The sequence below is a fragment of the Lampetra fluviatilis genome, chromosome 26 (genome assembly GCF_964198595.1).
Source record: "Lampetra fluviatilis chromosome 26, kcLamFluv1.1, whole genome shotgun sequence".
NCBI lineage: Eukaryota > Metazoa > Chordata > Hyperoartia > Petromyzontiformes > Petromyzontidae > Lampetra > Lampetra fluviatilis.
Genome location: NC_136300.1, coordinates 2,962,829 through 3,245,977, shown reverse-complemented (window position 1 = coordinate 3,245,977; position 283,149 = coordinate 2,962,829). Strand labels below are relative to the sequence as shown.

The following is a 283,149-nucleotide window of genomic DNA, read 5'->3' as shown; positions in this document are numbered from 1 at the left end:
AGTAAAATAATATAAAAACGTACCGTTCACACACGCGCGCGCGTGCGTACACGCGCAAAACGCTTTTTTTTTGTTTCGATAAGTAATTACTTTTGAGGATTTTGCTCTGAAATTCTCTGCCGGCACGACGATGCGGTTTGGGGGTTGGGTGTCTTATCTGATTGATGAGAAGCTGTCAGTCCACTTCGGACACCCGTGTCACGCGCATCCCGTCTCATTCAGCTTCACCCGACACCCCGCCATCCATCCCCTCTGCGGGGATGTGGAGGGTTGAAGAGGGGCGGGGGTGGGGTGGAGGGATGTCCTCAATCCACCCCCCCTCCCCTTCCAAATCCTCGCCATCACCTCCGCCTCTCCTTCCGCACCGGCGAAGAGAACTCAGTGGCATGCCTGTGAGGCTTTCCTGTTTGAAAAGAATCCCCCAGCGTTTCAAGAAGAAACAAACAAGGAATGCATAAAGCAGCAGGCGCTATCTGTGGGGTTGTGACCAAGGCGTTAAGAATTCCAATGGGGGATTTGCCACCGGTAAATCAAGACGTCGTGCAACATTCAAAACGACGTGAAATCTGCATGAGCCGGCTCAAAGGCGGCATATTCTGCGTCTGATTTATGCGGTGACCGTGAAAGTATTTAACTCGGTGGCAGTTTGTGAACATTCGCATTCGTGCAAAAATAGAGAAACGGAAGATTGTTGTTCGGCAAGTGGGGGGGGGGGGGTGAATCAGCTGATGTGTTGACAAAATCCTGAAGCTGCCAGCCTCTCATCGCATCGTTTCTCAGCCGTCACGATCGCAAACACACGCACACACACACACAAACCCCCACACACGTAATGATACTTAGCCCTAGTTGTTTGGCCCATCATCATCATCATCGCAAATCCCACGGTGATTTATACGGCCAGGCTCCGAGATCCGCAGTTAAATTCGCTGAGGTCGCCTCGCTCCACCGACAGCCGTCCCAGCGACGGCCGCCACCGCCAAACAACGACCTTCAAGGTCTCGCCTCCTCCATGACAGAGGCACGGAACCACGCCGTGTGCCGTGTGCACGGTGGATGTCGGCTTGCCACCGCTGGGATTCAACGCCGAGAGATAAACGCCCCCCCCCCCCGCTCTCTCTGCCTTCGTACCGACTTCCCGCCTCTCTCTCTTTCTCTCTTGTACTTCTCTCGTAACCTCTCTCCTCTCCCTGTTTGTCAACCGCGTACTCTCTGTTCAGTTGTCCGTGGTTCCATGCAGTTTTTTTTTTTGGTCTCACCATCGAACAACAAAGACGGCGGTCACCGCATCGCGCGCTTTCAGATGCGCTTATGCGGCCGTCTGGAACGCTCTTCCTTCCGATATTGGGAAGCCATTACATCTATGCACTTTTAAATCACCTAGGTTGAAAACTAATTTCTTTGCAATTGCTTTTTGTGTTCAGTGTGTTGTCCTTGCGCCGCACCTCCGACTAGCGCGGTTGGCGACTTGTGATGCGAAAGAAGTTCAACATACATACACGTACGTTGTCCCTGTCACGCGAGAAAACCTCACCGAGTCGCAGGTATCTTGTGTTGGGAAAGATCCCTGCTCGAGACGGTAACAATTACAATTTTGGAGTTCGTTGTGGTAGCATCTGTACGGAACTGCGTTGCAAAGAAACTCAGTGGCTTGGATATTTTTCAGCACAGTCAGTTTGCATGTGAGATAGAATAAAAAGGCATGGATGTAACCGATGCATATGTAGGCAATATCCATATAAATAGATCGATAAGTCGGCTGCTTACTGCCTTCTCTACTGCTACCCACATGCCCTGCTCCACAATCTTTTTAATTATTAATAATAATAATAAAATACTGCCACCCCGATTCCCTGCGACACAAAATCACGTTCGTGCAGTCCACAAAACCCAGATTCGCAGCAGTGAGGCAGTAGATTGCCTGCTGGCACTCCCAGGAACAGAGAGTGCCAGTCACTGAGGCCAGGGCTAAGACAAATCCGAGCATCACGTCCCCCCACCCCCTCAGAAAGCTGCACTGAGAAGCATGATGAATGTTGAACACGTGTGAGGCTTTCGCGACCAATATTATGAATAATCAACGTTTTTGGGTTTAGATCGCGTTATTTATAAATGTGTCGTAACCCTCCACCACCCGACACGGCCAATCAGTAAAAAAGTGTCACATTGACAAAAGACAAATAGTTCACTGCTTTAGCCCACCGGTGTGTTGAAGCGTGAAACCACAACATTTAAAATTTGTGTACGAAGTTTCGCTGGTAATTGCATCCAGCATCATCGGGCAATTCGCCAGAAGTATGGAGATTTAAAAAAACCGTGACTGACATCGCATGTGGCAGGGCCTTCATCTAGCAGTGGATTGACGAAGGGCTCAAATTGTGTGACGCGAGTTTAACTATATTATTATGCGGTTCGATTTAAAAGACAACCTTTGCAAGATAAAAAAAAATGCTAAAAAAATATCCCACCCCACTTTTTTTGATGTTCAAAGGAGGTACCGGGTAAATTTGAAATGGAAAACACTGTGTGGGTAGACAACGTTCAGCTCCACGGGCTCTCTGCTGAAGCCTGCGCGTAGCTTTCAAACCTCAACACTGGCATTTTGCTCCTGAATTGATTGCCATATGCGCAAGAATAGAACAGTTCAATTACCACGACTTTTAGGGGCGTAACGGAGAGATCGACACTCGTCATTCATGGCCACGATCCCGATTGCTGAATTAAATTTTTAAACGTGGTTAATAGATGCGAGGTAAGATTAACCGTGCACATTAGGCAGCTGCCGTAATGATGTGGCAATAAGCACCACATCTCAAGGTAAAACAAAGGTAAAGGTGCAGCCCTGCAATTGCTAACCCACGCCACTGTGACAGGAAAAGCCTCCACTGGAGTGAACTCTAAGAGGCTGCTTCATGCCCTCGTGCAAATTAACCCCTCTTTTTTTTTGGGGGGGGGGGGGGTAAGAGGGGGACACCCACACTTTACCCCGCCACACGCAACCCGCCGACCAACTAACTTCGGAGCACCAATCGACGTTGATGGGTGGACAGAGGCCGCCGGCTGTAATGTCAGAAACCTGCTCGGAATTGAATGGCGACCCGCTTTGATTCAAGGTTCGGTGCGCTAACCGTCGCACCACGACTCCTCGCCCGGCGTTGGCAATGAGGTGGCGGTGAGCGGCAAGGGCTGCAGGTTTGCTGGGCTCGCCGCGGCCGCAATCTCTCCCTTTCTCTCTCTCTCTCCTACGGCCGAGCCACCAACCACAACATGTGCACCCTCCTCCGCCCGCCCATCCCCTGCCCCGCCACAGACTGCATACACATCACGGCCGGACTGCCCATCCATTACCTCGCTCCATCCAATTTAACGGAGAGCCCGGGTAGCGGGGCAAATTACTGCCGGAGAAGCGCAGCCATCCTGGGAGCAATAGAGTTATTCTGGCCCCATGCTAATGTGATTAAGGCTGTGCTTCAAATCCTAATGAAACCTAAACCGATTGGATCTGGGAGGAGATGAACGGCTTTGTTTAACATGCTAATGACTTGGGCTCAGGGCAAATGGCAGGGTTTATTTCATTTTATTTATTGTTATTATTTATTTCATTTTTCTCAACATTATTACGGAGGGTTTTATTGTTTTATTTGACAACTATGGATGGGTCCGCTGAGCCAGCGGTGGTGGTGGTGGGGGGGGGCGCAAACTAGCAGATCCGCTAACTGGCAGCGCTGAGTGGCTTGGCCATGCGGCGCCTTGGAACTGAGCAACGACACGAAGCGATTTGGACAATTTCACTCCTGCGAGGCATCGAATGATCTCGGAGATTAGTGGAAGAGTGAAGTCATCCAGGCCGCGGACATTAAGCTGTCAGTATTAACCGGTTCACACTCCTTCCCAGTAGATCGTAGGCTGATTAAAAGCTGACAAATATACTCGGCAGTGCAACCCATCCGATGTAGGTTCAGCGCTATCAATCCACGAGTCTTTTATCCTTCCTTGCGTTAAACTATATCTACCACCCAGTGTTTTACATTTCAAATTAAAGCGGTGGCTCTTTTTAACATCAGGCAAAGTGGGAATATTATTACACTCCTTTTGATTCCATTAAGGTCATATTTTAAATTGTACGATGGTAAGGTGAATGTGGATGGGCTTTTTTTGGCACACAAAAAACCTGACAGTTCTATGAAAGCATACAGCAAATGCATTTTTTTGTCGCTAAAAAAAACCTCTGCAGTGTTCCGAGGATGAATCGCGTGGATCAACCACGATCGAACATTTACGACGTAGTGGCACCTTCCAAACGCATCGAACACGTGGCAGCAGTTAGCTGTTGGTATTTAAAATCAGGCTTTAGACCCTCCGCGCTCAATTAATCTGGATATCCCACGCAGATCACTGCCGCTTGTCAACGATTTGACCAAGCGTCAGCATCTTGTCTTTTTGTATCAGACTACAGTGCCCCTGGGTTTGCTGCTGTCGTGATGCAACGGTCGGCGAGCTTGACTTGCAATACAGAGGTCACCGGTTCAATCTCCAAGGCGTGGCAGTTGAAACAATGGTGCAAGTATATATTCTTGGTTCTTTCGGTAAAGTCACGTAAAAGGGAAATAATAAAGTAAAAAAAAGTAAACGTAATAAAATGAAAAAAAAATGGTGCCAGTTTCTTAAATCCCCCTCCCGCCTTTGTCGACCGAGCAGTATAAAATAAGTCGATCGGCAGGTAACGTATATTATGGGGCGCCGCGGTGGTGAGATGTTAACTATCTTGCATGTTTTCCCCATAGTCCTGTGGATTTTTATCCGAGTCCTCGGGGTTTCCCCCCCACCCCACACATTTACAAACGTGCATTCAGATTATTTGGCTGAGCTCTCGTATGTGGCCAAATCGTTTCTGAAAGAGAGCTATCTAGCTTTACCTGGTAAAAAAAATGTAAAAAATTATAATAAATAAGAGTTTTAGTTTAAAGAAGAGTTTTAGTTTAAAGTCTGGGTACTGTCAGCTCTTTTGAGACATGTAGCCTTGAGTGGAAGGGTAGGTTGGCTGACGGACGAGCTTACGAGTGTGCGGAAAAGGTGCGCGGTGCGGTGGGGCCGTGCCAGTGGGTCAATGGTTCATGGTTTTAAGGAAAGGCTGATTTTGTAAGAGTATCAGTTCGCTGTGCACGGCCGTGAAACCTCACAACCATGGGCCAAGTGTCCCGCTTGCACGCGGACGATTCGTTGTGTCCAAGTGCGCACGCACCACTGTAACAACAACAACAACAAAATAATAATAATACAACAGAGGATTTTTTTATAATTGACTTTTAACATTTTAATAATTGTTTTTTTTAAGATCTGAATATATCGAGCCCTTGCTTGTGTGTGATTGTCCTATTTTGTTTTCAAACCTGCCTGCTGTGTGAAGAAGGGCCCTTCCCCAAAACGTTGTCTGTTGTATATATTTATCTCCTTCCAGTGCAGTATTGTTGACAAAAGTGTTAACTCTTTGTTATCTGTAATTGTGTACCACCGCACCTGCAGTTCCGCAGAAAAAAAGTCTAATATTTTGTTGAAGTAGCTGCTGTCCTGGGAAATATGTAAATCTTTCCGGGACGTTAAAGGTACATTTTTTGTGTCAGTTTCTTAATAACACACCACTCAAGACAATTCATTTGCTTGTGGTTCTCCCCCCCTTCCGCTACCGTGAGAGATATCCTTCTTCCTGTGATACGTCTCAGGATTTATTTTTTAGCTTAGCGGGGGGGGGGGGTCACGCATAACCTCAGCGGTGGCAAGCCTAACCCTTGCCAAGATGCTGGTCTGCGAAAGTGATGCATCACCGCTGAGCCCTGAGAGTTGCCACTGCGCTTTGCGGGAACACTTAGGAGCTCTTCCCATGCGACGGTACAGTTTGCCGCTAATGACAATTGATCCCTGCGGGCCTGCCCATTGAGGGCCATTTGTGTGGGTGGTTTTGTTTTTGTGTGCAAACGGGTTCATTCGGCAGGTGCCACGGCCCCGTTGTGCCTTGGGCTGGCCGTGGTAGAAGCAGCACTGCTAACCAGGACAGTTGTAACATTCACACTTGTCATCTGGCGAAGTCAATTCCCCCCCCCCTGCCATAGGAAGGTGGAATTTCCAGCAGTGGCTCAGGGGTCTGTGAGATAAGAACCACCTGAATGCAAATTTGAGCAAGGAAATCACTTCGATGATATAACGATTGCCTCGTCCCTGCTTTGAAAACTCGTTGGGCTAAAAATATCACGTAACGGCTTTAATGTGTATATATACATGTTCAATAAAGGCCAGCTGGCCAGGTGGCTGGATGGCTGAGTGACTCGGAGATCAGAGCACTGAGCTTGGTATTGCTGAGATCCTGGGATTTAAAAATGTATTTTAGCCACTCATTAAACCGGGTTCTCAAGTGTAGTGCATTGACAATCACATCTCGGTAACCAATGAATAGCTCCCCCAAAAATACATGAAATTAGGTTTTTCTACTAATTTTGATTTATTCCATATTCAGAATGTATTATGTCAGCAATGAACATTGGTCTTTAGAGGGCGTATAAAAGGGTGTGTGGCCCGACTGTCGATACAGATGACATTTAAAATTACTTCAGATTGTGGCTCTGTGTCTCCATCTTCCAGAAAACGTTCTCAGACACAGGGTGATGCAATGTGAGCTGCGAAAAGCTCTGAACGGAAATTGCTTCATCTCGTGGCATGAAAGCAAATCTTGTCATGAGTATATAATCGTGAAAAAAACATCCACCATTGTTTAAAGAACTGATAATATAGAGACTTGTAATATAATTAATATTTTTTTCAGATTGAAGGTACTATTTCCTGACAAAAATAAATCTTTTTTTCTGCACCTACACATAGCACCCCCAAGAGGGAAAGACATTATTTTTTCGAATTATCCACGGAGGAGAAATTTTGCCTGGCCAGATATTTTATTGAACTGTGGTGGAATTTTAACTGGGCCACATGGGTCAACGCATTGGATCTTTATCAAAAGACTGCTGTGGGATCTTTAATGTCCGAAAAGCAGACAGGGCCACTTTAACACGTATTTTATTTTTGCCAGAGAGAGGGCCTCCTCACAGGGAAACTAAACATCACACCACCACAAGCTATTGCTGATCATGAGTGGAATTCTTGCCTCACTGCCAAACCAACATCACTACTTGAACAAATTTGACTCTTGTCTTTCTTTTACAGCCAAAGAAGAATTTGGATCAAAACAAGTTTAACTTATATAACTTTGATCTCCACCGTGGATAAAAAATAAACTATGGACAACCAACTGTGAGAAGTTATAAAATTTTCGAATACACTTTGCGTTATTGCCCTCGTAGATCAGGTTTCGTGTGACGCGCGCTTGCCCTGAGAGTGATGAAATGTCCAGCAGAGCAAGTTCCTCGGCTCAACAGTGCACTCACCTTTGACATGCCGAGCGTGATGCACAATACTCAGTCCACACAGACAACCCTACGTCTTGCAAAAGCGTGCCGCATTTACCAATTAACACGGTTGGCTGAATACGGTGCGAAAGGAAGTTCAACAAACAAAACAAACAACACACGTACAAAAAGACCGCCATGACACGTACGAGATGAAAACTTAAAATTCGCCTCCACCTGATTATGTTGAACATCACCGGCAAGTTGCTGATATCATCATTTTAGACATGTGAATCAAATAAATAAAAATTGATTGAACTCATACAAGAAGAATGTTCGTAAAATCAATGTAAGACACTTTTTGACCCTTCTCTGCGCTTTTCAGGAAATCATCAAGGTAAGGCTTTCCACCTGTTCAGAGAAATGTGGTACATCCTTCGGAGTCGGTGCAAATGACTAAGGCTCTCATAGGGCCAACTAATTAATAATACTTATGAAAAAACACTCAAGCAACCGATAGACAATTAATAATAAATATGTCACGTTTGAATAATATGCTCTATGAAAAAATGTGCGTCGCTATTGCACCCGCACAATTACGGTTCCAATGTAAATTACACCCAAGGTTATGAAAACGGACTCGGTGATATTGGGGATTAAACGAAAATCCTCCGGACAATAATGGCAGTATCTGCTCAGCATAATCTGAGATCAAATGCAATTTGAGTGCAAGCTTGTTTGACACGAATTGCACGCCACTCTTCCTTCTCTTTTTAGCTACTCTGTGATTGTGTGCGAAATGAAAAAACGCGTCAAGGAAATGAAAAAATCGTGAGCACGTGTGCATGGACGCCACAGCCACTCTCCAATCATCATTATCATCTCCGTTATGCGCGAGCGCTCGCACACGAGTGCAGTGTTCTTCGTGTGTAATGTCCCTTAGTTAAACATGACTGTGGATATCAAACGCCGAGTCAGGCGAGAGAACACGTTCAGAGACGATAGCAGCATCTCACACGTCGGAGATAATTTTCACTTTTACACGTCAGGCAGGCTCCTTCCGCGAGATGTTTGTGGCTGAAATTCACTCTTTTTTTTTGTATGTCAATAGAATCTCAATAAGTTCGACCTTCAAAGATAAAATATAAAATAGGTGATGCATCGGGCAATGTCCCCTTCTTTGCAGCAAATAACTCGTTTTATTGTGATGTGCCGTTTTTGATGCTGTATAAATGTATTTGGAATTGTATGAAAGATGCTTCATGTATTGTTTCAAATAATATAACGCACCTGCAGTTATCATGATTGTCTACGTACGCCGAGTAAGAAGTTCACAATACATACATGCCGATGTACTGGAAATGTTGTCGATTGTTTAATGTTTGTACGTGTGTCTTAACGTGTCTGACGTGTGTATCGCTTGACACCCAAGACAACCCTTTGGTGGACATGATACGCTACCAACTCAAGGAACTATCCAAATCAAATATTTTAATAGATTCATGATTTATAAAAAGGTAAATTGGGAATTAGTAACTCCATTCTCACAGCTGCTTCGTGCATAACTGCCTTTCGCTGACCCCAGGACAGAGGCCCTGTGGGTTTCAATAAAAGTTAGTTTCAGACACGTTTATTTAGTCCATTACAGCGCTTGAACATGTGTTTTTAAATTAACGTAATGTGTTCAAATGTTGGTAGAATGAGATCAACCAAAAACGACAGAGGTTACCAAAATGGTACCAAAAAGCAACCAACGAAATTACCCTGTATGCCCAAGAGTGCAATTTAGCTACTCTGGTTTCTCATTGCTACCCTATATGTTATGCAGACATTTAAATTGCATAATTAGCTGTAGATAGACATGTATGAAGGCTCTCCAGTCTATTATCCCATCTTACTAAATCAACAGAAATATCAATCCGAGAGAAGCAAAAAGTACAACCGAAGGACCTTCTGAAGTTTTCACAAAGTCATTAATCTCGCTGCGAAGGATGAGATATCTTCAGGCTGTTTTCTTTCTGCATTGAAGGGCTCCTCGTGAAGATGGTACAGGATGTGTTCACCACAATCGTCTCTTAACAAGTGGCCTCACGATTGATACAACCAGAACCGTCGCAACACTTCGATCATTATTATTCAAGTTATTATGATTTAATGGGGTGAAATGTTGCTGTTATTCAGCTGCGTACGCTCCGTTTGGGTGCAGACACGGCGTGTGCAATTTCTTTGACTTTGAGCTATCCTGTCTCACTCGCCTTATGCCGCGACCAAATCGGCCCTAAATGCCCCCCCCCCCCCCCACGTCGTGATCTCATTGTTTGGAAGCTAAGCGGGTTGCAGCCTGGTCAGTAGTCAGATGAGAGACTGCCTAGAAATAGCAGTCGTGTGTTAGGCATGTTAACAATGCATCAATTTTAAATGACGTGTCTATTCAAAATAGATTGCTGTGTACATGATAGGTACATTGAATCACCCGTGAAATACATTAATATCGTTTTATTTGTTTAAGTCATTTGTGATTGGTTCACATAATCCCTGCAGGCGTTGGATGACCCGCATTCACCGCGGTGGGAAATTAAAGGCGCCATCGTAAAATCAAATTTGCAAAACACAAGCTCAAACGACATTTATCAAATCACGAGCAGAGGAAAATCACCACACGCCCACCAAGTGCTGTTCACATGAGGCTGCAGGGTGCCCAGGACATGATGGTACTGCAGTAGGTCCTTAAATCTCATTGTGCAGAACTTTGACCGTTCTTGTCCCCGAATATTTGTGGGTTTTCTCCTGGCACTACGGTTTCCCTCCCGCTTGATAAAAAAAAAACATGAAAATGGAATTGTCCAATATATCCCAATTCAGAACTCTCTTGAAAGAGTCCTGAGACTGAGGATTTCTGGGTAATATAAAGGGCATTATATTCTTATATTATTTTATTATTTCCCTTCTACGTGACTTTACCGAAAGAACCAAGAATATGAATCCATGCAGTCACGAAAGCTTTAAATCAAAATAAAGGGCATTGTTATGATATTCATGGATTTTCCCTTTAACATTTTCGCTTGTACTCTCTGCTCCCCACTCCACCACACGACTCCCAATTGGCGAACATCTGCAGCCTACGAGACACAGATGTGTATGTTGCTGCACGTGTCTGTAAACTCTTCCCCGAAATTGGCAATAGAAGGCCCGCGAGCGTGATATTGATTGAGAAAATGGCAGGGATTTTGGCAGAATGAAAACCAAATGGTGGAATTACATCCTCGGCTGATCAAAAATAACCACTGCGAATAGAGAAACCAACCACCGAGAGGTTGTTTAAGTGGAAAGCCACGTGCTGGAAACATTTCCTCGATCCATATGTTATGCATTGTACCAGTTTGTGGCACGAGGCATCTCCACGCAGGCTTTGTAATTCCAGAGCACCGCGGTTCGTCTTCACATGCAATTCAATGCTACAGCAAGACTGATGTGTGTTTTCTCATCAATTGTCTCCACATTGATTTCTTTGCAATTTCCTGCAGCAAGTGCACAACAATGCAGAGGCCTGTCAATGGCACGTACATATATATTTATAAAAGCATAAAGAGGCAGGCCAGGTTTTACTGGACACATACATACAGACATAAACAAGCAATCGTAGTTCTGCCGATGAGACACTGTTGAAACCTGTCTAGAGTTTGCTTGCATTAAACCAATTTTGATGTAAGTATGTACTCACAGAAGGTCCTGTGGCTGATAGAAAGTATAAATATTACTTATTACGTGGATAAACAGGGATAGGATGGAGGCATATTGTCTGCTTATATATGTTGTTGCTTCTGTTCTCCAAAATTATGTTCATTATTTCGTGTTATATTCACATAAATAAAAAATTTTTACGATGGGAGTTTTAAATATGTTGGGGGTTGAGATATAACGTATTTCAAATTAGTGTGCCCGGCTGCCATCAATACACTTACGTAATTATTCAAGTAATACGTGAATATGGAAGCGCTGGAGTCATGGAGTTATTTGGCCACCTTTTGGTGGAATGATGGTGGCTGGTCTTGAGGAAAATTCCACATTTTGCAATTCAGGGGCAGCCAATTCCATACAAAAATGAACGCATCCTTCCACGACTCGTGCCGCAACTAGGGAATGGCCTAAGTGCACAGGGTTACGGTGAGGGAAGCGTGGAGCCAACGATGGTGAAAGGTTTCCACAAATGTTCATACCATTTCAAGGGTTCGGCTGAATTGGGCTCTCAAGGGCGTGGACTTGTGCAGGTAGCTGAGAGGGCGTGGTGGCCCATTCTGGCCAAAGTAATTGGCACGTTTGATACCTCTCCCTCCAGTCACATTTTCTTCTGTATTTCAACGAAAAATTAAGAGTAACTTTTTTGCTCCTCCAAACTTTGCAGTAAGCGGTGGAATGGAGGCACGCATGCACATGACGATGATGACAGTGATGATGAAGACAAAGAGGAAGATGATAACGTTGATGACGTTGCTGTTACCATTGCAGCTGCTGCTGATGACGAAGTTAAAGATGATTTTGAAAAAAATCAAGCGAGTATTACGACTCATTTTCAAGAGCGTTTGACATCTGGGGGGGGGGATAACAACACTCAAAAATCCACACACGTAGAACCCACTTGCTGTGCTGCCTGCTGTACATATTCCATCTCAATGGGTTCAGAAATCAGGCGATCCCACAAAAGGCACACAGTGTTTGCCCCACGGCCATGGCTTATAAATGCTAACCAACGATGCACAGCGAGCGGTGCGAACGTGTGCAGCGCTGCTCACTACTTCGGTTAGGCCAAAGACCGCAGCCACAGGTGAGGTCACCGAGGTTAATGGGATCACAGCGCTGCTCTCACCTGGCAGTGGTGAGACAACATTTCCAATCTGGTGCAGGCTCAAGCTGAGTAGCCACAGGCAAGCCGCATGCTGCCATTCTGTCCCCCTCCTTTAACATTTTGCTGAGCCGCCAAAACTGGACATCTGTGGAAAAAAAAATAGAGCGTCATAGCTCATCGGATTCCTCCAGTCTAAATAAAGATTCTGATTCTGAACATGTAGCTCAGATCACACCTTTACATGGGGTCATCAGGATATGTATTTTCCCAGGTAGGGTGGGGTGATTGCACAGTGGTGCGCTGGTCAGTTTGTTCGCTCTCACGCTGGGTAGATGAGTTTCACACCTGGACATGGCTGGCGGCAGTGGCGAGTGATATCCAATTTTGGTCCTGGGCCAATCGTCACCAATATGCTCTGACCAGCGTTGGGAAAGTGCGGTTGAGTTTGGTGAAAAAACGCCCTTAATTGGCAAGGCACTGCGAGACCTTAGGCAGTGGATTAAGAGAAGGGGCTGGTTTCCTCTCACGTGTACAACGCTCAGATTAACACCGAGGCTTTGCGCGACCAATATCATCCATTAGAGGTTTTTTTTGGGTTAGATCGCGTAAATATATAACTGTGTCGTTAAAACCCGCCACCACCCGACAAGCCAACTAGTAAGGGGTTGTCACGTTAACAGAACGTGGCCAATTCGTCACTAGTACAGCACACCGGTGTGTTGGAGAGCCAAGCCACAACATTTACAAACTGAGTACGACGTTTGGCCAGTAATCACAACTAGCTTCCTCAGGCGACAGCCAGATTTGCGGAGAAGTACACAAATCTGGCGACGCTCCTTAAAAATGTAAGCCATCGCCCATCCCAATGCATGCCCCTCTTGAACAAGAGTACTGAGACTCGGTCAGGCTTGCCTGGATAAATAAGTGACACGTGATGCACGACACCACTTTCCTCGGAGGAGAACCGTAAACAGGTCTTGAACATCATTTGTAGAGATTGCTTTCTGCTGAGTGGCTTACGGGTTGCCAATATAAATGTATCTCAGAAGGGAAGCCCACGTGACAATTTAGTGTATTGCCCAATGTGAGCATTTTCTAAAAGGTGGCGGCTGGGTGGTTCAGAGGTCACGGTGCTGAGCCAGCAAAATTGAGGACCTGGGTTTGAATCCAAGCCTGTGTAAAGAAACAAGGTTTCTCAGTTGACCGTGGATGTGTGGTCTCAGCCACAGCCACAAAATGACTGCATGCAAAAATGATGACGTTACATTTGTTGCAACGATTAATATGGGAGAATTTTAAAATATCAGTTTCCCTGCCATGCAATAAACATCTCTCCACAGCAGGGCGTGTGAAAAAGTGCAGAGCCCCTATGGGGCATATCACCTGAAGCAATCTCAGAATCAGTTCTGTGATATCTACTTATCTCCTTCTGAAGGCCTTTATTTAACACGGGGCGGTGCCCTGATTTGCGAGAGGTTTCATTATGCCATGTGGTGAAACGAAAGCGCGTTTGTAAAATAAAAAAATGTTGAACAAGAAATAAGAAACTTACTTTATGGAAACATATATGGCGATGATGAAATTACTCTTTCAAAAAGATGACGGTGATCGACAATTCATGTTACGAATTGTCTCAGAATCGTTTATGTGTTATGGAAAACTGTATCATGTGCCATATGTTGGACGTCTCAGTCTGGATTTCCAAATGAAAATATCGAATTATTTATGTTCAGCAGCAACTCCTGGCACACAATTAAACATTGCATAGGACAGATGTCCACATTTGTTCAACTAAAGAGCCATCCTCTTGACTCAAGATTTCCCAATTAAGTCTGCTATGAACGAAAACCACAACTTGTGAAGCAGCAAAATCACGCGCGGCAATCGTCATCATCACAACACCAAGCACTTTGTTAATTGTTTCAGAATCTAAGCTAAACTAAAATTTTAATTTTCACCAGGTAAGGTCTACAGAGCTTTCTGTGGAGAGCGACCTGGCTAAACAATGATAGCTCAACAAAGTGGCTAACCACGTCGAAATCTACAGCAGCCAGATACTCTAAATGCGTGTTTCTAAACGTGGAGGGGTAAACCGGACGGCCCAGGAGAAAAAGCCACGCGACCACGGGGAGAGAGACACGCAAACTCCAAATATACAACAGGCGTCAGAGTCGGGATCGAACCCACGACCTCCTGCATACAAGACGAGGGAGTTAACACCTTTCCACTTTGGCGTCCATGACAGGCACTTTGTAAGTTGATCATGAAACCCGACATGCCCTCTATGTGCATGCGACATACAAGTGGGTTTAGGGGCAGGCTCCATTTCGAGTGCGTAAATCTCCCTTACCGTGGGCCACAGAGTACAAAGTTTGGCTCTCCGCTATTCTCACCAATCGGCTCGGAACACAATTACACCACACTGTAAGGTCATTCGCTTCGTCTTTGTCTCCGTGACGTGTTAATATCAACTTGCCTAGAGGAGCAACGTACGTGACTTGTAGCACACGCAGTGTCTATTTATCTTACTAGCCGAGTGCAAAATTAGATAATGTGCCCAGCCAGCATGATCTGCTGATTTGGTAGACGTGATATGTTTCACTTGGGAGGAGCTGGAGAGAGCACTGTAATGGGCCCTTGGGAAAGAGCTTTCTTAATTCATTCACTTATATCAATTCCTGACACCAACCTGAGACATTTAAAAAGAGACAACATGGCTTTTAAAAGACAAATTGCTCGTTTCTCTCCTTGAACTACAGCGTTGTTAATTACTCCGTATTATTAGTACGCGTTTGATGAATTACAAAATAATTTACAAAGCAAGGAAACAAATGCCACAAACAAAAACCACGAAGAAGATTTCTGGAGCTATACCAACGCTTTCTCGTGAGACTGCTGCATCGCGTGCGAGCTCGCGAGCGTTTACGCGAACGCGCATTTACGAGTGCACGCTCGCCGACACTGCGCGTGTGTGTGTGTGCACGGAGGGGGCCATCAGTTTCCCTTCTCCCCAACTATCGACACTTGAACACTCCATCAGCGCGGGTCGATGTCGCAGCATGCTTGTATCAGCTGTTCCTCCGCAGTGCAATGGTGATGTTGGCTCACGTGGGGTAGGGTGGTTGCCGATTGTCTGGGCTGCCCGCGTTCGGGATGCTCGGTTTTCTTTTTGGTTTGGGTGGGTGGATGATCTCACACGGGTGTGGTTGTGGGGGTTCGTTTCGTCAGGAGGGTTTTTGGTGGCGCTTGTGATTGGTGGGGGTGGAGGATGCAAATTTGGATTTCCAGGGCACATAGGCTCAAGGTATGGACCGGCTGAGGCTATGGATGAACCAATCGACGTGCTGGTGAAATGGGCACACAAACTGTGGCTGTGAACCTGTTAAAAGGTAGCACGAAACAGCAGGGCATGCTCAGTCCGAACGCTATGTTTTAAAGATTGATCACAGTACATTGCACGAACATTTATTTATTAACACTACTGCAAACACGTGTGAACTTTCTGTCATTGCCTATACTTCCTTGAGGTTGTCCAGGTAACAAAGGACAATTGAAATGACCGGATTGTATGAATTGCATTTGGATGGAAGACTCCGTGGGAATACAATGTGTCGTATTCTTGCGCTGTGGAGGTAGCCAGGTAATTGCACGACGTTACTAGATTCTTGAATCTATCTGTGGTGGAACTTTGCATGTCATTCCCCCGTGCACGTGTCAACACGGACATAAATAAAACTGGCCAAACATCCCAACGCAAGACCCTCCCGTGACACAAAAAAAAATCCTGAGACTCATTGAGGCTAACAAATTACATAATTACACAAATTACATAATTAAACAATGTCATTTGGATGAAAAAAATTACATCATTACCATCGTTCCAGTGCAGTGCCCGGTGGAAACATACTCCTGAGACTGAAATGAGGCTTTCGTGGATTAAGGACGTTATCTAATGGTGTGCTCTCATTCCGTACATACTTTGGATAGTTATATTCGCGTGTAAAACTAAGGAATGTATTTTCGCCTGTGAATTTGGTGAGTCTTGAGAATAGAATAGTCAATGCTTTTCCACCCCCAATAATTCACCCTTGCCCCGATCCCTGCATCTCAAACAAGAACAATGCCAGGCGTTACTGAAACAGAAACTTGAAGCTACGTGAAGCTTTCCACGATAAATAAAAAACATTTTCTTTAAAATTTCAGCTCTTTGCCAATCCTCTGCTGGATGAAATCCTCTCCAAGCCACGCGAGTGTTGTGTGTTGTGTGACCACACTTCGCCATGCTGATCAGTGTGGGTTGGTGAAGGCGAGGGGGTTGCCTCGGACTGGCTCAGGTCATCATCTTCATCATCACTGGCGATCACTCGGGGTCGAGTTTGATTGTCCTCCTGGTAGGTCCTGTTTTTGCATTTTCAAATGGCTGAAGAGGCCGATCTGAGAGCCGCAGATTCTGTTGCATTGTGGGCAAGGGTCACGTGATGGTGGTGAATGATGGCTGGGCCTTCTTGGTGGTAAGCCTCACCTTGCGTTGTTGGCGCTTTTCCTCTACGGTACGGTGAAGATTTTTTTCCAGAGAGTGCGACCCCCCTCACGCAATGGGAACCTTGGCCAGGACTCTAACTCAGGTGAGTGGGTTCATAGCTCACCGCACGAACGCCTGCGTCACCTTTTCCATCATAAATAAAGGGTGGCTTTATGAGATGCTGCCGTAGTGCGATGGCCAGCACAGTGGACTTGCAATCAAGAAGTCGCCCGTTTCGATTTCCCAGCATGGCAGTTGAATCAATGGGCAAGTTCCTCCAATGCCCTCGTCTCTGTGCGCCCAGACGTCTGAATGGGCGCACCAGAGTAAGTCAGTATATTGTCTGTGATGGGGTAAAAGTGTGAGGACTCCCACCTCTCTCAAGGGGTCCGGCCAGCATGGAAGAGAAGGCCAAAATTCACTCTGTACGAGCTTTATAGACATGCCTCTTATTGAGGCCATTCCACCAGCCATGGCATGATAAATCAATTTCAGTGCTGTACCTTTATCCTTCGTATTATTCAAGCATCTTTCTTATTAGCCGGCCTGCTCTGTATGTGGATAAAGAGTGTTTACAGATATTTTCAGAGTAACCTTGATGCACCAACATCTGAATCGATGAATTAAATGAGCAAAAACCTTCACACGAAACAGAAGCATGAACTCAATGTTGAATGAAATGTAAATGCAGGATCTTGAAATTTCCAGGGTCAAGGGGCCCTTTTTGTCCAATAAATGAACATGCATTCTGCCAATAATGCATTGACTCCAATCTTAGCAGTCACCGTTATTGCTAACGAGTGGGAAATGCAGCAGCTCCATTTGCACACAACTACAGCACGGCGAACACAATGTACATTTCTGAAGTTGCACAATTATCTTAGAATGGTGCATAATCTAGGTTTATATCACGAATTACCTCGCATTGTATCTATGATCTTACAAGTAAGATTGGCTGTACGTGAGTGGGTGGGCATTTATGTATTTAATATACACAGACACGTAATTGTGTTAACACGAGTAACACTAAGTGTTTTTTTTATATATGTTTTTATTCACGCTGTTTGAACCGCTGAGTTATTGAAAATGTGATGTCACATTTAGATTCAGCACCCTTGAAAACCTTCAGGTGCAGAGTAGGCCTGGGTTTAATTCGTGAAAAACAAACTTTACAAGTCGAAATTTTGGTTCATAACATTTTTCTAACCTTGGAGGGGAGGGGTGGTCGATGGGCTGAGTCAACCACCAATCAGGACTCAAACTCGCAACCTTCCAAATTGCGAGCCACTCTCTCACTCACGGAGCCACGAGGCTGGATTTTGATGTCAGAATCAAAATAATTGCCCTGAATTCATAATTCAGTTTGCTAATAACTCTGCAATTGCTTCCTCGATACACATATGTAATAGACATGCAAAGGCAACGACAAAGATCCCCCGTGTAGCCTCAACAGACTCTTGGGGCAAATGCTTTTAGCGAGCACGTATGAAGGCAGACACGGTACACGAGGGAGTGGGTGACCAGCATCACACCCGAAAGCCTTTATCTATATAGTGGCGATGTTTACAGACCGCACCAGCTACTCGTTTGAGGCTAAGTCGCCCTTGGGAAGGCCCAAGACCAGTTAAAATGTTCAGCACTGTTATTGGTCGTGAGCGGGGATCGAACTCAGATCGCGTAGTATGCTAATGGCCGCGCCACCGCTCCCCACATACGTAAACACATAAACACGCACATACAGATTCATGAGTTGTATCTCATAAACCAACTCAACGAAAGCAGTTTTTTCTGTATGTCAATGGTACGAAAAATAATTAATGAAATCTACCTGCCAAACTATTGATTATACATTCAATTATTTTGACACACTCGGCCTTTTGTCTGAGCCAGACATACTTTTTGAACCCCTGGATAATATATAACATGGATACGCTGATTTATTGTGAACATACACATGAACACATCTAAGATATATATAGAGAGATGATCACGACTCAGGGAGCAAGTAATGTACCTTCTAAAGATGTTCTAGATGGGCTAGAACGCTGACGTTTGGCACGTATATTTTGTACTCGGGTGTCAATATATGGTGGATTTGTATTCGGGTCCTCCGCTGTTGGCCTCCACATATAGAATTTACATCATGTGTTTAGAGTATTTGGCTCGTATCAATGTCCACATGATAAGCCACTTCGTTGAGCTGTCATTTGCGGCCAGGGCGCTTCTGAAAAAGAGCTACATAGCTCAGTGGGCCTCACCTGGTAAAATTCAAAAAGGTTAGTTTAGTTATAGCCAGAGGTGGACATGTGAATGTAGAAGCTCCTGTATTAAATCGATTTGTCCTGCAGCCCATGTTCACTGCTGTATCCCCTCTGCAAAAACCGCACACAGTACGAATAGGGAACCGTTTTGAATAGTTGCGGTACACATATTGGGAGTTCTGAGAAGTACCGTTGTAGCATAGAGTTGGAAATCGGAGCACTTTGTCCATCGTTCACAGCTCGAAACAAAGAACAATGCTGAATGTGTTCCTTCCATAAAGACAGGGTTAGCGTAACATTCTAAATTCGTTCAAATCTCAACATAAACACCTTTCAATGCAGGTTACTCAACAATACCAATATTTGATTTGTGAAAAGATTATGATTGGAATGTTAATTCAATTAACGATTGTCATTTGTGAAGGCGAGGATTTGAGTCAGAGAGTTGTTTGAAAGCTTCACGGTGGATTGTTCTGGGGAAATCAAAGTGGGACAAAAATACCCCCCCCCCCAACCATCAACGTCACCATCAACATCGTCCTCATCTTCATATTATTTGGGTCTTTCGGTAAAGTCACGTAGATAGGTTCAAAGAAAAGAACAAAATATAACAAAAAACTACGACGTTTCGATCGCAACACAAACGTTTGTTTCTCCGTCCTCTTCTTTTTTCTTCCTGATGACGAACGCTTGTGTTGCGATCGAAACGTCGTAGTTTTTTCATATATTTTTGTCATTTTCTTTGAACCTATCTACGTGACTTTACCGAAAGACCCGAAGAATGTGAACTCCTGCGGTCAGGAAAGCTTTAATTCAAGATCGTCGTCGTCATCATCTCCGTGACGCCCGTTGAAGTAGCTGGCACTGCGATGACTCTGGCTCAGGTCGCTCTACTTTGTCATCTCACAGAGGCTGTTGACTATGCTCACCTAATGGTTGCCGTGTTGGCAGTTGTTACACAAGCACAAATTACCAGAACTCAACACATTTGTCAATATCACCGCCTTAAAAAGGAAAAAACAATGGCAGGTGATGCTTGGGGCCATGGCCTGTTGTTTCATATCTCTGCTATAAAGGAGCACTATTTCTCGGCACGTCAAAAACAAAGAAATTGGGTTGTAAAAATATATATGAAAGCCGACGTTTCAAGCAATGGCCCTTCTTTAGGGTAGAGAGATTATGGGCCACTGCTCGACATGTCGCCCGTTATATATAGATATATATTTTGACACGTGTCTACACGTGTGCGCGTATCCCTATTTCCCTCTTCGGGCATTATTATTATCGATGAATGTGTTTGTCTCAATCAAAAATGAATTGGCCACAAGATCATTTTTACGGGCTTGATGTTGAGATGGAGAGAGAGTGTTGCTGCTGCTGCTGTTGGCTCGGCGTGCGACGCACTGGGGGGGGAGGGGGCGGGGCGGGTGACAACTGGATTCCAAACGAAGCTCGGAGCAAGGTTTCGCATTGTCTCCATTAGCGGTCTGGAACGCGCGAATACGCACGGAAGGTCACATGAGCGACGCCAGTCAATGTAGGCAAGCCAAGATGAGGTGAGAAGTGGAGGGGTTATGATTTTGTGTAGGTTGTTGTTGTTGTTAAGGGATGGACACGACCTATTTCTAATCGCCCATATAATTGCGAGCATTGCCTCGGGCCCAAGTGCCATGTATGTTGTCGGGGCCTCTTGCGGATAACATGCGTCACGTGAAGGGGGTCGCTTTCTGAAAATCAATGTTAATAAATAAAGGCGCGGAAACAAACCAAACAGGAAAATCCTGCAACAGACGTATGATAAATCAATAAGGTGGAAGGGACTTTCCAAAAAGTAAAGGGAAATGATGGAAGACGATAAATATACTGAGAACACAGCAAACATGGTAGAATAACAACAAGGCATATGCAAACACGGATGTGATTTAGTATGCGCGCATCTTAATAACCAAAACGCCAACATGTACACACAGAGTTCACGTGTACACACGTGAGGTCCATTTATTGACAATAGAAGATGGAACAAAAATTGTATAAGTGCACAAAGGGTGCACGGAAAGGCGAAGGGCATGAAGAGACATTCATCAAACAGTGGATAGATTGTGGCTGATGCTGTTGATGATGATGAGATAAAACACACACGCATGTATGTGTTGACAAGTTGCCCTATTTTAACCAAAATATATTTATTTTGGACCGGCATCACCTTGTCGGGCTCATCAGCAGAATCAAGCAAACTCAACAAACACCGTTACTTCACCAAAGCTTGGACCTAAACGGTGGCAGGGAGCCGGCAGCATAAGTGGCTGGCAAAATGTTCGCCACGGTGGCGAGATGTCAACTCCCTCGCCTAGTGTACATGAGGCCGTGGGTCCGATCCCGACCCTGATGCCAAATATATGGAGTTTGCATGGCTGTGTCGGGTCGAGAAGGGTTAACGACACGCCTTTTTTAAATCCTTTATATTAAGTTCGCTTGCTTGCTTGCTTGCGTGCTTGCTTGCTTGCGTGCTTGCTTGCTTGCTTGCGTGCTTGCTTGCTTGCGTGCTTGCTTGCTTGCGTGCTTGCTTGCTTGCTTACGACCGTGCAAATCTTTCAGTCGTTTTTAACCCACTTCCCGTGATCCAATCGAGCTGACATTTTCCACACAGACTCGTTGTGCGAGACAATTAATGTTCGTTAAAAAAAATTCCCAAAATTTTACACTTTTTAGGCAAAACAAATTTATTTTACATATATTCAAATATAACTCATTCATGGCTTTAGCTGAACGTCACAGTGTAAGAACCCAGAGCGTAACCCCTCCACAGGCCATGGCGGAGTAGCGCAGTTGGTAGCGCCCTCGCTTCCCATGCCAAAGGTCGCGGGATCGATCCCCGCGTCCTCCACAGGCGAATATATTTTTAAATCCTTTATATTAAGTTCGCTGCCACGCATATAAAGGATTTATAGTGAAAAACTTTGTTTTTACGGGTTATACTTATTTACATTACCTAACCCAAAATTAAAAAAATATGAATCACGCATTATTAATAAATAATGAAAATAATACTAGCTCAGTATTTCGGCCAGTCATCGCATCTTCATACTTGCGTTCGTGGAAAATGTCAACTGTCGTCAGAAAGATTTCATTCTGCACCAGAAATTCCAAACGGCAAAGTGCCCTTTCAAAAGCCAGGGCCATAATTACTGCACGTTAGCACGGTTGGCAAAGTGCTTTTCATGCCTGTGTGCCCTTGCATACTGGTCTCCGTGAATGTCACCTGCATGGTCGTGTGAGCCGTGGGGCTTTACGGGCAAGGGCAGCTCACCCCAGCTGGACATGCACAGGGGCGCAGCCACTATGCATGTTGTCGGACATCTACGAAAAAATGTACCCGTAAAAACAAAGTTTTTCACGATAAATCCTTTATATGCGTGGCATCGGTTTAATTTTATTATTCATTTCTGTTTTTCTTGAGTAAGAGTTTCATTTTTATCACATTGGTATTTTAAATTAAATATGACATTTTTTTTTTCCTAAAAAGTGGAAAATTTTGGAAAAACATTTTTCACGAAAATAAATTGTCACGCACAACGAGTCTGTTTGCAAAATGTCAGCTCGATTGGATCACGGGAAGTGGGTTAAAAAACGACCGAAAGATTTGCACGGTCGTAAGCAACAAGCAAGCAAGCAAGCGCGCAAGTGAACTTAATATAAAGGATTTAAAAAGAGATTTATAGCTCGTCAGATTCCACCACGAAGAATGAATAAATATTTCCGATTTCTGATTCTTTTTGGCGTTCTCTGGTCTAAACACTTTGACACGAGGTTATCAAGAAAGCTCTCTCCGGTGTGGACCAATCAGTTGAAAAGACAATGCCATACATTATCAGAGCATGTTTTTGTTTGCATGTTCACCACAAGTACTGTGTTGTGAATAATGCAGAGAAGATTCCTTGCAAAAAGGTTTCTGTTTGGTGTTTTAAAATCTGAACACCTGTTTCATTGCCAGAAAGGGTAAAACCTATTCTTTTATGGTTCTGAAAGGTTTGTATATGCAGTGCTCCTCAGAGACACCCACAACATTTTGGATGTGTTCCACAAGGTGATATAAAATTCTGTTTAAACTGACAAGAGAACCTTTATACACACATCAGCGTAACAAACATTAGTCTCCGCACTCGGCACCCAGTAGCTCTGCGGATTTTACATAACTATGCCAGAGTTGGAACACTTCTTATCCTTGCAAAGTGGAGGGGAGAATTTCACGGATTCGTTTGTGATGTAGAACAATGAAATGACCCCAGGAATCGTTCACGAGTGGGACAACGCCAACTCCTATTAAGGTGTGACGGATGTGACGTTGTCGAGAGACGTGTAAGCTAAATGGACCTCTCATCACTGTCATAGACATCTGCTAGAATTAACACATAGTGGGCCGCTGTGTGTCTCTATTTGAAGTATGTATTTAGCTGCTATAAATGTCCACGTGATTCACCACTTCGTTGAGCTATCATTTATGGCCAGGTCTCTTCTGAAAGAGATCTATAAAGATCTGTGGGCCTTACCTGGTAAAATATAAATAGTTGTTTACAAAAAGTGTCGTTTTAGTTTTTTTTGTAAACAACTATTTATATTTTACCAGGTAAGGCCCACTGAGCTATACAGCTTTTTTTTTAATTATAACTCAACGAAGTGGCTTATCACGTGGAAATGTATAGCAGCCAAATGCTCTAAACGCATGTTGATTCTAAATGTGGAGGGCAAAACCGGAGAGAGGCATACAGACTCCAAATAAACAGGCATTAGGGTTGGGGTCGAATCCAGGCGAGGTATCTCACATCCTGCCACTGTGGTGGCCTATAAAAAATAGTTGAACAGTTTTAGTATTCGAGGCAGTAAGCCCGGTAGCCTTATGTGTGTAGGGTACATTCTGACTTCCACAGTGTGCCTATGCTTCTGTACCCGAGCATGGGACACAAAGCAGCAGAAAGCATCATCGTGGTTTTAGGGCATCTGTCTAACGTTCGTTTGGCGACGGCTTAAGGGATGTCCTGGTGATGATTCACACATTCGTGGAGCGGGGAAACTGGCCGGGAATGTTATTGAGTGTCAAGCGAGCGGCAGAGCAGATGTGTGACTCGACTGTTCGACTCGTCACGTTGCGCGTCTTAAATCTCGATTATTAGTGGACGCCATTTAAGTAACAGGAGGTAGACAAAGCCTCCTCTCTTTTTGTGATTTCATAATTTTTGTTATATTAAAATCAAAAGCCTAAGGCTTCATTTTAAAATTAAAGTACTCCAACAAGAGATAATGATGCGCCTTTGGTCATGCAATAACGCCTGGCTGTTGTTTCACTGATTTATTAGCCGATCATAAAGATTGCTGAGATGTTGTCTGTTTTATGTTCTTTTGAATATACACTTCTGAGTCACTCTCGAGTCATTTCTCGGCTATTTCAATATCCAAAACTTTCAACTTTGTTTTCTTGCCACGCTCCCACATTCAATGAAATGTGAGCGAGCCCAGATTGTGAACTGGGCACGTGAGCTCAGCCGGTATTCCCACGGCAGCCTGATGTGCGCCGTACGTAACCAACCGTGATCATTGGATGTGCGGGGGAAGGACAAGACACGGAACACAAAAAGCAGTTCTAAGGAAATGAGTTTTCAATCTAGATTTAAAAGTCCATAGCTCGCAGTAGCTTTCTAATATCGCAAGGAAGAGTCTCACAGGCCAAGGCTGCACCAAGCGGGGCGTGTAACCTGCTTTTAGTGATCCACGTAGCTCACTATACTACGGGAGATGCACCCTTGTATCCCCAGACACACTTGGGATAAAGTCGTGACCTCACAAGAGTCAACGCGTAACAAAAGACACACGGCCAATAGTGCTTGTGTTTATTTTGCCCTTTTTTTTAAAGACACGGCGAGAAAATGTACAGACTATATTTTAGTTTGGAGTAGCATAACCTAAACCCATGCGTGCATTAAACCTTGTTCGAACGGAGATCATGATTACTTCCCTCCTGCCGCTGATGGGCGAGGGAGTGAAGGGGAGGGGGCTCTACTCATTCGACCACACGGCTCTTGAAGTAACGGGGCAGCCAATGAGCCATGCAGGGAATTGTTTTTGAATTGTCATCGCACGGATCGGGTCCAATTTCTAATTGTTGTGCAAATGTAGCATTTGATGACCAATGAACCCTCACCAAAGACACTCGGCTCAACTGTTGAAAACCTCAAAGCCACTAATTTCTCAAGACCAATGCATGCATTTAAGGTCTAAGTGATGGAATGGCATTCAAATGTCTGAGTGATAGAACATTCTATTTTTGAAATGTATTGAAGGAAAATTCGAAGTAATTTCTGGTCAAAAGAAGTGTGCAGCGATCACATTAAGATACACGCGAATGCAAGGTAGATTATACAAGCACAGGATATTTCGATTTAAAGCTTTCGTGACTGCAGGGATTCATCTTCTTGGTTCTTTCGGTAAAGTCACGTAGAAGGGAAATAATACAATAATACAAATAAAACAATAAAATGCTCACGAAGTTTCGATTGCAACACAAGCAATCATCATCCGACGGACCTGTTCTTCACCTGAGGACGGCTGCTTGCGTTGTGACCGAAATGTCGTGAGAATTATTTTACTATGTTTATTCTTTATTGTTTTATTATTTCCTTTCTACGTGACTTTACCGAAAGAACCAAGAAAAAAAAAAACACAGGATCGTTTGCATTGTCATGTTTATCCAGAAGAGGACAGAAAATGACTGAGAGTAATTGATAATGCTCACGTATATCAGCATCAAGGATGGCCTCAAAAAAGTTCGTGAGCCCATTTCCTGAAATTTGTGTGGTTATTTTTTTCCCAATGCTTTTTAATGCCCACGGTGATTGAGCAAAAGTTGTTTTTAAAGTGATTCCAGTGCGGAGGCACATAACGATGTGCAATGAGCACTGCCCAATTCCCATCAGCCCTGAAAGACATTGGGACACCCGATAAAAAGTATACTAAGTAGGAAAGAATAGCGTCATCGTTGAGGGAACCATTTCCCGCGCGGTGTTCACGAAATCGCGCAAGGCATCCACGGTACGCCAAACGGGAGAGTGTTTAGGGGCAGCTGGAGCTGGGGAAATCATTATTGCAGAAATAGCCTATTACAGCATTGGCATATAACACTGGTCAACAAAAAAAATTCTGGCCTGAACTTTTGCAGCTGTTTTAGACTAATTTCAGGGTGCTGATTCCAAATCTGCTCTCAGATTTGCTCTATCACATCTCATTTTTATGCTATCGGCATACCCCATTTTCATTGATTTTATTCGAAATTAACTCTGTCACTTATGATGGCAAGTTGTTGCGAGTCAGTGACTGCTTTAGTGTTAAAATATGGTGCTGTATTTTTAGGATAGTGTGTTTATAATATCATTTTATGTAGATATCCACATTTATTTAATATTTTTCTTCTGCAGTTTTTATTTAAAATGCAATATTTGACGTCTCAAAAACCTGATGTGGTGGACAAAAACTGACGCCAGATTCGGAATCAGCACCCCGAAATAACCTTAAAAACGTTGGAATACCTTATGCCAGAAAAAGTGTGTTGACCTGTGTAATCTGAGCTCTGAGGGCCACGCAGTTCTGCACCCTCCTGAACTGCGGCCTAAGCGTGATGGGTGGTGATGCGCCACCGTGCCCCTAACGGCATTCCCCCACCGTCTTGGACAATGCAATGAAAAGTAAATGTCAAAAAAAAAATCGTAACTAGTTGACTCCTTTCCCGCGTAGGTTTTCGCAGTTGTTGCTTCAACGGCTCTCGGACGGCGTCTGGAGTTGGTGCCACGTGTTGTGCGCCTCGTCGTGCCTTTGAAAACTAATTTCTTGATAATTGCTTTTTTGTGTTTAGTTTTGTTGTCTCCTGCGCCACGCGCCTCCGATTAGCACGGTTGGCTACGTGGGTCTCGAAATAAGCTCTACATGGACACATTCATACTGCCTGCTAGGGACACCTTTCAGCAACTGCATTGAACTGAGCCGAATTGAACCGATTTCCTCAATTAGGTTCGTGAAGAAGCTCCCGGGGCGTGAAGCGAAACGTCACACTGGCGGGGCCAGTGTGACGTTTCGATCGGATCATTTGGGGTTTATTAGTAATAAATCGGCATTTTGCGACCCCCATTGCCACTGTGTAGCAAATTATTATGTGCCAGAGACTCTATGAGACGATAGGGCAATAGTCTGAGTCCATAATTGGCAATAAGTAACGGCAAAGCGGTTATAAGTTACTCACAGAATTGTGCGCAGTTGCGTATACAGTGCACGACTTCCCTGACGGCATTCACCTTCAGCGAGCGCGATGCCGATCACACACACGGTTCGAATTCGACCCTCGATCGATGGCTGCGCCATTGCCGCACACGCGTCGAATAAAAAGCAAGGGACAAGTCTTTACTCACTAACAACTCCTCTATCATTGTTCATTGCTGGAGGGGTAGCCCCCCATACCTGAAAATCCTGTCTGTTCATGATCTATGTCTGTGTGTGCGTCTTTATTAACACTTGTACAAAGATCAGGCATCGTCAGTGTAATGTTTAAAGTGTAGTGTTTTGGAACATCCATATACTCACATATGTTTAATTAGTACTAGTATCTTAAATCACGTCCACCAAGGAGATGGAGCAATGAAATCGGTTCATACGCAGGCGCTAGATGGAAATTTCTCATCGCAAGACCATGAGAGACAGCGGAGGGCTTGGGGAGGCCTTCATCTAGCAGTAGATTGATCATGGCTGATGATGAATTGATGTTGACGACATTTACAACTGTACCTACACAAGCATGTCCTTCATTAGAATTGGTAATTTCATTAATTACACACTTGTGTGGACTCCTGGTGGCAAAGAGAGGGCATTGCAGTGATGGGTTCTTGCATCTATCAGTGTGGAACCTTGAGAGTGATATCCGTCATGTGCGGGAGGGTGTGTCCAGGACATTTTTATTGCCCAGACATCAAACATTCCTTAATAGAATTCGCCCAACATCCCAATGCAGGAGCTCTCGGGAGAAAAATAATATTGAGACTCGTCAAGCCTTTATCTGGACACGTCAAATTACATCATTATCATCCCAATTGTGGGGCCCTCCTGAAAAAGACTTCTGAGACTCAGTGAGGGGTACATGGATGAAGGGCCTCACCTCATGTTGTACTTTCAAGCAGTGTGTACTATATATATGTGTGTGAATTCATTTACATATTGAATTGGTCAAAGAGACTCAGAATAAAATATTCAATGCTCTCCCACCTTCAATAATTCACCCTTGTGGTCTCACTATTCATCTGTACCCTCCCATCCGCCCACGAGTCTCCCAAACTCCCTCACCCATCCAATTAAATTTAAATGACAACATCATTCACGCGCACTCGGGACCAGTAAAGGTAAACCCTGCGCGGACGTATTTTTCCTCCGCGCGTTTGCGGAGGCTCGCCACGAACTCTTGAAACTTGCGGATTCTCGCGCCGCGTTGACCGGGCCGCACGAATTTGCAGCAGCGGCTTGAACATGGCAGCGGCCTTCGAATTCGCACCGAAATCCCAACGTGCCACATTTTATTCCGGCACAATGGAAAAGATGAACCACGAGGCGTCGTCCGCTGGGAGAGCGTGTACAAATTAGGTTTACGGTTTTTTTTATAGAAATATATTCGCATTATTCTGTCTGCACCTATGTTTACGACGGACTCACAGGCCTCTTGCGGGGAGGCGTGAAGGCGTACGCGCCGGGGGAGGCTGCGACGTCCACCAGGGGGGTCCGTGCGAATCGCGCGAAATTAAAAAACGTGCGCCCAAATCCTAGAAGGCTTTCCAGAGTGAAATCGTTCATGAATAGTAAAAAGCTATCTCAAAATGTTATTATATTTCCCATTAGCAATTAGCGGGTTTTTTATATATAGATTAACATTTTCATTATTTTATATATATTTTTTTATACGTGTGTGTGTGTATTTTGTTTATAATGTTAGGGCTGTGAAGGCATAGTTCTTGAGGGTGCCATGGCGGCGAGATGTTAACTCTCTCTCTCCTGGTATGAAGGAGGTTCATGGGTTCGATCCTAGGCTTGAGGCCTGTATATTTGGATTTTGCATGTTCTGACCGTGCTCACAGATTTTTTTCTCCGGATCCTCTGTATTTTCCCTCCACATTTAGATTTAACGTAACATTTTAAAGTATTTGGCTGCTATAAATGTCCACGTGACAAGCCACTTCGTTGATCTATCATTTGTCGCGAGGTCGCTTTTGAAAAAGAGCTACGTAGTAGCTAAGTTGGCCTTACCTGGTAAAAATTGAAAGTAGTTTTAGTTTCGCAGTATTCCTCTCCCAATACGGTGTGTGCGCAGTCACACGATTCGCCAACGAGCCGAGCCAAAGTGCGTCCCATGAGCCTGGTGGCCTGAGTTCGATTCCCGGCAACCCGCATTTTGACCAACCCGTCCTGGAAAGGTCCTCATCCAGCGATGAATTGACAAGAGCTCTACATTATTATATACAGCATAATACCTGACCAATGTGCCTCAGATTCTTTTTATAAACCGCTCAATATTTGTTTGGCCAATTGCATTAATATTGCGCTTTTTGGATCATGTAGTGAGACAAATTATTTTATATTCAGGACTGCTAACGATGGACGACCCACCCCGTGTTCGAGTCTAGCATTGGAAGATGATGTCTCAGAACTGCTTCTTAATTAACTACAAGTAGCCTCGTTGGCCATTATAGCAGCACTCCTTTCAATGCCCCACAGAGAGTGTCAATTGTGAATCAAACCGAAAACATTTACATTCTGAAGCTGGAATTGTTTGCCAAATTAAGTGAAAACACGTTTCACATCGATGTTGCATGTGCGTTGCAGGCATTGTTGACCAGGCTGAGACCATCAAATCGCTATATTTGGGAAGCCCGTTTCATCAAGAGCGTCTGCTCAGATGTGGGCCAAGGATCTCAGCAGTGCCGATTCAGTGTCTCTGCCTGCTGAGCCACCCAGCCACACGACTCGCTGACCCAATTATTTAAATGCATAGTGTGTATACCCACAAAACTAAGTACGACACTTCTCTTTAGGAATGAATTCCTGGCATCAGAATCAGAATTGCTATACACGAAACTCCACTTAGATCAGGGCCATATAACTGTCACTTGTACTATCAATCAATTCGCAGCATTCGATCTATACAGAATTTTAAGGGACACTTCAAGTCCCCATCACCTCCCTCGCCTGACTTTGCAACACTGAGCCTGGCTCTGTGCCGTAGAGTCACGGTTATATCTGTCCGTGAGATATTGTACGCGTCACAAATAGCATTTTTTTGCTATTCCTCCTAGATATTGAAATCAGGAGTTTGGATATTCAGTGTAATAAAATGTTGATTAATCGCCTGTAACAATGGACCACTTATTCGGTGTGCTTCTTAAAATGCAATTGTACGTCACGAAATCAATCACTACACTTCTCCAATGTGAAGTCTCTTGGAATATGATTCTGTTTCACCAATAATTGGAGGCTTGCAGTTCCCTTTCGAATGTGTTTAATGTGTGTGCGTACAAATAAGATGTGGCTCTCACGTATTCCCAACGTGGTCGAGGTTTGGTATTTTCTTTGCGGCCACAATCACAAACGATTGCTGCAATCAATGAGCATTCCCAGTCAGAGCGCACTTTATCGACAGAATGAAACATCTCTTTTTTTCGGATTCGTCCAAATAACCCGCTCATAGGTCTAGAGTCCAGGTGCAGCGTAGCCACTAATTACAACATACAGCTGGGAAGCGATACTGGTTTAAGGTGGGGAGGGCAATACAGGAAAAATCATGTGTTCAGTGTTGTGTTTTTTAAAGATTCCCTCTTTGCCAAAAATCTGCTGAAGTCCTGTCCTTATTCATAAATCATTATACAGTTTCTGACAGGCTACAGAAACTAGATGTTAAAAAAAACCTTGTCCAAAGCACGCGCCAAGTTTAATGGATACATTTGCATACAAACTCGAGTCATACATCAAATACGCATCCTCCCTGCAACAAACCCCTCTGTCCTTCGGAGGGGAGGGATAAAAATGGATTTAATTAACCTTCTTCTATTGACAGCATTCCCAGTGGCAAGCGAAGTTAATTAACAGGGTTCCTTGTTGCTATCAAGAGTGTGTTTGCGTGCGCGCGCGCGTGTGTGTGTACGCACACGCGCGCACGCGGATTTATTCCTTCTCTGGGAGGTGACGCGGCATTCCATGGCGAGCGAGAACTGTCCATTCAAATGAAAGAAAAGAAAAACACAAGCAAGCAAATGCCGCTGTGGATAAGTTAAGAGAATTGTCTGGTTTGCTCCAGGAAGAAGAAGCAAGCCTCTGCTCTCCACGACCCACGTGATTAATGTGCTTACGAGAGGCTGCAAAGAAGCACAGCGCGATAGACGAAACAAGATTTCCACCCCTTCCCGATCTTGAGAGAGTAGGCCATTGTACGCGCGACTCCCGTAGAGAGATGTCTGCTGTTATTGCAATTTTCCGTTGAACACTCCAATGCGCGAAGTGGCTGGGGGTGATTCACTCGGGGGGGGATAGGGGGCGGGGAGCCGAAGCACTGAACCCAGTACTCTTGAAATTCCAAGTTCATATCAGGTAGCCACTTGAGATAAAACCTGGTCTTCACGTGCAGCGAGTTAATGGTCTCAGCTCGGTCGCATTAAAAGCCCAGGTTTTTTTTTCTTATTCGAGAAATGTGGAGGGGAGGGGGAGGTTTGCACATTTGGCCTAGCTTGGCTTTGAAGGCTAAATTTGTACGGTATTTGATATGTAGCAGATACAGTGTATGCACAGAGACCACCAGTCACTTGGCTATACGGCTGTTGAGCACGGTATTGTGCCCATAGAGTAGGCGTCTAACTATTCGTCAGACCATTAACTAACATCAAATTGTAAGGCAATTATGACACGCTTTTGAATTGCATGTGCATGCGACCATTTTTTTTTCTGTATGCTGATGCTATGCGAACGAATGGCCGTTGTTCCATTTTGGCTTAGAGGAGGGAAATAATTTGAGGTCATTCTTATTTTTTTTTAGAACAGCGAAAGAAAATAAATCGAATTCTTTTTTTATTTAGTCTCACAAGTTTGGCACCTACCGTGGTCATAGATTTATTTTGCGAAAGAAAAACTGTGCACGTCGAAACAGAGAACAAAAAACAATACAAGTGAGACGAGTGTAAATGAGACAAATCATTCTGCAATGCACTGTTGAATTTAGCCATGGCCATGAAATTGCGACAGTCAACTGGCTAAAACCGTAGCGTTAGATATCTGGCAAAGATATTTGCTTTCATATCAGGTAATGCTTCTACATCAATTCTGGGTCCTGTGCTCCTCAGCGAGACACAACAGCGGTTTTACCGTCATGACGAATTACATCGTGAAAATAAAACCATCCCTCTCATCGCTTTCAACGGCACAATTATGACATACTCTAATTGGCAAGTGGCAGTTCTGGAGCGAAGGCAGTGAATGCACTTAAGAGCAACCATAAATCAGACGTTGAATGATGACACTTGTTGTGTGGCTAAAGGACGCAGCACTATGGGATCTGTTCACACGTTTTTGATCTGCGACAATTTTGCCCCTTCCACCCAGCGTGATCTCTGCTTGACTGGCGGAAGCTCCAGTAAACAAAGGATCCTTGACTTGGTCTCAGCAGGGTCCTCTCTCTGCCCATCGAAAGGAGAGAGAAAAAAGAGATCAAGAAAGGCTTAGCTTTCTCAGCCATGCACAGACATCCCTCACAGACATTCCACACCCATACATCCTTGGCGGGCATAACTTATTGAAAGCCCAATTCATTACTGCAGATGGAAGTCCTCAAAAAAGCTTTTCATAAGTTCAATTTATTACTCGGGGGAAGCCGATTACAAAAAGAGCTCCCATGGTTGAATAAAAGTATTGTTTAAAAAGGAAAAAAAAGATCAAACAAAAATAAGGAGGAAAGAGAATATATGTGCATAGTTTAATATATATACATTCTCACGGTTAAATTTGACTCCACACTGACCTATTTTGCATCGTAGGACCGCGAGAAACAGCGATGGTTTTGTGAGGTCTTCGTCCAGTATTGCATCGATCATGGTTGATAAAAATTCTGACATTTTAAATAATCTTCTGTACTGATAAATACATTAACAATAAAATACAATGTGTATAACGTGCCATAGTCAGCATAAAGCTGATACGGAAGCACAATGAAATTCAACTCAACAGAACCAAACGGACCACCTATGACAATGATCAGAATTATGTTTTCTTTAAAATAATGATGAAAAGAAATAATTAGGGGTGTGACAACGCATCAATTCTTACACCTGTGATGCACGCATATTGAGTGTAAGAATCCATTATTTTTGTATTCCTACATAGTTTATGTAATTTAGTTCACATTATCCCTGCTCCAACCAGAGGCACTACAATTCGTTATAATATTAAAAACATATATATAACCGATTCTTGAATGACAATTCATCCAATTGCAAATGCGATAAATCACTATCACACCCAGAGCAGTAATATACAAAAGGTAACAACAAAGTGCAACACTTTCAAAGGGTATTCGCCAGAGGTGGGACAAAGTCATTGTTATGCAAGTCCAAGTCGAGTCGCAAGTCATCAAATTCATGACTCGAGCCTGACTCGAGTCCAAGTCACATGACTCGAGTCCACATCTCTGGTAGCTACCCACACTGCACCCCACCACACCTGACAACCCGATCGACTAACTGTGGTGAACCCATTAATACTGCTCGATGGACAGGGGGGAAAGGAAATTAGGAGACTTGCATCGTTATCTTTATATCCGCCGTCATAACGTGCAGCTCCGCACACAACCACCGTAACGAACATTAATGCGGCGGTGTTCCCATAACTTTTGATCGTGTCGTGAGACACAAATGTCACCACGTTGCCAGCATGTGTGCGTGCTCGCCTGATGCGCCTCTTTTTCTGGCCTATAATTAGGCGGACAAAGGCACAGCCGTTTAAGTAAAGACACGTTGTGAACACTAACGGGAAGCAAACAAGAAAATTACTTCTCAAGGGCATACTGTACTTTCCACCCAATCTCCAGAGCATTAAATGAATGGCTGCCAGTGCAGCAATATCTTGGTCATTACCGCAGTTAAAATAGGGCCCATTTGAGTCTGCAGGCCTGATTTAAAGTCCTGTTTCTGAACTTGGGTAGCGCGCATTGTTGTTGTTTTTTTCTTCTGGAAACCATTTGGGGTAATTTTTATTCTTCTGGAGCAGTGAAAGAAAAAAGCGAAGGCATTTTTAGATTTCATCTCGCAAGTCTGGCACCCACGATACTCATAGGTTTGTTTTGCAGGATGCCATTTTTGTGGCCGGTTTTTTTTGTCCTCAGAAAAGGTTTTTGTGACTACAAAGGGATGTAAACAGCCGCGTGTGTATGATGCACATTATTGACATTTTGCGGCACTTAAGGGCAGGAAATCTCGCTCAATGCTGCTTTTAATTTCCCCGGCATGAACCATGAGAGCTGTCATGTGACGCTTTCTCACAGTTATGTTCAAACTCGTGGCGGTTGGTGGCAACTCCTGACAAGGAGAAATTTCCACTCAAATTTCCAATTTCAGAATCAGAATATTGTTTGTTTTCCCCATGAGAAATCCGATTAACTATGAAGTTTTTTCACAGATGTTCAGTCATTGGTGGCCAGGCTAACACTGGTGAGCAGGCTAAACCCATCAATTAATTGCACTTACGAACCAAGTTTCATGATAACTGGCTGGAACCCAAATTCAAATTCAAGATCTTCGTGGTGCTAGCTCAGTGCTCTGACTTCTTGAGTTATTTCCCATAGCTGATTTTTTTTTCTAGTGCCTCTTCTGAAACGATTTGGCTATACCACACATTATATTGACCCATTAAGTTTCCCTTTGCCTCATAATATTACTCCAATTACAATGGATGCAGTCACAGTGGGGTATTACTTTGTTGCTACTGTGGCTATGGGCAATATAACATTACTTTGGGTCACAATAAACAAAGAAACCACCGCAGTTACCCACGAACGCAGCACGTCTCGTTGTGCCACATGCTCTGGGAATCGCAGGTAAAATAATTAAAATTCGCGAGGCATTAATAAATTATGCCCACAAAAATCTCAAGTGTATTTACCACCGCAGAGTGTGACTTTGGTATTGCGACTCACGTAATACACACTTCATGTAATTTTTCATCACGGAGATTAAACATTTAAGCAAATATAAAAGTCCTTGTTTAACCCCTTCCTGGCAGGAACTGCCACTCGACTTTCGCACCACAATGGGGCACTTAGACGCTGTGCCGTACGTAGCCAGCGCAGATGCCATCGCTACTCCGAGTTGGTGAGAGTCGATGGATATAAGGGGAACAAAGGGACTGGCAGGGGGAGTGGGGGAAGTGCATGGGTGAGTAAGTTGGATATGAGGCACATCCCTTGGAACAAACAGGAGTAGCTGTTTCCCGGGCAGCTGGGAGACCACGCAGACAGGAGGTGCAGCTGTGCTGGGATAGTGTCCAGAGAGCCTTTATGTGAGCCTGTGCCCCTTTATGTGGGTGTTTTTTTTCTCCTTCAGCAAGTATTTACCAAGCGATGTTAAGTAATTACAACAAGCATCGTGTTTGCAATTCCTGCTGTACGGTAGACGTTTCTCTCCCCTCTATCGCCGCCATCACGAATCTAATTTAATTCCTACGATTCACACCCTGGATGATTCCTGTAGGCATTGTGATCCCCGCGTTAAAATATCATGATCGTGACCGTGATTGTTGCCGTGAAATCGAAAATGGATTTTATTGCAATTCTATCGCGATTTTTATTCAGTTATGCTAAGCCTCGCTCATCACGATCAATCATCCACAGTCATGAGCTATCCACTGCTGAGTCACGGATTGACCAGGTTGTTGTCATCCTCGTGGTGCTGGATTGCGATGCTAAACTCCATTTTGCTCCACCTCAAGCTGATTTCATGGCTCCATCTCCATATCGCTTGTCTATCATGGGCTTGTCTTTTTTTGTTTAATTTGGCTGCCACTCCGACATCAGTCTCCAGCATTTGGGCGTCATCTTTTCTTCCAGCGATGTCTCCTGCCCAAGCCCATTCACTTGTTCGCATGAGTCAATGCAATGTTTGTTATTTGTACATTCTTGATTTGAAGCTTTCGTAATTGCAGGACTCCATACTCTTTGGTTCTTTCGGTAAAGTCACGTAGGTATAAAATAAAATAAAAATAAATCACGACGTTTCGGGCGCAACACAAGCGTCCATCATTAGGTGGGGTGCATGTTCTCTGTCTGTCAATGCAATTTCTAGGATGCGACTCTCCATGATTTGTATTATCAGTGTCCATATTTCTGATCCCGGTCACGGCAGGCGACACGAGTGAAAATGTTCTTCTTTAGGCACATTAGTATATTGCTTTTCAACACCAATTCAACCTGCTCCTGGTTGCTTCTATTTCATCATTTTCATCCTCGTCCTACTCACTGATCGTCAAGGTCACTGGGTTTATAAGTATAGCGCCCTAACTGCTGGGTCACCACTCTTCCACTCCACTGAATCATCTCAAACATTTCCCAGCAGTTCTTTTCAAAGGTTACTTTGTCACGTGTCTATCGCGGTAAACATATTGCATGGATGAGTTGAACTTGGACCAAAGGGCTTCGGAAATGCAAGTTCTATTTTGGAATAGTTTTCACAAATTCGTCGTGTTTACAAATGCTCGCACACGCATCGACTGTCTACAGAACAACACCAGCGCAGTGGACTGTCTTTCATTATTTGATGTGAGCAAACCTTTCGCGAGTGCTGTACGCATGCTCTGTTTATGGCAAGTTTTTTTTTCCATTTAAACAAAAAAATCCGCAAATGTGAGTCAGCATTTATTTGCGGAAATTTTTTTTTTATAAAAGGGAAATATATATATATAAAAAACGCGTTTCCAAATTCTTATCCGTACCTCTCACCAAATTAATAAAGGCAGGACGGCGTGGGGGAGGGGGGCGAACAGACGGGCAAAGCACTCGTAGTCCACACGGTGTGGTGTTTGCGGGAGCACACCAGATATGAGCGTACGGCACACCAACACCAGTTACGAGCATTTGCTGACTGGGAAGCTACCAAAAAAAAGACCCGAAACACCACAAAGGATCTCACTGTGAGGCCATTTCGTGTGCACGCCCAACACAACTCCAGCATTGCATCTGATGAATCGCAAGCACTGTCTTAATCCTGACAGCTTTCTATCTCAGTCAGAGACTGGGCAGATTGGACCATGACATGGATGCTGAACTCCTCCATACCCCATCCCTAGCGCAACCCCTTCCTCAAACCCCCCCCTGCCCCCCCGCCACGGGGCAAGTCTGTCGCTCTCAAAAGACTTTTTTAAACGCAAATTCCACTTGGCTTAGTAGCCAATGACATGCACAGCTAATGACACAAAAATGGCAGAGTCAAAGGGGGTGATGTCACCCATCGCTTACAGGAAGTGGGCCATTTTCAAGGACCATCAGACAAGAACGGGCGCTCCTACAACGGATGTCCTCATTTCGTGTTATGTCTGTGTCTGAGCACGTTTTCCCACTCCTCTATACTTGCGAAATGTTGACCTCCCAAATACAAACAACTGAACTGGCATGAAACATACAGGACGACGGTACGCCGATACGATCCCTCCTGGGTTTAGCCATGAAAATTAAAATAGCACCATTAATGGGCTCCACTGGCAAGTACGGATGCGTTTGGCTGGGCCATGTAACCCACACGCCGAGCCACTGAGTGGCCAAGTGGTTATCGTTGGACTGGAAAGTGGTAAATCTTGGCTGCTGTTGTTGTGGTCTGTACATATATATAAGGAAATTAAATAATCTCCGTAATTTTAACAAACTGAGTTCACTTTCCCCCCCCCCCCATATATAGCCCTCTATAAGCTGTTTATAGTTCATCTGTGTATTGTGCGTACCATTAAAACAAATATTATTTTCAAGAGAACAAATGGTACATTAGTTATTCTTAAAGCCGAATGCATTTTGCATAAATATTTATTTGCATTAATGCAAGTGTGCTCAAGATAAGTGGCTTTTCCCATTCAAGTGCCTCTGAATGTTTCAGTTCGGTAGATTAGTTTTTTTTTTGCTGCCTTAATAATTATGGAAAATCAAATTTTATATTTTTACGGCGAGATCACGCTTGATATTTTTGCTATAAAATGACCTAATTTAAATGCAAGACATTGTATATTTTTTTCATTTAATTTCCATAAAAATACATTTATGGTAGCGTCAAAAATGTGTCAGCCATAGTGAGATAACGAAATATAAATTAATATAATCTCAGAGGTAAGCACTAACGCCATTGGTACGAAGGAACTGTGAGAGGTGGTGGCGACTTGGTGAGGGCATTAATCCGCTGGTGCAGTGACCACGGCTGCTGCTCATGATGGTGATGATGATCACAAATGAATATGTCTTGAAATATGAACACATCGTCCTCATTTGGAGACGTGGGCAAAACGCGGAATATTTCAAATCGACATCACGATAAATCATACCGAGTGAAAGAGGGACGCAAACCCTTTGTGTCATTGCGAGTTTTGGCACTAAACGCCTTCGTAATTGTTAATGAACAGTTTGTGCATTACATCAATAAAAATGCAATCCTAACTAAATGCCCACGTGGCTCGTATTATGCGCCACATGACATGGACATTAATAAGCGATCGGAAGTGTGAATAATCTATGTCTTCACTACCACACCATCACAACTAACATCATCAGTCATTACAATATACTACAAGCTGAAAAGGCCTTCAATTGATAGAGCCTCCCTCTTTTTTATCTCTAGTCTGTTTTCAGGTGGTACCGCCTACTGTTCGACATGCTTTCTGGCGTTTCGCTTCATTTTCTGGGAGCTTCTTTAGGAACTAAAATGAGCGGCTCATGCTCTCCCTTCATTAGATATCATTGCCGGCTTCTGTTGGTGTTAATGACCATTGGTTCAACTCTCTGATGTATTCAGGCTGTTGTTGTTGTTGTTGGGTTTTCTTCATTTGTATCATCTCCATCGTAATTGGATGGGTGTACAGACTCACTTGCTCTGCTGCTGTATAGTCTCCGTGTGGCGTCTGCACGTGTGTGCTTGTGTGTGTGTAGGAGAGAGAGTGGAGAGTTTCCCATACATGGGCAGTGTGCTCATGACCGGCTCCGGTTTAACAGCAGAGGTCTCACTCCGAATCAGTGGAAGCTACCTGATCTGTCGCTCCGCACGAAGCTTCAGGTCTTCTTGGCCACGGTCATTCCCTCCCTTCTCTACGCTTGCGAAAAGTGGACCCCCCCCTAATGGAGCATCTTCGCCGGTTAGAAACATTTAGGCTGGCCTGCCTACGATCTATCCTGGGTTTAACCAGGCTGGATTGCGCGAGGAGCTCACAAATCCTCGGAAGATCTGGACAAAGTTCCAACGGTGAGCTCCTCCTGCAGGCAAGGCTGCGTTGGCTGGGTCATGTAGCCCGCATGCCCAGCCACCGCATGCCTAAACAGCTTTTGTTCGGCAGGATCGAGGGGGCTAAACGGGCGCGGCAAGGGCTAAAGAAGAGATTGAGTGATGTGGTACAGGAGGATGTGGAGCTGAGTGGACTTGCCAATGACTGGTACCAGCGGTGTCAAGATCGGCCTCTGTGGAGGAGGCCCATGAAGGACGCTACTGGGCAGTTGGAGGCAGTTGCCCTCCAACAACAACGGAGGGCGGAGGAGCAACGCTCACAACAACGAGCAGAGTGTCGGGTGGCTAAAGCACAGCAAGTTGGCACAGTAGGGGGAACAGGTGGTGCATTAGCCAGTCATCTCAGTCATCTCAGTCAGTCGACCCGTGGCATCTGGGTCTGCCCCGTGACCTCCTGCCAGCGAGCGATCGACACTTCACGTGGCCTCAAGGTGCACATAGCCTGGCACAAGCGTCGTGGTGACGTCACCGCCACTTAGTGGCGAATGGCGGCTGTTGTTGTTGTAGCGTAGTGGGGAGCGGTGGTGTAGCGGTTAGCGCGCTGCGCTATAAACCCAGCCAACGGAGTTCGGTTCCCAGGCACGTCCAACATCGGTGACAATTATCTGAACCGGTTCTGGGCTTCCCCTAGGTCGACTCAGCGTTAAATGAGTACCTGGTGCAGTGTGATAACATCGCCACTAGGGAGACAAAGGCGGTAGGGTGTGGTGCTGGCCATCCACCCCTTCGTATACCGTTCCGGCCTTCATAGGTGCTCTCTAACAGCTCTTGCCCCAACAGTCTGCCCAGGCTATACGGAGGAGCTTTGTCTTTGTCCTTGTAATGTAGTGGTAAGCGCGCTGCGCTATTAACCCGGCTACCCGAGTTCGATTCCCGCTCATGGCCAACACCAGTGACGATTATTTGAACCGGTCCTGGGCCTCCCTTAGGTCCATTCAGCCTAAACATCGTCACAAAGGCCACTTGCCCCATTGTGTACCGTTCCGGCCTTAATAGGTGCTCGCGAACAACACTTGCGCCCAACAGTCTGTTAAGGCTACACGGGGGAATATTCGTCTCTGTTTGTATGTACATGAGTGTGTGACATCGTGCCAAACAGCATGCGATGCAACTCCCGAAAAAACATATTCGAGAGCGACACAGCACAACCGCAACAACAACAAAACCTCCTGGCTACCACGGGGCCCTTCCTTTTGTTTCGAGGTTCAACTGCTGCAATGTCCACACTGAGACATGCAAACACGCGCGCATGTCTGCCGAGCACTTACACTCACTCACTCATCCGCTTCGCTGTCTTGCTACCTTTGTCGCTGATCCTGCTGGTATGCAGAACAATGTCCTATAAAATGTTTTGTAAGATACACTTGAACCATTTTAACCCGATATCGCTAAGCTGCGCGATCATTTACGCAGCGTCTGGCTCGTGAAAAAGATGTGAAATGTCCTTGGACAGACGTAATAACACTTCAGTTATAGCAATAAGTTGTCTCCCGTTATCATCATAATCTCAATCATCATCATCATAGTGTTATATAAAGACGGTTTGCTCTGTGATGTATCCAGTGTTGCCGCCAAAGCACCCCTTTTTCAGAGCCCAAGGAATCCAATAAGGTGATGTGGGATTATGACTTCACCATTGGACCGACTAATTTAGCCCGCAATGGCAGAGGCCAGAGGTCGCAAGCGGGTTTTGATTCCTTACCCGTACCCGGCCGCACCAGGGTCGCAAATGGATACCCGTACCCGTACCCTACCCGAAATGAGTGACAAACGGTTACTCACCAGTGACTCACGGTCTACCCGTACCCGGCCGCACCAGGGTCGCAAACGGTTACCCGTACCCGGCCGGGTACGGGTAGCCGGGTATCGGGTAGGGTACGGGTATCGGGTACCCGATTGCGACCTCTGGCAGAGGCCGCGGGGTGGTGGTGGTGGTGGGTCTCCGGGAGGAAAGCTCCGCGAATCGTCAACGCACGCGCACATTCTGCATCTGCGACCGCCCGCATCGCACAGCGCGCGCCGCCGGCCACGTGGAATATTATTTCACACGGGAGACAGTGCGTGCGAGAGAGTGCGTGCGAGTGCGTGCGTGCAGCCTGCAGGTCGGCAATGGACATCGAGCACGGTCAGCGCCGCGTGCTGAGCGCCGCTGACTGCGTTTACGAGCAGGGCCTCCGCTAGAGGGAGCGCCTATGGGGTCCCGTCGAGAGGATATTGTTTTTGGACGACTCTTTCACGCTCGCCGGACGTGTTTGAAGCGGTGGCAGTAGAGTAATAGTATTAATGATCGTGCTGATTTAAACGGCCGTCTTTCATACCACGAGGGTCAAAGGCCACTTTCGCGCAAGTTCATATTAAAGAAAACAATTTACAAAGACGTATGTTGTAAAGACACTCGTATAATAAGTTTAAAAGAAATGAAAATAATGAGCTGCCAGAAGGCTAAACTATAGGAATAGACCTGAGCATTGATTTAAACGTAGCCACAGTGAGTGAACCTCTGAGCCGATCGGGTAGAGAGTTCCACATTTGCAGAACCCGAAATACAAAAAAGCAACCTCTTCTTTATTTCTGAGCCACACTTTACCCCACCAATATAAAACTAATAATCATACGATACGCAATTGGGATTTATGGAGCATATAAGCGATACAGTTGGCATATTTATTTCGTAGAGAGAGAGAGGGGGACAGTTGGTCATCGATAAAGGATAAATCAAATTACGATTTGGAGCTTGGACTGGACCAGGGGATGGAAACCAAAATAACACAAGAAGAAGCTTTTTTTTCAAATTCGGTAAACAAAAAAAACCGTAGCAACATATCAAGAGCCGCAATGCACTGCGTGGGGAACACACGAGAGGGTGGGCCCTTGATAAATAACGGTCAAAAAGCAGCGGCTCCGGTAACCGCTGGTTGCTGACCCCTGGACTTGACCCAAGGGGCAGAGGAGTCCACAGGACAGATGGCTGGGTGGGGGGGGAGAGTCCCAGACCGTGGCAACTACCCGCGTTGGATTTCACCGACCGAAGGAAGTTGAAATCAGCCCTGCTGCTGCTGCTGTCGCTGTCGTAAAGCAGTGGCAGGGTAATCTGAGACGGAGGGATGTGTTCAATGGGCACAGCTGATTTATTTATTCTTATTTTTTGTACTCCTGGGGAACTTATGAGCGCTTACAGACTGTAAATTATTGCACGAGGTACGTAATTTTGTTTTCGTGGGAGGGGGGACGTGTGATTCTGGGTGAAATACATAAATATAATATATTGCAATAAATACTTTCGGATGCCATTGTCAAGGAAAGAGAAATACACGGTCAATATATTTTACAAGTTCAAAAAAAACACCCCACAAACATGCAAACACACAAACACACACACTCGCGCGCGTAATTTAGCCCGACTGTTTATGACGGCCGTGACTGACGACTTGAGGCTGTCACGTGCCTTTCTTAACTGTTCGGTGTGTGCCTCCGAGTATTGAAGTGTTTTGTCTAAACACTGTCTCTGCGAATCAAGTGAACGGCACTCGACAGCATCTTCTTCTTCACCCCAGAGTTCCCCACCGCCGCCGTTCACGGATACCAGACTGAAGACGCGGCTTGCGCCAGCCTCGTGGTGGAGCCTCGGAGTGAAAACGTTAACTCAAATTTGCTTGCGTTGTGGCCGAAACGTCGTGAGAATTGTATTTTATTATGTTTTATTTTTATTATTTTCCTTCTACGTGACTTTACCGAAAGAACCAAGAAGAAGATACGTTAACCCAGTTGCAGGTTTACACACGAATTCACTATTTCGCTGATGTGGTGCATTACGTGCGGACATATACTATAAACGGCATTTCCGTGTCCACGTGTATAAAACAATGTGTTGACTCATTAATAGTCAGGTTTTGTTTAAAGAAATCCTGCTGTGCGTACCATAAGTCAGTGGCAAAGGCACTCCATGTAATATTTAGAGCCCGATTCAATGCAAAGAGCAGTTCTGTATTGTATAAATCCGAGGGTTCCAAAGTAGCCTGATTTAGTTTGTCTTGTTAAATATCGAGAAGAAAAGACAATTAGGGTCACGGACACGTGTCCATGGCCAAATCAGCGTCAATGTGCCCAAATGCTGTCGGATATTAGAAGCTGAGCAGGATTTCGAGCATGGTTGAGCATTTCGATAGGCGACTACCGTGACGTCACCTTCCACGTGACGTAGGAGCTGTGACGTGGCCAGGAGATGGCAGTGCCGAGTGAACACCCCGCTCACAATGCGTCGCTGCGTTTCCCCTGGGCTCTCCGTTTTCCTTTCGATTTCTCTATTTTCTTTTTTGGGTGGAGTCGGCCGTAGAACCCCACATGCATTAATAGCCTTCTAAAAACAAATAAAGGTCTTGATACTAAGTGAATCTTTCATGGGTAAATGTATGTCATTATGATCATTACTTTAAGTGTAAGGCCTCTGAAACAGCTTCTGTACTTCAAAATGTGTCTCATGGGTCTAGGAGTTATTGCGGCTCGAACTTTAATATGCACCCAATAAAAACCACTGTACAGTGCTTTTAGTATTGTTTTTCAAGTAAAGTAACAATACGAATACAAATTGTAGGACAATAACCTGAGCATAATAACGAAGTGGAATTAATTTCTGAAGCATAACGTTGAATCCATAAACATGAAAGTGCTCTTTTAAAAATACCGAATCGACGGATCTTTTCTTTCTACCCGGATACTGTCTAAATAAATGTTCGGGGGAGAAAAAAAACCCAGCCATTAAAAATTGCAGCATGCCACAAAGCTGTCGGCAGCCTGAAATCTGAAATATGATTTTAATTATAAGTAACCAAAAAATATATGCCGCAGTCTGTAGCAACATGCCAAAGCAAATGTGTGCCTTGCTCAATGTTTCGCACTGGTTTTGCCACCGCCTGCTCTTTCCCTGTCGCTGCAATGGTAATAAATTAACTCTTTTGACTACAAATCCTACAGCACGGATGTGAAATAGTGCGGCGAAGTTATCTGCGCACATTTTTCCAGCCATGGATCTGTAACCAATGCTGTCCAACCCTTGAGCACAGCGATTCCCCACTCTGTGAACCTCCGTGAACCACTGACCACACTCAAAAAAAATGTTTTGTTGACCACCAGTAGCAGTAGAAGAAATGGTGTTTGGTAAAAATATATATATACATTGTAATATCTGCCGATGGGACCTCTTTTTTCCACTATCAAGTTGATGGAAACAAATATAATAGGCGTTATCCTTTCTGGCGAGAATACAGGTATTTAAATTTGTAAACACCAAAGAGACAACCTATCATTACAAGGCATCACTTCTGCCTGTAGTAAACATGCAAACAAGCAGTTGCAGATGTTGCTCCGTCCATTCGTCTTGTTTCAGCTGCCAGATTTACCCTTGCCGCACCGCAGCAAAGCACGTGACGTTTCACACTTTGCCGGAGGACAACTTCCTACGGCCTTGCAAACCACCGGTGAGTGATTCACGGACCACAGCATGGGAACCACCGCTCAAGCAAAGTAAATACTTGGTGATGCTGCTGCTGCTGCCGCCGCGTTGGCAGGGGTGCACAACCACAATTAACTTACGATAAAAACAACCCCAACATTAATTCAATAATACTCATCAATAACCCACATGTGCTACGAATAACGACCATTGGCCGAAAAACGTCGCTTCCTATACACATTATTGAGTTATTAATAAAAAAGTCAGTGTTATTGACGAATGCGTTGAGCGTTTTTTTTTGCTCTTTGAAAGGATCCTGGAAAATCGCTGTGACAAAAAACATCACTTTCTTCAGGTGGGCTTTCGTATTTTTTTTTTGTTGCAATTTTGTAAAGCGACCATCCGAGATTTAAATCCATTAATTTGGTTGCTTATGGCATCTCATCGCGAGGGTCTAACACACCTGTGCACGGCAATCATATCACATTATTCGCTTTACGCCACTGCCGCCAAAAGGCCATTCCACATCTGCACTAAAAAGGTCTCTCGTTTCAACACGGCTCGGGGCGGGCGGGGGGGGGGTGTACATCCAATTAATAATATAACAGAACAAAACAAGCGTGTTTACACACGCGCTGTTGCTTTCACGGGTGTAAGCAGAACGGGTGAAGGTGCTGCTGAACCACCACGACCCAAATTCTGCGGCATAAATCGGGCCCTGCTTCGGCCGACACAAACAACAAGTTGGGCAGTTGAGCTCTGCATCCGTTGGAGCTAACAGCAGCCTTAATAAGATGATCGTGAGAGCAAAGCGGCGATATAAGAGCGAAACCACTGCCAAATTAAACTAAATTATTAAACTATTTTTTTTACCAGGTAAGGCCCACTGTGTATGTATGTTGAACTTCTTTCGCACCGTGCATAGTCAACCGTGCTATATAGCTACTTTTCAGAAGCGACCTGTCCATAAATGATAGCTCAACGAAGTGGCGTATCATGATGTGCAAATTTATAGCAGCCCAATAATCTAAACGCATGCTGATTCTAAATGTGGAGGGGGAAACCAAAGGACCCCGGAAAAAAATCCACGTGACCACGGGGAGAACACGCAAACTTAAAATATACAGCAGGCGTCAGGGTCGGGATCGAACCCACGACCTCCTGCACACCAGGCGAGGTAATTAACATCCCCTAGCCACCGTGATGATGAGAGAGAGACACCGCGAACTCCAAATATACAGCAGGCGTCAGGGTCGGAATCGAACCCACGACCTCCTGCACACCAGGCGAGGTAGTTAACATCTCCTAGCCACCGTGATGATGAGAGAGAGACACCGCGAACTCCAAATATACAGCAGGCGTCAGGGTTGGGATCGAACCCCCGACCTCCTGTACACCAGGCGAGGTAGTTAACATCTCCTAGCCACCGTAATGATGAGAGAGAGACACCGCGAACTCCAAATATACAGCAGGCGTCAGGGTCGGGATCGAACCCACGACCTCCTGCACACCAGGCGAGGTAGTTAACATCTCCTAGCCACCGTGATGATGAGAGAGAGACACCGCGAACTCCAAATATACAGCAGGCGTCAGGGTTGGGATCGAACCCACGACCTCCTGCACACCAGGCGAGGTAGTTAACATCTCCTAGCCACCGTGATGATGAGAGAGAGAGACACCGCGAACTCCAAATATACAGCAGGCGTCAGGGTCGGGATCGAACCCCCGATCTCCTGTATACCAGGCGAGGTAGTTAACATCTCCTAGCCACCGTGATGATGAGAGAGAGAGACACCGCGAACTCCAAATATACGGCAGCAGGCGTCAGGGTTGGGATCGAACCCACGACCTCCTGTATACCAGGCGAGGTAGTTAACATCTCACCACCACGGCGCCTCTTGTAAACTATTAAACGATCTCTTCGAATGAAACGGCTGCTCAGTTGCCAAAAGAATGTCCGACGAGGTGAACAGTTAACGATGCCACGCCGCTGGCAAGCAGAGCGTTATCCTGAACATTTGGTCAGCCGAGCGCGGCGCAGCACTCCTGGTTAATTTAGCGTCCGGGCAGAAAAAGAGACGGAACAGCTCCAGAAATTCAGCGGTGTTTTATTTTATGGACAGGTGGTCGGTCGAGAGAAAAAAATATATCTCTTTAAACAAAAAAGTTTCCGACGTGTTATGAATTCTGTGGCGTGTTCCGCACGTCGACAATGGGAGGCAGACACCTTCCAGTGGCTTTGACAGTTGGGTTTGTGTCTAATTGGCATAGGCTTTCAATCCATCTAACATGGGATTGAGTGCGCCTACAAGAGAACTTTTGCTCAGCATCCAACCGGCCGTTATTGCATTAGGGAGCGCAAAGGTTTTTTTTCGACTTTGCAAGCCATTAAGAAGCCTCCACTGCTTGGAGCCATTAGCCAACTGAAAGCTTGAAAAATCACCTATTGCTCCATCCATTAATCTTGTTTTAGCTGCCAAATGTACCCTGCTCCACAACGCAGCCTACTTCACTACAGGAAAGCAGATGACATGTCACACGTTGTGCTTTAAAGCCTATCGCCGCTGGGTGAGCACCCTGATTTTTAAACCCGCCTTTGGCTCTCAGGTGGATTCGGAATTATTTTTTAAGAAGCATTTAGAAAACATTGTTTCCGTGATACCATTCTTCACGTCCCCAGACACTGTGACCACCCACTGCGTCGCAGCTAAATAGATGACTAAATAAAAAAGCCCATGGCTACCCGAGTCCAAATTAATTTCATTTATTTATTCGCTGAATCGAAGGTCCCAAGGTTAATTTGAAGTCTGCATTTAAGTCTCCCGTCACTCCCTTCTTCATTAATATAGTTTTTCTCCCCCTACCCGTAGCAGTACTAGAGGTCACTAGAGCTGGCCACAAAGTGAAATTCTATTTTGTTGAGCCTTCCACCAAAGGCCAGGGCAATGTGCACGAGAAGAAAACTTTTTGGGAATCGTATCCGTTGAACTTCCCTTATCGTCCGTGAAAAGAGCAAAGTTTTCGAGCTGTGTGGTCGAGTCTGTGCTTCACTCAGTCTGCAGGACCATACCATGAGCACGGGCCAATAAAGTGCAAGTACAAATTAAGGACGGAGGGCTTTCTTAGTGCACTTGCTCATGGCTGGGCAGAGAACCGGAGACTATAATACTTTATCCCAAAGGGGCATGAAGCCAAAATCTCAGAGGTTGCTGCTCAGTAGCCTGACAGAGCCTCCATCCCCTTGAGCCACCCAGTGGCCTGTGGAGGTAGACTTTCTTTTTTTCTTTTCGTCTGAGCTTAATTTGTTGCCACTGGCCGTTTGGAAAAACTTCGCTGCGAGGGCCGCATGAATGAATCACACGGCAACTTTGTTCTAGCTTGTTATGGCTGCTACGTCTCCATGGCTACTGGAAGCAGGCCTGAGCTTGTAGGCCTGGGCCTTTCCCAGCCCAGAATGCCACAGCGTGGCTCGTTTCTTATTGCTGTGCACACAGCTCTCTGCTCTGTGTACTCAGCTACTCCCCACTCGATCCCTTCTGCACCCTTCCCCCTCCCTTCCATCCATTGCCACGGGGAAGCGATCGCATGTATGTTTAATAAAAACAATGTCAATTAGTTACCCAGTAGAGCCTCAATGAATCTCAATATGATTAATTGCCCCCCCCCCCCACCATCTTCCCCATGGAGCATCCGGGATCTTTGGCCTAACCCAGGGGTCGGCAACCAAAATAACAAGAAGAGCCATTTCTTTCCAATTCGGTACAAAATTCAGTATTTCAAGAGCCGCAATGCATCTGAGTACATACTGTACATATCGTCAAGAAGCAGCCCGTAAAGAGCCGCATGCGGCTCCGGAGCCGTAGGTTGCCGACCCCTGGCCTAATGCATGAATGACTGTTTGGGAAGAGAACCGAATACCCAGATAAAGTACAGTACAATCATCTCTTTACCACCTTCAATGAAGTTTAATATATGAATGGGTTGGGATACACTATTCCAAGCAATAATATATTACTGTAGTTGTTTCGTAATTAGATATTGAATTTTGCCATGTTCTGCCGTATATTTGTTTATTATTATTTAATCTATACGATAGTCGCCGGTGACCACTCATTTCTCTCTCTCTCTCTCGTGGCTTATGTTACGAGAGTGGCTTCGCTGAAATCACAACGCTCCCTGAGAAAAGCGAAGCGCATGACGGCCTCTGAAATGGAGCCAACGCAGCCCGCTTGGCATGGCGCTGGCCAGGTGGGGACTTGCTTGTGGGTAACCAAACTGAGGCCACTGCTCCTCGTACGGCCATGGGAACGCGGGCACGTGCAGCCACGAGTTCCCAACAGCAGCATCCGCTCCCAGAATTCAAGGTCCGATTAGGTTCGCCACCGGTCCTGGTCTCCCCCAGGATCGTGCCTTTTTATTATTTTCACACACTTTTACTTAACCCGCTCCGGTTTCCTTTTTATATTCATAGAAATATTTGACGCCTAATATCTATGAATCAACGAAGCTTGAGCTGACATTTTTGTGCTTAGCCTCGTCTCACCTGGCAATTCGAGATTTCAATTTAAAGAACCGGTCCAGGTCTCGCTGATACTGTGCCTCATTGTGTTTTTTTTTACTCATTTTTATTTTATTTTGGCGGTAGCTGTCCTAGGGAGGAAAAAAAAGATCCCAATGCAATTCTCTTAGTGAATGATGAGAAGACCCAACCATGACAATAAAATGCGTGCAGGCTGTAAACAACTGTTGCAAACAAATCAATGGGGATTTGCCACATTGTCAACTCTACGAGTCAGTGGTCTAAACGATGATGGGGCTGCTCGTTTGAACTCATTTCGAAGACGAGGCCGAGAGCATTGCACATGGAAACAAAGGTAAAGACGCCCCGTATAGCCCTAACTGACTGTCGGGGCAAGGGCTGTTAGCGAGTAGCACCTATGAAGGCCGGCACACGAGGTGGGTGGGTGGCCAGCACCACGCCCGGCCGCCTTTGTCTCCCTAAGTCAAGATGTTTACACGCAATGGGGTGGTCACATGACACGCATGCAAAGCACAATGTGGGCCGTGCCTTCCCGCTTGTTTGTGAGCACACATTTGCAAGTTGTTATTTGAACATCTCTTAAGTATTTCCCGGCACATTAAGAGGCCCTCCTTAATTCTAGATGTGAAGCTTTCGTGACTGCAAGGATTCATACTCTCAGGTTTTTTCAGTAAAGTCACGTAGGTAAAAATAAAAAATAAATAATCATAAATCATAGAAATAATCATAGAAATAAAATAATAAATCACGACGTTTCGAAGGCAACACAAGTCTCCGTCATCAGGTGGGACCGTCACAGCTAAATTTACTGTATTATTTCTATTATTTGCATTATTTATTTTTATTTTTACCTACGTGACTTTACCGAAAAAACCCTAAGAGTAGGCCCCCCTTATTTCTTTGTCACCATTCAAGGCAATGAGTTAAGGTGCAGTGCTTCCTTCTTCCGAGATACAGTAATTCTGCTGCTGCTGCTGCTGCCTGTGCATTTTCTCCCCCTTGGAGGTGGCAACTCTAAGTGCGTGGGTGGTGGAGCAGGACGGAGGGGAGTGCCACAGCCCCCAACCCACGTGCACTTCACACACTCAGCTGGTGCACAGGGGTACTGATAAGGGTGGCTTGTCGAGAATGAAATGTTGCCCAACCCCGTTGCGTGTTCATTGCGAAGTTATTTGTACAGTTTAATGCACCGTAGTACATAGAACCAAGGTCACTCGCGTCGTATGCTATCGCGGGTTTATTTTTAAGTGCACACACACACACAAGTATGTAACTGCAATGGATTTTATCCTCAACATACAGTATTGAACATCCAAGAGCTGAAATGCCAGTCTTGACTGAGCCTCAATTTATGCAGTAATGCAATTTAAATTATGCCCCTTCTAACTGCATGCAGCCCGAAGATAACAAATAATGTGAAATGAAAATACTGATTTCCAATAGTAATATGCTATTTGAGATGAAATAATGTCATCAAATGTCAATATTATTAAAAGTTACATGTGTTTAAAATTAGTTTACATTTTCACATACGTTGTCCTTTTTAAATTACATGTCATTTTTATCTTTTTTTTATCTTCGATAATAAGCTTTCAGAAATTTGAAACCCAATTTACACTTCAATGTTATTGTCTTCCATTTATTAAAAAAAAGGCAAACGATGAACGTCCGTCTCATACAATCGTTCTTGGCGGGACGCGTGAGCCGTGAGCCTCCTCCCGTCTTCACATCTCCGCGTTTGAATTCAGGAGCCGGGAACGGAACTGGCTCCAACCAAAGAACACGCGGCATCCCGTTGGTCCTCAGCACGATCAGTCAAGATCTCCCAAACCCATTTTGTTCTTTGACGAAAGCCATTCTTCAGATTTAGCCGTTGGTTGCATTTTTGTTTCCACCTAGATTTTGTTTCGGCGGTGTACTGCTAAACGCATCACCTTCCTTCATAATAAACGTTCTTGGGTTAGATCGCGTTATTTATAAATGTGTCGTAACCCTCCACCACCCGACACGGCCAATCAGCAAAAAAGTGTCACGTTGACAAAAAAAAAATAGATCACTACTTTAGCCCACGGGTGTGTTGAAGAGTGAAACCACAACATTTACAATTTTTTTGAGTACGACGTTTCGCTGGTAATTGCATCCAGCATCATCGGGCAATTCGCCAGAATGGTGAGGCTCTGCTCTTGCTCCCGGTCTTAAATAGAGCAGCAGCAGGGGGACGTCATCACCTCCCTCTGTCTCTAACAACAACGCCGCGACACGGCTCGCGGAAACACCCACCACCACCACCCCCGCGCGCGTGAAAACGACAACGCGACACGACAAACGCGAGCAGACGGAAATCGCCGGCGAGGATCTTGCGACAAGCAAAAAAAAATAGGTTTTGGTTTGTTTAATGCCATGATGCCACTTAATCCGACCAATTTTACGGCAAAAACCGAGACACGGGGCGTCGGCGTCTTCTGTGCCAGGAGGCAGCACCTTGAGCAGCAAGACGCGCCCACAACGGTGCAGCGTTGATCGATGTCCCTGCCTCGGCCGACGCGCTTTCGGGCCGACGGTTGAGAAGTCACAAAAGAGACGAGAGCTGTGCACGAATTAAGAGGCGCCGGGCGAGAGGCGAGTTTACAGGGATTTTAAGAAACATGCAAGAATTTGTTTTAAAGACTGTGATTCCCCCCACCCTACCCCACCCCACCCCACCCTCGAGGAAGACACAGATGCTTCGTAAAGCCTGGCGTCTGTGACTAAAGGCGGCCTAGCGAGATGAGCACACGGAGAAATAAATTTGTGGATGTGGAGGACGGATGGATGGGCACGAGGAAGGACAGACTGACAAGCTGACTCGGACCGATGGTTACGTCGATGCATGGACTCGTGGGTGAATGGATAGATGGATGTCAGGACTGATGGATAGAAGACCGAGCAGACTGATTGCCAGATGGATTAACAGACGAATGGGTGGATGGGTAGATAAATACACGGGGGAGACTGATGGATGGAAGGATGCACTGACTAATGTGGGTCTATACACTGATGGAAGAAAGAATGTATGGATGAAAACATGGGTAAAATGACACTAAAATGACCCGCAGTCGATGTATTCATAATGCTCCTTTCCCTGTCATTTGAAGCAGGGTCAGCATGAGACAAATGAAAGTGCTTTGACTAAAACTTGCTCATCACACAGTTAACCCATTTACTGCTTGATCTTCAAAAAATATGCCCGGCTTCATGGAAAATTTCTGCGGCCACCGAACATCGCGAACTGCAAAACAAACAAAAACCATTGAAACATTCGGTTCGTGCGCCAGTTTGCTAATTCGCTTAATAGTCAGGCTGCGGCAAACTTACAGCTGCAAACATTAGCCTCGCAATGATGTTGGTAATGAGGACTAGCGGAGACAGATTAAGTGTGCGTAAGCTTTTTGTCCTTTACAGAGAAGCCACCGCAACAAGCTGCCCTGAGCAGACCACCGCCGCCATCATCATCATCATCGGCAGCAGTTAGAGTTCAAAGCTATTTGCTACACCGCATGATATAGAGGTTTGCTGAGCATCACGGCTTACGGTTGTTCTTTTGTCGCGGATTGAATGGGAGCTTTAATTATTTTTCACACTTTTCCTACTCCCACTTTACCATTGACTGCGGAAACAATCGTTCGTGCCAATTAGAGGCACATTCATCATTGCGAACTACGGGAAAGGCCACCGCACCAATACGTCAATTGCTGGCGGGTGTCAAGCGTGCAGGTGCCAATGTTTTCTTTGTGTAAACTCGCGTAACGCTAAGGCGCGCATGCCCTGGCGACGCCGTGCCAAAACCAAGTCTTGTGTGCCGTGCCGTATCACGCGTGTTGTGCCACCAGTATGTGCTAGGATTCCTCTATAAGCCCCAGGCTTACATTTTAATTAACCACTTAAGCCTGTTTATGTGCATGCATTGCAGCATGGCGTTCCTTGACAGTGGCAGCAACATTCCCGGTGTGGCCATGTGGAAAGGCGGCGTGGACTAAAACGGCGGGGTGATTCATCGCGCTAATGCCCTTTTTGGATCGCTGCAACAGCGCTGCTAAAAGTGTTGGGTTCGAACCCCTGATCTCGGAGCCACCGGATGATTGCGCCAGATTTCCATGTGCAGTGAGATTCATGGTCTCAGTCGAGTGAGGAGGTATGTAGCAAAGCATCAGTTTTCAAGAGGTGATTCTTACACTCAAGATATGTGTGTTACGGATTTTATATGTGAGAATTTAACGTTTAATGGTTTAACCAATACGTATGAGAACACAATGGCAATGTTACATTTAGGCTAATGGGGCAATCAAAATTGCACAAAGCAAACAGGACAAATGAGATACACCGCAAATGAGTCGGTGAAAATGAGATGTCTGAATTCATGAATTGAACTATGCGCCTCGAATCGGCACGACACACCTGGTCGATGGGGAAACGAATCATCACATGCCTACTCAGCAGAAAACAACCAATATTATAACACAATTCATCGTCGTCTTTTTATTTATCCACCAGCGATTGTCTATCCACTGCCAGATGAAGGCCAATCTGTGCTATCATCACCGTCCCTTATGTGCCACAACCCATCCCACTCCTGCACATGAAACCATCTCATCGTTCCATCCCCCGCCGAGCCAGTCCCCGAAGGCGGGTGGTGGGGGTGGGGCTCTCTCCTCTCCTCCGTTGTCTGCCGTTCCATCACCAATGTGATTACTTTTCGTTTCTCTAGCCCAGCTATACGACGGCTTAAACGCACAACAACAGTGCGCCCCTCTTTCCAGGACAAGAAGGGGCGCCCTCGGGTGTTGGGGAAGAGAGGCCAGTGGAAAGTCACCTTACGGGGATCGTCACGTGGGCTGTTTTTTTTGTCATCGTGGTGCAATGCGCTGCTGAGACGCGGGGCATTTTGGGAGACGATTTCTTGGCATCATGGTATCAACTCAACGACAGGTGACACCGGCGGCTCTTCGCTGCAAGGTCGCTGGTGGCCTTTAGTGCAGTCCCTGACAATACACACAATACACAAAGAGTGACACCCCCCCCACCCTCCATCATCGTCGTACTGCTGCCAAACCACAATGGTTCCAAACGTGTGGCGGCCCTCACACACTGATGATGTCTTCTTATTGGCGAAAGTGGCCCCCCCCTCTGAAAATTGAGTGAAGAACACCGGTTTGTATGGTGGTTAAACAGCTGAGTGGCGTAAAGTAAAGGTGCAGCACTGCAATTGCTTGTTGAAGCCCCTGCTGGATGAAGGGCCTCCATGCGAGAGGCAGCTCAACAGAGCCGCTCTAGGGGGTATTTTTGGCCTACTCTTCCACGCTTTCCAGGTGTCCAGGAAGAGGTGGGAATACCCACACTATACCCTACCACACACGACCTGCCGATAGATTGACTGTGGTGGATCTATTGAACTGCTGCGTGGACAGATGTGTGTGGGGGGGACAAATCAATATAAAATAACCCTGCGTCAATGTTTCAACTGTCTTGCTGTTATATCGAATCGGCGACCTCTGGATTGCAAATCCAGTGTGAACCATCGCACCACGATAGCGTCTCCTGAGAAGTGCAAGCGAACACATCAATTAAAAAGGTGCAAAAATGAAAACGAACAAAGAGGAATCTTCAAGTTGTTTGTGTTGTTGTTGTTGTTGTATTTTAATTGATCAACGGGCTCGTGGTCTCACAATGCACCTCGCCAATGCATTGATTGCCCCCTGGGTTCTGTGCTAAGAGACCACTCAAGTAATGAGGCCACAAGTTCAATGAAGTGCGGGTGCGACGTCTCGTCTGTCGCGCGCGTCGTGCACAACAGCTGCCACAGTCGCAATTAGAGTCTCTCTTCGCTCGCACGACGGTCCCCAACCACCGCCAAAACCGCGTTCCCCAACCGACGACCGACGGCGACCCTCAACTTCGAGCGCGTTAATTGCGGCGCTGCTGAATGTCAGCAGGAGAAACAGGTCCAGCGGACAACATAGGGGAAATGACACTCGGCACACCACATTAATCCTGCCTTACGTCGTCAAACTTTGATTGATATACCTAGAAGTGTATTCGTCGGGTCTGTCGGTAAAGTCACGTAGATAGAAAAAATAATGACAATAAAAGAATCAAAATCAAAATTTAAATGAAGTGAATGCTTGTGTTGCGATCGAAACGTCGTGATATTTTAATTATTTTTCATTAACTTTATTTTCATTTTTTTAATTTATTTTTATTTTATTGTTATTATTGTTTCTATCTACGTGACTTTACCGAAAGATCCAAAGCATATGAATTCCTGCATTCACGAAAGCTTTAAGTCACTTAAAATTTTTTTTTAAAAGAAGAAGTACATAAGGGTTACAATAGCACAGGATTAGTATGGGTAGATATATATATAGCTTGGAATGTATTGGTAGTGCCTTACATTGATTATAATTTCTTACTCCGAGCAGTCCCGATCTAGTAGAGTTGCAAAACATATCTTCGCGGCCAAATGAATCCGTGGGCGATTGTAATCAGCATCGACACAGGACACGAAAACAAAAAAAAAACCTGTTCACATTACCCCGATGAAGAGAGAATTGCTTTCTTGCAACATCGTGCGTGATTGAGAAAAACAACAACAACAACAACAACAACAAAATCCCAAGATTAAGCAACCCCCCCCCCCCCACTACACAACAGAGCCCCCCTCCACGACATCCTCAACAAGCGAGAGAAGCTTGGCGCACGGGCCCCCCTCCCGCCGCTTCCAGCGACAAAGAGCACCATGTGACCTTGACCCCGTCTGACCTCGCGACACGCGGCGCAATCCCCGCGGGGCCCAAAGGTATGGCGGTCACGTCCAAGCCGACAAACGGGGCCGCCCGTCTTTACTGACGTTGGGTTAACGACGTTCGTCTCCCCCCCCCCCCCCCCCCCCGTGGCCATGTGACAAGGAGCGATCGACTTTGCGATGTCGGGCCCCGGTGCACGGCTGAGGTCACACGGCCCCCGGTGCTGTATGGGAGGCGGTGCCCGGGCGGGCATGCGTCATCTTCCCGGGGCTGTAAACAATAAACATTCGTCACCATCACCCTCACCACCATCATCATCATCGTCGTCGTCGTCATCGTCATCGTCGTCATCGTCAGCCACGGTCAATTCACTGCTGGATGAAGGCCTACCCCAGACAACTGTCAGCTCTCACGATCTTGTGATGAGATATTCCAGTCCAGCCGGCACCTGTACACCTACTGATCACACAATACACGTGAACGCCCCTCCTCCTAACGCCCGCCACACACACACACACTGTGAACGGGAAGATATACACCAATTGGCTTAATCTCTACACTCGCAAGTACGTGTCAAGAACATATTATAGGTATATATATTTTTTTACAAATAACAGAATATCTTATTTTTCTCCAGCAAAAGTCCAATATTGCATGGGGTTAGCTGCTCGCATTTTCTTCGTCCGTTTGTTTCTATTCTGTGCCTTGTCTCAAGTCAAATCCACTCTCCTCTTATCTCATTCCACCGCACCCTCCCATCTCACCCTCCACTCTCTCCCTCCTCTCCTTATGCCCTGCACCAGTGCCATCTCCACAGCCCTTCTAATCTATGGCTCTCTTGTGTGAGTCTGTGGGTCTTTGTATGAATCATTGGGTCTGTGTGTGACTGTGTGGGTCTGTGTTGGTATATATTCTGTATATGCGTGTGTAGCGGTGAGCGAGCCGCACTACGAACCTGGTGACCCGAGTTAGATTCCCGCTCGCTGCCAACACCAGTGACAATTATCTGAACCAGTCATGGACCTCCCCTAGGTCGACTCAGCCTCAAATGAGTACCTGGTGCAGTGTAGTAAACATCGCCACTAGGGAGACAAAGGTGGTCGGGCGTGGTGCTGGCCACCCACCCCCTCGTGTACCGTACCGCCCTTCATAGGTTCTTGCTTGCAGCACTTCCCCGAACAGTCTGTTAAGGTTATACGGGGAATCTTTGTCTATGTTTTTGTCTCTGGGTCTCTGTGTGGGTCTATGGTGCTCTGTGTAAGACTATGTGAGTCTTTGAGTCTGTGTGGCTGTCTATGTGAGTCGATGGCAGAGCAGGGCAACACTTGGTATAATAGAAAGACTCATGAAAGAGGATATCACAGAGAATAATGTTGGTCTCGTAACAGTCAAACTATTATTTTTATTTCTCAGAGCTGTATTTATCATAATTAAGTGAAGGAGCAAATTTTTTATGCGGTGGGATTTGGGTTCAGATGTATAAATGATAATTTAAAAAAACATCACGATTGAGAACTTGTGTCTGTATTTTACCGATGAGCCTTAATAAAAATGAAATCGGTCGACAGTGGACTCTCTTTTCCTCTGCTGCCCATTTGCTCAGCATATTGAAGGGCAACTTTAGACAATATTACCACAATGCCGTTCTTTAGGAACGGACTGATTTTATTTTTGCTATACGCTGAAGTCTGCAAGATTTGTTTTGCACTCAACAGTGCAATTTTTTTGCGTTGCTGAAATTGGTTGTGGGGGTTGTTGTTTTTTTCCTGTGTTTTTTTTTTGGCACAGTCAATGTGTGATCGTTCTGAGACTCGCAATTCACTACATCGCAGAACCCCGATTGCACCACGGACGGTTTTGCCTTGCTCGGCGATCCGACGTCTGAACCATCCAGCCAACACCACTCGTCTGGACGAATTGCCCGATGATGCTGGATGCAATTACCAGCGAAACGTCGTACTACTCAAATTGTAAATGTTGTGGTTTCATGCTTCAACACACCGGTGGGCTAAAGCAGTGGACTATTTGTCTTTTGTCAACGTGACACTTTTTTACTGATGGGCCGTGTCGGGTGGTGGAAGATTACGACACATTTATAAATAACGCGATCTAAACCCAAAAACCTTGATTATGAGGTAAAATAAGCTACTACCTGCTGCCAACTGCAGCTGCCACGTAAAGTTATAGAAAGCCACTTAATGGCCTGTGCTTTTTGAGTATTTTGCTGCTATAAATTGCCACATGATAAGCCTGCGCTATCATTTGTGGCCTGGTCTCTTCTGAAAAAGATGCTATATAGCTTAACGAGCATTACTTAGTAAAAGAAAAAGTTTAGATTTCGATTTAAAGCTTTCGTGACTGCAGGATTTCATCTTCTTGGTTCTTTCGGTAAAGTCACGTAGAAGGGAAATAATAAAATAATAAAAATAAAACATGATCAAATAATTCTCACGACGTTTCGGCCACAACGCAAGCAGCCGTCCTCAGGTGAAGAACAGACCTGTTCTTTTATTATCTTTTATTTTTATTATTTTATTATCTCCCTTCTACGTGACTTTACCGAAAGAACCAAGAAGAAAAAGTTGAGTTTATTATCTGCTCGGGTACAACTCCTCCACTCAGCATATTCTGAAACATTGCACCCCCCCCCCGTCCTTACTCACGTGACCCCACCCCCCATGCCCCCCCCTCCTGTCCCTCGCCATAGAATCAGTTACCTCCCCCCCCCCCTCTGACGCCCTCCTTCCCCTGACTTGTGAAATGGTGGCGGCTGGCCCTCAGGGAAGTGAACCCTAATGGGATGCATCGACCGAATCAGGGCTGTCTTTGTTTCTCCAGCAAGACAGAGAGAGAGGATAACGATGAGCAACACGGGAGGATGGAGTGGGTGGAGGCGGGCGGGGGGAGGGGGGGGTGCCTGTGAGAGTGGAGGAGAGCAATTGAGAGAGAGAGAGAGAGTGATGGGGTGCGTGGGTCTATGTTGGCAAAGTCAAAGTTGGCAGGGTTTCCAGTGACCTGCCGCCTATTGCGACTGATGTGGAGTCGCGAGTGGTGCCAGCGGTATCGACAACGGCGACGATGAAGACGGAAAGTGATTTGCGTGCGGACTTCTTGAAACGTCTCCAAGGTGTTTCCTCCAAGAGTCCCGTTTGTCACGATTCCTTAGGAGACGATTCACACAGCGTGTCTCCGCTGAGATGTATGGAGCTTGTAATCACACGAAGGCCCCGTAATTATTCTTCAGAGGATTTTACGTCCGGCGTTTCCCTTCACCACCCACCTCCTAACCGTATTAGAGTTGCGCTATCGGCATCACGTCACGAGGTGAAGTATCCATTGCGAACTCCTGCACAGCCGTGGTGCGTCGCCTCCGTCCACGCTGTTTGAGAAGGGCCAGAATTCCCAGGACTGCACTTGAAGTGCAAAGATTAAGCAAAGGTTGGCTAAAATCCAGATTGGAACCCAGGCTCTGGGTTCTGCCAGCGCGGTGCTCAGAACCCCTCAGCCAACTCTCCTTAAGAGGGAGTTTGGGAATAGTGCTTGAAGATTAGAAACGCGCACATCGCGTGCGGCCTTGGCACGCAAGTGGGCACACCGCGTGTGGGATTCAAACGAAAAGAATCGCCACGTTGGTTATGAGCAATGCGGATAAAATTGTACGCTCACCTTGTTGCGCAATGAGCCCTGACACCCGATGTTTGAGCAACTTCTAAAGTGTTACAGTCATATCTATGGGACTTTATTTTGTGCCGTAGATATGACTGCTCAGCTATCTATGAATAGTTGTAGACTTTTATTGCGCCTTTGTCATGTTCGCCTCTTGGCGTTCTTCTCTCTTCTAACACCGGTGGATGCCAATCAGTTTCAAAGACGATGCATATGTTATTATCAGAGCATGTTTGTATGTTTTTTCCACACGTATGTGTGGTTAATGCAGACTTAATGCCTTAGTTATTGGTGTATATTGGGCTTTGAACATCTTAACGCCTGTTTTATTGGCATAAAGGGTATAAAGCCTATTCTTATATATATATTTTTCATCTCACAGTTGTGCGCAAGAATTATATTAACAGCCCTCACACCTGATGAGATCCCCCCCCCCCCCCACAAAAGGCTACCTCCCTCTCTTGATAATAATACAATATTATTGCCACAAGCGCCACTTCATCAGCCACGTTGTACAAGGCTCGGGAGCGCGACTGCTTTTTCGCGAGACATTAAACATTAAGCATACGTCGCAACATTTATTTTTCGGCGGGGGGCGAGCGTGGAGGGTGGCGGGGCAGTGGGTGGGGGGGGGACAATGTGACCTTGACTTTGTTTTTATCGCTACTGTCGTGAAAAAATCAAGCGCAGGCGAGATATTTTGGCGGCGAGAAAGTTTCATAAATATTGGCCAAACGGATCAAGAGATATCGCAGGAGCAGACGGACGAGGCGGCGCTGCCATCCCGACTTTTTTTTTACTTTCAAAGCAATCACAGACGAGAGAGTGAGCGAGAGAGTAATCCCACGATTCGGCACCCCCTTCCCCCCCCGTGCACGCACGCCCTGCAAATTTCGCCGGAAGTATTCGCAAAAAAAACTTCGCCTGAATCCTCCGCCCGCTGCTTGGGGAGAGGAAGCAGAAGGCGACGCGGGGAAACCCGCGGGCGCAAGCGGCGAAGAGCCAAAACTTTAAAATAATAATACACAAACCCCGTGAAGCAAGAGGGTGACTCGCAGACCGGAGTCCCGCAGATCGCGCCCCCCCCCCGCCCGCCTCTCCCGGCCACTTTGTTGCGGCTTGGATCGAGAAATCGCGTAGCTCGAATGCGAGGAAGCGCCCGTGCCGGGATTGCAGAAAACAAACGAACGTGGCGTTGAGGAGACGTACTCTTCGTAATCCTTGGTTGGTTCTTTCGGTAAAGTAACGTAGAAAATTAAATATATAATAATAATATAATACGACGTTTCGGTTGCGACACAAGCAACCATCATCAGGTAAAAATGAATGATAAAACACAGACACGGAGACAACATAGGCAGACACACATGCAAAGAGAGACACACACAAAGACACACCGAGCGAGACACACACCAAGACAAACAGTTTGTACTCTTCATAATCAAGGTTTTTGGGTTAGATCGCGTAAGCATGATTGTGTCGTTAAACCCGCCACCACCCGACACAGCCAATTAGTGAGGTTTGTCAAGTAAACAGGAACGTGCCAATTAGTTTACTACTTGGAGAGTAAAAATCCACAACATTTACAATTTGAGTAGTACGACGTTTCGCGGGCAATTACATCCAGCATAATCGGGCAGCCTGCCAGAATGTGTGTATATATACACACGCAATACGTGGCCAAGCCACTCGGCTCTTACATTGGAAGCTGGGAAAAATTGTCCAACCTCACAGCATTTAAAGCAAAGACTGCCCGTCACTGTGCTACACTCCGCGTACACGTTGCAGATAGCACGCACGTACATTTAAGCGAAGATCCCCCGTATAGCCTGTAACAGACTGTTGGGGCAGGTGCTGTTAGCGAGCACCTATGAAGGCCTACACGACACACGAGGGGGTGGGTGGCCAATACCATGCCCGGCCGCCTTTGTCTCCCCAGTGGCGATGTTTACACATCGCACCAGGTACTCATTTGAGGCTGAGTCAACCTAGGGGAGGCCCGGGACCTGCTCAGTTAATCGTCACTGGTGTTGGCCGTGAGCGGGAAACGAACCCAGGTCGCCAGGTTCGTAGTGCACGCGCGCACATCTATATACGGACGGCGTGGTTGCATAATACGTACGCCGGGCAGCTTTTCGCTCTTATTAAAAGGCGCATTGACATTTTCTTTAGGTATTTAAATATTGTAATGATGTTACGTTTCAATGGCTCGGGGGGTGGTGAGGAGGGGGGAGGAATCAACCCTGGAGAGAGTCAAAACTCACGATGCCATTTTTTGTGTGTGCGCTGAGAAACTGTGTTCTGTATAAATCCACAGTGATTAAACCGGTTTCCATCAGAAGCAAGGGTGCATGGTGAAGCCAATTAAATTCACTACAAAACAAACTTTTGGCAGATAAGTAACCGGGCAAAATGTAGCATGTTAGTTATTATTATATTAATGTGCAGCCCTTTGTCAATCCACTGCTGTATGAAGACTTACCCACGCCGTGTCAGTAATGGGGGCTGATGTCTGACCATACTTCACCACATTGGTCAGTGCGTGTCAGTGAAGTGGGGATTGACCAAGGATTGGTTCGATATGCCTAGTCACTGATGCAGTGCTGTACATTACAATATATCTTGTTGTATGTATTTACACATTGCCAAAGCCTATTCATGGTTTAATGTCAGCAGGTATAGGCTCATATTTATTGCAGGGAAAATATGTGTTTGTAATTTATTACAATCAAATCAGCGATTTGCTCAGAAGTTAAGGAGGTGTGAGCCTGGTTAGCACTTGAATGGGAGACTGCCTCGACATCCAAGGTATTGTAGACTATAACTGCAAAGTGACTTAAGAAATAGCAATACATATTCTTAGGTTTTTCGGTAAAGTCACGTAGGTAAAAAAATTAAAATTAATAAAAGTAAAATAAAATAAAAATCACGACGTTTCGGAGGCAACGCAAGCTTCCATCTTCAGGTGGAACCGTCACAGCACGCTTGCTGTATCAAGTAAATGAGAGATTCCAAGAGATACTACCCGTTTATATACTGGTTGAGGGGGGGATGGTGACTTTACCGAAAAAACCTAAGAACATGAATACTTGCAGTCACGAAAGCTTCAAATCTAAAAATAGCAATACAGCAATTAATTCTTGAATCCATCTGAACGGAGCTTAGAGCATTACCCCCCCCCCATCACCCCATGCATGGTAATGTCGGTTTCCTCCCAGATGAAGCCAAACATTCAGGAATGAAAATCGGGCCAACATCTCAACGCAAGACCCGAGTGAAAAAAGCCTCGGGGCTCAATGAGGCTTTTCCTGAGTAAAGAGGGCATTTTTATTATTATTCACGACCATGGCTACTCCAGCTTGCAGTAACCAACGACGAAAAGCAATGAAGCAATAATCATAATAAATTACAATGACTAAAAAAGTTTAAGCACAAAGTGACGGTGGCGCGGAATTTCCCCTTAAGCTGTTATTGCAGTAGAAATCCATGTTAATTATATTATAATGGTATCATTTATATGTAAATTATAGACAATTACTTTCTCTGTTTTTGTTAAGTACATTAAGCGGTGATGGAGTTACCTACCTTTCGTCTGCCAACATCTGGTTTAAATGCTTTGCATTATTTAGGCTTTCGTTATTATTAGGGCTATTTGATCTAACATACACATACAGGGCTAATGGTTAGGCCATGAAAGTTCAGGTATTGGAGTAAACACACCACACACGTATATGCACAAGCCCACGCCTACAAGTTGCACATTTGCAGATACATACACATAGAAATCCCATTTAGCCAAGCATACTTTAATTGAACAAATATGGCACGTTAATTTAGCATTTGTTTGCACCAAAATGTATCATTTTTTGTGATCGCTCAAGTTATATTTAATACACCCTAAATCGTCAATACCACAGTATATTGCAGCATTACGTAGAGCGCATCATTTATTGCATGGTTTTATATACATAAAACATATATTTACAGCTAACAACGTTCAGCCCTCTGTCAATCGATGGAAAATGTTTAAGCATACTTCACTACGCTGGTCAGTGTGGGTTGATGAAGGGGGGGTGTGACCACAATGTGCTATTGACGTTATAGCCATGGCAAAAAATGATTAGTAATAAAGGTGTTTTGGTGTTAGATCACGTACATGTGTCGTTAAACCCGCCACCACCCGACACAGCCAATTAGTAAGGTTTGTCACGTAAACAAAACGCGCCAATTAGTTACTACTTCAGCACGCTGGTGCGTTGGAGAGTAAACCCACAACATTTACAATGCGAGTGCAATAATATTGGTCGTGAAAGCCTACGTGTTAAACAAAGGTATGATCAAACTTTGGTCCCAAGGGGCAATAGCAAAGTACGCCAACCATTGTGCCACCACTCCATGGCGTGTTATACACAGACACGCACAGAACGCCCCCCCCCCCTCCATGTACGCAATCTGTTGGGGCACCTTCATTGTCGAAAACAAAAATCCTTCCGTGAGCATGGGAAGCCCTACGAGATACACGTTACCCTGCTTCCTTCACTCAAATGTAAATACGAGTGCACACGGACATTTACTTGACTCGCTGCCTCACGTCACACGCTCACAGCCGAATGTCCCATTATCAACTCTGCATAACCGTTGCGCACACGTGCCCAGTGCCTGGTCACGCGAAACGTGGCTCTCAGAGCCGTGTCCAGCCTACCCAATCACGTAGCACATGCGACAAACACGCGCGCTTCGCAATTGCTGTAACGCGAATAGGGGGAGGGGGGGGAGAAATCTAATCAATTTTCACCAATAGCAACAAGAACAACAACAAAGACGTGTAACCATTGTTACACCCGTCGATGATCTGCCTCGTCTCCGCAGACGTCGTCGGCGGCTCGGGTAGCGGAGACGCGAGCAGCAATCTCCGCAGCTCGGCGCGGAGACTTTCACAGAGGCGCGCCGCAGATGTCATCAGCTCGCCTAATTGCGCTCCTAAGATTTGTGATTTCACGGCGCCACATACTCGCCCACCGGGTCGCCCCCTACGCCCGCCGCCCGCAGATCCGCTGTGCCGCAGCGGGATTCAAGGCGAGACGGCCGCCACCCCCCCCCCAGCCTGTCCCGGGGGGCCGCGCCAGTCCCAGCCCTCCGTGCACGCTCGTGGTGGTGGCAGCGCGCGCGCGTCTCTTACAAAGCTCCCCTGCGGGTCGGTTCGTTGGTGTTTTTTTGCTCGTGCGGTTATTTACTTATTTTGCTCGCTCGCGTTTGCACAAATGCATTGCTTGCAGCAGCAGCAAGGGAGTCCGGCAGCGCGTCGCTGTGCGCGCAAGTGCAGCGGTTAGCGCTGCGCTACGAACCTGGCGACACGGGTTCGATTACCCGCTCACGGCCAACGCCGGTGACGATTGTCTGAACCGGTCCCGGCGACTCAGCCGCAAATGAGTACCCGGTGCGATGTGAAAACATCGACACTGGGGAGACAAAGGCGGCCGGGCGTGGTGTTGGCCACCCATCCCCTCGTGTGCAGTGCCGGCCTTCATAGGTGCTCGCTCACAGCACTTGCCCCTACAGTCTGTTGAAGGCTATACAGGGGATCTTTGTGTTTGTAGGGCAGTGGAGGTGGGGGTTGCGGGAAGGAAGGAGACAAAAAAATGGAAATTCAATCTCGAGCATGTCTCCACGACTTTAAGTGGGTGGATGGGTTGGTTGGAGATTGGAGAGAGAGGTTCGATTTCCAGTATGAATAAACCAGTTGGATACGCGAGATTTTTTTCATTTACTGGAATATTAACGATTTTTTTTTATATACAAGGGTCGTTTTAAAAGGGACTGAAGTCGTTTTTATTTCTTTCAGAGAGAACATTTGTTAGCGTCAATATGACAGGACACGTCTCCACAGGCACTCTTTACTTAAACGCGTGTGTCCCATCGGCCCACACGTGTCCGAATGCCAGCAGCACAGGAGGCTTTCACAGCCTCATCACTGCAGCAACAACAACAACAACAAAAACAAGTTCTCCGTCGAGCTGCTATCAGAGCTCCCAGCAGATGTAAGTCTGAAAGAGCCAAATCCCGGCTGGATTATTGTGTGAATTGTTGAATAAACTGCACCCACACTTATCCCTATGACTGCTGGTATGTTTTTTACTGACATAATGTCACCCGAAATCCACCTCTCGACTAATTTGCAAATGAGGGAAGCTGGCTGGAGTTGACGCGTCGAGTGGACTTCCACTTCTGATTGCAGCCACTGCTCCCATTTGCAAACATTTCCACCTTTCACGCAGCAGTCAACTGTAATGCAGGTTCATGCTACGAAACTGTGCTGCTCGTCTCTCCACGCTCAGAGCACCAACACACAAATAATGGCTTTGTGCGTCTGGTTCTAATGTGACGTCTCCCGACTGGACATTCAAATGGTGCACCAGAGTGGAATGTCAAAGTCATGGCACCGTTCACAAAGCTTGTATCATTATCATGAAAAGCACGTCCACGTATTGAAACACACTCGTGATTTAAACTATTAGCGTTAGCTTCCTTTAATTATAATTATTTATAACTTTCAACTCAAGCTGAACAGCATGCCATGTTTAATGCCAAGCAAATCATTATGCACACGCCATCGGTCTTGGCTTTGATCGCAGTGTGATCAATTCGCCTGTGGCCAAATCATCCGCAATGCATTCAATCCTGCTGTCAGATCTCGCTCGATAAGCAGGGTTGAGCCTGTATGGTGCTTGGATGGGTGACCACCACGCACTCCAGGTTGTCACAGGGCCGTGGGGCTATAGCGATGGGCATCAGAGAGCAGGGAAGAGTTGGGGGGGGGGGAATTCTATTGCTGTACTGTACTTCGATGCTCCCTCGTCTACACTCGGTCCCCGCTTTCACCAAGCCGTAGTCGCCGTCCAGCAGTCGATTGACCAAATAACTATCTCTGCACGTACGCGTGATTGTGCTCGCTCAACATCAACAGCAGCAAAACACTCGGCCCTGAAAATGGCATGAAAACATTTTTGCGCTCGCTGCTTTAAAGGAGCCGACTGTGGCCGTTAGTGTGGCGCATAGGGCGATGACGAACTGCAATTCAATGGCGTGTTTCTTGTAGCAAAGTGTAATAAAAATGTAAGCACGTTTATCTGTGTGTCCCCTGTCTTCTCCCATCCGGGCAGGCGGGTTAATCGACTGCCAGCTGTTGAGCCAGATACTCAAGGGGCTTTAATTCCCCAAATGGAAGAGAGGGTCTTCTTTGACCAGTTGTTGCAGGATAAGTGGACTTTCCTTGGGGAGGGGTGGCAGCGCTTTTACCGAGATTAAAGCGAGGCATCAATGTAAAATAATTTTCTTACATTTATTTGGGAGGGGAGGGGGGGTAACACGGTACTATCAACTCTTCATGAGCGCTGGTGGCCGTTCCGAGATGTTATTTTCAGAAGAAATAATGAATCGTGATGGTCTCTCTCTCTCTCTCTCACCTCGCTGGAGTCAATCGGTAATAAGGTTAATGTCATTAGCCGCATCTGGCACTGTTAATGCAATATATGTTATAGAGGGGAGTAGAGGTGGAATAATTTACCTCTTGTCAGTCTCAACCATTGACTATCAACCCTTCGAGTGATGTCCTGCCCAAGATTATTAACGTTTAAGTCAATATCACGTCTCTAATTTACATATGTTCTCTGTGTCAGTACAATTCCCAGTCTTGCGTGTACACTTTTCATATTTTGTCCCATTTTGTTTTGTCAACGTTCCGTCTTCTTGAACTCGTGTATCATAGCAATTAAATGTGCGCTGATTGAAACCCATTTTTTTTACCCCTTCATGCCACATGGGTAAAGTCGCTTTTCATTCGTTAAATAAAAATGTCCAAAAGGGCTCCGCACGTGGTCAAGCTCGCCTCTTTATTTCATAACTTTCATCCCGATCCTTCTTCAATAACTACCCGAGGCATACATACGATACGCTGGTGTAGTTTATGGTTGCATCCCATCCGTTGCCGGCACCCTACCGAGGCTTGCTTTGGATGAAAAAAAAATGAAACAAAATGTGAAGGTTATTTCACCCTTTAACAAAAATCAACAAGAGAGGAGCTGGGGAAATCACATTTCCAGACATTGTGTTTTCATACGGCATAGTTTGGCTTTGGAGATCAGCTGTCGGGCTAAAGAAAAACCGCCACGGACACCCAGTCGCCAATGTGTCGTCATTGACAATTTCTCGGAGAAAATGTGCCTCCTGAGCCCAGTGGTGAGGTCACGTCTGGGTTTTTAATTCACGCGAGGGCTGTGGGCTTTCAATATCGGCGTGCCACGTGTGTGTGACCGTGCGTGCGCGCGGGCGCTCGACTCAAGTGACTGATATTTGAACCGGTCCTGAACTTCCCCCTAGGTCGACTCAGCCTCAAATGAGTACGCTTGTGCGGTGTGTAAACATTATCACGGGGGAGACAAAGGCGGTCGGGCGTGGCGCTGTCCATCCAGACCCTCGTGTGCAGTGTTGGCCTTCATAGGTGCTCGCTAACTATTTGCTATTTGAGTATTTTTTTATTTTACCAGGTAAAGTCCACTGAGCTGTATGAAACGATCCGGCCACAAACGACAGCTCAACCAGGCGGCTTATCAAGTTAAAATTAGAGCAGCCAAATCATCTGAACGCACGTTGATTCTAAATGTGGAGGGAAAACTGGAGTAACCCGGATAAAAATCCACTCGACCACGGGAAGAGCGACACGCAAACTCCAAATATACAGCAGGACGTCAGGGCCGTGATTGAACCTACGACCTCCTGTATACCAGGCGAGGTCGTTAACATCTCGCCATCGCGGCACCCGAACAGGACTTGCCCCGAGAGTATGCCAAGGCTACACGGGGGACCTTTGTCTTTGTTGCGCTCGACGAATCGCCTCTTGTCACATCTCGCTCCTCCCCGTCCCCGTCTCTCAAATCTCCACACGCCAGGTGGAGGCCGGCGAAACACAAAATTGCGATCATGTCGCGCATTCTCTGCCAATCTCCTGTTGCCCCTGAAGGGTCCCTCCAGCTGTGCGAGGGGGGGGGGTAGCTGAAAAATAGATATATACATAATGTGCCCCTTTTCCTTCAGCCTCGTTACATGCCCTTGTTAAATAAGAGGGTGCATTCAAATACTCGCAGTGGGCGTCGGGGGGATGCACAGCGCCATACATGATTCATCCAGTATAAATAAAGATTCTGATTCAAACTTTACACAAATGTTAAACGCTGAACAGAACGCATAACGGTATGGAGTGCCGTGTATGGCTATCGTGCATTGCTACTCGAGCTCTCAGCGCCCCCAGTGCTTATGAGGAAAGGCTGCGACCCCCATTGCTTAATTGCCACTGATTTCAATATTGCCACAATATTTATTGAATTAAATATTCGATCTTAGACGAGGGGGCTGAGGTCGTGGTAAGCCCCACCACCCATCACTCCACCACCCATCACTCCACCTTCCCACCACCCAACACGCCACCATCCCACCACCCACCACCCATCACTCCACCACACCACCACCCATCACTCCACCACACCACCACTCAACACTCCACCACCCAAACACTCAACCACCCCACCCACCACTCCACCACTCCACCACACCACCACCCATCACCCGACCACCCATCACTCCACCACCCCTCCACCCCACCCATCACCCGACCACCCTATCACCCTGCCCCCCTCCACCCGTGTTTGTCACAGGAGGAAGACGTATCCCTTATCTAAACTACAGCAGCGTCACCTTTGGCGGATCTTGAAATTCGGTCGTCTCTTTGGTAAACACGCACGCGCGCGCGTGCACGATACATCAACATTGATGTACATTACATAGGCTATCAGATAAACATAAAACATACAATTATTTAATGACGGGAACGCATCGAAAACCTATTTATTTTGTCACCGTGAAACGGGCGCTGGCTGGTTTTAGATTTTCGTTTTCATCGAATTATTATTTTTAGTTTCATCTAAATGCGTTTAGGTTTTTTTTACCGAAGCTTCTATTCAAATAGAAGGGCACTTATTTATCCATTCATTTGATGTATTTGCTCAACGCATAAACGTGAGTGAAATGGCGGAGCCATGGACGGACAGCCCCCTGCCGTTCCACACCATGACGAGCGCTGCGAGACGAGGCGCCGATTTCCTGGCCAGACCACGCCGAAGGTGCATGGGGGTGGGGGGTGGGGTCACCACGCGTGGTCTCGAAAGCTGTTGCCATCCTCGTCGGGGGAGGCGGGAGGGGAGGAGAGGGGTTATTTTTCATTTGTTGTCGTCTTTCGACGGAGATGACGTCCAGCAGAGAGAGATAGAAAGGCGTGCACGTGACACAAAGGTTGAGATTGAGTCTCGGTGATCGGAATAGAATCGCCGTGCCCACACACACCCACACAACATTCTGGCGAAACAAACATGTATTTTTCCTCGTGGTTTTTATTACGACAAAACGCGAGCCCCGGTACAATGCGCCGATGAACATTGGAGGGGGGTGTGTGTGTGGCGACGGGGAACAGAAAATCAGCGTGAATTCAAAATTCGCCGCGACGGGACCGTACGCAGGGCAGGGTCGACATCGCTGCCCGCAACCGCAGCTAAGTTGGGGACATCTCGCAGGTGGTGAAGACGCCGAGACACGCCTCGCTAAGGAGTGCGCAGGAGAGGCGTGGATAGACGGAGGGACGATTGGAGAATTTGCGCAAACTTAATTTGGAGCTTTCGTGACTGCAGGAATTATTCTTTGGTTCTTTCGGTAAAGTCACGTATAAAGATAAAATAATAAATTAAATTAAATACTAGCATACGACGTTTCGATTGCAACACAAGCAATCATCATCAGGTATAAATTAAATAGAAACACAAATCTAATATACTTAGAAATGTAATGTAATACAACAGAGAGTCGGATAACATAACAGTCAACACCCTATCTGGTTGATTACGTTCTTCCTGAGAATGCTAAATTTGAGAGAGAGATAAAACACAGAACCAGAAACATATAGACAGACATATAAGCAGACAGATATCACAGAGATACATAGAAAGAGAGTAAACATAGGCACAAGTTAAGGGGAGTTCAAACTGGGCAGGACAGCGTCACAGCTATAAGGGATGATGGTCGACGGTCAATGATCACGACGGAGTGGCAGCCTAAAGGGATGGCATGAGCCTGAGTGAGAACTTGGACCGAGGAGATGGAGTGATGAAATCGGCACCTTGCGCAGATGCTCGGTGGATTGTTACATCTCAGGATCACGAGATATGGCCAACAGCTTCGAGATGCCTTCGTCCAGCAGGGGATTGACCATGGCTGCTGATGATGATGCTGATGATGATGCTGATGATGCTGATGATGATGCTGATGATGAAGATGATGATGAAGTATATCACTGAAGTGTGTAGCTGGAGTGTTGGGTGTCAAGACACTCGCCATGTAGCAGCCATTATGACGATTTGTGTGTGATATAGCGCCCCCCTATATGGCCTGGCGACTCAGAGGGCTTTACGTCGCATCCCATCCCAACACTTTTTTTTTTGTGGCAGCTGTCCACGTGGACACAAAAACTGACTCGGGTACCTGGCCTGTAATCGGACATGCGTCTGCCAGTCTGGGGCGATGATTGCTGTTGTGTGATCCCAATTGAACGATCCGCGAGTTGTCATTCTCGAATACGGCAAAAAAGTGCACCCTGACACTGCCACACAACGAAGCAGGTGGCACGTGGTGACTTTGATTGTTACACGCGCAGTATTAATCAGGGTGGCTCGTTGGATTCGAACCGCGAGCGTCTGCGACCAGTAGCGAACGGGCCATCGCTAGGCCGCATTAGAGCTGCCAGGGAGTCCGTTCAGGTTTGATATTTGTGAATGTCTATTCACTCTCAATGCTATGAAACTTTTATTTAAATGGTCTTGAGACTTCCTGGGGACAAAAAGTCACCCTTTCAAGAGAGAGCTGGGTCACGGAGCAATAGAGTGAGCGTGTCAATTCGTTCCAAATTTATAACAAAAATTGCACAAAGTTCAACGAAAAATATACGTCACTAAATTTAATGTGAGATACTTTTGAGCTGCACGATAGGGAACGGTTACACTAGCGCTTAAATAATTAATAGTGAGCAAATAATTTATTTAATTAAAGATTCTGCTGCAGTGGCTTCTAACATCCCAAAAAGTGAGGTGTACTTACCGAAGCAAACTCAAGCGAGGCATGAACATAAAACAAAATGCAACATAAATAAGCCAGCGCGTAAAACGGTAAACCTAAAATAATAATCATTAGAACACCAAAAAAGCACTTCCAAAAAAATACTTTTGTACCATTAAAGATTCATCAGTTTAAACATTTAAACCATTACAGCTGCCCTCTGCCACAGCAGCTAATAAACATTTTCCCTGGTCGATTTTGACGCAGTCTGTATCTACGCACCGCAAAGTGGAATTCGCTCACGGAGTTCCACACGTTGTCGTGGGGACAACCGAGTTGTCAACTCAACCGGCGCCAATGGTCCCGTTACTATCGTACAGAGGTGGGACAAAGTCATTGTTATGCAAGTCCAAGTCGAGTCGCAAGTCATCAAATTCATGACTCGAGTCTGACTCGAGTCCAAGTCACATGACTCGAGTCCACATCTCATAGGTGGGACAAAGTCATTGTTATGCAAGTCCAAGTCGAGTCGCAAGTCATCAAATTCATGACTCGAGTCTGACTCGAGTCCAAGTCACATGACTCGAGTCCACACCTCTGCTATCGTAACATTAAAACACACGTTCGGCTTTGCATGTGTCCGTTATTTTATTTTGCATGCATTCAAAGTGTAATCCGCCCCCCCCCCCCCCCATTTTCTCCCAACTCTATTCTGTTCCGAACGCGCAAGCAATTCGGAAAATCGCGGGATTTGTCACGGCAAAGCGCTCGCCGATGTCGGCACACCTTCTCTCAAATTCATAATTTTTTGACGCGCGGATGCGGGCCGGCGGGAGTGGGGGGAGGAGACGGATTTAACAAACACGCAAAATACTAAAAAAAAACACCAGGGGAGAGGTTTTTGGTGGGGTCAGCGCGTGAGCGATGGGCAGAAGAGAGCCGAGCGAGCCGAGGGAGGATGCGCGCTCTACGAGTGAAGCGCTCACACAAAAAACATCGCGGCGAACAACGAAGTGAAATTGTGTGTCTATGTGTGTGTCTTTCTCTGTGTGTCTCTGTGTTCTCTCTCTAGTATTTCCTGCAGTTTGTTTTCTCTCTCTGTGTGTGTCTCTGTGTTGTCTCTCTCTCTCTCTGCTTGTGTGTCTGTCTGTGTATCTCCGTGTCTGTGTTTTGTCTCTCTCTCAAATTTAGCAATCTTTGTAAGAACGCAATCAACCAGGTAGGGTGTTGACTGTTGTTTTAGCCGACTCTCTGTGTTGTATTGCATTGCATTTCTAAGTTCACGAGGTTTGTTTTCTACCTGATGACGATTGCTTGCTTTGCAATCGAAACGTCGTGTTCTATTATTTGTTTCATTTCATTTCTACGTGACTTTATCGAAAGAACCAAAGAGAAATTCCTGCAGTCACGAAAGCATCAAATCAAGTTTTAAAATGTGTAGTTTGCGTAGTTTGCGCTAAATAATTATCAAATTCGAGTGCGTGGAATCGTTGCATCGTTCCTCCCACTCGTGCACACGTGTAACGACTCGGACGACGAAGTTTTTATTTGAATATTGCCACCGTAAGGGACCCTAGGCTCTTTTTTTGTTCAAACAAATTTGCCACGGGCGCCATGTGTGCGCGTGCGCGCGCGTGCGTGCGTCGCGTGCCGCTGGCGTCGCGGGCGCGTGCCACGGTGCCGCGTCACGTGAGGGCCGCGTTTGGCTGCCAAGCCCACGGGGCCTCACCCGGGGGACCGAGATATTTTCACTCGTAGGCGCCAACCGAACTGAGGTGGCGCTAACTTTTTCAAAGTGCGGTTCCAATTTCGTTCAGTGGCCATCCGAATCTTTGGAGCTGTTTAAATCTTCCCTGAAAAGTCACCTATTTAAAAATGGCCTTTCCCCCCCCCCCCTCCCGCCATAGTTTTGGTCCTTTAGGCTGCTGGCTCTGTCTTATTTCCCTGCTTTACAAATGTAAATTATTATTATTATTACCAGCAGTGAGTAACGTCATAACCTTTCGAAATGAATCACGGGGGTAGGGGGGGAGGGTATATCAAATGATTCACTTTGTAATCGCCATATAAATAAATCGACATGACTATTGTTCTGCTACCTGGGCTGGTAATTATTGTCCGCTGAGGCCCATGGCCCATGTGAGAGACGTTCAAGCGGTGCAGAGTGAAGCTCAGGAAAAAGTAAGTGGAATTCTGAGCGAGTGAAAACATCCGTTTGGGTTGGCTGAAACTTTTTTGGTTTCTTCAATATACATATTTTTTTATAAATGAAACGTGTATATATTTTTTTTCCTTTACTCGTGAAAAATATTTACGGGGCCTAAGAAAACCTCGCGTTTCAAAAAAAACAATCACGACAGCTCCACGTCGCCACGAGCAGGGGGCGTCTGGTCGACTGGCACAAAGCCAAGGGCGCGGAGTTCACCCAACCACGAGCCTCTGCCAGCGGAGAGATCTGGGCCTCTCTCGCTGAGCCCAGCCTTGAGAAGTTTGACTGTGTGGGCTGTGTTTGAAGGCGAAGCTTGATAATTGGACTGAGGGCGGTGCGGTGGCGGGGGGGGGGTGCTTAAGCCCTGTTAGCCCGAGCCACCCAGCGCCCACTGGCACTCAATGTAACCTCATCCATCTTATCTCTTCGCTCCCATTCCCACGTCCACCCACCTCCCTCTCCACCCCCCTCTGAGCCAGAGGCTTCAAAACGCTAAGCTCCGTATCGCACCATTGGTCAATGCACGTGGGAACAATGTTGACGCGGTGCTTTTGGGGGGGGGGGGGGAGTGATTTCTGCCCCCTGTGTTTTCACACATACTAGGCTCTTAGTTAAACTTTCCATTAACATTTTTAAATCACAAAAAAGGACCCTATTTAGCCAACAGAACGTCAGAGTTAAGCCTTGTTAGCAACCACCGACGAAGGCGGCTGGGGCAGCTCACGAGGGGATCTGCTGGAACATAACTACTCCGTGGCAGATGCTCATTGTAGGCTGAGTCACACTGTGGTGGAGGAAACCTCCACACCATTGGGCTTGCCTTGGCCTGTCATGGGCGATGTGTGAAGCATAGCAGACAGCACCGTCTTACCAATTACTATTGTGGTTTTTTTTTTGCCACTTTACAGGAACCGTGTACTTTGAAATGACAAACTAATGGATGCTTGAATCTCTCTGTAAGGAGCTATGCATGAGTGTTACCTCTTCATATTAGCACCAATCGTTTACCCAGGAATGTCTCACCGAGTCTCAAAACTCGAACTCCTCAAGGAGGCTCCTCCAATCCGACGATTGTCCAATTAATGATTGTAATGCAGAAGAAAACTGGAGTATTCAGAGAAAATCCACGTGCGTAAAAAAGTAAAGCTCAAAGCGCCACACAGATGGAATTTTTTGTAAATCCACTTTTGGACTGCCATAATCTGGCCGCCTCGGATCCCAAGCCTCCAAATTGCTAACGAGGCTCAAAACTGCTTAGCCTCTGAGATCGGGCGAGATCACAACACCATTCAGAATTGATTTTGATGCCACGTAAAAAGTGCTACAGACACGCACACGGGCATTGTGTTGCACGTTTGTGGCTGCCACTTATTGCCAAGTTGGATATATTGTAGGTGCAGGTAGCCAGCGCAGCTTAATGCTATCCTTCCGTCTTGAACGCAGCACTTGATAATGTAGCGTTTAGTATTCGTCTCAGGATGGTTCAGTCTACGTGGGGAACCCGCTGGGCCCTCCTTTCAGTCCAAGGTGACCTAGGGGAGCCCTCGCTGGGCACTCATCTGAAGGTCGAGTTGACAGGCCAAATCGCAGCCGGACACACGCGGCGAATTAATCTGTAAACAATTCCAACCTCGGGGAGTAAAATTCGCGGTTGCGGTTGTATTCTGAGAACACGTTAAGCTGCACCTGTTATTTTTTGCAACAATGGATTTCGGATTCTGCAAATGTGATCTATCATTGATAGTGGCCCCCCATGCGATCCATCTCTGTTGTCACCTGTTATGGTTTTGCTGAAAAACAAACGGACAAACATCTCTAATATATCTTCACTTATGCTCTATTATCTATACAAAAAAAAAACAAGTACAAAGATCCCCCCATTATATAGCCTCACGACCCACGTGTGGCTACACGTGCAGTGTGTGCGTTCGTTGCTCACTCTCGTCCCCTGGACCCCCGACCCAATCCCTTCTCACCCCACCACCATTGTCAATGAATTGCCGTCATTCAAGATCACAATTTGATTCAAGAGCAGATTATTATTATTATTATTATTGCCGTTGTGGTTGTTCATTGTTACATTGTAGTGAATGTACTGTCTGTGGGTGGGATGTGCTCACGTGGACCCATATGATCGAGCGTACACAGTCGTAAGGTTGTTGAATCGCACACGCGTGATGCCATGTGCGTAGTTGGCGCTAAATAATCGATTTCGAGTGCATTGAATCGTTGCATCGTTCCACCCGTTCGTACACAGGTGTAACGCATCGGACGACGAAGTAGAAAGAAGGGGCACTTTTATGTGGATGCTGCCACAATAAGGGTCCCGAGGCTTCGTGGCTTGTCTACCAGCTTGTATCTTCCACCGAACGCCCCCAATTCCTCAGCCCCCTTTCTCGAACCTTCTTGTTTTTGTTTTTGCCTTGAGTCAATCTCTGTCCTTCCCTTCGAACGCATCCTTTCTGTTTTCCCGTTTTCTCATTCAAACCCTTATTCCTCCAAGTCCTTTAAAAGTCTGCCTCCCGACCAATCACCGTAGAGGCTTCTTTCCTCCAATCAGAGACCGTTGTTTATTTTCAAATAGCCGTTAGGCTGCATATCGGCTTGGGGTAATTTTCGGTCATCACACGTGTTTATAGTACAGGCATGCGTGGGTGCTTGCCAACCCGACATGTTTGAGGGGCAGGCTGCCAATTTTGAAACCCTTTAAGTGCCGTACCGATTTTACGAGTTATTCATTCATAGCGCTTCGTTATTTGCAATTTTAGCTTTCGAAAAACGCTGTGTGCTGTAAAAGGGGGGTTGAAAACCAGCAGCCGACAGCGTACATCAGTAGCGTTGAGAAGTATATGGCACGTACATTCAAAGTGCGTTGTTCGAAAAAAAAAGACCTAACAGAGAATGACATGACGACGACATCGCAAGAGATTGGTGCCAGAACGATGTCACCACTACTTGTGGCATATTGGCACACGACAGAGAGGAAAGTGGAATTCTAGATTTGAAGTTTTCCTGACTGCAAGGATTGATACTCTTGTTTTTTCGGTAAAGTCACGTAGGTAAAACATTTAAATAAATTTAATCACGACGTTTCCGCCACAACGCAAACAGCCGTCCTCAGGTGAAGAATAGATCTTTCCGACAGACCTGTTCTTCACCTGAGGATGGCTGCTTGCGTTGTGGCCGAAACGTCGTGAGAATTATTTTATGATGTTTTATTTTTATTATTTTATTATTTCCCTTCTACGTGACTTTACCGAAAGAACCAAGAAGATGAATCCCTGCAGTCACGAAAGCTTTAAATCGAAACAAGCGTCCTTCTTCAGGTGCGGACAACTTAGCGAAAGCCACCTCTGAGACCTCTGAGACACACTTAAGCGATTGTGCTCTCACGAAGTTGTCCCTACCTGAAGAAGGACGCTTGTGTTGTGCCCGAAACGTCGTGATTTAATTTAGTTACATTTTTTACCTACGTGACTTTACCGCAAAAAACCAAAGAGTAGGAAAGTGGAAACAAACGACCAAATGTGCAGTGGACATCTACGGGATATCTGCCCATGGGTCGTGATCATGATGACGATGACTGTAGGCGAAGAGTGGGAAGTGTCACCCAAAGACTCCACGGTCAGTTTCACGATGGCATTCGGGCCTTCCGATCAGCACGGTTTGCCTATGTACAGTGCACAATAAGTTCAACATACGTACAAGTCACAATCCAATGGGTGCATCAAACTAGCATAGGCAAGTCACACGACCATAGGGAATTCACAATGCCATAGACGAGTCATCGCTGAGATAGCAAATCACAAAGACCACAGGAAACTCACAATACTATAGGTACATGCAAATAGCATAGGTAAATCACACCACCATAGGTTGAGTTTCAATACCGTCAGCAGGTCACGACACCATGAAGGTCACACGAAAATCGGCAAGTCACACTACCACGTGCAGACACTACAACAGGCAAGTCACACTACCACGTGCAGACACTACAACAGGCAGGTCACAATACCACGTGCAGACACTACAACAGGCAAGTCACACTACCACGTGCAGACACTACAACAGGCAAGTCACACTACCACGTGCAGACACTACAATAGGCAGGTCACACTACCACGTGCAGACACTACAATAGGCAGGTCACACTACCACGTGCAGACACTACAACAGGCAGGTCACACTACCACGTGCAGACACTACAATAGGCAGGTCACACTACCACGTGCAGACACTACAATAGGCAGGTCACACTACCACGTGCAGACACTACAACAGGCAGGTCACACTACCACGTGCAGACACTACAATAGGCAGGTCACAATACCACGTGCAGACACTACAACAGGCAGGTCACACTACCACGTGCAGACACTACAATAGGCAGGTCACACTACCACGTGCAGACACTACAACAGGCAGGTCACACTACCACGTGCAGACACTACAACAGGCAGGTCACACTACCACGTGCAGACACTACAACAGGCAGGTCACACTACCACGTGCAGACACTACAATAGGCAGGTCACACTACCACGTGCAGACACTGCAACAGGCAGGTCACACTACCACGTGCAGACACTACAACAGGCAGGTCACACTACCACGTGCAGACACTACAACAGGCAGGTCACACTACCACGTGCAGACACTACAATAGGCAGGTCACACTACCACGTGCAGACACTACAACAGGCATGTCACACTACCACGTGCAGACACTACAACAGGCAGGTCACACTACCACGTGCAGACACTACAATAGGCAGGTCACACTACCACGTGCAGACACTACAACAGGCATGTCACACTACCACGTGCAGACACTACAACAGGCAGGTCACACTACCACGTGCAGACACTACAATAGGCAGGTCACACTACCACGTGCAGACACTACAACAGGCAGGTCACACTACCACGTGCAGACACTACAACAGGCAGGTCACACTACCACGTGCAGACACTACAACAGGCATGTCACACTACCACGTGCAGACACTACAACAGGCAGGTCACACTACCACGTGCAGACACTACAACAGGCAGGTCACACTACCACGTGCAGACACTACAACAGGCAGGTCACAATACCGTCGAGGCAAGCCACAATTACAAGACCATCGGCGAGTCACAAACCCACCACCCCAGTGATGTCGTAAAGCTGCAGTGATTCTCTGCCCTGGCTCACGAACAACCTGCTCCCCGCTTTGGCAGCATCCGGGCAAGCAGTGGCACCCCCCAGAGCGGTGATGAGTCCGATGCAAGCAGGGAGGGAGGGAGGGTAATTAAACGAACGATAGACGTCGCCACTCGCCACCTGCGCAGTAAATTTTAATGGGCTACACCTGACGTCGGAACCCGCCGTTGAACTCGCACGCCCGGGCGTTTGGCCCAAGAGAGGTAGGGGTCGGGGGGGGTAGGGGACAGATTGTGAAACCCCCAGCGCTGGGCATTCTCCCGCTGCATGAATATTCATGCGGGAAAAATAAAAAAAATAAAAACCTGCCGGGCAGAGATATGGGCATATTTGTTTTAAGAATGTAAATCATCGAAAGCACAAATAAAGCACGGGCGCGTAAGTGCAACTACTTTGTTACATGAAACCGATGTGTTTATAAGCATCATGTATTTATTTATACGATTGAGAACCGAAGGGCGGCAAGGCTGCTTATAGTAAAGGTGTAAGAACCACTGACCTAGGAGTGCGGTGCGAAAGAAGTTCAATATACCGTTCGTACATCCGTAGGAGGAAGCTGTCAAAGGTGATTTAAGGAAACTCTTTTGACGTAAAAATTCCTTTTTTTTTCATACTGAGCTGGTGTGAATAGCTGCTGCCTGATATTGCGAATGTGCTGCACATCTCCGATGCGTTTCGTTCGGCGCGATGCGCGACGTTTCGCTTCGAAGTGCTCGGAGCTTCTGAGCAGGAATAAGCGTCGAAGAAGCTCGCAGCGTGCGGAGCGAAACGTCGGACGTCGTGCCGAACAGCACGCGGTGGAAACGGAAAACGCATCAGAGAGCTGCGCGCAACACATCCGTGACGTCACGCCAGTATTCCTGAGATTTTTTTTTCTATGAACATTTTTTTGTTTCTATCAAAAAAAATAAAAACCCATTTTTTCAACGACCGAAGAAAATTCCCCCTCCTGCACTCATACATTTATTTCCAAAATAACTATCCCAGACTCCGCAGTAGACAATTTGCCGCCCCCCCACACACACACAATGGCAGCCGTGATTGCACCTCTTCTCCTCCAGCCGCGGCAACCCCCCCCCCCACAGAGCATTCATCATCGCCAAGAGATAGCGCCACTAAATGCCCCGCTGCTGTATGAAAGCAGGGCAGACGGCTCTCTCTCTCTCTGCGCCGTCCCTCAGAGACACGGGCAGTCCACCCACCCCCCTTTCATCTTCCCTCGCCTCCGCTATTGCATCTGGAGAAGGCGCTCGGGGCGCTATGAGCCGAGTTGCGTGCGTGGCTCTTTTATCTGATTTGTGTCAGGGCGCATCTGCGCTCCAAGCAACTCGAGACCTTTAGGGGAAGCCACATGGGAGGGCCATTTCCGATTCACGCCCATTACGCGGAGCGCGACCCTCCTATCACCTTACCTACCATACAGATGGGATGGCATTAGGCATTATGCGATCTATATGGCAGCGCCACGCACACGTGCGCACGGACGCGCGCAGACACGCTCGAGTTATCCGCAATGGCGTTGTGTCACCGTCAAGAGGGAGGATGTGGGGGCTGGGGGAGTTTGTCGTTTGCTGAGAAATCCGTTTTGTTTTTCAATCGACGCCGCCAAAAGCGGACGTCGTTACTTGTTGACGCTACAAAAAATTCGGCGATGAGTATATTTCAATATCGGTGAGAAACGCTCGTCGTGGTTTGGTGCCTCGGCTTGCTTTTCATGATGGATGCTATTAAGGATGTTCGAACACAAAAACAAATCGTGTTTGTTAATGGTTGTGAGAAAAAAAAACATCATGCATCTTACACACCACTTATTGTTTTGGTCGATAACACTCAATTACTGATTTTACAGTCTGTGGCACCACTTTCCAATCATCCGTAAGGGATTAAATTTTGTTATTGATATCCGATTATAAAGAGCGTGCACACATCTGAGACAATACAGCTGCTATAAAGAAAATCACACAGCTTAGGCCAAGACATCTTGCTCGGAGGAACGACAGCTTTGGGAGAGTATTAGCGATGAAACGGCAAGCCAAGAGGGGGGGGGATGCCTTCGAGACCATTCAAAAGAGTGATGGAGCAACAGAACCATAGAATGTTTACCCAAAGCTGCACAGAGATGGCAGGAAGCCCTCGCGCCTTCAGAGGCTCTTCATTCAGCAGTGCGCAGAAAATGTCCACGCTCACGCCACCAGACGAGCAAACGACAACCTTGACCACGCAAACATCGGGCACATGAACCAACAAAATAGACATCGTATGATCCATTTAGCGTGACCGCAGGCCTGCATGTCGACGTGTGGTCACTTTTCTTTGTTAAATGACCGAATCGTCTACCCTAACCACGCCCGGCTCTGCCGCCAAGGGAGAGCATCTTGAACGTACGGGCGCTATAATGTTACCCGTCGCACCACAGGGTGGGGTGTTGGAGGGAGGGGGGGGGGCACGTGGTGGGGTAAGGGGGTGGGGGGACAGGGCAAGCGGAGGCTGCGTGTGCAGATGGTCGGGGGGGCCCGGTGGCACCGGACGTGCGGCACGTGAAATGAAAACCCAAACGTCTCGGCTTGCGCTCGGCGAGAGAGAGAGGGGGGGGGGGGGGAGAAGGCCCCCAAACGAGACGGCATGAATCCGTCTGTCAGTCGCACGCCGGCGCCTGTCGTTTTCGGTTGGCATTAGTTGGATATTAGAAGCGCACGAAAAAAAACTGCATCACGCTGCAAAAAATAAAACGGAAGGGGGATGGGGGTCGAAAAAAGGAACGCTCCAGCAAAATTTCAATTTTCCCGTTCTGACAGCGTAGTCGTGACATGCTTACTTGTTGTTTTTTATCCTTTTATTCGCAACCTAGAATATCAAGTATAAGGTCGATTCAACGCAGGACAATTATACCATGTTAGATTTAACTTCACATGAATCACCTTAACCTCGCATTTAAATCAACCTCTTAAGCCACCGACACGTCGTCCTGTATGTATTCCATATGTGAGCGAAGTGTTTTTTTTTGGGGGGGGGGTGGTTTGGCCTGGGAGGTTGAGGGACCACCGGTGGGATGGGAGAATCTGAGGACAGCTCAGCCGTGGGCGCCGGGCAAAACCTCCGTCACGGTGGAGACAACGACCTGCCTTGCCTTTTACCAATTCCCCTTGCGCCAGGTGCGGTCTACGAAAGTGATGCGAGGAATCACTTGCGTCTCAGCTTGCATCTCAGCCCGTATATTGGGGCAAGCAGAGTGGGACGATTTTACCAATCCGCGTCGGTTTTGCCATCATCTCGTCGCGGGCCAAATGAAAGAAAAATGAAACGGCGCGCTTCGTCGCAGTTTCGCCGTCAGCCCTGCCGGTCGCGAGCGTCAAACATCGCAGCCTCCGCAATGCCACTCGGCTCGTCCACGTCGCCGTTGAGGCCCCGGTGCGCGCGTGTGTGCCGTGCTGTCGATTGTCCGGCTGTGAAAAAGCGCTCGCCGTTGCCGTGACCACTGGGGCCGCGAGCCGAGGAACGGGGGACTCCAGGAGTCGGAATGCATCGCACGCGCGTCGACGTGCGCATGTGCGTGCGGACCGCATCCACGGCTCACCGATTCGTGTAATAGGAATATGAGTATTTGCCTATTGATGGCCGTGCATTGCCGTTATCCACAAGCCACGGCTAATCATGCGTTGAGGTTGCTCAGAGAGCGCATGAGGCGGATCGAGGGGCTTTGCTGCATTTTCGGAAGAAATACATTTTTTTAAACACACGAAGAGGAATATGAATGCAATTATGAAGGCTTATATTTACATACAACCCAGAGGGCAGATGAAGCCCGCGTTCCAAAAAATAAAAAGAAATCAAGTTTGAAACGTTTAATTGAGAAAGAAAATTACTAAACGGGATGGCGGCAACGGTGCCAAGATGGCGACTCGCACGTGGCGACGTGTGTGTTGAAGCTGTCGTTGAAAGTGTTCACGGTCCGCATGTCCGGACGCAAACGGAAGCTCGTTAGAGGGCGCGCAAATGTCTCAAGCGTTTAGAGTTGTCTCCGCAGTCAGTCACCAAAAGCTGTCCGCCGCAGGGCTTACAAAGCCACCGCGCTCGCTGCGAATTTGCAACTGGCATAATTTTTTGTTTCGTCGTCTGTGCGGAACGGTTGACGCTACGAGGTTGGTGGGGAGGAAGCGGTGAGGTGGAGAGATCGCGCGCAGGAGGGAATTATGCACGGAAAAAAGTTTTTAATGTCACGAAACTGCGTCATTATGGGCTTGTTACATAGCCCTCAAATTTCAAAATCACAGGCGATGTCACGTTCGTTCAAAGTTTAATCTTGCGTTCACTCATGCGGTAGATATGTATACATTCTCACCGTATCTTATTTATACATTGCGTTCAATCGTACGGGAATGGTGATGATGTTTAAAAAAAACAAAGCGCATTTGGAAAACCAAAGTTTCTTTTGGCGCTGAGTAATTCACGATTGGCAGAGCTTTCTCCATGGCGTGCAATGCGATGGCAGAACAAATGGCAAAAGCTCATTGAGCAACATCCAGGCATCACAGCACGTGGGTCTGTTGCGATGTCCTTGCTTTTTACCGTGGAGTTTCCCGCAACCTCGCGGGACTTGTACGTTGTACGTATCGCTGGCTCACAGAGAAAACATCATTAGGTAAATAAATTAAAGCAATACATCATCGCCATCGCAATCAATCTTGTTATTAATTTGCATCATCATGAATCCCATTGCTGAATTGCCAACAGCGCGGCGTCTCATGTCATAACATTACACATATCAATCGTGCGGGTGGGGGGACACATTTTTTTGACGTCGAACAACAATAATAACAACAATAATGACACAAATAACAACAATGCCAACAATAACAATAATAACACCAATATTAACAACAAAAACAACAACATTAACATCAATAATGAGAACAATAATGAGAAAAATAATAACAACAAAACACAAAAATAATAACAAGAATAACAACAATGACAATAACAACAGCGATAAAACCAATAATAACAACAATATTAACATCAATAATAAGAGCAATGAGAACACCAAAAATAACAACAATTATAACAAAAATAACAACAGTTATAACACCAAACAGGCGAAAGTCTTCAATCTTAAGCAGGTCATATTATTGCCACAGCGTTGGCGGTGGTGCATGAGCACAAGTAACGAGAAACTCAACGCATCCGTCAATAACACGGACCCAAGAGATGACGTTTCGGGCAACGTCCCTTCTTAGCACCAGTGAAATAATCTGTCCTCACAACACGGAGATTCTCTCTCGCCACTGCCATCACATTATCATAAAATAAAAAATGATCTCTCGGTGATGAAGAAGGGACATTGCCTGAAACATCGCCTATTATATAACTGTTTCCGCTGGAGGGCAAAGTAAATTATGAACACGGTGAGTTTTCATTTTGACATCAGAATTATTTCGTTGTAATCCCAGCAACATTTCCATATTTATTGTACTATATTAAGGAGAAAACACGTTTTGCTGGCTGGCTGGCAGGACATGTCCGGAGGGAGGAGGGACGCACAGACACATTCAATAATAATAATCTACATTTATAAAGCTGCTTTAAACAATCGTTCTCAGCTCTGCTTAGCAGACGTATGTAAGGAACAAAAAAAGTAGTCCCGCAAAACGCACATCTTTCTGAGTGGCTCCAATAAGCGTCCTCACGAAACGACCACCGTCCGTACTTTACGACTCGTGCGAATGCGGGCAGAGATAGCGAGGTCAGAGACCTCTGTATCACTGCGCCGCCGTGCATCACGCCCGCCACGCCGGGGAAAGACAGAGCGCTCGCGCGGGATGACACTGCAACAGCAACAACAACAACAACACAACATTGGCATCGGTTTCAAACAACATGAGCAAAACGTGCTAAAGAGCGCACGGCTCCTCTGTGAATCATGCAAAACAAGCCATCAGCATTTCCTGAACAAGTGCTCTGTGGTTATTTCGTCTTTGGGTCACCGTCAAAGGCTGAGACAGATCCACAGTAGTCCATCACTGCTGCTGTCAGTCGGTCACATTTGCTCGAATTTATTTTGATGGTGACCTCAGATAATAGGACCACAATTCACGTCTTCAGGAACTGTTGATGGTTTCTGCATTTTGCAACAAACGCTGTGTATGTGCTTTTTGTTGTTGTTTACACGTTTCTGCGTGTTGTTTGATTTCATGGCCTGCCACTCTTATTCTGCTGTGATGGGGTATTTCTCGTCATTTACAGATTTGAAGAAGAACATCGATTGGCATTTCCCACGTGGCGAGCAACTCCCTCTCCCGCCGCCCCAACCCGCCACGTGTGAGCACGTGGCCCCACCTACACCCCCCCCTTTGTCTCTCCATGAACGCGGCAAAACAAAGAAGAAAGGGCAGCTTTGAGATTTAAACCCCCCTCCACACTCACCCACCCATCCAAAAAAAACCAACAACAAAGGCTTACAACGGTCTGCAAATTGGAAACGTATAAATGGTTCAGATCGGTGCGTGACACAGCTCCCAGAATGCACGAGCGAAGCCGACTTGAATCGTCCGTCCTCTCCGAAAGCCATTCACAAACGGGCCTTGCACATCTATTTTATATATATATGTGTCCTTGGGGTGATGTTAATTTTATTATTTGCTTTTTATTTATTTACAGCTCAGCTTTTTCCTAACCACCCCCTTGTTTTATTTTTTGGCTTACCACACCGCCGAACCATTCATTACACAAACAGCAGCAACAGACTGCTGAATAATACAACAACAAAATCAATTAAACAATTAATTTCCTGATCGCCCTCATGCGCGTTGTATATATACCTCGCGTCCGAGGCGCAGAGGCTGTTTGTCATGCATAACTTGTGGCACGTGTGTTTGTGTGTGCGTGTGTGCCGTACCTAAATCAGAGCAGTGGGACACAATTCTCATTAGTATGCCTAACAGCGCAGCTGGGGCCGCGTATTTACATGTAAGCAAATTACAAATAAAATGCATACAGCCCAGTCCCCAGGTCCGCATTAAAGCCTCCACACATTCACGACCAGAGACTGCATTTTTAACGCTTCCGTTGCTGTCGGTTTTGTGTTTATTTTGGCAGTGGTAAAGAGATCACCCGCTATGAATGTGTGTACCAGGTGCAGTTGGGTATGATCATCGCAGGCCCCTTCGTTTTGCACGGCTAGATTGTGGAGACTCTGACAGGTCATGTCCCATCTCAACCCCCCCCCCACCCTCCGATCAACTCAACACTCACCAAGGTGGTGAAGTATGGTCAATTAACCCTCGTGACTGATATGGCGCAAGGGGGGGGGTGGGACGTTCATCCAACATTCGATCGACAAAAGGGCTGTCAATTATTGTTGTCGATATTATTTAGACTGCACTGATAGTGAGCCCATATCAAGGCAGAACCGCACACGGGTTCATCTCCACAGTGTTCATATTGGACAGAGGTCAACAGACAGCTGTGGCTGAACCGATACAGTTGACACTCAATAGTTTTTTGCGATCAATGTTGGCACATGGCCAGGAATGGAAGCATTGAGGTGCAGGACACTCGCCACCAATCATCGCCAGGTGTACTACCCAGTGCCGGATTAAGCTAATGCAGGTCCTGTAGCAAATGTTAAGAAGGGGCCCTAAATAGAAAAAACACGTAAATATGAAAACACTCATTATTAACTTGCATAGTAAAGTCATTGTACTTTTTCATTTGCTATGCAGCCAGATAATATGACAAATCGCTCATCTTAAACACCCATTCGTTCATAAAAGTTGAAGGTAGTATAGTACTATAGTAATAGAGCAAGTGCAGAATCACTGAACCGGAATTGATAGCTTGAAATAATTTAGCGCGGGGCCCTGGAAGGTCGCGGTCCCGTAGCATATGCTACTTTAGCTACTAGGATAATCCGGCACTGGTACTACCTACAATCACAAGTGGATGTGTGACTGATGTAAATTCGAACGCTCTTCTGCACGGGTTCGGAATCTGACGATTGCCACAATTACCATTGCGAATGCACTCGTTCGTTGCTTGAATTCATGCAAAGGGCAGGATCAGCCTTACGTTCTAAATTGCTTTTAAGTTTCGTGATGAGCACGTGTAGAAGATTACCTTCATCGTCGAAACCAAGTAATTAGTATCGTATGATGTGTGATGCTCAAGTCGAAATAAAGTAGTTGAAGTCCACCAGAAGCTACTCGTACAACATTCGGTGTGAATATTGAATCGTCGATGTACCCAGGTAAAAAAGTGGTACCCATCTCGGGCAAGATAAAAGAAGACCGACTGAGGTGGCTTGGCTTTGTCATCGCAAGGAAAGGAAAACCACACCCCACGAAGGCTAATGAAGGAAGCTACGATACTCAAACTACTATTTTTATTTTGCCAGGTAAGGCCCACCGCACTATACAACTCTTTTTTTCAGAAGCGACCTGGTCACACATGATAGCTCAACGAAGAGGCTTGTCACGTGGAAATTATGGCAGCCAGATACTCTGAACGCATGTTTCTAAATGTCAATGGAAAAACCAGAGGACCCCAGAGAAAAATCAACGCGACCACGGGGAGAGAGACACGCACACTTCAAAAATGCAGGCGTCAGGGTCGGGATTAAACCCATGAACCTCCTGTATACCAGGCGAGGGAGATGACATCTCGCCACCGTAGCGCCCCAAGCACGAAGGCGGAGAGCAAATGGCTGGTTGAGAAAGAGGTGTTTCAAAGTGGTAAAACCAGGGTTTGAAGGTCGGTGGAGTGGATGTGAAGATGGGCCAGGACAGGCATGAGTGGGGGAGAGAGGACGATGAAGGAGGACCCCTCCCGCACAAGAGTGCGAATATTGGCAGGATTAAGAACATATTTCCAGGTCTACTTTGTCAACAATACTTTGTTGTCTCTATCATCTCTCAACTGACAAAGTGAAGGTTACAGTATTGAACAATGTGTCAGTCCACTTCTGGGTGAAGGCCTCCGTACGACCGTTGCCCGTCACGCTGGCTCTTCGACCATACTTCGCCCCGCCGGTTAGTGTCGGCTGATAAAGGGACGACCCTTTAATCTGCTTACAACCAATACATATTTCACTTATCGCATACAAATATACGCATATGCAAAAAGTGCATAAAGCAACGTTCGTTGAGAGTATTTTCCAAGTCTTGGGTTGTCATTTGAATTATAATAATCTGAGCCATGCGTTTTTTAGATCGAGGCCGTGCGGTGCACGGGATGCGTGGCGGTGCTCGAGGGGGAGATATGCGTGCCGTATTGTGGTGGGCTGACGGTATGCGGATGGATGGGCCTTCCCTAGGTTTACTCAGCCGCAAATGGGCACTGCATCTGCCTGGTGCTGTGTGTACACACTGGGGCGTGATGCTGGCCACCCACCCCATCGTGTGCCGAGCCGGCCTTCATTGGCACTCGCTGACAGAACTTGCCCCAACAGTCCGTTAAGGCTATAGGGGGGGGGGATCTTTGTCTTTGTAGTTGGTTGGGTGCGGTTGGATGGATGAGTGGATGGCTAGAGAAGAGATGGGCCGATGTGGTTCGGGAGGGTGCGGAGTTGAGTGGACTTGCCGAAGACTGGTGAAGGCGGTGTCAGGGTCGGCCTATGTGGAGTGGGGTCGTGAAGGACGCTGCTGCTGCTACTGGGCAGTTGGGAGGCAGTCGCCCACCGACAACGGGCAGAGAAGCGACACTCACAACAATGAGCGGAGTGTCAGGGGTAAATACAACGAAGCCAGTTGGGCACAGTAGGGGGACACAGGTGGTGCATCTGCAAGCCATATCAGTCAGTCGACCCATGGCACCTGGGTCTGTCATGCGCCCTTCTGCCATTCGAACCTTCGACACTTCACGTGGCCTCAAAGTGCACGGCAGCCTGGCACGAACGCCGTAGCGACGTCACCGACACTCAGTGGCGAACGGCTGCTGCTGCTGCTGCTGTTGTCGTTGTGTATATTCGAAGCGATCTGTTAACGGCGACAAGACGGGTACACATATTGAGCGTCTTGGTGATTACGCGTCACGGAATGGTCGCGCTCTCGGCGTCGGTGTGCAGGGCGAGCTGGAGGCGAGACAGCGGTGGCCAAACGCTGCCCGCATTAATCACTCAGGAGGAGGCGCAAGCAGCGTGCGTGTGCCGTCTTATTTCACACGCGGCTAAATTACTATGCACAAAGCCCTGACATTTAGGAGCGTGCGCGCACACGCTTGCTTGCTTGCTTGCCCTTTATTACAACCGTGGGTGCTCGGATTGCAGAAGGGTCACTATTGAGGACTGGGAACATGGCCTGGGACAGATTGGAGGAGAGCGAGGAGGAGGAGGGGGGAGAGGATTCGGGGAAGGATTTTGAGGCACGTGTACTCGCTCCACAGTTATCCGTACACAATCACGTGAACGGCCACAGCTGTATCTGCACTGCTGCCCATAGCAAATGTAAGCGATCCTCTTCTCGGTTCTTTCGGTAAAGTCACGTAGAAGGAAAATAATAAAATAATAAAAATAAAACATAATAAAATAATTCTCACGACGTTTCGGCCACAACGCAGACTCTGTCTTCTCGACAGACCTGTTCTCCACCTGAAGACAGCTGCTTGCGTTGTGGCCGAAACGTCGTGAGAATTATTTTATTATGTTTTATTTTTATTATTTTATTATTTTCCTTCTACGTGACTTTACCGAAAGAACCAAGAAGATGAATCCCTGCAGTCACGAAAGCTTTAAATCGAAATGTAAGCGATCCTGTTCACGAAGATGATGATGTGTGTGAGGTTCGTGTGGGACGCGTGTGTGTGCATCGCAACTTAATAATTTGCAGCCGAGATGGCTCTCCCAATTTAATTACACAAATAGCCACGGCCGCTATTTACCAAGTTGTACGAGTAATGCTTATGCACCGTACATAACCAACGGTGCTGATCGGAGGTGCTGTATTTATGTTGAACTTCTTTCGCACCGTACGTAGCCAAACGTATGGTGAAAGCACAACGAGAAGTGTGGTTCAACACAGCTCAACACAGCTATCGTCAACACAGCTATAGTCCATTGGAAAGTCGCGTCGAGCGAGTCAAAGTGTGGGTACTCCGACCTTCATTCCATACGTCCTTCCAGTGTGGAAGAGTAGGCCAAATATCCGATTAGAGGGATTCTAAAAAGCTGCCCCTAATAGAGGTCCTTCTGCCAGCAGGGGCATGAGCGTGCAATTGCAGGGCTGGACCTTTACGTTTCTCTCCTTTACTTAACAGCGTAGGCTCCACCATTGAATCGATGTAGACTGTTGAATATGCTTAGATCAGATGCGCCTATGAAGGCCACAGAGGCATCCAAGGGGGTGATGGGGCCGAATCCACGCTTGTTTCCGGCCACATTGTGAGTGAATGCATACAGCAGCGCCAGCAAGCTACTCGTTTTAGGCCGAGCAGATCTGGCGGAAGCCCACGTCTGATTGAGATCACCTAGCACTGGCGCAGAGCATGGCCAGGATTTGAACCCAGGTCTCCCGGATTGTTGTGCGGGACACAAAGTGGAGTAACCACAATACCGATTGGGGGCCGTCCATAAATGACGTCACGCACCTAGGGGGTGGGCGGGGTCAGACATTTGTGACGATGTGTGAGAGGGGGGGTTTGAGAAATGTGACGTCACATCAAAATGCGCAACTTTAAATAAATATAGAATTGTTATAACAACACTAATTGTTATAACAACACTCCTACAACATCGGAGTGCAGCGCCACATTAAATACGCACTTCAATGACAATAGTTTAAAGCGATTTGAAGCATGTTTTATTTTCAAAATGGAAATATGGTTTTGGGGGGGGAGGGACAGAGCTTTGTGACGTCATATTTGAGGGGGGGGTCTGGCTTTTTGTGACGCCGTTTGACGAGGGAGGGGGGGCCAAAAATCGTCCAAAATCGCGTGACGTCATTTATGGACGGCCCCTTGGCACGCATTTCGTTATCATGTCTGACGCACAAAGACACGCGAAGAGAAGGCTCGCGGTTGCGAGCCAATAACTGAATATGGGAAACGCCCTTCAGACTTATTGTTGTCCCCTTCAGGAGTTCACGCCAAATGTATGTTCGTCGCAGTGGTAGTGGTGATGAGATGTTAACGACCTCGCCTGGTGTACAGGACGCCGCGTGTGTGCGATCCCAACCCTGACGCCCGCCGTATGTTTGGAGTTGGCATCTTCTCCACGTGATCACGTGGGTTTTTCTCAGGGGTCCTCCGTTTCCCCCCCCCTCCACATTTGACCATCAACATCACTCGTTTGGAGTATTTGGCTGCTATAAATGTGCACACGATGAGCCCCCTTCGTTGAGCTATCCGTTTGTGATAGCCAGTGTCGCTTCTAAAAAAAGAGCTATATAGCTCAGCGGGCTTTACCTGGTAACATTTTTTTAAATTAGTTCTAGTTTAGTCTTGTATACGGAGTAAAGAGAGTTGAGGGCAGCTGCACATTGTCTGAAAAAACACGATGGGAGGAGACTTTTGCCACGCGCGTTGTTGCTTTTTGTGTGGCGTGCTTAAAGACTGCCACCCGAGTCGGACTAGCCGCTGCCCACGCAGAATTGGTTTGTGATTTGTGCTGTGCCCTTGGCGTTTTGACTTAGAGAAATACATGCGGGGAGCGGACGGCGCGGGGGCGTTGGCGTTGCGGCACATGTAAATCTAGAAATATAGAGGGCACGACAATAAGGCCCCTCCCCTCCCCATCCAAACGGGCTCCAAGGGGTTGTTGACATCTGAACAGATATTCCAGCGTTCGCAACACATCAGATGCGCCTTGTAACACACAAATTGTGTTCCGGTGGGAGGGAAGAACGAAAGGAAGATATGAAAAAAAGCGTGCCGCGGCGATTATTATTATATTGTTATTTTTCCACGAACCACTGCTAGGGGCCCGCCGTTCCGTGTCAGCCGATCGCTGAGATCAAAGAGACGGCGAAAGTTATAAAAATGCATTTGATGAGTTCCCTCGACACCGCCGTCATTGCTGTATTTATATTGTTGTAGTCATTCGCCGGTTTGCAAATGGGCACCCGGTGAAAACGGTGGGGGAGGGGGGGGGGATTTGATGAGCACAACAACATCAACAACGACGATGACGGACAAGACAAAGAGGGAAAGAGCGTGTGTTGTTTTACTTTGGATTTAACCTCCTGCTTTGCTTCCTCCACGGCCTGTCATCGAATTGTAAATGAGTTTTGACAACGCGTGATGCGCCCGCGCGGGACACAAGCTCACGTGGGCTCCGATGGACGGCCGGAACAGATAGTTGCTGCTGGGCTCAGGGGCTTCTGACTAAGCCACATTTCATGCGGGTTTTTATATATATATGTGCTGCTCGCTCCACACCATCTCATCCCATCTCTCACTCCCATCATCAACAACACGACCACAATACTCGTTCCTCATTCTAGCCCCTTCTCCTCTGTCCCCGAAACCTTAACCTTATCAGACAGCGTAGGCCAAGTGCATTAAATCTTCTTTCTGCATGCGGCTTTGCCTGGGGTATAACCTCTCTTAGCTTTGAAAGGGCCTGCACCCCTATCTCAATAATCTCTGTATATGTCACAGCAGACCTAAATCAGAAATCGGTAACTCCAGGCCGTGTGGGCTGAGCAAAATTGTCGGTCGCGTGAACAAACATGTCTATTTATTTTTTTTACTGGAGAGATGCTGAGTTGTGTTGTCCATCGTTGTTGAGTTGTCCACTGTGGAAACACATGCACGGATCACCCAGCTCACAAGATGGCAAAGATCCCCCCGATAGGCGACACGGGGTGTTGGAGCAAGAGCTGCTCGGGGTCAAATAAGAAGGCCGGCTCAACAAGAACAGCCGCGATTTTCCACTAAGTAGCGGTGACGCTGCTACTTCGTGGCAAATGTGAGCGTCGTTCCTCTGCCCTCAGTTGTTGCTGGAGTCTTTGCTGGAGGGCGACTGCCTCCAGCTGCCCAGTAGCGTCCTTCACGAGCCTCCTCCACAATACAAAGACACAAACAAAGACGCACACACACATACACGCGTGTCATCCCATCAAGCTATAACCGAGTGTAATAATTCCCTTTAATTAGCTAGAAAAGATTCACAGTCTCAAGGCGGTTTTTCTAGTGATGTCCCACATTAAGGTACTATTTATGTTATTTATTTATATCCTGTACAGCCTCACCGAGTCTCAAGGCTGCCCTCCAATTGAAAAGTGTTAATTATCATTTCCGAGTGTCGGAGGCAACTGGAGCCACCCATATTTTACACCAAAAAAAGATACGCACCTATATAATAGCACAACACACGGAGTTCCGCACAGATTGATTCAATAATGCATTTGCTGCACTGTCAGCTCCTTACCACTTTGGCAGAATCAGAGCCCGCAACAACAATGGCATTTCCCGACAGTCCTCCCAATCCAAGTAACTAACCAGGCTCGACCCTGCCAATTCGATCGCAGGCCGACAATGCACGGGCATATGCGCGTGTGATTGTTGGCCGTAGACGTGTGTCAAACGGTACGTGCGAACGAGTTGATAAGCACTCAAGGAGACCCGCTGCTGCGAATGTGCGAGACGGCGATCGTTCTACGCCGGGACACCAAAGCCACGCTCAGTCGAGCGAGGACGCCGCCGCTACATGCTGCTGCTGCCCTTGTTTTAAATCGTGGCGCTTTCTTGAAATCGTGGCGCTTTCTTGAAATCGTGGCGCTTTCTTGAAATCGTGGCGCTTTCTTGAAATCGTGGCGCTTTCTTGAAATCGTGGCGCTTTCTTGAAATCGTGGCGCTTTCTTGAAATCGTGGCGCTTTCTTGAAATCGTGGCGCTTTCTTGAAATCGTGGCGCTTTCTTGAAATCGTGGCGCTTCGTGAGCGACAGGCAACCCGCTACCGCCCTCTGCTGGCTGACCCCCGCTCGTACGCAAAATGCAACGGAGGTCGGTTGCATCTGTCAGTCACCTCAGTCTGTCAACCCCATGGCACCTGGACAGCAGCGTAACTAGCGTGGGGGCAGGGGGGGGGGTGCCTTGCCCCCCTACCCCCTCGTGGCCAAGGCCTACGAGTTGGGGCTCCTGCTTGACAATAACCATGCGGTGTGTTTTCAACGGTGGAAAAAAACAATTTGCGAAAGCGGAGCGTCCCTACAGCGTTCAATGTTCGAGACCGTGAGCGTGACGACTGTGATTAGGGCAAGAGGAGCCGCGATATACAGCAGCCGAAGTGCGACCCTGCAAGGGAAATCAAACGTTGGGGCCCCGCCTGACCAATTGTTGCCTACACTGAGCTGCTAATGTCGTTGCTACGCCACTGCACCTGGGTCTGTCCCGTGACCTCCTTGCCAGCGGGCGTTCGACACTTGACGTGGCCTTAAAGTGCACATAGCCTGGCACAAGCGCCGTGGTGATGTCATCACCACTTAGTGGCTGGTGGTTGTTGTTGTAGTAAACGGGGCACTTTCGAGATTGTATTTACACGACAAGAGATTGACGTTTGGTGGAATGCGGACGTGAAACAAGTGAATGTATGTATGTTGAACTTATTTCGCTCCGCACGTGGGCAACCGTACTCATCAGAGGTACGGGCGAAAGACAACAAACGAGACACAAACGGCAGTCCGAAAGACGTGAGTTTTCAATTTAGATTTAAACGCGCTTAGCTCCAGTGGTTTTCCTGACATCAGAAGGGAGAGCGTTCCAGACGGCCGCAGAAGCGCATCTGAAAGGGGGCAATGACGGTGATCGTCTGTGCTCGATGGTTAGACGGACACGTGGATCTTGGAACTCATTGGGCAGGACACGCCATGGCACGAAGAGACGATGGCTGATGTGTGAGATTGGTGATGTAATGGCAGCTTGAGGATTAAAAATCTAAATACAAAGATCACCCCGTAAGATCACAAGAGACTTTTGGGGCAAAGTTGCTGTTAGCGAGCACCGATCAAGGCCGGCAGGGCACACGAGGGGCTGAGTAGTCAGCACCACGCCCGGCCGCCTTTGTCTCCCCAGTGGCGATGTTTTACACATCGCACCCGGTACTCATTTGAGGCCGAGTCGACCTAGGGGAGGAGGGTGATCACGGTTGCAGATAACCGTCACCGGTGTTGGCCCTGAGCGGGAATCACACGCCGTGCAGATTGGGAGCAATGTTCCATCCAGTACCAACATGTACAACTCAAAAAGCCGCCGATTCTTACGTAACGAGTCAACGCGTAGCATCTTGTTCTGGATACACGCGTGCCCATACAGTATGTAGGTCTACGTAATCAACAACATCATCATCATCATCTTTGCTCATCATCAGTAAACGGTGGCCGGCTCTCTCGCTGCCTATCGGCTTTGGCGTCACAGTCATGGAAGGCAAATTGCAGTACCGTACCTGGTTCGTTGTTGATGACGGAGATTGCATATTTGTGAGATGTTTTAGCACGATCGGGCAGGATCGTCGTCAACATTAGACGTGTTACCCTTGGCACAATATCTCTGCCGGTACAGCCACGGTGTCAGTATTGTGATATTTCCAATGCAGCTTCACAGCTCTTCTAAACGAGTGAGAATAATCCCACGCGACATTCGGGCTACCTGGGTGATTTATTTATGTCATGTTTAAGGATGTCCTCTCCTCCTGTAACCCACGTGTTTAGAGACAATCACCGATGGTGCGGTGCAACTATGAATAATGAAACATAGCCGACACAAGGTGTGTGGCTATTATACAATGATATAAGTAATGATATTCTCACCTGGAATAGTTGAGCAAGGTGAGACAGTAAATAAATAATTGTCTTCTGCGTCACCGTGTCCAACGGCACTTGCCTCTATCGCGTGTGTAATGAAAATAGCAGTGATTTCTTATACCGTAATTTCAATTCAAGTATGGAATGATTGGCAGCCGATTTATTAATTTGAACCAAAAAAAAAGGATTCTGTTAAACATTAACACGTGTTTAACACAGCAGGGATGGACATTTTTTCCATTAACAAAAATTGTCAATAATGGCAAATTGGTGATTAAAGTTAGAGTCTATCCGCTTTTTACTCAATCTCATTGCCTGTGATTAATCACGTATTGCCCTTAGAGCTGAGCGGTTAATCATCTGTGCGGCCCCACACTCTGGCAGATCTCACACAGGTTCTTCAAGCCCAGCCCTTGCATTCACTGTACAACTGTGATCTTATCGACATGACATTCTGAGAAGTCGAACTCACGCTGGGTTAGACCACCCCCATCAGATGTGGGAAACAAAACCGTTTTATTTCACAGGTACATCCATACATAGCCCCGCAATCAGAGACATCTCCTAAGGGCAACGGCGAATCGGGGTGAACGCCCCAGGCCCCGCGCTTTAGGGGGGCCCGCGACCTCGACGTCACGGTGTCAGATGTAATCCTCCCGGTTTAGTTTGAATGCTACGGGAGGGCCCACACAGTGGGATTTGCCCCGGGCCCTGCACCCCCCCCTCCCCCCTTTCTCCCATGGAGGGCCCTGCTCACAATATACACAGCTACATATGGACACGTTCGTGTTTGTGCCACAGACCTTTCTCTTTATTCATCCGTTGAAGGGACGGATGCTCACTTCATTATTCCTTCCATCTGTGCCACCCCATGCAAAGGTAGCGTCATCACGACCAGCTCTGCGCTGAATGACACTTGTCTCAATTTTCAAAAAATCTCCTCTGTCGCCTCCACGGGCCGAAATTGCCTTCACCCAGCCACGTGCGTTGTTAGTTCCCTGCCTCTGTTCCTATTCAGATTCAAGACCATTATTTTTGTAGCTCTGCCTATGATTGACTGCTTCGCTCTATAAAATAAATATGCCCACTATTTCCGCGCAGGGCTCGTTGAGATGCGGTCACATTTAGGTGCTATATAAATCCAAATTGCATTGTATTTTATTAAAAAAGACCACTCTATAACTTGGTTATTGGTGGTTGTACTCTATACATGTTGTATTACTGCACTCCATTCTTCATAAACGGCATCCTGTAACATCTGTGGGTTGGGTGGCAAAGAAAGAGAGAGAAAAAAATCCATACGTTGTTAAACAAATAGGGTCGACCACAGCCAGGCGCTAAGAAACATGAAATTAAGGACAATATTTCAACGCAGCTGTTAAAAAGCTGTCATTCACACCAATGGATAGGAATACTGCACCGCCTCGATTAGAGTGCTCACAGCTCTAAGGTTAGCTGTCGATAGCGGGTGCAAAGTGTGGTCGAAACACAAGCAATTATCACGTCCGCTGTGATTGAATAAACTTGTTTTGTTGTTGTTGCTGGTAACCAAATACTTTGTGACAATGAATGTGCACGTTTGGAATTGCACTGAAGATGCAGATAGAGAGGAGCGGATTGATGGCAATCATCCACGTGGAAGGGGTTGATGGAAGAAGAACAACAAAAACGACGGAATAGCAGCCAAGGAGTTTGAACACGGCCAAGAGGATGTCTGCGAAGGATACAGAGCGATGATCTTGTAGTTCATGGGCAGGTGCTGGATGGATTCGTTGCAAAACCATGAGAGGTGACGCAGAGTGACTTGGGTGGGTGAGGGGGGGCCTTCAGGCAGCAGTGGAATGATCTTGACTCATTATGAGGACGAAGAATACACCATTACATATGTACAATCGATCATCGCATATCCAAAACGTCACATATCCGCCCTGACCAATTCACTGCCTATACTCGGTACTGTATTCGTAATGTACCTGTCACGTTGTACACATTTCACATTTTGTGAAATCTGACCTTTTCATGTGCAGTGATGTGTTCTTAATCTCACATACGTTTGCTCGCTTTTAAAGCACAGCGAAGCACAGCGAAGCATCTCCCCACGGCTAAAGCAGCCTGCTCTCAATTTGTGTCCAGTCACCTGTTTGTGCATGGCGTGTACCTGCTATTGCCGATAGATGTTCACATATCCGTCCTATAGCTGGACCTCAGTCCCCAGCGAGACACACGTGCAATGTACCGTATATAAAACACAGGCGTATATGATTAAACCGCCGTGACATATACAGTACATATAGCGCCAGCATTTACAGCGCATCGGGATCTACGGATGAAATGCCCCTTGCAAAGGTAAATGATCATTATTAGTTTTAAAGGAGGGAAACTCCGGATTGGTTTCGACTTCTCTGAAACTCATTAGCAGGCTGTGTGTGTGTGTGTGTTTTTTTAAAAATGTTTAACCAAGTGCTGCCAGCGTGCTTGATGTCACCATAAAGAAACGGCACCCACCAAAGAGCGACGTTCACCCGTTTAGATTTGCCTCAGTCATCATTGTGTGAAGAGAGTGCAAAAGTGCCGCACCGAGTTAATTTAACACATTCCTGCGGACGGAGCTGGTAGGAACGTTGGGTTGCTCGGTCAATGGCCACGGTCAACGGCGGCGTGGTGTATTCCGCAAATATGGCCGACTGTGAGGGCGGGCACAAGCCGGCGTAATTAGGTTAAACGTTGAGTTTTACAAGGGCACCACGGGGTGACCTGCCCCACCCCTCCCACCCCCCACCCAGCCCCACCCTCCCCACCCCCCACCCAGCCCCACCCTCCCCACCCAACCCCTCCCCACCCTCCCCACCCAGCCCCTCCCCACCCTCCCCACCCAGCCCCTCCCCACCCTCCCCTCTCCACCCAGCCCCACCCCTCCCATTTTGGATGCACGACGGACGGACACAACAATCCCCTGTGGGCTGGTGTAACCAGGAGGTTCCTACCAGTAAAATAACTCATCTCCCTGGAGTTTCCTCTTTCGCTTCCTTGCCGTCGTCCTTCCAATCGTGGATCTCATTTGCGAACCCCTCTCATCGTCAGGAACTCGGCCACATCGGAGGCTGAGCAGGAATGCTTAGCGATTGCTGGTGAGGTTGTTGTCGTTGTTATCGCAAACTTGGCTTTTCATACGTGGAACAATGACAACAACGGTCGTTCGAGCCTTGTTAGCAGCAGTGCACGGCAAAACATAACCAGACCTCACTGCCAATCGCTTGTCCATTGTAGAACCGAGAAGCACGCCTTTGCACATCACGCCACTGCATTGGTCTTCCCTGCTCAACTTGTTATTTAGGACCCCCAGTTCTCATCTTAATTGCCCTCTCTCTCTCTCGTGTACATCAGCGCTGGTGCTCAAACACTATCAAATGTAGCAGCAGCAGCTGTTGTTGGTTTTCGAATGGAAAAAAAGTCAAATACGACTCTGCGTCCTACCCAGCAGGCATTCCTGTGTTTCCCCAACGTCTCACTACACCTCCCTCCCTATTGTTAAATGAAGACAAAGATAGTCTGAACAGACTGATGCGGTAAGTGCTGTTAGCGAGCACCTATGAAAGGCCTGCAAGGGACGCGAGAGGGTAGGTGGCCAGTAGCATGCTCGGCCGCCTTTGTCTTCCCAGAGGCGATCTTTACACACTGCATTAGGTATTGATTTGATGCTGAGTCGACCTAGGGGAGGCCCAGGAGCGGTTCATATCATTCTCACTGGAATTTAACTCGGATGTCCAGGGTCGTGGCACTGTAATTTTTTAACACACACACACATCGGTGCGTGAGCACGTGAAAGGGTCTCAAGTCGCCACGTGTATTTTGAAAAGTGAACGGGGATTCAAGGATGTTTCGTATTGTATTTACATGCCTACATGAGACGACAGTCACAGGTTTAACTCAAGCAGTTGAAATATTTTACAATAACAATAATGGCAATTATCTTCCCTGGAATGCCTCATTAACTACCAAGAATGAGCTTTCATTAAGACCCTGCATTGGATTATATGGCAAATACCATTAATGAGCAGTGTGCCTTCACGTGGGAGTAAAATAAAGTATCCAGAAAAAAAGTCCACAAATACAGTTTCACACCTGCAACACCTGGCAAGCCCTGGTGATGACCTGGCTGAGTACTAACAAGGCTTCAGCTTCTGAGATATGACAGAGATTGGACACTATATTCTTGGTTCTTTCGGTAAAGTCACGTAGAAGGGAAATAATAAAATAAAACATTACAATTTTCACGACGTTTCGATTGATGATGATTGCTTGTGTTGCAATCGAAACGTCGGGAGAATTATTTTTTTATTTTTTTTATTTTATTATTTCCTTTCTAAGTGACTTTACCTAAAGAACCAAGAATATGAATCCAAATCGAGATGGGACACTCGTATGGTTAATTTGGTTGTCAGCTAAACCTACCTCCTGTCGGTGAATATTTGCTACGTTTTTAGAAATGAACCAATTAACCTAGATTTGAATGAATATTTTAATAGTCTGTGTGTCCTTACCAACTGTTATGCCCTCACATATAAGGAAGGGGCTAATATTGAGCAAGTTTGTCCCAAGTGTCTGGCTTTATCGTCAAATTTCCTCCTAGACTCTAGGTCGAGAGTTCCAATGTTTACAAATCTGGAAGATACAAATGGCAGAAAATGTTGTTGAGGCCTTGAGACCCCATACCTATAAATACGAACTTCCTGAAACGCTGGCATTGATTAACGTGATAATTCAAATGACAAGGCTGGACAGAATGAATGGAAAATGGCAATTAAGGTATTTTAAATCCATCACAATACAGGCAACTTACCAGTAATGATGATGTATGGTGCAGTGTATTTGTGTTCGCTCAGACCACCGACACACGCTTTCCCTGCAGATGTACACTTACGTAGTGCAAGAAAGAGCCAGCTAGTTAGATAATTAGGACGTCCTTACTTGTCCTGTGATCAGAATGGAACGCAGTAGCTCATCACAGCGATGGAGAAATGGGTGGTACAAAAAGCCCCACAGTAAGTCATTTATATGGGACATAACAAACTCGTTATGCATATATGCGACACATTGCGCTTGCAGAGCACGTACATAGAAGAAGAACTCCAATCGGTGTCTCCACAAAACAATGATGCGTCAGTCCATCAGCCTGTTGGCTTTCCAGAGCAATATTATCCAGCGGCATTTGGTTAAGCGAGCAAAACACTGGGCGCGTCGCTTAATCGAATACGACTGCGGGATAATGCTGGGCATGAAATCCAATTGCCTGTTTGGGCAACCGTTATTTATTTACTTACTTCTATGCGGAGACCAAAAAAAAACTAATTCGATTTAAACAGGATGGTGTGCCACGTGGACAACGCACGTGTAACAGCCAGAGGTGGGACAAAGTCATTGTTATGCAAGTCCAAGTCGAGTCGCAAGTCATCAAATTCATGACTCGAGTCTGACTCGAGTCCAAGTCACATGACTCGAGTCCACACCTCTGGTAACAGCGCATCGGTCATTCCAGCCAAGTATCGTTTACAACACTATTAGGACGCTAAATAACATTTTCACTTAATTAAGGTAAAGTTTTTCCTCCCTGAAGATATGATGGGGATCCACGCGTTGCTTATGCCCATGCCAAATTAATCAGCATTGTTTGGCTGGGAAATGACTTTCGTGGATATTCAGTATATTCCTCCACAATTCCTAGAGATCGTAAATACGTTGCTCACACGTGCTCGCCACCGCGTGCCTGTGCCATCACTATTGTGAATCCATTCACTCGAGAAGGCCATGTGTGTGTCTGTACATGACATCACTAGTCCATTCATTGCACCGCATTCATTGGCAGTTGCATTGAAATAAACCAGCCCTTCTCTCTGCACTGCTAAAAGTGTTTCTTTTATTGATTGGTATATATAAAAACCACAATTCTCGAACTGTCTGCTAAAGCCTTCTCGTGGATAGCAAACCTTGGCATTGGCATTCAGCGCCTTAACATACGCAAGGATAGAATAGCTGCAATCAGAAATGTCAACGCCACTCTTACTTCATCACTCCAGCTTACCTTCAAGTGGTTAGGGATCGATCTTGATTTTAATCTTTCGTGACTGCAGGAATCCATACCCTTTGTATCTTTCGGTAAAGTCACGTAGTTAGAAATAAAATAAAACAAATCACGACGTTTCGATCGCAACACAAGCGGTCGTCATCACCGCCTGATTTCTAATAAATGGTTAATAGGCTATGTGTTTAGTATTCGATATTGGTGTAGCAATGCATCGATTCACCAATTATTATCGACTAGGGGTTGTTCGGGGTCGCCTGCGGTGCCCCTCACAACCATTTACGGCCTTCGGCCAGGAAAGTCACAAAAAAGTTTCACACGAACGATGCATTCACGCAAGCACCCGATGCTCCGTTTTGAAGTTTTAAAATGAAACATCTTTGAATTGTATTCTGTTTTAAATTAGATAATTTTATTTCTTCATCAAAAGCTTAAATCATTTTACATCTGGAAGACTTCATTGAAAACGACATTTCGCGTGAATTTTCTCTCGTCGTTAAGTAGATGGCCTTGCTGGGGGTTCGGTTCGATGCGGACTTTCACCTGTTTGGGATTGCGGGATCGAGATAAGGCGACACAGAGCTGGCCGTGCGAGAAGACCGCAGTCTGCAGATCGATTCCAACGTGATCGAACGTCTGTCCCTGTGCCTCCGTCGTTCATGCAGGGGGCGCGTAGGTTTGCAGCGCCCCCTGCATGAAAACGACGGAAAGTGCAGCATTCATCACAGATTGATAAAATTGTGCGCTTATATAAGAGATTTTAAGCGAAATGATACATACAATAAATCGCGTTCTTTTATTCGGACATGTTTTTCATCTCATAGGTTTACTGACCTCTGCATCCACCAGAGGCCGATACAATAAAAAATATAACAATTGTTGATTTTTTTTAATCGAATCGTGACCCTAAAACGTGACAACTCACACAATCTTCAGTTGCTGAATGTCACACTGAAAAGGTTTCGCTATTCAGTTATTCAAACTCTCGCCTGCAATGTATAATACATTCAGACAGAAAAGCACACAGATCAGCAGGCAAGCATCCAACTCCACCCCACGATTCATCATTCCTGGTATCCAGACACCCCACTGCATGTACAGTACAATGCAAATGCAAGATAATGCACAGAAGACACTGCATTCATGGACTGGGGACTGATCAATATCAGCCAGTGGATTACGAACAATCCACGCTGCATGCACCCCCATCTCATTAGAGAAGCCAAGCAGATTGAAAGCTGGCTAGTAGAGTACGGTTACTCGTAAATGCTACCTCAAATGTCCAGGTGTAGTAAGCTTTGGCTGCGTCGTGGCCAAGAGATGGCTTTGCAGGTGATGTCTACTTGAACTTATTTTGAGCGTTATCCCCTCGTGTGTGGGGTTCTCTCTCCAGTGTCCTCCCAAAAGCCAAACACGGGTGCTTGTAAATGGCCCAACATCCCAATCACAGGAGGCCTCTGGCATTGCGGTGAGGAGGGTGTGTGTGGGGCGTGCATACGAGTCGAGTGCCAATTCCGAATCTAATCCGAAATTCAGCTGAGCCCGCAGATTTCAAACTGAATCGGCATTTTCGTCACTGTCGCATTGATGTAATCGCCAAGAAAGCGAAACGCCTCTTATCTGTGACGGGTCTGAAAACTCAAATGTCTTATCTAGAGCCGTAACTCAATCTAAAAATAGGCCGTTGTCCTAATGTGTCCCCGATTTTTAAGGGGCAAGTGTAACGCTGGAGTGCACGTAACGGTGGTATTGTGAGGCTCCCTTTGTGTGCGTGCGTTTTGGAATTGTACCCAAGTGTTCTTCGGCAGGATGTCCGACGTTTCGCTCCTCGTGTTGGGAGCTTCTTTAAGAACACTGCGCTATGAACCATTCCACCCGAGTTTGATGCCCGGTCAGGGATAATGTCAGTGGTGGATGATAACTTTGAACTATTGAGTAATTTTTTCAATCTCATGGTTTTCCGGCCGATACTATTGTTCTGTTATAATGGCGGTTCTCGTCATTTAGAGATATGACCAGTCCTTGATCAACCCGACTTCAGCATCCCTCACTGACCAGCGTGGTGAAGTATGGTCAAACAACCCGCAAGAGTGACACAGAGGGCTGCATATGGATAGCATCAAAACAATTACGGTAGTATTATACACGTTAGTTACCTCACATTTGCCCCCGATAAAAATGTACAATTCGATCTATGGAGACTGTATTATTATGTTTTTAAATCCTTTATATTAAGTTCACTTGCTTGCGCGCTTACGACCGTGCAAATCTTTCGGTCGTTTTTTAACCCACTTCCCGTGATCCAATCGAGCTGACATTTTGCACACAGACTCGTTGTGCGTGACAATTTATTTTCGTGAAAAATTTTTTCCGAAATTTCCCACTTTTTAGGGGGAAAAAAATTTCATATTAAATTTAAAATACCAATGTGATAAAAATTAAACTCTTACTCAAGAAAAACAGAAATGAATAATAAAATAAAACCGATGCCACGCATATAAAGGATTTACAGTGAAAAACTTAGTTTTTACGGGTTAATTTTTTTAAATTGTGAATGCAGCGGCCTCTAGTGGCCGGAGGGGCTTTGACTAAGACGTCAACAAGCAACAAACATCGATTCATAGACGTGCGATTTCTTACATGCGCTGCATCAATTTACGAATTGATATTATAGTACGGTACAATACCAGTGTTCAATGGATCGATGCATAAGTTGCAACACATACTCTTTGGTTCTTTCGGTAAAGTCACGTAGGTGAAAATAATAAAATAAAATTGAAAACAACAAAAAAATAAAAATGAAAACAACTAAAATTTTTGTTGTTTTCATTTTTATTTTATTTATAGAACCAAAGAGTATGGATCATTGCAGTCACGAAAACTTCAAATCTAGAAGTTGCAACACCCCTAATGCATACGTCACAATCTACACTTGAAAGCACGTGGTGCGATCATTGATAAACGTGTATGAATGAAAGTCGAGTACACGTACATCAGACCTTTGTTAATCCACTGCTGGATGAGGGCCTCCCAAACACCGTGAGGATCGTGGATGTTACATGACCATACTTCACCACGCTGGTCAGTGCTGGTTGGTGAAACGTGTAGCGGGAGCATATAAGGTATAGTACAACAACTGATTTTGTTGCACTGCACACAAGCCCCCTCTGCCCCCCACCCCCACCGCAGTAGCCTATAACAAATAACATGTTTTTGATGCACAGGTACAATGAAGAAGGGACATTGCCCGAAACGTCGCCCTATCACCTTTTGTTTATTTTACGGCCACAGTGTCATTGACGAATGTGTTGAGTTTTTAGTTGTTGTCGCTGTTGTATTTCATACGGGTTGGTAAAATCTCCCGTCCGAGAAATAGAGTAATATAATCCAGGCTCAACGCCTGCTTAGCTTGGGGTGGGGATGGGGGAGGAAAGGAAGAAGCACAAACAAATCGAGAAGAAGAAGAAAAAAAACCGAAAGGATAAACTGCGACCGTCGTGATTGGAACCGGGTCCGCTCCGGGTAAGTTGGACAGCTCCTGCGAGTGGCAGATAAGATCCGGCTCTAAGACACACACGCGGAACACACTGCAACACACACACACACTGCAACACACACTCACACTGCAACACACACTCACACTGCAACACACACTCACACTGCAACACACACTCACACTGCAACACACACTCACACTGCAACACACACTCACACTGCAACACACACTCACACTGCAACACACACTCACACTGCAACACACACTCACACTGCAACACACACTCACACTGCAACACACACTCACACTGCAACACACACTCACACTGCAACACACACTCACACGGAACACAGTGCAACACACGGAACACACTGCAACACACACACACATAACACAGTGTAACACACACACGGAACACACACACAGAACACAGTGCAACACACACACGGAACACACTGCAACACACACACACATAACACAGTGTAACACACACACGGAACACACACACACAGAACACAGTGCAACACACACACGGAACACAGTGCAACACACACACACATAACACAGTGTAACACACACACGGAACACACACACACAGAACACAGTGCAACACACACACACGGAACACACTGCAACACACACACACACACTGCAACACACACTCACACTGCAACACACACTCACACTGCAACACACACTCACACTGCAACACACACTCACACTGCAACACACACTCACACGGAACACAGTGTAACACACACACGGAACACAGTGCAACACACACACACATAACACAGTGTAACACACACACAGAACACACACACACGGAACACACACACAGAACACAGTGCAACACACACACAGAACACACACACACGGAACACAGTGCAACACACACACAGAACACACTGCAACACACACACACAGAACACACTGCAACACACACACACAGTGCAACACACACACACTGAACACACACACACGGAACACAGTGCAACACACACACGCCACCACCACCATCACCACTACCACCACTACCGCCGCTGCGGTGTAAAGGCCGCCGCTGCTGCTGCTGGCTGTGATGCCGTTCGCGAGACGTAGGAAGGGGCATCTCAGGCATCCGCTGTGGTGTTGAGAAGGTAATGGTGGTGGTGGTGGTGTTGTGGTGATGATGATGATGCATCGTGAATGATCGCGTGTGCTTATGTTAACAAGCCGGCATCGAGAGGAAAAGGATTTCTGGAAAGTATCCCGACACCTGCTGGTTTCCTCTGCGCGTGTTCGCACATCTTATGTTTAATACATATACAGTATCATCATCATCATCATATCGACATCGTCTATTGTTACTGTGCTACGCCGCTGCTGGGACAACAAACCTGCATTGACCAGCGTGGTGAAGTATGGACATGCACTGTACCACCCCTCCCCCCCCATCTCCATGATGAACACGAAGTGCGGAGGGGAGGAGGCGTCTTAACAGCAGTGGGTTGACAAGGGTTGAATCGTTCACTCGTGTTAAACATCGCATACATTGCACCGTGTGTGATGATGATGATGATACGATTTGTCCATTGTTTAAAGGGTGTGCGTTGTGTCCAGGCTTCCGGATACATTTCATCCACCCAACATGTGTGTGGCACGCGATGTGATTGCGTGACCGTGTATAACATGTGTGTAACATGCGTGTGACATGTGGGGGGCTATGTTCGGCAGCACGTGTGCTGTGTAGATTGTAGGATGTGATTATGTCCGGTGTGAAGTACTGTAAATGTAATGTGTGTATGTGGGTAGTTCTAGCATGTCTACGTTGTATCCGTGACAACATGCGGAGAGGATGTGACGCTTGTGTATATTTGGATGTGATGTACGCTTGGTATCGTGTTACGAATACAATTTGCATATATAATGGTATATAACAACACTGATTATGTCTGCGTGACGCTATTCAACATCACCCATCGTTAAATGTGAGCGTGTACCACGAAGTATGCGTGTCATGTATGTCACACGTGTACAGTGTATGATAACATGTACATGACATGTACATAGCATGTACATGTTATCATGTGTTTCAGCATGTACTGCTACGCCTTGCAGTATTTTTTTACACCGCTGTTTAAAGTCAGAAGAGACCACGTGGACGCTGTCACGTGTCTCACAGAGACACCGTGACGCTTCCTGTCTCACAGAGTCACGTGATGCTGTCCTGTCTCACAGAGACCACGTGACACTCACAGAGACACCGTGACGCTTCCTGTCTCACAGAGACCACGTGATACGCCCCCGTCCTATCTCACAGCAGAGGTCGCAAACGGGTTTTGATTCCTTACCCGTACCCGGCCGCACCAGGGTCGCAAACGGGTACCCGTACCCGGCCGTACCCGTACCCTACCCGTACCCGGCCGGGTACGGGTAGGGTACGGGTATCGGGTACCTGATTGCGACCTCTGGGATGAAGCCATGTTGCAGGCGCAGGTGGGTTGATTCTAGGAACTTGAATTGTGAGAAGAGACAAGACGTTGGGAAATGAGTGACAAACGGTTACTCACCAGTGACTCACGGCCTACCCGTACCCGGCCGCACCAGGGTCGCAAACGGGTACCCTTACCCGTACCCGGCCGGGTACGGGTAGCCGGGTATCGGGTAGGGTACGGGTATCGGGTACCCGGTTGCGACCTCTGCTCACAGAGCCCGCATGGATCATTCCTCTATCTAAGAGACCTCGACTACAACAATAACGGTTGACACGACGCAGAAGATCAAAGTTGGGTAATTGTACGAACGTAATCACGGCACGTTCGATCCACGCCACAGGTTAGTGCGGATGTGATGGCGTTGAGTCCGGAGGCTTCATTTGACACCTGCACGGAAGCCCTCTGGGTGCTCCTCCTGTCACCTGAACACGGTGTGAAGTGGAAATTCAGGTGCTGGGCAAAACTTTGCCCGACGTCTTTGTCGCCGCAGCTTGGCGTCAAATCGGCGGCGAGGGGCGGTGGTGGTTTGTTGTAAATTGCCGACCCTCCCCTACTGGACGTCTGTGAAAAAAGAGCTTCTTCGTCGCCCATCAAACTCCTCTCGTCTAAATAAAGATTCTTATTTTGATCAATGTCACCGGGAGCCACGGCGGTAGTGTTGGCCTCGGCGCACGAGAGATGTTTTTCACGACGAGATTCGGCCCGCCGAGCGTCGACCAAACGATGTGCCGCCCGACCGGGTCCACCCAGCTGTAGGATTCCCTGCTCCAAAGCCACGTCACTCGAATGCGAGGGGTCCCCCCCCTGAGTCCTGTCCAGCACCCACGTCGACCCAGCCAGCGGAGCAAGCGAGGCGGCTCCCGTGGGCGCACGCTCACCCAGCAGGCTTCTCGAAAGGTGGCGTCGGTGAACGTGAGCCTTCGATCCGGCGCTACGGCATGGAAGGGCCCGAGTTCATGTACGCTCCGCCGTACCGAGAGCCTCTGGTCCGGCTCTGGCGCCATTTGGCGGGGCGGAACACACGCGGCTGTGGGGGGGGGGCACCGTGCTGCTGCTCGGGCTCGGCTGAAGTCGCCGCCTCCCTGAATTGTCCTCGACGATGATCTGAGGACCTTCCATTGGGGTAGTCTCGAGGCTGGCAGTCACAGGCTTGGCTTGCTAGACTAATGCGTGTCTGGGACGTTGTGGCGGGCGGGTCATTGGTGAAGATGTTGAAAAGCTTTGGGGCAGAACCCCCCCCACCTCGAGACATATCGTCCTCATGTGCCCTGCAAAGAGGTGATCTTGATCGCCGATGTGCACTTGGACACAACGATCCTTCTCGTGAGCACGGCAGGGCTCTTAGCAACTTTGTGGCCAGATTGTGGCACACTGCTGGACGAAGGCCACCGCACGCAACGTCCGTCACGACGGGGATCGTTTGGCCACATTTCACCGTGGTGGTGGTGGTGGTGGTCGGTGTGGGTTGTTGAAAGGGCGCGAGGTGGTGGGCGACTGGGCCTCTGGACCAGTCGGCTCGCCGCTCGTGTTGACCGTCGCCGGTCGTTGAGTTTGCAGCATAGTGCACTAAACATTTTCTCCACGTGTAGTATATATACAACATGTGATGGGGCAAATGGTTAGTGCACCATAGTGCATGGACGTGCAAATGTGACTTGTCGTGTAGTTGAGTACGGTGCGTGACAGCACGTATGTTTTATATGCACGGATGTATGAATGGCACTGCGTGCACACTCTACAACGGGTTAGGTATGCAGCGTGTGATTTACGTGTGTATGCCATGTGTGCCGTTATACAATATATCGATGTATAGAGGACTTCGTAACTGAAGGGATGCTGTGGTGTGCAGGTTGACTTTACACTCGGAACGGGGTGAATACATCCGAGCCACGTCCAAATCGAATCAATTTCAGCGGAGCTGACGATCCAACACGAGGATTTGTGTCCCCCACTCCCGAAAGATAGTTGGGAATCAGCAATGCAGAGAAACTCTCTTATCTGTGACCCCCCCCCTTCCCTTATCGACGACTCTCTCTTATCTATGGCCACAAAGCGATCGACAAAAAACTCCTGTGATTCGCCGTCCGATAAACAACAGCGCACCGCACTGTTGTTGCGCATAGCGCACTACGGAGGATCTGGTGAGCTGATTCGATTCCCGACCACGGCTAACCTCGGTGATTTCTGAACACATTCCTGGCTCTCTCCTAGATCGACTCGGCCTTAATTGAGTTTCTGTTACAGTTGAGTAAACATCAGCGCTATGGTGGACACAAAGGCGGTCAGGCGTGGTGCTGGTCACATCTCCTCTTGCGCCATACCGGCCTTCATCGGTGCTTGCTTAAAGCATTTACCGCCATAGTCAATATAGGGTTTGTTGGGGATGTTTGTCTTTGACCTGGGCGTGGTGCTGGCGACCCGTCCCCTCGTGTGCCGTGCCGGCCTTCATAGGTGCTTGCCAGCCGCACTTGCCCCAATAGTGTGTTCAAGCCATGGGGGGGGGGGGGGCATCTCTGTCTTTATTTGTTGTCTTTGTTTAATTTTGAGGGGAGTAGGAGTGAAGCAGTTAGCGGGCTGCACTACGAACCCAGCGAGCCGAGTTTGATTCCCACTCACGGCCAACATCGGTGATGAATATTTGTATCAGTCTTAGGCCTCCTCTCAGCCTGAAATGTGCACCTGATGCAGTGTGTAAACATCTCCACGAGGGAGACAAAGACGGGCAGGCGTGGCGTTCTTGCCACCCACCCCCTCGTGTGCCGTGCCAGCCTGGATAGGTGCCCATATAGCCGATGCAGGCAGTTAGCATAATTATGATGACGATAGCAGCTGCATATCCCACAGGACCAACTTGTCTTTGTTGAGTTGTTTATTGGTTTCAGGAGAATTCAACGGTGACATGTCACAGGTGTTTTCCAGCATAGCTATGAAACTCAATATGTGTCTGTGGAATTGTTTTGGTTGCCCTTTCTCAGGTCAGGTCACGGTGGGGGGCAGGGGGGCGCATTGACAATGGCGAGCCCCTCCCAGGCTCCGGAGTTGAGCCGCAACTCCGCCAACGTCGCGGCGTCTCGGCCGGCCGTCACCGCGGCTTCCGCCGTCGTCACCAAGCACCGGCGGTGCGGCTCCGAGTCGCTCGTCTGGGACATGCAGGCCGCGGGGGGCTGGCGGCCCCCCGCCGCCGCCGCCGCGGGCGATGCGAACTCCCGGGGGTCCGCCGAGACGGCCCCCCAACCCGACAGCCCGCGGCTGAGCACGCGGCTCAGCTCGGGGCGAGGCTGCCCCAGCGTGGAATTCTCGGTGAGGCCTCGGAGCGCGTCTCTGTCGGCTCGCGGAGGGCAAGGCCCGGGGCAGGGCCCCGAGGGAGAAGCAAGCCCCTTCACGCCGACGATCGTCGGCTACGAAGTGACGGAGGAGAGGGCCAAGTTTACCGTAAGTCGTCCTCGACCGTTTTCTTGAGAGAGAGAGAGGGTACCGGGCCGTGGAAAGATGGGAGCCGAACGGTGAATTTTGTTCCACGCGATGTTGTTGAGCGATGTCGCGTGGTTAATACAATTGCTCTGAGTTGTTTAATATCAGTATGGGTGCAATATTAATGCAAATATTATTGTTATATTCTGATGGGTGTCTGGGTTGATTCTGTTTTTCCGACACTATTTACGCATTCCAGAGCCAATGATTGTAATCACCATCCATGTATAATAAAGTAGAGACAGGGAGGCTTATTCCTTGCCTTCTCCTGTCGCCTGGGTGGTCTAGGCCCAGGAGCCAGGCAGAGGGCCTTGGCAAAAAAAACCTGATCAGGCTATGATTAAAAAATATACCCCTGTATCTTAAAAAAATTCAAATACCAATGCATATGTTCAACAAATAATGGATTGATTCAGGCACGATTCGATATGTATATCGTGCTTGGAGGAATTTTACTTACATCGAAGAATCTATGCGGTGTTGCACACGTATTGGACACTAATCATAACAACATCTGTAAGAAAAATTACCAACTCGGGATGGATCAGGTTAGGGTTTATTAGGTGTCTACATTATGCTCTGCCAATAACTACTGGACCGATCACGAAGCGAATGACGATCACTGGAAAGGTACTGATTTAATTAAATTCAGACATGAACGTGTCTTGACAGGTCTGACCTGCCTCTGACCCTGAAATGTTATATTTTTATAAAGCATAATATAATTTAGCAGCATACTTTGGGTTGTCATTACCGAGTAAGTGACAATAGCTCGGCTTGTTTAAATCTACATTCATATAAATACGTTGACTCTTTAACAACCACGACTCTGCACTGCACAATGTGATTTACACTTTTTTTTTTCATAGTCGTAACCTTTTTCTAACGGTCTGTAATTGGGTGGAATCTGTAACATGTAGCTCTACTTCGACCACCTATGATTTATTTACTGAACCATGAATGTATTTTTATTGCAAAAGTTAATTTACAGTCCTTTGTCAAGCCACTTCTGGATGAATGCATCCCTACTTCATTTTGGTCAGCGGTGGGGGGGAGGGGGGGGGTCTGGGGGGTGTCTGACCATGGTCAGTGCGGGTTGGTAAAGGGGGGAGAAGCCCAGGACTGGTTTAGACTTTTAAGCGTGGCCAGCGATCAAACTGAAGTCACCAGGTTCCCATAAAACGTAAGGGACATGGCAACATTCTTTTTATGTTCACGAGTAGACCGCTGGTTTTTTTTTTGTGGGAAAGCATCTTCTGGCACTTTTCTTTTTTTTTGAAAAATCGAATTTAAACGCGGTCGGGCAAGCGTGCCGGCACAGAGGTGATCTCCTGTTGCCGTTTAAACCGAGCACAAGTGGATGAGGCACGATGTCGGTTTATTACTTGATTGTTATTTCCAGAGGTGGGACAAAGTCATTGTTATGCAAGTCCAAGTCGAGTCGCAAGTCATCAAATTCATGACTCGAGTCTGACTCGAGTCCAAGTCACATGACTCGAGTCCACATCTCATAGGTGGGACAAAGTCATTGTTATGCAAGTCCAAGTCGAGTCGCAAGTCATCAAATTCATGACTCGAGTCTGACTCGAGTCCAAGTCACATGACTCGAGTCCACACCTCTGGTTATTTCGACAGCGTGTTTTTTCGTGCATGCAAATTGTAAGTTTCGGGGTGGGGGAGAGAGAATGACGGACGAAAATAACTGGGGCTGTGATTACGCTCTGTCTTGATTCTGAGGGATGATTCTTCAGCCGTCGTTGGCTTCTGTCCATTTTAATTACGGCTTCGCGAATGTGCCACGAGGAGTGTGATCCGGTACTCGTGATGACGCTTCTGCAGTTTGTTTTGCACCTTGTCAATCGGAGCTGAGAATATGAAGGTTTGGAACAGAGGAAGGAAACTTGAGTGGTAATGCGGATAATGTAGGGGTTGGTGGAGCAGGGGGGCACGAGGGAGGGAGAGAGGGAGGCCACACTGCATTAGCAGGGTGGGTTGTTTTTTTACGTACTACAAAAAAAACACTTTGGAAGAGCTGAGGGAAGGTCAACCTCTTTGGCCAGAGTAATGTACATTCACTTTACAGGCCTACAAGTGACGGAGCTGGACTTTTTAACAAAGCAACTATAAAATAAACTTCTCGAGTGTGGGCCCGTGCAGAGGTGTGTAGGGCATTTCATGTACGGAGGGAGGGTAAGAAAATTGGCAGTTTAGAATCAAAAATGGGCAGAAAGCGTTGCAGGTATAACAACAACAATACGTTTTACACGCTGAACATTAATGAATTATGAATAAATAAAACCATCAGCATCCACTTCATTAATATTCCCCCCCACGAATTATTAAAATGGCCACGGCTATAGCAACAACTGGACCATATATTATCTGGTTTTCACCGTGACTGCTGGTTACTTTTAACGGCTTAATACCAATACATTATTAACTTAATCAGATTTTAATGCCAAAACGAGCCGTGCCGCTTAATCAACATTGTGCTTGAAATTTCTTTTTAAAATGGTGAACAAATCCGTGCAGTATAAGTGCATTTACGAGTTATGCAACATGCACGAGGTAGATGCCTTGGCCCGTTATTTATTTACACTCTCTGGACAACTCACACATTCGAGCGGACGCCAGCTAATTTCACTCTCAGGAATTTGAGTGCACATCCCTCAAAAAGTACATATTACGTATTAATACGGATTATAAATTATTTTAAAAACCACCCTTGCCCGAGGCAGCTTTTGACTATATTTAGAGCCATTAGAAATCCTTGTTGCAGTTTTTTTTCCTCGGTTTTGGCGTGTTTCAATCAAGTTGGCCCATGTAGCGAGCCGTTTCTATTTTTACGACCTGAACCCAACTGTGATGAACACATTTTTTTTTCTTTTCAAATTCCTCCGGCGACCAATCGGCGCAACTGGTCACAAAGCCCGAGCATCTCTCCACAAGTCAGAAATCAACTCATCGTGTGCATACGGCCAGTAGTGTAGCTCAATGTCCATTCAGCCGTCCGACCAACCTGCCAGCAATACCGCAGTTGCGTGCCATTGGGAAATAGCTGAAACTGATTTTACAGTCGACATGACCTCTAATTAACCTAAAATTAAGCCCAGGGTCGCCACTAGATTCTTCTTCTCACCTACAAGGCCCTCGGTCATGCTGCTCCCTCATATGTGCAGGACCTCCTTTGCCCCATTTGTTCCAACGAGAGGATGTCGGTCTTCCGAGCCTGGCCTGTTGAATGTTCTGAGGTCACCGCCTCTGTACGATGACGGCTGACCAGTGGGGCTTGTCTACCGTGGCCCCCAGGCTTTGGAAGTCACCTCCACTGGACGTTCGCTCCGCTGACACCCCTCCCCTCCCTCTCGCTTTATTCAAATCGCACCTTAAAATCCAACTTATTTTTAAGGGCTTTTTCTACTTCTCGAATCCTTTGTTTTGGGGTTGGATGTTTATTGGTGTGAGCCTGCATGTGTATATTTTGTACAGCGCCTTGTGATCTCCGGGTGAAAGGCACTTTATGAGTGAAAATTATGATTGTGACGATGATTATAACGAGGTAGACGCTGACGTGGGGCCTTGCGCAACGAAATGTACCGTTGGCCCAACCGAGTTGACCGTGCCTGAGGGATGTATCCCCGCAATGGTGGCTTGCACAAGATCTCTGTTGCCTCCCTCCCTCCCCGATTTGAGAGGAGCTGTGATCCCAGCCCGATCAAGCCTGTGGCCAAGCAACCTGGATGGTACCCAATCGCATCAGTTCTGTTGAGCTAAGCAGGTTGGCGCTTGGATAGCACGACTAGAAATGTACGACATGTCTAGTAGGCTGCCGCCTTGGCTGCATTGTGGGCAGCGTAGGATGGTGCAACAACATCCATTGTTGTGCCGTAGTTCCGTGCCACGTTACCTCTGCTGTTTTCTTGATTTTTTTTTTCGAGCCAGCTGCCAAGTTTTGGGCAAAGCCACGGGGCCCACTTTCCACGCAGGAAACCTGAGAGCACAGACGTAGATAATTAATGTCTCCGCACATCCACCAACTGGCACCGATGAGCACGGTGAAATGGTCAAATTATCCCCCACGACCAGCGCACCTCATCCAGCAGTAGATTGACACAGAGGGCTGTTCATGGCCATGATCTCTCAGAGAGTCTGGCTTCCTGCAGTCGTAGCTAACAGACCAGTAACACGTCAGGTAAATTGATTCACAGTGCAGATCTTCCAATTAGTACACCCACAAAACTAGATAATGAGGTGGGAATATCTGTGGTCGAAATTGTCTGGAGGTGATGATAATGCACGAATATTATACCATCAATCAGTGGTTCTCAACCTTACCAGAATGACAGACCACTGTCTTGCCCTCTGCGTATAATCTACAGACCACGATGCACCAGTCCCGCATTTTTTAAAATGAAATCTAAATGAAAACTAAATTGTGGCATATTCGACAGTTTCCGAGGACCGCTATTCCCGCGACCTTGCCCGAGCGCGCATTACGCAGCGCATCGTCGGAGGGAGCAACTCGTGCACCGCCGACGAGCGCAACTCCCCCCGTGCAAACTTTTCCCGTGTGCCCGTCCGATGGAGAGACCCGAAGCGTGCGGCTGCTCGTTGTAGGTCTCGTGCCCCCAAGGCGCAGTCCCACGCGCGCGGTGCACGGTGAGCTACGGCGAGCAGCCGTGCGGAGGAGAGCCTGATGTATTATTGATCGACGGTGCATAATGCAAGAGCGAGCTCGCGAAGGGGACGGCGAAAAAGCTCCCAGAAAACGTTGCACGAGCTACCGCCCCTGAATGCTAATTTTTAAAGAGGGCCTTGCTGAGCGCCGATTTTGTTGTCGCTCGGCGTTAATGAATCTCCCCCCCCTCCCACCCCCCCACCGTCTGGTCGCCTGCCGTTAAATTGCACCGGGTATTTGTGGTGGTATTTTATTATTCTTTTTTTCGCGAATGCCGCACGCCGGCCCGCCGGCCCGCCCGCGCGGTGTTTTCCACGGCGCGCAGGGGGGTGGAATCGCGTCACCTGCCCGATGGTCCCGGGTTGGCAACTGGCAAACCCAGAGACATACTCTTAGGTTTTTTCGGTAAAGTCACGTAGGTAGAAACATAATATAATTTAAATGAATAAAAGTAATAATACAAATAAAATTATAAATCACGACGTTTCGGAGGCAACACAAGTCTCCGTCATCAGGTGGGACCGTTACAGCTAGATTTAATTTTATTATTTTTTTTACCTACGTGACTTTGCCGAAAAAACCTATGAATCCTTGCAGTCACGAAAGCTTCAAATCCAGAAAGAAAAAAAACCCAGAGACGCTGCGAGTGCCGCAATGCTGCCTGTAATCGTCACGTGTTCAGCGTTGGAAACAGCGGAGCGCTTTTAAGAAGGCCCTGCGCATAGCGCACGGAGAATGTAGGCTGTGAGAGGGGGGTAGCCAGGTAGCTGGGTTGCTGGTGAGGGGGGGGGGGGTGGTGGAGCGGGCAACGGGAAATGCGTGCGCCAGGGCGCGATAGCGGGCAGCTTGTGAAGGTTGGTGCCGCACGGAAGGCGTGCGCGCCCCTCACTTTGTCAATCCACTGCCGGATGAAAGCCTCCCACACGTCTTCTGGGTCGCAGGAGTCGGCTGACAAAATTTCACCATGGTCACTGTGTGTCGGCGACGGTGGGGAGCATCGATTTGAAAGCATCGGAGTGCGGTCCCGCGGTGCATTGCTCCGCACTGCACCTGTTTTATGCGCGTGGACTCCCGTCCGAGCACTATGAAGGCTCAACGCTGTTCAGCTTCCGAGATCTGATGAGCCGTGATAACATTCCAAGTGATTTCGGTCGTAGGCAGATTTTGGTCCTGATTTGAGTGCTAAAGGCTGAGAGAAGTAAATGTGGCATTATTATTTGGTTCTTTCGGTTAAGTCACGTCTAAAGATAAAATAATAAATTAAATTAAATAATAGAATACGACGTTTCGATTGCAACACAAGCAATCATCATCAGGTACAATGAAATAGCGACATAAAATCTAACCAGAAAACTATAGACAGACACATTAGCAGACAGACATCAAAAGGAAACATAGAGAGAGCAACACAGACAACAGAGAGAGGTGTCTGTCTATAGTTTTCTGGTTAGATTTTATGTCGCTATTTCATTGTACCTGATGACGATTGCTTGTGTTGCAATCGAAACGTCGTATTCTATTATTTAATTTAATTTATTATTTTATCTTTAGACGTGACTTAACCGAAAGAACCAAATAATAATTCCTGCAGTCACGAAAGTTCTAAAATTAAGATTGAACCACTTCTACGGGGAAGTTTTAAACTTATCTTCTTTTTTCCCTCTCTCTGATTACTTGTTCTGTCTGCCTGTGTCCTCTCTTTGGAATGTTCACACTTAAATTCTAACTTAGCAATCTTTGAAATACGTAATCAACCAGGCTATGCGTTAATTGTGTGTTGACCGACCCTCTGTGTTGTATTACATTACATTTCGATATTTTACTAGGTTATTTAATTTTGGTGTGTCCTTCTCCTGATTTTTAGGCTTGCTTGCCGTGTCATCGCACTTGCAGCACCACGTTGTGTTGTCCACTCATTGATATGCTGATTTTTTCTCTAACCCCCCTCCCTCTCTCTGCGTCCGCCCTCCTCTGTCTATTTAAGGCCACCCCACAGAGACGATCACCTCTCTCTGTTGTCTGTGTTGCTCTCTCTATGTATCTTGGTGATGTCTGTCTGCTAATGTGTCTGTCTATAGTTTTCTGGTTAGATTTTATGTCGCTATTTCATTGTACCTGATGATGATTGCTTGTGTTGCAATCGAAACGTCGTATTCTATTATTTAATTTAATTTATTATTTTATCTTTAGACGTGACTTAACCGAAAGAACCAATAATAATTCCTGCAGTCACGAAAGTTCTAAAATTAAGATTGTGGCATTATTGCCGGTTTCCATCAATCTGCTCACATCAGCTCTTGAGAGTGGGAAGTGATTGTGGCAGAGATTTTTTTAAAATATCTTACCTCCTTGCACATGCAGAGAGAGAGAGAGAGAGGCTTGTGAACAAAAAAACAGACAGAATTTGAATATTTATCCTGCAGAAACCCGATGAGTTTTTTCACAGATGTCTTTTTCACAGATGTCCAGTAGACACCAAGACGCTTGGGGAGATGTTCTCAGTCGAGGGTTGCTCCCCCGGACACAAAGCCGATCACCGCTGTTGTCAGTGTGGGCTGCAGAGCTGGGTTGGTGGCAAAAAAAAATTGTTTAAACATGCATGTATGGATGTATTCAAGCACCCGCACAGACAAAGATCCCCCGTATATCCTTAACAGATTGTTGGGGCAGGTGCTGTTCACGAGCACTTATGAAGGCCAGTATGGTGCATGAGAGGGGTGGGTGGCCAGTCCCACACGCAATCACCTTTGTCACACCAGTGGCAATGTTAACACACCGCACCAGGCTCAAATGAGTACCAGGACTGGTTCAGATATTGGCCGTGAGCGAGAATCGAACTCGGGTCGCCGGATTAATAGCGCGGCGCGCTAATCGATGCACTCCCACTCCAGCACCACATACGCACGCACAAAGATAAATACACACGTGTGCACACAAAATCACATCGCTTCGGGTTTCACGGAAATTCTGTTCAGGAAATATAAAATGTTTCAAATCTCAACGCCACTCGGGATTTCACCGTATTCTGCTTGCATGGAAGAGTCGGAAATTGGTTTCAGGAGCGTTGGGAAGAATTTTTACGTAATGGTTTCATGGAACGTGGATTGTGGGTTTTGTTATGAAAAAAAGAATAAAGGCCAACTTTCACAGTTTTCTGGATGAGATGGCAGCACCTCAGCAAAAGACCACATTCCACGGTAAAAATCTACGGTGCGCATTACAGAAGTCTCTCGCAAAAAACCCTAGCCCCTTTCCTGATGATTAAACACGAGCGCGCAGTGAATGCGACATCGGAGCAGATCTAACGTCCACCTTGCTGTCTCCCGTGATCAAACTGCGGCTCTGAAAACGAGCGGGAACAGAACCGTGTGGTGCGTGAGGGGGGAGAGGTGGAAAAGGTACGGTTTTTAAAAGAGTGAGGGGGAGGGAGATGTAATTATCGCGACAAAAGCACAAACTCGGAAAACTTTGTCGGATTGCCTAAATGAGACAAACTAGCAGTGCCAGAACGTTTTTGGTTTAAACCCAAAAAAAGATCAATTTAGCGCGCTTTGTCGCAGAGGCACCCGAGATGGAAAAGGAGGAATGCTCTTCACGAAAAATGTGGCGACGGCGGGGGAGGACTGTTAGGGTAGCAAGCGTCGCTGGTCGCGCAACTTACCAGAAGACTCGCGCTCGATTGGCCGACGCGCGTCGCACTAAGCTCCCCAGCCACACAGCCGTGTAGCATGGGGGGATTGGGGGGTGGTTCTCGAGGTGATGGCAAGATGTCAACTACCTCGCCTGGCAGGCAGTAGGTTCGTGGGTTCGATCCCAACCCTGATACCTGCTGCTGTATATTTGGAGTTTGCGTGTCTCTCTCTCCCCGCGGTCGCATTGATTTTTCCCGGGGTCTTCCGTTTTTTTTCCACGTGCATTTTGAGGATTTGGCTGCGATAAATTTCCACGCGATAGGGCACTTTCTTGGGCCTTACCTGGTTTAGATGATCTGCTAAATGCCCCCCCGCCGTACTCATTACATTTAATGTTCTACATTTTGTTTGTATAGCATCGACTCAGGCGTGAAACCCCCCCCCCCCCCGAGTTTTCGTATGCCCCCCTCCCCTCTACCCCGCCCCTCTTTATTCAAGGTCATGCCACAGGGTTGGACCCACGTGTGAGCCAGAGTAGCGCGGTTCGTCCGCACCATTCGAACGCGACGTTTAAAGAAATCTTTGGTCACGCGACGCGCGGGAAACTAACCCATCAGGAGGCCGGGCGACTGATGCTCCTTGTAACATCCCGCTTTGCACATTGATAAAAAAAAATATATAAATTAGTTCGAGGTTACTCCCTTGGACGTTGATAAACGTGTTATAATGTTTTGTTTTAATTATAAACCTCACGTTGAGGCCCTTGAAGCCCCCCCCTCCCACCCCACTCGAGAATCAAAGTGGCGCGTCGGCTTTTGAATGTCGAGAGCCGGCGTGTAACAGCGGCGGTGTGGCATTCGTACGTGGAACCGTCCTTCAAAGCCCTCGCGAAATGACACCCCGTAATGCTACCTGGGAGCATAACGCGAACAAAAGATCCCCGCCAAGGTGCTTGGAAAAAATATAATTGGGAATGCGTCGCATTCTACGCCACGGATTCTATTGCGGCGCGCCGTCGCGTTGCGGAAAATCTCTCGCGCGGCTTCTCCCCAGCGACGCGCACGTTTGCGTTGCCACGGGGCAGGAGGAGGAGGAGAGGGAGGCCCGAGGGTGACGTGCAAGGGGCACGGCGGAATGAGATGCGAGGACGCAGCGAATTTGACGGAGGGAGAGGCACGGAATGGCAGCGCGTGGCGCAAGACGTTCCGGGGAGCCGGCCCCATTGCAGCGATGTGGCTTCAGCCTAAGCAGCAGACGTGGGTCCGTGGGTCCCAATGTAAGCCTCTGCTGAATCTGTACGTCAGTATGTGGATCACGTAAGTGCGTGCGAGTCTTTGGGTCGGTGTGTAAGCTTATGGAACCCGAAGGATGGGGGGGGGTGAAAAAATTTCGGTTTTGAAAAGCGGGGAGGAATTTCTTCTTCTGAAAATGCATAAACTCGATGACCTTTGCTGATCCGTTATCCCGAGGTCACTTGAATGAGACAAACCAGCAGGCACGGAAAATTTACCAGTTTCGATTTACGAACGCGCATCATGTGAACAAACGTGCGTACGCGATCGGGGACGGTTTAAGCCGACGCCGCCGGTACGAGCTCCGTGGTAAGCAGACAGTGCCGTGAGCACGCGCACCATCGCGAAGGGCTCGTGCCCCCAATTAGTTTACACGACAATGTGAGGTGGGAAGTAGCATTCCTTGTTGGGGAGTGCCATTAATTGTAAGCTGAGGCTCTAAAACTGCACCAGAACCCCGTGGGATTATTCTGAAAGCGCCCAAAAAACAACAACGCTCGCTTTGCAAAGCGTCGGGTGCACTCCTTTCCACGCGGGGGGGGGGGTATAATTACAACCCAAAGGCAAATAAAGCGGACGTGCGATTTGCGGAGCGAGACAGGGCAGAGGTGGGCAGGAGGTGACTGTGCGGCCTGGTCAGTTCAGAGCTTCAAACGGCGGGTGAGTTTTGTTAAACGAAGGGAAAAGGGACCAAAAAAAATAGCTAATGTCGACAGGAACACGTTTCGCGCACAGCTCCCCGCGTTTTTGCATTCTGATGTCTCGAGGCGAACGGGTGGGTTTTTTTTATTTTCCTTAAGTCGATAAAAAAAGACGGGTTTCTTGGAGTTGCACGATGGCGAAACACCGCTCTGTCGCTCACAGGAGTGCCGATCAAGAGACAGAGATCAACCGCGGGCGTGCCGCGTGTACGATACACTTAAACGTGCGTGGGAACACACACACGCACGCGCGAACACTCGCCCACACGGACGCGCTCGATCGCACAAGAGCTGATCTAAGACTCTGATTCAACGGGCACGGCAGACGGCCCTCTGGGAAAGCCCACACATCAAACGGCCCGATGGATCCCCGTACTTCTTTGTCCGCTTTTGTGAAGTCTAACCGAGGGCCCTCTGTGTGCGCCGCTCGCGATCAAACGGACCGCGGGGCAACGACGCGACTCCCTCCCCCGCCGTGGCTCCGTCCTCCCCCGGGACCTGTGACGGTGGTGCCCGGCATCGCCAACAACAACAACTACAATACATCGTCCCCGCTCCGACAAATCAGTTATTTGTCGTAAAAATGCCGTGTTTTTTTTTTGTTTGGCAAGGATGCCAGGGGTTTATCGAAAGCGTCGTGGATGTTGGGGTTTTGGTTTTTACTTCTACCCCCCCCCCTGCCTGGCTTTTGCAGCAGTCCCAATCTTTAGTAATCCCTGTCTTCCGACGGAGTTGGGATTTATTTTTGTTTTTGCAAATAACGTTTGCTTGACCGTGTGCTTTTTAATTACATTGGGTGAATTCAATGGCACAGGGGGGGGGGGGGAGAAACACGGAGGGTGGATGGGAGGGTGCGGGGGGAGCACGCGGATGTTTATGGAAGACATCGTCTAGATAATAGCCATAGACGCCTATTTACTATTTAAACATTTTCATTGTACCTGCGATATCACCGAGCTCCTTGCTACACTCACAGCCCAGGATTGTGCATGCATTCATTCATTCGTTTGTTTGTTTATTCACGTAAGTATGTACTTATATATAAAACACAATAAGCACATTTTGTAGATTAAACTGTTGTCACGAGCCATCCGGGTCATCGTCTTTCCTCTAAAAGATTCAGCAGTGCGGGGTGGCGTAGCGGGCAGTTTATGGTAATGGCATTTTTTTTTCATCCTCATTTTTTCCCTTAACTGCTGCCTTCATCCCCCGGCCCCCACCACCATCACCGTCGCTGCTTATCTTGACACTATCTTCCGGCTCTCCGCCCACCGCAAAGCAACCGGGCCATGTGATCTTGCACGCGCGCCCGGCACACGCGCGCTCCATCACCGCCACTGCCCGGCGCGATCCGCTGCATATGCTGCGGCAAAGGCTTCGTTGTCAAGTCGAGGACGGCGTTAAGTGCGAACGCCGCGCCGCGCAGTGGCGCTCGGAATTGATAATGAGGTGGGAATTAATTAGAAATGAGCGGCGAGTCCGTAGCCTGTATTCTAATTCGTTGTAGCACATCGCTTGAGAATGTATGTGTGTGTGCGCGCGCCAAGGATGGCTGTTGAAAGCACAGCACAAGTAAAATGATTAAATAAAGAGGCGGACGAGAGAAGGTTGGAGTGATTTTGAAGAGCGGAATTTAATAATGAAAAGTAAATTACAAATGTGCCTGGAGAAGAAAGGTTTTAATCATCGCGTATTGCCCTCTGTGAGAGACGTGGTTCACAATCAACGTGACCATTAAGAACTTTTTTGAAAAAGTGGAACCAATCACGGAGTGTATGAAGGAGATGTGCACCCTGTAAAATGATGTCGAGAAACAGAAAGTGGAAGGTATGGATTTGAGAAGACACGCAGGTTAATGACGTCCTTCAGACCGCTGAGAAAAAGAACGTGGGCTTGGGCAGGGTGCGTAACTAGAAGTGATGACGGCCGATGGTCAAAACAAAAAGCGACGGAGTGGTAACCAAAGAATAAAACGCCTCTGATTCGGAGTTCTGTTGTGGAGATGGAGCAACGAAAGCAGCGGATCTGCAGGTGCTAGGTGGATTATTACATTGCAGGGTCATGAGAGATGGGTAACGTGTTGGGGAGGCTTTCATCCAGCAGAGGATTAACTATGGCTGATGATGATGACGATGTGCTCGTCAATGGACATGTAATGACACATTGAATGATTGATTCAAGTCGAGTCTGATGCTCGTGACACGCGCATCGAATCGTGCGCGTGAGAATTGATCGGTTAAATATTGGCGCAAAACGTACGGAGCTCGTACGGAAACATTCCATCTTTGGATAACCGGGCGAACACAAACTACGAGTGAGATTGAGAAAATGGGAAAAGTGCAATCTCGATGGCATCAAAACAAGTCGGAAAACAGACTTCATTCTTGCAGGTGTCTCTGAAATGCAGTTGCGATGAGATCCAAATTGTCGCCGTTAAAATCAATCTGTGACCGAATTTGCGACACATGCCTCTGCCGATGGAATGCTGCATAGACTGCATAGACTACGTGGCATGCTGTGGTTCGTTTTATAATTATTATTATCATTATAAAAAAATATATATTGAATTGTATCAATCAGGCCGTGATGTAAATGCTGACTGCAGCTGCACACTTTACTCTTGGGCCAGATGAAACCAGGCGTGTACCTTTGCTTGCCCTTGCAATGCGTCACATGCAATAGTAATAGTCGCTGAGTGGCTGTGTGTGCCTGCGCCTTGCGCAGCATTTGGTGGAGTCGTATACTGCCTCAAATGACAAAAGTAACTTTTCCTTCACCGACAGAGTTGATGGAAATCCCATCGCAGTGGCGAAGCCCGGGCGGGTTAACAGTTTTCTGAAAGGGTGCATAACGATTAGTGACTTTGATAAGTCACTCCGAGTTAGATGGAGTGGCCACCACGGAAATGTAATGCGACTGAGAGTAAGATTCGTAATCATAATAAATTACATTTTAAAAATGCGCCCTTTCTGCTCATTACTCAAGGCGCTGTACGTCACGGAAATAAAAATACATCGCAGGCCAAGGGGAGGAAAAACTAAGATAGCAAAAAAATACAGTAAAACCTTGGATTGCGAGTAACTTGGTCTGCGAGTGTTTTGCAAGACGAGCAATTTTTTTTCATAAATATTAATTTGATAAACGAGCGAGGTCTTGCAATACGAGTAGTACGTGTATACGCTTTGTCTGCCGAGCGTCACGTGATCACAACTGATATACACGAGTGCTTTGATATACGAGTGCTTTGGATTACAAACAACGTTTCCGGAACGAATTATGCTCGCAATCCAAGGTTTTACTGTAGACGCTAATTCAGAGACTCGAAAGTGAGAGAGAATAAAGCGCGTACAGAGTCGGGGGTCTGAACGCCGCCCTCTCCCCCCGAGTGACGCTGGGGGCAGGGCGCTCGTTACGCAGCCGCGGAACTGCCGCACAACAGAAGTCACGGTCACCCATTGAAACTAAAATATTTGTTTTATTTTACCGGGTAAGGCCCATTGAGCTACACAGCTATTTGTTTCAGAAGTGGCCGCAAATGATAGCCCAACGAAGTTGGCTTATCATCGTGTGGAAATTCATAGCAGCAAAGTGCTCTTGAACGCATGTTCATTTTAAATCTGGAGGGAAAAACCAGATGACCCCGCGGGTAACCGGGCATTTGCAGACAACCCTGTCCTGTCACGTGGCTTGCAGGTGTACAAGGTGCGCGTGGAGCGGAACGCGCACGACAGCTGGATCGTCTTCCGGAGATACGCAGACTTCGTCCGACTGCACGACAAGGTAGGCGCTTCATCCGCTCGTTTTGAACCTCGACCGTACCCGGCGTGCGCTCGAACGATGCCGTCCATCCGGTGAATGTTCGTCGTCAGCAACCAATTGGAACTGCCCCTGGCGTTGTCCGGCGTCACTCAAAGTCACGTGACCTGCGCTGAGCGATTGGCTGGATTCTATTGTCAGCTCAGGTGCGAGGGGTGGGCAGTGGGTAAAGAGACTTATATGAAGTGGGGAATGTTATATGTCGATTGGGCAGTTGCTTATGTGAAGTTGGAAATGTAAACGGCCGATTTGACACTCCCCGGCCATTGGTACATGATCACCGAGTGTGTGGCGAATGATAAGTGTCGGTGTTTAGTGACAGTTAAGCGAGTGGTGAGTGGTCCCAGGTCAATGGCGTAAGGCGAGTGGCCAGTGTCCAGTGAGAGTCAGGTGAGTTGTGAGCGTTTGGTGTCGTGCACGCCGCTCACTCGATGCCCTTCTCATATGCACACGTGCAAGGGCGTTGCCGTCCTTGGTTATGCGATGTGTATGGCACTTTGCAGCAAAACTGGAGAGACACAAATTGCACATGGTAATCAGATTATCATGCCAATTCTCTAGGCAATTATTTTTTAATCAAATTCGCACCGACAGCTTACAGATGACGAGTATCTTCTGTTCTTGAAACACTCTCTGATAGTACTTAAAACAGTCAATAGCTGGGCAGGGCAGTGCTGAGTTAGCTCCTCATGCCCCCCATTGTTTAGACTCGGACTTTCTTGAGAGGTAAGGCCTATTAAGCGAAAACAGACCTTTCTAGATGGAGTGTGTTTGCCAACAACACGTCATAACCCAGAAGCATTTGTTTAACAAGCCTGCTTGCTGATGAGACCCACAAGTGTGAAACCAGTTCCAGAGTTTTCTTGCTGAAACAAATACTGCTGGATAATGCTGGTCTGGAATCCAAGTAGGCCCGTGGGCTATTCTTATGTGGAGATGTAGAATGGGAGCTTTGCTTATATAGGTTTTCACCCATATTGCTCCGCAATGCATAATGCCTTTGTATGCAATATAGCTGAATAACCAATCGATGTATCGTGTGGAGCATATCAGGAATGCTCATTGAACATCCTGGCCAATGTAAATTGCACATTGTGCGCTCTCGGTTCTGTGCTGCCAATTGGACACAACTGGAAAAATCACTTTCCGTGTCGACATTATCGGTCGCCCCCCCCCCCCCCCCTTCAACGCATCTCATCTCCTAACCCAAATGCCAGTCAGAGAAATGTATTTACATCATGGCCATGAAGGGGGAGTGTGTTTTTCAATATTGTTTAAAATCTGTTTCCATTTGTTAGGCGTATCTGCATGGGTTGTGACCGTCAAACTCAATTCACCTGCGAACATCTCTCTGTCGATTATTTTTCGTCATCTCCGGCATTCAAATCTCTGGGGCATTATGCATCTCGCTCCTTACATCTGACATGGCAATAGATCCGAAGGGCTAAGCCATGTATGCACGTGACCGTGTAATAGAATGCGCAACCCTTTTGTCAATCCACTGCTGAATGAAGGCGTCGCGTCTTTTCGGTCATGGGGGGTTTTGTGACCATACTTCTCTACGCTGGTCAGCGCGAGTCTTGTAATGAGGAGTAGCTAAGGACTGGTTTCCGATATCGGTACGGTGTGATGATCGACGTGCAATGTGCACACCGCTACGCGACCGCTGCACACGTGCAGTGCCACGTTTCGCTTTTTCTTGGTCGGCCTTCTGCGCTGAAGCTTTACTTATTTATTTGCCGCTTACAATTCTTCTAAAGTGGACGACCGATGACCGATGTGATCCCCCTGGCCATTCAGAAATTACGTTCGGAGCTAACAAGCGATTGTCATTATTCTGCAGAGCGAAAGATTATTATTTAACAGCGCAACGAATATGATATTTCACGTGAATTTTCAACCTTATTAGATCAAATTTTGCGACTTCAAAAATTACTCGACAAAATTGTCTCCAATAACAGATGGATTGTGTAAAAAAAAAATGTTTTATTATCAGTCAGAAAATTCCATGTGTTCGTAAGTGATTGTTGTTCATGTACACACAGCAGTATATAACAGTGTACACCTCGCGTTTGTAGATCACATGGTTGTATTTGGTGTGGGGGTAGATTGTGAGAATTCCCACCTCTCTCAAGGGGTCTGACCAGCGCGGAAAAGAGTAGGCCAAAACACCCTTTTGGAGATGTTCTCCAGATGTCCCTCCAGTGGAGTAGCTTCCAACTAGATAGGGGTATGTGGGCAATCAGTCACCGCACTGCACCTTAACCTTTCAAAAATCACATTTATGATGTGTCTACGTATGTATAACTTCTTTCACACTGTACGTAGCCAACCGTGCATGTAATTATCGTTTTTATTGTCTATTTTTATGCTTATCAGTGTTCGTGTGATGGTGCTTTGATCAGCACCATCAAATGACAAGCGGCCCAATTTGTGTGTTTGTGAATGTTCCCGTTCGTCCGACTTTTAGCGAAAATGTGTCATCGCCCCTGTCGCCAACAATCGGGTAAATTGCCAAGGCGATGTTTTTCGGCATTTTATGCAAACGTCTGAATTTGTGAATCTGACGAAACGTTGAAGTCGCTCTGTAGAAATTCCAGAACAACACACACTCCCGCACGCACTCCCTCTGCTGTTTGAAAACATTTCTCAAATGGTTCATCATTAAATAGTAATGTGATATTAGCACTGGGACATTGCAATTAAATTATGTAGCATCTATTAGAAAAGGAACATTGTTTCAGTCAAAACTCATCATAAGCCTTTTAACCTCTCCACATTTTAAAAATATATTGCTCGTAATTTCATTCCATCTCTTGCCTTGAGTGCCCTTTACCATCCATATTCTCAAAAAAAATTAAATTATAAAAAGTAATAAAACCCTGACTGATTCCTTATAATTTACATTTAAATTTCATATTATATCTGAAAATGTCCAATTCAAGGCATTCTGAATCCTATTCGGACATAGACAAGCTAAAATTATATTAATAATTTTTGCCTTATTTGTGCTTTATTCAAACAGAACGCAAGCAACCGCCTTCGTATGCTGCTCTGGATTTTTCACCCTTAACCATTTTCAAACTAAGGTTGTTTATCTGTTCAACCCTTCCCCCCGTCCATTGGTAATGTGGTGAGAGCATCACTGTAACTCTCATGTAGGTGATCCAATATGCATAAAGTTGGAGTTTTGAATTGCTATTAGTGACTGACCCAATTTCAAAACTGGCCACATCGATCAAAGGATCTCCCAAACTTTAGAAACACAACCCAAGGCACAGAGGACTGTTTACATGTATGGAAGCACGTCATACCCTGACGGCTGCCAGTCGGCATCTGCACGGCTAATTAAATACCCCCCCCTAAGATAAACACACCAAGTTGGAAAGCGTTACGTAAGCCGTGCATATGCATGACCGTTCTCAGCCTCTTCATCATCACATTTCGTTCACCGAATCGAACGGCACGCGTACCCAATGACGGTTAACAAGCGGCGCTTTAACTCGCGACCGCGTGGCCTGAATATTAACAGGTGCATCGTTGTGGGGAATGTGGCGATCCGATTTTTGTTGCGACGCGCGACGGAGCACGATTTGAGTTGCGGGGAGGGGTGCGGGCGGGGAGCGGAAACGACGAGCCGTGGCGCGTGGGCTCACGAGCCATGGCCGCTTTTCAATTTCTGATCTGACCTCCGTTCCTCGCGGTTTTGGCCCAAAAACCACCCGGACGACGTCGACAACCGGTGTCGGCAGCTGCGCGAGAGCTTCCCCGAGCTGCGCATGGAGCTGCCGCCCAAACGCTGGCTCCGCGACAACTTCCACCCCGGCTTCCTGGAGGTGCGGCAGCGAGGCCTGCAGGCGTACCTGTACAGCGTCGTGCTCAACAGCCAGGCGGCGCGCAGGTGAGAGACGGCGGACAGCTTGCAGGGCGGCCCGCTCACGAGCGACGTGGATGCGGAGGTTATTCTTCACACCGCGGACGCGCACAGTTGAACCCCAGTATTCTGCTCATTCTGGCGGGTCACTATGTATGTGTGTTGAACTTCTTTCGCACCGTACGATAATCGGCGTAAGAAGAACAGGTTATCTTAGGAGATTTCATTCACTCTCATAGAGTAGTAAGAAAAAAGGCTTTGCCCCTTCCGTCAATAACGCAGGAGGCGTCAAGATGTTCAAGCACCAGTAGTCTGCATTAACCAAATCACGCTTGTGGTAAGACATGCAAACACACGTACTTTGATGATGCACGCGTTGTCATTGAAACTGATTGGGCTACACCGGAGACGGCCTCCTTCATGGCCTTGTCTCACCACCAGTGTTAGGCCAGAGAACGGCGCCAAAAGGAAGACAAAGGCAATGCAAGTATCAAATCATTGGTAGCTCGGGTTGAGCACTGTAGCTAACAGTTCTGTATGGTAGTGAATGAGGTCACATGAGATAACATTAGAGTGAATGGATGTCACTTTAGCCTACAGATCTCTGTGCGATTGAATGCCATCACTTTAGCGAGCAGACCTCTGCTGGAGCGAATGGAGGTCACGCTCGCTAACCGATCTCTTTGCCAGTGAATGAAGTTGCTTTTAGCTGACATATCTCTGGTGACAGTCAACGGATGTCACTTTAGTCTACAAATCTCTGTGGGATTGAATGCCATCACTTGAGCGAACAGACCTCGATGGGAGGTGAATGAGCTCGCTTTAGCCGACAGATCTCAATGCGGAGGTGCAGGACACGTGGGAAGTTGGGGATGTTCCACTTTCTAATGGCTCACGGTGGTCACTGGTTACATTGCAGAGAGGATCTGCAAAGTTTGCCCCCTCCCCCCCCCCCCCGACTTCGTCACAGACAAGAGGATTTCAGCTGCACCACAATTTATGTAAAATCCACACAACTACTGGCTAGCGACTCAGTCCTGGGCCTGCCGTGCGAGCGCGCTACCGAGTGATGAAAAGGTTCCGTCGTCAGCATGATCGGCCGCCTTGTTTTGAAGGGCTCGGGAATCCGAACCACGGTTTAGCCCATACATTATCAGAGTTATGTTTTTTGTTTGCATTATGACTGCAGGTATTGTGGTCTATGCAAACATGACACCTTGTAAAAAAAAGGTGTCAGTTTTGTTGCCAGATAGAAGGGTAAAAAACAAATTATCATATTTTTTTACTGGCAAATGAGGTTCCAATGGTTTAGCCCAGGGTTCTTCACTCAGGGGGGCGGAGGAGGGGGGGGGGATCACTCGTGGCTCCAGTGCCAGTGCTGGATATAGGCAAGCGTGTACGCCGGACAGCGGAATGCAACAATGCCCGAGGGTTAACAGATCTCCCGAAAAGCTATACATAATCAGAATATTTATTTAGATTGGAGGAATCCGATGAGCTATGAAGCATTTTATCGCAGATGTCCAGGAGATATTGTGTTAGCTAGAGCAGTGTTCTTCACTAATTTTCAGAGAGGGGGGGAGGGGGTGGACTTTCGCTGATAAGACATCATCAGTGTGTATGAGGGCCGCCACACATTTGAATCCATTGGGGTTTGACAGCAGCACGATGATGATGATGCTGGGGGTGTTTTCACCATTTGTTTATCGCCGGGGAGCGGCACATCAGCGGCCGTCAGTGTCCCGTGGGCCCTGCAGTGAAGAACACTGATCTAGTGTGACTTAGGCAATGCCGGAATAACACGAGAATACGAGAATCTTTGTTCTCTACATCTTGCGGGTTGTCCCTTAGCCATATCTAAACATGCCGGGGTTGTCCAGATACCCGCGGAGGCTGTGCACCTGGCACCGACACGCGCACACACGCGCACACACACACAGAGCAGCGACAGTTTCCTTTCCCGCTGGGAGAGCGTGTTTGCGAGCGTTGCGATTGCGCCCGAGACACGGCGAGGTCCTGTTAGTCGGTCGTACTGGGCACATTGGGTTTTATAAGCAAGCTGTCGGGAAAAATGATGTACCTTGACACCGCTGACACCGAGTCAGACTCTGCATCTCGGTGGAATTGAGCGCACTTCCTATGGCCATGGGACCCAGGTCAGAGTGTGCGTGCGTGTGTGTGTGTGTGCATGCGTCCGTCCGTGCGTGCGTACGTGCTCAGCGATGTTTAATCCGTGATGTGCAGCACAGACTTCGTAATCTGCAGCCGGTTGCAAAGGCACAGCAATTGATCGTGCTGCAGTTAATTATAAGTAAATGTTGGCAATAAAAAATAATGGGTAGAGCTAAAAACAAAATAAACACAAAACAGACTTGTTAAGATGGGTGATGAAACGAATCTTTGTAAATGAGACGGCTCGAATTTACTTTGGTGCGTGCTGTTTATGCACAGTGTGACGTGTTTTGAACACACCCCGTGATAAATATTTCAGCGGGAACATTTTTATCGCCGTGCCAGGTCACATTTGCCATTGTGTGCGAGCCATTTGCACTTAAATGGGTCGCCCATTTAAGGCACAGGGTGCTTTCATCAGCGCGTTGGGTCAAAAGTTTAGGGTGGGCATCTTTGTCTGTGTCACACTTGATGTGCACAGCATGTGCAGAAAAATAATTAACCAATCGCCTCTTCAAACCAGCGCATACATTATTAACAACATGTAACAAAAATGCCTAAATGTATAAATAAAATAACGAGCCAGCTGTGCACCAATGCGGTGGCTTCTAAATCCTCAGTTCCCCCCGGGGGGGGGGGGGTTGGTGGTCGGTGTCTGAAGATCCGCCGGCTTTTTAACGGTTCCCAGTATTTCCAGCGCCGTTCTTGTTTCCCTGTGCGGGCGCAGCGCTGCAGTACGAGAGTTCCTGTGCCTCGATGAGCCTCCCGGACCCTTCGACAGCTTGGAGGAGAGCAGGGTGAGGTCGCAGAGGTCAAATTTGCTTCCGTCCTCAACATTGGACGGGGTCGGGGGCGAGGGCGGGAAGGACATGAAGTCAATAAAACACACTGTGCTTTTGTGAGATTTCAATTTTAAGGGTCCACTAGAAAAGTTGCAGAGGTGTGTGTTTTTGTGTTTTAGTTGCAATAGATGCCCACAAAACAGTACCTATTTAGATGGTCAAACCAGAGAGCAAATTGCGTGTGTGTGTGTGTCCGCATGTGCGCGTGTGTGTGTACAAGCACTTTTTTAACGTGTGTGCAAATTCCAGCGGCTACCATTGCAGCTAAATAATTGATCATTTCAGTGCGGAATGCACATTTTAAACCAATGCGCCCCAATTGTCCACACTTGCCCCCCCCCCCCAAGGGCCGGCCTTGGCCAATCTCCGTCACACGGAGTGGCACTTCAACTGAAAATGTGCGGTGGCGTTAGAGGTTGGACAGCTCTGAAAAGATGCAATCAGAACGGAGGGGAAAGAGGCCATCGGTGGCAAAAAGCCATTATACTCGGATGAATTGCACGTGTAAAAAGAAAAAAAAACACCAAGATTTTTAAATTCGTTGCAAACGATCGTGGATCTTGCGCAGAGAACAGATTGGTGGTACCACCTGGTGGAGAAATCCTTGTAGTGCCGCTCATCGTCAGTCGAAGAGAAATTTCCAATTTTGTTCAGCGCGTGACTTTTCTTTTGACCATTTGCAAGTAGCCCGACTCGAGGCCTCAGAACACGCAAATTGCTGGAAATATTGGGGTAGTCACGTGGCCTCATTGCTTGCAGAATAATTGACACACACACACCTCCATTAATAACACCGTTGGTCACTGTTAAACAAGGAGGGCGGCTTATGAGAGGGTGCAACCGTGTGAAATATACTGGTTTAAAAGGCACATGATTCACTCAGTAAATACCTAGATTTTGTATTACATCGCCTGAGGAGCAAAACATATTTGTATTCACATTTGAACTTGCCATGAGTCTGCATTCATCACCTCCATTTTTTTGTAAAAGTAATTTTAACGTCTTTTTTAGATATTTTTTTGTAAGTCACCTTACGGGATTAGAAAAATTTTTTTTTCCCTTTTATTTTATACCTCAGGCAGATACTTCTCTATTCAATCGCATATCGTTTATACGTGTTCCTTTCTCCTTCATCGCGCATTATATACACATGGAAGGTTTACATCAAGCGGAACCTCCCGATCAGCCGGGCGGCGGTGGCTATGCACCTGGCCTGTAAATCCAGCACTGTGGAGGCGAGAGCTGTTGCATCACACACAGGTTGCGAAACTCCCTTCCCGTGAGCGTCGAGGTGCCATATACCCTGGCAGGCCAGGGTATATGGTATCAGAAAACTTGAGAATGTATTAATTACACGATAAACCACACTGCCCTCCCCATGAATGCAGCCACATCGCAATAATAACATCACACCCAACAATCCCCGGCCTCTAAATCACGTAGCCAAACTCATACGTCATTGTGGAACAGACCCGGAAGGTTAAAACCTGTACAGAGTTTGTTTAGTTCAACCAAGGCTGCTGGCAATTATTGGCCTGGAAAGTCAGTATGGTGATGGATAAAACAAGAAGCCCATTTATTATTTGTTAGTAGAGACATAGAAGGGAGGTCTTCATGCATTCAGTGATTGGTGGCTGTATGGTAGCTTACACCCCACTAGCAACTTGGTGAATTGTCATGATTAAGGGTCACGGTTCAATTTAATCATCGATTGTCTTTTTTTTGTCTTTTTTTTGTCTTGTTTTTGCCATCTAACGTGTATTTTTGGTTTGTTCTATCACGTTTGTAGTTTTGTTCGCTCTATTAACCGACTACTACCACTTCTGATAATTATCATGACGATAAGTTTAAGAAAGCTACAATAAATGTCTTCACAACCATTGTAGTAAAACAAACTGTGGGTCGCTGCAAGTCACACTGGACCATGGTTCGGATTCTTACAAGGAAGCCAAAGTCTCCCAACAGCCAAAACTGAAGCAACTTAGCAAAGGTCCCAAGAATAGAGAGATAAATTTGTACCAAGCAATGCTGAATGGCTCCATTGTTTTCTGATTTGTTTTGGAGACGTAAAAATATGCGCAATCATTGTATAAATAATTCTGCACGTCGTCAACGCTGACCTAAAACGCAAATTGTTTAAACATTCGTGGAGGAGTGGTGCAGTGGTTGGCACACAACACTACGAACCCCCGTGACGTAAGCTTTATTTCTATAATGGCTAACATGAGAGGTGATTGACGTCTGAAATAGGTCCTAGGCCCCCTCCTTCACCAACTCTCACGGAGAAGTATGGATAAACAACCTCCCGTGACCAACATCAGTTTGGGGAAGCCTCCAGCGGTGTATTGACAAGAGCGCCGTAAATTATCATGATTAATAATCGTATTTATTTTAACATATATATTTATAAAATAAGCGACCGCTATGGGCAGCAGCACTGCATGTCTCGCATCAATGCCGTTAATTTGTACACTTCAACATTTTCAGGTGTGAATTGAGACCCACAACTAAAGGCCTCGCTGCCTTCCACTCTGAAGGAGGGCTATAACTGTAAACTCTTAAGTATGCCTTCCCCCTGTGAAACGGATTTGGTATTAACATAATCCCTTTCATGCCAGTGTTATTCCATTGCCTGAAGCCTTAGCTTATTTTATATTTATATGTGTATTTCTGCCATAAGTCAGTGTTAATGAAAAATACGCGGGGTGTTTGTAGTTACTGCACCATTGCCAACATCGGCCCTTAGTTTTAAGTTTTTTGTTATTTACATATCTAAAAGGTTTATTTTGTATACATATGTTATTTGGGGCTTTTTGTAAACTTTGTTTTAGACAACATGCGGAGGAAGGGAGCAAAGGTGAGATTTGTGAGTAGTTTTACAGCATCCACTATTGTCTGTAAACATTGGTGTATCTTGGCTTATTTCCACTTTACTATATTTATCCGGCCAAGTATCTGGGCAGTGGAGTGAGTGGCTAAACATGGGGAAGGATGTGAGTTCAAATCCTCGATGAGGGTTGACTCTGCCCATGGTCCCTGTGTAGTCAATAAAATCGGTACCAGTTAGCGTTAGTCCGTAGTGTTAGTAGTTGTCCTATGGATGGACCCACCCTTGCCACGTGAATGTGGAATTTGCACCATTGGCACAGGGCTGTAAACAGGAGATGAGCAATGCCTCAGTGCTGTATTACAACACTGCATTCGACTTTACAACACTACATTAAACCACCTGGATCCAAATTTGATTGTCTTGAGTAAATAGTTCAAGGCAGTCAAAACCATGTACACTGACATGAAACAACATCAAGGTTTAACACACGCAAAACGTACTAAGGCTGGCATTTTATTCTTGAAATGTTCAATGCAGCATTTCACCAATACTCAGAATACTCTGCCAGATACTCGACGCGATTGGATAGCAGTGCTTTGAAATACACACCAGAGTTATGTAAATATGTAAATAAAATACGGGAAACAAACTAATATTCGAAGTTCATGATCTTGAAGTCAAAATTCCAACAGAAGATCACAACTGTTTTCTGATTAGGTTCGGCATGTGCTGCCCCCCCCCCACTTACCCATTGCTACGCCGATGGCCTGGTGCTGAAGGCCCTTTGCTGGTGGCAGTGCAGTGCTCACCTTCGCCCTGACCAGCATGTTGAGGCAGGGTCAAACAAACCCCCCCATGACTGACACGGCTGGAGAGGCCCTCATCTAGCAGCGGATCGACAAAGGGCTGTAAATAATGACAGTTGTACATTTATTATACACAGGGACGGAGGATGATATGCTGGGGCTCTAAGCTATGGCAAGTTCACGGTTCGTAAATATAGTAATGCCTGTATATTGTTGTAATGTCAGAATGAAAATGAACCATTTTATACAGTTATTTTTCTCTCCTTTATTTTTCAATCGATTTTGTAAAACTTGAAACTCCGTTAGATTTTTTCTTCGTATTTAGAGGCCACTCATAAGGTAATGCCCTAAGCTGTAGCTTACTTATCTTGTGTCTAATCCGGCACTTATTATACACTTCCAACGAGATCTATAAAAGTGACAGCCATTGGATAATATTGCGCTGACACTCACAGTTTAAAAGTGAAAGTAGTTTCCTGGGTATTTCAGACAGTGGTGGAAACTAGACAAATCCATAAAGAGGTGGATCTGGAAACTTCCAAGGATGGGGGGGATGGAGCAATCCTGAAATTTCAAGCTTTTTAAATAGGTCCCTATATTTAATTTAAAAAAACTTTTTTTTTGATTGGTTTAACACGTAGGCTTTCGCGACCAATATCCATAATAGAGTTTTTGTTGGGTTAGATTGCGTAAATATATAAATGTGTCGTTAAAGGACAGGATCAAAGGGCTCGCATAATGCGCATGCATCATGTATGTTGGCTCATTAAGAAGGGTGGTCACCACATCTACGCCTCTATATAAGCTACGAAACAGGTGGACTTCTCCACAAATCTGGCTGTCGCCTGATGAAGCTCGTTGTAGTTACTGGCAAAATGTCGTACTTAGATTGTAAATGTTGTGGCTTGGCTCTCCAAATCACCGATGTGCTGTACGAGTGACACATTGGCACGTTCTGTTTAGGTGTCAGGTGGTGGTGGGTTTTAACAACACATTTATTTATTTATTTACGTGATCTAACCCAAAAAAAAACCTCTCATGGATTTTTTTGGGAGTCAAAAAGTGGGGCGGGGTGATCCATCACTGTTTCAAAAGGCAAGACATTCACCCCCTCGCAATTACTCAACTACAAGCTTCCGGTTAGCATTAGTCCGTATTATAACGGCTCACAATATAATACTCGAGTGAAATCAATGTGCATGTGAAATGGGGGTGTCACTAAGATTAACCTCGATGAAAGTGAACGGCAGTCGATGGCACCGCACGCGCCCACATACGTGCGGGCGCAGATTTACACGGATTGATCAGGAAATGCATCTCATCGGATTTATCAGGATATCATCTCACGGCACCACCACTGCGCCCCCCCTGCCCCCCTCGGTCTGTGCCCACGTGCGTGCCCACGTGGGTGCCCGTGTGCGTGCGTGCCCGCGTGCGTGCGTGCCCGTGTGCGTGCAGGCGTTCTGCGAGAGCCTGGAGGAGGCCAACGCGCGGCTCCAGCGATCGCTGCTGGAGCGCGAGCGGGAGCTGGCGTCGTGGCGCCAGGAGTGCGAGGAGCTGCAGACGGCGCTGGAGGCGGCGCAGGCTCGCGTCCGCGTCCTGGAGGACACACGGCGGTAAATATACCGTACGGCGTCGCACGACGCCGGTACAACCACCACCACCACCACCCCGTACGCGCACACGCAAAGAAAAAAAACCCGCTGTGTTCGGGTCACGCGCGTGGAGCGATACGGCGCAACCGCGGAAGCCTACGCAGGGGCAGAATAGTGGCAGATTGACGGCAAGCAGTTGGAGGACATTTTCAATCTTTGCATTTTTTTTCCCCATTTTATGATGCGTGGTTCAGAAACGTGGACACTTCACAAGGGAAATTTAACAAAAGCCGAACAGAACACAAAGAAGCACGGAGAAGTGCATTTGAAACCGTTCATTCGTCACTTTTCTTAACGTTTCCCATTTTTCTTTATCAGAGCTCAACGGTGTAAAGTCGGTCAATCTCTGTCCTGCCTCTGTTCTCTGAAGAACGGTCATTACCTGAAAATGTCAGCATATTATTTATATTTCCTGTTAAAATGCAGTGGTGGTGATGGTGAATGTGGTGGGGGTTTTTTTTTATTCCTGCTTGCACAGCACTGCCAATGCGCAGTCCCTTGTGCTTGTTAGATATATACATTTTGTACATATAAGCCACAGTTTTTGACACAGCAGGAAAATTCCACCCACATTTTTTTTCTTCAAATTTTGTAACTACCCCAATGCCGCGATCAGCGTCATCAGAGGCGGGCGGCGAACGTGCACTCGGTGCCACCAGTCCCACGGCGTGGAACAGCCGACCCACCGACATTCTCGTATCCGTGCGAGAGTCTTTCAAAAGACGGCAAGAGATGGGCGTGTTTACCATATCTCTTCCGTGGATTTGTACAGCACCCTTGGGGTGTGTACTTCTCAACGTGGAATTATAGAAGCCATCCGAATAATCATCGACATGGTTTGGCGAGTTTAAAATGGCACTGATTTGACATGACTCTACCAGTATGATCAGGAATGCTCTGGTGACATCAATGGAGTGTCCCGAACTTATTTGCTAATCAATCGTCACTAGAGTGACATCACATTTTGGAGTGTACCTGACCGAAACTTTTGATTAAAGTTTTTTTCATTAATGGAGCTTGACGCTTGCGGCAGACAACCCAGGACACCCTAGCCTCGATGTGTATGTACAAGTTAATAACGATGTGTTTTTTGGGTTGAATTCATTATTCTGTTACTCTTTGCTGAACTTTTAATATACAGTGTAATGCATTAAACATGACAATTTTTAGCCAATGGAAATAAAAATGTTAATTCAGACATAAATGATCTCAAAAAATTCCACAACAATGGTTCTGCACTTAATTTGGCTAAATTTCAAATTTGGGAATTTAAAAAAATACATAATTGGACATGGATGGGATAGTGCTGCCCTTTTATGTATGCAGCGGAGGTCACATAAAGGGATTTTGCACGGCTCTGAGACATCTAAATGGATATTCCGTCTCTTGACATGAATCCGAAAGCACGATCTGGATAAAATTGTGGAATAAAAAATATATTTTTTATGCTGCTCGTATAAAAATTCACCGCATACTGTCTGTTACAGCATACCGCTGCAAGTTCTACGGTGTTCACAAACCCCTGCCTACGCATAGAATTACCAAAACATTTTTATTACAACAGAAGAATAATAAACTCTGTGACAGTGTGTCAGTCCGTGCGTATTCCAGTTTACATGCCTTGCCAAGATGTCACGACAAAGGCACACAAACCGTAATGTTGATTTTTCCCCTCGTGAGCGATTTTCACAAACTATATTTCACAGACCCATGTAGACCTGAGAGCAGCAGTAGTTTATTAAAATATTTATACACTGTGCACTACGTGTACATATTTTCCGATATTGACTATTTTTGCAATGATTACAACATTGCTTTACGGCAAGAGCCTGATTTCACCGCGCGCTTTCCTCTTAGGTCTGGCGCCATAGTAAATATTACAATGGTAAGGCAATCGATTTGCCGTGTGGTTCGGACAAATTAAATGACGAAGTGGTTCTGCGCATAATTAAAGAGATGGACCGCCCTATCTGCTCCATTCACCGTTGTGTGTCGAAAGTCATTCCACCGAAGTGAACGCGAAAAAATCTAAAGAGAATGGCGTTAAAAAAAAAAAAACTCCGCAAGAACCCCGCAAGGGGCTTCTTCGTGTCGGGTCCAAGCCATAAATCACTCGGCTGCTTGAATTAGCGCTCGCGAACTGCTCCGCAGGCATCGGCGCTGAAGGTGAAGTCGTTTTTTGCGCGACCAAACGGTGTGTTTGGGAGTGTACACAGATCATACCGGGGAAAATATACAACAATGTTATGAACAAATAGTTAATTTTGCTGGCAGGATGGGGTGGAAGGCAACAAATATTAATAAATGACAAAGGCGTGCTATTACATGATCTTGTTTTGGCCGCGATCTTGTCATACGTAATTGTGTTACGTTATTCGGCCAGAGGCAATTCGATTTGACAGAGAATGTTGCGAATGAATTCCGTTTATTATTATGTGGGGAACATTGCCACCATGCATTGCTGTAGGCAGGCTCATTAAACTGAGAAAACTATTTCACTCATAAGGGTACCCTTGATATATATTTTGTCAATGTGCACAGCTATTATTAATTATTATTGACAACGTTAGTACATTTCGATTTAAAGCTTTCGGGACTGCAGGGATTCATCTTCTTGGTTCTTTCGGTAAAGTCACTTAGAAGGGAAATAATAAAATAATAAAAATCATAATATTAAAGTATATTATGTTATTATTTTATTATGCTTTATTATTTTATTATTTTATTATTTCCCTTCTACGTGACTTTACCGAAAGAACCAAGAAGATATAAGTAAATGATGAAAGTCGTGCGTGCTTGAGGGACGAACGAGTGACTTGTTATTGATGGACAAGTGAGGTGCAACAGGTGAGGTGCAACAGGTGAGGTGCAACAGGTGAGGTGCAACAGGTGAGGTGCAACAGGTGAGGTGCAACAGGTGAGGTGCAACAGGTGAGGTGCAACAGCGATGTTTGGTCTCTTCCGTGTGTGTCACTGCAGGGGGGAGGAGGATGGTGACGGGAGCAGAGATACATGAGAACCGGAGGGACATGTTTAGCAGACGACGCCATCCCTTCCCCCATCACACCCCACACCCCCTCGTGCTCCCTACGGCAGCCTTGGGGGGGGGACACCAAGATCTCCCGGTGCTTAAGAACCCACAAGCTCCTCCCAAAGCAGCATGTCACCTGTCATCGACAACAACAACATGGAAATGGGATTGCAAAAAAATGAGTTTTTTTTTTTGCTATCGATTTCCCCTGATGAGTTTTAAAATGTCAAAGGTTCATATATGGCGTAAGTTTGTAAGCGTAATTGTCATGAACAATCCACTGCTGGATGAAGGCCTCCCCAAGCGGCCGCCATCCCTCACGATCCTTGGCGATGCAATAATCCACGGAGCACCTCCACGCGAGCTAATTTCATCGCTCCGTAACCTCGGCGTACATCCTCTCAGGCTTTGGCTGCCACTCCGTAATTATTCTAGCGATGTGTCCTACCCAAACCCACTTTTCTCAACGCAAGAATGATGTGTTTACGCCTGCGCATGCGAGCGAAGGGGATCGTCCATTTATTTCTGCCTTGGCTTGCCATCATCCACTTAACACAGAAATGAAACATTAACATATTTCCAGCAATGACAGCGAGACAGTGAAGCTAAAGAAATAAATAGCTTCGATGCGACACTTATATGGAATGGTGAGTGAAAGCAAAGCCAGTAGTCTTAACACACATGTTCAACGTGATCTCACTGCAGCCATCTCAGGGTGCTGGTGCTATTATTATTATTGACAAGCTAAATAATAAGCACGAGGAATTTTCACAGCAATTGTTAAACTAGGAGCTGCCATAATTAGCGTTGTGCACTGGACCCTGAAGAAAGTAATATCATACAATCAGTAGTCTTTAATTATTTAGCGTTGAAGAAAAATAACTTGAGCACAATGTAGTTTAGATATGTAAAACGGTTGTGTGTGTGATAGCATTAATACGTATAAAATGACATGGAACTTAGAGAATGGTGATAAAAAAATATAACTTTTTTTTGCAACACATCTCAGAGCTGAGAGCAGCAATGTGCCTTTTGTGAATTTTATTGCAATCGGTTTTTTTTATTTAAGCTTACTCCGAATTTAACAGAAATGCCTCTGGCTTCGAGAGCCAAATTAAAGTCACTTTAACGAGAAAAGTGGACAACATTGGACATTTAATGTGCAAGCGAACAAAACAAGTGTGCCATTAATCTTTCATTTTCCTTCGCCTTTATCATTTTCCCGCAGTGTTCTTCACAAAGCTTGGGAGCAGTTGTGTCCCAGTTGGGCATTAAAGTCAACGGCTATTGCTCGCCAGTTATTATTCCGTCAACATTACTCATCTGCAAGTGTTGTGTAAATAAAATATATTGTTGGTTATGCCAGCGTTGCCATTGCACGCTAATAATTAATTATGACACCAGTCTTGAATTGTCCAAATCCATTCTATTTCTAAGAACTACTCTTCAAAAAGACTTTCCTCACCAGTGTTAAGAAAAACAAACTATTTCAGATGAAGTCTAACCCTGAAGGCATCGCAGAAACATCTCCTGAGTAGAGTGCAATGAAGGTTATCTGTTTGCTGTGGCTGTTTGTGTTCTTCGCCTTTTTCTCTTGGTGCTTTCAGAGATTAATGCATTCACATTACATTCAATAGAGGTCTACGTTGCATTCACCATCAAAGGCCATGAAACCCCCAAGGATTCATTGGGTATGCACACATTATGTACATGTACAGCCCTTTGTCATTCAGCCCTTTGGAAGTGCTGAGAGAGGGCCTCTTCACAGCGTTACAAGTCATGGGGGTTAATAGAGAGTAATTCACCATGTTCCGTCAATGCAGGTTAGTATACATGGGCGCATAGAAATGCAGTGTGATGGAGTTTGCTGCATTGCCCTCTGCTGTCCACAACACCGCTGCACAGGTTAGGTATTCATCTTCTTGGTTCTTTCGGTAAAGTCACCGAAAGAACCAAGAAGATGAATCCCTGCAGTCACGAAAGCTTTAAATCGAAGGTTAGGTATTGCCTGCTGCATTGTCATACACGGTGCTCGCCCAACCCAGCGCTCTCCAGGTTCAACCTGCTGAGCTTCCGAGATTTAACTAGATCATTCCGGGCGATTTGGATATCGGCATATAGCATATATGTCATGTTTTTGTATCAACCTTATGAAAATGTAATTGATGCAAAGCTGACACAAAGGGTTCATTTAAATGTCACTAGGTATCGGTACATATGCTGGTATTGAAAAACATAATATAAGAGCACAGAGTGGAAAAGGCATTTGTTAGCTTCCCTGAATGACTATTGTGTTTTAAATTGAAGCTGACTTCTAGAAACAAACGTTAACTTTTTCAACTTTGGCACTTATCCAGTATTGGGGGCATTCCCATCGTACCATAATACGAATGCATCTGATACTCGATAGTTATACTTTAATATCGAATGCTGCATGCTGCGTTGTCTCATTTGCTCAAGGAGCCTTGCTCATGAATAATTAAGTGTCTGGTTCACGTGGTCATTCTCAGCCATGATCTATCCACTGCTGAATGAAGGCCTCTCCGTACCGTGAGATTCAACGAAACGCATCTCACTCCCGCACGTGATCTTTACCTCCATCTTCGTGGCTGTATACTCGTGGGTGTATTCTGTCCTTGGGTTCAAGTGGTGCTTACTGGCTGCTCATGCTGGCTACTCATGCAGAAGGATCAGACACACTCCTGGGAAAATGAGCACTGTATTTATTCTCCGTGGTGAGTATCATGTGCGAAGCCCTGGTCTGTTCTACTGATCCTCTCTTTTTGCCATTGCCACATTATCTGCCAACTATAAAGGCGCATCAGCGAAAACAACACACGCAACATGCAAATATGATGTTTGGCATCGTAGAGTTTGCACGCATAGAATATTAACATTAAATATTCATCACGTATACAGTGACAGTCCCAGCCATTACAGCTGCACATATATAATGCTGAAACAATAAAATGGGTACTTGTGCAATGGCATGGCTCACAAATGAAGTACATTAATAGTGGCGGACTGGTATCATTTATTAAGTTTACACGCTTCTGTGATACATATTCTAATCGTATATTTAACTCAATTCGGGGATAAAACGCGGACTTTGTTTCGGTCGTTGAGTCTCGTGGACAAGGAAACACGATTGCTCTCCAGTCTTGAGGTATCGCTGTGACGCATGAACAACATGTTCGTGTGCTCTTGAGTTTTAGCGATGGCCCCTTGGGCAAAGCTTGCAGTAATCAAAAACAAAAAATACTGGGCTCGTAATGCCAACACGCTGCCGTGGTCCGCAGTCTCCTTTCCCCAAGTGTGACAAGAAAGTGGCGTTGTATTAAGGCCCCTTGAAGCATATCACACAAGTACAATAAAGAATGCTTCCAGCAGCCAAAGCACCAGTTATCGTAATCCTGAGCATTGCTGTAACGCTTAAAATAAGCAGTTATTTTGTGTTTTTGTTTTTCTCTGGGTTCTTGGCACTTTTAAATCACTGTTTGGACAATAATGTGAAAATTGGCAATTCTTGTAATGGCTTGCACTTTTTCATTTGAGCACAATTTTCAGTGAAGTACAGCTGCCACGTGTTAACTTGTGCGTTCTGTGAAAACCACTCGCTGCGGCCTTAATGCACTTTGCTGTACAAACGTAACCGCATGCACCAAGTGCGAATGGACACATGTACTTGCATGACAACTTATTAATAAAAGCTAACCATGTGAACGGAATGTTGATGCAACAAATATCTGGGAAGCTGCTTGTTTCAGACATGCTGCTAACGTACAATCTTGCAGTGAAGTGTTTTGAGTGGTATTTGTTTAACTTAAATTGGTGTACGGTTGCATAATTGAATGTTTTTTTTATGGAAAGCACGCTTGGTAAAACATCTTAGTGAAGGTGAAAAAGTCCGATTGATTCCCCACTCAATTGAGTATAGGTGGTCCAGTAATATCTCGGTTTTTGTCGGGGATGCGTTCGTGAAAGGTGCGACGATTATCCAAACTACGTCAAAGTAATTTACAGGGTAGGTGGAGTCGAAGGCTGAGAGGCGACGGATACGAGAAAGGACGGACAATGCTGTCGGCGACATGTGGGTTTACGCGACGCAAATCAGGTAGCAGTATTAATAAAGTGACGTATTTGAGAAATTACGTAAAAGGGGTAGATGTAAATCGGGGTATTACTGGACTCCCCTTCTTTACAGCCTTGAGCCAGTGGTGGACGTTGAAGTCGACCACTCTTGCCTTCCCCACAATATGGGATTACATTTTAATGTTGACAGGTCGATATCCAGCTTGGATTTAAACTTCCAGTCTTTAAATTGGAAGAAGTGTACCTTTGTGTCGCCCATTACGAGGACTTGTGCAATATCTGGTACAATTTCAGTGTGTATAGCATTTCAAAGGAATATTTTCAAGATGGTTTAGAAGGCAGGTACTCCAAATAATCATTACCTATTAATGCAAGAGGCATAACAAATTAGTAAACCGAGACACGGTTTATAATTCACGCCCCTTTGTTAGCGATTTATCAATCCATTTAATTAGGCATGGGGAACATCTTCAATTTAGAATTATACAAAACCCCAGTGGATTCCATGTGCAAGATAAATACGCTGCAACATGTATATTTTAATGGGAGGTGTTTTGAATTAAATAAATGTGAACTGGCTCTACCTGAATCTCTACGTTGCAAATGATGTGGAAGAGATGCCCGCAAGCAGACGCAGACAGAGTGCTCGGCTCTAAATTCAGCGCGAGCTTCCCCCGTGTTAAACACCCCCGCACCCTCCTCGGTATATGACACCGAGCTCGCCATCACATATGCTCACACATGTTAATAAAGGTCTCACAGCGCTTTTAAAGCTTGTAACAAAAAACATCCATGTACAATATTTCCAAAACTGTCTTGATAGAACCTCCAATCCAACAAGGTTATTGAAACTAAAACGCGTGGATGGAAATTATGCAAAATCTTCAAGATTCCCAGCAGTCGTTTTAAGGAATTATGACCAAACTTGTAAGTGCCTCTACAATCAAATCCCTTTTCATGTAAAGACACAAATTGTATTTAATGCACATCTGGGTATTCCTGCATGACGTCACACAAAAGGGAATAAATGAATGCCTTGAAGTGCCAATGGGAATAACTTCAACAATTAACTGAACTTTTCATTGACAACATCCAAGCAAATTTACCTTCAGTTTTCTCCTGAAATTACTTGCTAGACGAGTGTTATGAGATGGGAAGACAAATGCAAATTTCCCATCGAGTCAAAAGAATGTGAATGGTTTAATTCATCACTGCTTTATTGCATTTGTATGATTCACATTTTCATATGGACAGGTTGTTTAAACAATCATACAGCATAACAAAATTGTAATGTGCATATCTTATATAATTCAGCTCATAGCAAGTGACAGAATACATTTTTAAGGCTAAAAATTCCTGTGTAGCCTTGTAAGTAGTACGTTACGCTATGTCCCGACAAAATAAAATTTAACTGAAACGAAAATTTAAACAAAGCTAAAAATGTAAAGCTCAAGAATGGCGCACAATGACCAGCATCATGCAGCAATTAACATCAATGTCAGCTAGTCTTATGTCGTTAATAAATAAAGCTCAAAAAATATAAATCCACAACTAACAAAATAAACTGTTTATTTCAAATGTAAAAAGGCAAAAACATGAATATTAAAAAAAAAATCAGTGTCATAAAAAAAACTGCCAAACAATATTAAATAACAGTAGCAAATTGGATAAGAATGATAAATTAATAAATTACTCGCTAACAAGAACATGACAAAACATTCTATTTTTGTGATATGGTAAGAATCGGTGTACTAGTAAACTCCTAATATGCAGCAGAAATGTGTCAAGCTATACAGAAAATGAAATGTTAGATATTGCTGCCATACATTAAAGGTGAAAGCTTAAAATATTTTTGTCCCTCAAGAAAACCTCTGGCTATTGTCACGTTACAACACATCAACAAAGCATGTCTGACAACACGCCAGGGTGCTGCAGGGCAGGCGCACTTGCCAGTGACAGACGCAGTATCTGTGCGCAATCACTGCAGCCGTTTTCGTCGAGCGGGGCTTCCAGTAAAACAACACGAGGACTTGTCGTTCAATTTTAAACGACGCACCCACAAATTGCGAGCTGCCCTTTTGAGCCCCCAACACAAGCTTTTTCACCCTCGACATTGTCAGCCAATCGTGGGAGGTGTGAACCAGTCGCACGGGCACGCACGCCAGTCTCTCACACTGCTGCTCAGTGCGCGCTTGTCGATGTGACGATGCGACACTGCCCCACAGCAACAGCAACAGCAAATCATACAAAACACAAATGTGGCAGCAGTGGGGCTCTGCACTTTGCGAGCGCGCATCTGGATATGTTGCCGCATTCAATCAGTGGCCAGAAATGAACGGACTGAAATGCACATTGTGCACAATGTACCTTGTTTGTACTGCATCGTGAAATATTGCCCAGGTTTTGTACTTGCAAACCATTTAGCGGCATGCTACTTTAATTGTTTGATAACAAAGTACTTAATTGCATTCTGTGTATCTTTTCTGTTTGCACTTTAATTACATGCACCATATCCAAGCCAGTCGGGAAAATCTGAATCAAACAATTAAAAACCGGTGATGGGGCTCAGCATAAATCTGCTAACACACCAACTTCCTTTATCAAACTTTCGTCTTATTTTATTACTAAATATAGTTTTGATGTATTTAGTTTTGATTTGAACTCGGTGCCTCTTAGTAGGTCAGATGACAGATCACTCTTTGTAAGAAATTTGGACACCATTGGTAATGGCCTCACAACATTATTCACAATGGTCAAGTCAATGTCAATAAACAAGGCAAAACCATGAATTCTGAATAGAGATATGAACAGCTGCTAATATAAAAAAAATTGTGCCGATTCAACTAATTTAGAAAGCAACTACTTTTAAATACAAATTTCACCCCAAGTTCACAAACACCAGTGAATTCAAGATACCAAAGCTACACAAACCATAGCCAGATGACAACAACATATGAATCAGACATTATAAAGCATAGTGCAATAGTCAAGTCAATTACCATAAATGTAAAGGTAGTTATATTAACTACACCAATTTGCCAGCCACTATCTCCATTGTATTTAAATTAAGACATCAAGAAATATATACATATGCAATTGCACTGAGATGCCAACACACAACATTTTACAATTATAATATTGACCTCCAAATGTTTTAAGGTATGGGGAAACACTTGTTTTAGATGCACTTGAGCTAGATGACTTGAATAGCTTGAAGTAAAATAAAACGATAGATCTTGAGCTAGACCACTATAATCTACAGCATTATCAGCGATGACGAGCTAATTTTGTTTTTTGTTCAACAATACCCTCCACATCACTTGAAAATAAAGAGCTAAGGAAGCCAGCGGTTCTGCAGAAGTGTGTTGGCCCAGCTTGGGACTTTAGCACTGTGCAGTACAACTCATCAAATATTGACGTGTAAATAGAGCTGCCACGAAAACTAGACGCTTGCTTCTGCTTAGAGGTGACGTGTAAAGAGACGCGTTTTAATAAGTGATATTCCGAACGTGCGCATGCGTCTTAGTAATCCGACACAGGCGCTAGGTCAGGTGTCAGATGAATGGAAATGTTGGTGTACAGCTGCTCCACACTGACTGTGGGCTCGAAGCGCAGGTTGATGAGGCCGTCAAGCTGGCTTCTCTCCCTCGAGCGTCTCAGCAGAGAGTACCTGTGTGGGCGACCAAAACAAACAACTTGAAGGAAAGGAGCTAAACAACTGACAACATTACCATCATGTACTGCGAAAGGAGCTTGGCTTGAATGGGGCACAAATGTGCTTATTCCTAGCTGCCTTGTAATAAATTTGCAACATAACACTGTCACCTTAATATGAGGTTGTTCGTGTGTTTTTTGTGTGCAAAATCTATGGTTGGTCTGGCGGGTCCTGTTTTGACTGAACCTTAAAAACGTGTCTCCCGAATGATTATAAACCAGCGGCAAACCAATTGAGATTCAATGGTAATAAACTACTGTCATTATTCGACGGCTCCCGGGTAACTCGTCACTCTGGCCCCCGCCAACCTGTGCAAGCTCCACCTATCCCAACACACACAGGTCCTCAATGGCACTTATCCGTTGTATTATTTTAAAATGAGGTTCATGTTACAAGCCGGGTTATTGTAAAGGATCAGTACCCAGCAGACAAACCAAGCTATCATGTACACGGTCGCATTGTTCATAGTCTTGACCTTGTTCACATCAGCTTTCAAATGACACGTCATTCATTGAAATTGGTGGAGCAGTCTAGGAGTCTTCTTCAAAAAATATTTTTCTCTATTCCATCTCCCTCTATGGAAAAAAATTCGTCTTAATCGGACACTCGGCTTTGCAGACCGTCCAGCAGTATTTGTTTACGAAAACAAACTCTGAACAAGTCAGGCTTTTTAAACAAATGCTGCCGTGTTACCAGTTGTTATTGGCAACAGCACCTCATCTCAACAATACTATTGTATACAAACTCACAATGCATATTTGTGGAGCATTATGGGTAAAAGCATATATGGGAAGAAACCCATTCTGTGTCTCCACGTGAATAAAATATGTTGTATTATATGTACATATTGGTTTTCCAAACAAATATTATTCAGCAGCTTTGTTTAAGCAACAAAACTCTGCACTGGTTTTGACATTATAGGTCATATCAGCAGTTGGGCTTTGTTAAACAAACAATTCTGCATTACCAGATGTTATTTACCCAAACATTCTCCAAAACAAAGCATAACGAATTTGTGTATGCTTCAATAATGAAAAGCGGCAGTATAAATATAAACTTTACCGATGTAGTATTCACTGAAAACAAGCAGCCTGGGCATTGTCGAAAAAAATATAAAGCATTTCTGAAAGAATGTGTGGCTTTAAAGACACCTAACAGCAAAGTGTTTCTAGGCAACTTATTTGTTGGCATGTTCAATACCACCAGTGTAGACTTCGGAGATGAGTACACATCTACCAAACAAAGTAAAGTTTATAGTTGCATTTGTTGGCATATACTTGTAACATAGCACAATCTTGGTGTAATGGTGAAACACACATTTTGAAGACTTTGTAATGTATGAGTTTTCTCGAGATAATGCGGTTTCCTCTCAAATGCAAAACACTCCTTAAAATGTTGAACTGGTCAAACCTTGCATTCAGGATCCTTCTACTAAACATTATAGAGACTTGGCGATGCTTTTATGGATACATGGCATTCATTATTATAATGTTATGCAACTCTTTTCAAGAGGTATTATTCCACTCGTACAAAACTTAGGTAGAAAGTAAAAATCACAAAAAGCATAGATATACATTTAATATATTAAATGGCCCATTTTTTGCAATTTGCCACTACTTGAAGGAGAGCTGGAGTCAAAGCAAAGCAGCTTGGCTGGTGTGGCAGCGTGTTTAAAAAAAAAAGCATGACCAACTGACCGTCCCAGAAACTGAACTTCGCCACGGTGATGATGGGGGATGGATTTGTACCTCCCGATCTCTCCCTCTGGCCGGCTCACATTGTAGCCGGCAAACGTGACCCTGCACGGAAGACATATGCACCAAAGTATTCATGCGACAGGCACATCCACTCCCTCACTACCTAAGGCACAGTGCTGGCAGGCACCGCTGTTCATTTTCTCAAACATCCAGGTGAGAAATACCACAGACTGGCTCAACTGCATATCTACATGAGTATCTACAGTACACGTAGTTGAATATATATTTTTTTATTCCACAGAAATGCGACACCAGGTGGCATTATAAAAGTAACGATCTTATTTCTCATCTCCCGACAGTAACAAGCAACGATAATCTATTTCTTAGCACTTAGAATTGTTGAAAACATTGTGTTTGTTGATAGAAAATAACGTGATATCACTTCGCTAATGGTAAAAAATATGCTGGTGCAGTATTAAATTAATTAAGGTGAAAGAAACCCTAAGTAATAACTGCCACTGATGCATTAACTAATGTGACACCAAATAATGTTCTGCTCAGACAGCCACTTTCACCTGTTCCAGAGATCATCATCCTCTCCACCCCAGCCCCAAAAGGCATTGGGAAATCCATTGATAGTCTTGAACTGTTCTGTAGTAAGGCCCGACACGCCGCCAAAAAATTCAGTGTACGGCAACCTAAATGAAACAATAAAGGAAAGAAACACATTTCTGTCGAATATACAATTTTAAAAATATTTGTAAAACTCTTTAGAAATAGGATTAAACGAAAGGTTATTGAGTTTGATTGACATGAGATGAACAGTATTTGCAGTGTATGAAAAAGTAAAGTCACATTTATATCTTAAACAGATGAGAACTCAAGAGACAAAGATATTCTCACTTGCAAGAGTAACCAGGGTCACCATAATGATGACAAAAAATACCGAAATGTTCTCTTAGCATAAACAGATAAATATTGAACTGACTTCAGAAGTAGTTTCATATTATTTGCTAGAACCATTCTCTAAACAACTGGTGATAGGTTATTGCGTCACATCGGTGACGTCACATCTGTGATGTCACCCGCATGTGGCAGCGTCACATAGCGTCACATAGTGTGCCTGCTGACGGCACGCATCCTCCCCCACCCTCCTCGTAGGCCGTGTATTAATCCAAGACAAGAATCCAAGTCTCGGGCGAAGTCGGGTAGTAAAGCTAGTATGGTGTATGTACAATTAAGTTGTGTGTAGGCTTCTCAAATTCATAATCAACGTTTTTTGGGTTTAGATCGCGTTATTTATAAATGTGTCGTAACCCTCCACCACCCGACACGGCCAATCAGTAAAAAAGTGTCACGTTGAAAAAAGACAAATAGTTCACTGCTTTAGCCCACCGGTGTGTTGAAGCCACAACATTTACAATTTGAGTACGACGTTTCGCTGGTAATTGCATCCAGCATCATCGGGCAATTCGCCAAAATGGCTTCTCAAAGCCATAGCAATGTTCATACGATATGACAACTCAAACAAAGCTTTGGTACATATCAAAAACACACGTGGTATATGTATATAAATGGGTTGCACCATTTGTTATTGATGTGATTGTTAGAGGGTAGTCAACATTTCAGCATGACAAGTGTTTCAAACAAATCAGCCTAATGGATATCAAAGCCGTACATTTTATAAACAATGTAACCATCAACTTCCAATCACCACACTAAAAGTATGATAAATCAGTTTTAGTTATTGAAGACAGTAGGGCATGTAACTATACCCCCTACCAGTGATTTGATTAATTATCCAGATTCGGGGTCATATTGTATTCCAAGAGTCCTTGTGACAATGTTTTACCTCGTGTTTTTTTAATCGAATTTCTATAGCTGTTTTCTCTTAATTTGCCTAAATGTAACATAAGATAACTTGCATATAATTTAGAGAATTCATAAACAATTTGCTCCCGCATTATTTAATGCAAAGAGCATATGTGTTAGCATCAATGTTTTAATTGATGAAGCAATATATCGTTGGCAATGGCTTGGGGAAGCCTTCATCCAGCAGTGGATTGTTCATGGCTGACAGTGGTGGTGATGATGATGATACAACAGTACAGGCCAAGAATACACATACGCAGTGCTCCACAAACAGCCACATCCCTCACTCACTTGTAGGCATACTTGTCCAACTTGACAGCAAAGTGGCGAGGCATCTCGCTGCACCCGTAGTAGTTACGGTCATTCTCAGGCACATGGTCCACATCGTGAAACACGAAGCAGTCCCAGGAGTATGAGCGCAGTGCAGCCATGAAGCCCGCATTGAAGAGCATTGCACGGTTGAAGAGTCGGCTACCCGCCTGCTCCACAACAAATATGCCAAACTCCAGCCGCTGGCGGTGCAGAATCGGCAGCAGATGCCGGAGTAGGATGGGCAGATGCTCATGCCGGTTGCGGAAGGGGATCAGGATTGCCACCTGTGAGTTTGCAAAATAAAAATTAGCGCAAAGGCTCAGAATTGGAACCGAGGACAGGAGGTGTGCAAGGTGGGTGATTGAGCAGGTAATCCTGTGCGCGTGAGATCAAACTGCAACGCAGGCACATTTTCGGACAATCAGGCGCATGAAAAAAATGTGTTTCATGGTTACTATGAACTAACAAGCACAAATGATCGAGAGGACAGTGCTAACAAGGTGGCTACCTTCCCTCTGAGATTCAAATAGTTCAAGACTGATGTCTTAAACGAGTGATTATGGTTTTCAGGAAAATGCTGAAGTGTGTTTCACTTATTGGTAAACCAGTGGTAAAAGTTAATCAGAATCAGTATATTCATTTGTACTGGAGGAATCCGATGAGCTACACAGCTCTTTTTCAGAGATGTCCAGTCGGGGCAGGTCCGAATGTTACAACAATACAAAAACACGATAGCAGTGTAAAAGTGTGTTGTACAAGACCACTGGCTTAAAAAGGGCACAACTGTATTCAATGGTGATAGTAAGAACTGTGATACAAAACAATAGCAATGCTTGGTCAATACAAAGCACATAAATCACACATGTGAATGAACACACAACTCAACAAGCTTAATTTCATTTCTGCTCACTAAGCTAATACAGCGCCACGTAAGCAAATGCATTGTTTTCAAAGCCACGAGTAGCAATTTTAATTGTACTATAATTGTGCGAACATTGCAAACGTTAAGAGTTTTCATTAAAATGCAATCTGTATCATGGTTAAACATACAATGGTAAAGTAATTTAGGATACAGCTAAACATAACCACCATGAAAACCTTTCTTGAGATTTTTGAAGGAACTCTATTGTGTTTAAAGACTAGACATACAGGTCAACTATAGATATACAAAGCAATGAATAGCTTTTTCATCATACTTAAATAAAGATAAATACATTTCCCTTTATAAACAACACTATCAGAAGCAACCTCTAACTTGTATTAACTTCTGCTATTGGTGCCATTTTCCAGACAGCAGTACATGTGGTCAAACATTGTTAAGCATTCATAAGTTTACTATTGGGCAATCGGTGTTGAAAGTCACTGAGTTAACTGTTAAAAAGTATCACATAGAGGCCTGTGAGGCAGAAGTGAAAGTTTCCTCTTTTCATATCCAATGTGTTCCTATGCCTGTATATATTGTCACTAACCACAATAGAATTGACAAAGGATTACACTAACTGGGAGGGAGATGAAACTAGAAATAACAATTCATTCTCTTGAAATTACATTGAGAGATGAGTCGACAATGTAAAAAAAAATCCACTAACAAAGAACACGCTCACATCTTGTGCAGAACACAGTAGCATACAAAATGTAACACGCTGACATTATCTGGATAACTATGACAGCTTAAACAGTAACAGCCATTAACACAAGCTGTCACCGTGGAAGCAGCTGTAATTGAATAAAGATTTTTTGGTGATACGAACCAAGGCGAGGATTGAGACGCAAAGAGTACGCATGGTGCACACTTTATTGATAGATTGCCACAATTTTTGTATATTACTGCAGTGAGCAACCCTCATCCATTCAACTGTTAAAACATCCTGCATAGGCCGGACATAACACAGAGTACTCTATTCACAAAGCTGAGCCATTATCTACTTTACAGGCTATTAACAAGCAACACACGTGCTTCGAAACACAAAGTGCTCATTCTCTTACACTTTAAATCTCAGAGTACACGCTGATTCATTGTGAGATCTGTTTCTTGCGTGGCCAACAAAAAATGTTACCAAAAAAACATTAACAGGTCATAAGGCTGTCGTGCAAACACTTTCTGGCTCCCCATAAAATTATTTGTTTAAGCCACACGCCAATGCCAGCAGCAACCTCCTTTATAATTCAGGGTCACCCAGGGCAGCACAACCAAGCCACGAACACTTCCTTGGAACTCCTGAGCTAGAATATTTGGACATTGAACAAGGCATCCACTGATTTAACTTAACATGCTACACGTCTGCTCGAATTATTATCGTAAGATATATGCCACAATTCAAAAATGCTTTGTAACAAAGTCATACAAAATACTGTCAACATCGAATTAATGAAATATGCATGTATTCTATTCCAAGTGTCATCATCATGAAAAAAAAACATTATATATTTAGAGTAGAGCTGTGTGATTCTCGTGATTCCTAGTCAGGAACTGCGATTGCATTTTTGGAATCAAGACGGTAGGGCAAGGCTTAGCCTGACGAGTGGTGATTCTGAAAACCGTAAATCAAGTCGAGGAGGAACCCACAGAGCTTAGCATCGGGCTGTCAGGTGCCGTAAAATATTCAGATAGTGAGAATTTTTTTAAATTTATAACTGAAAGTAACACTGTACAGTTTGCCATAAAAAGTCCGACTATGCAAACAAAGGCAGCAGATATTTCATATATAAATTAGCATTATCAGATGGTGGATATATGACAGGGTGAGGTTAGATTTGATAATTCTAAATCCAGAAGCAAGGTGCACATTACTAGGCCACCTGAATTTTAATAAATTGTACATCTAACAGAATTAACTCAATCCATCTTCATTACCAATACTATAATCCTTTACTTTCCCATGCACACTCACTGACTAATTAAAATGCCCATTCTGGCCTAACAGAAATGCAACAAAAGAAACAACGCGAAATAATTATTCTAAATATTCTGTTTAAAACGTCATATTTTAAAGAAAGATAAAACTAAACTGCAATCTAAATTGCAATATTATCTACAATTCCAATTACTGTTTGCAGCCAACGCTTTGCAGATGAACTGTGTTTTTCTTTCTATGAAAGCAAATTTAATGAACGCATGCACAAGTCTGAGCACAAACACCACGATGAACAATTTAAGAAGATAACAATGGTTTAATTGTGAAACCGATTGTTGGTTTATATTGAAAACAATATTAAAAATGGCTTTATGAATTAAATAATTAGCACTGAAGCATTCTTCCAATGAATAAAAAATAATGGTCAGTCAAATTTTGCCACTTCGCCCATTTATCACATTGAATACCACAGGACAAGGCTTTTCAACTGCAAGTAAAATGAATGCCTGTGGTAGTCGGGCAAGATTTCACAATGCCATGCTCCATGGCAGGATGTGCAGTTGTAGCTGTCAATGGTCTTTTTTGTACTATCTTACTACAAGCCAATTGTTCACAACCATTACTGGTCACAACAAAAGGGCTTCCATCTTGTTTTACACATTCACAAAGTGGACACTGTCCGAAAAAAAATCCACCGTTGTTCCGTGCCTGTTTATTTCTAATGAGCACTGATTTTGTGAGCACTAATTTTGCGAGCACAATATATCTTGCCTTCATGCACTTAGCCTTTTGGGTATGGATCACTGACTCAATGATGCACAAACCATGTATAGAGGAACCATCTGTTCTATATAAACCAGATATCTTCCCTTATTTCTACCTCAGAGTGACAATACAAATTCTCAAGTTTACCGACGAGTGTGTACCGATGTAGAGTGTCCATGAAAATGTATTATTCTGAAACAGCAACAAAAATACTAAAAATGAAAATGTTCCAGTGTGCATGTTCCGTGACAAGCTTAGCAAATATAACACATACAAATACAAACAACAGGGACAAACACGCACACAAGCATGCACACACAAAGCAGCACAAGTGAAAGAGTTCACGGTTTTTCATGAGCATTTTTGTAATGGCTCAATATTATTTTAGTGAAAGAAAGGCACCACCGGCTCTTGCAACAACTGCATGGGGCACTCCAACCATTGCGTTATGCTTGAGCCTCTGCTAGCAAAAGAAAACGGCCACACCCTCCCTACATGGTACCTTCCAGCGAGGCTGGCAATCCGAGGGTCTCCAGAATCCACCAGGCTCGATATGCATGTCGCGCGCCAGCTGGCGAGACACCTCCCCCATGCTCACCTCGCTCATATTCACCTCCATCTCACCCTCTGTGGCACACGTGCACACACACACACACGACCGAATGCTTGCACTGAAGGTCGAGTGCCACCGACTAGAACAGTATCCCCTGTGCTTATTATGCCCGACTTCCGTTGCAAGTTAAAACATGTTCAACTAAATAGGGATCTTGTACGCATGCAGTTTTTCCTATTTCCAAATGTTGAGCGATTAAGTCTTTAGTGCTTACAAAGCAAAAGTGGGATGCTGCCTGTGGGAGCTATTTGAGCTGATTGTGAGCGGATGCAATTAGCCTTCATGAAACGTTGATGTGGCATCTTAGAGTGCATTTTTAGTCACAAATTATTCACTGTAACCAACATGCAAACGTGTTTGTATGCATTAAATGTACGGTTTAACCAACAAAATGAGAATGAAAATGAACAAATGCATAATGAAAAAGCTAATACAAATTTCTTTCAGCAAAATGAAATGAGATATTTCATAAACACTCAAAAATACATTTAAAAACAAGTTAACTCAACAGTTAATAAAAAAGAACAGCTAAAATTACAGAATTTAAGGGCTCTTTTCTTATTTAGGTAAAATTTAAATGAAGATTTTTTTGTAGAACATGTATGTGTTATCTACGTTTTAATAAGTCATACGTATTTTTACTATGTATGTAGCCAAGTATTATCAAGGTGTAAATAATGGTTGTGGTTTCTGAAGGTCGAATGCATTTCAGACCAAAAATTGATGCAATACCAAAAATTATAACCGGTGACCACATTAAAATTATATAAATTTGGCTTTTCGAAAACATATCCTTGGCTCACAATAGCTGAGTTGAGCTACACAAGCCCTTTTTCCCTCAATTTGCTTTACAAGGATGATGGTAGGCAATATGGCAAACATAAATGTGACTCTTCTTAGGTTTTTTCGGTAAAGTCACGTAGAAAGTAAAATAAAATAAAAACAAAAATCACGACGTTTCGGAGGCAACACAAGTCTCCGCCATAGCCAGATTAGCTGTATCAAGTGTGATACTTGATACAGCTAATCTGGCTGTGACGGTCCCACCTGATGACGGAGACTTGTGTTGCCTCCGAAACGTCGTGATTTTTGTTTTTATTTTATTTTACTTTCTACGTGACTTTACCGAAAAAACCTAAGAAGATGATTCCTTGCAGTCACGAAAGCTTCAAATCTAGAATAAATGTGACTACTTGCTTTAAAAACCCAAAAGCATAAAAAATATATGCAAAAAAAAGGACGGTGGTCAGGAACCAAGGCCCCTCTACTACTAGAAGACTGCCCGAGTTTTCATGTTCCCGCTCTGCAGTGGCAACTGCCGTAGGGAAGCTGTTACCTGTCAGTAATATCTATACCTACATGGTCACCGACTCTTGACAAATAAAATATGAATAAAATAATTTCTGGAATTTCTTTTGGTGGTTGACTAGGTTGGGAATATTTAGCCAGAATGGATTTGCTTTCAACTGTAGTGGGCATTCAGCCAAGGCATTGGGCCATTGGGTGAAAATAGCTGAAGTGATATGCATGAATTCTTACTCATGGATGGCAGTCGCTCTGGACAAATGTGGTCTGGCCGATAAGTAAATCCTGCTGGCAGGTAAGTGGTCATCTCCATCTGATAATCACTCGAGTTTATCCGGTATGCTGTCGATTCTGTAATGGAAACATTTTAAGGTAATACAATATGCAAATTAGCGTATGAAAATTTTGAATAAAATTATTGTTTTGTGCTCTTACACACTACCACACAGTCCCTAATAGGGCCAAGACCCTGACTGTATTTTCTAATTAAACCTTCAAAATGTATTCATGAGTTGATTACTGCTAATATTAGCAGCATGTTTGGAGAGTTGTTTTCCATTCTTTAAATGTGCACACTGTAGTCGTGTTATACAACCAGTAAAATCTCTATTTAAACATTTCCAACTTATAGCACAAATTCTCTCAAAAAGGATAAAAACTGCCACCTACTATAGTATGCATCACACACACGGGTCAATTTGTTACAAAATCATTGATCCAATAATACACAGACAAATGTGTTGAGTGTTTTGGTCTCTTCCCACGACCACCCCATTCCCCAGTTCGAAATGTTGTGGGGATTTTAAATCGAAAAAATACCCTAATTGAAAGTGTTACAAATACAACCTGCAAAGCACTGCAGTGCCTATATGATATAAATTAAATATGTGAGATATGTTTTATTTAATGTGAATAGAAGGTGGTTATAAGTGGGATATAGATCAGAGCATTGAGTTGGCACGGCTGAGCCGAGATTAGAACCCAAACAGCTGCCAATGATTAAAAGCAGGTTCTCAAGTAGAGTGAGTTGATTGTCGCTGCCGGTTACCATTGAATCATATAAATTTGGATTAACACTTCATTTGGCGAAATGTCAACATTAGAAAAATATATCGGTATGGCTGTCATGTAACACATAATTTCAAGCAGAGCTTATGGAAAAATGCTCCCCCCGACTGTGTAAAGGATAAAAAGGTCAACAAAAGTATGTATCAGTACTGTGAAAAATATGTTCCATGGGACATTCTTTGACGTGGGCGCCACTGCTCTGCAAGATCTCCGAATGTATTTTTTGTCTCGTGACAACTGTAAGAAATTTGGGGAAATTATATTTTTCACGTCATTAAAAAGTCTACCGCAATTAAATGGAGTCCATTTACTGGGTTTCCTGCACCAGCAGTAATGAAGTTGCACTGCGGGGCATTAATGCAGCAGTCTTAAAACTCAGTCACCAAGTAATCTAAATTGCTGCTAGATTACACCAACACTGAAAACAAGCCCCCTTCTGTCCATACACAACACGTCAAATGCCAACCGGCAGTAAAGAACATATTTGGCTATGTAAAATACCACGTGATTCACTGTGTATTTGCTTGTTATATATTTTTTTCCCAATGGATGTATTAATTCACTATGTATGGTGAACCATTGATGGTGAATTAAGACAGGTTATGAGAAAGTTGTGTGTTAATAATGATTAAACAATGATGATAACGATGTACAGGTTTCCCTTGCTTAATGCAGTCGACGCATTCCAACCAAGCACACAAAGCAAAGTCGCACGAGACAGCTGCCTACCGAGTAGCTCAAAAGTACACACAATGTTGTCCCACATCAGATCTCGTAGCCGCATGAGTGAATTCAAACCGCATATTTTTTTATTTTGGGTAGAAATGGGTTAGCCGCATACATGCGAAATCGCACAAACTGAAACCGCATAAAGAGAGGGAAACCTGTAAATGTTAACAGCAATACTTGGTAATGACGATGTCACTCTACTTATGTGAGAGCAGTCTCAAAGGTACTCGTCAAAGGTCGCAACCGGGTCCCCGATACCCGTACCCTACCCGATACCCGGCTACCCGTACCCGGCCGGGTACGGGTAGGGTACGGGTACCCGTTTGCGACCCTGGTGCGGCCGGGTACGGGTACGGGTAAGAAATCAAAACCCGTTTGCGACCTCTGGTACTCGTACTTTGTGGTAACTGAAACATTTTTCTACCCCACACAATTCCTGCCCAGTGAAGGCAAACGATAGACAGAAAGACCAGTTGACCTCTCACCAGTATCGTTTAGGGACGAGTTTGGCGCCCTCATGCCAACCCGGATCACCTGTGCGTAGAAATTCCCCAGGCTTCGATGCACCTCACTGGTGCGTGCTTGGATGACAAACAGGTACGTGTTTGCTGCAAGACAGGACAAGAGTAAAGGTGCTCTCTATGAATCATTGTGTACCATGTCAAATAAACACCGTATGCATGTTTAATTATTAAACACACACTGCACAAGCATGTACACTGCCTTGGATTATGTAATCTGTACCCTTGTAAAACATTTCAAAAGTGTTAGTGTTAAGACTATTTAAAATGAAAAGGAAACGAACATTCGTGAAGATTTTAATCAGACCTTACAAATGTCTGTCGGTGAACATTGTCATTTCTCGATTAATTTACAAATATGCTTCACTAAGCATATGCATTGTCATCCGCATCATTATTCATTCATAATGCTCTCATCATTATTCTTAAATATTAATTAACATCATCAACACTTCATGAATGCTTACAATTATTCATCAACGATGTGATGTCTATCCCGATTGATAACTAAAGCAAACCAATTACTGGGACAAGAACAGACCATCCTTAATCTAATTTTTTTCATTTCAAACTGACCTTGTGCACCAATGGCCTTGATGTAAAAAAGCACGCCGTACAAAGGAAGATATTTCATAAGGAATCCAGGGAAAATAGGTACCAGAATGTGGAGTAAGCACAATTGCCTGAGGGCCTGCAAGTGGCAATTTGTACCCCAGTCCCAATAGATAGCACGCAGCCAATGATGTCTTAAACACATTTTCTTTGCTATAAACTGGGCTGCGTGTTATTTTGGGATTGAGAAAACATGCTTACAATTTTCCTACCTATAATCCATGTTATGCAAGACATCATTTGAAGTACCCATGATCTTTTTCAGTATTTTTACGATTTTTTAAAATGTTGTCGCAAATTGTAGCGTCACCTTATAGGCGTGTGAAAAGTAAGTAACCATCAGCTGCAGTAAGCTAGCATTACTTCCAGGATTTGTAAGCAATGTTTCTCTTAATTCAGGATGTTCATCAAGTTTACTGATTATATGTATTGATGGCCAGATTTAGTTCTGAGACTTTTTATTTACACGTGGTATTAATCTATTAGAGTGTTCGGCATATGGGGGCAGTCACAATTAAAATTACACGAAGCATCACAATTGACATATGTAATGAAACTTAAAAAATCAATGGAAAATGTTTTATACGTGCTGTTTCTATACAACTTTCACTCAATTCATGTGAGCTATATGTGCATACGGCACCCATGGGATCAATTTGGCCATCAGCGCAAGTAGCACTGGATGCACTCTCGTCAAATGAGTCACTAAAATAATGTATACACGGTGGAATAATAAAAAAAATGGTTGGTTGTCATACACGTCAGCTGGCTCAGAACCTCACGAGGCTCATTTTTAGCTCCGTTGCCTCTGGATTTGTGCAGCGCAGCAGATTCACCATGGCAACAAACCCATCCCCGCACTGCGACCGGTCGCCATGCCGAGCGACGATGTCTAAAACTGACTATGTGAGGCGACTGCTTCTTTTACGTATTAAAGAAAGCAATTTGCGGCAAACATTTTTGCAGAACTGTGAGAAAATGGGAAACTGCACAACACGGCTTTTTAGTGGCAGCTGAGGGTTTCATTCTTGGCAGACATGTTTTTTTACTTTATAAAAAATAAAATGGCAGGTCTTGTTGGAACAATTATGTAGCTTAGTATGAAATTTATAGTTTGGATATCCAATCAACCTTGAATAAAAAATGGGATAAGTCTTAAAATGAGAAAAACGCAATTACAAAAGGTATTGCTTTGGCCGAGACGTATTTACAATAATAATTCAAGATGACAAAATACATAACGGCTAATATGTTGGCCAATGTTTAATTTCTCTCAACATAATTTTACAGTCATATGATGTTTCCATACACACCAAGCTCTGTTTCAATGTTATGACTTGAACAATGCATATGAATTCACATGAGACTGTTTAAATACACCAGATGTGAAATTGTTAAATATGTGAGCATGCTAAAAGGGTGGGTGTGGTTTTTTTGTAAGTTATACCCAGGGTATCTCGTTATGTTCACATGTTTACACAAACCTAAGCATTTTTTTTACAAAAACAGTTTCACAATCTTCTAAATTAGTTTTTGCACAATATGGTATGAAGTGTGCATGTTTAAATATGCTGAATGTAAGAGTTTGGCAACGTTTTTAAAAAAGGCAAAAAATTCGTGCTATAATTGCATTATCCAACTATTTCAAATGAATATGGCAAGAAAACTCGAGATCGGATAGCTCAGCTCCAGGCAATTATGCTGCTCATTATTTTTTCGAGATGGCGCATTTAACAGCTTAAATCAAGTGGCGAGCTGGAGATACCCCCCGGAGTAGTGCATGTGGTTTTGCACATATGCAAGGTAATAATCGCATCAGCAATAGAACAATTGCATAACAGCATAAATATTATACCATTGTCATTCATATGCCATTAATGTTCTTCTGGCCATTTGGAAAATATATGACCAGCACATCCTCAATATAGGAAAAGGATCATCAACTTGAAAAAAGACATAGCAGGAATGGACATTGCAGATTTTTTTCTTAATTTCAAGACATCTGCTCTTATTCTGAGCATGCTTCCTAAAATATCACCAGATGTCACATTCACAAAACGTAGCTGTTGTATGTTTTCAAGTGTGACACTAAACAATGAGAAAGCAGAAGTTATAATTTTGGCAGTAAGTGTGCTAACCATAATAGGTTAAGATATAACAAATCTGCCCAACACTTTCATAGAGAGTACTGAAAGTGGTTTTAATTTTTTATTCTAACTTTTTCACTTTTGCACAGAATAATTGTCAAGTGACCATTTTGCAGCTCCTGTGGTAATAGTGCCTCACAGACTCAAAATGAGACATTCTATGGCAAGTGAGCAACATAATGAAGGTCAATGCAGCAAGGACATAATTACACAAGCAGACAACAGGGAGGTGCAAAGATGAGTTGAAGAATGAAATGGGTGGTCCAGAGAAGATTTTCCATTGATTTCACACGGCAATCAAATGTTCTTTCAGACCACAATACTCTGGGCTCTCTCTCTCAAATTATTCTCATCAACCCTGAACAATTTTAGTTCATTATCGCTGATTGGCAACACTGAGCCATTAAAAGAGCGTACAGACAAAAAATAAATCAAGATACATGAAACATGCTTTACTTCATCTCTGGGAAGACATATATTTAGCCGTATTTTTTATCTCACATTTTTTTTTAAGTTGAGGAGAGGTGTTTAAAAGAGACTTTCTAATTCTTTGCATCTCTAAACTAGAAGCAAATTAAAAAGAATAATGGTGTCTGTATAAAACATGCAAACAAATAAGGAGTTTAAAGATATGTTTGCTTTTGTGTAATGCTAGAGGATATATTTTTTTACATATTGTCTTTCTTTTACACGAGCTATGTTGCTGTTCCCAGTGTGAAATTGTAAACATCGTTTTCTGTACTAAACTAAGATATACTTTCCAAAAACAGATTTTATGAACTTGGCTATATGTTAGTGTATTAGCTACTAGCAGGAATAACATCTGCCTCTGAATACCAAATTAAAGGTGAAAAAGAACACTGAGCCACTTGGCCTGCACATGGTTGCCAGGGCATTTGCTAAGCTCTGTAGCAGCATGTGGCTGCTGTTCCCTTAGAGAAAATTTTGCAGCGTCAGATGCTACCCGAGTGCACGGGAGTGAACATTTCTCTGACCAAACATCTATGCATTACTGATGACCTAATTTTCCCAATTATTCTGATGCCAGTGGCAATGTATAAATGTGATACTGGAGAAGTGACATCATCTACACCTGCATGGGGAAAGAGGCTTTTAGGGTTCAATGGCTTTAAAAGTCCATTTCAGTAGCAAGGAAACTTTCATGTAGCAAAAATAGGTTTCATAATAAACGTCGCCAATTGCCAAATGATGCTGGATGCAATTACCAGCGAAACGTCGTACTCAAAAATTGTAAATGTTGTGGTTTCACTCTTCAACACACCGGTGGGCTAAAGTAGTGAACTATTTGTCTTTTGTCAACATGACACTTTTTTGCTGATTGGCCGTGTCGGGTGGTGGAGGGTTACGACATTTATAAATAACGCGCTCTAACCCAAAAAATTTTAATATGAATAATATTGGTCGCAAAAGCCTACGTGTTAAAAATACGTTTATTTATAGTGGAAATAGCTTAATATTTTCCTGGTATAGCTCATGATATTTTAGAATGTAATCATTCTGTGCTACCTTAGAAGGGTTTTGATGATTTTTTTCAATTTCCAAATTGGGAGAGTTGGTGAATATATATGTTGTAACATTTTTATATTTCACTAATAAGCCAAGAAATAAAATGAAAAAAATGTCATGGGCTCTTCACACATTGTAGTCTGTTACTCCATATAACTCTGCCTTAGGTCAATCTTGATTCCCTGTTAAGGGAATAATAAAATATAAAATGTCCAATTTTCTGACTTCTAAAATAAGTCTAAGTGGTCTCAAACATGGCCTCCTGAATTTAAGTTAAAGCCACAACATGGTTCCATACTCCTGTTGCTCATGAGCACCGAAGTCAACCAACTGTATTCCTATAACAACAAATGGCTCTTCACATTAAACAGCAAAGGTACGGTTACATGCAGACTAAACGAACCATAAAAGTGGTACATGACCACAATGGTATACAGGATTTGGCAAATATATTTATGATATATTATTTCTAGTGTCTTGCCATTTTGTAAAAAAAACATTGCTGCAAGTAATCCTTCCCAATGGGATGGTCTTTAAATTAATAGCATTACCAGCTGAGCTAATTTTACATATATAAAATATGAAAATTACCACAGTATTTTAAATTTTAAAAAGTCTGTAAACCAAAAACTATAAACCTTCTCCAAATGGTTGAAACCCTACCACATGTCTACTCATTATCTTATATGGCAGTTGAAACCAGATATGTTGTGCATTTCTAAAATTACAATTCATTATTGTGACATAATTCCAGCTCTGCGTCGGAGATACACTACACCAGAAAACATATCCTTTACTGTATCCCTCATGCAGTACAATGTTTAAACGAAGAACAATGACAAGTGATGACTACTTTCTACACAAGTTCTGTAATGAATAACACTGAGAAACCAACGTCAAACGGTACAGTCTGTTAGACTATTGTAGGTACTTTTTAAATACACAAAGATATGTCACATCAACAAATACACCGTATAAGGCTGCTTTGTGCAAGGACTGCTAAAATATAATAAGGTTTGGAAAGGCATCAATCTTTCATCAAGTGCCACTTATAAAATGCAAGCCAATGGCATCAGAATTATGCTAATGACAACTGGGGGCATGAAAAAAAACAATGCTTGGTGCTATGTATTGTATATATCTAAATCGTGAAATCCCACTGTATTGTTGTAAAAAAATGTCTGCGAACATTCATTGTATGTTATTGTACATGGGGCCAAGGATACTACCCACTTCAGCACATTATAAAACTGTCAGATGGCAGCTGAGCAATGGATTTGGTCTCCTTGAAAAAAATTTCGTCTAACAACTCCTTACTGTTTCACAAACTATTCATAGCAAGCCGCAGTCTGGAATACATCGGCATGCTGGCCACATTTGCATGCTCCAATTTAAAATTATGCCACACATTTTATGACATTATAGCGATCAGGCAAGCTGCCACAAGATTAAAATATATATTTTTTTCCACAATACTAAGCTGCCGCAGTCACAAAGCCATGACTTACCATAATCATGCCAATATATGTGCATGTAGCTCTTAAAATTCCACCATAAGCACAGATTAGAACAAGCACACTGTAAACTTAAAGTGTGGCATAAAATAATCATATTAATACAAATAGTGAACTCAAATTACAGTGGAAAATTTATGAGCTGACAGGGCTATCAAGAATCCGGTTCAGGAGCATCTATTGCAATTTAACACACCTGACTTTGCAACTATGGAAATCCCAGGCCTCAATTTTCTCATATACACATTACAGTAATTCTAAACTGAGCGCTCAGAAACGCAAAATCGATATGCTACGCACATATTGTATGTGCTAACAAATGTTTTTTTTGTGCACATTATACCAATGTGCACAAAAAGATTATTCTTCTCTGGCAATACCTCCGATGTTGAATGTGAACATTGAATTCATCCTGAAAAACCTGTCTGCCCGCAATGCATCAGCTGTTTTATTTACATATTTCAGTTTCATTTAATGGTGACATGCAAACACACAGCCAATAGCTCCACTTCAAGCCAAAACATTCCGTAATTTTGTATTTTACTCTGCTAACTTCCGCCCATGCTGCCCTATGCATATCTCCAGGCCAGGAAGGTATGTTTACAATGTTTTGAGGTTTTATACTACTATCCATTAATACAATTGGCTCTTGTCAAAAACTGATATATGCATGAAGTGGCAGATGTTTACTTTAAACGTAATGGTTTGGCAAAAAAACCCATTAGCATCAATAATTCATTTCAATTATGAGCATTTACCACAACCCTCAGAATGAACTTTGAAAGAAATGTGTGATTTAAGGCAAACAATGTGGTCGGTATGCTGTTTGTAAGCACTCGTGTAACCAGCTGTAGTTACTGATGGGAAGAGGAACGTATGCACTCCAGGCAAACGCCACTTTGTTGTAAACACAGCCAACATGAGGGTAGCGAATGTTCCCAGCTGAGAGTCCTAGAGAACGGTGGCAACTACAAAGCCTATTAGAGTACAGCCACCAGGCAGTGCCAAAAGGCAAACATAAGGCTCAGTGTCACAGAACAGAAAAATAAGAACCATCAAATAAGAGAAATATCAGCCTATGTCCTGTACAGTACTGCTGATATGTTTATATATTTATTATATTTAAATGTCCATGTGCAGCGGCTAGATACAATAACTTGTTTAACTGTTAATTTACAAGGAGGTCCGTGTGGTTTTATTCTGTACCGTAATACTGTATATTGTATTATTGCCATTTCGCTGACGGTCAATTCAGCAATTTGGGACGGCAAATGTCAATACAAGCAAGCTCGCAATGTACACCATATACCATATTTCCACCCATGAGCATCTCGTATTTCAAAGTGGTTGTTGTTGGCTTCTTTTTCACACCACTCCCTTGTATCCCACCTCTCATCTCTCTCCATTCCATCCTCTGCCTTTTTTATATGCCCACTATGCAATTTTACGGTTTGCCGTCAGTCCATCACCTTCTGTATATAGACAGTTCGCCATCAGTCAATCACCTTCTCTATTCGGTGTGTGCCATGTTCATATAAAAAAATGTTATCCGCATCTCCTTTTGTGCTTTGGCATGGCTTTCCAAACACAAAGATCGTACCCAAAGCCCCAAGCAATAAATATCTTAACAATATGCCATTTCATAATTCTGACCTGACTGACTTGTGCAGATGCAACTTCCAATGAAAGATTAGCAGGTGAAGACCATTTTTTTTTACACTGAATTGTGTCATTCAATCATACTCTCCCAGCAGGAATCAATGGATGGGTGCTGCCGGAAATCAAACCTATTTAAAGCACGTGGCCCACCACATAGAAAGGTTGCCTACCACCCACAAAGCAGACAAGCATTTTTGTTATCAGTGTGTGCACAGCTCCGTCGCTGTCAGCCAATACGAGACATTGGGGAATAGAATCTGGTAGGCGCTTAGAAAGCAGCTGTGACAGTTATTGGTGTTAGCATGGAAGGGGGGTAAAACCAAGTTGGAAATATATCAAACGCTGGTAAATAACAAATCAGATATATATAATTAGCCGAGATGTAATTGGTTCTGAGGCCTATTTCCATTGTACCTGTATTACGTCTGCTTTAAAATAGATTTTTTCATATATATTCTTATGAGCATATTGGGTGGACCTGTCTTCAATAAACCTTATCTCTGCCCTGGGGTGATAATATTGATGGTGCAAAACAGATCAACATTTGCACAGGAGGGAGAGCATTGGTGCACATTTCGATTTTATGAAATAATTTTTTTAATCTTTTTTTTATATCTCTATAATGTATTTATGGAATAAGCCAAAAACGATCAACACTCAGCATTAATACATTAAAAAACATGCTTGCTAAATTACAATTAAAAAAACCTGTGGAAAGAAAACGTTAAAAGGTTGCTGCTGGCAAGACAACCTGCAAAGCGTTAAAAATCGCACAAAACGAGAAAATTTAACAGAATTCACAAGCAACGAAATACAACCTCGTCAATTTAACGCCCCCCTAAAAAAAACCAGAGCCCCCCTCATTAATTGACAAATGTGCCCCCTTCTCCACAAAAACCCTAAAGAATCCCCTCCCCATTCATTGACAAACGAGGGTGGGCTGCAATTCTCCACCCCCATCACGCACCAACACACATGCGGACGAGGGCCAAACACATTTTTGTTAATACAATCTTTGGAATATTTCTCCGCAAAAAAAAATAATGCATTCATACGTAAAAAAAACCACGACCGTTATTGACGACGCGTTAACGTACAAAAAATATAAAAACAACCTCGCAGAGCTTTAAAACGCTTTAAACACGCACGTATTTTTTTTGGTAAATAATAATTTCGTGCCAATTTATATTTAAATGTGAGCCGTGATGCGCCCCCCCCCATCCCCCTTCGTCTCACCTATGCCCGGTGCGACGTAAATGAAGTACATGAAAGACGATGAAAAACTGAAGAGGAAAAGCAACGCCAGCAAACGGCGGGACGATTTCTTCATCTTAGTTGCAATTTGATCTTGTGTATATATTTTTGAACGTTCGCCACTGTTTGTAATTTTTTTTAATTTAATGCTTTTAGTACAAATGTATTTCTCTTCAGCGCAAGCGACGATAGCTCGTCCGCCGCCACCGCCGCCGCCTTCCCGCCGTTGCCATGAAGGGGGAAGTCGCCCAGAACGACTACATTTCATCGCGCGCATAGGCGGCACCACGGCCCGCGTGAGCCAATCACAGACCGGCGCCACCGCTTACGCGCACTACCAAATCGGAGCGCTCTATGCGCGTGCGTGTTATGAAATGCGATTGCACGCGTTGGTGTATTTCGTAGCGCGGATAAGTATACGCAGCCCGATTGGCTGATGAGCAATAATAACACCCATACTCCTCAAAGGGATATTATAATGCGACGTTTCGGGCAATGGCCCTTCCGTTTAGGGCAGTGTTATTGGCGAATGTGTTTGAGTTGTATTATTTGTGCGCCACTGCCAATGCAGAATCACAATAAAAATGGGTAACTGAAAATCAGGGCCGTCCATAGTGGGGGGCACGGGACAAATCCCACCGCATTGGGCCCCCCTCGACGCCTTCAAACAAACCAAACTGAAGCGCCACCTCCCCCCCCCCCCCCAAAGCGCGGGGCCCGGGGCGGTCGCCCCGATTCGCCGTACCGTCGGGACGGCTCTGCTTAGCTACATGAAAACTATGATTTGTCTCATGCAAAAGTGGCATGGACCATTCGCTTGCCAGCGGGGACTTTACAAATGTGGTGACGGCGGTACATTGAGCCCGCTCTTGCGCATGACGTCAAGGGGATATTTAACGTCCGATGTGAAGCAGGCGGCGTGTAGTGTTTTGTGGTAGATGCGACCGCACTAATGACCGGGTCGGCCGCTGGATTCGAACCGCGCCCCCACCCGCCCCCCTGCAACAAGAGGCGAACTCGCATTCTGTACCTCTAAGCCATGTCACCGCAGTAGATTGTACTACTATCACATCACTGCATTGTTTTATGTTACATTTGACACGAGATTGACCAGCTTAGTGCAACAGTTTTCATGAAAGCACGACTGATTTATGATTTTTGGGAAAATAATAAACGGTTTATTACAACCGTTTGACATTAAAACTTTTGGGGGGGAAATCACAATTTTACATTTTTAACCATTATTTGGTTTTAAATCAACACTTCATTGTTCAGTCGATTTCCTGTACATAGTCGCACCAATGGCGTTTCAACAGCACGCCAAGGCTCTGCTGAAGCAATTATGTGTATTGACAGCATTGTCAACCCCTTTCAGCTTTGCGATCATATTTAATCCATCATTTCTATTATTATAAATCCTGAATATGATGGCACTCAATATCCCATTCCTCATTATTATAAATTACTCCAGCTGACTTACAGCTAACTGCATCTGCAAAGGCTTGGGAAACCCTTCATCCAACAGTGGGCTGATCATCGAGATACACTGATAATTATTTTGCTGACTCTGGAGGGGTGATGGGTCTAGGAGGCATTTTCAATTACAACATCAAGAGTGGGAGGCATAATGTCTTAACAGCTGAACTAGATCACAGTCGTCTTAACGTTAATCGTATCAGGCTCAACCCAACCCATCTAAATCTCTCAGGACAAGAGTCAATGAAATAAAAAATAACATTCCTTAGTGCAGGGAAGTCAATAGTGGTTTTGTGGTAAAATATACTAATCCTGGCCATAGGAATGTGAGATTCCATTACTGGTCAAGCAGGGTAGCAAAAAGGCTTTTAGAGGCCCAGGGCAAAATGCCCTTTCTGAGGCCCCTCTGATCTAAGACCTAAGACAAAGCACTTGCCCAACACCTCCCTGTGGCCTTGAGATAAAAGCGATCAATATAAGGCACAATGCTTTTTTGTTTTTGGTACTCCCCACCACTTATAATATAATTATTCATCCACGTACAGCAATCTTCTCTCATGATGGCTCTACAACTGGTCATCATATAATCCCTACAGTTAACATACCCTGCACTATTACAGTGCATGTCAAATCACTGCATGTTTATATCTGGATGTAGGTAAATTAAGTAAAACTGATTTAACAATCATGTATAACTAAGCTGACCTCATCAACTGCACATACTAGAGAAGCCGGCTTAATAACCGATGACTAAAACCCAATTTAAACCCAAGATCTCAGCAGTGCCATCCCAGTGTAACTTGACTTCGCAATTATTATTATTATTTTTAAAGTCATTGGTCCCCCTGGTAGAAGCCCTGACACAAGGCTTGAACCCAAGATGTGTGATACTGGCTCAGTGCCCTGACGTGGTCATTAAGAAACTTATCCATTATGAAGACACTAAAATCAGAGGGACACTGGCCCACAGCCCGTGCTAGCCCAGGGCATAGTCATTATTTTCCAAACATTGCAATTATGAAGTTGGCGAAGCCCTTATGAGCCACGTGACAGAGATACACCTAACACTAGGATTTAAAACCAGATTCTAGGCAGCTCAGGCTCACTGCTCTGAAACGGCCACTATCAAATTACATGTCCATTATATATCTTGACTGAAAGCTTTCGTGACTGCAGGAATTCATATTCTTTGGGTCTTTCGGTGAAGTCACGTAGATAGGTTCAAAGAAAATAACAAAAAACAACGACGTTTTGATCGCAACACAAGCGGTCTGTGATAAGCTGAGCACATATTCCTGAAGACGACTGCTTGTGTTGCGATCAAAACGTCTCAGTTTTTTGTTTGTTATTTTCTTTGAACCTATCTACGTGACTTTACCGAAAGACCCAAAGAATATGTCCATTATAATACAGCGATAAATCCAGACTTAAGACTGCAACTCAAGATCTCAGCAATGCCGACTCATTGCTCTTAACACAACCATTATGAACCTGACATGGGAATTATGATCCTCGCAAAACAGTGAAATATCCAGACTGAGTAGCCCCCCCCCCCCAATATATTGCTATAAAATTATAAAACAAAATTTGCGATGCTTTGTAAATAAAAACAACAATTTGCTAAACCTTGGCAACAATATCTGGACTTGTCTTCATATAACAATGCATAGATTTCTGTTTATATGATTGTGGTTATGGTTGTACTTTATTAATCCCTACTCTCTGCCATTACATACAATGAAACAAGAAAAGGTCAAAAAGAAAAAAACAGAGCAATGTAATACAATATACTATTAGATATTATTGTAAAAAATAAATAAAAAGTCCATCCCATGTGTTAGTGAATTTTTAAATATTTTAGGCAGAAAATGGCAGAAAATTAGTTTTCAAATTTAGATGTTTTTTTCTGGGGACCCCTAGACCCCCTGGAAGATTTGGTCCCCCCCAATGTTGACTCCATGGCTACGGCCTTGCTTTACAGCATACAGCCGATTCAATACGGGCAAAACATATATATGTTTGTGTTTCTCCCTTGTAATGGGACTTTGCAGGATTAACGTAGATATGTATTAGGGCACGGGGTGACCAATAAGGTCTGAATTGGTCTGTGATAAGCTGAGCACTGATAAGGGGCCCGTGTGACAATGATACTGAGGTCTCAATCTCAGGCTCTTAACAGTGGGGGGCTCAGTACAGTACCCCAACATGGCCATTGCCAACCTGACATGGCCATTATGAACCCCTGAACAATGCCACACCTTTCCCACCAAACGCATTAATTCAATGCAGTGCTGGGACGAGAGAGTGGGGTGGGGGAGTGGGCGAATGTGTGGGGACTGGGGGGCGGGGCTGGGGGGCGGGGCTGATCCTCCATCTCCCGTCGTGCAGTGCGCGGCGCACAGCCCGCCTGGGAAGTCGAGTTCCGTAAACATCGACAACTCCCAGCGTGGAACGAATTAAACACAAACAACGAAATCAACAACAACAACAACACAACCCAACAACAACAACAACGTCTCCGTCGTCACGAGACAGTCACACCCAATGCCTCGCGTCGCCCGCAGCACGCGCTGGGTCGCGGTGGCCGCCCTCGTCGCACTCGCGCTGGGCGTCTCGCAGGGTCCGGCAGGCCGCGACGCGCACTTCGGGGCCGGCGACGAGGTGCAGGCCACAGCTCACGCCGGCTCGGTGGCCGCCGACGATAACGGCGGCGACGGTGTCGAGCCACAGCAGAAGCAGCAGCAGCAGCTGAGCAGGTCGGACCTGCGCAGAGTGGAGGTGGGGAAAGAGGAGGACGTGGCACCGGCGGGGTCAGCAGAGGTCAAGGGTGGTAAGGTCAGTGGGGCGCAGGGTCACCTCGTCAGGACTGACCTCGGCGCGGTGGAACTGGATTCCGGAGGAGATGAGTTCAAGCCGCCGCTGCCGCAGCCGCCGCCACTGACGGATGTGGAGCATGGGGACCGGCAGGTGCCCGGTGGTGCCAGAGGCAGCGAGGAGGGGGAGGACGGGATCGACAAGGAGGAGATTGAGCTCCAGAAAGAACGGTAATAACACGCAGAACGGCAATAGTAGCACTGCACTCATACGATGATTTACCGTGCTTCGGGTTATAAGACGTTTGGTGACAGACGCACCAGAAACGTGTGCCAGATGTATGTGTATCATACCTGTCAACCGCTTATCGGCGCCTAGCTTAATACAGACGAGTTCGGACCTTATTGGTCACCCTGTGCCTTTATACATCTCAACGTTCATCCTACAAAGTCCCATCACAACTGAGAAACAAATTTACAAAAAATGTTGCCCGCATTGAAACGGCTGTGCGCCGTAGGGACCTGAAAACTCAATTTGACAGTACAAGAATACGGGTAAGCTGTATGGGTTTACAGGTATGGTGTATGTTGCACTTCTTTCCCACCGTACGTAGCCAACCGTGCTAATTGGAGATGTACAAAGCTGGTCAAACATCGAATAAGACGCACAATGACGTTCGCGTGACGTGCATCTTATAATCCGGGGAATATGGAATTTCGCCACGAAAGCCTCTCCGAGTCTCGACAACTTTTTTATCACGAGGTTCCTGCGAAATTTCAATTGTTGGTAAATTCCATTAACGTATGGCAGGAAACTGGAGAACCAGGGAAAAAGCCACAACACATTGCGAATGAAGATACATAATTTATTTGCTCAGGAAATAACACATAGCTACAAAAAACATGGTGATTGCCACGTTGACATTTTTTTAGACCCTGCGTGCGAGTCTACATTTGTTGCTTAAGTCCGTGTAATAATATATAATTATGCATCTGCAATGCCAGCTCCCTTTCTTATGCTTCCACTTGAGACGATTTATTGAAAAGTACAGTCACCGATCATATGATAAATGTTACGTCATCTCTTATCTGCTTCTACACCAGTGCCGTATTCCAACAGTCAATAGTCCCTATGTTTTACCCTCGTGCAGTAAATGAAGTTGCATCAGTCGGTAGCTGCTGACAAAACAAATGTACTTTAGCCTCAATGTAAAGTTTATCATGATAATTAATTCAAAATTGCTGTATAACATAATTGGGAGTGGGGGGTAGCAGTGGTGCATTGCGCGACCTCCATTCCATGATTCGCCATGACCATCACCAGTAGGGAGTGATGTCTGATCCGGTCCTGGGCCCCCATTCCTACCCCCACCTTCTTCACCCCACACAAACCAACGTGGTGAAGTAGTCCAAACGACGCCAATGATCAACACGTCGTGGGGAGGTCTTTATCGAGCAGTACATTGAAATGATTGTCATTATAAATGATCACTAGAAAGTGCAACTTCATGAACTAAGTGAATACCGCACTCAATTGTGTTAAAAGTAATTTGACACATTTTTATTTTACAAACATCTCACTACCGCGGCGCCCCATGGTGACAAGATGTTAACTCCCTCGCCATAATAATAACGAGAATAATACTGCGCGCGTCTGCTTCGCAGTGGATGGTAAACATCCCGTGACGTAATTCAAAAGCATTGGCCACTGTACTTCAAGCTTTAACTTTGGCAAGTTCGAAAATGACTCACAAATTACGAATGGATGCATAGCAATCGTCACCCGATACTGACGGACTCATATCCTCGGCCATGCTTGCAAAAGAGACTATCATGGACTCATCAAGTTGTCCGCTTGATTTCTCCATTCCTGCTTTTATGTGTATTCCTTAACTAGCTGCTTGCATTTAATGGACTGACCCGGTGAAGATGGAAGATGGTATTGCAAAATTTGGTTCAGTTTAAATGTGTACATTGCAATGATTTAAATACATGTTCAAATCATAGGTGCCTGTACATCAGAAAACAATTGCAGCAAGTTTTCATAAAGTACAACAGCGGCTCACTCCACAGCACAGCGAAGCAAAGAATTTCACGGGGAAAGGAAGCATTGCCAGAAACAGTCAGTGGTAGTTATTGATCATTCATAGTTCACATTCTGCATCGGCAGGAGGGCACACGTCCCCAAAGCCACGGGTCTCTTTTAACAGGCAAACTCTTGTTTATGTAGTCTTAAACATTCACTTCCTGGCATTCAGTAGCTTCAACAGCAGTATAACGTTTTGACAATGGGAGCCTTCTTGGTGGTTGTGGAATCTTTACAATCATCCAGCACCACTGATATCCTGTTTGAATTTAGGCAACCTCCCATGGTTAAACCGGGTCTCAGATGTAATGAGTTCATTGTTTTAGTCCAATCACAAACATAGCTACAGAACATCTCCAAGACATGAAATTGATATTTACTTAATTTAACTAAATTATAACCCTCACAATTAAAAATATGTTTTCCATGCAACAATCATCTGTCTCTCTCTTTAGCAGGGCAGGTGGGAAATTGTACCCACCTAGTGTGCGAATAAATAAGTGACTTGTGTGATCTTAAAATAAGTTATTCAAATTTTGCTTCCACAGGCCGTTTTCCAACACAATGTGTACTGCTCAGTAAGAGTTCTAACCAATATACTCCGTCACGTAACACGGTAGATGCGTTCCTGATAAGCGACAACGCATTGTGCGAGGAATTACTGTATATTCATTATGGGAATTAGCTCAGCCGCGCAGCTCAAGAAAAGTATTCGATTGTTGATCACTCAGAAACCATGTTATAATGGGCGAGTTGTGCAAAAGGCGTTCCCGAATGAAATAACTGCATTATATACGCGTTGTGTGAACACGCATTAAACGAGGCCTTACCGTAATGACATCACAATTTGATTGCATCGTGGTTACGAGATGTTAACTACCTCTCCTGGTTATACAGGTCATGGATTCAATCCCGCCTCTGACGCCTATATATTTGTAGTTTGCATGTTGTCCGCGTGCTATAAATTTCCATTAAATAAGCCACTTCATTGGGCTATCACTTGTGGCCAGGTCGCTTCTGAAAAAGAGCTATGTAGCTCAGTGGACCTTTCCTGGTAAAATAAAAAAATTGTTTAGTTTAGGATTAAAAAGGAAAATTTATGAACAATAACAATGTGTCGTTTTACATTTTACGAGGTTTGAAAATGAGACCGAGACAAACAGAAACAGGACCGTGGAGCCACCGAGCACCACCACTCCTCAGCCCCCTCCAGCTCCAACCCCTCCCAAGCCCATCCTTCCGGTGCAGACGGGGGAGCAGGCGCAGCGTGAGGAGCAGTCCAGCGGGATGACCATCTTCTTCATATTGCTCGTCCTCGGTGGGTTCACCTCTGCCATGTGGGATCATGCATAAAGCAGCTTATGAGTTTTAAGTGGAGGAAATGGAAAGGAATGGTTGTTTTTAAATCATTTATATTAAGTTCGCTTGCGTGCTTGCGTGCTTGCTTACTTGCTTACGACCGTGCAAATCTTTCGGTCGTTTTTTAACCCACTTCCCGTGATCCAATCGAGCTGACATTTTGCACGCAGACTCGTTGTGCGAGACAATTAATGTTCGTGAAAATTTTTTCCAAAATTTTACACTGTTTAGGGAGAACAAATTCAATATTTAATTACCAATTGCTTAATACTGGCAGACAATCATCTGACCCATAGATGGCAGCCATCTCAAGCCAGCGGACGAGAGGACTCTAGCCGCCACGCATATAAAGAATTTATAGTGAAAAACTTTGTTTTTACGGGTTATACTTATTTTATCACTTTGTGGGGGGTGGGGGTGTGGTTGTGAACGGTTGTGCAGTTGGTACAGCACTGTGCTATATAACCAGTGACCACATTTTTTATACCTGTAAACAGCTAACATTTGTGGCGAATGAGATCTCAAATCGCCATCATCAAAGCAAATGCATGTGTAGCATTTTATTTGATCACGAGACAACAGGGACACATATAGACACTAATACACTTGCAGACAAAACAAAGACAAAGATTCCCATATAGCCTTTATCAGACTGTTAGGGCAAGTGCTACCTGCTGTTTTCGCTCCTGTAAAGGAGGAACGGACGAGATCCACTCTGCTTCTGAACAAACAATTGAGTGGATAACAAATGTAAAATTACAACTTTAATCTGCCGCTATTAATCCACACGAAAGAAGAAGAGGAGCAAGTGCTGTCAGAAAGCACCTATGAAAGCTTGCACGGGACACAAAGGGGTGGGTGGCCAACACCATACCCAGCTGCCTTTGTCTGCCCAGTGGCGATGTTTACACACCACACCAGGTCCTCATTTAAGGCTGAGTCGACCTAGGAGACGCCCAGGACCAATTCAAATATTCATCACTGGTGTTGGCCGTGAGCAGGAATTGAAGCCGGGTCGCCGGGTTCTTAGTGCGGCGCGCTAACAGCTACACCACCGCTCCCCATAATTGCAGAGACACGGAGACACACACACCGATACAACAAGACAGAGAGACACACAAACGCGAAGACACACTTGTCTGTGTGCGTGTCTTTGTTGCTCACAAGGGGATATGAAGATGGACAGATTTCTTTGAAGCACCACCTATTTGCACTTGGATGCAAATAAATGGTGCTGCCAAGATCCCTGCTGCACTTAAAGGACTTCTATTACCCATGATTTTTAATGAATAAAAGGAGTCGCTTGGCAAATTAATCCTATTAACCATGGGTTATCCACAAATCTTTCCTCTGTTTGATGAGAGTGAAATCGCTGATAACCCCGCAGATAATCGTATTCGTGATATTGGTCACCCATATCACAGCAGATATTAGGAGTTGTCATGTACATATAGGCACTCATGGCAGTGTATTTATTTGTAAAATGTAAGCCCTTGCTCTAGGAGTACCTGGTGCACGCCTTGGGCAGGTCGCAGGGTGACCTATGGACCCCAATTGAAATACGACTATGCTGACTGCGGGGTAATTGGATATTTTCCCTAGGGAGAGTTCAATGCAGTGTGCCAACCTGCCTTATTCACTGTGCTCGCTGACACAGTAGAACTTAATGAACCCCCTTGCCAATCACTGGGTGAGGCCACTTAATCCCTTGAATGCACTACAGCTAAGCCACACTTGTTGACCTTATTGGTATTTTTTATAAATAAAAAATGTCACGCAATAAGGTCTGGGTTCTTTAATCCAGAGTCATGAAACCCTCCTTAGTTACCATTAATCGAAATATGATTTTATAATGTTACTATGATAACAACTATTTCACCACTGGTCTGAGATTATAATACCAATGCTAATTGGTAACGCGCACAATTGTGATCAAACTGCAAATGGTAAAGGTGTGAAATTAGAGAAGAATAGAGCATGTCAGAAACCACAGCCTGATGAAAGCACCTAATGTGCCTGACCTCATTAGATAGGAGAAGCTCATCAGGGCTGGGCCTGGATAGGGTGACCATCATGCATGAAACAGGTGTCATGGCTGCAGCAGTTAAGTTGTCAGCAGAGAGCAGTGCAGCAAAATCCGTTGTTGTGCTCTACTGCACACCAACTTATATGCTCCCTGCCTTTAACCCGCACTCACCAGCGTCATAACAGAAGGTAAAATAACCGCCTCAACCAGCACGGCATGGGTAGGGCCCTCTTTCAGCAGCGGATTGACAGAAGAGCTGTGGATGTATGTGTGAAAACCACCGGTTGTTTTTTTCCAGCTCTTTGCATCGTCCTGGTGCGTCTGCTCATTAAATTCAAGCTGCACTTCCTGCCTGAGAGCGTGGCTGTGGTCTTTCTGGGTAAGTGCACAGACGTTGGTGAACGCTGCATTTAATGCGCACGCGGCCTTGTCTCTTAAAGGATGTTTCTGAGTAATAATTTTGCTGATGGACTTTTTTTTTTATGATTGGAGAAATTCTGAAATTCAAAATAAATTAGGTTTTTCAGCCCGGTTCCCACTGACATGCCAAAAATAACATCCCATTTAGTTTTGCAACTTCATTTGGACAAAGTCCAGCTCTGAGAATTTAAGAATATTGGCTTGAGTATCATTCAACAAATATTACCGTAATGTGAGAGGATGAGTGGGAAAGTGCTGCCCCCTATTTTGTGGACCAGAGGTTGCTTGAAGGGATTTCAGAGGCAGCTCTGATATATAGACATCTGCTCGCCTTTGACGAGCATAAAACAAATTAATCCTTCCTTTCATGACTTGACAGTGACTACCACATTTAAGATATAGTTTGGAAATAAAATACAGATTACAAAAAATATAAAAAAATATGCTGCCATTTTTGTGGGTTCTGTGTGTTTCAGGTATTGTTGTTGGAGCCTTCATTAGAATTGTGGAAAAATACAAACTGGCCAACTGGAAGGTGGGTGTTTGTGTATTTTTGTTCATTCATGGTTTTATAATTGCAAGATCTGTTCTCCAACTTATCATACTCATGTCGTGTGTAATAAATGTGGGTTTCCCCCCCTCCCCCCCTCAAATCTAGGAAGAGGAAATGTTTCGGCCAAACATGTTTTTCCTTATCCTCCTACCACCCATCATATTTGAGTCTGGATACTCCTTACACAAGGTTCGTGTTCATTTGAAGGTCAAGCATTACACATAAAATCCAATATCCGTGTTTAAATCTGTCAGCCTCAGCAGAGGTGTCAATAGCTTAAAGTAAAAGCATAGAGTACATTGCATTACTGCTAATATGCCAGTGGTCGATTCATTGATTTCACCACTTAGAAAATGTATTCTTAAAAATTACAGGGCTTAGTTGATTTTCATGTATTAATGCTCTCATACATACATCAATGTTTGTTACATATTTAGATTTATCGCATGTGACTGAACTGTCTTTACAATATTCTGCAGGGAAACTTCTTTCAGAATATCGGGTCCATCGCTGTGTTTGCTGTATTTGGAACTGCCTTATCGGCTGCAGCAGTCGGAGGAGGAATATACATTCTGGGACAGGTGTGTTTTATAATAAAAACTATTACAAGGCTGGCAATAAAAAATCTTGATGTTAACGCCGAGTTAATTGGTGATTAAAATGCAATTTCCATTGTTTAAATGCTTCCTCCTTCTGTTTTTTAGGCAGATGTAATTTACAAGTTGACCATGATGGACAGGTAAGTGCGAGTGAATGCATCCATACTCTTACATTGATTTTCCTTGCCCCTTTTTTAAATCACTCACCCACCGCTCGTCCACTGTCTTTACAAATGTGACCTTGGGAATTGTGCAGCTTTGCCTTCGGCTCAATGATTTCTGCCGTGGATCCCGTGGCCACGATTGCTATATTCAACGCGCTCAGCATTGACCCCGTGCTCAACATGTTGGTGTTTGGCGAAAGCATTCTCAACGATGCCGTCGCAATCGTGTTGACCAAGTGAGCCTTCGCCCCACCGCTTTGCACACATCAGCTCCGTTCGCACCCACGCCACATTAAATTGGTCTTGCGAGATGTTAACTACCTTTCCTGGTATACAGGTCGTGGGTTCGATCCTGACCCTGATGCCTGTTGTATATTTGGAGTTTGCATGATCTCGCCGTAATCGCGTGGATTTTTCTCCGGATCTTCCGGTTTTTCCCTCCACATTTAGAAACATCCGTTTCGAGTATTTGGCAGCTAGAAGTGTCCGCATGATAAGCCACTTCGTTGAGTTATCATTTGTGGCCAAGTTGCTTCTGAAAAGAACGATATAGCTCAGTGGGCCTTACCCAGTAAAATAAAAGTCTTTTATAGTTTAGTTTATGAATTGGTGGAGACAAGGTGGAGTTCTGCAGATATATTTCCCCATAATGCTCCACAACAACGTGTTTGTATTTTTATTATACTTGCTGACCCAGGAAAGCTACACTGATTCTCAAGACTCTTTTTTCAGAAAGGCTCTACCAAGTTTTTGCACTAAAGAGGCAATGTTGCTATGTGCAATCCCAATTGAGTAACTTGCAATGCCAATTACATTATGTTTTTAGATATGGGACCAAACCGGACAATTTGGAGAAAACCCATACAGAACAGGGGAACAACATTCATACTCCACACAGAAAAGCACCCAAATCGGGAATAAAACTCAGGCCCTTTGTACTACTGCACCACTCTGTCATCATATGTATTCTATTTGTATTGAACAGACCCCCATAATGGAGATGGAATGCACTTGCCAATCCCAGAACGTCAAAACCGTTGCCGAATTTGTTTGCTTAAACAAATACTGCTGGGTAATATTTGTCTGGAAAGCCAATAGCCAAGGGACTATAGAATATTAATATGCAGAAACAAACAATACAGTTCTGCTTATATATACTTAACATGTGTTTCTATGGTGCCAGATGTCTTGTCATGAGTCTTTGCAAGATATGCATCCGCCCCTTTGTTGTTGTGCTGTGTTTGCATCGCTCCAGTTAATGTTTTTTGTTTGCTTTGCAGCACGGCCGAAGGGCTGACGAGCCCCGATAAGTCGGATGTGAGTGGCTCGCATGCATTCCTGCAGGCGTTCACAAACTTCCTGCAAATGTTCTTTGGTTCAGCAGCGCTGGGAATACTCTTGGCGCTCATCTCCGCTCTCATATCCTTTTATTGGCAACGTCGAACTCGTGCGGGCGGACGGTGGTACCCGGGCACGGACGGCCAATGCCTGCGAGCAGGAGAGACTTTGGCGATATGTGATTGCGGGAGTGTTTGTTGTCAGCAGAAATTATTCGCAAGTTTGACACCTAGAGCAGCTGACGTGAGGAATTAAATCCCATTCACTGCACGGGAAATGTTTTCGAGGCAAAATGCATTCAGCGCAGCGAACATGTTGACCTTGAAAGAGGCCCGGAGTGGCCTTCATTCTGTTCATGAAGTCGTCAATTCTGCACTTAAACCAGTCTTTCAAAGATATAAAAATTACAGAATCTCATGTATTGCAGTATAAGTAATGAAAAATTAGCGGTGTAAGTTATTGGTGCGCTCTCGTCAACCCAAAATCAACATTTTGTCACAACATATTTAATATCTTCATATTTCCAAAGTAATTTTAATTGCTTTTCCATTTCAAATGATTTTTCACGTGCAAATTACACTGGAATATTTAGTTAATGAATGTTTTGCCCATCCAGTAATTGAATACAGTATTTTGATGATTGCAATAATTATATAACAATGTTTAAATGCTCTGATACATATTCGATTAGCAGGCAGCATTAACTGCCGTTCAATAAACAATGCCAAACAATTGCCACGGCGAACCATTTATCCAGACGCATTTGCATGTCATGTGCATTTCAATTGGTGATTTCAAATGTCACATTTGCCTTAGTAAGTTGTTCACCTTTTGAAGCACATTGACCTGAGGATGACCCCTTCACTGGAGTTTGGGATGATGATAATATTTGCATATCTGCCATATGGCCTCTGCGAGGGCCTAAAGCTGTCAGGTACGTGTGATCACACATTGTGCACATATTGCACAGATGCATTCTAATTTGTGCCTTCCACGCAATGTGCATTCGCATTTCATGCTATTATGCACGTGGTTTTTTTTCATTATTTTATTTCATAATGTTGCAAACGTGATTGCGTTATGTTGTCGTCCCTCCATATTAACATGCAAATTGAAAACACAAAATGTACGCTGCTACGATTTTTATCAATGATTCAAAGGCTAGCATGTCCTTCGCTGATAATGATGTTCAGATGAGTTTGGGCTTTTAGAAGCAAATCATGATCTACTTGTTAATTGACGTTGATTTTAATGGTCAGGCTGAAGCTCTTATTGTGTCGGCGACCTACGTTATACTGTGATGGCTGTGTGACCGGTATGCACGGGCGCCTTTGTTTTTCAGGGATCATGGCAATCCTGTTCACGGGCATCGTGATGTCCCACTACACGCATCACAACCTCTCGCCCATCACGCAGATCAACATGCAGCAAACCCTCCGCACAGTTGCCTTCCTCTGCGGTACGCGAGCACACAGGCAGACGCAGCACCCCGGGGGCAGGGAAACCCGGCAGCAGAGCGTGAATTTAGCGGGCAAACAGATTGGATGGGAGGATGAGCAGAGGTGGTGGTTTATTGCGGGAAAGGTTAACATGTTCTCAAGTGTGCAGCTGATCCACATGAGGGTAAAAGCCTTCTGGCGGTTGTATTATTAATATGATTTATAATGGCCTGCTTGTGTGGTAGGGTATATATGAGAATGTGAAAGTCAATACTGTATTGGCCACATTCATTGATCAATATCAGACATGTTCGTCTGGATTAGGGAATTTAATGCACAGGTCTCTTATTGAGAGCTACATACTAGGTATTTGATGATCACCCCCCCTCCAATCCCAACCAGCATTTTCATGAATTCGTATAGTTCACAGTCGCTGTTGATTCAATAATTGATGCTTTTTTTCACTTGTGAATAATGTAATTTTTTCAGTCTCTTTAGCCTAAATATGTACATGTAACAACAATGACATCATCATTATAATAATTCGAAAATTATCAAGGATCCCGTGCATGGTTCAGTCCATGCAACATGAACATAATAATTTAATTTATTTCATTGATGTACGCGTTGGTGCATTCCAGCTGCTTGCTGAAAGCGTCTGCAATATGCTGGGGGTGTGTTCGTCATGGTGCTTTGATGCATCGAGTGGACAGGAAGTCATGCACACCGCCGTCTTAAAGGATTGTTATTACACGCGGTAGTACAGGGGCATGGGGACTTGTCACTCGCCCTGCAGGGGAAGTTGTGCTGTAAACTACGTCATGCATTGTGTTTAGTGTCCGCTTTGCTTTGCAGAGACGTGCATGTTTGCCTACCTGGGGCTGGCGATCTTCAGCTTCCCGCACAAATTTGAAATCTCCTTTGTCATCTGGTGCATCGTAAGTTCTCTGTTACATCAAATTGCATCAAACACGGTTTTCCCATGGTACAAAAATAATCTACATTTATATATAAAACCTCCTCAAATCTTGTACAAATAAGGACGCAACCGTTTTGGATACCTACACTAAATTCAAGCTAATGTATGGCACTTAAGTGATGTGTGATAATTCATCGTAGCAGTTGCACAGTTATGCACAAATTAACAATATCCACCCAATATCAATCCACTAATGGACATAAGACTCTCCAAAGCCTTGTTGGTCATTTGTATTTTTGACCATACTTCACCATGCTGGTCAGTTTGTATTGGTGAAGGCGAGAGAGGGCAAAGTGTTAAGACTGCTATAGGTTAGTATCCTCTTCGCAATTCTGATTGCTAGTTTTATCGATGCAGTGTTTTAATGCACGAGGATATTACCGTTACCACTTGTCTCGTTTTGTAGGTGTTGATCCTTGTTGGTCGTGCCATCAACATTTACCCACTGTCCTTCCTGCTCAACTTCTTCAGGGACCACAAAATTACTCCCAAGATGCAGTTCATCATGTGGTTCAGCGGTGAGGCGGCCAATCCTGTCCTGGCCAAATACGGACGCATTCACCTGCAAAGCGCAGTCTCCAACTCTTTTCCACTCCAATTCTCTGGCCTCTCTTCATCATGTGCTGTGAAGAAGAGTCATTGCCCAAAAGGTCACAACTATTATAACGCCAAAACCTGGCCCATCGCGGCCGGGGTTACTTTCTTTCAAATAGCGCAGTCGTCAAATCCGTGATCCATAAACTCAAAGGCATGTGGGAAAACTAGGTTTTGGTTCACAGTTCATCATCATGAACGATGAATGATGATGATGGCGTGTGTACTTTTCCCGCGGCGGCAACATCATCGCGTGCCGTGCGGTTAGGCTACATTACTCTATGGTGCGTAAAGGAATCTCACTGTCATCCGCGAATGATCGAGCCACAGTGGTGCAATCGGTGAACTATACCTCAATAAGTTTTGTATGGAATGGTCAATTTCGCAATGGGAAAACCCGCGATGAGCAAGGTTTTGGTGTTTATTTTTCCTTTCAAGGCACTGTTATTGACGGATGTGTTGAGTTTTTTTGTTATTTTCGCTTTTACTGCTGCCAAGTATCAGGTGTTTTGTCGTTTGCACGTTCGTGCTCCTGCTGTTGTTGAAGGTTCTTTTTTGCTCATTTAGCAATTGGCATTGGTGGATCTAATGTTCATGTTATTGTTAAGGTAATGCTGCTATTACTAAACCAATTACTTCTGCTCTTAATGTTATCTTTGCTGACTTCGCAGCATCGTGGATTTAAATTTAACGGCACTAACAGGGGAGAGCCCCTCTCAATTAACTAAATGCAGAATCAAAAATTGCATGACTAATTGTGAATGTTCTAATAGAATATAAATCTGATTGGTCATGGATTCGATGGTAATTGTTTGGGGAGTAAGGAGAGTTACAAGGGAGGGTTTCCAAATGATTCCCCCAAACCCCACAGCTAGAAATAATGAGTTTCATTGTGCACTTTGGTGCATGTGCTGTTGAATGAAGTGGATAACCTGACATTCACTGCATTCCCTTTAGAACTACTTTTTTTTGGTATCACCTCGGGGTGTAACAACGCATTGATTTATCAATTTCATATAGATACTTACGTTCATGATTCATGCATCATATTTCCTGTGTAAGAATCAATGTTTTTTTGTTCGTAGCTACGTAACTCGCGGTACATCACCAATGGCAGCCGCTCAAGACCCTATCTTTCACAGCAATGTTTAATCTTCTTGGTTCTTTCGGTAAAGTCACGTAGAAGGGAAATAATAAAATAATAAAAATAAACATAATAAAATAATTCTCACGACGTTTCGGCCACAACGCAAGCAGCTGTCCTCAGGTGAAGAACAGGTCTGTCGGAAAGACAGCGCAAGCAGCCGTCCTCAGGTAAAGAACAGGTCTGTCTTCACCTGAGGACGGCTGCTTGCGTTGTGGCAGCAACGTCGTGAGAATTATTTTAATATGTTTTATTTTTATTATTTTATTATTTCCCTTCTATGTGACTTTACCGAAAGAACCAAGAAGATGAATCCCTGCAGTCACGAAAGCTTTAAATAGCAATGTTTAAAATAGACAATGATTCTTGAGGTGGCCAGGTGGCTCAGACGTCAGAGCTTTGAGCTGGCACAGCCGAGATCCTGTAATTAAACTAGGTTCTAAAGTTTCGTTAATGGATGGTCTCAGACCAAGTCCCTATTGACCGCACAAAAATAAACATCACACAGAAGTTGGTTCAGCGCTTAATTTGGCTAAATTCCTGCTCCGAGTATTATAGTTTAGAGAGTCGGTGTGTCATGCGACGAACATGCTTTGTATCTGGGCAGGTGGGAAAGTGCTTGAATTATTCTTGAATCAGATCGCGACACTGCATCGCGACGATACATCTAATCACAGGGCTAGGGGGTGGTGGTGGTGGTGATGCATTGTACCACCCATAGTTATCTTGATGACAATGATTTATTTTTGACATAGCAGCCAATACGCTGGCGCGTCTCGGAGTGCTTTATATCACATCTCATCGCAAACATTTGAAAGGACACCCCAAGTGGCAGCTGTCACTGTGGGCACAAGGTGACTCAGCACCTGGCCTGCAATCGTGCATTAGTCTACCAGTAGGGGGCAGTGATTTATATGTATAACCCCAATTAAGCAATTAACTTGAGAAAACTGAAAAAATATCACCAACGTTTTTACTCATTGACACTACTGCTGCTGCTACTGCCATCATTGCTGTCGTCACTGCTGTCCTGTCACCATTGCTGTTCTTGCCGGGGTGGCCGCAGGCCTGCGCGGAGCGATCCCGTACGCGCTGAGCCTGCATTTACAGCTGGAGCCGCTTGAGAAGCGACAGCTCATCGGCACCACCACCATCGTTATCGTGCTCTTCACCATCCTGCTGCTGGGCGGAGCCACCATGCCACTCGTCAAATACATGGACATCGACGAGGCCAGCGCCCGTACCAAGCGCCCGCGCAAGGACATCAGCCTCAGCAAGACTGAGAAGATGGTGCGTACAAAGGAGGGGAGGTGGTGGCGGTGGCACGCGCGTGGGCAACGCGGCGATTCGCCCCCCCTGCCCACCCGGCGAGTCGAAGGATCGTCTTGATTTGCGGTCACGATGCGAGTTGAGACTTGGTTGCATTTCGGTCTCGATTCATGCGTCTCGTTTGTATGCGTTGTTTCTTATTTGTTCTGTCTCTTTTGTGCAGTTTTGTAGGCAAAATGTAACTCATTGGCATGTGCAAGACGACAATAATAGCCTGCCCTTTGTTTTTCTGGATAAAGTCTTCGCTCGCATTATAACAGACATGGTGATTGGTCATACCTTACCACGCGGGTCAGTGGAAAGATGAGGGTGGGTGAAAAACCAGCAACAATATAATTATTGATGTTAGCAGTGGCCCAAAATCTAATGTATATCAACCATACATAATTGATATACTTTTGCATAAATTATTAATTGTAATTACTTGCCGTACTTTAATAATTGCTTACACACAATTTGACACACGTATTGTGAGTATAAAAATAATGTTATCAGTCAATAATGTCGATCCATTGTACACACAGACACACACACACGTGTGGTTCTTCCACTCTTGGCACAGCCTCGGCCATAATGAACGTAATGACAATGATGACGTTTGGAGATGAGGTTGATGAAAGGATGAAATATAATGTCTACTTCATTCTCCCCTCAGTGGAGATTGAGAAAGCGAAGCCTGCATTGCCGCCTGTGCTTTACAGTCGGTCCCAAACCTTTTTGGCACCAGGGACCGGTTTCGTAGAAGACAATTTTTTCACGGACCGGGCGGGGGTGGGATTCATCATTGGGTCTTTCCCCTTTTCAAAGCAGCTCTCCAGCGACGTTAGTTTTTTACTCATTGTGGCTACTAGGGGTTAGCAGCTTGTGGGCTCACCTAAATTGTCTGAGACAAGTGCGCAGTGCGGGAAATAGGCGCGGACGGAAGTGGTAAATAATAAAATAATTGGGGCGGGCCACGTGCGGACTCACCGCTCTCACCTCCTGCTGCTGCTGCCCGGTTCCTAACAGGCCGCGGACCGGTACCGGTCCGTGGCCCGGGGGTTGGGGACCCCTGCTTTACATAATAGCAGTAACTCATCTGATAAAGGACCATTGCCTATTAGGGATCTTAGTTTGGCTCTTATTGCTGGCAAATTATGCTGAATTGTTAATCCACAAATCATTCGGAAATAACAGTTGATAATGACCATTTAATAAGTGCAAAGCATACCATTGTTATTGGCCAATTCACTTTAATGTAGAACCGAGCTTTAAGTTATTGCACAATTAGTCTATTACTTGAAGCTCTAATGATGATAATTTCCATCTCATTTTGCCTCGCGTGCCAAATGGGCATGGGGACATTTTTAACCCTGGCCAATTACATTAGCCATTATTAAGCACTCCCATTACATTCACATCGTTTTCAAATGTGGCAAACGTGGACATGCGATGAGTTTCTCTTGCCAATCATCTCATCACCCTTTTGTGGCCAGGGCACTAGGTAATTACATACATAAATGCCTGGTGATAATAAGACTGATGTGCATCTGCATAACAATTGTTTTTTATATAGGATTTGAATAGGAGAATTTGCCAGGTCCGCTTCGCTAGTTGGCTGTCATGTTCTGAGTTAATGGGGGTCGTATAATAAATTCACAGATGTCATGCACACAAACAAATGTAAACTAAACTAATAGATAAACAAATTTAATTCATTAAAACATCAAATCAGATGTTTAGTTCGTAACAATTGAATGTTGGAGATTCATATTTCTGGGCTTATAAATAGTTGTTTTCTGTGGGAGTTAACCAGAGTGCCTCAAAAACACACGTGATAATAATGATTCATGTCAACTTGTAATGCGTCATACAGATTTCACTCAGATGCGCGAGGAACCACAGACAAGCAGATTCTGGTGCCTCATTTGCCAAATTCCTCTTTAAGCTCTGTGGTCCTCTATACATAGAGGTGTTATCAGCCAATTAATGAGTGTATTACACCAGCAGTATTGATGAGGGCGGCTGACGGAATCGAACCATGAACCTCTGCACCAAGCGGCAAGTGACCCGAGTCATCAAAATGGCAAAGCAAAACATAATTAAAAAGTACAACAATGATTGTAGACACGGTTCTGGCATAACTTAATGCACAGACATCGGATATATACCCGGATTTTGTACACCCTGCAATTCAGGGGTGTGCCAAATGTAGTTTTATTGTCATGTGCGCGCGAGAGGACCCTGACGGCCGTTCACACGTGCCGCCGTGTTCCCTGGACAGGGCAACACAGTGGAGACAGAGCACCTGTCGGAGCTGACGGAGGAAGAATACGAGGCCACGTACGTGAAGCCAAACCTCAAGGGCTTCCTGTGGCTGGACGCCAAATACCTCATCCCCTTCTTCACGCGGCGCATCACGAAGGAGGTGCGCCACTTGGCCTTGCATCCCGTCCACGGACACACGCACGCAAAAAAAACAATGAACCCCCCCCTTAGCCTCTTTGTGGACTGTTGGGGAAAGTGCTGTTACCGTGCACTTCTGAAGGCCAACATGGTGCATTAAAGGGGGTGTTGTGACCGACATCGCGACCAGCTGCTTTTGTTCCTATGGCGTTGATGCGCGCACGCTGCACTAGGCGCTCATATAAGGCTGAAGTCAGGGGAGGCCCAGGACCAGTTAAGATCTTCACCAATAATGTTAGCCCTTACCAGGAATTGAACTCGGGACGCTGAGTTCATAGCGCAATGGACTGACCACTCCACTCAGACATACATAAACACACATAAACACACACAAACACACACATACACACACATGCAGAGCTCTTAGATTACATACTCTGGAGGTGGCCAGGTGGGTCATAGGTCAGAAAACTGATCTGGCATCATTGAGATTTTGGGCTTAAATCGGTGTTTCAGTTACCAGTGAAACAGGTCTTAAAGCATAGAAAGTTGATGGTCCCATTCTGGTCACCATTGACTGCACACGCGAAAAAATATTAACAAACAATGTAATTTAGTTAAAAAATGTGGTTTGATTGCCGTTTGAATAAAATGTCTCATTAGCAATGCATACGGGGAATAGCGTCCCTTAGTTTATGGATAAACGAGGACACTTGAAAGGTTCTCAGAAGTACTCTTTGGTTCTTTCGGTAAAGTCACGGAGATATAAAATAAATTAAATTAAATCACGACGTTTCGATTGCAACAAGCAATCATGATCAGGTGGTAAAACCACAGCAAGAACATTTTGTGGTTTTCTCACCTGATGATGATTGCTTGTGTTGCAATCGAAACGTCGTGATTTAATTTATTTTATTTTATACCTACGTGACTTTACCGAAAGAACCAAAGAGTATGGATCCCTGCAGTCACGAAAACTTAAAATCTAGTTATCATAAATATGTCTGTGAATAACTCCACTCTTGATCTCAACCACTATAATCTTATTTACAATTATGTAATTGTTGTAAAGCGCCTTGGAATAAGGCGCTATATAAATCTGGATAAAATAAGATTACCTTCTGCAGGCCATTTTCAAAAATAGAGTGATGCACTGATCACTTTTTAAGAGTTCCAGGTGGAAATTTCTTCATCCCACACAACTCGATGCCGTTCACACAAACGGTAAAACTGGGTAAAGAGACAAACAAGCCAACATTGAAACAAAGTGTCCCCACTCGGGACATCGGGCCAGATTGACGTCTCTATATGATTACTGACAAAAAACATTGCCGCTGCAATTTTCGGCAATGCTAGTGATAGAAATCTGGGCATGTTATTGCCAAAAATCTCAAGGAACATTTATGAACGTATGAATACGACTAATTGTTGATCAAACATTTCACTTTCATATTTTAAAAGAAATACAGTTTGTAATACTTAGCTACAGCAATAATAATTTTTCTAATTTTTTATACCAAGGAGTAAACCTATTAAGACATCTTCCCTAATGATAGCAGAACCATCCTATAGTTACTTTTTCAAAATAATTTAAAACAAATGGTAATGGGAAATGTACACAATGACAACTGTTGTACTGCTGCGAGTTAATTATTTAACATTTTATATTAATCTTAAGCCTGCTTCTGGGCAGAGGGATTGTGCAGGGCTCGGGCTTAAATATAAGCTTAATTTGGCATTTGCTGGAGTCAGGAATGGATGGGATGAGTCCTATGTATGTGTTGTATGTATTTTGGACTTCTTTCGTACTTAGCCAACTGTGCTAATCGGAGGCACGGGGGAAGGACAACACACTAAACACTATAAGCAGTTCTAAAGAAATTTAGATATTAAGCAATCGCATCTGAAAGCGAGAAATGCAGTGGCCGTCTTTGTTCGATGGTTAGCCAAAAGCCGCTGACCGGAGTTTGTGTGATGGTTTATGCTCCTTGAGATCAGCAAGTTCAACGTGTCTTTTGGCCTTGACACAAGTGTTCACGTTAGGGACATCGGTGTATACACTGTGGCTTGATGGTGTCATCTCTCTCTCAAGGTGGCTTTGTCTTAGCGGAGCAGTGTGTGTGTTGCACACGTGTGAAGCGTAGGGAGCGGTAGCGCAGTGGTTAGCATGCTGCGCTACAAACCCAGCGACCCGAGTTCGATTCTTCCCCACGGCCGACACCAGTGACGATTATCTGAACCGGTCCTAGGCCTCCCCTAGGTCCACTCAGCCTCAAATAAGTACCCGGTGTGGTGTGTAAACATCGCCACTCGGCAGACAAAGGCGTGTGCCGTGGCGGCACACGCCTTCATAGGCACTACTCGCTAATAACAGCACTTGCCCCAACAGTCTGTGAAAGGCTATACGGGTGATCTTTGTGTCTTTTCAACAGGACCTACGCAACGGCAGGATACAAATGCGCTCGCTCACCAACAAGTGGTACGCCGAGGTGCGGCAAGGACCGTCGGGATCGGAGGACGAGGAGCACGAGCTTTTGTGACGGCGCCGCGGACATGTTAGCGCGCACTCGCACACACTCGCACTCGCACACACTCGCACGCACTCGCACACACTCGCACTCGCACGCACTCGCACGCACTCGCACGCACTCGCACTCGCACGCACTCGCACGCACTCGCACGCACTCGCACGCACTCGCACGCACTCGCACGCACTCGCACGCACTCTCACGCACTCGCACGCACTCGCACGCACTCGCACGCACTCGCACGCACTCGCACGCACTCGCACACACTCGCACACACTCGCACTCGCACACACTCGCACGCACTCGCACGCACTCGCACGCACTCGCACACACTCGCACTCGCACGCACTCGCACACACTCGCACGCACTCGCACGCACTCGCACACACTCGCACACACCCGCACACACCCGCACACACGCACACACGCACACACGCTCAAAGACAAAGATCCCCCATATAGCCTTAAAAGATTGTTGGGGCAAGTGCTGTTAGCACCTATGATGGCTGGAACGGCACACGAGGGGGTGTGGCAAACACGATACCCGACCGCCTTTGTCTCCCCAGTGGCAATGTTTTTACACACCGCACTAGGTACTCATTTGAGGCCGAGTCGACATAGGGGAGGCCCAGGACTGGTTGAGATCATCGTAACTGTGTTGGCCCTGAGCGGGAATCGAATTGCGGTCCCCAGGTTTCTAGTGCAGCGTGCTGACTGCTACGGTCGCCCTTCCTATACACACAAAGACAAAGATCCCTTGTATGGCCACACACACACACGCTCACAAGCACACACTCACTGGCTCGTCTCGTTTCCTTTAAATCATCTCCGTCGTGTCTCTTATTAAGAATGGGTCCAAACGCACTTTATGCGTGAAGGTATTTTGACGCAACTGCTGGAAAGGCCGACGGGATTGTTTTAAGTCTCTTCTAAAAAAAAAGGCGTTATTGTTTTAGTTTTATGTGCAATGGTAATGTTTGTAATGAGAGGTGGCCCTATGGAAAGTGCCTGGTCATGATGTTCATTGTTAATTCCTAGCATCTGGCTTGGTTGCACTCATCGTTAGGAAAATCTCCGCCCTCTCCTTTCACTTTCTGCCCTCAAACTCCAGGTTCATGCTCTGATCTTTACCCGTCTGGACTACTACAATTCTCTTCTTCTTGCTGCCTATGCTCTCATTCCCCTCTAACAAACTCAAAAATGCTTCCGTGCGGGTTATAATCTCCCATTTAGTTGTCACACTTGGCTTCTCCCGCGACTCCACTGGCTTCCCGTTTACACCACTGCCTTTTCAAATACCTCGCACTCGTCTTGAAATCTCTGCATGGCCTTGCCCCACCTCATCTTCCCTCTCTCATCTCTGTCCATGATGCCCCCTCTCCTCTTCGTTCCCAATCTTCTCTCTGTCTCTCCTCACTGTACCAAATCTCATTTTCAATTTCTCTTCCTCCATATCCCCTCCACTGAAAAAACTTCCCCTGTACATGAAGCAGTCCCCCTTCTTAACCTCCTTTCATTTCCTCCTCAAAGCTCCACTTCTCCATTGCCCATTTCCCTCTTCCCTCTTCCCTCCCCTCTCCCCTCCACTCATTCACGTCCTTCCCCGGCCCTTTCGTGATCCCTCAGTACCCTCTATCCTGGTCACTCGTTTTCGCCCCCCCCCCCGCCACCTAAATCACTCTATTTTATGACCGCGTTTTAAATTGCGTTAAGCGCCTTGAGCTAAGGCGCTCTATACATATAAACTAAGATTAAGAAAATAAACCGTCCCCTTCTCGGGCCTTGAAATGCAGGCCCTGACTGCAACCCTATTCTGTGCAATGGCCATAGAACACATGGTGTTAAGGTAGCATGTAGGACAGTCGCACGACATGAAGTAAACTTTTAATCTTCATTGAGGTTTCCTTTAAGAGTTAGTGTGGTCACAGTATGCGAGAACCTTGCAATAGAATGGTACTTGCGAAGCAGGCCTAAGGCTTTTAGTTTTCGCGTGTGTTACGTTTTAATGAAAGCAAGTAGGGGATCGCTTCATTAACGAGAGTGAGTGGACCGCGGTGTGTGCGACGATTTGTGTCACTGTGAAACGAGCAATACTGGTATAACAAAAAGAGGGCTACATTTGTATATTGCTAAAGCAAAAAACGTTGCCAAAGTGTCCATTTTTAAGTGTTAACATTTTTCGGCATCTGTATTCACAGCTTTCCCTACTTTTGGTAATAATGACGTTTAATTTGACTGTAATTTTAACTAATGTGGTTACTGGTGGTTTTATTGATTTTTTCTCTTTTATTTAACAAGGAAATGGGGTATATTGATGGGATAACTGTTAAGACTTAATGGTATAGAGCATGATGCTGGGTAATTGATCAACAGCATACAGGGCATGGGATGCCACGGTGGCGAGATGTTAACTACCTTGCCTGGTATACATGAGTGGGTTCGATCCCAACCCTGACGCCTATATACAATTCCACATGATAAGCCACTTTGTTGAGTTTTTTTTCGTGGCCAAGTCGCTTCTGAAAAAGAGCTAAACAGCTCAGTGGGCCTTACCGTGGTAAAATAAATTGCATAAAAAATAAGTGTATTACAAGTTGCTCTCTTTCACAAATGTCAAGCAACTTTACGTCCCTTGCCTGGATCAAGTTCCACACTTTTCAGACTCCTTGGATCCAGGCACTCACAAGGTCACATGGTTGCACTTGTGCCTTGCTATTCCCCTGCTGGTAAATGATTGCCTAGTCGTGTAGAAAAGAGGGCATGGATTTAGATACAGCCACAATGTCCTCAAGCAGTGGCTTAAGTGGATATCAAGATTGACAACCTCAATATCGTATGCAACAGGCGTTAAGAAAGTGAGCCAGAACACACTCAAGAGAGGTTTCCTGAGAGCAGTGTGGAACCACGTGGTTGGTTTAATGGATCCAGGAAGTTTATCATTGGGGCATGCAACCCCCCCCCCCCTCACAGTGATTTAAGAAATGGCCGCAATTCGTGGCCACAATTTTGTCTTCTGTTTACCGTCTCGTTCGTGCGGTTTTATTTTCATTCGCCTCAAAGTAATGGCATTTAATCTCCATACAGTTTGCATTGTGCATCAATGATAACTTTTGAGACATGCATGTGATGCGAGTGTAAAGATCGATCTTAACCAATGAATGATGAATGCGTCGTCATACGTATTTGAATGGGTGTGATCGGTAAAGCTTGCCGATTTCATTTGTTTGGCCAATGTACGGTGAAACATCTCATTCGCCGTTCATCCGGGACACCATTTATAATTGTTTTTACAGAGGTTGTTAACTTTGCCATTTGAAACTGTAATGTTGACAGTGGTTATAGTTGAGCTGCTATGATTTTATTGCTTTGATTGGCACTGTTTGTGGCAGCAGCAGCACTTTTGACACGATCCGCAGGGCGTGTTGGCAGCGATGAATGTTTTTTATTGAAGTGTGACTGAAAAATTATACAAAATAGAGCACATAAACTTTTAATACACGAGCGTTGTTGACACTGTTCTAGGCATTTATTTATGGGGTTTAACGTGGATTTTGTGTATACGAAGTTTCTTTTTTTGAACAAAATAAAGAGTCTATTCATTGGAACAGGTGTGCATTTTGTCTCCGTTAATTAAGTGAATTGGCGGTGTTGTAAGGACGAATGTAATTGGAAAAGAGATATGCGAAATTAGCTCCAGAATATTAGTGGCGTATTTATATATGGTATATCTTACACAGCATGTTTATATGTACATGCTCATGTATACATTTTGTGCACGTCACCAGCTTAAAAATCAATGCCTCAATTCATTTTTCTATTTTTTCGCCCTTTTCCCAACATACTCGGCTCTGGCAATGTGGAGTTTTAGGAATTTTCTATTTTCGTATAATACTGCGAAAATACATTTAAGTTGTTTTTAATATGTAATGTTATCTTTTTGCCATGCATTCCTCAAAGCAATGCTGGTGTCATGTTGTGCAATACCCAGATATGCAGATCACACGAGGTATAATGTAATTAAAATATTAGGCATTGTGTCATCATATGTCACACGCCTTTAATCCAGTGCTTTGTCGGGGAAAAACATTTGGTGGATGGCCGCTTTTTATAAAGAAAACTCTAAAAGTGCCTTGACATCGAAGGTATCCAAATGATGGCAGTAGAGCAAAAGGATTAAACATTATATTCTTGGTTCTTTCGGTAAAGTCACGTGACTTTATTATTTTATTATTTCCCTTATACATGACTTTACCGAAAGAACCAAGAATATGAATTCCTGCAGTCACGAAAACTTTAAATCGAAAGATTAAACATTAATTAACCTTTTCAGTATTTACCCTCTCGTATGCGTGGGTGTTCTCTAGGTCCTCCGATGTCCACCTCTGTCCAACACAATCATATAATTGGCCAAACATCTTAATTTCAGGACCACCGTGAAATTAAAAGTCCTGCGACTTCGACATATGGGTAGAGGACATTACAATGTTTGGACGTATCCAAGCACACCACTATTTTTCCCCCGTTGAAGTCGTAAACCTGCTGCCGTTACTTCTCTGCTCAATATAGTCTCAACTCAAGACTCACAATTTATACTGGTAGGAGCCTCCTGGTTACACCAGCCCACAGGGGATTATTGTGTCCGTCGTGCAGTGAGGGGAGGGTGGGGAGGGGCTGGGTGGGGGTGGGAGGGGTGGGGCTGGGTGGGGAGGGGCTGGTCACCCCGTGGTGCCCTTATAAAGCTCAACGTTTAACCTACTCACTCCGGCTTGTGCCTGCCCTCACAGTCGGGCATATTTGCGGAATACACCACGCCGCCGTTGACCCTGGTCATTGACCGAGCAACCCAACGTTCCTACCAGCTCCCACCGCAGGAATGTGTTATACCAACAATCACCCTTGGCCAGGCGATCAATCCTCAGGGCAGAGCAATGTCAAAGTGGTCGTGTACGTGTATCGGAACGTGCGTGGCTTACACGGTGGGTGTTAAACCACCGGGTGGCGCTGTAGACCGTGAGTTTGCCTGTGATGGGATGCAGAGGTCGCAAACGGGTTTTGATTCCTTACCCGTACCCGGCCGCACCAGGGTCGCAAACGGGTACCCGTACCCGGCCGGGTAGGGGTAGGGTATCGGGTACCTGATTGCGACCTCTGGGATGAAGCCATGTTGCAGGCGTGGGTGGGTTGATTCTAGGAACTTGAATTGTGAGAAGAGACAAGACGTTGGGAAATGAGTGACAAACAGTTACTCACCAGTGACTCACGGCATACCCGTACCCGGCCGCACCAGGGTCGCAAACGGGTACCCACTGGCTCTAGCTGACACAATGTCTCCGGGACATCTGTGAAAAAAGAGCTCGATAGCTCATCGGATTCCTCCAGTATGAATATTCTGATTCTGTTTCGCTCTTCGGAAGATCTGTTAAACAACGGGCATTGTTGCATTCCGTTGTTGGGCGTGCGCGCTGCTCCAGCATCAGTGGAGGCACGAGTGATGCTCTATGTAAGGTCACCGGCTCGCATTTGGGGGGGGGGGGGGGGCTCCTCCGCCCCCCACCTGCCCCCCACCCCTCGTTTACGTTGTGGTCGATGGTTGTGTGCATTCGCCCTCATCTGACCGAGGGGGAAAGTTGGGCCGGACGTTTGATATTTCAGTTTAACACGTAGGCTTTCGCGACCAATATTGTTCATAATCAACGATTTTTGGGTTTAGATCGCGTTATTTATAAATGTGTCGTAACCCTCCACCACCCGACACGGCCAATCAGTAAAAAAGTGTCACGTTGACAAAAGACAAATAGTTCACTGCTTTAGCCCACCGGTGTGTTGAAGCGTGAAACCACAACATTTACAATTTGAGTACGACGTTTCGCTGGTAATTGCATCCAGCATCATCGGGCAATTCGCCATTCTGGCGAATTGCGATGCATCATCGGGCAATTCGCCATTCTGGCGAATTGCGATGCTGGATGCAATTACCAGCGAAACGTCGTACTCAAATTGTAAATGTTGTGGTTTCACGCTTCAACACACCGGTTGGCTAAAGCAGTGAACTATTTGTCTTTTGTCAACGTGACACTTTTTTACTGATTGGCCGTGTCGGGTGGTGGAGGGTTACGACACATTTATAAATAACGCGATCTAAACCCAAAAATCGTTGATTATGTTTGATATTTCGTTTGCCTTGCCTACATATTCCAGTAGTAATGGTGTGGCTAAGATGCTTTGGGTTTTTTTTGCCGTTATAGCGTTACCGTTACATCGGATTTTTATTGGATTAACAGCGTCGTAGTCTGTTATAGGATCGTTCTTTTTGTGATTTGATAGCGAAACCAGCGGGCAACGCTGCACCGCCACGCGGCCAAACAATGTGGGGCCGCTTCTTGGAGGGCTTCTTTGCCTGCCCTCCGCGTCGCCTTCGCCCTCTCGATCTCCGTCCCAAGGGGAGCGAGCGAACGTGTCCTGGAGGATGGCCCGCTTAGCAACGCAGATCTGATGCCCGAATGTCGTCAAATCTCCCAAGCCGAAGCAGGCGTCTTGTGAAGCTCGTGTTTGGACTTGAAACTAGAAACTATTTTTAAGCTTTGAATTATTTTTTATTTTGCCATATCAGGTCGACTGAACGAGCTACGTAGCTATTTTTTTTCAGAAGCGACCTGACCACAAATGAAAGCTCAACGAGGTGGATTATCATGTGGAAATATATAGCAGCGAAATATTCTATGAACTGCATGTTGATTCTAAATGTGGAGGGAAACGTTTGAGAACCCGGAGGAAAATCCACGCGACCACGGGGAGAGAAACACGCAGACTCCAAATATACAACAGGCGTCAGGGTCGGGATCGAACCCACAAACCTCCTGCATACCAGGCGAGAGAGTTAACATCTCGCCACCACCTCCATGAGCATAAGGGTCAGCATTGCAATACTGTATTGCCAAATCTATCGTTATACAGTACTTATGTGGCCCCACGTATCTGTCCCACCCCCACCATTGTCACCAACCCACATTAACCGGGGTGCCGGCTTAAAACAACGCTCACAACCAACGCGGGTTTGGGGTAGGCACTCATTCAGCATGGGATTGACAGAGGGCCTGTACATGTAATGTTGTGTGGACGCATGGGCGCTGTCCAAGCGAGAAACAGCAAGAGAGCTGTCCCGGCTACCATGTCGCACAGCATCCCTTCGCCAGCCTCTGCCGTCGGCGGAGTGAGACATCGGTTAAACCTTCACGGCATTAACTGGACAGCCAATTGAGGTTAATTTGTTTTCTTTTCGAATTATGTATACACGTGCGCAGCACCGAGTAAACGGCCCGACGCCCGAAACCCCAAAGCGCGCTTTTGATAAACACGTTTTTTTTAAATTAAAAGGCATTGCATTTCCTGAACTGGCTCCTGTGGGTTTTGAACAGAGCACCTTTATCCTTAAAGACATTTAGTATGAACTTGTACAGTGGAGGAGTTAAGTAACTCGAGCATACTCAGCACACAAATCACGACTTACTGTGGTGTTGAAAGCTCGTTTTGCGGAAGGGTTACATCCACAGCGGAGACGGAGCGTGCATCGCGGGGACGGCAGCGAAATTGGGAGAACTTTATCCAGCAGTGGATAGATCGTGGCTGCCTGTGTAACAGTCCTCCATAACGGTGCCCACATCAGCACCCCCCCACCTCGTGCTACATAACGACGTGAATTCCCTTCACCGACTTGACCGGGAGTAACCGTGCGGGGTGGAGATAGGAGATTGGGGGCTGGAGATGAGGAGACGTGGTCCGAAATGCGACGATACGCGACTGGTGGCTGGGAATGAGGTGACGGGGGATGAGGCTCAGGGAACGGGAGAGGGGAGCGTGGGGTTCAGAGAGCACGTCGGTGAGTGACGGGAGGAGAGAGCGGCGTATGAAGGAGGGAGCTGCGTGCGTGACAAGAGTTGGAATAAACGGACCGATAGCCTAACCTGTTGTATAGCACGTGTTGGTGCGGACAATGTCCGCTACACCAGTATGAACATTATCGGCCATTGTGGAGATATTCTGGGTAAAAATGTGAAACTAAAATAGACTTCCATGCATCGCGCGCTTTCAGACGCGCTTCTGCGGCCGTCTGGAATGGTCTTCCTTCAGGTATTAGGAAGCCACTGGAGCTATGCACTTTTAAATTTTGATTTAAAACATTTATTTAAGAACTGTTGCTTGTGTTTAGTTTGTTGTCATTCTCCCACACCTCCCGATGAGCGCGGATGGTTACGTACGGTGCAAAAGAAGTTCACCATACATACTAAAAGCAGCATTGATTTAAAGTATGTTCTTTTTGTTATTTTATTTGAACCTATCTACGTGACTTTACCGAAAAACCCAAGAATATTAATTCCTGCAGTCACGAAAGCATTAACTCAAGATTCATGCGAACTCTACAGCAATTTTGACTTTTTTGGGTTTCATCACAGCCTGCTGGTTTAACAGGCGTTATTGGCAAGCACTCTCCATCTCCTCCCTCAAACACAATGGGCCATCAGCTGGCGATGAAACGCGAGGGACCCATTTCCGCTGGTTGCAGGATCGGAACTTTATTTGCGATCACGGTGGGCGGGCACACATTGCGTCTCAACGACATCACGAGGATCACCGACAGGGGATACCAAGCCAGCAGCGGGGCGCGGTTTGTAACGGAGACGACACGGACACGTCACATCTCACATGCGGTCCAGCGCGAGACAGAGGTGACACGCTGCCAGGTCTTCCCGGCCTCCTCCCCATTCACTGCATTTCTACCACCGCACGTGTTTTTGCATTTACCAATGTCCCTTCTTAAACACAAATTGGCGTTGTTGCAAACTGCAGGCACCCGACGTTTGGTGAACACGACGCGAGTGCGGCAGAATGCCGTCCGCAACGCGCGTTCCCGCGTGACCCAAGTGCCGATTCAAACTTGGAGACATGGAGACCTTGTGTGTAAAACTGTACCACGTGTGGTCCTGACGTGACCCAAGTGTTGACTGGAATTCAACACGATCTTGTGTCCCATGCGTAGATGGGGCCGACGATGAATGTTAATGGCCAGCGATCGTGTGTATAGGTGTACGTGTGTATAGGTGTACGTACGTATAGGTGTACGTGTGTATAGGTGTACTTGTGTATAGGTGTACGTGTGTATAGGTGTACGTGTGTATAGGTGTACGTGTGTATAGGTGTACGTGTGTATAGGTGTACGTGTGTATAGGTGTACGTGTGTATGGGTGTACGTGTGTATGGGTGTACGTGTGTATGGGTGTACGTGTGTATGGGTGTACGTGTGTATAGGTGTACGTGTGTATAGGTGTACGTGTGTATAGGTGTACGTGTGCTTCTCGCACAACAGCGACAATTTCAATCGGCGCCGCGTCCCGCGGGACTTGTTTACCAAACATCTGGTGCGTGTGGCGTGCCACGACTCGCGTTTGAAAGGTTACATTGGGAAAACTCGTAAAGTACTGTGGTTGGTTGCAACAAAGGAATGGAGGATGGGAAATGCTGGGTTTATGCGAGTCTCACTCCAGTACGTTACCACAAACATGAAGGGGCAGTGGGGAACATGAGACAGTTGGAACGTCATCACAATCAGACAACCATCACCACCACCACCATATCCACCATCGTCATCATCACAACTGTCACTGTCATTCTTGAGGTTTGCAGAGGCCGGCAAGAAGAACATGCGAATAAGCTCGTGAGATATTGGTGATATACAAACTCAAGGTGACATTAGATTGGTCTCCAAAAGCCCCCTTGGGGAAATCAAGTCATTCAACTTTAACCAGCAATTTCCCAAAAACTCGACCACAGTCTACGAGTCCTTACTCGTATCCCAAAATTCCAAGCCTTAAATGAGTTCCAATAACATGTGAGAATTCATGCTCAAAAACAACAAACACCACACACACACATAGCGATGGACATGAGCTTCCTTCTAAAGGATGGAAATGTTTCTACGCGCCAGTGGCGCTGTGCGCAGAGCTTACAAGCCACACGGAGATTCAAGAAGCTTGTTCAAAAAGTGGCCACGTGCACCCTCTCCACGCGCGTGCACGCGGACCAATGGAGGGGTGACCGCTCGCCAAGGTGGAAATGTTCAACCGGACCACAGAGTGTGTGCACGTGCTCCACGCGTTCTCTAACAGGCAGTGGGTGGGGTGAGCGCGGGTGGGGTGAGCGCGGGTGGGGTGAGCGCGGGTGGGGTGAGCGCTGGTGGGGTGAGCGAGCCAACGAGATGGATCGGCGCTTCATAACGAGGGTCGGTGGAGGCGTCCATGGACGGCGTAACGCAGGGCTGGGGAACGTCCGGCCCGCGGGCCGTATAAGGCCCGCGATATCATTTGGTGTGGCCCTGCCAAGGCAACTGCAGGCGGGACTCGAAATTCAATAAATCTAGGAGCAAACCTGAAAAAGCAGTTGCGAGTAGCAACATCATCAATATCAGCTAACATCACACGCCTCACCAAAGAGAAGCAGTTCCAGCCATCGCATTAGGGGTGAGTTAATTAAATGTTTGACCAAATATAACAGGCTAATTTTTAAGTTGATAATTTTGTATGGCCCGCGAATGATGTTATACATATCCAAATGGCCCTTGGCAGAAAAAAGGTTCCCCACCCCTGGCGTAATGAGATGACGGTAGCCCGTCTTGCGAGGATACTCCTCCTCAAGCTTGACGTTCGCACGAACCTACACCTGCAGGGGTGTCGCACGCTGTGCGTTTCATCACGTTACCCCCCCCCCCCCACCCAATCGAGTGTAGATGGACGAGTGACAACGATTGTCCTTGCATGTCAAATGTTTATCGGTCTAACAACAACGGTGAGGTTTGAAGGCCTCCCCCATGAGCCTGAACGGCGTGGGTGGTAAGGCCCTCCTCCTCCAGCAGCAGAGAGACAAACAGGCAACGCACACGTCACATGCTTGCCACCGCGGTTGCCTGTGACAAACGTCTCGCAAGCAAAACGATCGATCACAAGCCGAGCTAACCTCGCCGGGGTATTACAGAAGATTGGAGGGGAGAGGGGACACCCTGGTCAGTCCGCATCTCATTACGCCGCGCCTCCCCCAGCACCCCGCAGCCCACGCCCGAACGGAAGAGGCCGACACGTCCGGTGGAACACAACACCCCCAACCCCGTGGTGCGAGCACGAAGAACGGCGTGTCAGAGCTTGGCGGAGACGCTGGAGGGGGGGGGGCGGCGGTGCTGGCTCGCACGCGCCTAGTCACTGCCGGTGCTGCTTGATGAAGCCGATGAGGCCATTGGTGGAGGAGTCGTGGGAGGTGACCTCTCCCGGCGAGGTCAGCTCCGGCTCGATGGCCTTGGCCAGCTGCTTGCCCAACTCCACACTGCGGCGGCGAGGCGGACGGAGGTGGGAGACAGTGGGGGGGGGGGGGGGAGGGTTAGTTGCGGGCGCCAGCGAGAGGCCGCACAAGTTGGGAACAGAAGTTTTCCATGCGCCCTGCTACAGAGAGAGCAATTCGAGTGACATGACAGTCAAACCCAATATTTGACAATTCTCAAAGCGGGAATTGAGCAAAATTAAGTGCAGAACCAAATCGCGTGCGATTGTTCTACTGCAGTCATTGGTGACCAGGCTGAGACCATTAACGCACGACACGAGAGAAAACCCAATTTTATCATGAGCAGCTGCCTGGACTCGACAAACTGAGTTTGTTGTCCTTCCCCCGCACCTCCGATTAGCACGGTTGGCTACGTATGGTGCAAAAGAAGTTCAACATACATACAAACCCGGGATCACAGCTGAGCACTCCGACCTCTGAGCCACACAGCACACCTCTCCCCTCTAAGGTGAAACTTGAAACACGCGGCAAGGTACTCACCCCCACTGATCGTAGCTGTTCACGTCCCAGATGACGCCCTGGATGAAGATCTTGTGCTCGTACATGGCTGTCAAGACACGAAGACACACAGCCTGGTTAGCCTGCAACACATGGCATCAGAGTCAGACGCAAGCCGCAAGTAACTGCCTCGGCCTAATTGAATATCTCTTCTCAATTAAATAGACACTCGTGCATGTATGTTGAACTTCTTTTTGTTCCGTATGTAGCCAACCATGCTCATCGGAGGTGCGGGGGAAGGACAACAGACTAAACACAAAAAGCAACTTTCTAAAGAAATGAGTTTTCGATCTAGATTTACAAGTTCATAGCTCCAGTGTAATCTACAATCACAGACGATTACAACCAGATGCATCACTGACGTTAAGTGCAATGAACAATTTGACCCTCCCCTCCCTCTGCAATTCACGAATCAAGATGAAGAAAAAAAACTAGTTTTACATTGTGGGTGGGCGGAGCCTCTTGTGGCTGCAGGGGTCACGCGAAACATTGATTCGCGTAAACAATCAATTCTCACACGTCAGCGTATCCGCGAGCGTAAAAAAAAATAGTCCATTTCAAATCGAGGAATCCACTCTTGATTACACGCCCGCTCCGTTAAGGGTAGCAGCGTTGCGTCCTGCTACCGGAATAAATGGTCAGTTTGTAACCGACACACCTGTCGCTAAATTAGTGACCGGAAAATAACAAAACGGCAAAGCAAGCGTGGGTTCCACACTCGGCATAAGCGCCTCTCCCGCATTTCTTAAGGCGATCGTTTCATCGCTCCATTGTCACCAACGAACGCACACAAAAAAAGTCGCGGACGTGATTGACTTCGGTTCAGCCCGACCCAGACATGAACACTTATCGGCAGATGAGCAGAGCACAAAGCTTTCGAGCAGCTTGCACGGACTCGGAGCACGGTCCAGGGCTTGTGGCAATACAGGCCCTTTTAAATAAAGGACATCAAGGGAATATCTCAAACTTCACAGCGACTGCTTACTCCATGAGCCAGAGCAAAAATTGGTACCAGGTGGGGTGGCATAACTTTAAAGTCGTACAGATTGATTAATACGGCTAATTCGCGTGAATCACTTGATAACCCCACTAATTTTAAATGTTTATCAAACAATCCACTGTTCGTGACCACAGAGATATTGGAACCACTGAAGATTGAAGTAGTTACGGTGTTTCAGGTGATACCTCCAAGTCAAATATCTCGTCTGGGCTCATGGACTACATTCCGAGCTTGGAGAAAAAAAAAAGTCTTCGCCTTGCGTTTGCCTCGATGCCAACAGCAACAGGCGAGCGATACGCGGTTAGCGATGAACGTTGGGCGTTTGGTTCATCCATAGCCCAGGTGTCACACGCAGCCTACCGATCAGAGCCCCCAGCATGAAGGGCGTGAGCTTGTTGAAGACAATCGAATTGGTCGGGCGGTTCCCCTCAAACACCTGCAATGACAGCGGCGTCAGCGTGAGCACCACCAGCGCACAACTCTGCGACGGCAGCCGTGTCCCCAACCGCACCCCCGACCCGCTGCGGCACACCAGCACAGAGCGGCATCTGACCAACAAGTCGGCAGCGTGACACCTGGGCCCACAAGGTTCTGCATGCACATGTTTTCAGAATTCCATGAATGAGCATTTGGCTTGCGGGTGGAAAGCAAAGTACCCGGATAAACCCCCCCCTAAGCACACAAGAGAACAATGAGCAAGAGAAGGATCAAGGAATCAATTTCATGTCAGGCCGCGTCTTTATCGCCTCGCGGCCCCGGTGGATTTGGAAGTTTCACAAATGCGCGATCGATCAACGCTCGCCCCCAAAGTAACGGATTGCAGGCGTGCACCACCATCAGCTCCACTCGACGGTTTGCTCGTGCTGGTAATGACGAGAGTAAGGGGTAAGAATGAAGGACGATGCATTTATACGAAGTGCTGTCTTCCTGGACTGCAGTATCTTCTTCTTTCCATCACACGTGCCAATTTTTTGTATCAATGTAAATAACAAAGACACTCCCGCATAGCCTTCTCAGCCTTTTGAGGCAAGTGCTGTTAGCGAGCGCATGTGAAGGCACACGAGGGGGTTGGTAGCCAGCACCACGCCCGTATGCCTTTGTTATTTGAGGTTGAGTCAACCTAGGAGAGGCCCAGGACCAGTTCAGATAATCGTCACTGGTGTTAACCACGAGCGGGAATCGAACCCGTTCGCCGGGTTCGTAGCACGGCGCGCTAACCACCGCGCTACCACTCCCAACTATATATATACACACACACACTTCGATCCCAAGGCATTTAGAAACCTCGACCTGTTGACCTTTTTGGCCCCCGTGAGTGCGTGACCTTGTGGGGGAGGAGCTTCTCGAGCGCGGGGCCTGCTAGCCCGGCCCCCTGCAGCTCGGCGCGAGCCTCCTGCTCCGTCTTCCCCTTCATCAGCGCCTCCGTCTGCGCCAGGAAGTTCGCCAGCAAGATCTGAAACGGTGAGGGAGGAAAAAAAAATGTTGCATCGACGAAACCTTTCCTGTCAATCCGCTGCTGGCCTAAACGTCCGGAGAAAAAAATGTATTATTAAATCTATTCGCAAACTCAAATTGTGGCAATTTGTCGAATCCCTCGGTGGGTGGGAGGGGAGAGGGGAGGAATGTGACACGCGTATTGACGAGCACACACACACAAAAATAACAACAGTGAGTTTGGATTTTCAGTTGGTAGGTAAAAAAAACTAAATTGAATTGTTTGCCATGCGGCGAACCCCCTGTGCAGCAGGGCATGTACACGGTGTGTCTACGGTGAGAGTAAGGAGGCGGCAACTGTAAGGAAATTCAGGAGTACATTTGTGACACGACCTTTGCGTGTTACAGTTCTCTGTGGCAGGGTGGGGCACTGCAGGCTTTAATAGCTGTAATAGTTTCGCAAGGAAATATTTGGGTCCCATGTTAAGAGACTAGTGGCACGAATGCAATATACTAAACTATTTAAAACTTTTTTTATTTTACCAGGTAAGAGCCATTGAGCTATTTCATTCGTTTTCAGAAGCGACCTTGCCACAGATGATAGCTCAACGAAGTGGCTTATCACGTGTTTCTAAATGTGCAGGGGAAAACCGGAGGTCCCGGAGAAAAATCAACACGACCACGGGAGGAACATGCAAACTCCAAATATACAGTCGTCAGGGTCAGGATGGAACCCACGACCTCCTGCATACCAAGTGAGGTAGTTAACATCTCGCCACTGCAATATTATCATTGCCTGAACTAAATATACGAAGAAAACAAAACAGTGCACCAATGCACCATTGGCAACATACAAAAATTTACATAGACGGGCAAAGTTAAACGATACGTGTAAATTACACGCAAGCATTGTTAACAGAAACAGCATGTTGGGTAACATGAAACACATCATTCAAATCAAATGAAAATGAACCGAGCGATGCGATTCACGATCACTGGCACGGCATTCAGCTGAAATTTAATTCGGTTTGGCCTCCAAAATCCGGGGGTTAATGTCCCGGTAAGAGAGAGAGAGAAAAAAAAATCCTATACAAACTCATTTCTGGCAAATGTCGCCAGAATTTAATTGGAAAGAGAGCACTTGGGAAGCTTGTTTACCAAACTAATTTTAATTCATTTCCCGTAGCCACACAGCTGCGCGCGATGCCAAGTTGTTTTTCCATGTTCGACGCCCGTGTCTTATGCCCGAGCGCGCAGATTGAGTATCCCGCGATGAATGAAGCCACAGTCGGCGAGGGCTTGGCAGAGTGCTCTTTTCACTCGCACTCAACCGACGGGCCAGACGTTTCGCCCCCGCGGAACACGCCGGACCAATTACACGAAGGACTCGCCCCGCTGTTTTGTGGCCGGCAAAACAGCCCCTGCCCTGTGCCGGCGGCCGTACATGAAACGCACGCGATGGGTTTCGTGCACATTTATTTTTTAAATGGTGCCACACAAGGGCTTGCTTTTGCGCGACCCAGCGGAGGCGCGGACGGCGGTCGTCGTGCGGACGGGGGGCGAGCGGTCTGCGTGCGATTCGTCCAATCTCTTGCCGCGTTCCCCCGTTACCGTGTGGTGCAGGCCGTCTCGGATGGGGTGCTGCGTTTGAGCGGGGATGAGAAAGTCCGCCGGGATCATGCGGGTTCCTGCGCGAAAACAACCACCGCGGTTAGCGGGAACCTCGCTTCACCACCTCGGCATGTCGCTCGGCTTTTGCACGGAACTCAAACAAACTGTTGTTGCTCCGTTGTCGATTCACGGTCATTCCCCACACATAGTGCGCTCGCTCTGGGCCATTACCGACAAACGCAATGGTGCCGGTACCGCCCTATGTCCCATGATGCACCTTGGTGGATGAGCTAGTGCAGGGGTCGGCAACCTGCAGCTCCGGAGCCGAACGCGGCTCTTTGAGGACCGCTTCGTGGCGTTGTTATTTATTAAGGAACCCACCGTCTCGTATTCACATTGTATTGAGTCTCTTTTTTGTTATTTTGGTTGCCGACCACTGAGCTAGTAGAAGGTGCACCTTTACTGGCAGCGTCCCACATGCCGGGCACTCCCCACTCAGCAAAAATGTACAGTTGAAAAGAGACCAGAGGCTTTGGGACAAATCTCCACTGTGGGTTTGCACCATGGAACTTGAGTCAAGCCTGTACGTCCACCAATGCTGTATGTACGTATTTTGGAACTTCTTTCGCACCGTACGTAGCCAACCGTGCTAATCGGAGGTGCGGGGGCGAAGGACAACAAACTAAACACAAAAAGCAGTTTCTAAAGAAATGTTGGGCGAGCTCATACGAGTGGGCCACGCTCGCAAGCACCTTCACACAACGCGAAACCGTGATCAGGTGTGATCCCCCAACCACCGTCACACATTTTTCGATTTAAAGGTTTCGTGACTGAAGGGATTCATCTTCTAGGTTCTTTCGGTAAAGTCACGTAGAAGGGAAATAATAAAATAACGCAAGCAGCCGTCCTCAGGTGACGGTTGCTTGCGTTGTAGCCGAAACGTCGTGAGAATTATTTCATTATGTTTTATTTTTATTACTTTATTATTTCCCTTCTACGTGACTTTACCGAAAGAACCAAGAACACCGTCAAAACATGTGGACTTAACGGCGCCAGTGCCGCCCACCCCTTGGCCCACGGTGCACCTTGGTGGATGAGCTGGTAGAAGGCGTGTTGCCCGTTGGTGCCCGGCTCGCCCCACACGATGGGGCCCGTGCTGTAGTCTACGCGACGACCCGAGCTTGTGATGTACTTCCCGTTGGACTCCATGTCACCCTGGCACACGCGCAGGGAGGCGGCGTTTACCGTCTATACACACGAACAAGCGCGGCTCTTTTGTTTACTCCACTGCTGGATGAGGGCATCCCCACACCGGCTGCGAAGGGGTCGTGGTGGTTGTTTCGCCAGGGATTACAACCGGCATCATCAGGCGGCAGCCAGATTTGTGGAGAAATCCCCCTCCTGCTTCGTTCCTTCGAGGGATAGATGTGATGATGTCACTTGTGAGCCCTTCTAGTGTGAAGTGGGGGGGGGATTAATGAATGCCTATGAATTACAATGGGTATCCATTACCAGTTGGGTTATTTATATGGTAATCAACGTACATTATGCATTCCCATTATGCAAGCACATTGTTATTGTACCTCCTCGTTTGCGAGCACTAAAATAGCAGTACGCGTTATTATCTGTTCACAGGTAATCCCCATTGAAGTATGCTGACCTGTAGAGGCATGCATGTAAACCATGTATTACTGATGATTTGCTTTCAAGCAGCACTGAGTCTGTAGCTATCCGAACGGTTAACATGATTTAAATTTCTCTCAATTTCGATAGATTCTCGAATTAGTCTTGGCCAGCAGTAACTAGTTGTGCACAGAACTTCAACGTTATCAAAATCAATGGAGTGTCCTTGTTGGTACGTGTGTTCTGCCACTGCCGACAGTTGTATTTGGGAGTATTTCATGTTCCTTTGGTGTTCTTTTAGTCTTGATTTGAAGCTTTCGTGACTGCAGGAATCCATACTCTTTGGTTCTTTCGGTAAAGTCACGTAGGTAGAAAAATAAAAAAGATAAATACTACTTTTTCCCTGCCTACATGACTTTACCGAAAGAACCAAAGAGTATGTTCTTTTAGTCTCGTGCTGTTCATTCGTCCTGACCAAAATAGCATTTGCCACACGAGCAATTAATCCTGTACACACCTCATGTTAATAGCTTCGGTAATACATCTGAAGTACCAGATATTAAATTCAGCTTTTTATGTACCATGCCAAATCTGACTCGGATGTTTTGTTTTTCCAAACATCGGGCTAGTTTATCAGTTACTCCCGCAATGTACGGTAATTTAATAGTTTTAATTTCTTGGTCAGATTCCACCCTTGTATTATTTGATTTGGTTTTGGCATTCAGTGCCCTGTTGATTTGTGCATCATTGTAACCGTTCAATTGCAGCGCTTCTTTAACATATTTAATTTAACTTCTCAGACTGTCACCATCTCACACGTTCTTAGCCCGATGTACGAGCGTCTTGAGAGAGGACTTTTGTGCGGGGCAATGGTGTGACTGCATTCAGATAGGTGTCAGTGTGCGTTTTCTTTTGGTAAACGCTGTGTTTTATTTATTATTTTAAGGATATAGGAAAATAATATATGTAGTATACAGTGAGACCCTGTTGAGCTGGAGCCCCAGGCTAGCTGGATTTTAGCCCACGAGGTTGGCTAAATAACAAAATTATTTGCGTAGCTGCCAAGGAAAGTCTCAGCCGCCCTCTAGAGCACGTAGAGGACTCGCACTACTGATGGGGGGTGAAGGGGAGGGCAATAGGGGATGGAGGGGGGGCTATGGGGGATGGAAGAGGGGGCCTATGGGGGATGGAGGGGGGGCTATGGGGGATGGAGGGGGGGCTATGGGGGATGGAGGGGGGGCAATGGGGGATGGAGGGGGGGCTATGGGGGATGGAGGGGGGGCTATGGGGGATGGAGGGGGGGGGGCAATGGGGGATGGAGGGGGGGCTATGGGGGATGGAGGGGGGGCTATGGGGGATGGAAGAGGGGGCCTATGGGGGATGGAGGGGGGGCTATGGGGGATGGAGGGGGGGCAATGCAATGGGGGATGGAGGGGGGGCTCTGGGGGATGGAGGGGGGGGCAATGGGGGATGGAGGGGGGGCTATGGGGGATGGAGGGGGGGCAATGGGGGATGGAGGGGGGGGGCAATGGGGGATGGCTATGGGGGATGGAGGGGGGAGCTGGAAGGGGGGGGCAATGGGGGATGCCAACGAGGGCTTGTGGGTAAATGTGTGACCAGCGTAAGGAACAATGAAGGGCAACTTGTGCAGAACTGCACTCTGTGTGTGTGCACAACGCAATTCACATGTTGATTTGTGGTGAGGGCTGGCGACTACAGAACTGCACTCTGTGTGTGTGCACAACGCAATTCACATGTTGATTTGTGGTGAGGGCTGGCGAGTACAGAACTGCACTCTGTGTGTGTGCACAACGCAATTCACATGTTGATTTGTGGTGAGGGCTGGCGACTACAGAACCGACAAACAATCGTGTAATACAGTCCACGACACGCAATGCAGTACCTGCAGTGAGTAGTTTTTGGTTTACAGAGTAAAATGCACTCGCGCAGATACATTTACCTCGTATACACGGGGCTTGTGTTACTCAAGTTTTAATTAGTTTAGCCACTAGGCAGACTTTCCAGCAGCGACGCCAATGCTCCCCACTATTAGTCTGGACAGCGGAGGTGTTACTTTAGATATACATAAAAAAACACATTTGTGGAATAACATTTGTTCTTGTCTTCAAGTGTATTCTGTGAATGACCAAGCATGCAACTGTCCACGGTTCTCTGCACACTTTTCAACTTTTTTCAAACGTCCGTGTCAATGTCCGTGCTTCTTACCCACACGTGCCTGACTCGAATGGTAGAAGCTCTTCACATACCTGTCAACTCCTTATTCAGACCCTATTGGTCTATTTACCTATCATTCAACAAAGTCCCATCACAAGGGAGAAACACAAACAAATAGGCAACGTACATTTTTGTTTTACCCGTAATGAAACGGCTGTACGCCATACGGACTCAATTTCCCTGTACAAGAATACGTATGGGTTGACAGTTATGTTTTCTTGACTACGTTTAGTCTTAAAGGTGATCAGTGGAACTGACTGACAAGCCTGGTGAACCTTAACACAACTGCGGAACGAATATATCTGGCTGACAAAACGTTGACCGCTAGATGGAGCAAGCTTCACGTGAGTGGCAAACAGGAACATGAGGAATGCGTGTTGGTGTTTGTATTTTGCCAAGGGTGGGTCGTGTAGGCCAGTCGCGGCGGGCAACAACACAGCTTGCTTGTAAGCGAGAGAGAGACTCGTACAAGGAACCTTGCAACTCTGCAACGATTTAAATAAATTAAGGAAAGACACGTTCTTGGCCACCACCAGAGGCGCCATTGACACTCGAGGTATCGAGATGCGAGATTTTTACATCGAAAAAAGACATTAACGGCCTTGAGAATGTCGAATATTAATTCTCGTGTTTTCTGGCCTTTTTTTTTTGGCGATCCGACGAAAACTGTCAAGTTTTGGAGGTAGCAATTAGATTCCGGAGCGAATTATTTTCCTTCGTTTTTTTTCCCATCTCATTCGCATCTGTCCCGTACATCTTCGCTCGCTCCATTAGCCGAAATGTATCATTAGCATTAGCAAATCTAGAACCAAATCTAGAATTGTATCATTAGCATATCATTAGCATATCATTTGCATAAACTTGCGGTGCGAGAGCCGGACAGATCGTTGTATCACGGTAACCACGAGAGGCCTCGACAACGTGGCTGAGTCCTTCACACAGCAGCAGTGGATAGGTCATGGCCAACAACAACGACCAATAAAAAAAAATGCTAATCTCAAACGCACGTCGCGATGCACCTGTCTGGAGCGTAAACTTCAATCTTAATCTCTGCGCCATCACGCGCCCACCGAGGCGTCAATGTGGTCGGCATTTCCCTGCGAGTGAATCGTTCGTCGGTTGTACGTTCTCCTCGTTCAAGCGAGCGCCGGTTGTTCTTATCGAGTGGTTGGATAGAGGGGTGTGGGGTGTGGGGTGCGGGGTGCGGGGTGCGGGGTGCGGGGTGCGGGGTGCGGGAGTGCGGGGTGTGGGAGTGCAGGGTGCGGGGTGCGGGGTGTGGGGTGTGGGGTGTGGGGTGCGGGGTGCGGGGTGTGGGAGTGCAGGGTGTGGGGTGTGGGGTGTGGGGTGTGGGGTGTGGGAGTGCGGGGTGGGCACCTGCTGAAAGTAGGCAGCGAAGCGGTGCATGTACTGGTCGTAGGGCAGCAGCGCGTGCGTCTCGGCGCTGTAGAAGTTGCCGTACCACACGCCCAGCAGCGCCAGGATCACCGGCGCGTTCTTCGCGAGGGGCGCGCTGCAGAAGTGGTTGTCCTGCTCGCCGGCACACGAAGGGCCGCCCGTCACCACTGGGCACGCGGCGCTCGCCGCCGCTAAGCATTCGATTGTAAACGTCACATGCCGCCGGTGTGCCGAACGAGTAACTCATGTCCACGTTCTGTTGACGTGACAAACCTTACTGATTGGCTGTGTCGGGTGGTGGCGGGTTTACCGACACATTTTCCATTTACACGATCTAACCGATAAAACCTTTATTATGGATAAGTATTCACTCTGGAAGCCGATTGCCTTCATTTGCACAATGTATATAAAAAAAAAACAACGGTTGATAGAAATGCCTAGCACGAGTGACTTGAAGCATTGTATGTGTGCTGAACTCCTTTGGCAACGTACGTAGCCAACCGTGCTCACCGGAGGTGCTTAGTTGTTTCCACCGTTGTCTCTACGTATTGACATATGGCGGCGGTGGCGTCGAACATGCAAATTGCATCTGGCAGCCGCAGATGAACCACGGGCAAGTTGGAAGGCAGCAGGTCAGTGAGCCGCCACCAACAGCTGCCCGAGTTCTCCAATCGTCTACACTTTAAGATCCATGTATATATATATAATTTAGTAATAGGTTTTTACCCTTTCAACTGGTACAAAAACTGACACCTTTATACAAGGCATCATGTTTTCAATAACCACAACACAAGGCCTTTTGTCGTCATCTGGTCCAACACCAATGGAGACTAGGCTCTAAGAAAAGCTGTCTCGGGTGTGGACCAATCAACTTCAAGGACAGTGCATATCATTATCATCATCAGAGTTGTTTATTTTTGTTTGCATTTTGACTGCTTGTGTTGTGGTTATTGCAAACATGATGCCTTGTATAAAGGTGTCAGTTTTTGTACCAGTTGAAAGAGTAAACACCTATTACTATATTTTGCCACTGGTAAAGGAGGTCTCATAGTGTAATATATATAATTGTTACGCTTTATCCTGGTCACCCATTCAAGCACTCTATCCCGGACTCAACCCTGCGGAAGGAGTCGCGCCCAATCCTGACGATGTAGTCATCGGACCACTCGCAGCTATATCCACTGGGATTACTCGTGCCACAATCAGCATGTGGCATACGCAGCCACCGACAATGCAACCAATGAGGCATGTGCTCTATTTGGATTCGAGCGATGAATGGGGGTGCATGGTAAAAGCGAGGTGGGGGGGGGGGCTTGAGCGGTTTCCCTACCATCCAGTGAGCTCCACTGAGCAGCTGCTCAAAGTTTTCAAAGCCTGAAAGTGAACAAACACAACGGGACAAGCGGCTGGGTTACGGAAATGCTACGCAACAAAACACAGCAGCAAAGATGACTTTAAGTACTTTTTTTTTCCCCAATCCACCGCTGGATGAAGGTGTCCCCATGCCATGTCAGTCATGGGGGTTGTTTGACCATACTTCGCCACACTGGTTGGTGAATTTGAGGGTGCACGCGACTGGTTCGGGAGTCATGCGCCACTGATTTTTGTTGTGGGCGGGACTCGAACTGAGGTTGGCCGGTTGCGGAGTGCGGTACGGTAGAGTGTGGTAACCACTGCACCACTGCTCCCCCCAAAATGCCACACAGAGCATTCATAAACGAATTAAACGCGAATCCCAAAGTGATCCGATTTTAATGAACGTGCGACACAACGTGACCGCCGGTAAGGATTCATTGTTAATAAAAAAATGTAATACCCAGAATTGTGACTTTTGTTCTGCCAACGATTATTGGATTAAATAAAGTAAGCTACATACATGGTTACACATGTACACACACACACAAACTACAAAAAAAAACATTTTAACACATTCGTCAAGAACATAGTAGCCAACAATTTAGACAATGGACCTTTGACATCACGTACATGAAGGGCCATTGCTAGAAATGTCGCCAATTATACCGGCGTTCATTTTAATGCCACAGTGTCATTGACGCGCGTGTTGAGTAATTGTAATGTGTGCTCATGCACCGCTGCCAACGCAGCATCAATTAATGTCACGTGCAATGAAGGTCGATACTTTACGACGATGACCACAAAGTAATTTGGTCATAATCCAAATCGGTACAAATAACATGAATAGTGATTTCTGTTAGATGAGGGTAATTGTTGACCGACTGCAAAAGCCGCGAGTGCTAAAACCGCGGTCGTCACAAAACGCTGACTGCCCTCAACCGCCCGTGGTTTGCTTTCCCACGCCCTTTCCAACACCAAGAACCCACACCTCCTATTTGCACGGCTGCCTACATACGATGCGAAAGAAGTTCAACATACATACTACGTACACACACACAGACACTCACCGATGTGCAGGGCGATGGAGAGGCCGATCGCCGACCAGAGTGAATAACGACCTCCCACCCACTGCACAGCACAACCAAAAGGGAGGGGGGGGGCAAATAATAATCCACCTTCGTGAGTGGTGGTGCATTGCCAAGGGCACGCCGGCAAACTTCATGACGGACCATGAAGATTATCATAAACACATTCCTGCGGAGGGAGCTGGTAGGAACGTTGGGTTGCTCGGTCAATGGCCAGGGTCAACGGCGGCGTGGTGTATTCCGCAAATATGGCCGACTGTGAGGGCGGGCACAAGCTGGTGTGAGTAGGTTAAACGTTCAGTTTTATAAGGGCACCACGGGGTGACCAGCCCCTCCTCACCCAGCCCCACCCTCCCCACCCAGCCACTCCCCACCCTCCCCTCCCAGCCCCTCCCCACCCAGCCTGACCCCTCCCATTTTTGGATGCACGACGGACGGACGGACACAATAATCCCCTGTGGGCTGGTGGAACCAGGTGGTTACTACCAGTATAACACGTCTACGTAAGGCAGTGAGAGCCCAATCGCCCTTCCCTTGTTCCCTTACCCTGTGGGCACCAGGCCTCGAGTCCTATATTTAACCCAGGAAAGCCACACAGAGTCTCAAGAATATTTTTGTTAGTCCTGTAGGGGGGGATGTTTGGCCAGTTCTCGAGAGAAGCCGGAAAAAACCCACACAACAAGGATTGACGTTCAAAGCTCTGCGTAGATTCAATAATCCATTGCACCCCATCATACCCCTCATGCTGCCTACAGCCTTGGCCTACAACACCTGGCGTTCCCATGGAAGTACTTCACAGGCTCAAACACTGCTTAACTTCAGAAATGTAATATTTATCGTGCGTCAAGAGTTGATTTTGTGGTAAGCAAGAGTTGGTTGTGTCGGGTGGAGTTGGGTTTACGACACATTTATATACAAGCGATCTAACCCAAAGAACTGTGTTCTAAAATAACGGCAAAAAAATCAGCTAAAACTGCCATTTTTATTGTATGTAAACATCCACTCGTGGATAACTGTCCTTCAGGACAACCTTGTGCTACAACAATGGCTTAAATACCAAACGTGATCACTCTTACTATTATCACATACAAATGTTCTTCCTGCAATACTTACATCCCAGAACTCGAACATGTTGTTTGTGTCGATGCCGAAAGCCTTCACTTTTGCCTGCAAAAGACAAAATTCGTAAATGCATGTGCGCCAAAATCCACCTGTCTGTATGTTTGTTGAACATCTTTCACACCGTATGTAACCAACCGTTCAAATAAAAAAAAAACTGTTCTAAAGAGATTCGTTTTCAATCTATATTTCAAAGTGCAAAGTTCCAGTGGCTTCCGAATATCGGAATTAAGTTTATTCCAGACGGACGCAGGACCCGAATTGAGCGTACAAATGTGCAAGGGGTGATAAAGCCCCCGGACAAACAAATCAAAAGGCAAACTGTGAAAACGCGACGCCGCTTCTTAGGGCGAGGGCGCAGCGCTGCCGCCAGGGTACTCACCCCGTTTGTGGAGAGCGCCACGAAGTGCTTCGCGACTGCCGCGGGCTGATGGGAAGAGAGAAACGAAAAATCCGTCAAGAAGTCGCGTGAGCGGCAACGGCGCACGCGTTCCTACGGTCCAGCGGGCGTCCAGGGTCCACCACCGAATGCCCGCCCGCTCGCCCGCCCGCTCGCCAGCCCGCTCGCGGTGTGTAAAGAGAAAAGCGCGGCGGCTATGCAACCGCTTGCATAGATGTGTTTAGAATTGCAAAAAAATGGCGTGCAACTAAATAAAAGGTTTTTTTTTTGGGAAACTCTTCTTTAAGTTATTTCGCTACATTAACAAAACCAAAACCGAAATGGCAAGTCGGTGGGTCATCACGGAGGAAGCGTGTCCCGTCAGTCTATTGGTTCGCGATCTTTTGTTTAAACGCTACTGGGCGGTGGTGGCTACGTTGCACGTGGCCTGCAACCCAGTGACGCTGTGGAGGCAATCAGGGCTGGTGGATCACACACCGATGTTTGCGAGACTCCCTTCCCAGGAGAAGAGGGTACAACGAGGTCCACTCGTAGCATCGGTTCCCACTACGTGGGTTTTCTCCGGGTGCTCCGATTTCCTCGCAAGCGTATAAACGCTCATTGATTCGCTGAAAATATCTTAATAGACGACTGCGGAGGATGGGCAATTGTTGGTAGGGCAAGCTCACTGCCTGGCTGCCTTCCACCTAGTGTCTGTGGTTCCTCGGTGATTGCGAGATGCAATTTGCATGAATGATGACGCTATATGAAACTAAACATTATTATAACAGAATGCTTCGGATATGGGAAGAAACTGGGGTACCTGGAGAAAACCCTTTGCATACGAGGAGGTATGAGACTCAAAGCTCTCTGCCCAACCCCTACCATACCTGGCATTATCAAGACAGTCCTCCCATTCACCCAATAACCAGGCTCGAACCCCGCTTAGATTCGGAGATCTACGATATGAGGCACATTCAGGTTATAGTGGTCATGTACAATTAAGCCAGATATTGTGTTTAATGATACATTGCTAAGGAAGCTTACTCGGACTACAATTTAGCTATTATCGTCTTAAACCTGCAGCGCTTCCGCAAACCGACTCACGTCTCCAGCTTTCTTCAGGAGCCACTCTTTGGCCGACTCGGCGTTGGTGATCGTCTCTTGAGTCGTGAACGTCTGCACGCACACAAACACAAACGAGCGATCGTCACCTCCATCATCCACCTTCACCATCACCTCCATCATCATCATCATCACCACCATCGCCTTTGGGTCCGCGAGTAACATGGATTGCTTCCGATGCATTCGTCTCACCAATTGTCATAGTAAAATAAAGACCAACCAAAGTAGTTTTATATATATATGTATAAAAAGGACCTGGTCCATTGGCGTTGCGCGGCGCGGGGGTCAAAGGGGAAGGGGGCCCCCGGACCTTGGACGCGATGATGAAGAGCGTCGTCTCGGGGTCGAGCACGGCGAGCGTCTTGGCCATGTGCGTGCCGTCGATGTTCGACACGAACCACGAGTTGGGGCCGCCCTTCGAGTACGGCTTCAGCGCCTCGGTCACCATCAGGGGGCCCTGCGGGTGAAAGTAAAGGAGCAGCCCTGCAATTTCTCACTCACTCCCCTGCTGGCAGAAGGGTCTCTAGAGTAAACAATTATTTTGTATTTTACCAGGTAAGGCCCCACTGAGCTATTTTTCAGAAGCGACCTGGCCACAAATGATAGCTCAACTAATTGGTTTATTGTGTGGAAATTTATAGCGCGGCATCTCAAAGCAGAGTGTGAGCACAAGAAGCTTGCAACAGGCGTCAAGTCGATTAAAAACAACACCAAAAAAATTGATTCTCAAGCTTGCGGTGGCGCGTGCCGAATCCTGAGTGCGGAAATCGATTGCGTACAACAACTGCGTATACGCCAAACGTAACGGCTTCATGCGACCGTTGAAAGCCACTGGAGAGGGGGGGGTGCTATAACCATGACATCGTGGGGAACAACAACAACAACACACGCAACAACAACAAAAAAGAAACTCGCCGGGCGACCCGGGCCACCTGCAACGACCGCGCCGGTGTCACGCGAACGGCGCCGGGTGAGCCGCGCCACAAGCGGCGGCCGCACCTACCAGGTCAGAGCCGCCGATGCCGATGTTGACGACGTCGGAGATTGGCTTGCCAGAGTAGCCCTTCCACTGTCCGCTCCGCACCCTCTGCGCGGGGGAGACACGACAAACGCGCGGGCCGGCGGGCGGGTCTGAGCGACGTGGGTGCGTGCGTGCGAGCGAGCGCGCGGACGTTCCCGACGCGTGGTTCAAGCGGAAAGTAAAGCGGTGCGGTATTCCCGCGGCGTGGTTCGCGGCTAAAGGGAAAAGTACATCGCCGCGCGGAATGTTTGCGGCCGGCGCGCGTCACCCGCTAGGTCATACGGATCGGGAACGTGGATGCCGGGTGAAGCCAAGTGGTGGTATCAGAGGCAATAAAACCGCAGCGGTAAAATAACGCGGGGTGGTGTTCGGGCAACACGCTTGCAAGATTGTAAACGAAGTCACTTGCAATAGAGTTTGCACCGTACAGATAACTCTCGAATTTCCGTGGACCGATTAATCAGGGTCGCAGATTAGCCGTGCTTGTGGGGGAAAAATAATGAAATATATCTCTCGAAACATTGGATTCCTGCTATCCAAGTTTCTATTTTAATTGGACTTCGAACCGCTACACTCCAACTGCACTGGATGATAGAGAGTTAACTTGATTGTGAATCTTTGGCATGTGCACGATAGCAGCACTTGCGCCAACATCCTATGTAGGCTATATGGTGGCGGTGGGGATCCTGAGTCTTTGTCTGCGTGCGTCACCCCCACACGGCAGATTTGCACAGTGGGGTGGTGCGCCTTGCCAGTCTTCTCAGTCGGTCAACCCGTGGCACCTGGGGCTGTCCCGTGACCTCCCGCCAGCAGCGCGTCTTTCGTCGCTTCAACGTGGCCATGAAGTGCACCCTAGCCTGGCACAAGCGTCGCGATGACGCCACCGCCACTTACTGGTGAATGTCGGCCACTGCTGTTGTTGTTGTTGTTGTTTGTATGTGGAGAAGTGGGGGTCAGATTGGTTCCATGGGGCAGCCCCCCTCATACGCCCCCCCATACCCCCCCATTCTCCCTCCCCTCCCCACCCCGCCACCAACCCCGCCGCCCCCTCCCTGTACCTCGCAGAAGCCGCGCATCTTGTCCAGCACAGCGTTGACGTCGGGCATCACGTCCTTGCCGTCCACCACCATCGGCTTGCTGGAGCGGTTGCGCAAAGCCACGTGCAGCACCGCGCGGTTCTGTGGGGCATTGCGGGACATTGCAGGGCATTACGGGGCATTACAGGGCATTACGGGGTATTACAGGGCATTGCGAGGCATTGCAAAGCGGGAATCGAACTCGGGTCGCCGGGATTGTAGCACAGCGCGCCAACCACTACGCCACCGCTCCTCAACAGCACCACACACCACAGCATCACCCCCCACACCACCGCCCTGTCCCATTAGCGCTATCAGTTTCAGGTGATGTAGACCGATTGGCTTTGCCGGTGGCCACCAGTGGCGCCAACCGCCAGCCGGTCGTCAATTGCAGGCATTGGCCATCTATCAAACTCGACAGTGGTGCTGTCATTCATTAAATTCACGCGTAACGCTAGACCGCTCACGGTCGACTCGGCATCGGCGAATTATGGCTACGACAAAGTGCGCGATTCATCTCGTGGAACTCCCACAGAGCCATGCCCCCTCCGCCCTCCGTGCCGTGCCAATGCCTGCAGCAGCTGACGGTCACATTTTCTTGGTCATGTGCCAAGCTCTCCAAATAACCAAAAACGATGCCCAATATGACTTGGGTGCTCAACTGCTCAATATTTTTCTCCACTGTTGTAGCAGCAGGTCTTCTGCCACAAGTCAACACGTGCATCAATAACGTCGCCATAAAGAGGATAAATATAATCAGTGACATATTGGGCAATGGGCCTTCTTCTCTGGCTGTGCAACGAAGAAGAGCCACTTGTGATGTTGTTTTCCTCTTCCAGGCAGTGTTATCGAGCACTGCATCGAGTTTTTGGTTATTCATGCTCACGCACGACTGCCAACGCAAAATCGCACGAACGTCTGTTTCATCCGTCTCTGCAAATCCATCGACGGAGGGGCATTTCCTGCACGCAATAGCTCACCGAGTTGGGGGCGAGAGAAGTTCAGGGCTACAGGTGCGGACCTGCGCTGCAGCCACCAGCCGTGCGCGCGCCCTCATGGGATTTCGCTTCACGCTGGGTAGCCGTCGCACAGACGCTGCGGTTGCGTTTCTGCAGTCGGCCTGAAACTAAACTGAACTATTTTTTTATTTTACCGGGTAAGGCCCCCCGAGCGATACAACTCTTCTTTCAGAAGCGACCTCGCTTCAACACCTAACAGCCAAATGAAGTCGCTTATCAGGTGGAAATTTATAGCAGCCAAATACTCTGAACGCTTGTCGATTCGAAATGTGGAGGGGTAAAAACTGGAAGACTCGGGGAGAAATCCACGCGACCACGGGGAGAACATGCAAACTCCAAATATACAGCAGGCATCAGCGTCGGGATCGCACCCACGACCTCCTGCATACCAGGCGAGGTAGTTAACATCTCGCCACTGCAGCACCCCCTGCACAAGAGGCAGCCTTCGTGCGCATGAGCCGACTGCGTAGGAGCCGCTTTGGTTCGAGGGGCGGGGCGTTCGAGGGGCGGGGCGTTCGAGGGGCGGGGCGTTCGAGGGGCGGGGGCGTTCGAGGGGCGGGGGCGTTCGAGGGGCGGGGCGTTCGAGGGGCGGGGCGTTCGAGGGGCGGGGGCGTTCGAGGGGCGGGGCGGTCGAGGGGCGGGGGCGTTCGAGGGGCGGGGCGTTCGAGGGGCGGGGCGTTCGAGGGGCGGGGCGTTCGAGGGGCGGGGCGGCGGTCGTTTTGTCCGGTGCGATGAGCCCCCCCCCCACAGCCCCCCCCCACTCCCCGACACTCACCTCTGTGAAGTTAATCTTCTCCCCGCTGAACATGCGGTCTCTGGCCTTTTCAATTCCACGTGAACGTGCCTGAAGGTCGCAAAGGAACAAAGGTACAGACAAAGCTCCTCAGTGATGTGCAGCATTCGAGACTGTTGGTGCAAAGTGCTGTTAGCGAGCACCGATTAAGGCTAGCATGGTACACACGAAGAGCTGGTGTGGCCAGCATCGCACGCCCGCCCGCCTCCGTCTCCCCCACGCAAATGATTACACGACCCACAAAACACGTGCTCGGTTACAGCCGAGTGAACCTCGGGGACACTCAGGACAGACCGAGATAACGCCCCAGTAAAGCATGCCACACGTTGGAGCAATGTTGGGGCCAACTGTTCCCCAACGTTGGCACGTTTACCGGGCCATGCCGAGAATCTCATCGAATCGGCGAAGAATGGAGCCAAGTGCCAGGATCACTCCACTGTGTTTGAGAGCACACAAACAAGCGCACGCATCACACACCAGCAATGACATTGATATCGTGTCCGTCTTAGGGGTTTGGTTGAACCATACTTCACCAACCTGGTCAGTGTGGGTTGGCTTGCACCAGAACCGGTTCAGTTATCACCGATGTTAGCCGTCACTGGGAATTAAACTCGGCAAGTTCACTCTGCAGCACGCAAAGCACTGCAATACTGACCCCTACCCAGGAGCGGAAGTGTGGGCAGTACACTACACGAGGAGCATATGAGCACAGTACAACCGCGGAGTGTGCTGCCAATGCCCCCTGCTGCCCACCGTGTAGCCCCGCAGCCCGTAACAACCCATTGCCCGTGACGGACACCCATGCAAGCACCATCCAGGCAAAAACCCGACTTAGTTTCAGGATGTGATTGTATCGGCCGGCGTGTGTAACATCGTCGTGATTCGCGTGCGGACTGCAAGCCACGCAGGCCCTAAATAACCTGGATCAGTGATAATTGTTTTTTTACCCTTTTATCTGGCAACAAAACTGACACCTTTTTTTACAAGGAGTCATATGTTTGCATAGACCACAATACCTGCAGTCGTAATGCAAACAAAAAACATAACTCTGATAATGTATGCACTGTCCTTGAGGTTGATTGGTCCACACCCGAGACAGCTTTCCTTAGAGCCTAGTCTCACACGGTGTTGGACCAGATGACGCCAAAAGGCGCACAGATAAAAGGGGTAAAAAAACAATTATCATATTTTTTTTCTTCTGGCAAATGAGGTTCCAATGGTGTAAACCTGGATCAGTGTCGACTCCTACGAGCTTCCACCACATCCAGCAAGGGGCACAGTTCCAACAACACGAGACACCGGTGATTTAAGACTTCAGGCCAGGATCCTCAGCGCAACATTGGGCTGCTCCTGAGAACTGTTACGGGATCTTCTTCCCCGGCAGATGAAACGCCTTTCGTGATGCCCTGCATAGTCAGGGATCCAACTATTCTGATTGTGTGTGGCCGTGCTTGAATAGCAACAATTACATATGTAAATACAAGGTTGTTTAGCTACGAGATGATACCAAGGAAAACTTTATATTCATCTCTAATATAGGTTTTTTTTTTGGGTTAGATCGCGTATATATACATTTATATAGATATTTACACGATCTAACCTAAATATATATTTATATTATTACGCGATCTAACCCAAAACAATACCTGTATTATGGATGATATTAGTCGCAAATGCCTACGTGTTAAACTTAAAATCATCTGTCGAAAGATCCGAGGGGGCAACGGTGTGGGCTGAGGATGGCAACCTTCGTTTGACCTTGGGACACCCTTGCAAACTAAAAAATACATTACGCTTTTAAAATAAAATCAATAAAATCTATTCAGTGTCCCCAACACCACGAATGCCATCAACCAGGCCACCAGACATCAATCGTCTCGCTGTGACATCTGGTTTGGCATCCCGGAGGGTTCGGCCAATGAGATAGCGAGGCCTTTTTCAAGGGCGACCCCTCCCCCAAGTTAAGCCACGGCACTGCATGTGGGGGGTCATGAGGGGGGGGTCACATGGGGGGTCATGAGGACTGGCGCCGAGACCTGAGACGCACCGATCAAACCAGCGCAGGTCACTTCGAGGGCATTAGCCGGGCAATTAGTCCAGTATTGAGTAAATATGCAATGTATGTGTGTGGATAAACACAATTGTGGTCAGTTTTGTTAAATATATGGTTTGAAAGAAAACAGGAGGCAAAAAATTCGAAGCATTTTGAGCCCAGCCCTAGATACCACAGGATTTGACGACACCGAACCCTTACTAACAGCACTGTTTGTTGACGCTACCACGATGGCAACGGCGCACAAGCACAAATAGCAACAACTACAAAAACCTCAATACATTCGTCAATAAGGCGGTTTTAATATGAACAATATATAATAGGCAACTTCAGGCAGTGTTATTGACGAATGTGTCGTGTCCCGTCTAACGGTGACTTGTCACTCATCTAAGGGCGGTGGGATTGGAGGGCGAGCAATGCCAGTGACTTCAGCCTTGCTCTACAGTGTTCTATTACAAGGCAGTGTTGGGGTAGCGGTAGGGCAGTGGTTTGTGCACCCAGTTATTAACTCGACTACCTGAGTTAGATTCCTGGCGACCATTAATAGGAGAGGTGATATCTGAACTAGTAATGGAGTGTACACCCCCCCCCCACTGCCTTGCCCCCCTACATTTCACCAATCCCCAGGTGAGCGTGGTGAAGTATGGAAAAATAAACCCCAAATAATGATACAGCACGAGAAGGCCTCCATACAGCAGGGGCCTGACAAAGGCATGTAAATTATTATTTTTATTCATGTGGTATTTATAATAAATGCAGTGAATCTTTTTGTTTTCACTCATCTTAATCTCGTACCTGCTGGAGCATTTGTGAATTTAAAAAAAACATGAACGCGAAACGACATTTTATCTGTGGGCGCTGCGAAACATTGCCAAGGTTTCAGTTTCATTTCATTTATTAGGTATAACCCTGTGAGCCATGATGTGGCTCTTGACTCGGGTGCAACTGCAACAAACAAAAAAGACATGAACAAGAAACATCTTAAAGTGACTACGGTTTAATCAACACGCCAGTGGCAAAGTGTTGCCTTCGCAGGCCAGTGAAAGCTTCGCGCATCACGGGGGTCAATCGAGCGGCTAGACTGTCAGAAGCCATTCATGGCAACGTGCCACCGTCACGCGAATGAGCAACTCCGGACGGTGAAGGTTATGAAATGACGCACGGGGCACTGTACTGCTGAGCGCCGCGCGTCCCAAACTTTCCTGCCGAGTCACTTCCTGGCACCGAAGAGACGTGGCGAGGTCAGAGCGAGTCACCGTCCAATAAAACGAAGCCAACGATTTCTCAACGTAAGCAGCCCTTGCACTGAACAGCTCCAGAGTTAGCCTTGGATACGCAAGGCAACCAACCGGGCGCTAATCCAAGTCCTGGATTTGGGCCATCAAACAGTAATAATTTCATCATCACCATCATCATCGCGATCCACGGGTAGATAGCCAGTCGGTGTCTACCGCGCATGTCGTCATTTGTTTCCACTTTCCTCCGTCTTATGCCACTGTGCCCAAGTAGTGCCACATCTTTGTTGCAACAATGCCTTGTGTCGTCGTAAAGCCATTTACCTGATAGGTCTTCCTCTCTTTACGATTCCTTCTATTTTTCCAAACAACACACTTTTAATTTTCTTCTTGCTGTCCATCCTACATGTGTGTAAAAATACTCTTTGATTCTTTCGGTAAAGTCACGTAGATAGATCGCAACACAAGCGACCGTCGCTTGTGTTGCGATCGAAACCTCGTGATCTATTAATTTTCTACCTACGTGACTTTACCGAAAGAACCAAAGAGTATGGATTCCTGCAGTCACAAAAGCTTCAAATCTAGATTGTGTAAAAATAGTGCCAGTTTCCTTCTCATCACCACCTGCATAAGATATTCTTCTATGTGCAACATTTTTCTTCCTTCTACGTTGGCCACTCTGTGGGTCCAGCTTGGATGCAGTAATAATAATTTACAGAGATGTATTCGCTGCAATACGAAGACTTTCCCTGTGCCCTATCAATCACGGCAGTCGTTTGACCATACCTTCACCACGGTGGATATTGTGTGTTGGTGAAAGTGGAGGGCCCTGGACCAGTTCATATAGCATTCACTCGGTTCGTAGGCAGTGGGTCCATTTATCAATAGTTGGATTATGGTACATGTACAAATGGCAGAAGTACTATTTGTGCATGTACTATTATGGGTCATGTACAGCACTTTTGTCCATCCACTGCTGGATGAGTGCCTCTCCACACCGTGTAGAATGTGGGAGTTATTTAACGGTGCTTCACTCATTCATTATAATTACTTGTTCATCATTAAATTACCACGCGTGGTGGCACAGTGACAAGCCCGCTCACGGCAAGACCGCACAGCCACCCGATCTATCAACTTCCATCGCGAATGCGCCTAAAGGCAACGAGTGAACGCATCAACCAGAGGCACCCACCAGGTCGAGCAGCAGGTCCATGACCTCCGGTGTGATGAGGTTCTTCGAGTAGTCCAGCAGTAGCTCTCCGTCATCAGTGTTGAGCAGCAGACTGCGGGCAACACGCAAGCCGCGTCGCGCACACGGGATAAACACTCGGCGCGTAATGATGCACACCGATTAGTCAACGTTCAATCTCAACGCTCGTAATCGTTGTCATCATCAAGCCACGATTAACACGCTCATGGATCAATGCCTCCCCAAGCCGTCGCCATCTCTCGGGGTCCTTGCGATGCACAAATTCAGCGCTCAAGACACACGCATCAAACTGCGCATGTGTGATTTCACGATGGATTTAAATTACATGACGTTACATTTTTGCTAATGGAGAGTCCAAAGCTGTCCAAATGAGACGGAATAAACCGAGAAACAAAACTAGGTAAATGTAAAAAATTGGATGATAAACGATGGAGACTGAAATCAAATCGCAGCTCTGAATTGTGACAATTCATAGCATCGCCAAGACAGGAACTGGTTGATTTCCTGCACACAAGGGGATCTCAGGTCACGTGAAATCTTGCATTGACACATCATCCATTGCGGGTCACTAGATATACCCTCGGTTCAAAGTGTTTTCTTTGTCCACATCACATCTCCATGCTGCTATATCAACTTCGTTTTGGGATGAGATTATCCCATTCACATTAGGAACTCTCCAAAGATGGAAGTGCATTTGTGTCAGAGAACAATTCGGGGTTTAACGTCATCACAAAGATCATAACCAAGGTGGTGTGGCAGGAGCTGGAGATGGAACTGCATGCCAACAAATGCAGGTAAAATTACTTAATTTATTGCATAACAAGAACAACCACCATTGGCCACTACGTGACGGTGACATCACCACGGTGCTTGTGCCAGGCTGTGTGTACCTTGAGGCCACGTGAAGTGTCAAGCACTCGCTGGCAAGTCACAGGACAGACACAGGTGCCATAGGTCGACTAACTGGGATGATTGACAAGATGCACCATCTGTGTTCCCTACTGTGCCAAATGGCTGTGTTTTATCTGCCCCGTGCTCCAAGCTCGTTGTTGTGAGCTTCACCCCTCTGCCCTCCATTTGTTGTTGTTGTTGGGAGAGTGACAACCTCCCAACTGCCCAGTAGCTCCACATTCTGTCTGTACCGCATCAGTAAACTTCTTCTCTAGCCCGTGCACAGCACGGCAAGTGACACAACATTCATGATAGACTGGGCAGCCAAGTGCGTCGATTTGTTGAACCCGGTGAGAACTCGACGAAGCCGGTTTGGCCTAATTTGCAACAGCGAGGTGTAGAGTTTGGGTCACTGCCAAATTGCGTTACGGTCTCGGGGCTCCGCCTACCAACGGAATTAGGTCACGCTGCAGGCAAGAACGTGTGCCATTGCACAGCTATCGGAGGAGGCGATAGGCAGGGCGAGTGTTGAACCAACAGTGGATAGAGGAATGGCTATAAATATACCAGATGAAAGGTCAATAAAAAAATAATATATACATCGCTGGGATTGTTACGGAGACAGGAACGTTATCTTAACCAGAGGATCAGTTGGGAATGCAAACTTTATATTCCTTCATGAAGAATTGGGATGTGAAGGGTAATATAAACAAAAAATAATATAAACAAATTGCACAATAACAATAATGCATCGTGAAAAATACTGATCGTAACAAAAAAAACATTTACGGTATATGGCAGTTGCTAACGGCGATGTGGATAGAATATAATACGGTGATGGCGAAGGGGCAATCTGTACGGGAGGCGTGGTGGCGCAGCAGCTAACGGGCACTGCGCCACGGAACCTGGAAAAACCCGAGCTCGAATTCCAGCCACGGCTATCATCAGTGGCAAGTGATATCCCAGGAATTCAGCAACCCCCTTCAACAAACCCGCACTGACCGATGTGAAGTATGGATAATAATCCCAGCAAACCGATGTGTGTCATGGGGAAGCCTTCATCCAATAGCAGCTAGACAGATAAATGTTTTACACGTACAGCCAATTTGTCAGTACATTGCTGGGCGAAGGCCTTCTCACACCGTGCGGGTCGTGGCTGTTATTCGACCATATTTGACCATACTTCACCATAGGAGTGCAGTATAACAGTGGGTTTCGATGCACTGTCCTCTGCTGCCAACATCAATCCAGCAGCAGGGCTAAAACACCTGCGTATGCACGATGGTCCTCTGTGTGTTGTAAGTATGTTGAACTTCTTTCACACTGCACGTAGCCAACCGTGCTGAATCGTCGGTGGAGGAAACCCCAAGCGAGCCAGGAGCACACAGCCTGCACAGGGAGATGGGTGAGGAATTCCAGGTGAAATGTCTTTTTGTTGCTGCTGCTGCTGTTGTTGTCGCAAGGGTGAAATTACGAGACAATTCGTCCGTTTACCCGTCGGTTAAGGCGTATGTCGTCGGTTTCCATTGAACGGCATCGTAGCCAACTAAAGACGCCCTCTCTCTCTTTCTCTGTACCCTGCCAAGGTCATGGAGAAAAAAATTCCTATGCAGCTACAGCTCGACCTCAACGGCCAACACGGTCAAAATCCACCAGGCATTTTCCTTATCGAATTGAACACGCTTCTATCCCGAATCGCTCTCATCGCGTACGCAACACTCAACGTGTTCCTTTATCAAACGTGCTACAAAAAACACAATGCACCGGCTGGAATGGGCCTTTTGGCTGAGTGTGGGGGTGAGAGTGGGGTGAGTGAGAGTGAGTCATCTGCCGCAGTGCTGTGACGCGTCAATGCCCCCTAGAGGTGGCGCCTCCTTTAGGGTGAATACGGCAGCGCAGTCCGTGCGCCCAGGCACGTCAGCCATGGCCACCAAGCCTCTGCAGCAGTCGCCACGCAGTGGAGGCCAAAACACCAGGCCACGCCCGGCCGCCTTTGTCTCTTTGCCAGTGATGCTGATGACGCCGCACCAGGCCGCCTTTGTATTTCACATTGATCCGAATGACAACGCACCAGGCCCACCGTCTCTTTCCCATTGATGCTCATAACACCGCACTAGCCCCACTGTCTCTTTGCCAGTGATGCTGATGACGCCGCACCAGGCCGCCTTTATCTCCCCCGGCGATGCTCATGCCACATAACCCCCAATCAGGCCACAACCTACCCACCCCCCCCCCTTCGTGTCCTGGACCACCAGTGAACGCCCATGTCCCCAACACCGCGCCCGACATGCCGCGCTGTGCTCGCTTGAGGCCGAACGAAGCGATCGATGGTAGACAGGGCAGGGTAGGGGGCAGGGTAGGGGGCAGGGTAGGGGGCAGGGTAGGGGGCAGGGCAGAGGGCAGTGGAGGTCGTGGCCGAGCATCTAACTCGGGGGGGGAGGGGGCAGCATGATGGGCGCTGTCACCACTGGGGGGACACTCAATCGCACTTTGCAAATGCGACGACGACTGGTTTTGCACGCCGGTGATTTATAATATAACGATGAAATGCCAAGGCAAAAAGAGAACCTCCCAGGTCAGCCTCTAAAGCAGGCAGGCTGTTGGGGGGTGGATGGTGCTGTTTGCGAGCACCTATTAAGCCACCATCACGCCCGGCCGCACTTTCCCTCCCCCGGTGCCGACATTCTATTGCACACCGCGGCCAGGTAACTCGTTTTCAGGCCGAGCCGACCTGAGGGAGGTCGTGGAAGTGAACTCGGTTGAGGGTGGGTCGATGGCGCAGCGCGCTAACCACAGCGCCACCGCTCCTCGCATTGTTAAAGCCTGCCCCGCGTAACGCGACGGAACGGAACTTCCTGCAAACAAATGAAACAGGTGGTGGGGGGGGGGGCTAAACAGGTGGTGGTGGGGGGGGCTAAACAGGTGGTGGGGGGCTAAACAGGTGGGGGGGGGCTAAACAGGTGGGGGGGGGGCTAAACAGGTGGGGGGGGGGGGCTAAACAGGTGGGGGGGGGGGGCTAAACAGGTGGGGGGGGGGGCTAAACAGGTGGGGGGGGGGCTAAACATTGTCTTTGAAGCGACGTACGCCCAACAAGACCCAGCGTTGTATTAACGATGGCAGGTACTCGACAGAGTAGGTACCCAAGACAACAAACATACGAAACACGCCTCTCTTGTATTGCGAAGGAACATCGCGCGTAGCGAACGATGTTAGAAGGCTCAGCCACTCGGTGGGAAATTTGCAATCGAAAATTCCAGGCCACTCGCTCTCTCGCGGCTGGGATTTCTCTCACACTAATCCGGGCGATTTCCACTCAAACAAAAGGCGGTGAGGTCACGGCCACCTGCACCACCACCAGCAACATCTAAGCAACATTGCCAACAAGCGGGCAGCGAGTCGAGAGCATCGTTTTTTAATGTTTTTCACCTGAATTTGGCAAATCTTTCCGCGTCCTTGTCGAAGAGCTGTCTCATCTTGAGCGCGGCCGAGTGCTTGGCGTGCCACTCGCCCAGCCGCTTCCACGCTGGGTCGCTCGTCAGCCCTGTAGCGCTTGCCATTGCGACGAGTCGTGTTCTTTCTGCTTCACTCGCTGGAGGCTGGGAAGAGATGAAGGCACGGAGAGAGAGAGGGAGAGAAAGCGAGAGGCGGCGGCGGCGGCGTTTCGTGTGTGAAAGCAACAAGCGCTAAACCCAGCAGGAGCGAGAAGAGAGACAGAACGAGCGAGAGAGAAGACGCCTGCTGAATGAGAAACAGGAAAAGGAACCGCTAACACGTTCGTGGGATGTGATGGATTGGTGGAGATTTGGCTGCTGCTGGGGGGGGTGGTGGAAACAGGAACGCCCCCCCCCCCATCGAGGGTTGCGCAACTTCCGAAGACGAAGCTGCGCGACCAATGGGAGTCGCGGATATAAATTATGCTCAGTCCACGCAAGCGCCACTAATTCCTCCGTTTCCTCTCTTTTATTTTGCGGGGCGCCGGAGGTCGAGGCAAGGTCACCGTAGGGACTGCGTCTCTCCCCCATTGATTATATTCCCCCCCCCGCCCCCAGGGCCTACGGAGAGTTTTGCACGGGTTATTTAAATAAATGGTGGGGTGGTTCTGAATTGAATCAACACTAAATACATCACAATAGCCGCCATTTGGCAACAAGTGACGGCGACGTCCCCACCGAGCGCCCGTGCCAGGCCAGGTGCACTATTGAGGCCACGTGAAGTGTCGAAGGTTCGCCGGCGAGGTCACGGGACAGACCCAGGTGCCTCGGAATAGACCCAGTTGCCATGGGACAGACCCAGGTGCCATGGGACAGACCCAGGTGCCACGGGACAGACCCAGGTGCCAAGGGTCGACAGGCCGAGATGACCGGAAGTTGCACCAGCTGAACCCACTCAATTTTCCAACAAATGTGTTGTAACATTACCTGCGGGGCTCAGCCTAACCAACACCTGCGATCCTTGCACGACCACGCCATGAAGCCGTTTCCAGGTGCCACGGTTTCAGGTGCCACGGTTTCAGGTGCCACGGGAGAAGGCAATATCACGTGGAAATCATCCAAGAACACCAGAGTTGGGCGTGATACCCATCTGGACATAAACACATTCCTGCGGAAGGAGCTGGTAGGAACGTTGGGTTGCTCGGTCAATGGCCAGGGTCAACGGCGGCGTGGTGTATTCCGCAAATATGGCCGTGGGCGAGCACAAGCCGGCGTGAGTTGGTTAAACGTTGAGTTTTATAAGGGCACCATGGGGTGATCAGCCCCTCCCCACCCAGCCCCACCCCTCCCAACCCCCACCCAGCCCCACCCAGCCCCTCCCAACCCCCACCCAGCCCCTCCCCTCCCCTCCCCACCCCACCCTCCCCTCCCTACCCTACCCCACCCTCCTACCCCACCCTCCCCTCCCTACCCCACCCCACCCTACCCCACCCCACCTCACCCTCCCTACACCACCCTCCCCTTCCTACCCCACCCCAGCCCACCCTCCCCCACCCTCCCCTTCCTACCCCACCCCACCCTCCCTACCCCACCTTACCCCACATACTTTGAAGAGAATCCCTGGGTAGTGACTGAATCGGAGACACCAAGTTGGAGGCACTGTTTATGAACAAGCACCAACAGGTTAAACACTTCCAAATAATCCGTCTGTCGTCGACTACGGCTCCCAGTCAGGGCAGCGGGTAGACTGCCTCTGACTGGCGACGCCGAGACCGTGAAGACGGAGACAGTGATGAAGACTCCAGCAACAGCGCGACGGGGACCCCCCCCCCCCACTCCACACGACAGCCCCGAGGTCCCCTCCCGGGGCCCCTCTTGTACCGCCAGCGTGGCCTGGCTCCGCCTCCGGCCACGCCCCCTTTCTAGAACCTACCCGCGGGTTCCTGGTGTGCCCCTTGCGTGACCTTTCACCGAGATCCCCCTCTGGTCTATCACGTGGCCTGCTGCTGCAAGCTGCAGATCCCCTTCCCCGCCAGCAGCCAGCGCTATGCTGCTACATAGCCAATTCAACGTCACTACACCTCCATTGGGCTGTTTGGCCTCAAGTAGAAGGGAAAACAGAAAACCCAGGAAAAAACCCTATGCAAAAGCTTAATACCACTTAAAACTTAATACCACCATTCCCCTGGCCACATACTGGAGCGCACACCTGCACCACATGGCTAGCCCAGGTGGTCTCCAAGTACTGACCAGGCCCTAGACTTGCAGACTGATAGACGTTAGAGAGATTACGATATCAATTAAAATCTATTACTCCAACTCGTGATGCGCGATTTCACGATTGTGCACAAAAGACCAACAAAATCGTGACAATTATGCATTTACATAAATCTCAATTTCATGTTTATATCGTCCATCCAGTTTGCCTATATCATCTTACATGACAGTATTGATAATTTACTCATTTTCTAACATTAGGGATTGTCATTGTGCCCATTTAGCAAGTTTAGATCGTTGCATTAGAAACAAATGAAACTTGGACTCAGCAACTATCAATGGTAATTGCCAGCCCTTCTGCAATCATTCAGGAAGCCCTCCTCCAGTGTCTTGGGGGGGGGGTGGTGGGGGGTTGACCATACTTCACACTGGTCAATGCAGGTTTAAGGGTGGCAGGACTGGTTTAGGCATCACTTGCCACGTACATTATCTATGGCCAAGAATGTAACCTCGGGGTCACCGCAGGTCAGTGTAACGGCGCTACTGTGCACCACCACACTGGGTTATTAATTTAGCATTTCCATGGATTCATGTTAATTTTCCTTGTCAACGCATCCAGTAAACTCGGCAAAATGAAACGTGTGGCCATAAAGCAGTCAAGTCATATGCAGGGTATTGCATGGGTGCACACCTTTATTTCAAACATGCACAGAGATCACATACGTCGGACGTGCAACATAACAAAATACTAAACACGCAAAGCAGAAACATTGGATTTGTATTGTTGGCTGTTCAACCACAATCCCAACATTATTTGGCCCCGTTGAAAACAAAAAACACACAGGGTCAGCCTCAACACCACAACCAACCTCTTGGCTGTTTGACCATACTTAATCTCAGAGCGGGTCGGTGGTAGTTGCCGAACCGGGGGACCAGGACCGGTTCGTATATAAACGCCACTTATTTCAGCCATGGCTGAGAATCAAACTCGGGTGGGGGCCAGGTTCATTGCACGGGACTGCCAGCCACCCATAACCACCAATACACCTTGGTCATCATTTAGCTGCCCTTGAAAAAAATTGGTCTCTCCAGGTCAGTGCGCCTGATCTTCCAAATCAAGTTTACAGCGTTGACTTAAAATGTGCCTTATAATTGCTGACAAGCATTTGCAAACATCCATTTTCTCCGAGGTTACAATTGTCTCCACAGCAACGTCAGACAGAACCACCAATATTTCACGACGCAACACAATGTGGATGCAAACTTTGACCCTCGACTTGAACGAATGCCACGACAAAAAAACCCTAAAGAGCACAAACTGCTCAAACAACCCCTGTTCGCAATCAAAATCTAACATAACCAAGATCGTAAAAATTATAGGCGAGCAAAAAAAGGTGTCATTAATACTAGTTCACTTGACAACTTTTCCCGTCAAATTTTGCACAAAAAAAACTACGCAACACCATAAACCGCACCGGCGATCCCATGCACTGCATTTAAGTAAAGGTTGTGTGCAAATAACTACAAGATAACAGCAAAGCAGCGGTCGTCCCCACCAAAGAGGGCAAAATCCAGGATCTTACCGATAAAAAGCACCGGGTCTGGACAAGAGTTTCTGAACTGCCACTCCACCGTTTGTAATTCCCCGATATGCAAATTCGGGTACCGCGTACAACCGATATTAGGTCGGCAAGCACAGAAAGCTGCACCCACAGTGGGTTGCGAGGACTGGCGCTGAGAAGCACCATCCTAGGAGACAACCACACCAAGTCAAGATGTGATGCGCGCTGCTTTACACACCAAGCAGAGGATTCTATTTTCAAAATCGGCCCTTAAGCTGGAACAGATAATGCCTCAATTTATTGAAGGGCACTTTACTTTTGTTCAAATCCAGCAAACCCCCCACCCCACCGACCCTGTTAAAGCCATGCATTGTACTTCATTCCGGCCAAAGTTTACAGGAATCTAAAGCAATGCAGTAAATCCAACGAAGCAATGTTCTAAATCCAACAGTTGGCCAACTTTATTATTTGCCAGCCATTTCGCCGATATAAATTCTGCAACATTTAACGCTGCCTTGTGAAATACAAACAACTCCATTAATTAAATTGTCATGTCCATGCTCATTTAAGCTTAAGACAGGTCACACAAAAGCACCCATTTTAGGAGAAAATTCTTAAAGCTTTAAAGTTAAGTCCGACTTGACAGAAATGTTTAAGTTCACCCATTAGCCTGAAGTTCAAAACAATATTTACAATGTGTCAAGCGTTAAACTAAACGGTGTTTCTCTTATTTACACACCATATACATGAAAGAATCGCATATAAATAAACAAAACCCACGTACAGTCCTTGCACTACCCCTCTACTTAACGTTTCTTCAGACTCCACAAATATCTTTGTTTTTAAAGAAAGCAAACCCTCAATATATGTACACTGGGAGGAAGTGCGGTTCTCTGCAACCTGCAAACAACAAGAGCACACATTGTCGGCGTCAAAACAAAACCAACAGATCGTCGTCGACCCCACAAGGGGCTCACGAGTCTCATTTGGAGAATCATATTCCGTGGTCTCGATTTTGGCCAAGATTTGATCACAAGGTTTCTCCAAGCCATCCACAATGCCCTTCGCCAATCTCGAAATTGGGCACGAAAGCGTTACCAACCAACCCCATTTGAAAAATACTCGACATTTTTATTTTACCAGGTAAGGCCCCACAGAGCTATGTAGCTCTCTCTCAGGAGTGACATGGCCGCAAATGGATAGCTCTACGAAGTGGCTTATCGTGTGGATATTTATAGCAGCAAAATACTCGAAAATGCATGTTTTATTAAAACGAGGGATAAAAACAGAGGACCCGGAGAAAAATCCACACGACCACGGGAAGGCTTTGCAAACTTCAATTATACAGGCGTTGGGGTGGAACCCACGACCTCCTGCATACCAGGCAAGGGAGTTAACATCGCCACCGTGGCATCCAAATAAGAGCAATGAATCGTCAAGAGGACATTCTGACAGTTCAAGAAAACCTGTAAGAATCTTGGCCATCAACACTCGTACCTCTGGATCTTCCAAACATGTAGCCCTCCAGTGGATCAGATCGCATAAATGCATTAACATTGGGCATGCGAATGATCGATTACAAATCTAGTCTCATGTTTAAGATTAATATAAATGAGGATTGAGAAATTCACGATATAATATGCAAATTATATTATATAAGCAATTGTGGTAGTGTACCCGTGGCTACAACCAGGAGAAGGGGAGTCAAGGATGTAATGAATGGAAAGAGGAATAGAAAGGGGGAGAAGAGACAAATGGAAAAATGGGATCAGAGTCAAGGCTATAAATGTGCCTCCATCATACTCTACGGAGCAGTGTATTTTCACAGGGGGGGGGGGGGGTGTTGGGGCAGAGGGTAAGGGATTCAGCAGGGTTGGCCACAAAAGTCAAGTAACTTCAGGGAGGCACGAGCAGATTTTGTTTTGCAGCCCAATGGGAGTGCAGGAGCAGGAGCTGCCCTTACCTGTACGTGCTCCTCCTGCTCCTCATCATCCTCCGTCTAGGCCTGCACCTTGGCCGGCCGAGGAGACTGCACTCCTGCTCCGGGCATGCCCGGCCGCCCGTCCCCACGCCGCAGGGACCCGCGGTTGAACCAGGACGCGCGGCCCCGGCCGGGCCAGAAGCGGCGAGCGCGCGCGGCCGGGAGGTTCACCCCAAACGTCTGCAGGTTCAAGCGCCGCTCCTCCGCCCACGTCACGCGGCGGTTCCTTACAAGGTGGAAGGAAGGGGGGGGGGGTGTGAGGGGGTGGGGGCACAGCTGGTGCATCTGCCAGTCATCTGTCAATCCATGGGCACCTGGGGTCTTTCCCGTGACCTCCCGTCAGCAAGCCTTCGACATTACACGTGATAGCCTCAAGGTGCACCTGGCACTTGGAGGCCCGTCACCGTCACTTAGTGGTGAATGGCGCGTGTTGGTATTGGAGGTGGTGGGGGAGGGAGGAGATAAAGCATGAGAAATATTTGCCTCGTGCCCAGTCAAAGAATAACATGTTTTTCTCTATTTTCGGGCTCAGATTTTTTTCCGAATCAAGTGCAACACCACAATTTACGCGATGTGCATTTTTATGCACAGCAATTAAAGTTAACGTCACACATTCGTAACGCCCATAGTTTCCAGATATTCAGGAGGCGTGGTCAACCACATACGAGCAAGGCGGCAGCCAGGAACGGCACCAACAATTTCCCAAGATCTGTCATCCTATGCTGGGATGGTTAGGCAAACTCCATTTGAGAGTTATTATACACGAGGGACAAAACCAAAGAAAACCCACACGTGCAAAGGTAGGAGGTGGGGGAACAGCAACACCATCTCCGTACAGATGGAGATGAATCCACTTGCTGTACTGCCATCTCCTGGAAAGTCGGTGCACACTGCAAGAGATTGTGAACCACCAACCTCTCGCCTCCTCCAGGCGCTGTATTTACGGTGTGCCGCCACCACTGCCCGGCCAAGACCATCAACACCGCAATGGGCAAGGAGATCCAATTAAAAATCACAAGTGGCAGAGACACCATTACCTGCCGTCTTCGGGAATGTTGTCAAAGAAGCTTTTTGTCTTGTCGTAGAAGCAGTTATCAGGGAACACGACAGAGCTTCTGCTGGGACCCCCCCTCTGCTTGTCTGCAGCACAAAGGGAGACACCATATAGCTTCAGACTGGAGGGGCAAGTGCTGTTGGCAAGTGGCACCTGCAGGCATGGGTGGGCCAACACCACGCTCGGTCACCTTTGTCTCCCGAGTGGCGATGGCTGGGGTGAACCACTAGAGGGGGGCAATGGTACAGATTTGTTCAACCAAACCTTTCAACAGAAGCGACGTGGCAACAGATCATCGTGATGGACGCTCATGAAGATTGCTCCTAGTAAACAAAAAATGTCCAAGTGCATTATGGTCCTAAAGGGACCAACATTTAGTACAGGGAAGTCTCCAATTTTTTTTTTACCATTTATTAAAATACAACTATTCACCAATGCGAGTCGGGGCTAAAACAATACAACTATAAACATGTTTTTTTTATATTTCAGGCCTACCAAGCTGTAAGGTTTTTCAGAAGAGACCTGGCCACAAATGATAGCTCAAGTTGGTGGCTTATTACGTGAATATTGATAGCAGGTAAACTCCAATAATTCCACGTCGAGTCTAAAATGTGGAGGTAAAAACCGGAGGACCCAGAGAAACCCATAACAGGTTGTTTGGGTTAGATCGTGATCCAACCCAAAAAAATCTGAATCATGGATATTGGCTGCAAAAGCCGACGCGTTAAACCAACCCAGAGAAAAATCCACACGACCACAGGCAGAGACACATGCATACTCCAAATGTATAATCGTCAGGGTTCGGATCAAACCCACGAGGCAAGGTAGTTAACATTTCGCCTCCGTGGTACTGCGCCCCCCAATAATTTGTTGGCAGCAGAGGGGCGGTGTAATACAAATCCACTGTTGCACTGCACATCCGCGCTTTACACTGTCCAAGCTCCACTCTTTCAGAAACCACACCTGGCCAGTGATGCGAGGCCCTCACCCAGAAGTGCAGTGACAGCCAGCCAAGTACTAAAAGCTGTCAAATGTGGAGAGTTTCTCAAGTTATCATTCCTGACGATTACTTCAACTCATTCAGCTATCATTTGTGGCCAAGTCGCTTCTGAAAAAGCGAATAGCTCAGTGGGCTTCACCTGGTAAGACTAGATTAGTTTATTTTATTATTTCAAGCGATTGTTTACTTTACCTATAGACTGTGCACTCCCATCGTGTTTTTGTATCGTACGTTACATTCTGACCTGCCCCTACTGGACAATCTGTGAAAGGCCTTTGTAGCGGAATAGGATTCCTCCAGTGGACAAATAAATATTCTGATTCTAATAGGAGACATCCTACAGGAGTGATGGGCAGTAGGGAGGTAGTGTAGTGGGGGGGGGGGGGGGCAGAACCGGGCCCCCCAAAGTGCTCCTTTAAAAGAAGAAGTGCACCACCCACCTTCTCCTTGCTTGGCCTTGTTGCCCTGGAACTCCTTGTCCAGCTCGTCGCGGTCGAGCTGCGCGTTGGCGCTCTCAAAGTCAAACTCCACCTCAAACTCGTCGCCCAGGTTCGGGGTCTGGGCCTTCTGGGGACGCCCACGGGGACGCCAACGGCGGCTCACGCCTGCGGGGAGGGAACAAAAAACACGGCAGCTTGGATTGTGAGCCACTAACGCAGTGGTGGTGGTGGCGAGATGTTAACTACACTCGCCCGGTACGCAAGAGGTCGTGGGTCCGATCCCGATCCCTGCTGTATATTGGGAGTTTGCATGTTCTTTCTGGATTTGAAGCTTTCGTGACTGCAAGGATTCATACTCTTAGGTTTTTTCGGTAAAGTCACGTAGGTACCACTTAAAAACGGAAGCTTGTGTTGCCTCCGAAACGTCATGATTTTTTATTTAACTTTTATTAATTTTAATATAATTTTTTACCTACGTGACTTTACCGAAAAAACCTACGAGTTTGCATGTTCTCCCCGTGGGTCATGTGGATTTTTCTCCAGGGTCTCCAAATTTAGAAGCGCGTTTATGACATTTGGCCGCTATAAATTTCCACACAATAAGCCACTTCGTGGAGCTATCATTTGTGACCAGATCGCTTCTGATAAAGATGTATATTGTACAGCTCCCCTTAGGCCTTACCTGGTAAAATAATACAAATACATTCATGATAAGCATGCTCCAAGATGCCCCGGTGAACAAGGTTGCTAAATATTATTTGGGTCTTTCGGTAAAGCGACGTAGATAGGTTCAAAGAAAATAACAAAAAACTACGACGTTTCAATCGCAACAGAAGCAGTCATCATCAGGAAAAGGGGGTTAAACCTTTAAACGGTTTACCTTTAGAAGCCAACCCCCTTTTCTTGAAGGAGACCGATTGTGTAGCGATCGAAATGTCGTAGTTTTTTATTTATTTTTTTAAACCTATGTACGTGATTTTACTGAAAACCAAAAGAATGAATTCCTGCAGTCACGAAAGCTTTAGGTCAAGATTTAAGGTTGATAAAGCAAATAACAAATTATCATAATAACAAAACTCACGTTTCATGAAGCACCCTTTCATATTGGCAATCTAAAAGCGCTGTACGAGGCAAAACAATTAACCTTATGAAAGTAAAACTGACATTAAAAGCCCAATGGACAATATAATAAAACTAAAATAAAAACATGGGCAACCCATCAGCCAAGAATTTCTTGGAAAGGGCGATTGATTAAATCATGATTTTTAAAAAAGCCAAGTAAAAATAAATTAGTTCGATTTAACAAATTGTCATGGTGTCGGTAGTTATGCGAGGCACAAGCCAAGGCTAACCTTTGACCCAAGGAGCTCATGGGGCACCAGATCTATAAAATAGGGATAGCCCTAAATAGCAACTCATTCAAACTCTAATAAGCAACAAAAACCTATGGGCCGTTTACAAGCTACCTCATCTTTCCGACCTGCAACTCGGCTCGTTTCACCGTTTAAGCCCTACATCCTTCCATTTCCATCCATCTCACAATGGAAATGAACTTCTCCCCCAATACTCTTCTTGGGTGGTCACTTAATATTGAACTCCGCATCCAAAGTTGACTGGCCCTCTACAAGTGCACAAAAAGGTGGCAATTACATGTATATATTTAAAAAATGGCACAGTTGAGTGCTCTGTTAAACAGTTGACAACCGAGAGCCACACCCCGGAGCAAACCTTGCCTAACGGGTTCCGACAGATTCCTTTCAAAAGGGTGCACACATCACACCGACGCTCTGCACTGCACGTGCGCGCCGCTCGTAGCAGACGAAACATCGGAGTTGCCACGATTTTAGACGACTGCTGCGGAGCAGCGTGGAATCTAGTTAAAGTTGTATTTGAATTGGGGAGTAAATTTCGTAATCGCCGAAAGACGTAGTGTGATCACAGGACTGGGGAGATTGGGAAAGCCAGCCTAACTGAATTGGGAACTAGTGGGGAGGGGGTGGCAATGATTCAATATGTATCTAGCAACAAACCCGCTCACCTGTCACGTCTGTTATTTGACAACTTAACAAAAATGGCAGTTCTTAGGATCCCCGCAGTGTAAAGTAGCATTCGCAAATCACCATCAGTCGTCTTCTGCCAACACAATTATATCCACACGACGTACGAACGCCTCCAAATCCATCAGCACGGCCACGGTTCTGCAATGCAACAATACGCCCCACGCCACGGCACACGCAACCGCTCGTTGCAGAGGCTCAGTTCCAATTCAGCGGCAGCCCCCGATTACATCACTGCGGCTGTGTTTCACAATAATTGAAATTGCACGCCATTCTGCTTCAGTGGACGTTAAAGATCCCAGCGTTGTCATTCACAAGAGTAGGCCACTGTGTGCTGGGAGCCTGGTCAAAATTTGTCCAAATATGAAAATCACCTGCAAACTTTCTCCATTGCAATTATGCATCAATCAGTATACCCTGCTACGAAAACAGCTTTCCCGGACCCTCATGGACAAATGAGTCGTACTTCCGAGCAGGCTTCCTGGGTAAATATTCACAATCATAAAAAAAATTTGCACACCAGCTGCTCGGTATTCAGGTCGCCACCAACAGCCAAGAATCTCTTATTCCCTATTCCCTCTGTATATGTTCAAAAGGCCATTGCCAAAGTCGAGGCGAATGCACGCGTTGCCTTTGTGAGGCAGCGTCAATAATGAATGCAGCAAGGGGTTTTGCCTTTCCACCGCTATTTATATAGCCCCACGACTAATGCCTCGATAGAATCTGTGCACGTCTAGCCTTCAATACACGAACGCATTCGTCTCACGTGGCTTCAATATAGCAAACGTAGACTTCAATATTGCGCACGGTACAGACCCCCCTCTACATGTAGGAGGCAGTTCATCATGGTGCAATAACTTATCGATCTCTATCGATCAAATTAAACAGCACATTTATTTTAGAATGCGCATACGAATTATGCTTTTTTTTCTCATGCAGCATGTGCCATCAATCATGGTTGTGGGTGATGTTTGACCATATTTCATTACGCTGGGCAGTGCACGAGTTGGTGAAGGGCAAACATTTCATCTCGCCTCCCACCAAGTAGCCGGGCTGGCGCGAGTGCCCCATTTAATGCACAGGTAGGCAACAGGTCCAGGAGACAGGACGACTGCCGTGGCATTGGGAGGAGAGCTTGTGCCCAAGGTTCTGCTTTGGAGCCCTTCTAAAGAACCACACCTCGCCCACACACCCAGCACTGTATGCACCGCACGTAGCCAACCGTGCTAGAAATCAGAGTGCGCGTCGGTACGAGATGCGAACGGTCAATTGGGACACATTGCTCAAAAACGACCGGACAAATTTGATGAACAGATGAATGACGGCATGGGGGTGGGGAAGGGCGTAGACCACCCACACCACCTGAAGTCGTACTTGCTTGCCCAACGCTGGGAGCCGCGGGACCCGCAATCTGCTTCACGGGGGTCCTCTGCTGCTGTTGCTGCTGCTGTTGCTGGGGTGCCGTCTGCACCCCCTGCTCCACCGTGACGCTCTTCCTCGCCGACTGCTGCGGTGTGGTGTTGACGCGCACGGTGGCCGCACTTGCTTTTGGTGCCACACCTGTGTGGAGGAGACGGGCACAGCTGGGCACTCGTCTCAGTTCGCCAACCCATGGGGACACGTGGGTCCGTCCCGTGACCTCCCCCGTCAACACGTCGTGGCCTTCAAAGTGCACCCGATCTGGCACGGGCGCCGTGGTGGCGTCACCGTCACTTAGTGGTGAAAGGTGGTTGTTGGTATTATGGGGGTGTTCTACAACAGCTGTGTGGGCAAGATACGTGCCAAAGCCCTCCATCACCCATCGTGTTGTCATCGTCATCCGTCATTCCTTCATGACCATGACCACCACCACCGATCGTTCCTCACGACTGCAGTCACAAGTTTGTGTTCTCACCAAGCAGCGGGGCTCGCCACGCACAAATCCCAGCGTGGCCGAGCGTGCGATGTTTACTTTCACTTCAAGCGAGGCCGTCAAAACCACACGGGATCACTCGGCAGCTAAGCACAGCGTTGCCGACAACCTCATTTGCGTCTCCGACATTTACGAAACGGAACCTCATTTGCTCTTGATGCATCCAATTGCCATCGCACACTATGCATTGTGCAAACGATTCTTTCGCACTGGTTTAAAAACATTTTTGCCACGCGCATAGCAAACGTTTGTCGTTAGGGGGGGGGGTGTTTGCGCGCACTTTTATGGTCGGGCAGCACCACTTTGGGCGTTGGGGGGAGGTTTAAACATTAATTAACGAGACGGTGGAATGAGGGTCACCACAGCTGTTGTCCACAAGCCACGGCAGATTTTACGATTCGTCCTCTCGCCTGCAGAGGGAGACCTCGGCTAAACCAACACGGGCAGCACGAAGATTCACACGTGTCGGTTTAAAATCGGTGGCTGTTATATAACATTTACTGCAGCCTTGTAACCCCCCGTTTGGTTCTCATTCGTTAAATTTACAATGTTAATAAATGTAGATTTGATTAAACAAAGTAGTTGCACTTGCGCGCCCGTGCTTAATTTGTGCTGCGATTATTCACCTTCTAAAAACAATCTGCCCATGTCTCGCATCCCCAGAAACCCCTAAGTGCGTGTACCCCCCCTTGGGTTAAGAACCACTGGGTTAGATGATCGTGGGGTACACAGAAATAGCAATTTACAACTTCCCCGCTATTACGTCGTCACATTATTACTAACACCGCTACCCAATTTACGTCGGTGACAGCATCAGTCCGTCCTCATATCCATCGCCTCTACCCTCACCTACCCTGTAAACCAACTACTTTGTGCCGCGCGCATGACGACATGTACTGCACTGTCGATAACAAAATATAATCACGGACAGTATTTTGGGAAAAAATTGCTTCGATTTACGTCGTTTAAATATTCGCCCCACATTTCAGGAACGCATCACTAATGTAAATCGGATTACTCTGCAATGCCCAATGTTCTGCGACACCCTCTGCTACCCGACAAATTAAAATTTGTCACCTGGACTACCATACCAATCGATGTGGTTTCAAACGAGAATGTTGAAAAGAGCAAAAAAAATCTGATTTTTGTACGACGTCTCACTGGACATGTCAAATCGGGCATCAGGTGTTTGGTAAGAGATGCAGGTGAAGATCCGATCAGAAATCCTCTCCATACCCAGCCAGTGAATAGGGTGGCCACAACACCACCACACCCCTCGGTGAGATCAATATAGCCAGTTGCCTCTGGCAACCTCATTTTTCACAAACCAGAGAAAAGAAAAGTCTTAGTTCACCATTGCCATGGAAAAATGCATCGTGCAGGACTTTTAAGCTGCAATAAAAAAATGTGGGTGCACATCTTAATTGGGTGGAGTGGTGGAAGTGGTAATTTAAAAACTGTATTTTTATCAGGCAAGACACAGAGCTATATTGCTTTTTCAGAAGCCACTTTGCCACAAATAGTCACTAAATTAAGTGGCCTTGGTAAATGCTGTTATTGCAAACAAAAACCATTTAGCACCACATTTGTATTATCGCGTGGTAGGGGTGTGAAGAGTGGCTCTCGCAGAACTATGAAGCCAACAAAACAAATAAAACCTAATCTCAGCCACATCACGAGTAAATTATATCCAAATCAGTGGTTGGCTCACCACCTACCCATTCACCACAACCACACAAGTATGGTAGAGGTCAAATAACGCCCCCCCCCCCCCCGCATGACAGACAGCATGGCCTTCGTCCAGCAGTGCATTGATAGAGGGCACCACATTCTCACGCTTTAAATGACGGGTTATACTGGTAGGAACGAAGTGAACCAGCCTACAAAAGATTATATCGTCCGTCCGTCCGTGTAGCAACATCACCCCCTACTGCAAACACTTGGCAGGACCCTACAAAAACCTTTAGACTCGGTGACGCTTTCCTGGCTAAACAAGTGTAACACATTCCCTTATAATTCCCTGAGATAGCTTTTAAAACATTTACATTAAAAATTAACTCACAGCGGCCTAAAGCCTACAGCTAGGCCTAAAGCCTAGAACTAGGCCTCAAACTCTCCCTTCGTATCGTACCCCCGCGTGTGTGAAAGGGAGTTAATGTATAACAATGTTACATTCCCTGATGTTTTTAAATAGAAACATTTAAATTACAAGCTTTTACATAAATAATAAAAACATTTAAATTAAAAATTAACTCACAGCTGCCTAAAGCCTACAGCTAGGCCTAAATCCTAGAACTAGGCCTCAAACTCTCCCTTCGTATCGTCAGATTAGGTGTAGCAACATCGCCCCCTACTGCAAACACTTGGCAGGACCCTACAAAAACCTTTAGACTCAGTGGGGCTTTCCTGGCTAAACAAGTGTAATAATACATTCTGTTTATATTCTTTGGTTATTCGTTCCTACCAGCCCACCCCGCAGGGTCCTGTTTCTGAAAAGGCGACAATTTAAAAACACAATCACCGGGTATCACCATCAAGTGCAAAGTAAAAACAAAAATGTTAGTCCGCATGCACTAAATATTATCATCATCATGCTGTTATACACAGAGCCTTTTATGTTCCTGCATATGCTTCCCAAAAGACTTCCATAAAAATAGCTGCACTCAACTGCGTTCAATTAAGATCGCATTAATCATGCAGTTGCTCTAAACGAGCAAGACGAAAACGACCCAAGGCAAGACCACTGGGCAACGGAAAATACATGGCAAGGTCATGAAAGGGTACAGGTGCAGCCCTGCAATTTCTTGCCGATACCACGAGTGGAGAAGCCTGCATTGAAGATGACTCAAAAGCCCTCTTAAAAAATGGCATTTGATCAACTATGCCAGACAACTTTGAAAAGCGGCAGTACCCACATTTTACCCCACCACACGTGACCTGCCGATCTACCCAATCCGTGGCAGCTTTAAATCATTTACATCGCTGGGATGGAAATAGCCGGGGACATTTAACAAACCTCGCCTTCGTTGTTTGGGAGATCGAATAGGAGCAGCGACCTCTGGGATCCCAAGTCCGGCGCGCTAACCATTTACAATACCACGGCGACTTCCCTGGGGGTCATTTAAAAAAAGGGAGCAGGGATGAATCGCTCGAGGCAAAGCCAGTGGGCGTCACGGACCCTCCTTCAAGGTCGTAACCACCACACCCAAGGGCAAATTGTAGCAGAGGGATTCTTGCCGTGGTTAAACAACCGTATTTGACACCCCCACCCGACCTGTGCCGGATTGTCACGTCAAGCCGGCTTTGAGCGTGGTTAGAACGGTACTTGCCCATCCACAATGACCACGAATATTGGGTCAGATCTCAGAAGTAGAGCAAAGTTCGAGCCTGGGCTAGTGCGTAATGAAATATGTCACACTTGACAGGCGTTACATAGAACGCGGGGCTACATGGGTCAGCCACGGAAGGCAGTGCACGGCAAGGCCCATTGTACTTCTAAGGTTCCACCACCTTCATCTATGGCGCCCCCCCCCCCCCCCCCACACACTTACCAGCATGGTAACATGTGGTCAAACCACCCCCACAACTCATTGGGCTGTGGGGGGGGGGGCACTCGTCCCGCACCTCCAGTTAGCATGGTTGGCCAAGTACGGTACGAAAGTCCAACATGCATCCATCCAGCAGTGGATTGCCTGGCAATTCTCGGTGTTTAAGGCTTGGGCTGAGGTGGCAACCAGAAGATTGGCAGTCCAACTGTGCAGAGCTCAAGTTGCTCCCCCATTGTGCCTCACAGCACCAAGACCCTGGGGGGTTCAATGTGGACCGTTCTCCCTCCCCATTCTGCAATGGGTTTCCCCCCTCTGGGTTCTCTCAACACGAGTACAATCCATACATCGCAAATGCAGGTCCATACAAAGTGTGCAGAGACTCGGGCGTTCCTGGCAACATAAAGGTCAGCGCAAGAACGTATCCTCAACGTTCAATTCATCCTAGGGAGAGGTCAATCTGGGCTAGAAAATGCGATCGGACCTTCTGAAAGAATCCGATTAGGAATTGCAAGTCTGAGCTGCGACGGCCCATTACCAATCGAAAGATTCGATCGGGAATCAGAAGCAGCTTCTGACGGCACAAATTAAGGCTCTGTCGAGTCTTAGAAGAGATCGATAAATTAGGGGGAGGGGGAAGAGCTACAGGAACAGTGACACCCAAAAGACAAAGACCCCAGTGCGCAGCCTTACAGACTCTTAAGAGCGAGCGCCGTCACCATGCGCCCATCGATAAATTCAGCAACGGTGCGCAAGCAGAGCGTGGCTTGGACAGCACCGTGACCGGCTGCCTTCCTCTCCGCGTTGTCGAGGTTTCACGGCACGGTAAAAAAGGCACCCGTTTACGACGGGGTCTACTTAAGCAGACCGCCACCGGTCCAGATACATCCACCACCGATTTTTTGTCCAAGAATAACACCTTGCTCGATAACACAGGAGGCACGCTATGAATACGCCGCAGCACCACACGCATCATCACCAAGATCGCCCCCGTGTAGCCTTAACAGACTGCTGTGTTTGGGGGGGCGGGGGCAAGTGCTGTTAGCAAGCAGCTATGGAAGGCTAAGGCACACCGAGTGGGTGGCCAGCACCATGGCCCAGCCGCCTTTGTCTCCCTAGTAGAGCCATTTACACAATCGCACAGGTACCCAATTAAAGCCAAATCGACGAAAGGCGAAGCCCAGAACTGGTTCAGAAATTCAGCTGGCGTCCGCAGCGAGCAGGAATCGATCTCGGCTCATTGGGTTTGGCTCACAGCGCGCCAACCACCGCACTACCACTCCCAATATCCACCACCACCACCCAGCCCCACATACACCAACCGACCCGTGGCTTTATTTCATGCGGAACGGTACAAGAACAATGCGAGTAACTTTGGCACGCCACGTCCGGCCACAGCACAACTCCGCAACCTCCCCTCTACCCCTCTACCCTCCCCACCTCCCCCAAGGACCAGGACAGTCCCCGCCAGGCACGGTTTCTCTGCCGCGGTAGCCCCGGCCGTCTGGAACGTGGCCACGGCCTTCCCTCCGCTGCAGCACGCGGCGGCATTCAAGACACACCGACGTTTGGCAAAAAAAAATGGACACTTAAAATGACATGCATCCATGCAACTGTGCCCAGATTTTGAAAAAGACAACTACGCACCTTAAAGGTCATGGCATTTATGTCCGCGAAATACTGTACAGGTTACGAATAGCATTATTATCGTCATCATCATCCTTTCCATCCAACATCCGTTCATATGATTATCAGAATACAGGGTCAAAGATAAGTATTTTATATGGATAGGCGTTCTTTGTACTCCCAATAAGTGCCTTGCGCATAGTCACGACTCCAAGCCTGCCTAGCAGAAATCCAGAAAACGTTGAGCGTGGAATTACCGAGTCCACCCCCAGCACTCGCACAAAAAGACAAGGACCCCCTCCTCGCATAGCCTTGAACGGATGGGATAAGTTGCGTTAGTGAGCACCTACGAAGGGGACAACCCAGAACAGTTTCAGATAATCGTCGCCGGCGTTGGCCGCGAGCGGGATTCGAACTCTGTCTGCCGGGTTCGTAGCGCGGCGCGCTCACCACGACACCGCCGCACCCACACACACACCACCCATACCTGCAGCTCCTACGTACGCAGGCTGCACGAAGGGATAGTGCCCGACCGCCGCTGCCGCTGCTGCCGCCGCCGCCTGCACGAGCTGGTGGGCCTGCGCGCCGTGCTGAGCGTGGCCCGCGTAGCCGCCCATGGCCCCGTAGGGTCCGGTCGGCGTGCCCGGCACGGAGTAGCGGCTCGCCGCGCCGCCGCACACGTGGTGCAGGGGGTAGCGAGCGGCCCCCCCCGGGGTGCCTAGGGAGGACTGGACGGGGGTGGGGGGGGGGGTTTACGAAGCAATAGAATAATTTTGACTGAAAGATTTCGTGACTGCAGGAATTCATATTCTTGGGTCTTTCGGTAAAGTCACGTAGATAGGTTCGAAGAAAATAATAATCATAACTACGACGTTTCGATCGCTTGCATTGCGATGGAAACGTCGTAGTTTCCTGTTATTTTATTTTTATTTTAACCTATCTATGTGACTTTACCGAAAGACCCAAGAATATAACAAAATAATCCTAATGATGTACGCATGTTGAAGTTCTTTTGCACAGTTCGTAGTCAGTGCTAATAAATTAACTGGGAGAAAAGAAGATGCTTTAGCCTTTCTGGAAATAAGACAGTCGATGTACATAGTCACCAACACCCTCAGCTGTGGCAGCACAACCGAGCAAGCGCCTATTAAGGTCGATGCTGGACGAGCAGGTGGGTGGTGGGACAACAGCACCCTGGGCTACCTTCAACCCCCCCCCTTACACCTGCACCAGGCATGCATTTAAGGCGGAGTCGCCCTTGGGGAGGCAACGGGGCAGATGATAAAACTCTCCGCCGATATTCTCCGTGGCCGGAAATCGCTCTCAGGCGGTCTCGCAGCGCACCGGACCAATCTGCAAGCACCGCTCGCGGTTCCCCCAGACGGCCAGACTGCCCCCTGCATGTCGCGCGCATTATGGGATCGAGGCCTCGGAGAGCGCCCAAGACGCAGCAGGCGTTGGAGGGGTGATACCAGGATACGGCTGTCAGCTCACTGGCGTGCACATCCCCACATCCCCCCAGGGCTGAGTCTCATTTTCCACCCGACCCCTCTCTCCCCCCAAAGTTTATCCTGATTGTGCCATCGGCGGCACGTCGTCGCGAGACGAAGAATCCCATTCCGTTCTTCCGCAATGACCCCTTCGCGTTCGAGAACGGCCCACGAAAGCGGATATCAGAGCTGCCTCTCGAGACCCCTGCAAATGCCCTCTGGTCCAAATAGTAGAGGGAGGGGGGGACACTTCCAAGCACTCTGCCAAAGTGTGCGATTGTTTGTCACGTGACAACGAAGTTTTAAATTCTCCCGAAATGGAATTTGAAATGGGGTTTTGTTGTTTCAGTCATTGGTGATCAGGCTGAGATTATCAATTCAATAAAACGGTGAACCCAGTTCAATCCTCGATTTGAAACCAGGGCCCTCAGCGTTACAAGTTATGATCCGACATCCGAGCGACCGGGCAAAATGTTTTCCTTCTTTTATATGAAAAACACAAAAAGCTTCAATTACCTTTCAATATTCACGTATAACATGCTACGAAAGTTACTTCAAACTGTCGTGTCCCTTTAGGGATTTCCCGTCATTTTTTGGATAACCTGGCACACAACCCAGGCACGCATCCAACTACGCAAGCTACACGTTTTCGTTTTCCAATGTGCCTCCCGTTAAATGGACCATTCGTTATGTGTGCGTTTGCACGCTTTCTTAGCGGACTATATAAAACTACTGCTTGGCAGCCAAAACAGCGCACAACATCTGTTGCATTTGCAGAGGCCCCCATTTGCGGTCTTGGCATTGGCCAATACCACTATCGTAGCGTTGAATGGTGCAAACGCACGAACAACCATGCCACAGCTCCCCCTCCTGTGAAGAACACTTAAGAATATAATACAATTCGTAAAGACACCAAGATGAACAAATCAACATCGTATTCCAGTTCATCACGTAGGCTTTTGCAACCAATATTAACAGGAGTTTTTTTTGGGGTTAGATCACAAATGTCGTTGAACCCGCCACACCCGACAGCCAACTAGTGAGGGTTGTCACGTAAACAGAACATGCCAATTATTTACTGTACATCACAGGTGTGTTGGAGGTGTAAACCCACCATAAATTACAACTAGCATCAGCCAACAGCATAATTTGTGTAGAAATCCTCCTGTTGCTTCTGTCTTGAGGGATACATGTGATGTCGTCACTTGAGAGCCATTCAGGTGCCAGGGTCAAGGAGTTGCGCAATTCATCCATTGGCACGCTGGCACGGATCTTGGTAGCCTCCTCCTCAACCAATAAAACCCTCCAACGTACCTCTCATAAAGCCTCTTAATGTGAAGTGCGGTCTCCAACTCGTATACTCCACCATCTCTGGCTTCCCGATTCCAGTGCCATGAAGAGCAATTCGCCCGAAATGTGCCCGATCAGTGTCGAGGACTTGCGTTTTTATTTGACATTTTGTCAATCTATTGCGAAAGATGTCCCTTAAAGCCTTAACAGACGTTTGGGGCAAGTGCTGTGCGAGCAACTTTGAGGCAGGCAAGGCACACGGAGGGGGTTGGGGCAGATGATCTTCACCTGGTGATGGCCGTAAGTTGGAATTAAACCCCGGTGGTCGTAGCCAGGTTTGTGAAGCAGCGCATCAACCACTGTGCCACCACTCCCCTAAACCATGGCACCACTGCAGTGGCAAGATGTTAACTACCTCGCCTGGAATACAATAGGTCGTGGGGGTTCGATCCAGACCCCCGACGCCTTTATATTTGGAGTTTTCAACGCTCTCCCCCGTGGTCGAGTGGATTTCTCCAGGTCATTCAGTTTTAACCTCCACATTTAGAACCAACGTGCGTTTAGAGTATTTGGCTGCTAGATATTTCCACACGATGAGCCACTTCGTTGAGCAAATCATTTGTGGCCAGGTCACTTCTGAAAGAGCTACGTAGCTCGGTGGGCCTGACCTTGTGAAATAAAAAATAGTTTAACGGTAAAGAGCGGCTGCACATCTCTCACCTGCACGATGGCCGGGTCGTGGTGCAGAGCGGGTAGCAGGGACTCGCACACGGTCAGGTCCTTGATGTCGCTGGCGCGGAAGATGATGTACTCGTAGACCTCCTCGCGAGGGGCGACGGGTCGGTCGGCGGGGCGCCGCTCCGTGCCGAACGAGCGCACTGCAAAAGACGAAGATCCCCCGTATAGCCTTAACAGACCGTAGGGGCAAGTGCTGTTAGCGAGCACCTATGAAGGCCGCAACGGCACACGAAGTGGGTGGGTGGCCAGCACCACGGCCGACCGCCTTTGTCTCCCTAGTGGCGATGTTTACACACTGCACCAGGTACTCATTTCAGGCCGAGTCGACCTAGGGGAGGCCCGGGACCGGTCCAGATAATCGTCACCGGTGTTGGCCGTGAGCAGGAATCGAACCCGGGTCGCCGGGTTCATAGCGCAGCGTAGCGCTAACCGCTACACCACCGCTCCCCGCGCGCACACAAAGACGCTCACCGCTGCTACAGCCTTCGCGTACAGCCCCAAACGAGCACACAAAGACGAAGACGCCCGCCGCTGGGACAGACCTCCACGTACCCGTTTGGTCAAGTGTTGTTACGGTCGAGAGCACCCATGTAGGTCGGGACAGAGCACGAGGTGGGTGGTTGTGGGTTTTGGGCGCCACTGTGTCGAGAAGTTAACTACCCTCGCCTGGTATATCGGAGGTCATGCGTTTGACGATCAAACCCTGATGCCTGTATATTTGAAGTCGGAATGGTTTTCTCCCCATAGGTCGAGCGTTTTTTTTTTCCGCTCCAAGTCCTCCGGTTTTTCTAAACATTCGTTTGGAGTATTTGGCGGCTATACGTTCCCACGTAAGAAGCCACTTCGTTGAGTTACCTACCATGTGGGCAGGTCGCTTCTGAAAGAGCGGTATGGTAAGTGGGCCTTACCCGGTAACCTAAATAATCGTTTCAAATAGTTTGTAGCGCCATGCCAAGCTACCTTCATCCTCCCCAGTGCCGATTTAATAGAAATGTTTTACTTTTACACACCACACCAGGTAACGCAACTTGAAGGCAGTCTACCTACGCGAAGCCCAGAATGGGTTCGGATATAAAGGCCACCCGACGTTGTCTGTAGCCAGCAATAAAATATAGCTTACGAGATTCTGTGCCGCACACATTTCTCAACTCTGCAAGCCATGCAAGCCAAAAATTAAGATTAATTTATTTCCTGCAAACAAGCTGCATTAAAACCACTCGCCCATCATCCATAACCCATATGCCTGCAGGTATTGAAATGTTTATGGGCATCAACATCACAAATCCCTATCATCACCCTCGCAACCTGCTTAGCAATTACAAACATCCCTCCCGGGCCAGCTTAATATTCAAATTTTTGAGGAACGCATTCTCATAGCCAAGACGCAAGTCAGTTCATCTTTCAACGTCAACGGACCAATGCGCGCGGTGCAAATGATTGTTATTTCAGTGTAGAGCGGTGGGGCAGTGGTTGTCGCACTTGTGTACCAACACTGCTCTCGCCTGGGTTTCATTCCCGGCCATGGCAATCAATGGCGCGAGTGGCAAAATTGTAGCCAACCGCAATTATCATTACAAGCCGCGAAAATGTCGATTGTATTTTTTAAAACGTTTTTTAAATGGAACAAGTGCAGTTATAGTTTGTTCTCGCGAATACTTAATTTTATCGTAAATTAACAGAATTCCCCAGGAGTCACCAGGCAAATTTAGAGAACGGGATGGCCAAGCAAAGTGACATTTCTGGCATCAAATTTCGTTCCCTCCCGTCCTTGGGAGCCTGCAAGCATCTCAACGATGCGACGGATCCCCACCCCCCACACCTCGTGACAAACACCACGAGCGCACACCACCGCTATCCCCACCCCATGTAAAAGACACTTCATGCAGCCCGCAGAAAGCCACTTGTCCAGTTAAAAGCAGCATGCGCAAGAGGCGATCGGCGGAATCATGGGAGAGATACTGAGATGGCATTAGGGCTTGAAAATCGTGTCTTTGTATTGTTGGTTGTAGTATTGTTCTGATCCCGCACCTGCTGGGACGTCTGCAAAATAACTTTATAGCTCATTGGATTCCTCCAGTCAAAAAAAAGATTGATTTTGAATCGTCGTTTGTAGAATCCGGATGGTTTCAGCCACGCGTAATTAAAAAAATCGGGTTCTCAGGTAGCACGAGTTCATGGGTCTCAGCCTGGTCAATAACTGCACAGAAATAGGCATAAAATTTGGGTTTAAATAGATTCCAGCTCGCGTGATTAAACTCATTGTGCCCATGGTCACACGTCGATCAAGTCGCAGAGTTCCACCACCTACTTGGTGTTCCTGCAATGGCGCACAAGCACACGTGCGCCTCTCATTCCTCGCACATGAAGGCGCCCCCCCCCCTTATTGCCCCGAAATGTTGCCAGATTTAGATTTTAATTTGTAGATTCGTACTTTAAAAAAACAAGGCGGCGGTGTTGACGAATGCGCCGCGGGGTTCGTCGTCGAGTAATCGCCCAGAGGCGCAGGCGGCAGATGGCATTGCCGTTGTACAGCGGGCTTGAGACGCGAGGGCAATTCACAAGGCAACAGGAGCAGCAGCAGCGATGGTCGATCCACTGCTGGATGAATCTCAACCACCCCCCCCCCAACGCCAAACCGCCGCAATGCATCGAGACCCTGCGACAGGACGACAAGCCACCGCACGAGCACATTCCCCCCATACTCGCCTCTAAGACGCCGCAACTCGCCCCGTTTATTAATCCTCCTCGCCCCATCCCCGCGTCCATGCTAGCCTGCACCACCCCCAACTTTGATGTTCTTTTGTAAGTAGGGTTATTTTACACACATTTAAGTCCCCCCCCCCCCCCTCATCAACCACATTTAACGTTGTTTCGCAAATACGTCGTTACTTTACTAAAATGCCACCACTGCCCGATTCGAGTCGCCCAAAACCCCGCACTCACGTCGCTGGCAACATCGTCCGTTCCCGACTCGTTATCCGTCGTCCTCTCAGCCTTCGCCTCCTCCCGTACCTCGCTTCCCTCCTCTCGTTTCATGCCCCCCCCCCCTGCTCCGCTCCCAATCCCTCCCACGACTCCCCAACCGTTCCCCCTCCCCTCCCCGGGCACAATCCAAGTTTCCGCTCCATTTCCCCGACTTGCCCCCCTTTGCACTGGAACAAACTTCCCCTCCACGTGAAGCGAGAAGCACCCTCCTCCCCCCGTCGAGATTCCGCTCTTCCTTGGGCCCATCCTTCCCGAGGCCACCCCCCGCTGAAATTCCCGTACCCACTAAAACCTCCCTCCCCATACCCAACCCCCCCCATCCCTATTCGCCGTATCACCTTCAGCTACCCTCATTGTACCCACTTCATAACCCTTGTAAAGCGCCCTGGATAAAGGCGCTATGTAAATATACGATTCGATATACGTCGTTTCGATATTAGTCGTCGCACCTTTCAGGAACGAATCGCCCCCCCCCCCCCAACGATAAACGGTCGTTTGGTCGATACCATCAATCCCGCCGCAATGTGCTCTCATCAAAGTTCACAATCAATCTTACAAATCAACCCCCCCCTCCCCACCCTCTCTCACTCACACGCTTCTTTGCCAAACTTTTTGGCTATCGAGCTCGCGGCCGTGGCGGCGATGGTGGGAATCGTTACATCGAGCGAAGAGCAAATGAGATGGGCTCTCAGCTACTTGAGCGTGTGCAAGTGCCGAACCATCAAAAGAGAGACGCATCACCGGACGGAATCGCCATCCGCGCACAGCCCTGACGCTTATCGCTGCAATCCGCACAGTGTCCAACTGCCGCCTTGCATTGATTGAAGGATTTTCACATGCAACTAATGACATCGATAAATACGGTTGCTTCCCTCTCCCCCACGCCATACGAAAGAAGAAGTGCTCAATTGTGCCAATTTCATCCCGGCAGGTGCCGTTGGGCGCAATCTTTGACGGCAAAAAGAAATCTGGAACATTTCCAAATTAATTTGTGCGAGTGGCAACAATGTTTAACTATTACGTAGAAATACAACGACTTAAACATACACAGATCGATCTTTAAACTCTCGTGTGGCCCACTTTACTTGTTTGCAATCGAGGGTTTGTAGATCTGGGGGGTTGTGCGCAACAAGGCAAATGCTTGCTTAATAAAACCAACATTTTAAATTGCGGCGAATGCACGGCATTATTCCGTGTGCCAAACCACTTTCCAGCGTGCATCCGGAATTAGTGCCCTCATTAGGAAAACAAATCCACAAAGCATTAAAATACTATGGAAATTAAGCATACGCTTTACCCCTTTGGCAATAAAACTGGTGTTCAAGAGGTTCTAAAATCAAATTAGAAATATTTTGCGAGTAATCATATATGTATTAAGGACATGGTACTTGTGGTGAACATGCCACCAAAAACATGCTCCGATAATATTCGGGCATGGTCTTTGAAACTGGTTGGTCTACACCAGAGACGGCAGCCTTTTTTAGAGCCCCGTCTCACCACCAGTGTCAGGCCAGAGAAGGCTCTGGTGTCGGCCAGTTTTCAAAGACAACGCAGTATATTATCATCAGAGCATGCTCATCACAAGTGCTGCGTGTGGTTAATGCAGACTTGGATTCCTTGCAACAAAAAAGGTATCTTATTTGTCGCTTGAACATCTTACTGCCTGGAAGGGTAAAACCGATTCTTAATATCCACACCTTGACACTGGCAATGTGTGGATATTAACATTCAAATACGACACGAACACAAACTGCCCAGTAGTAATAACATCACCGTACCGTAACGCTCACCTCTTGGCCAACTCTCTCCAAGCAAGTCTTGCCAAGTGCGTGTCAAGACAACTAAACCAGCTTCATTCAACCCACCCCGAGCTTCGGAGAGATCCTCCAGGCATCGGGGGGGGGGGCGCCCGGAGTCGCCCCGTAAAACCCCCGTGCGTACCTTTCGCCAAGGCGATGGTGGAGTTGTCCGTGTCGATCGTGTACAGGATGCCCTCGTAGCGTATGCCCGCCTTTGAGATCAAGCTCATCTTGCTGCCTATGTAGGGCGTCGTAGTCGCCATGATCGCTGGCGGCTACGTGCGACGAGATGGGTTGGTGGTGGGGCCGAGGAGGAGGAGGAGGAACCTGGCCCAGATCGCGAGACGATGATGATGATAATATAGCCAACGGTGTGGCCCGCGTGCTCACGGACACGCCGTTGGAAGTGAACTGCACATGGATGGCGCCGACCACGCGGATTTGTGGGGGATTTTTTTTTCTTCCGCGCAACGTTTGTCGGGATACTTGAAAGCGTTTTACTCTCACCCCACCCCCTCTCGATACCTGAAGAGCCTTGCCCACACCCCTCCCCCTTCGCCTCTCACCTGGAGACAGGTGCAGGCTGTGAAAATTAGGCGGGATTTGTATTTAATTAGCGGAGCCGTTCCAGTTGTTTTGCGTGAGCCGCGCTTCGTCATTGAGTAGGGGGTGTCACGCCGGCGTGAGTCTGCGGACAGGAATGGGAATTCAACCAGACGAGAGGACCTTGCGACGCACATATGTCTCTCTCTCTGTGTCTCTCAGGGGAGATCTGGGTTACAAGAGCTCATCGTCATGATAATAAGTAATGTATGTATGTTGGACTTATTTCGCACGGAGCCAACCGTGCTCATCAGAGGTGCGGGGGAAGGGGGGCGGCTGCGAGCCACGAGCCACGATGAGAGGGCTTCAGGACAGAATCTGTGTTAATTTCTCCATTCAACCGTTGAATTTGAGAGTCGTGTCCAAATCCACTGCTGGATGAACGCCTCCCCAAGCCGTCACGGCCCCTGCGATGTCGCAGCCCCTCCTCTCTAAGCCACCTGCACACGAGATTGCTGGGTTTCTCTTCTTTAAATCGTCGCTTCTGGAGACCGGGGAGATCGATGTTCGATGTTCCGTGCGCGCGTTGGTGGCATTCGTCTCACATAACGGAGTGGGGCCCTCCCGTGTGCAGCCTGCCGTCTTGCGCTGCACGTTCACATCATTCCGTCGCTCCTTTCCTTTGACCGCCACTCCGACTTACGTCTCGACCCATCTCACCGCCAGTCTCCAGCTTGCCACGTTGCCCCGCGTAAGCCCAATTATCGCGAGGCGATGTATAATCGATGTTCCAAGGGCAAATATATAACGACGTTTTAAACGAGCAAATAGCACCAATGATTTGATTTCAGCATTTGAAGATCCGACGAATACGAGGAGCACCTTTTTCTTTTTTACATTGCTACAAAACACGTGCGGTTGATGTTTGCCCGAGTGGAGATCAAATCAATCACCCACCTAATGTATGGATATATTGATTTAATTATTGATAGTGTGGGAAAGGCGGTGAACGTCCTATAGCTATTTTCAGAAAATGGATACGTCGTGACTCGTTACTTTTTCCATCGATTGACCGGCGTGGTGAAGTATGGTCAAACAACTCCCACGATCCGTATAGCGACGGGGGGGCGGGGGTGGGAGGAGCTCATATAGCAGTGGATTAACAAAGGCGGTACACGTCACGTTCTGTACAATTGCGCAACAAATAATGTGAGTTGCGGCTTGTCGCCAGCTCTCGAAGAGGCGAGGATCTTGTTTGAAAGTTCATTCATTTGGTACACCGCACATTTCGATGATCGGCAGGTCGCGTGTGGTGGGGGGGTAAAATGTGGGGGGGGGGGGGGTAAAGTGTGGGGGGGGGGGGTAAAGTGTGGGGGGGGGTAAAGTGTGGGGTGGGGGGTAAAGTGTGGGGGGGGGGGCCTCTTGCGGCGTGGTGTCAGAGCAGGCATCCAAACCCGCCTCCAGAGCGACCGTCTAGAGTTCGCTAGAATTGAGTACAAAAAAAAACACTCAATAATGCAAGAGTCGCAACGATAAATAACTGTCACGAAGCAGATCTTGACTTAAAGCTTTCGTGACTGCAGGAATTCATATTCTTTGGCTCTTTCGGTAAAGTCACGTAGCTCGTCATCGCTTGTGTTGCGATCGAAACGTCGTAGTATTTTTTAAATCATTTGTTTGAACCTATCTACGTGACTTTACCGAAAGACCCTAAAGATATGTCACGATGCAGTTAGTGAAGAGGAGCCACCAGGCTGCCGACCCCTGCTCCTCCTCCAGGTGGATGGATGGCCGTTATCTCGCAGCAGTGGCGTGAGCAACGCAATTGCAGGGGCTGCACCTTTGCCTTGTTCACCTTTAACATTCATCAGAACCAGCTGCGGAGGTGCTGGCTAGGAGGGAAGGGGGAGGGTAATGTTTGGCCGAATGAGGCCCTAATCAATCACTTAATTATTGATCCGGGGGGGGAGGGGTGATGTGGTGCTCGCCTATTCGCTGGGCGGGTTCGTCCTCAGATTGAGCCGCTGTCCCACCTCACCGCATTCGCCATCGCTCCACGTCAAACAATTGCCGCCACGTGCTCAGCAGCGCGGCTCCGGCTCGCCACTACCGCCGTTGTCCAATCAACCAATTCGCGTCGCAATCGATGATGATGATGATGATACGTCGCCGTCATCTCCCGACGACTTGACGCACTTTATTTTATTCAGAAAGTTGGGGGAAGGGTGGTTGGATGGTCTTATAATCCGGCATGTGCCGTGTCGGCCTTAATGGGTGCTCGATGACAGCACTTGCCCTCACCGCCTGTGGAGGCTACACGGGGGTTCTTTGTCTTTGTTCATAGAGTGATTATATTATTCGCTAACAGAATTTGCCGCACCAGCCTGTTAAAGGCTATACGGGGGATCTTTCTATTGGCCTTTGTTCGTATAAGTGCTACTCGCAAGCAGGACTTGCCCCAACAGTCTGTTAAAGGCCATATATAGTAAAATATATGTATAGATATTTATCCCTGTGTGAGGACAACCATGAAGAGTTGACACGGGGAACAAGTCAGGGGGGAGGAGGGGGGAGGGCGCGTCTTACTTTCCGGCGCGTACCACGATCCTGAGAAGATCGCGCTCCACGTGTGCGGCCACACACACGGCTCGATGTGGCGGAACGCCGCTTTGGAGTGCGAGGCTCCAGTGCCTGCCTGCTCCGAGATCAAAAGCTGGAGTTTCATCGGCGTTGGGGTAGCCCCCCCCCCAATCCATCCAACAGTGGAACGACCAAGGTTTACTAAACGTTATTATTGAGTTAATAGTAATGGGACACCCCCCCCCCCTCTTCCCCCCTGCCTTTGTGTCATTCAGTTGCAATATTTTTCTGTCTTTTCTTGGATTTTTCTGTTTGCACATAGGCACATAGTCACTTTAAGATGTTTTCTTGTTCATGTTTTTGTTTTTTGCTTGTTGCGATTGCACCAGAATCAAGAGCCGAATGGCTCACAGGGCTATACCAAATAAATGAAATGAAAAATTTAAGTTGAGTTGACTTTGCTATTTTATGACCCCCCATAGAGGGGGCACTTTGGGAGGGAGGGGGTTGGTGGCCACTGTCAAACATCTCTCTTCAGGGAATTTGTAAGCATTAAGGAAAACGTTCGTTTCATTTATAACGTAACTGAACGGTCGTTGATCTATTCATTTGAGTATTAAACCGAAATCGCTATTTTTGTGTGTACTTCCCTGAGACATTATTCAAGTTCAGAATTTGAATCTTTATTTATCCTGGAGAAATTCGATGAGCTATGAAGCTCTTTGTTTTTACAGACATCCAGTCCGTTGCCTCCTTTGCGCAAAACCGTCCACTCTAGTATGTATGGATGCATGTTGAACTTCTTTCGCACCGTACGTAGCAAGCCGCGCTAATCGGAGGTGCAGGGGTAAGGACAACAAACCAAGCACAATAGAACGCTATTAAACATCACAACCCTCCACGCGTTTCATTTTCGTCACTTTATAGCGAGCTCTGCAATTAATAATCACTCGGCACACACAGTCATTAAGCCAAACGAGTGACGCCTGAAACAGTGTTGAAAGCATTTATTTATTTTTATTACAAGTTTTTGTTGTCTATATAAAAAGAAAATGTATTCATAAATAAGTACGCGTCAATTAACGTACACTCCTCTCCCACCCAGCAACGGCAGTCACGCATGGGGCGTAATTAATGTGATGGATGTCCTTTGTTAATCGACATCTAACGCAAGGTATATTCAAGAAGAACACATTCCTGGACGCATTTAGTAAATTAGAAGTGAGATCGCTGGGAGAATAATTGGGTGGGGGGTGGGAGACCTCATCAATTCCAACGTCGTGAAAAATGGGAGACATACAAACGTCCATATTTTTGTTGCCTTGCACAGAGAGCGTCTGATGATTTTCTGGAGTGTGCGGACAAATCCAGCAGCGTTTGCTTAACAATACCGACTGCCGGTGAGACCCAGAAGGTGGTAAAACTGGCCCAGAGTTTTGCTCGTTTGAACAAATGCTGCCGGATTAATATTGGCCCAGAGAAGCCGATATTGGCCGATGGACGAACACATTTAGATGCGTGCTTTCTTACTTGTGGACTCACAGAATGGAGTTCTGCATATACAGTACATGACTTTTAATTAGGGTGTCGTGAATAATCCATTATTCCATTGATATGGACGGTAAACAATGTGATGCAATAATCGATTGTTCTTGTCTCGTGTGTATATTGACTTCAAGCAAACAATATACATGCAAAGAAAAGTGTGTATATTGTTTGTATTGTTATTGTCTAATTTGTTCGTTATGCTAGATTGCTTACAGTTTGCATGCATCAACACAAATCCTTGATTTTCGGACAGCCGGAGACGAAGCGTCATGTATTGCGGTCCTTAATGATCGATGGTATTTGATTAATTGATGCAATGCTATGTCACCATATCTGATGGAAAAAGACAAAGATCCCCCGTATAGCCTTAACAAACTGTTTTGGCAAGTGCTGTTAGTGAGTAGCACCGATGAAGGTCGACAAGGTACACGAGCGAGTGGGTGGCCAGCACCACGCCCGACCGCCTTTGTCTCTCCATTGGCGATGTTCACACAACACACCAGGTACTCATTTGAGGCTGATTCGATCTAGAGGAGGCTCATGACCGGTTCATATAATCGTCACTGGAGTTGACTTTGAGCGAGAATTGAACTCGGGTGGCCAGGTTCGTAGCGCTGCATGCTAACCGCTGAGCCACCGCTCCCCACACTTGATGCAACGCATACACACAAACACCGATTATCCCGTTCGTTTATGAAATGCCAAATCTCTCAACAGGTAGGTTTTTTTTTTCCCGAGCACCTCCTGGATATTCATACCTCGAAATGACAGTGTAAGACGTAACTTCACCAGCAAGTTGTGCAATGTTGCATTTGTTCATCAAGGCGCCGTGCACAGCGTAAGCGAACACGTGACCGCCATGCTGGATTGTCTTGGGACGTTTCTCCCACCACTTTTCAGCTCCTTTATTTTGACGTTACTTTAGTTTGAACGTCGGTCATGCCTCTGGCGATTTACAAAGAATCGTATCATGTGCTATTCATATTATTGCGTACGGCAAAATGTTCGGGAGCTAAATGCCAATGTCGAGGACTGCAAACAATGACGAGAGGGCGCTCCAGGAGAGAGAGAGAGAGAGTTCGTGTAATTTTTCTGCTCCTCCGTTGAAGAAGCGCACCACGTTCATCTTCTTGGTTCTTTCGGTAAAGTCACGTAGAAGGGAAGTAATAAAATTAGAAAAATAAAACATAATAAAATAATTCTCACGACGTTTCGGCCACAACGCAAGCAGCCGTCCTGCGTTGTGGCCGAAACGTCGTGAGAATTATTTTATTATGTTTTATTTTTAATATTTTATTACTTCCCTTCTACGTGACTTTACCGAAAGAACCAAGAAGATGAATCCCTGCAGTCACGAAAGCTTTAAATCGAAATCGCACCACGTTCGTTGACTAACATGGTCCACAGTTTCGGCTTGCGTGGCCACAATCGCACTTACCACGGCCAGCGTCTTTAATTTTCCATTTACGAAGGAGATGCGCGGCATCGGCCTGCTGATGTTCCGATGCGGTCGATGGTAACCCCACCGGTGTCACTGAGGGATGCCAAAGTCAGGAGATGCGACCATTTGGGTCTCGAATGAGGCGTTTTATTCTGGACGTCGGCGTGCCACCATCACTCGGCAGAACCTCGGCCTTACAATTGCCGTGGTGCAAAATGGGAATCTTGAAATCGCGATTTCGTAAAATCTGCACGTGCTCGCGATGTAAATTCCCACCAGTCACAGCTGGGAGCTCGAAAGCCTCTGTTTGACATCAATCTTACGACTGTAGATAATGTGGGGATGAAGGTGATCGGGACAGATACATGCATGATATCCCCGACCAAATATATATTGTGCATGTAAAGTATCTCCCTGCTGTAGAAACTAAAATCTAACAAGACTTAGCAAGTTAATAACAGCGTTATCTAATAATATGGCTCTAAACCCGTTCTTTGTATTCCATGTATGCGTAGCAGGCTACACCCTTCGCATTGGGTAAAAAAAAAAAAATCTGCCGAGGAAAGAATATTTAACAAAAATAGACACGTGCATGCTCAACGGCAGCGGTGCACACGAACGCAGCGACAAGTTGGACGCTCGTTTCCCGTCGGCAGCTTGTGAGCTCGGCACTTTAGCAACCGGAATGCCGATCACTCCCCGTTAACACCCGCTGGCGGGTCGTGCACGTCACAAACGACCTTCCCACACACCTTGAGGTCGTGCGCCGACACCAACGTTCAAGCGTTATGTTCGTCTCTCTGCCACGCGCGTCACGCAGCGGCCTAGCTATTGGGTGAGCAGGTGGTGCAACTGCACCGAGGCCCACGGGCAATACGGGTTGCCCAGATGCCAGGAGAACGGGGGACGGGGGGGGGGGAAGTTGGAATAGGGTGCCCCTAATTTTAGTTCCACGCACCGGGGCCCATGCTGGCGACGCTACTTCTCCACTCGCGTAATTTGACAAGTCTGTTGAGTGGGTTTGCTGGTCCGCGTTCTCGCAATTGATTTGGAGAAGTGACCAAAGCACTACACGAAGTGGACTTTAAAGACCACGGTGGCTTGAGGTTCAGGCCACCCTGACCCAAGACCTCCTACCACGTCACCTACCAACTACGCGAGTCGTCACTATTTGGGGGTCATGATTCAACTCAATCACTGTCTCTCGGGGGGCATTGTTCTTTTCCGGCTCGGTTCGGACTTCTCGTCGTTTGCTTTCCATCGTTTGCACAGTTTAGTTCGCCCCCTTTAGCTCTCGTGCAACATTGGCATAGTGTGGTCGTCGTCGTCGTCGTCGCAATCCGTAAATAATCGATTCCCGCACGCCACCACTCGATGCGCGCACGATAAGACAATTTTTGTTCGCCGACAAAGCGATGCACCGCCGCCCACCACAGTGACCGTGTCCTGGCCGTTACACATGTCAACTGAAAGCACTTTTTTTTTAACATACGTAGTTGCACGACCGAAATAAATAAATAACGCATGCTCCTCAACAACGCTGCCGCAGTGCGGCCCGGTTTAAAGGGAGCGCGGATAACAAATGCACGGGGTCATGACGCGCCCAAAGGTCAAACAAACATGAAACAAATGTTAAATGCTAAACTGCATGAGTAACGGCATGGACTCTAACGTCTATCGTGCATTCCGCTCTGGCTCTCACCCGCTGTGTATACTATGGAAGTGATGCCCATTGCTTCGTTGTACAGAGTATTTTTCGCGGCAATATTTATTGACTTCGACTACGGCCATGAACGCATGAAGCAGGGTGGCCGAGCCTTCAGCAGGGGGGAGGGGATTAGAACCGCCCAGCCCACCACCCCCCCCCCCATACTGAGCCTCTAGCAGGGAAGGGGGGTCAGAACCCTCCAGCCCCCACCCAACCACCCCCACGGGGCCATTCCTCACACGTAAACGAGTCGACGCAGGTTTACGCTTTAAAAAAAAAAAAAAAGATGACAAATTTCAAATTGAATTTGGCCTGGCAATATCGCAGCGTTATTGATAATCGTGATCGGCGTTTAGGTTGCGTGTGGCGAGCTGGGGCAGGTAGAACAGCGGCAGTGAGATCGGCTCGCAATCGGAAGTTTGCGAGTTCAAATCCTGGTTGGGGGGGGGGGGTGGGAGGTTGACTCAGCCCATCATCCCTCTGGGGTAGATACAATCAGTACCACTTTGTGATGAAGTCAACAGTGGTCGTCCTATGCGTAGACTCGCCCTCCCCCGCCATAGGAATATGGAATTTCCACCACTGCCTCAGGGCTGTAAACAGACGAGCGCCGTCCTGGACGCTCGTTTGGGCAAGAAATCACTTTTATATATTTTTTTATATTTTTTTTTGTGGAAGGTTCAGAAGTCTCGAGAACGCCCGCTCGGGAAAAAAAGTGACAAATGCCACCTCTCACACGGTGGTCTCTCTGATCGCCGCAAAGCGAGCTTGCAGCTCTTGCACGATGGCCCTGTACCCGCGCTCGGCAGGGCCGCGTAGTCATGCGCTGGACGATCCCAGGTCACCAGCCACGTTGCCGTGGTTGTGGCTGGCGCCGCCGCCGACGCCGCCGCCGCCACCGACGCCGCCGTTGTTGTTGTTGGGCTTCGACTCGGGGCGTTCGGCGAGGTGCGACGAGCCGGGCTTGAACACCAGGTTGCCGTCTTCGCGCCCACCGCCCGCCTCCTCCATCTCCACGTACTTGGCGCCCTGCGAGTGCTGGCGGGCGGGAGAGGCTCGGGAGAAGGCCTCCTTGAGGCGGCGCTTTATCTCGGGGTCGGGGCACAGCAGGTACTCGTAGGCGGCGCCGGCCAGCACGGCGCCGAGCATTGGGCCAATCCAGTAGAGCTGCGCCGGGGAGGGAGGGAATGCAGAGACCGAAGATATTAGGGATTGGTGAACGTCATCGCAAACAATGCGAAACTGGCGATCTATAGGGCCCGAAAATGTGCAATTGAAGGGAATGGCTCATCCAGCCACCGTCACATTGTCAGGGCCCTGATTTATGCCGGAAATTTGGCTGGAATTTGGCTACGCTCAGTTGACGACGGGGGGTGGGGGGTGGGAGGGTTTTCCATCCTTTTTGACGTGTTGGGCTACAGAGAGTGATCCCTGTGTGATGTGACTGATGGGTGGGATCTAGCAATGCGTTTTTGAGGGTGCGCCTAATGGCGTCATCTGGTCCAACACCATGTGAGACTAGGCTCTAAGGAAAGCTGTCTCGGGTGCGGACCAATCAATTTCAAGGACAGTGCATACATTATCAGAGTTATGTTTTTTGTTTGCATTCCGACTGCAGGTATTGTGGTCAATGCAAACATGACTCCTTGTAAAAAAGGTGTCAGTTTTGTTGCCATAAAAAAGGGTTAAAAAAACAATTATCAAAGCACATTGTCGTTATGGCCCGCAGACACCCAAGAGCCGAGTGTAAAAAAAAGAAACGCTAAAATGTCTCTCAAAACTGTAGCACCTTTTCCCCACCAGAGATCACACCGATACTGCTCATGGCTCCTCTGTGTGGGTGGGCGCACGAGGGGGAGGGGGTCACGGGGGGAGGGGAGGGTGGGAGCACGTGGGCCTTGAGTAGACGGGTGCGGACGTACCCAGTGATGGTCCCAGTTGGCCGACACGATCGCGGGTCCCAGCGAGCGCGCAGGGTTCATGCTGGCGCCCGTGTACGGGATCTGCGCGATAGATGTGGTTGGCGGAGGAGAGGGGAGCAGAAACGGGGGGGGGGGTGGGTGGTAGAATGGTGTCAGGGGGTTATGGGGGGGAGTTCGTTATAATTCGTGCAGCTATTGAGTGTCCAGGCAGTCCAACTACACTGAGGTAAGGCCCACTGAGCTATATAGCTCATTTTCAGAAGCAGCCTGGCCACAAATGACAGCTCAACGAAGTGGCTTAGCACGTGGAAATTTACAGCACCCAAACACTCGGAATGCATGTCAATTCTAAATGTAGAGGGAAAAACCGGATGACCCGGAGAAAAAATACACGTGGCAATGGGGAGACCACGCAAACTCCAGGGTCGGGAACGAACCCACGAACTCCTGCATAGCAGGCGAGGCAGTTAACATCTCGCCACTGCGGCGCCCCACAATTTGTGTAGGAGAGCACTCAATGTTGGGAGCGCTCAAAATCGAGGCGGACGACGCATCCGCCTCGGAACGCTGTTGGCCGCCGTCATTCTCTAACCACTGCCGGGCGAAAACATTCCCAGGGCGACTCTGTCGCCAGCCACTCTCCAACACGGCAAGCCTCTTGCTGCGCGTGCCTCAGATGGCTTCGTTACACACGGCCACGGGGAACGAGGTATTTTCTGCCGAGGAGACAATAAATCTCGACAGGCTCCCGATGTGTTAAATAATAGGCACAAACTGACCAAATCACTCAATCCGCGGAGCTTAAGTGGGAGTGCACGCTCGTTCTCACGAATGGAATTTGACAATTGCTTTTTCGAAATTCGAGTTTATTTGCAACCGTCGCTTAACGTTGAGTGCAGAACTGTTTTCAGATCGCTTGATTTTCCAGTTTTACAAGCGAGCACTATGCCCTTTTTGAGTGATGGTGTGAGGCTAAGGGTGCCACGGTGGCGAGATGTTAACCACCTCGCCTGGTGTACAGGAGATCGTGGTTTAGATCCAGACCCTGACGCCCCCTCGGTCACGTGGATTTTTCTCCGGGTCCTCCAGTTTTTTCCCTCCACATTTAAAAACATGCGTTTGGAGGATTTGGCTGCTATTAATTTCCACTTGATAAGCCACTTCGTTGAGCTATCATTCATGGTCAGGTCGCTTCTGAAAAATAAGTGTGGGCTTTACCTGGAAAGATAAAAAGTAGCTGTATTTGTATATATTTTAAGTGATTTCTTTACCTTTCTTATGCTTTGCACTCCTATCGTGTTTTTGTTCTCATTGTTGTGTAACATTCTGACCCGCCCCTCCCAGACAACTGTGAAAATAGATCTTTATAGCTCATCGGATTCCTCCAGTACGAATAAATACTCTGATCCATCGACGTACCGGTCGGCATGGCATGCCTTTCGAGAACTCCTCGCCTCGCCATGTAATATCATTAAAGATGGCCGAATAGAATTTGCATACACCATTTGGCGGGGGGCCACGCGCTAGTTGGCGGTAAAGATTCACAACGTTTTCAGGCAGTGCTCTCGTTGTATGCCGTGTGGCGTCGTCGTCGTTCATACAAATTGCATCTCGCGGTCACAAATTTTCCAATTAAGATATTTTCAGCCAGTTATTGAGTGATTATGCAGATTGGGGGGGGGGGGGGGGTGGGGAGGGAACCAGAGCATCAGGAGAAAAGTCATGCACGTGAGAGGAGCAATACCCTATCCCATACGGAAAGGAGGGATGATATTAGTCCACGCTTTGCCGTACCGCCTTCTCCTGGCGAGCCATGGTATGTTTGCTCGAGACCCATGGGAAGGGAGTTGTAGGAGAAGATCGGTCTGCTCTCTGCCGTACCTCCTTCTCCTGACACGCCATTGCATGGCCCCTCGACACCCACGGGGAGCTCCGCAAAACACTTGCGTAATCCACCAACCCTCGCCCGCGCAGTGCCGGTTTACAGGCGCGCAAGAGCCACCACGGAAACTTGAATCGCGTGAGGACTGTACGCTATTTCGCTGTGTGTGTGCGGCCGAGAAACACTTGAAGGTCAACAGGTGACTCAGCGCGAATGGGAATTAGGGGGACACTGGGCGTGCTGCCGGCCCCAGATGATTCCCCTCGAGTGCCCGATCAGAGCAGCTGCGACGCTCTCGGTGACAGATAAATATCGGTTTGCGGGACATTTCAAAGTGTGGCCGTGGGCCGTAGCCTTATTATCATAACAATTACAACAATTGTGGGTGTAACGATCCACGCCTCCACCCCCCCACCGCGCTCGGACGCCCGCCACATCTCTGCCGATTCACCGATACGTAGCGGCCTCTTGTGGCTTCAGGGGGTCGTGTTCGAAGCAAGAATAAAACCACGCGGTTCTTAAGACACGTGGCTTGACGCGCGCACTGTGACGGCTCTCTGACAGGGGGCGAAGCGCCGCTCTCCCGAGCGATTCCAGACTGATGCTACGTCTCGTGACACCACTCCCGTTGGCACAAATGGGATTTAAAAGGAAAAAATGCGTGTGAGAGAGGACGACGATTTTCGTGTTTAAAGAACAAAAAAATCATAAAGCCCCATGCTGGGTGCTCCTATATGACACCTCGTTTAGATTCACACGTGGTGCGGGGGGATGAGGCGTGGGGGGGGGTGATTGGGAAAGGATGGCGAGTTAAAGGGGCGGTGTGGGGAGTAGGACGAGGAAGGTGGATGGGGGGGTAGGGGGATTTGAGGGGGAGGTGGGATGAACCGCGGAGGAGTCGAAGGAAGGGAGATTACCAGTGGCCGCTTGGCAGATAAAGGGCAAAATCGAGCGGGTCGGTTACTAGGACGAGACGTGATGCTGCGATCGCACGGGAAATTAAGTGCCGGGGCTCTCCATTCGGCGCTCGCCGAGAGGGGCGAGGGGGGAGGCATCGGCAGAGCCCTCCCTTCCGCCGGCTCCGTAAGCGACACGCGGCTAAATGAACTTGAGTCCAATTGAGCAGGCGGCCAAGTGAAATTGTAATCGCCTTGAATGGATTTAGACCGGTCCGTTAGCGATGTTGAAAAACTGGAAATTGTCAAACACTTCTTACTTTTCTTTTCCCGCTCGGCGGACGGAGTTTAATTGCGTTTATACTTTCACCGTGCAACGCAACTATCGATCGATTTGATCAGCAGCAATGTATTGCAATTATGATTGTGAGCATCGATTACGTGCGTACATTGCGCGAACGTTTCTCTCACGTAACTGGATGCACTAAGCGTTGCACGCCACCGTTCCAGCCCTGTATGCAAGCGCCACCGAAAAACCTCATCGTCCACAAATTTCAAATTTTCAACGGCGGCACGGGACCATTTCCAAGTGGCAACTTCTCGGCGCATTTCCGCAGAGACCCTGACCCCCCTTGACCAATTGCCGGTTTCACACCACCTCCATGCAAAAGACACTGGCAATAGCCGTGAGCACCTCTTTCGTCGGTCAGCATGCTAAATCAAAACACCCAGAGTCATCATCATCATCATCACGATCCATGGGCAGACAGCCAGAAGGTGTCCACTGCACATTTCGTAATTTGTTTCAACTTTCCTCTGTCTCGTGCCAATACGCTAAATTAGTGCCACATCTTTCTGGCGCCAATCTCTTGTGCCAACCCACTTCGATGGGCCCGCTTCTGAAAAGCTCCTTTGTAAAATAAAACAAAATATTTTCTATGTTTTTTTAATTAGCGGGACGTCGCTTACCGCGAACAGGTGGCCCGCCATCACCGCCACCCCGACGGCGACGGAGCCTGGGATGCGCGGCTCGGGTCGGTTGGGGTCGCACGTGGAGAAGACGGTGAAGGACAGGAAGAAGGTGATCATCATCTCGATGAGCAGACCGTGGCCCGCAGACAGAGACTTGTGCAGCTTGGGGGGGGGAAGGGGGACACGCGTGTGTGAGTTGGGATGGTGCGCGTGTGCGTGTGCGTGTGCGGTGGCACAGCAGTCGCCAGCTCGCCACGCTGGGAACGGCGTTCGATTCCCGGCTCGCGACGACCGAATAACAGTGGCGAACATCCTGAACCGGTGCTGGGCCTCAGCTTGCAAACGTCAGCACTGGGGAGACAAAGGCGGCCGGGCATGTTGCTTGCTACACCCACCCCCTCGTTTTCCACAGCGGCCTCAATAGGCGCTCGCTAACAGCACTTGTCCCAACGGTCTGTTAAGGCTATAGGGGGGGGGATCTTTGTATTTGCAGGTTGTCATGGAAGGAGTTGTTGTGTGTGTGCCGACATGCAGTTACATCTTTGGCATTTGGGGTGCAATGGTGCTGCGAGGCAGGCAGTGGGGGAGTGCGTGTTCCAGCAGGATGCAATGTTGGTGGTCAACCTGCAAAGCAACATTCCAAGTGGCCGTTTTTTAGTTTTGCCTCCAACGTAAACCTCTTTGCTCTGTCACACACACATATATACACGATAGCCCTGCCTCACCCTACATGTACAGGAAACTTTTGTAAATCCATTGCTGTTGTAGCGAGGGACCGTCCAACGCAGTGCGGGTGATGGGGGGCTACATGACCATACTTCACCGCTTTACTGATCGGATCTCACCGTGCCGGCTGGTAGGTGGGGAGCATAGTTGCTGGAGCATGGTACTGTACAACAGTAGATTTGTCAGCACTATCCTCTGTCGACCGTGTAGCACCACGCTGCAAGCGGTAGAACCAAATGCCTTCATCTAACACTAAACTATGTTATTATTTGACCAGGTAAGGCCCACTGAGCGACACAGCTCTTTTTCAGAAGCGACCTGGCCACAAATGGTAGCTCAACGAAGTGGATTATCACGTGGAAATTTAAAGCAGCCAAATACTCTAAACGCTTGTTTATAAATGTGGAGGGAAAAACCGGAGGACTCGGAGAAAAATCCACGCGACCACGGGGAGAACATGCAACTCCAAATATACAGGAGTCAGGGTCGGCATAAAACCTACGACCTCCTGCATACCAGGCGAGGTAGTTAACATCTCGCCACCGTGGCAAGACCAAGACAAGATGCCCCGTATAGTCTGAACAGACTCTTGGGGTAAGTGCTGTTAGCGAGCACCTATGAAGGCACCACACGCGGCCGCCTTTTTCTCCCCAGTGGCGATGTTCACACACCACACCGGGTGCTCATTTGAGGCCGAGTCGACCAAGGGGAGGCCCAGGACCCGTTCAAATAATCGTCACTGGCGTTGGCCGTGAGCGGTAATCGAACTCGGGTCTCCGGGTTCGTAGCGCAGCGTGGCACCCATGGTGGCACCTACGCTGACACACACTCCCACACACCGGGCGACTGATATCAATTCTAATGATCTTGAAGTTAAACCAAAAAAATTGAAAGCTGAATTTGCCCACACAAGAACAGCACAGTCGAATCTGTTACCCTATAAAGAATATCGACCCGACTTAATTGTAAAACAATGGATTTTTCTTCTTCTTGGTTCTTTCGGTAAAGTCACGTAGAAGGGAAATAATAAAATAATAAAAATAAAACAATAAAATAATTCTCACGACGTTTCGGCCACAACGCAAGCAGCCGTCCTCAGGTGTAGAACAGGTCTGTCGGAAAGACAGCGTCTGAATGAAACACCACCAGGCTTGGCAGCGTATATTTAAGCTGGGTTGGAGGGGGAAGAGCGCCTTGACAAAGGAATTTGCATATCAAGAGGAATTTAGCGCTCTACAGCCCACCTCGTAGGCCCACAGCCTGTAACAACCTGGTTGTCAACGGTATTATTTGGCGATTTCTGCGTTGGCACTGGTGCGCAGGCACGAGTAACATTAAACTCTACACATTCGTCAATAACACCGTGCTCTTAAAAAGAAAACCATATATATAATAGGTGGCGTTTCAGCCAATGGGCCTTCTTTATAGCACAATACAAATTTTTTTTACGTGATATGAAGAAGGGTCATTGTAGCCTCTTTATGAAATATGTTACCTTCAAGGCCACAGTGTTATTGACTAACGTTCTGACGTTGTTGTTTGTCCACAAAGGTGGACCCATCAAATCATTACCCAGGCTCAACCTGGGTAATAATGTGACAGGATCTGATGGGATTGTTCCAGGTGACTTGGTCAGGGGATACTCTCCCTAGAATACAGTTCAGTGGTTGCTGGCTCGTACGGTATTGTAGGCAAGCTATGCAAAGTACAACCACATTCTCAAGCTGTGTTGTACAGTCCTGCACAGATCAAACACGCCAATGGAACGCGTCTTGGGCAAGGAAGGCTTGGTTTAGACTCCAGGCTGTTATGCTTCATTACAATGATCTCAAATGATACACTAATAAATCAGCAATGGCGACTCCTTCGCATAAATAAAAGTATTGTTTTACACATCCCGCACGGCATTCTGAGAGTATATAATTTGAGCAGCATTGGTTTAAGACTCTGTACTGATTCTGACATCCATTGTCTCATCAGCAGTCAGCCGCTTCTTCGAACCAATGCTGGTGAACTGGACCGTCTCTGTCAGATGTTTGTCCCGAGCACCGCTCAATAGACGGGCGTTTGGTAAATTGCTAACTAAACCCTGCACATCACTAACCACTGCTTGTGATACTGCGTTGGCAGTGGTGCACAGGCAGAGATAACGAAAACGCGATAATCAATAACAACGCCCAAACTATAAAGGACAAAACAATATACACAATCGGGGCCTTTCCACGAAAAGGCGTTTCTTCTTAGCAGAGAGATCCCTCAGTTATTGATGCATGTGCCGAGTTTATATACATATAAGTGGGCAATAATGAAATCTTCCCTGGCCTCTTGCCTAGTGTATAATAATCATAAAACATGAACACCCCTTTCTCAATTCACTGCCGAATGAAGGCCGACCCATGCTTCCTCAGTCACGGGAGTAGTTTGTTTATACTTCATCGCGGTTGATCAGTGCAGGCGAGAAAAAGTTTGGGGGGGGCAGCGTTGGGTGTAAATCGCCGCTGGCGTTAGACACCACTGGTGATCGAACGCCGGTGACGCTGCACCATCTCGTCGGCTTAAATGATGATAAATCAAAGTAAATCTGGTTGCGTTTAGAGCTGATTGAATAAAGGGCATCGGCCGGACCTGGTTAGATAAAGGTGAACATTGAATTTTACCGAGCCCGGTTACGTAAGAGTAAAAGCCATTCAATGACACTGTTCACAAGAACGTGTCTCAAATCCCATTAAGATGTATACGGATTCATGGCAACCCGTAAGGAGACAAAGTAACTGGAGCTGTCAACGAACGATGCAATCAATCACGCGCTTAAATAAAGCGTGGGCTCGGACAGGCATTGCTCTTTTACAAGGGCGACGTGGAAGAAGGGAATCTAACGTGCGGGGACGAATGAAAATCCCAACGCTGCACGCGCCAATAGTTTTTTGGCCTCGTAAAAAAAAGATGAATCAGAAAAATCGTAAAAAAAATATGTTTAAAATAGAAATCACGTGCTGTGTTGTAGGAAATTTTGTATTTAAACTATACAAGGCTCGCGTTACCACAAATGAATAAACTGGAGTCTATAGTTAAAATGATTGACTAAAGTTGTAATTTATCGAACACCATATGAGACTAGGCTCTAAAGAAAGCTATCTCTGGTGTGGACCAATCAGTTTCAAGGACAATGCATAAATTATCAGAGTATTGTTTTTTGTTTGCATTTGACTGCAAGTATTGTGGTTAATGTAAACATAATTCCTTGCAAAAGGTGTCATTTTTGTTGCCAGAAAAAAGGGGGAAACCCCATATTAGTTGTAATGTATTCTTTGGTGGTCGACTACTCTGGGCCTCTTTAAAATTTGGTGGTCGCCACACACATCTGGCCTCCAGAAGGAGGGAAACCCCCCACAAGCCACACCCAGCGCGACACGGCTGACTGTGCCGATGACCTCTCCATGCCCCCTGCCCGTCACCTCCCGTCCACCGGCACAAGTCGTGAGAGTAATCGAACCGACAATCTGCAGAGTAATCGATTACAGTACTCGAACACATCAGTCAGATAGCCCAGCTCTTAATTTAGTCCTCCAGCGCCGTTGTGCCATTTGGGCCAATGTTTTCCAGGAGCTTTAAATTAAACAGTACCATCACTTGTTTGCTGTTGTTTAAGCCACGGCTGCTGAGCGCAGCCCCTAAGGCCAGATTAGTCACATAGCCGGTCCACAACGGGTGCGGAGAGATTTTGTGCCAAGCATATTAATCGTTTTACTACGGATAAGCATGTTCACTGTTAAACGGTAGCAGGAACTGTGCAATTGACAGTCTTCCGTGATATTGTTACTGATTGGGTGTTTTGTTGTTGTTGTTCAACATGCTCAGGTTTTTGTAACCAAATCGAGACTTGTCTTCAGGTCGGTGGGGATTGACAGTGAAGAATCTGTGCGTTAGGCAGCAAAGTGTCGACAACTCTCAGCTTGTTAGTTAAACAAATATGATGCTTGGAGTGTACTGATATCTGCAAATGAGTGGATCAGATCGTGAGTGGAAGACAATAAGGCATGAAGAAGTAATATTGTGGATGAAACATATCCTTGCGGGATGCCAGAGTTGATGGTTGAAGATGTTAGATTGGCTTGCAGGAGCTAAGGGGCCACATAGCCCATCCTGATATTCACGAAACAAAGTATAAGAACTCAGAGTGATTGAAGAGCCGATTGTTAATGATGGCTGCCATCACTTTGCATAGAAATGAAGTGAAGGTGATCCAATGATAATTACACTTACAACATGGATCAAACTTATTTCGGAATTTGCATTGCGCGAGATAATTTCCAAGTCGTCGGCAAAGTCTGCATGCCGCCTGAGAGCTTGAAGAAGCTACAGAGAAATCATTCCTCCACAAGTCCCATGGGACGATACAAACTAAATGTCACTTGAAAAAAAAATTGTGGCGACTAGCTTCACAGGCAAGATCGGGTCCGTACTTGCCCACTTGCCTCAATAGATGAATGACGGACTGATTGGGCACGCAATCCTCACTTTCTTTTCACTTTTCCCAACCACTCACTCTCATGTGCACTCTCTATTCTTATTGTTTCATTCACGGATGGATGGAATTTTTGATTTGTTTGCTGCTATGGATTTCCAAACGATGTAAGCCGCTCTGTTGACTCTTTTAGGTCCCATAGAAAATATCCAATCCCATCTCCCACCGCTCCCCGACCCACACCACCACCCCAAACCCCCCCGCACCTCCCACCCACACCACCACCCCACACACACCCCGCCCCTCCCACCCACACCACCACCCCACACACACCTCGCCCCTCCCACTCACACCACCACCACCACACACACCCCTCCCTCCCTCCCTCACACACCACCCCACACCCCGTCCCTCCCACCCACACCACCACCCCACACGCCCCGCCCCTCCCACCCACACCACCCCACACACCCCACCCACACCACCCCACACACACCCCGCCCCTCCCACCCACACCACCACACACACCCATCCCTCCCTTCCACCCACACCACCCCTCCCACCCACACCACCACCACCCCACACACCCCACCCACACCACCACACACACCCATCCCTCCTTCCCACCCACACACCCCGCCCCTCCCACCCACACCACCCCGCCCCCCGACCCACCTGCGTGACCGCCATGTCGCCGCGTGCCTCGGGCGGGGTGACCGCGTAGACGAGCCCGGCCGCCGTGACGGCGCCCACGCACTGCGCGAGCATGTACACCACGGCCTTGGCCAGCGTGATCTTCCTCATGCACGCCATCGCCGCCGTGAGCGCAGGGTTCAGGTGCGCGCCGCTCACGTGGCCGAACGCGTGGGCCGACGCGGCGAGGCTCAGGCCAAAGGCGAGGGCGGTGCGAAGGGGGTCCGAGGCCGTGTCGGGCCACGGCATCGCGGAGCCCAGCGCCAGCATGAGGAACAGCGCCGTGCCCGCGAACTCGGCGGCCACGCAGCGCCAGAAGGCTTGGGTCCAGACGCCGCGGAAGGCGGTCATGGCTTAGGCCTGCGTGGGAGTGAGTGAGTGTGTGTGTGGCGTGTGAGTGTGGCATGTGAGTGTGTGTGTGGCGTGTGAGAGTGTGGTGTGAGTGTGTGAGGTGTGTGAATGTGGCATATGTGTGGTGTGTGGTGGTGTGAGTGTGATGTGGGTGTGGTGTGTGGTGTGAGTGTGATGAGTGTGTGGTGTGATGTGTATGTGGTGTGATGTGTGTGTGGCATGTGTGTGTGATGTGAGTGTGTTGTGTGTGTGGTGTGATGTGAGTGTGGGGAGCGGTAGTGTAGCGGTTAGCGCTGCGCTACGAACCCGGCCACCCTCGGGGTTCGATTCCCGCTCACGACCAGCACCGGCGACGACTATCTGAACTGGTCCCTGGCTCCCCTAGGTTGACTCAGCCTGAAATATGTACCTGGCATGGAGGGATTAAAAAAAACACTGGCGAGACAAAGGCGGCCGGGAGTGGTTCTGACCACACCACTCTGTCGTGCTTTGTACAGTGGCCTTGTCAATAGGTGCTCGCTAACACCACTTGTTCTGTTTGTTGTGGACTTTATTGACCCCTAATATTTTTCCCCCCTTTGCTTAGTTATTTCTGTTTTCACATCCATTATGCAAAAAACATTACATTTTGGAGAATTAAATTGTGGATGGGGGGGGGTCACAAGACATCTCGGCCACCCTCTACAATATACGCATGTGGGAGGAAACTTGATAATCTCGACGTTGCCCAAGGTTGTCATTTAGTTTATGATTAATTATCATAATTAGCCCTCTTTTTATCTCACTTTGCATGAGGGTCCTGCCAAGTATAACCCAAAATGGGTAATTTTTGCGGGGAATTTTTTTCTTTAAGTTTGGCGACAAATAATTAATCGGAACGTGACACTGGCACACGGATGGGCCCTCCTATTCACGCGAAGAACGGGGGGGTCACGGCATCTAGAACGTCCACTCTTTGAAGCAAGGTTACAGCAGGTCGGCCGAATGTAACCGGACCCTGAATCGCCAGGGCACGTCACGGCCCCTCGAACGCACAATGTTCCGCACAGATGGATTCAAGGATAAGTTTTGCGAGCCGATTCCCACTCGTGGCCACCGAGCAGCCCAAAGTTCGGAACACGAAATTTAGACGCGTGGATTTTTTCTTCTTGGTTCTTTCGGTAAAGTCACGTGGAATGGAAATAATAAAATAATAAAACTAAAACATAAAATAATTCTCACGACGTTTCGGCCACAACGCAAGCAACCGTCCTCAGGTGGAGAACAGGTCTGTCGAGAAGACAGAGTCTGACTCTGTCTTCACAGGTCTGTCTTCTCGACAGACCTGTTCTTCACCTGAGGGGACGGCTGCTTGCGTTGTGGCCGAAACGTCGTGAGAATTATTTTAGTATGTTTTATTTTTATTATTTTATTATTTCCATTCTACGTGACTTTACCGAAAGAACCAAGAAGATGAATCCCTGCAGTCACGAAAGCTTTAACGCGTGGATCTGTCCTACATAGCCCCACCGCGCAGGTTATATATTCTTACACAATATAGCATTGTACTTTAATTGGTAATAATCGCATGCCCCTATACCCTACATACATCAAATACACCCGCCACGTCATAATACGATAAAATTACAGATCATTTCAAATTCTACAACCCACACAGGTGGCTGTCCGGTAACAAGACGCATTCTTGTAGGTGCAGTCACATCCCGTGACGATCAGCACATCGTCTCCTTGGCCAACCGGTGGCAGCAGGCCGAGGCAGCTTTCTATCAGCTTCGTCCACATACTGCACGGGAGACTGATTATTAACTGGGTTCACCGGCGATGGAGATTGTAAACGTGTAAGCATTTAGCACGGGCATTGCATTTGTGCGTTTGACATTAGCCTTACAGCAAATGCGGACAGCATTTTTTGGTTGCCCCCTAACCTGAGTGCGTCCCAGTCGCCCTACGGGCTGAACATTTTGACGGCTAAAGATGATAACGACTAACTTTAGGGATCGTTTTCTTTCGATTAAGCAGCATCAACTCGACTCTGTGCTACGTGTCAGCTCTGTCAGATGCCAAGAGCGTCTTGTATGCTCTCGGGACACGTTCCATTCCTTGGCCTCATATATAGGCTTCATATATATACACACACACGCCTTGCTAGCTATATTATTAAATACAACGTTTCGGTCGCGAGGCGCAGGGAGGGACGGGACTGACGGTGACATCCAAAAGGACGTGTAACACGTTGCGAGCATTCATTACAAGGAGGTCTCGCGATGGCTGCCGAAATATTCGAACGCATAATTCCAATAATCCCTTTGGTGAGCAAAGTCATCGTCGACACAGTTGTATTTGTGTTAGCAAGGCCACCACCACCACCACTTTATCTTCTCGAACTGCGTTCGGGTGACGTTATTGTTTTCATGCGTTCCATCACCCGTCGGTCAGCAATGAAGTGGTTGTCAGGGAGCCATGTTAGGACACCACTGGAGCTATTATTGCACTTTTCAATCGCCCAGGTTGAAAACTCATTTCTTTAGAAACCGATTTTTGCGTCGAGTTTTGTTTCCCTCCCCCCGTCGCGCCAACGATAATTGCCGCGGTTGGCTACGTACGCTGCGAAAGAAGTGCAACGTACATACATACACATCTGAATGTAATCTTTACAGGTGACACACGGTGTGTGTATATATGTAGCTATATACAGTACTAGCATGGGTGGAGTTTGGGTGGGGGGGGCACGGAGAGGGCTGTGCCCCCCCCACTCAAACTCCACTTTATACATTTATTTTCAGTAGTTAAAAATTAAGATGTAAAATAAATACATTACATGCCCCCGCGATCCCTGTGAAGGACAAAGCAAAATCCTGCCCTCCCCCCCCCTAAATATAGAAGAAGTCAAACTCCGCCTATGAGTACCGGTGTATAGAGGTGCTAGGTACGTGTCCAACAGTTCGCGTTGAAAACATCAAACGTACAGAAGCATCGCGCCGCGTGAGGTTTTATTGTATTATTCCTACCTGGCAGTTGCTGTTGGTGTCGTTGCTTAAATAACGTCTCGCTTGCCCACGGGCGACTGGATAGAATCCACCTGAGAGCCGGCACATATATAGTCGCACGCACACACGCACCAACCCACAGCAGCCCCACCCACACACACACACCTGTCTGACGTAGGTATATCGTTTGGAGGAGCGGGTTGAAGCAAACACGCGGCTTTTAAAGCAGGTTCATTTTGGCACACCGCATCCGGCAAAACCGGTGGCTCAGTTTTTTTTTTATTTTAAAGCACAGGGTTGACGAAGAAGCTTCCCAAAGTGCGGAGCGAAACGTCGGACATGTCTTGTCGGGAGGGGCCATCGGTGTACATTACCCGCGATGACGTCGTTCAGAAGCGTGGGCATCTCCCAAAGGAAATGCCGAACAAAAGAGTGGTCCGAAAAGCATGAAACTCAACACATCCGTCTTTCAACACTTTTTTTCCTTCAAAGGAAACAAAAAATATATATAATAGGTGATGTTGTGCGATGGCCCTCCTTCATAGCGCATGATTGAAATGAAATAAAAACCACCATCGCGATGTTCCCGCTTGCAATCGCACTAAGGCACAGAAAGATAACTGCTGCACGTTGGAGAAGATCGTATTTGCTGTAGAAAAGTGACAGGAAACGTCACGGGAAGGGATGACGGCTGGGGGCCGAGATCTTCACGACGGAGTGGCTGTCAAGAGGAGCGGGGAGGCGGGGTGACACGCCCAAAAGGAGATGGAGCGGATTAATTCAACTCGTGCGCTGGAGGCGGATGCATCTTTGCAATCGCGAGAGATGGCGACGGATGAGTGAGGCTCTTCATCCAGCAGTGGACAGATCATGGCTGACGAAGAAGCATACATATTCTATTTCAATGTTCGTCACTAATTTTCAGAGGTGGGCCATTTTTGGCGAGAAGAAGACATCAGCATATGTGTGTGAGGGCCGCCGCACCATTTGAATCCGTTGGGGGTTTGACAGCAGCACGATAATGATGATGGGTGTGTTTTCACGATGTGTGTATTGTCGGGGGGCACACATCAGGGGCCGTACTGAAGGCCACCAGGTGCTGCCAGTGGCCCCTGCGGGACTTGAACACTGGTCTGTTTGATCGAACATTCAATTCGGATCGTTCATATACGACTGTTGTTGTGGTGGTGGTGGTAGTTGTTCTGCTGCGTTTGGGGCTGCTGTAAAATTGCCATGGGAGTCACGCACGTGACGTGGGGTAGAAGGGGCCGCAACGTGTCTCTTGACAGTTCGCAGTTACCATGGGAAGCAAGACGAGACACGCTTCTTGTCTCTCCCGTCTCTTGCACGTGCACTGTAAGACACCGAATGGGTGTGTGCTAATCGGTGACATATGCATCACAAACGTGGACATCAATTGCGTCGCACTAGGGACCCCGTGACGTGTTGTTAGAGCAGCAGTCCACCAGCCTATCCGAGTACAGTTTTCGGAAGCACTCCACACTCATCTTGCTCTCCTTTTTAACTCGCCACATTTCACCTTCAGAAACTGCCCGTGATAATACTTGTCTTGGTTCTCTTGTTTTCTTTGTTCACTGCATTCCTCGCGTGTGACAATGGCTAAGTTCATCTGCGTGGCAAAAAGCTAATTGGATAAAACTGATGTATTAGAAAGCAATACAGCTGCCGATTGTTAGAAATATTGCGAAAAGGTCTTCAAATTTTATTTCACGTTTCTATAACTCTACTTGCCCCAACTTCCTACAGTTACACTCGGTAGTATAACATCTAGTACTCGAGTTTACGTGACCGTTTCTAGCGGGAGTCACAATCCTGTCTTCTTGATTTGTTTTTCGGTTTAGGCCAAGTGCTAGATTCATGATAACATGATTGCCATTAATCCTCCACCAACCGACGAGATTGTCAAAACCGCGCAATCTACTATCATAAGGTTCACCACTTTATCACCAAATAAATCCCTGCCACCCGAACGTTGATGCCAATTCCCCGAGCTGTCCGTGTCGAAGCTAGACCTTGGCTGTCGTTGCAGTGATATTGTGGTTGTCGTTTGGCTGTGCAAGTTGTGATTGTGGCAGCGGTGGCGGTGGTGGTGGTGGTGGTGGTTGTTCGAGCGAACTATAATCGCATTGTTGAAGTTTCAGTTAGTTTTTCTCCTCGCCCGGCAGGGTTCATTACGTGATTATTCATCAAGCGGATCCACACTGAGTCGGAGGACACGTTTTGTCAGGAGGGTCCTGCCGCTTCATTGAGTTTTTTTTTTATCTCAAGGCGTTTTCAGCCAAATAGTGTTTACCTGTGGGAGGGAAAAACGGAGCGCACCTGGATAACACCCTATCGCGGCTGGCTACGTACGGTGCGAAAGAAGTTCATCACATACATTTCATACACTCCACCGTACTGGTGGAAACAGATGGCGATGAGTCCACTTAGTGCATTGCCTTTTCCTAGCAAGCCACGGCGTGCTACCGCGGCGCCCACGGGAAGGGAGTTTCTCGCAAACATTTGCGCGTTCCGCCAACCCTCGCCTCTGCGGTGCCGGGCTACAGGCGTGCGCCACCACCGCCCGGCTCCTCCAACCTGCGCTGAGCCAATTGTAGTGAAGTATGGTCACGCAAACCGCCCCTCTCACCCACTGCCTCAACCCCCTGCTATCGAGGTCAGCAAGAGTTCACGGAAAAACCCCACGCTCAAAGCTCCGCACGGGTCTCTTAAAAAGCTCCGTCGCTGCTAACTGCTGGCTGCCTCGCAGCTCAAGCCTACAGACAAACTGGTAGCTCCAAGCAGTCCCCCAATAAAGAGTTCTAACCAGGCTGGCAACCCCTGCTTAGCTCCCGAGATCTGCTCGAGATAGAGCGCGTGCAAGGTGACTTGACTCCGTTCACGGTGAGCTATAAACCTCGTGCTACGTACGGCGCATGAGATTTTCTGCATATATGGTTTTAAGCACAATAATGAAAACACTAAATTGCGCGATAAAAAAACTGCAGAAGACTGGAAATTGTACGTTTCCACTCTCCTTCCAATATAATTGAATCCTATAAATTATTGTTCGGATGAGCACGCTTCCATCCGTGAATAATGTATCATTGT

At 46.8% G+C, this 283,149-nt stretch overlaps 6 protein-coding genes across 8 annotated transcripts; 2 read left to right on the top strand and 4 right to left on the bottom strand.

The window, feature by feature from the left end:
• The first annotated feature begins 106,821 nt into the window (after positions 1-106,821).
• On the top strand, positions 106,822-144,894 carry LOC144941967 (sorting nexin-16-like). 3 transcript variants are annotated; one of them, XM_078868529.1, is made up of 8 exons: positions 106,822-107,033; positions 111,347-111,803; positions 125,839-125,925; positions 129,714-129,862; positions 132,735-132,804; positions 134,007-134,109; positions 137,944-138,101; positions 141,120-144,894. In XM_078868529.1, exons 2-8 carry the CDS (start codon positions 111,384-111,386, stop codon positions 141,135-141,137), a joined length of 1,005 nt encoding a protein of 334 aa, XP_078724655.1. In that variant the 5' UTR covers positions 106,822-107,033; positions 111,347-111,383; the 3' UTR covers positions 141,138-144,894. The 3 variants fall into 3 exon arrangements, with proteins under 3 accessions (XP_078724655.1, XP_078724657.1, XP_078724656.1); XM_078868530.1 differs by lacking the exon at positions 106,822-107,033 and adding an exon at positions 107,275-107,295; XM_078868531.1 differs by lacking the exon at positions 134,007-134,109 and having other exon boundaries at positions 106,831-107,033.
• A 1,823-nt stretch (positions 144,895-146,717) lies between these two features.
• On the bottom strand, positions 146,718-169,677 carry LOC144941966 (beta-1,4-galactosyltransferase 5-like). Its single transcript, XM_078868528.1, has 8 exons — positions 169,411-169,677; positions 160,680-160,802; positions 158,632-158,748; positions 156,982-157,106; positions 152,839-153,143; positions 151,251-151,373; positions 150,676-150,777; positions 146,718-148,933 (listed from the first exon to the last, which is right to left on the bottom strand). Exons 1-8 carry the CDS (start codon positions 169,502-169,504, stop codon positions 148,786-148,788), a joined length of 1,137 nt encoding a protein of 378 aa, XP_078724654.1. The 5' UTR covers positions 169,505-169,677; the 3' UTR covers positions 146,718-148,785.
• A 3,587-nt stretch (positions 169,678-173,264) lies between these two features.
• Positions 173,265-196,265, top strand: SLC9A8 (solute carrier family 9 member A8). The gene is made up of 16 exons (XM_078868527.1): positions 173,265-173,948; positions 176,940-177,121; positions 179,487-179,567; positions 180,085-180,143; positions 180,267-180,350; positions 180,641-180,742; positions 180,866-180,900; positions 181,017-181,160; positions 182,205-182,343; positions 183,091-183,196; positions 183,605-183,721; positions 184,557-184,639; positions 185,087-185,198; positions 187,485-187,708; positions 190,011-190,154; positions 192,565-196,265. Exons 1-16 carry the CDS (start codon positions 173,449-173,451, stop codon positions 192,670-192,672), a joined length of 2,220 nt encoding a protein of 739 aa, XP_078724653.1. The 5' UTR covers positions 173,265-173,448; the 3' UTR covers positions 192,673-196,265.
• A 4,945-nt stretch (positions 196,266-201,210) lies between these two features.
• Positions 201,211-231,959, bottom strand: LOC144941964 (glucose-6-phosphate isomerase-like). The gene is made up of 18 exons (XM_078868526.1): positions 231,624-231,959; positions 227,289-227,379; positions 222,791-222,859; positions 220,979-221,098; positions 219,903-219,986; positions 219,210-219,356; positions 218,882-218,953; positions 217,778-217,822; positions 217,390-217,443; positions 216,259-216,319; positions 215,166-215,209; positions 213,815-213,967; positions 209,668-209,797; positions 208,583-208,659; positions 206,862-206,990; positions 205,898-205,973; positions 204,520-204,586; positions 201,211-204,024 (listed from the first exon to the last, which is right to left on the bottom strand). The coding sequence occupies exons 1-18, from the start codon at positions 231,752-231,754 to the stop codon at positions 203,901-203,903; spliced, it is 1,674 nt and encodes a 557-aa protein (XP_078724652.1). The 5' UTR covers positions 231,755-231,959; the 3' UTR covers positions 201,211-203,900.
• A 2,574-nt stretch (positions 231,960-234,533) lies between these two features.
• On the bottom strand, positions 234,534-257,735 carry LOC144942170 (protein LSM14 homolog B-like). Its single transcript, XM_078868930.1, has 8 exons — positions 257,467-257,735; positions 252,523-252,680; positions 249,510-249,750; positions 243,302-243,499; positions 239,883-240,047; positions 238,426-238,528; positions 237,371-237,614; positions 234,534-236,307 (listed from the first exon to the last, which is right to left on the bottom strand). The coding sequence occupies exons 1-7, from the start codon at positions 257,585-257,587 to the stop codon at positions 237,407-237,409; spliced, it is 1,194 nt and encodes a 397-aa protein (XP_078725056.1). The 5' UTR covers positions 257,588-257,735; the 3' UTR covers positions 234,534-236,307; positions 237,371-237,406.
• Positions 257,736-265,726: 7,991 nt separating this feature from the next.
• AQP4 (aquaporin 4) lies at positions 265,727-280,117 on the bottom strand. The gene is made up of 5 exons (XM_078868929.1): positions 280,060-280,117; positions 276,683-277,060; positions 270,814-270,978; positions 267,067-267,147; positions 265,727-266,311 (listed from the first exon to the last, which is right to left on the bottom strand). The coding sequence occupies exons 2-5, from the start codon at positions 277,049-277,051 to the stop codon at positions 265,964-265,966; spliced, it is 963 nt and encodes a 320-aa protein (XP_078725055.1). The 5' UTR covers positions 277,052-277,060; positions 280,060-280,117; the 3' UTR covers positions 265,727-265,963.
• Between the last annotated feature and the right edge of the window lie 3,032 nt (positions 280,118-283,149).

Bases quoted from the DNA above. Each gene is read 5' to 3' on its own strand.
- AQP4 (XM_078868929.1), bottom strand. From the start codon at position 277,051: ATGACCGCCTTCCGCGGCGTCTGGACCCAAGCCTTCTGGCGCTGCGTG. The intron at 270,979-276,682 runs GTGGGTCGGGGG...CCCCCCCCCAAG, and splicing joins GCGACATGGCGGTCACGCAG to CTGCACAAGTCTCTGTCTGC. The intron at 266,312-267,066 runs GTACGTCCGCAC...TCCCCGGCGCAG, and splicing joins CCAACTGGGACCATCACTGG to CTCTACTGGATTGGCCCAAT.
- LOC144941964 (XM_078868526.1), bottom strand. From the start codon at position 231,754: ATGGCAAGCGCTACAGGGCTGACGAGCGACCCAGCGTGGAAGCGGCTG. The intron at 217,444-217,777 runs GTGAGTACCCTG...TGTCTTTTGCAG, and splicing joins TGGCGCTCTCCACAAACGGG to GCAAAAGTGAAGGCTTTCGG. The intron at 206,991-208,582 runs GTAACGGGGGAA...TCACCGTTTCAG, and splicing joins GAGACGGCCTGCACCACACG to ATCTTGCTGGCGAACTTCCT.
- LOC144941966 (XM_078868528.1), bottom strand. From the start codon at position 169,504: ATGAAGAAATCGTCCCGCCGTTTGCTGGCGTTGCTTTTCCTCTTCAGT. The intron at 160,803-169,410 runs GTGAGACGAAGG...CCTGTCTTGCAG, and splicing joins TTACGTCGCACCGGGCATAG to CAAACACGTACCTGTTTGTC. The intron at 157,107-158,631 runs GTAAGAATTCAT...CGTGTGCCACAG, and splicing joins AGAGCGACTGCCATCCATGA to AGGGTGAGATGGAGGTGAAT.
- LOC144942170 (XM_078868930.1), bottom strand. From the start codon at position 257,587: ATGGCGACTACGACGCCCTACATAGGCAGCAAGATGAGCTTGATCTCA. The intron at 252,681-257,466 runs GTACGCACGGGG...CGTCTTTTGCAG, and splicing joins CACCATCGCCTTGGCGAAAG to TGCGCTCGTTCGGCACGGAG. The intron at 240,048-243,301 runs GTGGTGTGGGTG...CCCTCCCCGCAG, and splicing joins GCAAGCAAGTACGACTTCAG to GCGTGAGCCGCCGTTGGCGT.
- SLC9A8 (XM_078868527.1), top strand. From the start codon at position 173,449: ATGCCTCGCGTCGCCCGCAGCACGCGCTGGGTCGCGGTGGCCGCCCTC. The intron at 183,722-184,556 runs GTACGCGAGCAC...TTTGCTTTGCAG, and splicing joins CACAGTTGCCTTCCTCTGCG to AGACGTGCATGTTTGCCTAC. The intron at 184,640-185,086 runs GTAAGTTCTCTG...CTCGTTTTGTAG, and splicing joins CCTTTGTCATCTGGTGCATC to GTGTTGATCCTTGTTGGTCG.
- LOC144941967 (XM_078868529.1), top strand. From the start codon at position 111,384: ATGGCGAGCCCCTCCCAGGCTCCGGAGTTGAGCCGCAACTCCGCCAAC. The intron at 125,926-129,713 runs GTAGGCGCTTCA...CGGTGTCGGCAG, and splicing joins TCGTCCGACTGCACGACAAG to CTGCGCGAGAGCTTCCCCGA. The intron at 132,805-134,006 runs GTGAGGTCGCAG...TACACATGGAAG, and splicing joins ACAGCTTGGAGGAGAGCAGG to GTTTACATCAAGCGGAACCT.